Below are 288,358 nucleotides of genomic sequence, written 5' to 3'. Positions count from 1 at the left end.
TTTTTTGCAGTGTTTTACAGTATGTTCATTGTTCAGTCTTTTTTTTTCTTTTGAGCGAAAAGACATCTTCATTACACATCGAATTTAATTTATTCTGCATGCTTCATTTAAAGAAGATTCTGCGGAACAACAGCACGCCAAGACTTATATTTTACGTTATTTACTTCCTTTTCAAAAAAGTAGTCTAGTTAAATTCTAGACATATTTATATTAATAGTTCGCCCAAAAGTTATCATTAAGGTTGTTGCAAACCTGCGTGACCTGTGTCTTGCACACACACACACACACACACACACACACACACACACAATCTATTTTGAAGAAATAAAATGTATTTAAGATGCGAAAAGCCATACAGGTTTCTAACAACATTCGTGTTACTTGTTTTGTATACAACAATAATTTATGCATAATTATATGCATGAAAACCAATCCCTGACGCCATATAGTAAGCAGATAATGGACTTACTTATTACTCAGTACTTAAACTTATAATTACACATAAGGCCACAATAAAATAAAGTGTTTTGACTTTTTTTTTTTTTTTCCTTCACAAAACAAGTCTGAATCTCACTCGCTTTCACTCTGGACTGAAAAATTAATGTTTGTTTCGTAATCTGAAAAGTCAAATACAGGCCGAGTAAACAGAATGATAATTCTTGGGGAGTGAACTTTCCCTTTAAGTACAGACAAACACAGCCAGAGCAGCACTTCGACATCATAATGATGTCATCATGGCATGCCCTATACCAGTCAGAGGAGTCACACATCCTGAGGTGTACTTGAAGTGCACATGCGAAGACAAGTGTACACTGGCAGCGAGAGGGGGCTGGCACTGGGGTACGGCCTCCTGGGGACCCAACAGCAGATGGTTATGGAGCATTTCTCTATGATAATGAAGTGAAGGCTAAGACGCCAACCGCCGCCATAACTCTCGCTCGCTCTCGGTCTCTCTCTCTCTCATTTGCATGACTCTAAACCACCACCCTAGAGTCACGACCCTTTCCATCCCCTCTAAGTACCCCAATAAATTCAAATGTAATGCTCTTAAATGAGATCACTTACATGTGTCATTTTTCTTCTGTTATATTTATAATCTGCCACTTTGGCCTTGATTAACAAATGGCACTCAAGACACCCAGGCATGATTCCTCATGGCTGATGAGGGCCGAGCAGACGGAGCAAGATGTCCTCAAATCATGGAGGGAGATGACTAGGAATGTGTGTTAAGTGCATAACAGGGAAAACAAGATGTGTGTTCAATTGTTTGGCTGATTAGAATAATCCAAAACACCCTGCAACAAAAAAATTAAAGCAGTAGCTGCTAATTAGTTTGAAAACTAATTGCAATGAACTACAAACAATAAATGCAATATCTTTTTTTTTTTAATGTCAAAAAAATTCCCCCAACTCTCTCTCTCTCTCGTGCTCACAAATACAAAGAGGCAAATAAAGAAATACAGTACCACTCACGCCATCTTCCGCGCTCAGACTCGCACGTTTTTAATTTCAGACTTAATTGTGTGTCCTCTGCATTATTATTGTGCCAGGCGATGGAGTGCACTTGTTCATCACTGGAGGTTAATCTTACCTATTGTTGTATTTATAGTGTACACTTTTATAGGGCCAATCCTCATTCCTCAACTCTATGCCAAGAAAGCTCCTATTTAGCTATTAATTATGTCAATGATGGAACCATCACAGCAAGCCAGACTAACGTGTTTTTAGTCCCTTTAATATGCATTTTAGAACAGCTTCATTATTATAATGTATTTTGATAAACGATGTTTATGGTGCAGCTTCGGTCATGTAAATTGCTTATCCATAAATTAAACTAATAAAAGTAACTTGATGAAATATCACCTAAATGTTAAGTACCGCAGTCTAATTTATTTTAGGCAATACCTCTCCTCAGAAAATCATAAATATGATTATAATGTTATCCAATAAGAAATAGAAAAAGAATAAGAATAAATGTCTTGTTGGTAAACAAATACAGACTGAAATAAAGCTTCAGTTAAACTAATTATAGTGAAACATACAGTCAGTCAGAGTAATGTATTATAAAAAAAACAGTACGTTTCCATGGTTAAAAAATAATCGAATTAAAATAAAAATGATGAAAGTAATTAACGTGCGTTTTGTTAACTGAACAAAAAAAAGAAAAGAAAAACTGGCACCAGCATACTGTGGAAACATAAAGCTACTATATATATATATATATATATATATATATATATATATATATATATATATATATATATATATATATATGTGTGTGTGTGTGTGTGTGTGTTGTGTACAATAACCACATTCCCTCTTAATATATAACTGCTTAACTGTTCCAGCCCTGTAGTTTCTACGTCTAAAGTATTCAGTTTGTATGTTACTGTGTGGAACATTCTGTGATGGAAGGTTTAATAAAACAGCTGATTTCTCCTCCAGGTTTCTGTAACAGTGAGCGAGTCCGCTGCATTTACTGAGGCGCTTTTGAGCTCTGTAATTCATCCAACAGGCTAAGTACATCTTTTATTTGTGTTAAAGTGGTGGGTAAAATGCTTCTTTGCTATAGGTAGACTTATGAATTTAAATATATGCTACATAAACTCTGCTCTGTAACTGCTGCTTAACTGCTATTAGCTACGCCTGCACACGGCTAGAAGATTTGAGCTGAGCGGCACAACCGAATATCTGTATGTTGCTCCTGCGTGGATTTCACACAGTACTGGCAATTTATCATTTCTGAAGCCTCTATATCAAACCACATGATAAAATATATTATTCCTCAGAGATGAATATTCCTGCCAGCACGAGCACTATACAGTACATAACGTAGTGCTTATTAAGACTAGGAATGTACAATAATAACGCATTTATGTTATTATGTTTAAAGGCATAATACTTTTTATGTATAGTAAAGTACGACTTAAATATAGCAAATTCAAGAATCGGAATTATTTTTAAGTATTGCAAAACGTTGCATGGTTTTAAAAAATACAGAAATACAGTATAAACAAAAAAAGAATTTACATGCAAATATAAAAAAAATGTTAATTAAAATAAGAGCGAAAGATATTAAAAACGAGAAAGACAACAGCAAAACCTTGGATAAAAATTATTTTTTACAACTTTGTACTTTATCTAAAATCAGTGACAACAAAATTACCTCAAATGCATTCTCTTAGCTATGACATCTGCCATAAGACTCGCACTCCTGCAGCTCAAATGTGTATCATGTTCAATCCTGAAAGTAAGAGGAGAGAGAAACAGAGACAACATCATTTGGACAAAATGTAAAAGGTTCGGTAATTACAGTTATTTTACCAGCATCAGCTAACAAGTGGATCATTCCCCGCAAGACTATTGTGAAGCAAAAGCGTTTCTTAAATGTCACTGATGTAGTACAGCGTTTTAGACTTCAAATGAATAATGCTAAAGGAAGGTGACAATACTGGAGAATGAGTATTTTTATGTGAAGTAGCCTGAAGTTTGTTTTTTTTTTTGTTTTACTTTTTTCCTTTTAATAAACATCAAATCCTAAAAATCACATTTGCCACATAAGCCAGTCATATTTTAAATATCTATTTCAATTATCTTAATGTCAACAGAAGGATGATTATGTGAAGACTGAAATGTCACAACAGTACATAAAAAAAATAATAAAAACTGAATAAAAACATAATACAATTGCATTATAATTTATTTTGATTATTAATTAATTTTATTTAAAAACCAAACAAAAGTGCAAACCCTAATAATAAACGGTAATTATTATAATAATGACAATGATGATTAAAAATATAATAATAATATAATCAAGATAAAAACAAACATTTAGCTTATATTAATTTAAACACTAGCAAGGGAAAAGTAAAAACTATCTAATGGCTATTATTATACTTTATTCTATGAAAAATCAGTGATTTCGTGAAAGCTTGTGGGACATGATTTCAGCCGTCATATTTTAACCCCTGCAATCATGATAATGGTTAACATTTGTCAATTTTCAAGTCTGAATTCCACATATATGCGTCTCGATAAGCCGGGCAGATTGCAGTGCATTAAGGTGCGGATGGGGATTTTCATCAAGCACACACATGTGAATGGATTGACTAGCAGCTCCCTCTTGTGAGCTTCATAGGTAGTGTGTTCCCTTGCACTATGCGGCAGCCTCTTGACTCATCTTTCGTTTTTTTTCTCCTCCATTACCCTATTCCTGTCAGAAACACGGAGGCCGTTAGTCCCTCTCCTCTTACCTCTGCCCCATCTGCATTTACAGGCTGTTTCTCCAGCTCTCACCGCTGACCTCTTACTCAAATATTTAGACGTTCGATTGCGAGCCCCTTTAAGGAACTGTGCCGTAACCCTGACCGTAAACAAATCGATGGGCCAAGTTCAAACGCCAGTGGAAATGTACGAACGTAAACAGGTTCATTCTGAGGCTACAGGGAGGGGATCTTCAAACCGGTGTGCTGCAGAAAGAAAAGAATGGGATGCAAATGTATGCACAGCCATAAAGTATGCATATGCACAAAAAGAGGGAGGGATTACACCCTAGGCTGACTTCAGCAAGCGAGAGGGGTTGCAAAGCGGGGCAAACGTTTGGACAACGTTGTGGCGATGCAAATGAAACGTTGCAGGGTTATGCATCATGAATGTTTACCTAGAGAGTCTGGCGCCGACGTGAACCAGTATATCTAAACTCTGCTCGTTCCCAGAAACATCCCCATTCACACACTGCGTGAGGCTATGAAATAAAGGGGTGCTTGGATGGTGCGGTTTCAGGCTAATAATGTAGGCTACCTGCAAAAGAAAATGGAGAGCCGGGACAAATGCGCGACTTGATAATTGTGCTATGTCACATCAACACAGGGCTTGGGGTCGAGTGATAAATTCCAGGTGACCTCTTCGTCAGATCCAGGGAAAGGACAGGCTGCCCTTGCTGTTCCCTTAGGCGATAGACACCCCCACCCCACCATCACAATCATGGCATTAATATCTTTCCACAACCCCCGACAATATTCCATTATGTATGGACCGCAAAAGACGGAAACTGGGCTTAAACCTGACAACATAGCTATTAGTGCCGTCAAACAATTAATCCAATTTAATCACATCCAAAATAAAAGTTTTGGTTTACATTATATATGTGTACTGTCCATATTTTTGAAAATAACTACATGCATACATTTATATTCACATATTTTATATATTTAATAAACTATCTTACATACAAGCATGTGTATATATATATATATATATATATATATATATATATATATATATATATATATATATATACACATATATATGTATGTATATATATATGTGTGTATGTGTGTATATACATACACACATACACACATATATATACACACACACACACACATACACACACACACATATATATATATATATATATATATATATATATACACAAATACAAAAACAAAAAACCTATTTATTTGACAGCACTAACACACACATACACATTTTTTTAGTGTATGAAGAATTCAGATACAAAAGTACGTCTGATGTATTTCTTTAAAATTAGCACTTCTTTCTGGCTACTTGGGTTTCTACGTCAAAATTTAGATCTTTTTTCATAGGCAGAATATTCACGTTTGGCTGATAAACAGCATCCTAATCAGTCGTATTGTCACACCAGGTTCTTCTGTTTCTCTCTATCGCAGCCTGCAAGAAATTTGTCCCGGGTATAATTACAAATCCCAACTAAACCATGCCTTAAGTGACAACGCGAGTGAAAATGCTTGAGGAACAAATGTAGATTGCAACGGACATGAGTGCCTGAGTCCAAACGGCATTATGATGTCTGCGAGTGGGTGAATATATCTGGTGACACTGGGCTTCTCCAGATATCGATTGCTCCTGCGGTTACAACACTAACAGTAGTGGAGAGCCATTGAACTTTAAAGCAAATAGTCCTTCTTCCTGCCCAGAGTCCTCACGGTGGATCAATACATCACAGTGTAAGCTGTGTGTCGTGTCTGGTAATGTTTCTGTCTGTCTGGGCTAATGACCTGAGTAGTACTTATAGCAGTGGGAAAGGTGGGCTTCTGCCAGCCGACTTTGGAATAAGAACGACTGCAGCTTGCTTGTGAGCTAAACTCCGTAGCTGAATTACTGAATTATATTTCTAAATTTAGACTGCAGAGTTATGCAGAAATATGTGAAAGGCATGGTTCCTCAAAAAATGAAAATTATGTCATCGTTTACTCACCCTCAGGTAGTTCCAAACCCATCTTTTATATACAAATGAAGATATCCTTTTGGTTCATTAAAAGTCCAACTGAGACTTTCATGAATTAACGAGTACAAAAACATTTGGGAAAATTAATTATATGAATTGAGCAGTTTAAGTCTGCTGAAGAAACATGATCGCTTTATATGATAAGCAGATTTAATTTGAGCTTTTTCACACGTAAACACTGATTAACACAAACAGCTCACGTACGGTAAATAAAAGCTTGAACATACTTAAGCAAACTTCATTGGTTCTCATGTGCCAAGCAAACTTCAGTGAAACACACTGAGCATAGACAGATGTTTAAATGGGAATAAAAGCATTAAAAATTTGATTTATGTGGATAAATATAGATGTATAAAATTTTGGTTGCATGGACAAAGGAGGGAGGAAATCTCTCAAGTTTTGTTGAAAATAGCGATTTGTGTTTCAAAGTTGAACTCGAGTTGAGTTTGGAAAGACTTGAAGCTGAGTTAGCGATGACAGAATTTTCAATTTTTGCAAACCATCCTTTGAAGTCTAGTGCAGTCCACATATGATGCTTAAGGCATTATAATAAACAATGTGGATCCGCATACCCAGACTTCTAATCCGTTTAAAATCTTTTTTTTTGTCTCAAAGCACAGTCCTAAAGTCTAAAACAGCATTTTGAAACACTTTAAAATGGTTTCAGGTAGTGTAAATGAAACCTGAATTCCTCATTTGACAAGCTCTGTGGGTCTTACCATTTCACTGGCCAGGGATATATTTGGAATTACGAGACAGTCAGATTCCTGATTCCCCCTCTGAGGTTCTGTTAAAGGGAATTACTGTAAAAAAGACAGCTTTGAAAGAAAGCTTCTATTCAAGAGACGATGATGAGAGAAGAAAAGGGGGGGGGAAAAAACACCTATTCAGTTCTTTCCAACTGGAAGCATCCGATCCATGTGCCTGGATCAGCGTCCGAAATAAGCCAGATCGTGAAGAGTTGAAGAGGGTGGAGGGGTGCTTGCAATCCCCGTGAGTGTGAGGGATCTGTTCCAGGGGAAGTGAACGGAACTAAATGGCCAACATCAAATGAGTGAGACGAGGCTTGAGAAGGTTTGGGGAGAACTGCGATGGGGTGCAAGCCAATGCGCTGAGCCCCAGGGTCTGAGAGTCTTTTTCCCCCAGCTGATCCTCACCAGAGCTGTGCTCTCTCCGGTGCTGACCGAAAGGCTCTGACTGCCAGACCCCCTCAGCTGACACAGCTCAGTATGGAGTAACACAGACTGAAAGTGCTGAGGAGGAGCTGTTCATGCACACTTCACACGTTAATGCTCAAACAAACACACAGAGCACACACACGAGCGCAGAGAGCAGCTCAAAACCTTCACTGTTATGTATTTGGACATTACCAAAGGTTAAAAAGAATTGAGGCTAACTGCGTATTTTGGGGGGACTTTTGTCTTTTCTAATGATAACAGAGACCAGATAGGAGAGGAGACGTTTCACGCTGGACAAATCAAAGAAGAAGAAAAAAAATCTTTTCCATGCAACTTCAGAAAATAGGTAATGGGAATTTCAACTTTCAAAGAGGACATAAAAGCTGCATAAAAGTATCATAAAAGTATCATCAAAGTCTCATCAACCCTAAATGGTGTTTGTGAGAGTTAATCCAAGAGGTAGTCATGTAATTCATGGAGTTAGATCTTTTAAAGGAATCATTTGACATCATTTATGAAACTACACTGGGGCTTGAGTTCAACTTACTGATTCTGACACTTCAATAATACCAATGGATTTTTAATTGAATTAAATAATAATTAAAAATATTTTTTGTTACACAATTGCAACTAGTCATACAGGTTTTTTAAAAACTGAACTATCACTTCAAATTCTTTGGTGTAGTAATAAGCATGTTTACGTATGTATTTTGCTCAGTATTTAGACTTAAAGCTATCAATCACTCAAAAAGACCCGCTCCAAAGCCGTATGACCCTCTTTCTTCTATGGAACACAAAAGAATATGCTTTGTGTCAGTGTTTTTTTGTCCAAAAAAAGAAAATCGAATGGTAACCAAACCTGGTTCAAAATATCTTCTGTTGTGTTCCACAGAAAAAGTAAGTTATAAAACTTTCTTTTAAAACTGAATCTTGATCTGATTATAGTGATTTTTATGATGGTGACTTTTTATGCTTTTTCTATATGTTCTGTATAACCTGTACTAAAAAGTTCAACTCAGCACGGCAAAAGTCAAAGCGTTTATCATACAGATGGCCACGTCTGTGAGACACGCTGGAATAGAAATGACCTAAATGAGTAATTCAATCACACAGAGAATGAGAGGTCCGTTCCCAATTCAATTTGAGTGTCTGAGGGATCCAGCCTCCTCATTTCTTAATGTCACTTTAACATCTTACATGTTAATGAGCAGACGTGAGGTTAGGCCTAACACAGAGCCATTATCCACTTATTAGAGCCCTGACCCTGATGATCCCTACTCCATTAAACTGTGGATGTACAGTACAGGCATGTGTGGAGATGAAAGGCGACGTTCAGCTTGACTGGGCTGAGCTCAAGTGTGAATGCAACACTGCCCTTGTCCATCCTGTCAGTCCTGGGTTGGGACACCCTGAAGTCAATGCGCCGCTCCGCACACACATATACCGAGATGGTAGAGAAAGAACCACTGACACGGGTCAGTAGACTCTCTCATCCTCCCACTTATCTCCTGACAGAACATATCTTTCACATGGAGAGCATGGCTTGGAGACAGCAGAAGACAATTTCACAAGTTTGACAGGTGTTGCTGTGTCAGGAGCCTTTGAGTGTTTAGCAAAAAAAAAAAAAAAAAAAAAAAAAAACTTTGTGACTTCAGATTGTGAATTTAATGTGCTCTAAAGAAAAGAAAGAAAAAAAAAATCTGAGATCTCAAACCATGCCTATAAATCTTCTAAAAAAAAAGTTGAATTGGCTTATTCCTTTAAACAACCTTTTTAAATAAGCGTTATTTTACATAAAGGTGTTTTTTTGTTCTAGTTAAACTCTACAGTTCAAATAAACAAAAACACTAAAATAAATACTTGCTACTAAACATTTCTAAGAAGTTTTTAGATAGATATTTGCATTCAATTAAAATAATTAAAAATAAATAAAAATGAGGCGGAAATCTGCATATATTTTCTTTAAGTATACCAGCATATAAAGATTAAAGGTAATCGACAAAAAAAGTATAATTTTGATCTCCGCATTATATTTTCTTGCTCTCTGAGGTAATTCGTTATGTTTGAAGTGTTTTTCTTGTAATTTTCACCTCCATTTGGGTCTTTCAGGAATCGGCCAGAGGAAAAATTCAAGCACTGCTGCTGACAACCCGTAATGTTCCATACCTGTGAAGTCACACAGCAGTGCCATTGTCCGACACATGAACCCAAACTTTGCACTCAAACATCATTCTCCTTCTCTGACCCCATTACTTTAAACCCCGTCGGCCGCCCTAAAACAATACCTTTCTGATTGCTATAGCACTTCATGCTTGCACCCTTTCATAATGTTATCTTAAGAAACGTGGAAACGATTGCACTTCAATTTTAGTTTGAGTGCGAGTACTGAATATGACTGGGCCAGTTGTGTGTGAACAGCCTCATAGTAAATGCTGATGGTATTACTGGCTGTTCTGAGGAGGTTATAGACTCAAGAGACAGGACAGACCAGATGAAACACATACTAAAAAAGATAACATTGAGAAAAAGACGCATTGATTAATACAACAGGAATTTTCAGGGTTCAGTTTCAATTAAGCTCAATCAACATCAATAAGAAGTCTGCATTTTTTTCTTGTGTATCATTTGAGCTGTTCTCATCAGGTTTACAGTGGTTTGTTAAGGCTTTCTGTGCTCTGTTGCCATGGCTATATGCTAGCATATTGTTTAATCCTTGTGTCTATATTAGTAAAACAGTCAGTATTTTATCATTTACTGAAGAGTCCCATTCACAAAGTTGTTAAACTGAAATTTAATTTAATGCTAATCAACATCATTACTGCAGTCTTGTACTATAATATTTTAATTTAACCCTTAGACGGAAGACAATAGTAACAGAGATTAAAAACATGGTTAGAAATTACACTGAAGACTCTGTCAATTCATTCTATAAAATCTGGAATCCTCTGCTTTCTTTTGTTGAGACCATACCTGTATTATAGATACAGAATTTTCTTTTTTTTTAATAAATTGACTTATTTTTACTTTATTATAAATTATTTCTCCCCTCTTTAAATGGTAAATACACATTGTCTTACAAGTAGAAAAAAGGAAAGGCACAAAGAACTTATGGAGATTTTTCCATTTACAGATTTGTGCATTATTTTCTCTGAAAAGTAAGGGTGTACACAAAAAAAATAAATAAATAAACTAGCACCTCATGACTATGTGTTATGTACGAGATGCTGCAAAAGACATAGGCATGAGTGGAATGCAAAAAACATTTACATTATTGTGTGTTTTATTTTGTAGTAAATGTCATGTAATAGGCACAATATTATATATTATATAAAGGCACAATATTATATATTACACACACACACACACACACACACATATATATATATATAATCTCAGAGTCTGGATCTTACGATCACAAAATGTAACACCAGTCTTAAAGCAGAGAGAGTAAGCTGAAGTTGAAAGCACCTCTGGCAGATAAGAGTACATATGTAAGGTGATGGGGCAGCGATTCATCGAGATTAGAGGAAAAGCCAATGTAAGAAGGACAGATAGAGACAGTCACAGGGTCTCACACTTTCGTCAGCCCTGGCATGAAGAATAACAGGAGCGCCCAGTTCTATTCCATGTCCTTAAAGGGGATAACAACGTCCACTTGTTCAACAAGGACCACTTCTCATTACACCAGCCTCACTGAGCCTCCGCTGCGCCAGTGAAATCTGTCACCAAAGTCCAGCACCAACAGCAATCCAAATTGAAAAACTCTGCCATGAGTAGCAGGGTGTAGGGGGTGGGGTGGGTGACGGAAGAGGTAGAGAAAAAAAGTCTGGTCATCAATTGCTGGCAACAGATAGCAGACGAAGATTATTGGAAGGCAACATTGCAGCAGATGTCTGATGACTGTATATTAACCTGCTTCCTACACACTCTGAAAATCCAAGCCCAGATTGTCCTAATGTCAGACTGTGAGGCCTTGTCCTGCGCAATAGGAGGAACTCATAATCCATGAGGAAAAAAAAATGGAAGCTACGATTTGTGCAGCAGCACTGCTGATTTGTTGGACTAACTGCGCTGGCAGCGATGGAGTCGTTCCAAGCCACAACACACAAAAACCAGTAGGCTGCCAGCAAATGTCCCTCTGTTTGGTGTTGTAATTGGGCTCACACTGGACTAAGAGAGGTTCTGTAGTGTCAGCCATATTGAGATTCTATCGAAGTGTCTACATGAATTTTGATACTTTGGGCAGTGGAAGAATTACAAATGAAAAACGTGAGATTAATTTATAAGTTATAAGAATACGGTTGGGATGGTGATGGTGCTATGGATGAGTTATTGTTGCACTATGGCATGAAATGTGTAAAATTCAGATAATAAAATGTCTTGCAGAAGCATATGAGGTGAGGATCCACTAAAATAGGTATCGGATCCAATTCTGGAGGTGCCGGAATCGAATCCCGCTTGTTTTCAAACACAAATTAGGCCCTGAGCAAAACATTTGCCGTATGGGAGCATCCATGATCCAAACCTATCCCAGAGTTCCTTTGCAAAGATCCCCAAGGACAAATTCAGCACTGAAATTAATAAAACAGATTGTAGACCCCCAAATCTCCCTTAAACAGTTCTGGCATGACCAATGGGATTTTGGAGGATTCTACACAGACACAGGTTAATGAAATACAAGGGTAACCTGCCATATTTTTCCCTATTCTAGTCATCTCATGACAGATGTTCGACTCCATATCACAGGTTTGTTTATTTTTATGAAATTTAAATGGACAAACAGCACTTTTCGATTTACAGTATGATTCCTTCATCTTGTCTTCAAATATCCTCCATGCATTCACCATCAACACATACACTCTAAAGGCCCTGGATCAAATACAAAGCATCCCTTTTCAGTCATCAGAGCGTTACAGTATTTGACCCATTTAACGTTTTTTTTTCATCTTTGCTAGTAGTCATTAAACATGACCTGGTATGATACGGCTGGCAGTGAGTGAAGAAGGGCTGTAGGAATCAGATGAGAAGGGATGGGAGCAATAAGCCGCTCCACATCTGGTGCTGTATTAAAGGCATATGGGCCGCCCCAATCAGGCCTGATGGGGGTGATGTCATGGCCCTTGCCACAACCTCTGGTTTTTCAGCACTGCGTCAGATCAGACAAGCCGGCAAGCTGTCAACAGTCTGGTCCAGAGCAAGGGATGAAGATCATACTATGAAAATATGAAATCAGACTACTTGAGTGACAAAATGTTTGTGCGCATTCAGGAGCTGCTGCAGGCTAGTCATAAAAATACGACTTTGCATTTATGTTTTACATATGCAATTTAACAATAGAGGACTGAAGGGAGGGCACTGATGCTCATAAAACAATTATTTCTATCTTTTATATATAATTTAACTGATAACAAAAATGCAATAAATAAAATAATTAAATTCAGAGTAGTTTTAAAGTGAATTTAAGCATAACAGTAATATACGGCTTGAAAATAGATTTATCCTGAGATTAGCTAAAGGTTATATTAAGCAGTGTTATTACATTATGTAAAAATGTTAAAAACATTATTTAAAGATGGGAGTATAAGGGTAAATAATAACGATCCACTAAATGCCAAATATTGCCAAAAAGCATTAGTAGTAGCAGTAGTAGTAGTTTTGTTGTTAAGAAAAAATATATACAAAAACATACAGGTAACAACAACAGTACTGATTAAACTCAGCAATTTAATCAATAATAAGAATTCTTCCAGGTGAGAACTTTTTAAAAATGTATATTAGTAAATTTTCTGAGTAAAAACATTATTATTTTAATTATATTTTCCTATCTATGGTAGCACTCATACCTATAGCCCTGACTTTAGGCGAAAAAAAAACCAAACATACAGCACTACATTGATTAAAGTTTACAAATATTCTTTAAAAGCCTTTGGATGAACTGAAAATCTATACCCACTTGAGCTTATGCTTATGGGCACTGCTTATGGTTTGGTCTCGCCACGCTCAGTTAAACCTTATTACATTCAAATAATGGCCATACAACAAAGGCCATTATATCAGACAGGTGCCAGCAATCAACCACCAATGGAAGTCAGTCACTAAGAAGAACAGTGAGGCTCCATTCATAACCTAAAATGCCAATGCAGGGCCAGATCTGGGAACGATCTGACCTTTATCATTCATAATCTGAAAGATCAAACAATGCCTATAGGCTGATTCCGGAGCAGCAACAGCCTTTACTCTGGAGATGACCAAAATCCCCCTCACGCCCCAGTGGTTTTAATTGTCTGGCTTTAGAAGGAAAAGGAATTTTACTTCGGTGTGCAGGTAGAGACAGCGGGGTTGTGTTGAGCTACTTGGGAGGTCTGAAAAGCTGTGCTCTAGTTCTTTTCATGTGAATGGGGCTTAGCCATTGAGGGGTGACCCCGTTGAGCATGTCATGGGGGTGTAATGAGGTCAGTTTACAGGTTGGGCGGCAGGTAATCCTCTGTTCATTACAAGCCCACTCGGTGGCTGTTGGGGAAGAAAAAAATCAAATGGCAGCAAGCTATAGAATAGAAGTAGATTGTATGTGTGTACAGGGCCAGGAACTTAATAACACTTGATTCAGTTTGAAAGGAAACCCAGAGCCACCCGTGAAGAAGCGGCCCGGATGTGAAGGAGGGCGGTTAGTGGCAGGAGTTTGGTGTCAGAGAACAAGACAAGCTTTGTACCAGCTTTAAGAAGCAAATTAAGAGAGAGCGATGCAAGATTACTGACTCTGAGAGTAAAGAAACACCTGGTGATCAATAGAGCTTAGACAGCCCATGAAAGAGGCCGAGTGAGACCTGAGAGCTTGCATTCGGAACGACCGCACTCGTTTATACAATCAAACAAGTGGACCTGAAAAGTTAATGGTAATGCAGTTAAAATATGAAATTTATATTAGTGCATTCAAGTCATGTCATAAAGAAATCGTGATCACCAACCACATAACTGCTGTAGTTATAAATGGGAAACCTTTCTTTTTAAGCCCAAGACTTTGGAGTTAAATGTGTCAATTAGAAAACATGGGTGAAGGAATACATCTGTACTGACAAGACATCTGTTGAAGTGAAATAATTATTTTAAAAAGATTTGGAATTAAAAGTTACACATACAAAATATGACATTACAAAAACATAGATGCGCATTTTTGTGTATTATTTTAGTAGTGTTTTAAAAAAATCCTAAATGTAATTTACAAATGTAAGGAATCACGCTGAACACCAGTCAACCAAAGCTGAAAGAACAACAAAAACCTCCAGTAGCAACATTCTGGTCAGTTAATGCATTTCTTTTCTCTAAACTTTCATTCTACTCTAAACAGGCTAAGCAAATTACTGAAAAATGTCCCTAGCTGGTTTCAATCGAAAACATCTCTTTCAGCATGATTTATAATCCACAGAATTAGGCTTAAATGCTTTTTTTTCACAAAAAGATAACTTTCAAGGTTTATATTTGATTCGGCATGATTCTTTCTTGAGACATAGAAAACAAGTCTATAGCAGTCCTTTTTTGTATATATATATGAAAGGATGTCCACACACAAAAAAAAAAAAAAACTTTAATATAATGTACAGAAGTAATTGTCAGGTTCTCATAGACTTTGCTAAGGTAAAGAACCCTGAAACATGACCCTAAACTTGCTTAAAATCACAAGATAAAGCATTGAGACTGGTTTTATATAGTTTTATAGACAGATGGGTTCAGAGTGACTCTTGAGGGACCTGTACAACTTTCTTTTGTAGCACTTATTTGAAGAATTTATCTTCCAGAATCCAGCAGCAAGTTTTGGGAGTTCATTTTAAGTTCATCTCCCAACCCTGAAAGGTCCATGTTGCTCATTGTTAGTAGCAGCTCACACCTTGCTGTTGGCTGACTAGAAATGATGCTGGTACCTCAGGAGTTACTCTTAAGGGAACTGTAATAATCATGTAATGAAGCTGTAATAGAACTTTTTATTAAATCAGTCTGTGTGTATTTCACAGCAATTCAGCTCGTGAGTATTATTAAGTGGGGGGTCATATTTTTTTGGAACTTCTGGAAAATGGTTTCAGAAACTGCTAAAATGAAATATATGGAGATGTGTTGCACTGAAAAGACAAAAGACTCCATTTAAAATTTTCATGCTATGATATCAGTGCATTTCAGCAAAAGAGGTATAACTGTTTATTTTTCCTCAGCTGTATGTTATGTATCCTTTGTCTACTGCTATTCAAGAACCACAAAAAATTCAGTTCCCCTGCTACCTGATAAAGGAATAAACCCAGGCTAATGAGCAGAATCTAGATCTCTCCCTAGGTCCCCAACCTTGCTTCTCCTCGTTATTAGAGGAGTTGAACTGAGAGGGGCGAGCACGATCGACACTCTGACCTTTGCAGCTGTTGAACGTGACCCTGAGGTTACAGTACGGTCGGGTTTAGCTGACCCGGTCAGGCGCAGTTGGTTGATAAGGTCGGCAGTAATAACAAGCATAGCAAGCTGACCCGGCCTGGGAGAGCACTGTCTGAGGCAATTATAGTCAGACTGTGTGAAACACGGAGCTTGTTTGGGGTAGTATATAGCTGAATTATTGTGTCTTCCACCTGTCTTTGTGAATGGATGAGTGAGAGAGCTAGAAATCCTGGTTTTGTTATTGAGATGTTCACGCTGACAGTGGAGATACAAATTGTGGATGTAGTTATAACAGAACATACAGGCACAAAAATAATTCCTCCCTGAACTCCTAAAACTGAAAAAAATAAAAATAAATAAATAAAGACACTAAAATCCCATGACAAATTCTGCAGACGTTTTGTGCGTGACCTATGAATAACTTGATTCTGTTCTGTGTGAACTGCCACATTATGTGTTCAGGGCTATAGAGAGATGGCCAGATCCACACCTAAGAACAGCTTAATAAAATCCAGTTAGTGCACTGCATTTATTTCTTTCTTTTTTTAATTCGCTTAGCAATTACTCCACAAGATCACAATTGTTTTCTTTTTACATTCTCTGTGCAAAATAAATAAACAACAGAGTCTGAAAATAATACAGTGAATTACGAAATTAAAGCTTGATCCTCGTGATTAGACTCCTATTAAATCAGTTTTCTGAATTTGATTTTAATGGTTTAATTATTACATTTTAGTAATCAAAAAAGCATGTCTAATTAATTAAACTAACACTGTAATAATTTGTTAATTTGAACAACAAAAGGACCATATAAAAATGTATTTTTTGAAGCAGTTTCTGCGTTTTACAATTTAGCACTTTTTTCTTTTTACATCAAAAATTATTTTTACATCATACATTATTATTTTTTACTTCAAAAATTCTGGTAGTAAAATTAATGCATTAAAGTAACAATCAAAATTGTTATGTTTACAAGGATTCTTTCAGTAAATATCAAAGTTATAATCCCATTTTTTCCATCACGCAATGGGGCATGAATAATTAAAAATGTACACTGTTTTTGAGTTGTATTTACATTGTATTTTGGTTCCTTTTGTTGTAATGATTAGTAACTGAAATGTTTTGTGACATCTGGCGTTAACTTATTACTCAAAATGACCCATTAATACTCAAACCCTATCCATTGATTGTTACCGTCATTGTGTATGGGGTACCAAGTGCTGAAGCATTCGTGTTCAATTGGATAATTATTACAGAGTGGACATTTTATCTTAAAAGAATAAGCCGTCTACTCACCTACTTACATGTTTCCAAGTGAACCACATTTTAATAGCATGTTTTTTTTTTCCCAGTGCTACTTTACAAACTATTACTGAGTGAAATGTACTTAAGTATATTTATTGTCAATTTCCATGGTAAGCATTAAATAAAATTTACAAACAAGTGTCAATAAAGAGTCAATAACACTTACTGGGAATTTCCAAGAAAACTTAACTTATAATTATGGATAGGCTTCTACTTGGCAATTTTTTTTATATCCATTTACCAGTCTTTTTACCAGTCAACTGTTTCCAAGCTTTTTTCAAGTACATCCTACTCCAATACGTGCGTCACACAGACTTAAGTATGTGTAACTGACAGTTTTGGAGGGCTGAAACCGGGCACTCCGATGACACATTTTGACCGTAAACACATCAACAGTGTGAATCCCATTCATCATGACCATGATTCTAGAGTAGCTATATGTAAATTCTGTATGGTTGAAATATTGAGAGGCGGCTTGTAGGGGATGTGCTTTACTAAAAACATTGGTCTATCACCAGTTTATGTAAGTTATAGTATACCGACTTCAATGAGCAAAATCCAATCGCGTTAAATTCATACATTTTTCATAAATTCTTTGAAAAGTAATCAAATATCATGCTCTATATTCTGCTTTGACCTGTGGTTTTCTTTTAATCCAGTTTGTTGCTGCAGATGCACGCTATCTGCCATCTCACTGCACAATGACATACAACACTACAGAAATCCTGTATTTATTTCTGTGTACATCAGCGGTCTAATCTTGCCTTTAATAGCCAGATTTGTGTCACGCGTAACCTTTATGACTCTGCCTGGCGAGGTCGTTCCGTTAGGGAGCTCATAAGCTCAGCTCGTATCCGTCATGTAATGTACTGACAGCTCTAACCTTCCCATGTGGCCTCATGTGCCATCCTCCCTCCAGCCTATTGACCAAAGCAATAAGCCATTCTATATGGTGTATTAAAGTCATTTTCCACATGCTTCCTCAGCACCTCCCATTGTTCATGCAAGCTCTTGCTGACCACAGGAAAAAAAAAAAAAGAGAACAAGAGAAAGAAAAATATATAAATAAAACACATGCTCTCAACTAAATTGCTATGGTTACACCAGTTAAGAAACCGAATTGTCACCTTCTTCGTAATTTACTTTCTTCACTATTATTGCAGTAGCACTGCAGACAATTTCCCATTGTCCGAAAGAGCCTCCCAAAAACTTCGGAATATATGCTGATGGCAACGACATAGCTTTCTTCTCCGAGCCCGATGATGTGCTATTGTTTCACCTGGCCATCTCGGGCCAACATAATGCCCATCTGCTTGGTCCGGAGGTCCGAGGTGCTAACGTTCCTCGGCCACTGTGCTGATATCAGCTCTGCCGCTGCACCATGTGACAAATGATTCCAATCTAGGCTGCGTGCCCTTGACTTGACCCTGACAACAGGGCAAGTGCAGCCAATGGAAAAGATGCTCTCTAATAAAGCCTAGACCGGGCGAAGGACGGGGAAAGAGGGGGATGGATGGAAGAGTGAACAAACGAGGGCTGGGAGGGAGGCGGGGGAGCTTGGACATCTCAGGTGCAGGAGGATAATGAGATCGCTTGTTTGTTCAGTGAAAATTACCCTGCAAGACCTTGCTCGGCAAAGCAGCCATCTTGTCTGGCTTGTGAATTGGGCTAATTCCTGAGGGTGCGTGTCGTGTCAAGGATTGCAATCTCTTTTTACACAGCACCTCTGGCACAGCGCAAACATGTAAATGGGGTCTGATGCCACCCTCTTGCCCCGCAGACTCCCTGCACCAAGCGTACCCACGCCGGCCCCCTCCACCCGCTTCATAAACCCAGCCCTGTAAAATGAGCATGTACTTGCCAAGCTCGGCGGTGGATAGGCGCAGCTCTCCGGAAAGGTCCGGGTGGCATGCTGGGTATGCAAATGAAATTCTCCTTCCCTTATTTTCACCTCACACCACCCTGCTGGCGAAGGAGTCCCTTGACTGTAATCCCGCTATACTGTCGTTCTTCCTCTCCCTCAGTCAGTCTTCCTCTTCCTCTGTCAAAATCACACTATGAAGCAGATTCTGACAAAAGACAAGCTTTATCGGGACAGCAGCAACACATTTATTCTATGTACGCTTTGGCTATACACAATAATGTGCATTATTGAGAGAGTAAAGCCAAAACTGCACTGACCAGATGAACAAAATAATCTCAAACATTAATGCAGATTAAGTGAATTCAACAATTGTCACAGACATTTGCAAAGTCAATAATACAACTAATCCCACTAAATAATTTTCCTAATGTTAACAGGGTCAAAAGCAAGCGTCCTTGATTAAAAGAATATATATATATATATATATATATATATAAATATATATATATAAAATAAAAAAATTATATATATAGTCATGCACTAATTCATGCACTTCAAATAAATACAGATCAACTTCAAATATAATTATCATTAATTAATTAGTGATAAATATCATTGTATTTGGGAATTTTATCATTTTATAACTGATTTAATCTGGCTTATTCATATTTCATTAACGTAGCTCTTCATAAATGCATTTTTATCACTTCTTAATGTTCCTGTTCATATATATATATATATATATATATATATATATATATATATACACGTATATATATATATACACATATATACACATATATACATATCACATAACTGTTATACATAAAGTACAATATAAAAATATATATACAATGATATATATATATATACATGCTTCAACATATATATATAAAAATATATAAACATATACATATATATATATATATATATACATATATATATATATATATATATATATATATATATATATATATATATATATATATATATATATATATACATGCATTACATTGCATTATCAGAAACAAACAAGCATGTGCTTAAAGGCTATACTCATACAACTAGATGTTCCTGTGACTACAGCTTGTTTATCATTAGTCCAAGTGTAAAAAGGCTAAAGACCATTCGATGACAAATCTAAGAAATTCATTGGTAAGACCATTTTAACCTGACTCTCAACATTTCAAACCTGCAAGAGGTTTAGAGACCAAGGAGGACACATTATAAAACGAATCATAAAAAGCAGATTATGTTACATGTGACGCTCTCAGTTGGTGGACACGATTCCAAGGCACATCAAAAAAATGACTGTGAAAAGAACACTGTCCCTACTGTGAATGTATATGTTCTGGGGCTGAATCAGACCTGACACTGAGAAAAACAGCATTTGGAAGCAACACAAACCTTTCCAGTGTGTTGAATGTGATATGACAGCCCAAGCTAAAATCCCATTGCCAGGATTCTATCTGGTCAACAGCTTTTTAAGCCACTTGAAGCTCAATGCATTAGCATGGTGGAAACGTGTTGACATGCCATGGATCTGCTCCGAAGCTGGAATGAAACAACACAGTTTAACACTGACGGACGTCCATAGCAGCTGCATGGCTACAATGCATGATTGAAAAACATGTCACACACTACACAGAAGGTAAACCGTGCATTTTGACGGCGTAAGTGGACGGGGACGCTGTGATCTGAAAGCTGCTCTTGAGAGCGTATACAAAGACAGGCATACAAATTCACAGCTGACACGCAGAGGTCAAAATCTAAAAGGCTGTTTTTCAGCACAGGCTAGTAAAAGGACAGTTATACAGTACATATACAAAAAGTGCTTGCATTATATAAAAGCTGAAAGACATAGCACACTCTACACTCCACTTCATAAAAAGACATTTAGAAAGAAAGATTTTAAAAGCAACAGATACATATAGAAGGGAAAATCTGTTACCAACTTTCCATCCATATACAATTGTGACATTCATCGCAAACATTAATTTTGCCATTAGTTGTAATAATCCAGGTCACTATTGCTTTGCATTTCGCAATTTGGATTGCTTGCATGTAAAGATTTCTAACTTTTTTTTTTCACAATTCACATCTTACAATACCTTTTTTTGACACATGGATGCTCGGCACAGATGGTAGCACAGTTGCTGCATTGCCCCCACCATGAATAATGCATTTTAAACAAAGGTAATTGAAATACCAAAAGTCTTTTTTTATTATTATTATTTTACTCTACAGAATTCTGTTTTATAAGCAATACGTATTTACATTGGGGGAACAAAAGTGTAGAAACTATAAAAAAAAAAATAATAATAATTAAAAGAGTCATTTTTGTAGAGATTCCGCAAATACACAGCACACCAAGTCCTTTCGCCACTTTTACCGTTTTCCACCTGGCCATTAAACCAAAAAAGATTTCTGATCAGTGTCTGAACAGGCCTGAATACACCGAATGACCTGGAGGTGAGAACACCACTATATCCCATCGGCGGCCCACTGAGCCATTCCTCTTTTCCAAAGACCATTATCCATAGCATTTTACAGCAACTGAACTCTTACTGGCATAAGGGAGAAAGCAGGGGAATTAGGGAAGAGAAGGTGTAGATGGGTTGAGTGTCACCTATCTGCTGTGAGGATGTTTCAAGGGGTCATTACAGAAATTACAGTCTCAGACCAAATTGGAGAAGAGCGATTCTCCAAATGAGACTAAGACTAGGAGTGGTCATCTCTGCAACATAAAGGTACACATCCACAAACCGACAGCACTGAAACAGAATGTGATGTTTACTCTCTTGCAACAGCAAAGGCAACACTGATACGCTTGCTATAGGTGAACCTCTTCTCTATCACTCACCCATGGCTTGCATTTGCACTCCAGTCAAATTAAAGTCAAATGCAACCTCTAAATGTACGAACATATTTTCATTATGTTTGCCTAGTTTCCCAATGTAATAACTAGATAACCCAGTAAATGTTACATTTTAACCTATTGGCAAGCATGCATTTAATAATAATAATAAGAAATATTTAACAGCATATTTTATATTATATACATTAATAATATATGCTTGATCATCTAATTGTTGTAAGTGTTGTAGATAATTTTTTTTTGCTTATTTTATATTTATATTTTATATTCTTGAGTAGATAACTGCATTCATTTTTATGTTCATATTTTAAACTATTAGTCAATAGTTCATGCAGTATTCTAAATTCTTATATTATAATGCAGAAAATTAAAAACTCACTTTGGTAAATAATTTTCTCATTTGTATTTATGTGCGACTTATTTTATTACTTCATTTCTGATAGGTCAAGATCACTGCAGTGAGTATTTTCTAAAAAGATCTGAAAAAGTGTGGTACCGTCCAGTAGGACCAAGGGGGATCAGTTAGTCGTGTATTTAAAGACAATGGATCAGATGGGCAACAGCTGTTAGACCATTTAAATTGGCCTTAGGCTGGAACTTAGGACACAGCATTTACAAATACGAGAAATATAACAAAAAGGCCAGACTCACTCTATCACTGTCAGAGCAGAATGCAAGAGAGGCACTTTTAGATGCCCTGCAAGTGTGTGTGTGTGTGTGTGTGTGTGTGTGTGTGTGTGTGCGCGCACATCGCCACTGCAGACGACTGCTGTATCAATGAGCTTTCCTGTGCCCTCTTAAGATAATGAAAATAATACAGGGCACAAAGAAATAAATAAATATATCTGACCATCTTGGAACTGGGTCCCACATTGCAGGTGGAAAGATTAATGCCTGCGTACAGTCGGTGCACAAATGTCTGTGTATCAATGGTTTTTCAATTCACTTATGCTTTATAACAGGCAAGGTCAAAAAGCAATTTGTGCAACACAAGAAATAAATGAAATAAAACAGCAGCAAATTAAATAACAAGAACAAAGCTGGCCCTGCAGATAAATTGAGGTTAGAGATAGGAGAGAGGTTAAAAAAAAAAAAGTGACATAAAACACAAAAACTGATTAACAATAAGTTGTTTTGCTTTTCGACTAATTATTGTAAATAATTATGCTATTACTATCGGCACTGTTGTGTCAGAAAATCTTGTTTATTGAATCCGTTCCAAATTCAGTTTTAAAACCTTAGCTATTTTTAATTTCCTGTTGCCCCCGAATAACATTTATTGTAGAACATTTTAATTAGGAATAATTCATCTTTTAGAACAACATGCTGTTATTCTTATATTATCTTTATCTCATTTTTACAGTCTAGACAACAACAGATTCATTAACAATGCAATATGAATGTTTTCATAACCTGTGCTGACTTGCACAATTCAGTATTTTCTTTTTCATTATACATTACTATTCAAAAGTATGTGTGGTCTGTAAGACTTTGAGATGTTTTGGAGAGAAGTCCATTATGCTCACCTAGGCTGCCTTTATTTGTCCAGCCTAAAAACATACAGTAAAAACTGCAAGACTGTAATACATTAAATCTGACATTTTCAAAATCAATATATTTCTAAAATGTAATTTGTTTCTGTGATGGAGAGGTACATTTTTAATAGGCCTTTAGTGTCACGTAATGCTTAAGAAACTACTCTAATACTCTAATATTAATATTCTAATAAACACTTAATTAAAAACAGTTGTGCTGCTTAACATTGGTGCAAAAATATTATATGTACGTGTATTACTACCCCAAAATCACAGCATCCCATTCTCATATTTCCCACATTCCTAGTCTCATTTTCCTCCTCACTGTGTCAACAGGCTATGAGTGTCATGGCAAGTGAATTCATGGGACATAAAACAGCCTGAAGCAAAACCCAATGCGGTGTGTTATATAATTCTAGAAGAGGAAGTCAAGGATGATCCCATTTCCTCCTCGAGTCCAAGTGCGCTCAGTAGGGGGCAAAACAGCCAGAAATGTTAAAGCCAAATGTGTCCTCCTCTATAACCGTCTTCTCGTTTGTGGCCTTTTTAAATTAAAGAGGATGAAACATGATTGGGCTGGTCAAACTAGCATTGTTTTTTTTTACCTAGTAAATCATCGATTTACCATCTACAAATTGTAACCCACAAGAGAAATATTTAAGATACTGACCTTACAATAGACCAATCCATGAACGCAACAGCTCTGGACATTAAAACAAACGCAAAGTCGATTTAGAAACTACAGCAGCATTAAGGGGGTGGTGGGCTTCCTCCTCTCAAGGTTACAGCCTACAGGGCTTCCCTGCAGGGTGCGTGGCCACAGGTCGCTCATTTTTCTGCGTTAGCTGTCAGGACGAAAGACTCCTCAGCTCTGTCTGGGACCTGACACTTTTATTAAGCGACACAACCTCCATGTCTCCCGTGCCTCCAAACAAGACAGTTGTTTTCGGGGTGGATGTGACGTGCCATTTTCTCCCCTCTATAGTATTTTCAATAATAAAAAAAAACCCTGTTTATTACTGTTTAGCTGTATTTGTCTCTGACGCTGAGAGTAATGAAAAGCTGCAGGCTCAATATTTTACACACTGATGCATTTTTCGGAGCACACTTCTACGGGGCATCTATGAAACAATGGGTGTCATAACCGAAAGGTGTGTGTTATTAATCTCCCAGCCCTCCCCAATCAATCTGCTTCTTCCTCCACAAACAGTGTAATGCATTACGGCGCTAAACGAAAGACCACATTTCACCGGCACACAAAGGCGAGGCTCAGGAGGAGATGTCTTCCTCAGACAAAGCAGCCATGCATTACCACTAAAGAGCTTCTTCTGGTTGTTATGAGCATTACTGAACAATTTGACTCTGAGGGATAAGTAGATGCACTGTAATTCATACCAATTTATTATTTTCCCCCTCCTGCCAAATGGAGTAAGGAAGAGCCGTGGTGGTAATGGTGCACTCATTTTATTACGCTGTTACGGCGTAAAGCGGCGGGTCTTGTTGTGCAGCTCTCGTTGGCGAGGATAAGAAGTGAGACAAATGCGGTGTGAAGGTGTAAAGTAAAGATGTGTTAAGCAGACACGAAACCTGGCCACGAGAAATAACACAGAAGTATGAGCTTTGTATGAAACTCGACGGAGAATCAGCATGCGTGCTCATTTAGGAGCTAATCAGAAGAAAATACGGCATCCCAGACGCAACTGGGAACCATTTGAAAGGTATGTTGTGAGGTCATCTCTAGCAAATGTTTCTGGCAAAAGCCGGTATGCTCTACACTGCGAATTCATGTCGGAAGATCATACCGGAGCAATTATTCAAAACCTTTGATTAGCCTCAATGTACGCAATCGCAGCTGAAAATCAATTTTCAGGGACATCCGGAAATCAAAAGCAAGTACTGTGCCAACAGGCCATACGCATGTTTGAGTTGAAGGTTCCTCTCTTTTTCTGACATTTTCAAAATTAGCCAGCTTTTTTCCCCATTTGGGGCTAATCAAGTGAAGCAGCAGTGAGCTTGCTGTTGAGAGGCTGCCAAAAACGGAAAACAGTCAGTGAAGTGGAGCCAGGTACTATCCAATTAGTGTTTGCGTAACTTAATGCGAACTGCTGGTAACCGGCACTTGGCGTCCAGGCGGTTGTCACTGCAGTTATACACATCCTCCATCAAATGTGCTAACGCATCCTGATTTGTTTTCCCTTTCAAAACTAGCGTGAAAGTTGAAATGAGGCATTTCCATGCATGCACTGGTGCTAACGGGCAAAACAGTTTGGCTTCGGCATTGATGAGAATGAGCAAATGTTATGGTGGCTGGCTGACACTTGACGGGTATGTGGCCTAAAACACCAAAATAATCTTATTTGTGAGGTGTATCAAATTGCCAGAGCCGCCTGTGTGGTACGGTGTGGGATTTGTATTTTGCTGAAAGGAAAAAGTCAAGTTATTGGAAGCTCAGACAGTAGGTGTTATATCGATGTGATGAGCCAAATGTCGATTTGAACACTGTTTCAGTGTAGAGTTACAGTCTTTTCAAAGTGTTTCGAGCAGTTTTGGCAACAAAGTCAGACAAAACTGAGAGGCAGAATTATTTTGCATGCCAAAAGTGTGCACTTTTGCGTTTGTATGTGTGGATTTTCTATATTGGTGAGAATATGTCAGCACTTTTTTTTTTTTTTTAAAAAGGCTGAGAACAAAAATGTTTTTCACAGAGCAAATGTGGAGCAACGCAGCAACAAAAGCGTTGTAATTAGGGCTCCAAACACGGAACCCACGCCAATCAGAGAACTGTTCATTTCATAATTAATAATTAATACTAGTACATGTTTTTATGCTTTAAAGCGTAAATGTACAGACCAAACCATAAGATGTGAAATTTAATTAAAGGTCTCAAAATCACACTTACCATGTATATTTTCTGGGTTCATATTCTACAGATCTCACATTAATTATTAATTTATAAATTAATAAATAATTCCCAACAGACTGGATTGGAGTGGATTTGTATTGGAAACAAAAAAATATCAACTAACTAGTCCTTGTTACCTAATGCTGGTACTTTGCAGTCACACTTGAACCATGAATTCATCATGGCCTATAATTAAATAATGATGTTCAATGTGTTAAAGCCTAAGATGTCAAAACAATCCAAAGTAAAAAAAAAAAAAAAAAAAAAAAAAAAAGAAGAAAAACGTAGCAAGTGGAAGTAGCCTGCACATAGAAAACCCAGCCGATAGCATTCCCTCATCAATCCCACCCAACTTCCTCTCTTTCACTGACCCTCACCCTATGCATTACGAAAGATTCTGAGTCTGACAGTAAAAAGAAAAGACTGGAGGGAAGAACAAATGAAAAATTACATGTGCACCAAATTAGTCGAAGTCTGTGTTGGACGGGGAAAATAGTTTCAATAGAACAGCAAATGTTAAGATTATGGCGAAAATATAGTAAAACGGAATAAAGTCCTTTTGCAAATTCTATCCTGAAAAAAACACAAGCCTAATCATCCTATATAATTTGTTCTTATTTCCACACAATCTACAGAGACTTTTTTAACAGCAGAATCTCATTCAACTCTGAGACCTCAAGTGCCATTCCGGGTCCTGAATGTCATGGATCATGAATGTTTCAACCTGAGCGCTTGTTTGGGTACTCACCTTCCTCCAGCGATCATCCACCCCAGGCCCAGACATCACATTAAATGCCAATTAGGATCAGATTGCTCTAACAGAAGCTGTGGTTGAGCCAAGGCTCAGAGCGGGCCTGTGGGAAGGTGCTTATTGGTCCCAGAACTCGGGGCTAAGGATTCATGAGGTCGAGAAGCACACAGGCTGCCCTCTCTATACACTCACAAACACACACAACGTTTGAATGTTCACGTCCTTCTTTTAACAGGGGAAATGAGTACAGGATTAAAAATCTGATTATTATACAAGAATATTAGACTGTAACTGAGATGAATGATACAATAGAAACATACAATGACAAATACTATGGATGGATGGATGGATGAGTACAGAACACTATAGATAGAGGACCGATAAATAGGATCAATAGATAGAAGCAAGGAGCAAGAATTAGAAAGACAGATCGTCAGACAGATCAATAGATAAAAAACGAAAATGACAGACAGAACAAAAGATGGAACAAAACAATAGAACGAACTGTAGAACATAAGATAGACTGCTAGAATGATCGATAGATAGAACGACAGACAATGATGAACAAAAACAGACAGAGTGACAATTTGTTTGTTTGTACACAATATTTACAATAAAATACAGCCATCTGTATGCCAAATATGTGCGCTCTTGCATGTTTCTGTGGAGTTTCTATATTGGTGAGAATATGTCAGCACTTAAAAATGAGAACAAAAATGTTTTTCATAGAGCAAATGTGGAGCAACGCAGGAACAGGAAGAGAGTTGTAATTGGAACCCAAGCCAGTCAGAGAACTGTTCGTTTCATGATTAATAATTTATACTAGTATATGTTTTTTTTATGCTTTAAATGGAATGTACAGACCTAACCAGGAGTGTGGAGATGTGAAATCTAATTAAAGATCTGAAATGACACTGACCATATATATTTTCTGGGTTCATATTCTACAGATCTCTCATTAATTGATTTCCAACAGATTGGACTGAACTTGTATCAGAAATAAAAAAAAATACATAAATCAACTAACTAGTCCTTGGCACCAAATGCTGGTACTTTCCACTCAGCTGTATTTACAACACAATATAGTCACCCGATTAACATAAAATTGTCAAAATTTACTGCAAGTGGCTTTTATTATAGAATTCTATCACAGAATGGCTCAAAAGCAGCATCCCACCCAGACATCTCCCACTAAGGAAGAAGCAATACAGGCAACAGAGATTACCTCCAGTCTGTTGCCCTGACCTCAACCTGCCCCATCCCCATTTACTCACTAAACAAACAACATGATAGATGCTGTGTCTGTACTTATTTGTTTTTCTTTTCTCTAACACAAGCCTCCATAGAAAGGCTGAGGCATCGTGCTCCACAATCACCATCCTCCCTTCCTCTTCTCAAGAAACACTATATTAGAGACTCCCACAATTTAACAGTTGAAAATATTCGCTCCGTAAGAGCCGTGGATCAAACCGCAAACATCACAGTCTCAGCACTGGTCAGCTGAGAGCATGTTAACAGCCAGGGGCCAGGTCTAAGTCAACACCAGAGTAGTTTGCCTTGCCCTTTCTGTCAAATCAATATCTGCAAATAATAAATGAGATCCCTGAGGGAAGCTCCAAACCCCACTACAAGGCCTGACCAAGTCCACAATTGGCTGGCCACTCAATATTGTAGGTGAGCCAGAGCAGCACTGAACATCTTTAGCACTCTATAATAGAAAATTAATTGTGCTCAAATCAAGACTAAGGGCACCCTGAGGGTTATCTAATATGGCTACTTACAACTGTCATCTGCCAGGGAAAACCTAAAATATTGAATGCAAAGAGGAACAAACGCGCTAACTGACATGAGGCTGGGGAGTTGGGGTGATTCATTTACAAATAACTATAATATTTAGTAAACAAATTCAATGTGATGAATGTATACTAATGTAAAAAGGTCTCATAGATTGATATTTGGCAACAAGCTTTTGTACACAATTTTTTCATGCAGTAAATGGTAAATACACCATCACTGAAAAGTTTGGGCGTCAGTAAGACTTTTTAAAATGTTTTTAATGTCTCTTATGCTCACCAAGTCTGCTCTTATTTATAAAAAAAAATTATAATGTGAAAAATTACAAAGGAACCATTTTCTATTGTAATACACTGTATTAAAGCTGTTTTTCCTTTCTTCAGATATTACTGCAGTTTTCAGTGTCAAGATCAATATCACTATCGATATCGATGTTGAAAACTGTTAATATACGCTTAATATTTTCGAGATGCATTCTTTTCAGGAGTGTAATCAAAAGAAAATGATTGATTAGTCTTATGATTAATTTCTATCACTCCTTGATGAACATAACATTTTTGTATAAGGGTAGTGCTGAATTTAGTATTTAATATTAATGATTTTATTTGTATTTATTTATTTTATGTGGGAAAATTCCACTAGACCCTTTCCACTATTGTATACTATTCTAGAGGGTGAGTTGAGTGTTTGAATTGTCCCTCCCTCTCTGTGTCTCTCACCAATCGCTAATCATATATGGGATAAGATGGATCCAAAGAAAACGTTAAGACTCACCCACATGTAAAGGAAAAACCATAGAGTGTCGATCACAATAGGCCACCTTGTGATGGAAGACTCTGATAAATGAGTCAGTAACTTGAACTGAAAGGGAGTTAAAATTTAGTCCACCAGCTCCGATCCATGAATACATCCTTTCATTGATTTCCTGGTATTCCACTCATTTTTGGTCCCCAAAATATCCTTAAAAGCACCCTGTCAAGTTGAACTAAGTCAAAACAAGGAAGAAAAAGCAGCCTCCAAGAGAATGACAGAATACATCCACGGATCAGCTTTCCTTTTGTGTGTGCCTGTCCCAAAGACCTCCGAAAACTGAGAGAAAGCAAGAAGAACCAACTGGTTCCTCATCATGCGCTTGTTAGCTTGTCCAATCTTTGGCAATCAGCATCGTCCCTGGGGCTGAAAGACATAAGACGCCAGGGAAGCAGGGGAAGCCAAAGCTGAGGAAAGATCAATACGGCACTGTGAAACAAGAAGTGGAGGCTATTTACTTTTCATTGATCCGATGATGCTGGAGAAACACCTCGGTCTGCTGTTAAATTGAGGGAATAAGTCTTTGGGGCTGGTGGGGTTTCTTCTCGTAACAGTCAGGCTCCAAGGTCAAGAGAAAAGCTAAACACAAGTAAAACCAGGCAAAAACAGAAAGGGATCTGGAGAATTAATTCATCACAATTCATTAAAACTTTACAGGAATGTGCACAACACAAAAAATATTGTATGCGGATAAACTTAAATCTAAATTGTAGAGACAATATGGGCCAATAGGGTTCCCCGAACCACTCAGGGTTCCTGGGTTGATGGAAAGCTTAAAACAAAACAGACCATAAACATAAATCATACGAACAAAACAAAATAAAATAAACAAGATGTTTGTTACTTGCATGTCATATGACCTTAATGGGAGGGTTGTATTTAGATTAATGTTTACATGTTAAATTATTGTCAAATTCTATTTTATGTAAGTATTTTATATGATGGCCACCTGTCCTAGTATTTTGAAGACTCTACACCATATTAAAAAAAAGTCAATGAAATTTGTAAAAAAATAAATAAATAAATAAAACACTGTACTAATATAACATTGTACTATATAAGTATTCCATATTAATTTTTTTACATGTGCATTTTTTATTTTGCACTTCATTGCATTGTTTTATGGTTAATGCAAATGTCTGTAAAAAATTTTAAGTCTAAGAAACATTTTATTTCACACACAAAAATAAATAAATAAATATATATATATATATATATATATATATATATATATATATATATATATATATATATATATATATATATATATATATTTATGATCTCCATACTTAAACCATAATATAACTACAACATTTAAAAAACTTCTCAATTTTTATAGGTCACCAATCAAATAATAACCCTGCACCTTTTTGACAACCCCTTATAAAAGATTAAGACAATTTAACACCCTCGTATTTTTATGTGGCCCGCAACAAATTGCAAGCAAACTTCTAATGAAATATCTGAAACTTACACATGAAAACAGTAGTATGCTGTCACTGTAGAAAGATGTCTTTTACCTCCACAATGGTGGCAGCAGGGTCCCAGCAGGGTCTAACTAGCCCAGGCTAACTAGATAAACCTTCACCCGTTGGTATAATTTATAAAACAAATCCAAATAAAATAAAAATATTGCAATTGTGATGACCCACGAACAAATACATTAACAACATGGACCTGCATTTTGTATTTCTTTCTTTCAGCATCTGGTGAAGACCCATTAGTCTCAATCTTCTGACAGAACGTTGGGCTGCAGATTATGTTGTTTCTCATTAATGACCTAAAATGAGCACATTCAGCCAAAGACTGCAGGTGTAACAGAGCTATAGAACGTCCACATGTGAAGTTTTACAATTAACGATTAGAAAGTAATTAGGCCGAGTTATTTCCTGTATGCGTCATTAAAAGTATTGATTAAAGTAGGCAATTCTTTAGAACAATGAGTCATTAGAGTACAAGGTCAAGTCTTAAAGGGCCAGTTCACCAAAATTAAAATTCTTCACCCAGCCACATGTCGTTATAAACCAGTACTTTTTTTTCTCAGTGGGACCCAAAAGGAAAAAAATCAGTCATTGTTTCACAAGTAATGAAACAAGTATAAGTATGAAAAGCTCTATGAAGAATTATAAACTTAAATGAAAAGAGCATGGAAAAAGAGTTCTCCTTTTGTGTTTCTCTACAAATGTGCTGATGCCCAATAACAACAATTAATAAAAATGTTATCATACAGGAAACACAAGCAGAGAAGATAGATTTGATTTACCCATCATGTCTTTTTCTTTTTTTTTTTTTTTTTTTCAACTGCAGTTGCAACTTACTCCAAAAGGTCGGTCACACTCTCACACACCCTTTTTTCCCCTCCTTCCCAATTAACCCTCTCAAACAGCTTAGATTACATTAGCTTTGAGTTCCCTCGCACCCTCCACTGGACTCACACAGCTCGAACAATGAACCCTGACTTGCTTCACAAATCTCCCCTTCAGCTAGGCACAATTATGAATTCAAATAAGGCTGATTCAGGCTCTCTCATGCAGCACACTGCCTCTCCCATGACAAGCCCTGGTAATGAGGACTTTGAGCAGGACCACACAACAAGAGCATCGGCTGAACGGCCCCCCGGCCTATTCACCACCAATGGGTCAATTTAGGTGTTGCATTCATCAACCGCAATGAACACAGATAACTCCATCTGTTAACAATACCAAAAAAAAAAAAAAAAAAAAAAAAATTAAATAAGTTGGAAAAAGGAAAAATGGAATTTTAATTACCCTGGGTGTGAGAGAACAATCATGTGGAGAGGCTTTCACAATTTATTTATTTATTTTGTTTTTTATGATTAACAAAGGATTTAAGGATTTGTCTAAGAAATGTTTATTTATTATTGTGCATTATCATATTTTGTTGTATAATGTGTAAAGTACATGTAGGAGTGTATGATGAATGTCTGTTGCCATCTCAATATAAAACCTTCTATTTGATTCCAGTTTTTTATATTTTTTCACTATATGTAGGTCACTAATAAAATAATCACATTTTGTGGCACTGATCCAGTGACTAATTATAAAAAGTGCTTACATGTTTTCAACTATTACTTCTGTGAAAACAATTAATTTATATAGTACACTGAATGCATTTGAACTATTTCAGTGAAAATTATTATTTCATCTGAGACTAAGTCTGCATTTTTGAAGACACAGCAAATGAATAGGGAAATAAATGATATTTCGGTATTCTATTAAATATGACATTATTATTAAATCTTGTCAAATATTACACTTTTCCTTGATATGTGGCCCAAAAAATACATTAATATGCAAATTAGATGTAGTTTATAGATACATTGTATATAATAAGACAAACTTGTTCATGACCATTTTACACACATTTTGCCGAATGAAAAATAGTATATCAATAGTTCTGTTACAACATAGTTGAGAAGCATCTTTATAAAAAGTTTGGTAAACAAAAATATTGGTGTACATAAAATATATATAATATAAAATGTATTGGTGATTTTAAAAATCAATGCTCTACCTATGCACATCCATTCATGTCTTTTCATTGTTTCCTCAAACGAGAACATGGCATAACTTATGGACGAAATATATTTTTTTAAATGCTGATTATTTTTAATACTCTAAACAATCTAAAGACATAAAAAAAATTCTGAAACTTTTTTTTCTCGGGTCTTAAGAGGTTAAATGTAAAATATAAAATGAAAGTTAAATCTTTAATAACAGGTAGAATTCAGATATGTTACTGTATTAAGCAAACATGAGAGATCACAATCACAGATTTTTTTTAGGGGAGCTGAGATGAAAGACAGGACTCTATTGTGTACATAAAACACACGGGAGATGACATTTAAACAATAAGACACAATAAAAAGCACTGTTAACTCAGCCAAGCAGCCATCCAACTACAAACCCTGAGAGGATTTTATGAGCATGCAGAGGATGGAAAAAAAAATCAATTGAACAAATGTACTTTTCTAGACTTTTCTCCAGCACAGGTGAGGAGAGTGAGGTAATCTATAGATGATAATGAGTGCAGATGGAGATGGAGAGGGAAAAGAAAAAGGTTGTAATCTACCCAACATGAGTCTAAATTGGTACATTTTTAGTGAAAGGACATTCTCATGTTTCTTTGTCCAAGCAAGTAATTTCCCCTCTCTCTTTCTCCAGTGTGGCTTGCCATGGCAGCATTTTCTGCAACACGGAACACTCTCCCTTCTATTTCAATAGGACAGCTCATTTGCCAGACAGTGAACCGAACTGCTGACTGAGTCTTTTAGACGGTTAGAGAGAGAGAGAGAGAGAGAGAGAGAGAGAGAGAGAGAGAGAGGAGAGAGAGAGAGAGAGGAGGAGGGAGCAGGGGAAGATAAAGAATATGAGGAAGCATTGTATCATTACTACTCAGAAAGATCACTGGACATTAAGAAACACAGCACTGCAAGGTCATGAATTTTTTCTTGTCTGCAGGATCACCTCACTAACCTCAGCTCTTTTTATCATGGTTACATTTGGTAGTTATTCATATCACGTATTAGAATATTAGAAATGAGTTCGATGGATAGGTTTAGGGTGCGCTGAATTTTGAATAGTATATTCTTATTACTCCAATACTCCTATTATTTACACATTTACAAAATCTCATGTTTACATCGTGAAAAAGAGATGAAGTAACTAGATATAGAAAAGGCTCCGATTCTTAACTAGCTGGTTAAAGTGCAGACCTGTATAAAACCAGGTGCAAGCGTGTGTGAATCATGCAGTGTGTTGATTAAATCCAGCCTTTGAAGAGGTCTCACATCTGGTAAAATGCCCATTGAGAAGTCCTTGGATGGAGGGAAACAATGCACAAACACACACACACAATAAACCCACTTCATGTTGCGCGTAATCCCGCCAACAACCCTTCATGCATCCACTCAAGGACGTTTCCCGGCCCCCGCTAACAAGCGGGCTGTGCAATTAGCCTGCTCATCAAAATAATGATGGATAGCCAGTAAACATGCCCACCACCGCTCTATAGAGACAAACACACACACCGTCTACATTCCAGCATTTAACACTTGAACCAAAAACATTTCAACCTAATTAAAAACTTCATTTAGTCATCAAATGTATTCATTTGAAATTATCATAAAAGTGACTCACAAAACCAATGTCATACAGACAAGTAAGTGGTTAAAAACCAAGTAAGAATTTTAGGACCGGATCATTCTGATTCAAGAACAAGTCACTCGTACAGAGATAACATTGTTTCAAGTGCCCTACAAAATGGACATTTCAGGGTATTCCTCCATCTTAAAGGACATTTCCAATCCTAAAAAGGGCACTGCGAATGGCACAGAAAAGATGTATGCTATTTATGGAGCTTCAAAATAATGACCACTATCCACCACCATTACCAAGCTTGGAAGAGCCAGGATAAATGAAAAAACAAAACAAACAACTCTGTGTTCGTCTGAAATAAGAAAGTCATATACACCTAGGATGGCTTGGGGGTGTGTAAATTACGGAAAATAAAAAGTTGCTATTTTCTAGGATGATATGGCTAGGAACTCTGCTCTTATTCCGTAATAATCCACGAACTTTGCTGCTGTACCATAGATGCAGCAGGCGCAATGATATTATACAGTGCCTGAAAAATATTGAAACTCATCGGTCATTTTTGAATGTGAAGCTAATGGTCTAATCAGATTCAATGATCTATGCTAAGCTACAGCTAAAAGAGCTACCGCCAGTACTAAAGATCGCCTTAATGGCTTCAAAAACAGCAAAACTCAACAGTTTAACTCTAGGGGAGTTGGAAAACGTGCCTGGGACTCTCTTTAAAAACTACTTCTTTGAATGATTCAGAGCCGACTCGTTCTTTTGAGAACGTTCAGTTTCAAAACTTTGCAGGATGTTTTCATTCACTTAGAGCTGTTTAACGCACTACATGTAAGGTCATTTTCAAAAATCCATAATAGGGGCACCTTAAGTACTGTCACAGCATTAAAAAGATTAGCCACAAAATTCTTCTCAAAGGCATCTGTTCCAGAAGAACGAAAGTCATAGAATACTGGAAGGCTATGAGCGTGAGTGCATAATGGCAGCCTTTAGATTTTTAAGTGAACTATCCTTATAAAGAGTAATGAACATGGTTTCACAAGTTTAAAAGGTGATGATATATTAAATTTGGAGTCTGAAGTACTTTCATTTAGCTACGCACTGGTTAATAGAGATGTTGCTACAAACATTTGTGCAGTCACCTCTTCAACTCAACTAATTAGCCTAATGCTATTTTACTAGGCACTTGAAATGTCAACACATTTGTAGATTTAGTGTAAACTTAAATTCCATTACCTAGCAGGCAATATTGCTCAGCGAGTTGAGCTGATCTCTCCCCCGGGCCCGATATGTTTCCCCTGCTCTGTCATCTTGCTAACCGTTCTGTCTAGACCAACTTAGAGCCCCATAATCCACCACAGGGATCAATAAACTGCACATAATTCAAGGCTAATAATGAGCCTTCAGTACCACGCAAATGGTCAGCCACTCTAACAGAATGGAAGGCGTAAAATGATAATGTAATTATTAAAAGGACAGATAAAATGAGCAGGCGCTCACTCTCTCATATTGGAAAGGCTAAAGTCAATTAGCAGCACTTGAAATTATTGTTATTCTTTAGTCGGCTGATTGGGGAGGAAGTTAATGTATTTGGTGCCCAAGGTAAATGTAGGACATGACTTGCAGTGCCGAGAGCAGCTCTGTTATGTTGTGGGCAATTGGAGAGTAATTGTATACACACAGTGTGCCACAAACGTGCTTTGTTATGTGCTGTAGCCTACTGGGTGCAAGACTAAACTCCACACGTTGTCAAACAAGTTGATACTGACAAGAAAATGACTTGCTCAGGTACTGTAAGCATTCCTAAAAGATGCATTCAGTTCTGCGACATAAATCTGCCGAGTCATTGTTTTTCCTCCACTAACAGACATTAGCACGCATAAAACCGAATGTTTTGTTGTTTGTCAAATGCTCCAGTTATTACAATTTGATGTCACATTATTAGGTGTTTCTTGAAGTATATTACACACTTTTGGCCCAATTACCATTCTCAATAGTGTACTTTATTTGTAGTAACACTAAATATGCCATTCAAAAACTTGGTCAACAAGTTTTCTTTATTTATTTATACATTTGTTCAAGAAAAGTATTGCTTCTTGCAGCAAAATACACATGTAATTGTTCAAAAAGTGACAGTAAAGACATTTAAAATGTTATATGTGCACTGAAATATTGCTCAAAGGTGATATTTACGTTTCTGTCTTCTGATTTATAATTTTTTTGTTCTTTTTTTCATTTATTCAAGTTTCCTTTTTCATACAACAATTAATTTTGTTTTTTATTATAAATTTCACTTATCAGATGATCATAGTTTAAAATGCAATAATATTATTAAAACACATTTCCATAAGTTTGAAATGTATTGTATTGGACAAATGTACTAAAATTAAACACAAATCTAGATACAGGTAGCAAAAGTGTTACATATCCAGTTAACTACAGTGTGATTCAGAACTTCTTACAAAACAAGCACAGAAACAGCTGACCATCTTTACCAACAGGTCCGTCCATTAATATATTCCTACATCATTCTATCTATAAACGTGTAATGTAGCCATATGACTTCTCTTTAATTATGTGCGTCCTAAAATAAAATAAGCAGATCTAAATTAGTGCAGTTCACTGGAAATACAGTAAACATGCCGTTGGACCTGCCGAGTGGGAACACGAACATAGTTGTCTTTTCCGCCAGGCTGCTTCCTCCTAATACGCTAAATGTTTTGGCTTGCACAAAATGTCACCCTTCCCGGGGAGGACTGGCATTTGAAGTTGGTTTTGTAGACCCTCCGGCCAGATCGCTGAAGGCAGAACAGCCGCTACATATCCAAAGAGCATGAAAGAGAGGCGAATGTGTCTGAGAGGAGCATCAGTTGATAACACCAGAGAACGAATGCCACAGACCCACATCACTCAAAAGCGGCGAGGACAGCTTGTTTCAGGGTCTGTTAAGTATGTCCATGCCAGTGGGGGATTCAAAGTAAAGCACAGTGCTCCCAGGCCTTTCAGTGTCTGATTCTGAGGCTGACAAAGGCCTTGATTGAAGCTAGAAGTCTCTGAGCTAAGCAGCCTGACAGGATAATAGGACATCTGGAACAGATGTTTACTCCCCCATTTGTAAAATGGTGTCGGCTATGGGTGAATTGTTATGCTAATGCACATGCAGACACACCCTCTCTTTTGCATAGACTCAGCTGCCAATTAAAAGTTAGATTTTTTTTTTTTTTAAGCAACTTGTTTACTGATTAAAGATACTAAGAAGTGTTTGGGTGGTACGAGTGAAAAATACAAATCAAATAAATCGAATCAAGTAAAGATATTGCCCTTTGATGTTTTCCCAAAGTGATCTGCCTTTTAAAAGTTATTTAAATGGCGTCTGCTGTCATCGCAGCAATATTTCTAGCTTTTTAATGACAAATAATCAAATGACTGTCAATGGAAGTCAACGCATGATAGCAGGCTTCTGATTTCCCCCTGCTTACCCAGTGTTTATGCGGTAATCAACACTCAGCCATCTGCGAATGGGCAATTAGCATAATTGGTGTACGTTACACGCTTAATGTAAAGCACATTTTTTACTGCCATTCTTCTCTCGGTGCATCTAATTGCAATTGAGTTTGGGAGGAAAAGCACGGTGAGTCTCTGGGCATGTTAAAAAGCGGATTAGCTGGCAATGGGCTGCACCGTGTCCAGGTGCGGAAGGGTCAAAGGTCAAGTGGCCTTGCTTTTATCTGACAAATAGTTTGGTAACACCTGGACGAAAGGCAAGAGTTTAAACGCATGAGTGAATGGGCATGACACTGCAGTCTCTTCCAGCTGCTCAAATCCAGCATAAATTGGACTCCATTAGAATTAATAGCCTTTACTGGATCTTAATTTACATATAAAGGCAAGACGACATCTGTCATAAGGTATCTGGGAGAAGACGTCTCTAACATTGTCTACGACATTGGGCTGTATCGACAGCATTTGTTATAACAGGGGATTTCAAAACTTTTTGATGCTAAGGATGGACCCCGATTATGATGCTCCTAGTGCAAGGACAAAATATTCTAATAGCTAAAAGGTACCCATATACTATCATATACACATGATATAATGAAGATATTTATGATTTTTGCTAATTAACTTTCCTATTGTTACAGAACAATATCCTGGAGCATTATCTGGAAATCTCTTTCCTAGTAACTGCTAAATGTTAAGCTACTGTATATAAGCTTTAAGAGTTTTTTTTTTCAAACTCGTTTAAAATTGACGGCTTTTTACAATTAATAATACACAAATTTTTAGATATTTATTCCTCACCAAGGAAGCACTAAATTGATCAAAAGTGCCAGAAAATGCATTTATAATTTAATTAAGTTCATTAAGTTATTTCAAATACATGCTGTCCTTTTGAAAAAAATTTAATTCCACAGTATTACTGTTTACTATATTTCTGCTCAAATTAATAGTTTGGTGAGAAGAACGGACTCTTTTCAAAATTCCAAAAAAATATCACCACCAAAAATAGTAGTATAAAAGTAATTCCTAATATATACAATTATTAATTGTTTTTGTTAGACAAAACACTTAAATACATTAAATCAGCAAAAAATCAGCATTTAGGATATTTAATGATGAAACTGAGACAAAAAGAGCACTGAAAGCTGCTTGTGCTACCAAGTCTCTTTCTGCAAAATTAAATTACAAACAAAATATCCCTAAAAAAAAATTGTACAAAACATGACAGATGCAAAACCAAGCTTTCAAACTCATGTTTAATTGTGTCACATCATAGATGTAGGCTGGGGCGCTGTTGCTTGAAGTATAAACTGAGTAGTTCAATTAAAGTGCCCGGCGTGGACACATGATAACGGATGGAGGACAACCCTACCCTGGGTCTGAACCTCACATCACCTCCATATCACTCAGCCTCCCTGACAAATGGTGGCCGGTTAATAACTGAAACACATGGCTGCCGGCGGAGGTCAATAACGTCCTTCCCTTCATCGCCATGACTGAATTAACCGCCTCGCCCTGTAGTACTGCCATCTTTCTTCATGTGTAAATAGAGCTAGCATGTAGCGGCTGATTAGCCCTTCTTATCTTAAAAAAATAAATAAATAAACAGCTAGAGTTAATGACAATTTTGCTCTGTTTGTGTTGTTGAGGGTTAAACAGAGACGAAAGCGAAGAACCTAGCACACTCTGTTTGTAGTGTCCATCAAAGACCGAGATGGCTTGACAGTTTGACAACAACATAGAATGACTTGGAGTACGAACCAACACTTGAAGGTCATTTCAGAGGTGTCTCACCAGGAGGAGCCTTAATCCGATGAACTTCAAAGTTCAAATAGCAGTTGTACACTGTATAAAAAGGGATGGATTGGCTGAGAAAACGTTCACACAACCTAATGCATTCAGATTTTAATGTTCTCCCAACTAGTGTTAAAAAAAAAAAAAAACACCTAATAACCTAATACACCTAAATAACAGCTTTTTCATTTGTTTCTTCACTAAGCAGGAAATGCTTTACTCAGTCCAATGAGGCACTTACAGACACTTGTTTTGCAAATTAGAAATATTTTAACATGTATTAATGAGTGAATTTAACTATGCTAACTTTGTTCCAAGAGGCATAAAAAGCAATGATATCTTGCATATAGTTTTAGTGGGATGTACATGCTCAACACCTCAATAACGCTGCTGGTTTTTTTTCTTCCGATAACAGCTACCGTGCAATTAATTGTTGCTGCAATGCATTCTGGGAACTCACAAACCCTTAATATTTCAGCAATATTGTTCAATTTTAAATTCTTGAATGTTTAACTAATTGAGACAATATCTGGGTACATTTTGTATAACTGGTCTTTGTATAGTCTCAGGTATATCACTTTTCTTAGTATTTGTGATTTAAAAATGGTCCCAATAAATTAGTGTGTAATTTAGCAGTCAACACAAGAGTTACACTACATAAACTCTGATTCAGTCCCCTAAGCATCTGTGTAATGAGAAATAACCACCCTTGATAATTTGTACATCCTCCTAAATTTCCTTGCCGTTATTTTAGTAAATACCGAGATAAAACGGGGCAGAGATCAAACCACATTCCCCCCGAAAGCTTGTCTAGTCCTTTAATGTTGCGAAAATATTTACAAGGTTAAGTGAAACTAATTGAAAACCACCTACGTGAAAGGCTTTCTCAAGCCCAAACTCGGGATTAGGGTAAAATACTGTTTAAATTCCATACCAAAAGAATTACAACCCCTTTACAATAACACATAAAAGACTTCTCTCTAAAGGTGTGCAAACACGCCTTTTGCATGCTAATATCACATAGGATAAAAGACGCTATATAGCCACAAATTATTTATCCGTGGATATTTAATCAAACCTTTTGTGGGGATGTGCGCAGCGGGAGGTGTTCATTTTGAGACTGTTTAAAAACGGCGTAATCCGCTGCGAACTAAAGGTGGCAGTGCTATTGTGTGACTGACAAATTTGTTTACAGGCATGCGCTAACCCAACAGATTAAAACACTATTGCGGGGAAGATAAGCACGCAGGCGTCTGACTGTCACAAACCTCCGCAACCCTGTCTTTAATGCAGGAGAAAAGAGTCAGATTGAACAATGGCTTTAAATCCATTCCACCCCTCCACAAGGCCTATCTGACATTGTTCTAGTGCGGCCCACACAATTTTCACATTTCAAAGTCAGTTTAATCAAGAGCTCAGGCAAAAGAGGACGGATCAGAGGGAAGAGAAGGTTTTTTTGCCATTCAAACGAACTCATGCAAATGATCACTCCAGTATGGAGTTTGTGTCAGGCTGGCTTTGGGTGAACCTTAATCAAACGAGGGATTTGATTTTGTTCTCTCCCTCGTCTCTTTCTTCTGTTTGGCACCAAGCCCATTCGGTTAGAGGAGAAAAAAAAAATGCTCACACTGGGGGGCATCCACTTTTAGTCTTACGCTACTGTCTTTGGGCAAAGCGTTGACATTATAAACTATTAGCGGAAGATCAGAACAGCCAGTTAAGGACAAGACACCTCGGGCCTGAAGTTCAAAACGTAGACTGAAGCTACTGGAAATAGCCAGGTTAGATCAGAGCTATATCTATTAACATAATGTTTGTTTACGTGCAGCAGTGCGTCAGTACACATCATTCAAACCCAGTTTTGTTCATATAACCAGTGCTGGGTTGGTTTCTTACTAGATTACTTACTGTTATCGATTAAAAATGACATGTAGATGTAATTGTAGTTTGTAATGTAACCTGCTGGATTACACACATAAGGTAATGCTAATTACCCATAGATTACTTAACTCATAAAATGGTGTATTCCATTCTTTGTTAATCATAAAGTGTATTAAACATTACAATGCGTCAAAGTTTCCCAAACTCGGGTTCATGAATGAACTGCAGTGGTTTGTGATTTGATGCAAATCATTGCAAATAAAAACGTAAATAATGAGACATAATAATTTGTATTCATGTAATAAAAAAACAAAACAAAACAAAAAACATTTAATCAGTTACGAAGACTTACTTTTGTATTTTTCTGGATAAAGTTCAAACACTTTACATGAAGGTGTTTCTATGATGGCAAATTACTAATGGATTGTTTGGTTGCATGCATTGCAATATTTGATATTGATGTTGCTCTGCTGTACTCCATAACGTAACAATGTGTCTGCTGTTATGATAAAACATTTTTAAATTATATATTTTTGTAGTAGGCTGCCTTAAGAGTACAACAGTGTAATACAGTGCAAACGATACAGATGACCACTTTTTTTCTGTTCTCAGAAGCCAAGCGTGAATTCCAGAACAAAGCTAAGGTTTTAATGTTGAAAGATAAACATTTAAATATCTGGCAGTAGTTGCACAGCTTTGTCTCAAAGGACAAAAGCACTGGGATTTTTAAGATGCTTTCCAAGTAAACACAATAAGAACATATGCTACATGTACTGCGAAACTAAAAAAGAAAATAAAGAGTCAAGCTCACAGCAGCTTATTTGAAACATCTGGTTCTTCCAGCAAAACTATTTACTTCGTATCGTTGAGGTAAAAAATGATTATTGGCAATTAAATGCCCATTAATTTTGCAAGCGTTGAATCCTGCCAGATGTTTTACATTAGAGAGAAAAATAGCCACTCCTATTTTTTTTTTCATGCTAGTTACTGGCATGATGGATCTTTTTCATACACATAAGAACAATTAAATGGCGTGGACTTGCGTAACGTGTCTGCATTTAAAGGGACTAAATTGACAGTTGAGTATTGAGCACAGTTTGGGCTAAAGTAACTAAGTTCAAGTTTCCAACAGGACAGAGATATGATATGATTTATAAAAGGGCGCCTCAGACTTGATTAATTCGATGCCACTATGTTGCCCGTTGTCTGAAAATAAACTTAAGGCCTTTTGAAAATCGTTGCCCTATTTCTTCTTATTGATATATCTGTGGCACAATTGGAAAAATAGAATCTAGGTCTTATAAATTAAGAACTCCTTGCTAGGCCACATGAAAACCGAAAACACTCCAAAGACAACGGCTGACTCCTCAACCTAACATAATAAATGACTATCGGGCGCTATAACAATCTGCTCCCTGCTTGCTCTGACCTCGACACAATGGCCCGGGTTGCCCAGCTGTGGCCCTGCTGGAGTGCAGCAGCTGAAGGTAGTCTTACAGTGCTCTCCACCCTGACCTGACTGGCTCTGGCTCTTCCTCAGGCCAGCACTTTTTAATTCCCATAAGAAACAAAGAAGCGCTGAGCGTCCGGGGCAAGCAGGAGTAAGCATCTATTGCACGTGTCAGGGCCGGAGCCCATACACTCACTTACTCACTGACCTCAATTAGAGCAGACTAAAGACTAAATCTAACTGCCCTGCTACATGCGCATGGATACAAACTAGCAATTTGCACGTCGGCCGTATCATTAAATACGAGGATGTTGTTTTTACAGTACCAGTTACCTAAGGAAACGAATGAAATTCATATAACGTAACGATTGCTATGTCTCCTGAAAACCGTACAACGTCACAAGAGTGATATCAATGCGATAAAATAATATAGAGCAACTTACAAGCTTTTACACAACATTTCAGTTTGTTTTCCGCCGACGAAAATGTTTCCAAACAAAGCCAGCGCGTCTCCAAGAAGCACGCCGAGTCGCCGTTTGTTCCGGGAGAATCGGTGCATGTGAACGAATCGGTTGAGCGAATGATTCAGTGATCAGCGTTTGAGTGAATCGCCTGCCTGAATGACTCGGTCATGAAGACATAGCGCTACCTACTGGCATAACTATGAAAGCTGCATAATAAATCTTTTTTTTTTTAAAAAACACAGTGAATCGCATCTGGTGTCTTGTGAATGTCTTTTAATTGCCAAGTATTCATTTTATTCTACCGTGTAAGTTAATTTACTTATGTCAAATACCGTTATATTACCCTGCCAGAAATTAAATTAAATTATATTAAATTAGGAAGTAACTGTAGATTATATCTTTTTATTTGTTAATTTATTGACTTGTTTACTTCAAAAAGTTTCTTTGCCGATCAAACTCAAGGACTGTACTTAACTATTGCAAGTCAATCGTAGACACCATACTGAATCTGACATGAGTGAAAACGAGGCTGTGAGAGGGATGTAGGTGCCATACTGACTAAGGTCTACACACATTATTTTAGAGAGAGGACAAATAGATGCATTGTGGCTGACATTTTTCTAAAAATATTCATCACAATCAACCAAAAAAAGTCAATTTTTTATCTTCCCTGAGCCGCTGGGGATGTTCATTTATACTTGCGCTTTAGAGATCACAGCAGTCCTGCTCACAAGCAGGCGTAACAGGAATAACATCAAACCCTCTAAATCACTGCTTCACTGTTATTTTGGGATACCCAGCAGACCGGGACACCAATTGAAGCCTCATCAGCAGCCCTATCATCTCAGCCGCGGTGGTGGGTGGCCAGAGCAGATTTGTGAGGGTCATATGCCTAACTGCGACCTCCATAAGCAACCAACAGGCCGGGCTTCTTTTAACTAATGCAATTAACCTTGCGGAGAGAAATAAAGAAGGACAGGCAGGGACAGAAAAAAAAAGAGCAACAAAAAGAAAACAGCACAAAGCCGAAAAGCCACAGTACGATAAAGAGAGAGAGAGAGAGGGAGAAGAAGAGAGGGAGACTCCCAGAAAGAAAGGTAGAGGTGAGAAGCTTAACTCATAATGATAGGGGGAAGCGTGCCTGGGCTGAGGGGGCTCTCTTCTCTCAGCTCTGTCTCTTCTCTTGGGAAGCAAAGGTTGGGAGCACTCGTCTCGTGGAGGAGGTAAGATGAAGGGCCAGTGTCAGGCTGGCTTTTAATGGTCAGAACTGTGGTTAGTTCTTCTGACTATGTCCTGTCCCCCGTGGCTCAGAGTCCACTCCATATAACTGGCCATAATTCACCTCGTTTGGCAGTTTGGGGTCTCCGAGGTGCAGGATAAAAAGTGCAGGGAGCATTAATGGCACCGAGAACAGCTGAGGGCACACCTAGTGAGAGAAGAGCAGAAAACCGCACTCTGACTGGAACCTTTAAACCAGTGCATGCAGGAACAGGAACCAAATACAGAAAAGCTTTTATTTGGGTAGTTGTGACAAAATAGAATTGTGTTTTGCCATATAGAACAATCACAAATTACTTGTACAGTGCATGAAAAAAGGTTACGTTATATAACTCTAGAACCCGCTCACACTGCAATAGACTTCATTACTGGCAGTTACTTGACTGTTTTTGCCAAACATCTTGCAACTATTTTTTGCTCTTTACTGATTACATTTATATACATTTCTACATTGTATTTTCTATATATTTTTTTATTTATTTTTCTTTTTTTGCATTGATACTTTTGTTTTATGAACTTAATTAAATGCGACGAAGTATGAAACATGGCAAATAGATACGCACATAAACGGCGAGAACAATAAATAAATAATGAAAATTATAAAATAACATAGTCAAGTACTGCATAACTGCTTAAAAAGATAGTTGATAAGCCATAAATTTAAATTATTGTGTTTATTATTTTTCTGGTAGCCCTTGATTTCTATATGGAAAATAAAATGAATGAATGAATGAATGAATGAACTAAAAATTATATTATTGTGGAAGTCAGTGACTACTGGCAAATAACTGGCTAAATATTTTATTTTGTGTTCAATAAAAAAAAAAAATATTCATACAGCTTTGGTGAATTATTTGGTGAATTGTGGTGAATTAATTAGAATTTTCTTATTTTCTTTTTTATGATTATTTTCTTTCTTTGGGGTGGATATTAACTATCCCTTTATAAAACAAAACAAAAGTAAACATAATGGATAAGCATGACCTGCTTATTTATTTTAACAAACCACATGACGTTTCCAATTAAATCAGAGACAGTCTGTAATTGACATTTGTACCCGTGTCCCCTTTTACAAGAATGCTTTTATAAATAACAATGATGCGCACGTATATAACAGCAGTATGCACAGGACCCACGTTACAGATGCTCTGCTTTTATTTCCTAGGGCTGATAAGTTTAAAGTGCCTGAAAAAAAGGCAGTTAATGGTAATAGCTGACTAACTGCTGTGATTTGCTGATGGCATGAAGAGAGAGAAAATAAAAGGAGAGTGATAAAAAGAAGGGGAAGGGGGTTTGACATTTTCCGTTAGTTCTAACTGGGGCACAGACGTGGCACTGCCATCAGATGCTGGGAACCAGTTCGAGTCTGGGCATGTCAAATCTGGATCACTCAGGAAAAGACAGACCCTTCTTACCCCTTATCCTGGGGCAAGTACGGACAACCCCGAACACTGCTGAGCACTCCTGCAGAGCAATTAAAGCCTGCAAATCACAAACCTGCTCTCCCTCAGAATCATTCTTTGAGCAATTATTCATATCAATACATACCTAACTAATAAAGCATTCATTTAAAATTGTCTGACACACATCCAGTGCAAAAGAAATAAAAGCAATTTTTCACAATGCAAAATAATTATGCAGAGCAGTGTTCTAAAATTGATTTCAAATTATTTTTACGTTATAATAATATAAGTACCATTATACGTACTATACGACTGATATTTGTTTTATTTATAATTATTTCCCACTTTACCCATTCCTTAATTTGTTACGAAGGGCTAAAAAGGTAAATAATTCTGAATAATACTTGACAAAAAAATCCTGAGTATATTCAGAACTCTGTATAATCTTGTAAATTCTAAATAAAATCGTATAATAATATATTCATGTATATTACATAGATAGATGTAAACCTGATAAATAAACAATATAATATAAATCCTGAGTGATATTCATTTTTTCAGAACTGAAATATCACATTCAGGATTTACAAATAAATATTCAGATTTCATATAATTATTATATAGCATTTTTGCAATATAATTTTCTCAATACAGACCCAAAAATGCTGTGCGCCGAACAGCCTGCAAAAAGGTTAGGTGTTTGGTCCTCAATCCATTAAGCTGCACTTTTAGCTTCGTGCAGCTAAAACAGAAGACGTGTTATCACTGTGACGGTCTCAAGGGAGCGAGCGACGAGGACAGTGTGGACTCTCTCAGATACCAATCACTGCACCCAGGGGCTTTGTCTTCACAGTAAAATCTCATTATCAGCCAGACCGGTACAATTTTCCACGCATATCTGCATATTGATTCCCACTACAGACGCCACCGACTAAAAGAGTACGACGGCTGGGCTGCCAAGGCTGAATAAAATGAGTCGAGCTGATGATACGCCAGGGATGCGAAATCTGACAATAACAACCCTGAAAGTTTGATTTGACTGAAAGAGTGATCCACTTTGCCCAGAGTACAGTAATTTTGAGATTATGAGTTGCTCTATGATGGTTGTAGGACATATATGATGTGATGGGTAATTATGGCGTGTCGTGGGTCGGGCTCGTCAGCGGCAGCCAACGCAATCAGCTCTGTGCAGAAATAAATGGGTCAGGAGGAGAGCCGCTGATTAAAATCACATTGAATAGTGTGGGGTTTCCTTGCTGATTTCCACTGCTGGCCCTACATCTGTTCACCTAAGAGGAGATACGGAAAAACAGAGATGGCAAGCGAACGTCTGTGGGGAAGGAACGCACACATGCGGCACGCACGAGCATGTCGATCCGCATTATCGCACACATCAACGGACCTGCTCCAATCCTGTTAAACAGACGAATACCAAACGTCTATGACACATATCAAAAGACTCTTATTTAAAACATACTCATTTCTGCTTCAGCATACTCACTCGAGCATAACTAAGTGAGCTGGGCCACACGAGTCAATAAACCTGAGTGTGTGTGTGTGTGCGCGCGTGCGTGTTTGTGTGACTTTGTTAACCTGTGCTGGATTGAATGGCAGGTGGGCTCAAAGGGCTCAGTGTGCCTGCTGAGTGGGCAAGGAGAGTGGAGCAGCTGCAGCAGGGCCCACATGGCCCTTAACGGCCCCTCACGGCCCCTGGCTGTCAGAGTAAGAAGCTGTAGTGAGGGTCAGCTTTACCACAACATCACCAGCAAAAGGAAGAGGAAAGAAAAACAAAAGAGTATACAGTGTGTTTAAAAAAAAAAAAATCACTGACACGCTGTATTTTTTATGCAAGCAACACTTATACTTATTATACTTATATTTAGCATTGCTGGTGTGGTCACTAAATAATATAATATAATATAATATAATATATCACTAAATAATAATAGAAGTATTATATTATTTAAAAAAAAACTTTTTACATGCTTTACAATGTACCTGTACCTCAAGTTTATAAATCATGTTTATTAAAAATACACAAACACACTAGTATACAAATACGGGTACATTTAAAAGAAAACAAAATACATTTAAAATATCATTCAAATCAAGAAACGCATTTAGACATTAAACTTATGTTGTTTTTTGGTGTAAAGCTATCAATTTTATGCTCATAAATATCATTTTACATCCCACTATAAACAAACAGAGATAATGGCTGGTCAATAAAGAGATTATATTTCCCTCTTGTCACAATCCAACACAAGACACTTAAAATCACAGAAAAACAAGTTCTACTCTAGAGAAATAATACCGGTGGCATTTAACAGCTACGTGAAATCAATATACAGCTAGAAATGGCGGGCAAGAAACATCATAGTAAACCAGTTATTGACGTGCTGCAGTAATTTACACTTGCCATTACAAGATGGATTGAGGCGATATTTATTTAGCCAGAAAGCTGGCAGCAGGGATATGGTACAGCAGCTGCCGCGGTTGCCAGATGCTTGAAATACACCCTCCGTCCATCAAAACCCCTCCCTTGATGATTTCCTCCTTGTTGCAACCTGACAACCTTAAAACAACTGTATAATTAGAGCGGCATCTGCCGCGCTGCATCTCTCTCCGGATCAATCAGCAAACTTCGGACCGAGTGAGACGACTCAAAATGACACACAGACACAATGAGTGGAAAAACTGATCACAGCTCAGAAAATGGTGCTGCAGGTACAATAAAAAGAGAAGGCTGTGATTATTGCCTTGAACTAACCGCAATGATATCTGTTTGTTGACAGAAAATGTACTTGTGAAAGAGTTTGTTGTCACATCCATCCGAAATGAATCAACACAGCTCCCATCTGCTAGTTCAAAATTTCAAAATGATCAACATTAGCTCAGCGCAAGCCAGCGGCGTGCAGTAAACTACCCTAAAAACTCATCTTGAGAGGGATGAATGGCCTGGTCAATAAAACATGGTATGAAAGTTTAACGCCAGGCACTCAGGCACATTGCGTTCTGTATGGTTTTCCTCGGCAACCTCAGAGACACACACTCTTAATTAAAGGCACGATGTAAAATGTCGTGACAGATGACCCCCTCCAGAGTAAAAGAAAGATGAGAGGAAAGGCTGAGGCGCTAGATGAAGGTCTGGTACAGTACACAGTGTAGCCTATCACACAAATGGATTGCTATGAAAAGATTTTGCTGAGAATGAATTACACCTACACAACATTAGCTTCTGCACAACATTAATTGCACTAAGCTAATAGCACAAATAGAGCCTAATTTACATAGAAAGGGGGTTTCTGTAAATACTGTAGATTGCAGTGCTATATCAGTGTATTTAGCATCTGGAACGTGGTTGTTTAGTGCTTTCAGGTTTTGCACTGAAATACACTCTAAGAGTGGGACAACTACGAAGTGAATGAAGCTTTCCTATGCAATGAACAATTTTAGTTAATTTCACACATTTATTTGCGTGTATGTGTATGTGTGTGAACTTGAAATGAGAAAGGGTCTCTGTTATTGAGAACAAGACTGTGCTTGTTCAAATGTGATTAGCACTAGACGGCTACATCTCATCTAAGCAGAATTATCACCTCCACGGTTAGTCCGTATCGGAGCTGTACTCATGATTCTCAGCGCTGCTGGCTCTGTGATGGGAAATGTATCTATTTGTTCTTTAACCAAAGCAATTTATGAAAGAACAGACAGTGGTTATGGCAGAAAATCTGCATAACTCTATCAATGCAAATAAACATCAGCAATTCATTCCAAGTCAGCAGAACTCGCACAATGCATTTGGGGTGTTTGGTGTAAAATGTTCAATTACACACCCTGGATTTAAAAAGGATTCGGTTTGTCATGATTTATAGTTTTTTGTCTGGTAATGAGGTGATTGTGCACTTGTTTCCTGCTGTAAAACATGAAATAAAATGATTTTTATGAGCATCTGCATTTGAGAACAATAGATGTTTTGTAAATTGCACACTCCCTCTGCTGGACAGAGATTAATATCTACACGCGTCTGAATCTAGGAGAGGAAAACAAACAGAATAAATCATGAATAACTCAATTACTTCACATGTAATAAAAACGGCGAAGAGAAGAAGAAAACAGTTTAAAATATATATATATATATATATATATATATATATATATATATATATATATATATATATATATATACTGTATATCAAAATTAACGATTCAGATTTTTATACAATTATTTCTTCTTTGGCCCTTAATAGTATATTATTTCTAAATAACACACAATTAATTGATTGAAACAAATAATAATAATAATAATAATAATAACTAGTAATAGCGATAGCAGAAAAATAGCGATAGCAGTTTTCTTTATTTCAACGGTATTCATAAATTATAAAAAAAAGCATGTTTCCTCACGTAGTGTCTACATGATTATTCTCAGGTTATCACACTGTACACATCTGAATGGGATCTGCACAGCTACATGCTGATCTCTTAGATTCATACCCCGAGGTGCCAGCAGAGGTCTAAAACACCCTCACGTCTCAGCCAAACACCATGATCTATGTTAACCAAAAAAAATTAACAAGTAAGCGATAGATCGAGAGCGCTAGAGAGAGAGAGGGAAAAAAACACCCCGCAGTGAAGCACACGACTTAAATTAAAAGAGGGGTGGGGGCAGGCTTCAAGGTTAATTACATGAAGAACTTCCCTGTTTGAATTAAAATCACTCACTCCATGCAGCACTAACATAAGGAGCATTCAAACCCACACGGCGCTCAGGATAATTCTTACGGTGCAGTACATTTTAACTCTTGACCCCCTGATAAGAGCAGCACAGGGATTTGCTGAATGCTCCATCGACAGACAAGAGGAGTTAGATGACAAGTTTAGGGTGAACCGAAGTGCAAGCTTTCATAAAAGATCATTTGCGCGCCTGTGAAGTGCGATTACACGTCGACTAGTTATATTTTTAATTGATTCGAGACGTATTACACCCTGTCTTTACATAGTAAGACGGTAGGAATTTGTGTGAAAAAACACACACCTGGCTTTATTAATCTTGAGCGCCGGTAATAGTTCTAATGCGAGGATGATACAGTGTTCCTTTAGCATTAGTGGTAGAGGAGCGTTGGTAATCAGAGGCCAGGTTGGCTGGAATTAGATGGAATAGAATGCAGGAATAGATCGCTGGGGAGAGTTCAGCGAGGAGGCATCATGGGTTCACAGGCAGTATCACAGAACACCCCTTCCACTCATCCTCCTCATCTTCCTCCTCCCTTTCTTTCTCCCTCCAGCTGGGACTGCCACAGAAGAGCAGAGATGCCCAGAGAGACGGAGAGTGAGGGAGTGAGGGGGCGAAAGGCAAGACGAAACTTCGGTTTGATAAAGAGAGAGGGGAGAGGTAGAGAAAAACATTACACATCAGCAAAAGGAGGAGGAGAGGAGGAAGGCACTCTTCAACTTTCCCTGCTGTTCCCAGCTGTGTTACAGCAGAGTGCTAGCCTTTGAAGAGCTGGTGGCAAAATACACACACACATGCATATTTTTCCCTCCAGATAACCAACCAACTGTTCCCTCACTGGCCTTTCCCTGACTCCCCCCACCCCCCTGGAAAAGATCACATCGTTTCTTTTTTGGCTTGTTTGGTTTTAAATAATAAATGATACCGTGCCTTATCCTGCCTATCTACATATTATTAAATATGGAGAAAAAACAGAAAGGCGCAGCACTTTCAAACACAGTGTAACGTTGAGCTTTCGGTCGCCCACACATGCTGTCTGGTGCACGGCTAGGTCAAAAAACAGCATTTGTAATTGGAACCTAAACTCTTAACAATATCAAGCTGTGATTCAAAGAAATGCCTACGGTGAAAGGGGTTTTACGCAGTTCAGTGTTTTTGTCGTTATTTCAGGCTGTAGCTGTGGTGAAAAAAATAAATAAGTAAAAATGTGCCTCTACCTACATTTTTTTGCAAAAAAACATGCCTATACATACAATCCATTGCATTTTCCAGTTGAAATTAACCTAGTGGCAGTAGAAGCAACTTTTATACTTACTCACATAATTTATCATTACAAGGACAGTTTAGTAATTAATAAAGACTTTTAAGATACAGTTTTATATATTTCAAAACACTTTTACCACAGTGCGTGATTTGCTGTGATAAACTACTACATTTTGCTATATGTATCACGTTATCTGCCCCCTACCTATGGCTTGACTGATGTAGTAAACTTGCTCAGCAGCTCACCTGGTGAAGCACTGCACTGCATCACATTCATAAAACACGAGTCCCATAAAATATGAAAGCAAGCTAAAATAGCACGATTGCTTCAGAACACACATTTTTATCTCACGTTTACTTTTGTTACCACTACTGCTTTAGCGCAATTTTCAGACCGCAGCGACATCCGATCTCCAACACTCAAAAAAAAAACTTTTAGTGTCACATTCACACTCGTTTGTTCATCTGAAAACTGAACCCCCTTTAAGCGTCACTTATTGGACGTTTCACTTTGAAAGTGTCGCGAAATGTGCAAGAAGCGAAATCATACAATTTCGCGGAAATGTCGCCACAGGCACATTTTTCGAATGAGCCGGGCTAGATTTTTTTCCTTCAAACAGCTGTGAAAATAAGTTCTCCAGATCTCAAACTCCATCAGTTCGCGCAAACCAGTGACTGAACGAAGAATGGAGGGAAAGAAAAACAGAAAGAGGGAGAAAGAGGTGTCAATTGCTAGCCGTCAACTCATTTGATGTCCTCCCCGCACATCCAGAAGCGCTCACGTGTGAAAAGCCACCGTAACTTTCACCGGGGACATTTTTGACGAGCAGTGAGGAAAGAGTTTGACAGATCCGGGCGACGTCAGGCCGTCTCTGGGCCATTTGGCATGCGGTGGGCGTCTGGCATGCTGAAGACTGCCTGTCAAACGCCTATGACTCCATAGAGTGGTGAGGGGACCCTACGGAGCGGCAGATGGGCCATTAAGGTAGTATTAATGTAGATGCCATGACTTTTCCCGCGCTGACTGGGACATGCTCTTTAGAACTGCGAGCAGCTGCTGCCATTTACTCCGACAGCTCCCCGCTAACTTTGGGCCAACTGGCAGAGCCGGAGTTTTTGTACCCAAGTAAAGCTAGTTAGAAATTGCTTTCAGGGACGCTCCTGAACATAAACGTGCTGTCAATAAGATGTAAGCACACAATATTGTCCGCTTGCATACATTATTGCTTTAATATGTCAGCTAGCTTGCCTTAAATACTGCATGGATTATACACCTGCATTAGCAAGTTAAGAAATAGGACTGTACACATGCTAACAATTATCGTTCTAATCACAGGCAGCAAATATTGAGCTGTAATGTAATGTTTTCATATTCATTTAGCCTCTAAGCACTAATATCATGCTTTAATTGGGAGAAAATTGGCTGTTGCTGAAAAATACAGAATAATCAGGAAAAAACAAGCATAGATAAGCACTCCAATAAGACACATTCTACTCCACTAAATGAACTGAAATGGGATATTTTCAGACCATTAACAAAATCACATAGACAAAATCCTATTAGCACAATTATTTCTTTCCTCGTTGCAATTTGCAGAATCAGAGACGTCTAAGCTGCACACTTTCATGGCTAGTTAGCACAGGAACCCATTCCAGATAAAGGAGAATATCAACCGCCAGGCACTCAAAACAAATATATCCTCATCAAATATTACAAACAAATACCAAAGCACTTTCTATTTTCACATAAAGAAAAAATAAATGTGGTCCAGACAGCTGGCTATGTTCAGATTTGTTTGGCGATTTGGGTCACAATATAACTGCGCATCAGGAGAGTTAGCGAAACATGCTAATTCTGCTGCTAACACTTTGACAGAGTTTCATGTGTGCCTCTCATTCGCTCTCAGCCAAATGACTTGCAACTTTATTGCTGAAAATGCAGTGGAACTAATCCAGCTAATCGGCGCAGCATCTGCTGTGCTTTCTGTCTTTCTCTCACTTAGCCTCCCAGGTTTCTTTCTCTCTCTCTCTCTCTTCTCGCTCTATCCTCCAGATGAGTTGAGTTCAAACTGTGCAGTTTGACGTAGGAGCGAAATGGATTTATCGCAGAGGTGGACGTTCGCGTGTCTATTTGTGGCAGCCTCTCATGATATTCTCGGTTTGCAGCTGACAAACTGATGCTTCTTGGCCTTGAGGGTTGTCATGATACTAAAGTTTCAGTAGCTGATACCAAATTGTGAAATGCCATCATTCTCAATACCAATACTCATAACGCACAAAATCAACTCCTTAATTTCCAACATTTAGATTTTAACAAAACAATATGTATAATTGTAAATTGATTTATAATAAAAATTTAGTATGTGTAAAACATTGTTTAAATAACAATTTTTTTTTTTTTACATTTTTTAAAATGTATTATTATTATCATTATTACAATTTTATAAACGATAAAAGATAGCAGTAGACCCTATTAGGTTGCAGTAATACTATAAGGCTGACAGCACTAACCTAATATTTTCTTACATCCATTTTTTTTAATTGTTTTTGTCTGTTAAAGTCAAAACTGAGAACATTAAATTGATATCTCATGAAGAATCACATTTTCACCAAGAAGTGCACTTGAAATGACTACTTTTACTTTTGTATTTATTTATTTTTTAATTGCAGTATCGACTTGATATAAAAGTACTGGTACTTTTGACATCCCTATTGCCCGTCATATTGTACGTGGAGACCCATGCTAATGAAGCGTTAACTAAACAGGCCTTGTGATTGAAGGGTGGTCACGATGGGATTTGGTGTCTCTGTAAGGACACTATGACAGACTGTCTTTGACTCGTACGCACCGCTACTCAATCAAGACCTCATATCCTGTTTGTGATCGGCGCAACACCAGAATGCTACTCATTCTGCCATCCCTAAAGACAAATCTGATTGAGATCCCCTTGACGCGAGCCGCGAGGACACTCAAAGACAACAAGAAATCATCGATGTAGATTATTCACCCCCAGAAAAAAAATATAAATGAATAACTCTGATAGAAATAAATGTACATAGATTCGTACAGCAGCACAAATCAATTAATTCATAAATGTATTATAATCTAAATTATTTCTGCGTATTCTAATAAAAGACATTTCCAATACAAAAACAAACAAACAAAAAAAAACTGTTCACTCAACTACATGGTTCTAACAAAAATGTATATATAAATATCTACGATAAAGGTATTTTAGAGAGAAAAAAAAAACACTTCCGAGGAATAGCCTACTGATAATAATAATTGTGCATGCATTCATGCAGCAGCACAAATCAATCAATAAATGTACGGTGTTATAATTTAAGCCACAAGAAAGGCTTCAAGCAAATAATATCTGCATATTCCACAAAAAATGAAAAGCTTTAGACAGAGAAAAACTGAAAGGCCCATTGAAAAGTGGAATAAAACAGTTTGAACTGTGGCAAAAAGCCTCTAAAGGGATCTCCAACCTGCAAGAAAAAGGGGATCCCAGTCTCTCTCTTTTTTTTTTTTTTACAAGGTGAGCATGACTGTTTTGCTATGCAAATGCATTCAAAGTCGCTCTAATACCGTGCAGTTATTGTAGAGCAAATGAGCAAAGGCTTTACATTTGAGAGAACAGCACCTCCAATCGCATGATGCAATATCCGCGTGTGGGTGTGTTACAAATAGGTTATTTCGGCTTTTATATTTATTTATTTATTTATATATATTTTGCTACACAGCTGGAAGAATAGCAGCATTAGCTCGGCACTAGAAGCAGTCTGTTATTCGCTAACAAGACGATTAACATAAAAAGGGAATGGTAAATGTTATTTTCCAGCACCGCATGACAACAGAGATGCAGTAATCATATTATTATTCGTATTTATGTCGTGATTAACCAGACATAATGCTCGTACGGGCTGCGTGTCTTACAATACCTTGGTTTTGCCACACTTCAAAAAATGTTTCATGCAAAGGAACAGCAGCGTTTAGGCAAATAAAGTAGTAGCTGTGGGATGCGATCAAGAGGGGATGACGGCTTAAAGAGTGGAACGGCATGGAGATCGAGAGCAAAAATACATGAACGTACTAGTCGATGTGTGATGCACACACTTTTCACACAGGAGGAGAAAGTGTTGCTCCCTCCGCATGCAGCCACACATATATACACTCACACACACGCAGAGAGAGCTGGATAAGTGTGACTCGGAGCGTTTTGCTAATAACATGCAGAAACCAGAAGCTCCTCAGCCGAACAGATGAGAAAAGAAAGAGCCTCCTTCCTCAGAGGCCAGGCCAGACGCGCGCGCACACACAAACACACACACACAAACCATCAGCACACAAGAGACAAAGACTGAAAGAAGAGCTGCAACACAAACACACATCACACACACTACATACAGTAAACTCCGCACAGACGTTTAGAATATCAGTGTCATATGAGCAACAAACCACACACACCGATGTGTGATTGGCCTTCCCGCTCAGGAAAAAAAACATTGACAAAAAAAATAAATAAATAAAAATTCCGTCATCCAAGCATGACATGTCGGAGACAATTCCGACTTAATGAGCGTTTTGGCAGCTTCTGTCGAATGCAGACAGTGATTAACCAAACACTTCTGAGTACAAGGCACAGTGGTGCTCAAAGAAAACAGTGATGATCTCCACTTAATCGCCGCCAAGCCCAGAGCATCTGCCCGGCCAGCGCCGTACGCCTGCTCCGATAGGCTGTCATATCTCCCCAGAGTCTGACGGCCATATGCTCGGGCTCCGCCGCTCACGCCCGAGGAAGTTCGCTTTCTGACAAAGCGTCGGTGTAAATATGACATTCAAACAAGTGTGCCTATTCAGCCAGAACCAAGTAAGCCAGTGAGAGACAGGAGAGAAGCGGGGAGAGTGTGTGTACGTGCTACGAGTTTGTGTGGGACTCGGTGTGCTTGTAGCATGGATGATTTCCTCACATTTCGGGAACAATTTTCGCAATTTTATTTTTGGCCTTTTTACTTTTTCATAATAGGGAGATGGAGAAGCATGGGGAACAGGAACGAGCTCAGGATTGGGAAATCACACAAGACAGACTCGAAGTCACGTCGCCTGCTTGAGCGCCACACCGCACAGCGGACCGACACTTTTTTTTGTTGGAAAATGCAAAAGGGACTTTTGTGTGTGTGTGTGTGTGTGTGTGTGTGTTTACAGCTCCCTTGCCCAATCATTAATACACCGTACACAGTATTTAGGATCCTACTTCCTCAAAATTAAGGCCTAAGTTTTTAAACCAAGACACAAGCAACTCCAATAGTTTATCAAATGCATATCAAACTTGAATAAATAAATAAATTAAAAAAGAAATAAAACCAGCAAGCTTTATTAATTGAACATTTTTATTTATTTATTTAACTAAACATTAATTGACAAGGTTTTATTATTTATCTTATATTTATTAGGGTGTTTATATAAAACCAGCAAGGTAATTTAAAAAAAAAAAATCTGAATGTTTCAATAAAATTTAAAATTTTTCATACTAATTTCTTAGAACCAGAAAAAATAAGATTTTTCTTAATGATTAATGTACTGTATTACCACAATGTATTAGTGTCACTATATTGAATTACTCTGCCAATATACACAACACACACTAACATCTGCATACATTTCATGTCCTCCAAGCATATAGCTACCTTCTCATACCCTTCTGCACTTCCACACTGCCCCTAACAAAGCCTCTCTACATAAACGTCCCTATCAAATGCCGTCCGGTGTCCAAACATGAGAAGTGGCCCCTTGTCACCCCCTTTCCCTATACAACCCCACCTCAGACTCCCGAGAATTGATCCAGAGAGCTATTGTTCTGGCCACTAGATTACCTTTCATGTCCATTCACAAACCAATGCGGCTCTTGAGTATGACATCAAAATAATGTCGATCAATCCATTTAATAGTAAGACTTATAATGGGCTACTGTTGCAACTGAAACACTAGCGGCGACGTCAAACAATAGCCAAACAGGTGTGAGAGGAAACCGAAGCGCAGGGTTACACCTTATCAGGCTTTAGATAAAGAGGATACAGTTATAGAAGCTAGAGTTACTACAGTCTCACTGACCGGTTACTGTAGCACAGAAAGTCAGTCCTCTGGACTAACAAGCATTCTCACAACAAGGAACAGTATCATGTATTGAGCCTGAGGGACGGCCTGAGGAAATTGAGTGAAGACCAAAGAAACAAAGACTGCCGTGGAAAGGAGTTTGATGCTTGTCAGAAGCAGGGCAGGATGAGAGGCCTTGGGTAATGCTAGATTGACAAGAGAGGGGTGAGCTAGGATCAACAAGACACCCAAACCCACCCAAACACACTCACAGTCACACACACACATATCTGGGCAGACGGCCAGATGTGTGAGAGTGTGTGACAGGATGATGGACGTTTGGGGGGGGGATGGGAGATGCACGCATACGCACTCAGCGGATCACGCAGGGAAACTTGTCAATGTCAGTGAAGATGAAAGAAGCCCGCGGTTACATATAATGCAAACACACATGTACGCACAGACGCAAGGGTCCCTTACCAGGCTGCAGTCAGGTGTTTTAGACTGGAGCGTTCAGCCAGGTGGTCGTGAAGAGAAACGCTGGAAAAAGAAAGAGAATTCTTAAACGGCCGCAAGTTAAGGCGCTGCCGTTCATTTCTATTTGAAGGATAATGGTCAAAAGAGATGTTTGAGTGTGTTTAATATTGATCATGGCAGCAGTAAATGAAATGATGCTGAAATCGCTTAGAAAACATGATGCGGGATTTGAGTGTTTCAAAATTAAAAAGCCTTGCTGGTGTAGATAGATAGATAGATAGATAGATAGATAGATAGATAGATAGATAGATAGATAGATAGATAGATAGATAGATAGATAGCAATAGACCAAATTCTCTATTTCTGATCATATTCGAGTATTTATTTGCATGATTCATTTTTACGAGAATCCGGTAAAACAGCACCGGACGCATGTGCACATGAACAATGCTATAATTCTTAGTCAATTCCCCCTGGAAAGAGAAGAAGAGAGTATATTCAATGTTGAACAAGCTCTTAGCATGCAGGAAGTTTCTGCCCTTTCAGGAATCACAGCTGCATCTGCTATCCAAGCACAGATTTATTCCAGCCTTATGTTCACAGACAAAATGTTCTAATCTATGCTATCAAAGACACTGAGCCGAGAGAAGAGAAGTATTGTGTGAGCTGCACAACGCCTATATTGAGAATCGCACTTTTGACTTGTAGTTCTCAAGGTCTCTTTATCATGTGTGCAGGATTCATATTGGAATCATACATGTCTAGTTCAAGTGCAACACTTATATATTGCAAAGACAGTAAATGAAATAGAAAAACATGAACTGCATAGTGAAATGAGGGTAGCAGAACAGACCCAGGGGAGCAAATAAGTACTGTTGTATCTCTCTCTTTCTCTCTTTGTGTGTGTGTGTGTGTGTGTGTGTGTGTGTGTGTAATATGCAGTTTAGAACGACTGAGTAGTCAAGAGGCCCTTACATACAGTGGAGTCATTTTAGCAGCAGCATCTATACACGTTAAGAGGCTCTTTTAGATGGCCACTTCAGCCAGGTGTGTGTGAGTAGAAAGGATATCCAATAAAACGAGTGGGCAATACTGAGTTCAAGCAAGTGGTCCACTTCACATGAGGGTATCCTCAACTTATCCAACACCTCATTTTGGCTTTGTTTTTTGCCAGCCAGGGTTGTTTGAGGTGGCAATATCCACACAGCCACATATAGTCTGGAAAATGCAATGGAGATTAATTCCTCACTCCAACTGCCACAATGATTTTGACACCAAAAAATGAATGAGTAATGATAGCTTCTCTATTAAAGCTGCAATACCGAACCTGGGCCTCTCTGTTGCCATCTGTGGTTGAAACATAATGAAGCTGTATGTTATTAGCAGAATAGTTTTTTTTTTTTACATAAGCCTCTCTACTGATATTGTGATTAGATAAATCTGATAGTTTGAGGTATATACATATGGTTTCATACAACAGTTTTAATTTGATAAGTATGAAACATTTTATTTCATTTTTTCAACACTTTCAAGAAAAAAATGACATATTCCAGAAACTATGTCAAGTGCATTAAATTGACCCACAGGCAGAACAGGCATTTATAATGTTACAAAATATTTCTATTTCAAATAAATGCTTTTCTTTTCAACTTTCTATTCATTAAACAATTTTGAAAAGAAAAATGCATTATACATTATATACATTATAGTATATAACTTTTGTAACTTTTTTTAAAATCATTGATACACTGAAATAAGTTGAAATAACTTAAACTTGTTACCCTGCTGCCTGATTTTTTTTGGTTGAGTCAACAAAATTTTTAGGCAGCGGGGTAACAAGTTATTTCAAGTTAAAACAACTATTGTTTTTTTTACAGTGTAATAATAATGGCTATTATGCTAATATGCTGTTAAAAATTCTGATTTGCCAAGACAACAATTAAGTATAGTTTAAATTATTTTTTAAATAAAGATTTTTTTTATTATGCATATATGAGATATAAGAGACATCTCCGAGAACATTGAAAATAAAAAATAATCTTCCCAACGTAATGTTTTTTAATGGTAGGGTATATAAAATATTTGAAAACAGATTTCATGTACCCAATCAATAATTGATTTTTGTTCATTTTAATTTAATTAAGCAATTCTGTATTATACTTTAAAAAAGCTTCTGAGCCAGGCTCATGGAGGCCGAAAACTGAAAGAAAGAGGAAAGTAACACTAAGACTGACTAACTGCGTTATTTTTCAGTTATAAGCATTATAATGCTTTTTGAAAAAAAAAAAATAGACAGAGCTTAACATTACAATAATGATTTATGAAATACTAATGAACACCATTTGCCCACGCAGCCACCGCCTAAAGCAGACCAGCGCTAACTGTACGATATTGTTTATCCCTCATTCGCAGATACATTTCTTTCCTCACTCTGTTTATTTCATATCTCTGAAGTATTCCCAAAATGAGGCACCTGCGTGCACTGCCACCCGTCTGCTTGTTTTCTCCGTGTCTGGAAAATAACAAATCAGCGTCTCGCATTATTTCCGGCGTGGTGGGGAACGAAAGGTCCTTGCCCCGTGCGCTCTCCCCTGAGCGCATATTGATTGCAACAATGCCTCAGCTCCGACAATACCGCCGAGGGGTCAACACCATTTCCATTAGAAAGTTTGCGAGTTTCAATTCACAGCATTTTTCCCCTCTCGCTGTCTTTTCTTTTCCCTTACGCTAACGCCCCCCTCTGAACCCTCCCTACCCACCCTCATCCGTCCTCGGCTGCTGATAAACACCAAGTATTTTCAATGTCTGAGGATTTGTTGTGCAACTCAAACCGTTCACCCTTGGCTCTGTAAGTGGGTGTTGCAGTGCCTATAGGAGGCAGGGTTCTCGTACACCGCTAGAGAACGTTAACCTGCATAACTGGGTCAAAATGGCACCGCAGGAGTGAAGAGCTACTTTTGTTTTGTGTGCGCATGTGTTACTGTGTGTTTGTGTATGTGTTGGAGTGCCTCGGGTCTTGTGAATCACATTTCCTGACGCTTTAGGATGGCATTATATACTGTATAGCGAGGGGAAAAAACTTACCAGACGAAAACAATGTCTGAGTGTCATCCACTTATTCTCAGGGCATGGCTGTCTCGCAGGAGGAAATGAAGCCCGGTACGCTGAAATGAGAGAGAGAACGTTAAATGAGCCAGTGTCTACTTTCTTTGAGTTAAGTTGCAGAAAAGTTGATAAAAGTTGACTGCATCTTTGATGGAGTCAGATTATTTAATTATGTCATTTATCTGAAATATTAGAGGCAACAAATGGTTTAAATACATTTTCAGTTTCATGTCCATCCAATCAAATAGACAGACAGATAAATATGATTGGATGGATAGACAGATGGACAAATAAATACATGGATCAATGGACAATAGATAGATAGATAGATAGATAGATAGATAGATAGATAGATAGATAGATAGATAGATAGATAGATAGATAGATAGATAGATAGATGGACAGAAGGATAGATGGATGGATCAATAGACAATAGAGTTGCAATGATGGATACGGATGGAGGCCATTTATAAAGAGATAACAATAATACTTTCTGTGTTATTTTTATCATTAGGAATCATGTTTGTACATTGATTTTTATGTCTGCTCTGCTGGCCATGTAAGCCCATTTCCATCCTTCAGCCTTTATAAATTTTGATTAATATCAACCAGGTTTGGAGTCCAGGGCCTGAGGTCCCTTCTGTACACCCCCAGAAATAATGAGCCTTCAAGTATAAAGAATATGCTTGGGAGGGATAAATGTACATATTTTGACGTCGCCATCCACCATATTCAAATGAAATGAGGAGGTGAGGTGAGTTTCGCTGATTAAATTTGTTCTAGACTACGGTACTCTGCTCTCCATTCGTATTTAACTGTCAAGAGCTCTTTCCCACATTCGGAGGTGCCACCAGCCCTTTTGCATATGTTTTCTATAAATACAGACACTGCGGTGCAGTTCGGCTGCCATGTCACTAGCACAGAGTCCAAAGCCTTCTGGGATTGTTAGAATCTCTGAGGCTCCAGCCAATCACGTTGGACTTGAGAGTGTCCATACAGATACAGGGTAAGCCCAGTCTCTTGTTCAGAGCAGAGAGTATAATTTACTTAAGATTGTCAGGGGAGAAAAATCTCAAAGCAAATGCGTAGTAATAAATTGTAGCACATGCTGCATATGTTTGACCCACGACCCCTGGCATTTGGAGACAGCTCTGAGCTTAGGAATTCCTCTGACAAGAAATGGCAAGTGAAAGGAAAAAAATACTACAGCACAAAAATGGAAAGGGAGAGCAAAAGTGAAAAAGAGAAAGGCAAAAATCCAAGGAGAACTAGAAGTTCAAGAAAATGAGGCCTTTGCAGTGTCACTCGTTTCAGCAAATTATGAAAGTGTTACATGACTCACTTTTATATTTTAATTCTTAAATTGCTAAAACTATATTTACTAAAGTGTTAGTTCACCAAAAATGAAAATTAGGCAGCGTTTTACTTATATCCTAGGTGTATGTGAATACAATCGGAATTATACTAAAAACTGTCCAGACTCGTCCAAGCCTTTCCATGGGACTAAGCGGGTGTTTGCCGTGTACACTTCGAAAGACGTTAAATAAAGTACACGTATCCGTAAAAAACATCCCTCACATGGCTCTGGGGGATTGAATAAAGGCCATGTAGCGAATCCATGCATTTTCGTAAGATAAATATCATGTTTCAAAAGCAATAAACACATTTTTCTCACTTCTGCTGACTGTGGCACGGGGAAGCGGTCTCGGCGGATGATGTAACACACGTTGCATTGCGTGATTAGTGACAAAAGTGGGGGGAAAACAAAACAAAAGAGCGGTCATGAATTAGAAGCACAAACCAAAAAAAAAAAAAAAAAAAAAGTCGGAGGATTACGAAATATGAGCCCAGAGGAGAATGGTTTTTCTTTGTTAAAGACTGTTACAGGGAACCACCCACCCACTGCAATGATAACTAACCCTTTAAAGAACATGAACAGTTTGATAGGATACCTATGTGGACTTGAAAGTGAAAGTGACCTCATATATCTTTATGAAAATATAAAGATATTGCAATTAGTTTGGAAATTCAATTTGGTTGAATAGTGTCTACTATATGTTATTTATGATGATGAACAACAATATTCTCCAAAAGGATTTATTCGTTTATTATTCGTTTTTTTCATTCATGCTTTATATTATTTTGAACTTTTTATTTAGAAGCTTTTATTTAGGAGGGTGATAGTTTCATCTGGTAGCACAGATGAACACATCTGACGACTAAAACAGTGCTCGAAACAGCTTGTATGAACTGCTTGAATGCAACCATGCTTACAGAAAACTTTTGACAGTGAGCGAATGTAAAATATTTACACATGAATAAATCAGCTTTACTCAAGATGAACGGCAATTAAGCAACTCAGCAGCCATAACGTAAAGTTAAAATGCTCTTGTAAACAGTCTCTTTATCAAAAACATGCTTTAAAACAGAGTTATAAGGACTTGATTTTGCATGAATAATATGCCTCGGTGAAATGAAAATATTTCAGTTTTCTCTTTGCTGGATAACCTAGTAAAGTAGCTCTTAAAAATGCGACACAATCGATGTTGACTCTCACACGCCACCGAACAAAACCAGGCAATGAAGTTTAAATGGCAAGAGTATGTGTTGAAAAATGAGAAAGATGGGATTTTAAGCGCTCCTGGAGAAATGTGTGTGGTAATAATTCACACAAAAATATATCCTTAAGCCTGACACAAAACACATTTGACCACAAATTGCTGTTTAGTTTTGATTATTCATTGCCCCCACATTTTAAATACAGAAGTTTTGCCACTTTCACCACATTTTTACACAGTACCCTGGTTAGTTTGATTCCTGAATGTATTTTATGAAGTTTTTGCGGTGAATTGCTAAAGGTATTTTTTTTTCTGCTTGGTTGGTCTGCTGAACAACACCGTGTGTGTGTTTAAAGAGTGGCAGATGTTCCAGCGAGGATGGCAGCAGATGTGTGTATGCGAGTGTGTGTCATTCTGACACTCTGGACTGATGACTGGGGTTGGGGCTGCCAGTCTGGGTGTTTGCCCTGCCGCTTCACCCCGCGGTGCGCCTCCATCGGCCTCTCCAGCCCCCTACCGTCCAGGTCCCCATAAAAATAGTCCGTTCCATTACTCTTGCGCTTCCCCAGAGGCCGCAAGGTCTCCGGCATCATTACCGCGTCTCAGAATCGGACTCCTTGCGTACACGTGCCCAATCGTGCCACCCCCGTCTCTAATTATAGGTCAAACATAGCTTTCTGCAAATCACAAATTCCTTGTTTAACTCCTGAATGAAAAGACGATGTGCGACGAGAGGAGATGAAAAAACGGTGGAAAAATGTGAACTGGGGAAAATTTTCAATTATGAAAGCGAGCTAATTTGGTATGACCAGCGAGTGTCATACACGCTGACAGTGCTCCATTATGCAGTCATTTGGGTTCTTTTAAATTAGTTATGTTAATGTCCTGCACGGGAATGTAACACTTGGATGGGACAAGATTCCAGCAATTAATTTCTACAGTCAACCGAGAGACAAGCAAATTTATTTCCCCCCCTCTCGGGGAACGGGAGGCAGAGGGTGCGAGGGTGGGGAGCGTGCGTTCGGGAGCGCCGAACAAGCACAACACCGTGGCCTAAATAAAGCCCAAACAATGGGCGCCAATGCCTCCTCATTCATTCCATTGACAGTGTTTTGCAGCTTAAACCTGTTTTATTAATTATGTTTGACATTTCCATAATTAGTTTCATTTACACAAAATCAATCCCTGCCGCCACCCGGTCTCATTTATCATTTGAAAAAATTTGCATAGCCAGTGCTGACTTTTTCTACTTAATTATACATTAAAAGTGTCAAGTGCGCTTGCTGCCTGGCATTATCTGCTGCAGAAAGGGTTGTGGCTGGACGGCGTTGACATTAATCATAGCTAGCCTGCGAGTAGAGCCGGACGCTTGCGGGGAAAAGGGGGTGGTGGAGGGGGGGCAGAGGGCCTCGTTTCGGGAGCTCCTGACCTGCTGAAAGCCAGAAAAGAAACCGTGACCTCCAGCCCTAAACAGCCACTGTTTGTTTACTGTACAAGAGTTGAGCGAGTAAATGAACACCATTTTTTAGTGTGTGTTGCTTGGGGCTGGTGCTTCAGTTCCATATTTTGTCAAATTAATAGAATAAATATTAATCGGTTAATACACTTTAGGGAGTTTCGGAAGCTCTCAAAGTATTTCACACTGAATCTTTGTATTCTTGTATTGTATTACATATTGTCCTGGCATATGAGGGTGGTCCTCACATGCACTGTTTGATAACACTATAGGTTAGCAAGCACACATTCTGATTATGATATTTAGCTGATTATGTAAACTGTTGTAGTAGTTATGTTTAGGTGTGGGATAGGATTGAGGAATCTAGAATATGGTCATGCAGAATAAGGTATTAATTTGTGCTCTGTAAGTACTAAACAGCCAACGTGCTAGTAATATGCAAGCTAATAAGCAGTTAATAGAGAATATAGAGAAAAGTAGATTAGTAATTATTTTTGTCAGGGCTCCCGCGATCATGGAAATGCTGGAAATATTACAGAAATCACATAAATAATAAATGGTCAGAAAAGTATACTTTTCAGTAATTAACAATATTAATATGATTAACCTTTCAGGTAACACTTTACTATAGCTACCAATTCTCACTATTAACTAGTTGCTTATTAGCGTGCCTATAGTTAAATATTGGCTGTTTATTAGTGCTTATAAAGCCCGTATTCTACATGATCATATTCTACACTTATTCATACCTAAACTTAATAACTATACCTTACGAACTATTAAAGGAGTTTATAAAGGCAAAGGGTATAGTACATATATTTGATAGCAAGAATTGGACCTTAAATTATTACCTTAAACCATTATTAAATTACAAAACTTCATACAATAATAGCCAATTTGCTGTGTGTGCGCGTCTTTATTTTCAAATATAATATAATATAATATAATGCATTTTTCAAGTTATGTTCTCAAATATTCCTTGAACTACAAATTGCTCCTGAATGTGATAAATTTAAGATTAATAAAAATAAAACATCCCTATTAACTACTGAAAGATTTTCAGAAAGGGAAACGTAAAAAAAATACAGACATTGGCTATTTAGAAAGTCTGGGAACCTCAGTGTGGGAGTCTAAAATTGTTTGATTCAATTTATTAATTCATCATGTGAAAAACATGTTCAACTTCTTGGACTAATACCAAAAACCAACCAAGTCAAATTTCTCATATTTCCGAGGAAGCAAAAACTCCCAAAATTGGCCCTGGTTGGATGTGAAGAGCAGACTGAAGCAGTGATGACTATGAGGAGTTCTTAACATCTGTTTGACAAACCACTGTCAGAACAGCGTTTTCCCAAACCCTTATAGACGTACACCCTTCAGGGCAGGCGCTCAATATTATCCAAGCAAGGCCACTGCGTGCTTAAGGGCACTTTATCCATTCTTTCTTTTCAAAAGAATGATGAAACTTCCTGACGTAACGCAATTAGAGATGATGGGCTGCTGGTTTTGACGTTCACTCTTGGTGAGAACTCGAATGTCTCAACAGACCTCCGTCAAGTGTCTGTTTGAAATGGGTGTGTGTCCTACACCGCTGTGATAAATGATAGGTTTGAAGCACTTAGAGGCTGGATTTGCAAAAGGCTGAATGCGGGATTGACGCCCGTTGACATTTTACAGAGGACTGAAATGTGGTATGCTCTCGGGCTTTGAAAGGACCTTTCCAGTACAAATCATTTCTACAGCTCCCTAAGATCCTCAAAGTCATGATACGTTCACAGCTATACTCCCTTAATATATCTGATTGAAAACAGAGACGAAAGTTCAGTGATGAAAGACTTCTGCTCTTTCCCTATTGGAGCAGAGAGAGGGAGCGATAGGGCTGGGAGGAATACATTAAAAGCCGGCTTTGCAGGACCACTGATCCACAGTCAGCCCTGTGAATAATAACATCAAGACGTTCTGCCACATTCTGCCTGTCTCTTCTTCAAGGGCAGCACAAAAAGCCGAGTACCTAACAAAGGGCCCGATGAAGTCACTAATACACTGGCTTGTCCCAACCCGAGCGGTGGGTGGTCGCGACCGCTGGCACGCCTCAGCGCACTACATCGCTAATGCCCGCGGCTAAGCTAGCAGGGTCATTAGCCTAAGCTACGCTATTTAACACGCCGAGCTAAGAGGACCTTGGTAATTGCACTCAGCTAGATCAATACTTGTTAAAGGAGAGAGAAAGTTAAGAGGGGTAAAGAAGCCCCCACCCTCGCTGTCAGATGCTTGGAACGTTAGAATTAATTCCCTCTCGAAGCCGAAGAGTGAGCCAGCATCAAACATCATTATTCCAAGAAAGTTCCTAATCAGCGTGTTAACACTCCGCTGAATGTACTCTATATCAGGTTTTAAATTAAGCCCTAGCAACTTTCTGCAGCAAAAATATTATAATTTATAGAAGCGATCGAATGTGGAGGACCCCCGCCACTAGCCAGAGAACGAAAAAAAGAAAGAAAAAAAAAAAAGGTTCCTTGAAATGCAAAACGTTTCCTGAATCAAGGATTATGCCTCTGTTCATTGTGGGAAAAAAAGAGCTGGGATAAAATATGAAGATGAATTCACGTGCCGCAAAAAAAAAAAAAAGTCTAGTGGAAGCGTTAGTCCTACACAGACAGAAAAAAAGAGAAGAAAAAGGGGGAAAATCGTTTATTTAGATGGCATACATTACCATTACTCTTGCATTGTGTCCCCACTCTTCATAATGACTAGGATAAATGTCTTGCCTGGAATGCACACTCTTGACAATAGAGGCGGATATTACTTGGTTAAAAGCTCAAGTCCTATGGGTAAAAGAGCTTGAAAGAATAAGAAGTATCCGTCATTGCTAATGAGCTATAAGGATAGCACATTGCCTTTATAAATCACCATATTCACCCTGTTTATTTAAATTCATTGGTGCCTCATTATACCTGAGCTATGCACCTCTAGGTCTGAGCTGATTAGGAGTGCCATAGCTCAAAATGGCTTTTAATTCAGTGAAACGTGCTTTGACCTTGTGCCGTAACCCTGCGTGAGACATAGCGTGGTCTGTGCCATTAATAACGTCGCCACCTTTTTCCTAGTGCGACAGAGCACCCCCCCACACACACACACCCTCCTCCCCCCCTTAAAATATGTATTATTAGTTAGCCATGACGGAACATTTATCAAACCAAATTACCCTTTGGTGTAAAACGGCTTAATTCCGCATCCCTTTAGCCCGCTCTGCCATTACCTGCTCTTTAGGAAGGCTGGGTATTAAAGAGGCTCGTAGTATGGAGGTATAATGAGGCGGGGATGCGGAGGGTGTCCTGTAGTTGATCATCTCTCCAGTGGCATTTAGGTGCACATCCATGCATCTTCTCTGGGGAATTCGAGCTCCCTGAAAGAGGATTTATAGGTGTCGAGCTTTTTTGTTTTACTGTAGATAAGGAAATGGTATGCAAAACAGGGAGGGACTGAATCAGCGTGCGAGATTAATTAAATCAAAGGCTGCTGTTTTGAGTGTTTTCAGGTTTACAAGTCTGAGTCATCCAGGAGGTTTTACTCTGCATAACAGCTACTATGACATAATTTTGGATTCTACTTCAGGAACACAGTTTAAAACAGATCCTATTTGAGTAAACAGTAGACTCCGGTATGTATCTCTTCTAACTCAAACTTTGTTCACACTTGCCAAGATGTACAAGTCTGCAATCAATCGTCATAGATTTCAGGATTAACTTTTTAGAGATATTTTATCCAAATAAATGTTATAGCTCTATACTGTGTCAACAACTGCCTAATAATTTGTTATTAAAGAATTTATGGGGAAAAGCAGAGACAGAAAACAACTTCTAACTAGTAATATTTTCCTTTGGGACACTGCAGTTTCAAACTATGCACAAAAAGTAAAAATTAGATTTCAATGCAAAGTTTTCTGAAAGCCAAGTGAAACTATTAATCTTTCAAAAAAAAAATCCTAGTGAAAAACAAATATGCTAAAATGTTTCTTGAATCCATTTATTGTATGCTAAGTATACTATATTTACATATTTATGTGCTTAATAAAAATGCTGCAATTCTACTTTTGGAATACAAAATTGGTATAAAAGACTAATAAACTAGAACAACTAAATGAGGAAGTAGTGCTGAAGTCCAACTAAAGTGTAACTACTGCAATTATACTATACTACTAATTTTAACTATACTAATAAGGAAATAAATGCATTTTATACATATATTACTTTTTCACTAGGAATGTGGTCACCGTTTTCCAAAGTAGCCTTCACTGGCCAAGAACAAGGTTCTTAAGGCATGTATCTAGTGCATTGCTACTGCAAACCGAGTCAACAATGACAACACTGACAAAGTTTTTGCTGTTCTAGACACTGAAAAGTCTCAAGGTTAAGAGGCCGAGAGTAGAGGAAGCCCAGCCAAGCCCCTGGGCCGCTTTTGTCACAGCCGCAGAAGGCTGGACTCGCAGGAACAGAAGACAATGTCATCGTCTAGAGGGTTGGCTATGAAAAAGATGCATGGCTCTGACCAATCGAGTGAGTGATTAGATCAATTAAGTCATTTAGAGAGTGCCTCGATGAAGTATGGAGGTGTGTTTCTGAGTGAGTGAGAGAGAGCGAAAAAGAGAGATTCTAGATCCTGTGGGACAAGGCCAATCAAAACCACCTCATTAGGCTACTGGACCTGGACCAAGTGCTCCATCCCAAAGACAAGAAGTGTGTTCGACTTCATGTGGAGCTGAGCAAACTGATCAGCATCTGACACGAAGCGGTGAATGCTGGTTCAAAATGGTCCGACATGAGACTTTGCCATTAACACGTCACTGTGACGCATGCCATTAAAGTATTACGAAAGCTATCGCTCATTTTGCAACACAGCACTTTCACATTTGTTCGTATTCGCAAATGACAGCAGCGCTGAGTGATATAATTTATTTCTGACGTCTTCAACTAATGCTCATATTTTTTTCCTTTTTGTAACCCTGTATAATGTGCCACGTTAAGATAAAACTTTTTAAATAATATTCACAGGCATAGGAATAAATTGCATTAAAATATTTACTAGACCAGTATATATTATATACTTAAATATAATATAAATAATAAATATAATTTTTTGTTGTTATTATTACATTATTACAGCTTGTTCTGTATTGTTGATCAATTAAACACACAACACAAGTGTTCCATAGGACAAGCAGGACAGGGTAGATTTAGCATAATGCGCATATGAGCATAAGACACGCATCTCAACAAGAATCCGAGGTCCTGTTGACAATAATAGTTTTATAAGCGGCCTCTGCACAAAAAGCCTCTATAATCTTTTAATCTGCAGCACACAGCAAGGCTACGTTTGTCATGTGACTTCTGGAGGGGGTGAGGTATTGTAAATATTGAGGGGTAAATGTGAGGACAATGAAAACAGTTCCCCGAGGCTAAAAATAATGTAGCCTAATCCGATAAATGTTTGTGAACTACAATTACATTTGATTACTGGCTGGCTCAGGTTCAGTAAGAGAATGTCGATATTGTGTGGATTTTCAGAGATGCACACTGCAGATCACACAGCCCTTGTCAGACAGCACGTTCTCGGAGGAAATCTGGGGACTGCAGCACTAACGGCATTTTGCTCTTTCGAAAACAACTTTCCACATAGCATTTATATAATTATGATCATCATTCATATATATATAATTTGTTGTTGTTGTTGTTTTTTTTGACACTCTTTATAATAAGCCAAATTAAAACTTTGGAAAAAATTGTCTTAAATGACACTGTTACTCACCAGTTGTTTGTTCACTTGATTAGAAACTGCAATAATGTGGTTAAACGCTGAATTGTGAGAATGATATTTTACCAAATCAAAGACATAAAAATCTAGTGTGTCTGCTAACTTTTACCTCATTGAGAAAATTGGGTACCGTCATAGGCTTATGGTTAAAGCAGAAGATTCCTAAAATGTATTTATTTATTTGTTAGTTTAGTTTAGAAAAAAGAGTGATTTATGACAGTATGTATTCATGACTGTAAAAATGCATCAAAAAATGCATATGTAATATATATATATATATATATATATATATATATATATATATATATATATATATATATATATATATATGAAGTTATATTTTTCACAAGCCATGCATTATTGAAAAGTAAAGACTGGTTCACACACACAAATTTTTCTCTGTGAATTGTGGAGACTTCCCATAGACTTCTGCTATTTGTATTCTGACCAAACAATATGTTTTATCTCATAACACTAATCCTACCCCTAACAGAAAACCTGTTTGCATTGTTAAATAAATATCATTTACTTTTTCCCCCCTCGTGGAGATTGCAGGCTGGTTCCCATAATATCAAAAATTATTATTTTTTAAATTATTTATTTCTAAACAAGTATACACACGCATGTTTTCCAACACATACCTGTACATACAAACCCACAGATAAACGTGAACAAAATTATACAAAAATGAAAATTATACGAAGTGAATTTTGTATTCCGCTTTTGCGCACCTCCTTTTGAAATCCAAGCAATAATGAGCTGCCATATTTATCATCTGAAGCTTTTTTCCCACTCCACCAAATTTTGAAATGTTTTGAAAGGCCCTGTACAGCCAAACCAAACAGCTCCACCTCTGATTACTTTTATTAACACCCACCCATCAAGGTACACAACACTCCTGGAAGGCAGAATTACCCCGTAATAGCTAGTGTGGTTTCCTCTAAGTATTATTTGCCTGCCAACACTTGTCTTTCCGCGCGGCGGCTCGAAAAGCTTCTACGACGCTGCAGAGGAAATGATGCCCCCGGCTTTCAGCGATCCCTCTGCTGCCACCAGCGCGGCCATCTCCAGCAGCTCCGCCACATGCCAGACTACGCCGTCGATTCCCAGCTCCGACGCGAGTACATTAGATTGTGTGTTTGTGCCCGCAGGACTGACTGTGCGCCTGTGTTTAGGCCTTTCTGTCAGATGAGTCAGGCTCTGTGATTTATAGCCTCTGAAAAGGTTGCGTTACCAACGTGCGCGGATGGCCCCGCATGGTAAATGGGGAAATTCGGAATTTATTAACATACAATGAATGATGATTAATGGATCAGCGTGGATCTCGCGGTCTCTTTCGGATGTCTCAACATACTTGATGTATGCTGCAATAAAAAGATATGTGCGAACCTCTGTAAAGGCTTTTCCTTACAGTCTAGCCGCTAGCTAACATATAGAGAGGTGTATGATGATGACGACGGCTGGGGGAGGAAGGCGGGAGAGCCGTGCCGAGTTAGTCTATGAGGACGCATGGAGTGGACAGGTGTAGTCTTACATGCATTATTTACCATACATTACTAACAATGTCCTTTGCTTTACCGAGAACTTGCATATAGGCGATGAGGAGATGAATAAATTAAGATGGTGAAACGGGCCAAGCAATTTAGAACCGAATCAGAATGCATTTGCCCATCCATTCATCAAATTTCACCGCAGCGTTTCTGTTCTGTAACATATCTTTGACTGTTCTGCGGTGAACTCGGTATCGCTTGAAAAATCTTCAGCGCGCTGTTTGGAAGACGGCGTTCACATCAAGCCTTTTATTGATCTGAACTCTGTGGGCAGCGTCGGTTTGCTTTTCGAGAGCACGTTTCAGGATCGTTTCCCGACTGGGCGCCCCACAAAGCCTTCAGAGTCCATGTTGGTATGATGCTTGACAAAACATGAAAACAAAACCAGATGCAGGATCACGTCAAAACATGTGGCCGTCGCTTTCACTGCGGTGGAGTTTTGTACGGTTCATCTGTGTCGGAGGATTCTGCACCTCAGTGTGCTGCTTTTAACTCTCAGGGGCTGTGCACTTCTAGCCCGTATGCACTGGCTTCAATTATATATTAAAATTAAAATAATAACAAAAATTAAGTGTATGTACTGTGAGCGAAGCTGGGTAGTAACTAGTACGTGATTACATACTCAGATCCCAAAAATTGAATTAGGTACATGTAATTAAATTAAATACAATTTTTAAATACTGTAATCAGTTATTATTACATATTATTCACACAATAGCAATAAATTATTCCACATTTTACTTTTTTAAAAGTTCCTAAAATAGCCTACTAATTATGCATTCACATTTAAACAAACACCAGTCACTTTTCCCGTGGCTACAAAGACTTTTACCACGAATTTTGTAATATTCCCCATTCAGTTCATTTTTAAACCTCAGTTTTGATGTAATGTTTAATGCACTTAATGTTATCGAAATGAATATTTTTTTGTCTTACTATTTGTATTTTTAGGTGAAAATGGTAGTTTTTCTAATTTAAATCAATGTGATAAATGACCGATTCATGTGTATTGCAATGGGTTACGTTACTAACTACAATTTTTGTCATACAATTTGGAATCGGACTACAATTTGTAAGTAAATTGTACCCAGCTCTGACTGTAAGAACAAAGAGTGACAGTCCACATGACTAAAAATGCATTCATGAACAGGCCGACAAGTTGAAACCCTTCTGTAAGGGTCACAATCAGAGTCAGGGCATAAAAAAACCATTTCCTCGTGCTAAAACAACGGAAGTTACCGGAAAGCGTTAAAACAAACTCATATGTGTGTATTCGAATCTCCACTCTTCTTTGTGAATAAACAGCGTGCAGTTGGGTGTTCACAGACGCCGCTGAATGTCATACTGGGACGAGATGATGAAGAATGGAAAGAATCAGGAGGACATTGCTGGCAATGAGCAGGAGCTGCAGGGTCACTACACACACATTCACACAGCAGCCTTTCAGTTCATTACCCTCATCCTCCTAATGCGAATCACACTTAGTGAAACAAGCTCACGCCAAGAGAAAAACTCAAAACAAAACAGCACATGTCTGCTAGAACGTCTCAACAACAAAGTGAGCTGTATCCATTGTTAACAAAGTCACATACTACAGGCATGTTTTCCATATTTGTGTGTGATTAGCAAATGCCCTTTAGCTAATGTCATTTCACTTCCACAGATGGACCAAAATACCAATAAGGCTGTTTATTCACTGACCAGGCAACCGGTGTCAGGGAGTAAGTATCTAGATGTGTTAACTTGACAGTAGTTACTTGTTTTATAGTAGCGTACCTGTTCCAGTTAGCGAATGGTATTTGCTAAAGTGACTGTTTATGCAATTTCACAGCCGCACACACTGAGGCAATAATAACAGAAAAACTTACCTACCTTGTATTTTCTCTCGTGTCTCATATCATAGAATTTTACTGATTCAGTTCCTTCAGAAGATAAATTAACTGTGACAGAAATGATACATCGACTCATCTGAGTCACATTTTTTCAGCAAATATTTTTTAGCCGAATGCTGTCAAAGCATTTTTCCCCCCTTTATATAATTTTTTATTTTTTAATATAATTTTTGTGTGTATTCTGTGCCAGTGTATCTGTTCAAATTTAATGCTGTCATCACGACACCCTTATAAATGTTTTGTAGCAGTTAAACTATATAATTTGATAGTTATATATAATACATTACTATAGCTATTATTATTATAACTGCCCGTTGTTGTTTTTTTAATGAAAACTAAAATTAAATGGCAATTTACCCAAGTTACTTAGCATTAAATAATTAATACATTTTATTCGAAGAGAGCTCAGAAACAATTGTCACTAACTGCCGGTAAACGTGATAAATAATTACAAAAAAAATGGCAAACGGCACCAAAGTAAACGTTATGTTTTGAAGTATAAAGACTGAATGCGTATGGTCTTGTGAAACAATGATCTTTGTCTTATTTCCAACTTTTTTCACAGCGTTAACGCTTTAGAAAATCAACATGTTGAACTTTTTCTCCTTAAATAGAAGCAGCAGTGGATTGTGTAACAGAAATGACTGTACATTAGAGAAAGACCCTGAGACCACCTCTTTCAAAAACCTGCCTTCTAAGGTTTAAAACTCCAGAGGATTGTTGATTTATATCAGAATGCTTTCTCGCTCGCTTTCATCCCAGCGCCGAAACCTCTGAAACCTCTCATCCTTCTGCTCCTCTCCGTCTCTGTCTCGCTCTCTCTGCATGAAGTGTTTCTTGAACGGGGGAAACACCAAAACAGGCCAGACAAGAATAGGACAAGAAGGGAAAGCCAAAGAGACACGATGCAGAAGACTGAAAGTGAGAGTGTTAAGCCAAGCATAAAATAACTTCAATCTAACATATTCTCCCAGGACGGCAGGAGGCAAATAGCAATAAGGCATTGGGCCGGAGCAGGAGTAGAGGAATCCGCTGGATCTCACTGACCCATGGAGGAGAGGGGCGGATGAGAGAGATGATGCTACGCAGCAGAGACAAACTGTCTTCAATTAAAGCCCAGGCAAGCAATGCAGGACCACAGATGAGGTGTCAAGAGGTTCACCCATGGATTCGCCAAAAGTGAATTTGGGAATTCAAGTGAATGTGTTTGTGTGCGGGATGGAAGAAATCTGCAGACGTTTTCCACATTTGGACGCGGATAGCCTGTTGTCAAAGAAAACATCTACCATAGTAATAACAGAGAATTAGTCGTAAATTAATTGAAGCTACACATTTAAAATCTCACGTCCGTACATGCACGGTAAAAATGTATCAGAGACAGAAACCTTTTTATTATCATCACATCTAGAGCATTGAGATGATGCAGCTAGGGTGTTTTTGGACTTTTCTTGGGCATTTTTTGGATTATACAGCAATTACCATAAGATATAATTTGGCCCTTCATATGACAATTCAGAAGGCGCCTTGCTTTTCTTTACAGGCACACAAAGGCAGAAGCTGCTTTCTTTCTCTCTCTCTCACACACACACACACACACACACACAAATGCGTACACATTTCCTCCTGTTCGTCTTGTAAGATACAAGCTGGATTTGGCTCATATAGAGCATGTGCCTGGCATTCGGTCCTTCCAGATCTACTGATTCATTCCACGATCAACAAAATATAATATGAAACTACATTTACAATTACAATAACTCAATTTACAATGTGGCCTTCACATCTAGAAGCGTGTAGCTTCCTGCAACCTTCTAAGGGTGTTTTAACATTATTGGCTAATTACAATCCAGTTTATTAAATAATTATGAGGTTTACAGTTTCAAATTCACATTGAAAAATTCTAATAGTTATAATCTCTGAATTTAGAAATAAATATATTTTCAAAAAATGTGATATTCATGTTTAAATAAATGAATGCTGTTTTTTTTACATGTAATTTTCTGCTGACAAAATGATTTTACATTTTATTCTGTGTGAAAATGTTGACTTTAAGCTGCAGTCATGCATTTTCACTGATGCTGTGTCATTTGTTTTGAGGTGAGTGATGTTTAAAGTGAAAAAAAGAGAAAGAAACAGTCACCTAGTCAATATTCATCATAAACACAGTTCAGATAGTTTTGATTAACTACTACTTTTCAAAAGTTTGGAGGCAAGTTTGTATTATTATTATGATAGCGTGTAATCAAAAAAAGTAAAAAAAATAATAATAATAATAATAAGTCCCTGTAAGAACCATATCAGATTGATTTCTGAAGGATCATGAGACACTCACTGCAGTTATGGCTGCTGAAAATTCAGCTTTGCCGTCACAGAAATGAATTACTTTTGAAAACAGCAAAATAATTCAGTTTGCCTTTTAATTTGTTAATATTCATCATAAAGAGCTTGAGCTTGAAACCTTACCTTCTGTTAAGTCCATTATTAAAATGTTTTCCATTTATCGAACCTGTGGTGTGCTTGCATTGTTTGTGTGTGTGTGTGTTTTCCCTTGATGAGCATGCTTTTCTTCCGTTTTTTGTTAAAACATTAAAATAGATGCATACAACTTTACCACTATTTTTTTTTTAACTGTATTTTGATCAAATAAATGTAGTCTTGGTGAACATAAACTTTTTTCACATTTACTTCTTTCAAACATTAAACTCTCACCAAGTTCAAACTTTTAATGAGTGGTGTACATCATATATTATTACTTATTTTATCGATTGCCAGTATTAAAATAAGTATTTCAATGGCATTATTATTATATTATAAAAACGCGACATCAAAAAATCAATAAATTGCGAAAATCACATAAATTCAATCCATTAGTAGTTCTATTATTATATTTTTGATCTGTCGACAGTCCAAATATATTTTAAAGTTGAATCTATTTATAGAGTAGATTTGATCTTTCAAGTACCCCAGGGATGCATAAACCCCTTGTTAAGAATAACTGAGCTAGAAAGGTGTGCATGTGCATGTGGGTTAGATTTTGTTAGGACGCACGGACCGCTGTCATTTCCAATTGTGTAGTGCTATTCATCTACACACAGCTTTCTCTCGCTCTCCTTACCTGACTGGATGCCAAGATGCACTTGTGAACGACGGGAAGTCAGTAACCCGCACCAGAACTTAAGCGGAGGCTTATCTGGTCCACACACACCCACACATCATCTGAAACTTCCCACTCACCCCGTTCCAGAAATGTTTCATTTCACCTCTCCCTCTCCTTCTCCCCCTCTCCAGAGCTTTGCATTTGAAATTGAACAGACACAGAGCCAATTTATCATCGGCTGTCACATGTCATGTCCAAGGCCTTTAGCACAAGCACCTACAGTACGCTTTGTATTTATCCCTTTGTTGTAGCTAAGGAGCTAGACAATATAACCTGCTATTAAAAACAGACGAGCGGAGGAATGAGGAAAGGTGAACAGGAATGACAAAGCGGTCTTGCCGAATGTTGCTCATTCGTCGCTCTCCATTACAATGGTTATGAACCCCACAATAGCTAGAGCAGCATATTTCTGGCAGGCAATCAGATGCGGGAACTTGCCAAGCGCAGGGCTGAGAGAATGAAAAGAGGTCACGAAGAGCAGCGCTAGACGCTTCGCGGCCAACTCGCACACCGCGTCAAAGCGTTGCATTGACATTTTCGCTTCTTGAGCATCCCGACAATTTCCATCCACTCTCATTGTGTGGAAAAGAGCAGCTCAGACGTTCTGAGAAACATCTGCCTTTGCGTTCCACAAAATAAAGCCATACAGTCTTGGAACAACGTGAGGGCGAGTAACAGAATTTTCTTTTTTTTTAATTGAACTATCCTTTAAATACATGAAAAATGCTGCCGTTCTGTGTTGCTCTATTCTGTTCTATTCAGATTTTTAAAAAAAAAAGAAAAATGTAAAAGACTACATTAGGTCTGACAACATATGCAGACATGTTTGGTTTCGTGATGCGTCTGTCGAAACTGTTATTGTTGAAGGAGCTTATTCAATTTGTTCATGTTTTGGAAAGAAGCTGTAAAATGTACAGCAAAGCATTAGAATTGAAAAATATAATAAAATTTTTAAACAACATGCAAATGCATCTTCAAATGTCATTTTTTCTGTAATGGCAAAGCTTCTACTGTATTTATAGAGCCATCTGATGTATTTATTTGCGAAATAAATAAATATGCCTTTAATGTTAATTTCACACATCCTTTTTTAGTGAACATGTTCATTTCTATTTATTTCAAATTTCTTTGTGACCCCATTTCAACATTTATTTACAAAAAAAAAAAAGAAAAGGAAGACAGAAAAACACATCACAGGGACTTTCACACTGTTTTACTGAATATTTAATAAATTGTTTCATAATTCAGATTCATGCACATACCGACTAAAATGAATCATATTCTGAGAATTCTTTTAAACACACATACCAGAGGACAGTTAAGCAGGATGTGTTTGATTATTTCCTCATCTGTAAAGCTTTTAATTAGCTTGTTACTTTAAAAGCTACACTATTTTTTTAAAGCACCAGATCTACTGTGAATTGAAAAATGTAGTTAGAAGTTGCACTGGTTAATCACTTCTTATCAAGACTAGATTATTGTCACAAAATCGACATCATGACAGATACTTTTTTACACTGTAAGAAACCATATGTACTGTCATCTTCGTTTTCACTGACTCGCAAACGTTGAAACAATGATACTTCTCCCATCAACATCTGGAAAGATCTTAACCACTGTTCTTTTCTAGCATGGAGAAAAGACTGGTAGCCTATAGTGAGCGATTTTCTGATTTACCAGAGGCATGTTCCATCTAATTTTGCAGCTGAATTAAATGCAAACACAGAAAGCTACTAAGACCAAAAAAAAAAAAAAAAAAGGTCCAGCCAACTGGCTGTGGGCGGAGTTTGATCTTTCCTTGAAAAAGCTGTCAAACATCCTGCTGAACAATATTTCACTGATTTGTGAATACAAATTATGCAAGTTTTGTTCATTAGCAACATACTAACATTGAAACAGGTTTATCAAAAATCATGATGCTTAATAACAGCATTTCTATTCCAGGCCTGTTTTTACATCAGTTCACAGAAATATAAATGCATTTATTAATGTACTATATTAGTAATGCAACACTTGGAGACATTTAAATAAAAAAATGCCAGACTTCGTGTTTTATTATAAAGCACAACATGAAGATTAAATTGTATTCATTTCTGTAAACGTAGCACAAATGTACTTTTTTTCTGTTTGGTGAACACAGTGAATTTACACGACACACTGAATGCGAAATCTGTGTGGGGAAAATCTTTCCGTGTTTCATTTTGAAACTGAATTTCGTCAGCCGAACTTAAACAACGGCAAATGCAATCGCATCTTTACACCTCCTCCTCAGCCATCAAAACAAAAGCTTGAATCTTCTTTAAGCGTATTATATTTTATATAAGCACGTATTTAAAGGGTAGCCTATAAAGAAATGCTTCGTCGACGGGCTTCAAGTGAAGACTCTCACTTAAAGGTAATTAGCGTAGCAGCCTAGCTTTCTAGAAAGTCAGCGCTAGTCGCTAACAGAGTGCTGACAGCGACCGGGCGCTGACACCACATCTCTTTAATCAGTGAAACGTAGGCCCATTTTTCCCTCCTGCCTGGTCTGGGGATTGTTCGCTGGTCAAAGCTGCCGGGGGACACAAATGAATGTCGACTGAGGCCCGGACAATAGCAGGCGTAAGGTTACAGCATGTAAATGATTGTGCGGAGGCCTTTTCTAAGGAAACTGCCATGTCCCGCAGTGCGCGTGTCATATTCGGGGGAAGGGGGAGCGGCAGGCCCTGCTCCTCACAGAACAATGACACCGAGATCTGGTGAGAAGAGAGTGGTTAATGGATCCAGACAAACCGTACGCATCTCCTGACGGACGAATCATCGTCTAGCACCGTTTCAATTCGGCGGGGCTTAATAAGAAGTGACTGACTTTACAATAACGCCATCGTTTGCTTTGCAGAGAACCGAATGAGTGACAGACGACCCAAACTCCACCAGCTGCACGACTGTCACCTGGAATACATTCTGTCATCTCCCGAATATTCTCCATTCAAGAATATACAACAAAACACTCTCGTGAGAATTCACACCTAGGGTGACACCGATGATATGAGCGAGAACGACAGGGAGAGAGACTAAGGCGTCTCTATTTGAGAGTTAATGTGGACGTGAAAATGAATATTTCGCCCGGATTATTAGATGCGGCTTGGCTCCGGCTGTAGCGCGAACAGACACAGGATATTGGCTTTTGCAGACCAGTGTTTTGTTGTTTGACATCCCTGGCGAGGTCTGCGGGCTTCGGCAAACCAGAGCAAGCTGGGAGGTGTAAGGGTCATCGCAATGAAACAGTGCTGTCGAGCTTTTGATTCACACAACAGCTGACGCGCACTCACACAGAGTCCAGCTACGCCAGATGCATTGAAAACAGTGTGGAGAGAAACTTATAATGATCTGCACTGTAGCGCAGGATTTTCACTGAAAAACAAGATTATTTATGCAAGTTTTAATAACGAAAACTTACGTAAAAATCACTGGCTCAATCAATAAATAAGAAAGGCATTCATTCTCACATTCTGTTGACATTCTTATTTTAATATATTATATTGTTTACATATTAAAATGATAGCAGTTTATTAACCCCCTTTCCATTCACATTTTTTAAATGTTTCTCTGAAATAGTCAATAGGTATTTTTAAAGGTTTACGCTTTGTGTTATGTTTTTATATTTTCAGCATATTTTACTGACAGTGCTTCTGTTTGTCTTCTATTTAAATACAGCAAAAACACATAACAGAAACAATTAAATCAAATAAAATGCGTGTGCATCAAAATCTTAAAATGTGAAAATTCAATGAATTTATTTAGGTAAGTAATATTACACTTTTTGCAATATATTATATTGTATAGTAAGTTTCTAAATGGTCTCTTTAAAAAATGTGGTTATGTACTGTGAAATTCTATGAAATGTCCCTCAGACCTCCAAAAGAGCATAAGGGTTAAACTGGATTTTATCTGAGCATTTTTGGTCAGATAAGTGCCCCAAAATGTCAGGCTCATCTTCCTGTTCTTTTTCAAACACCATCAAACTTCAGGGTTGAAACAAAACCTAGGCTCGCTGCAAAATGCGCCTCGCAACAAAAGTCCTCTTACCACGTACTGTCTGTGACCTTCCCATCCTCGGAATGTGCCTCGCCACGAAGAATCCAAAATAACGTCTCCCTTTTTGTTTTAACCCAGACCAGACTGTCATTGTGCCGTTAAGCGTTCATCTCTGGAGCCTGAAGGCTTTACGCTACAAGACCCTTGAGAGACAAGAAGAACCTCATCTTACGGCCACCCCTCGTCCCGAGGCTCGTAGACCCCAAAAACCTGCTTATTCAGAGGACTAATGCAATTTGTCTCCCCAACTTCCTCTGACCTCCGAGAGGCTCCATTTGAAAAATGTATAAGAATTACTGTGAAAGATCTGTTTTGTTGTCGTTTCTAAAGGAAGATGAGTGGAGTTCTTAATGGGACCCAGGTGACGATATGCTGACCAGCACCACAGTCCGGCCGTTGTGTGCCAGGGTTAAAGGTGTGAGGGAGGGAAAAAAAGGAAAGAAAGGGGAACAGGTTAAGGGGTTGGGGGAGAGTATGTGTGTATGTGTTAAGAAGTACACAGACTACGGAAAGAAAGAACTAGGGCCACTAAGTGATACATAATCCTTAAGTCCTTACATACACACGGAGGGATTCTGACACAAAAGCCCTTAGTCTTCTCCTGTCTGCTTTATGTCATGTCTCATGCCCCGTCTGCGAGATCACAAAAGACATGATGGACACAAAGCGCCTTTAGCATTCACCAAAGATATCATAATGAAAACAAATATTGTACGCTCAGACAGATTTAATTACAATTTGAAAAAAATAGCAACTTATTTGTGGTCAAGTTGCAAAAAACACAAACATAGTGTACGTTTATAGGTTAATGGCAACACCGAATCTAATTAATACAACTATCTGTCTATTTGTCGTTAAACAATTGTGCGAAAAATCTATAGCCTGCTCAACGCATTAGTTAACAATAATTAGTATGCAATTCCCTTTTTTTTTTTTTTTGGAAAAAATAAAAGTGTTACTGGCACACAATATTTAAATGACTTTAGTGTTAGTGTGGACAGTAAATTGTGGTATCGATGTAGTAAACATAGAAATAAGGAAATTTAAAATCAGTCACGTGCAGTTTCTGTTTAACTGTATTATTACTATTATTGTTTTTATCATTACTATTATTATTATTATTATTATTATTAAGCAATTATTTTATTTTATTTTATTTCAAAGCAAATAAGAAAGTCTGGCTAGATATGTTACGGATATTAATTCCTATAATGGTTTTTCTTAAGTTTCTTCGAAGGAAGACTTCCTAACGTCTCCAGCTTTACAAACCAATGCAGTGAGTTCGGTAGAACAACGGTGCCCCCTTCTGTTCAAATATCAAAAGTTCTTAGAATGAACCTTTGTGAAACGACTTAAACGTAGAAATACAGGTGTTTCTGACTTTATTTTACTTCATATTATACATTATTGAGAATAAATCAATCAGTCAATAAATGCGCTGCAGTCTGGCTTTAATGCTTCAAATATTACCTAGACACAATTTTGGTGGTTAAATGACCAATATTCTTTCAAGAGTACTTTCAACTTCACATATTACTTTTTTTCGTTCGAAAACACATCACAGAGCGCATCCCGCATGGTTCGAGAGTCTCAAAATAACACGACCTGCGTGTGGCCATCAGTCACAGGCCGCTCTGTGTAATCTGACTGTCACACTGACATTTAGACGGGTTTTAATCAACCAATCAAATCAATACATCAAGTCTAAAAGCACTAAAGCGGGACAACAGTCGGTCAGTCTATAATGAGGCCCAAACGCTAATGCAAACACACAGACGGACTGGAAATAAAGTTATTCTCCATGGCGAGACGGCCCGATGACGGAGAATGCCGAGAAGCCACAGCTATGCTTAAAACACACCACTCCGTAAAACACAGCCATGTTTCACATGCAAATGACAGAAGAGCGTTTTTCGAGAGCCACTTTAAAGCACCCCCCCCCCTTTCAAAGAGCTGCAGCAGAATAACTCTAACTTGCTAATTTCTATGGGTCAGCTGGAGAGGGAAAGACGTGTCAATCACTCTCACATGTAGAGTTTGTCTTTCTAAAAACAGGGATGGCTGGGTGTTTCCATGGCCACTAATCTCCCCCCATCGCAGTTACATGCAAACTCACACCCAGACCAGCACATTCCCGCAGTTGACTAGGTCAACTCAAAGTACCTAATCACAAGCACATGAAATGCTCCCGGTGAGTTGCATTTATTATTTTAAAATATGTTTGCATTTATTTGTTTTTAAAATCGTTAATTCTTGGCTGATGTATTTCGGTGCAGTTTAGTGCATGTCTAAAACTGTGGAATTTTATGTGCTGTCGTTCGCTGTCTTACTAAACATGTGCTGCCTTGTCTGAGAAGCTCAGTAATTAAGTACAAAATTATATTTGAGAGTAAATAAAAATGTTATGTATTTATTTATTTATTTATTTTATTTTGTATATATTCAAATAACCTTAGTTAAATGCTTCAAGTGCATATGTTAGATATGTGCTCTGATTTGACCTATTATTTTACTACTTATCTTTAAACTGAAATATATTTGAAATCCATTTGTTTTAAAATCATACAGCATGATTTTGCAAACTTAAACTTAAAGCAGTAATTAATAATGAAGCCTTTTAGATTCACGAACGTTGCAAAATAGAGTACCACTGCAGAAATAAATAAAATATATGATATAAAAATATACTTTGTGTCAGACACGACTGTTTTAGATGCAGTGCATGAGGCATATTCTATACCTTCTGCTTGATAAATTAAATATTCATGGCTTACCTAGCTGTCTATTGTCTTCAGGCTAGTGGGAGAGCTGTACACGTCTAGAAATGCCGTCTCATAAATCATATATACACTATAGACATATACATTAATGTACAGCTTGTCTGCATCTGTGTAAATATGCACAATAAACAACTGCCTGGGTGTTTAACTCTGTTACTGGCCACCATCTAATATTGTAGATATTGCTAAGTTGTCATACACCTTTGTTAATAACGGGCTGCTAAGAGATAGAGAGGGAAAGAGGGAGGAATGGGGAGGGAGAGGGTAAAATAAAAGAAAAAAATGGGAAGGTGTCTATTTTGCCCTGTTCTGTCATGTGAATCCTTTAACTGTGCCAGACGTGCACTGCGGCCCCCTTCAATTAAACAGGAAAATTGATGTGTTTCATTAATTATGTCAGTAATATCATAAATCATGAGTGGACTGAGTAATTAATTATTTTCTCCTGATGTAAGGAACATGACAGGGCAGAGAGATAAGTATGAGGGGGGTGGGACGACAGAACAGAGACTCACTCACACACTCTATTTCTCCGGCCTCTGGGACGGGACACAAAGAGCTTTTTTTCCAATTTAACGTGTAACTAGGAAACATTCAAGAATTTCTCTCATACATATAAACATTCACACTTTATTGTCAGGTTGATTACACGCTTTACTGTAGGTAATTAAAAACAAGTAGACATATTATATAAGTCGTATTAGTAAAATTGTTCAGTTGTATTTATTTAATAGATTCATTTTAAGATTGTGTCGGTTTTAATAATAATAATAGCAATACTAAGTAGATTGCAAGACAATTTAAGACAATTAGCTCTGTAGATATAATAGTTAATAGAAATGTGTGCGTGTGTGTGTGTGTGTATTTATGCACATTTTTATATTTAAATAAACAACTGCAAATCAGTTTACCAATTTATCTTGTTGCAAGGTTTGCAATTAAATAAGTAACAAGTAAACGTTAAGGAAAAGCACTGAAGGGGGTAAAATGGTGGTAATAAGTAAATGATCGTTTACACACTTTTTAGTTTTTGTGATGTATGCAGCATAAACCGAAGCAGACACACAAGTGTTCCTCCAGAGTTCAGGCCTATCGATCCAAACCACAGGGACAGAGATCTATGTGTGTGTGTTAGGGGGAGTGAAAGTAAACATTGCTTGGGACGACAAAACACTGTTCCCACCGGGACGTTGGTCTGTCTGCCTCCTCCCCAGCACACAAACACACGCTCACACACGCACACGCACACACACACACACACACACGCACACACACACACACACACACACACACAGTCTTAGTGGGGACATAGGCAACTAAGCCAGGCTTTAATATCAAGTGAGGACTCTTGTGTTTAATCAGGAGTGTTCCTCTTTTGTTCTCAGGCTCAGGGAGAGACGTGTGGACCAGTGGAGGAAAGGTTAATGCTAAGGGGTCAAGTGATTTCACACCCAAGACGCCAACCGCCTCGACACTGAGCTCCGCCACATCCCACAATGATGACATAGTCACTCTGATTTATGGCCTGGAGGAGGTGGAGGTGCTGGGAGGGAATCTCGCTGTTATCTTATGATAATGATGTCACAAATACACAACAAAAGAATTGCAAAACTAGACACCTCCCACACACCCTTCATCTATGTGGGAATTCATTAAAGGGATAGTTTATCCAAATATTGATCATTCTTTCACAATTTACTCTCCGCTGTTTCAACTGGACATGTACCACTTTAGGGGTAACACGAAAGTAGATATTTGGCAGAATGCACAAGCTGCTGTTTTCCATACAATTAAAGATAATGGGCCGTGGATGTACCAATAGTATCTATGCTCGCTCCAACCTCAGGCTCGCGAATTGTTCAAAAGAGGCAGCAAAGACATTTAATAAATGTTGTTCTTTTGAACTTTAAATTATTAAAAAAATAAATATCCCTGTTTTCAGAAATATATTCATTTCATTGCTGCTAAAAATTGAGCCTTCACAGGAATAAATATACCTAAACATTATGTCAAAACAGAACATTTATTTTACATTGTAGTTGAATTCTATATTAAAAAGAGTTTTAAGTACATTAAAATAGCAAACAGGTATTATTATTTTATTGCAATAGTATTACAGCTTTTATTGTATTTTTGACTAAATGAATGCAGCCTTGGAGATTTAATCCAAAACTTTTTAAAAAACTTACCGACCTCAAAATGTTAGTGTATCTCTCTCTGTGTGTGTGTGTGTGTAAAGATTTTTTGATGGATAGGTGAGCAAGAACTTCACTGGAAAACAAATACAATAAAAACTAAATACAAAAATAATAATAAATCATTTCCACAGTACATAAATAAGTCTGTATTCATAAAATGCCAGACAAAAAAAAATATGAAAACAGTATAATTAAAGCTTAATTTGGCATTAATGTGACTCTGCACAAACCACATAACAAGCACTTTCAGTGAAAGAAAACAAATCAAGTGAGTGTGGGTGAAACTGAGACAATAGAATTAATGTGCGCCCTTATCACAGATGAGCCATTACGTACAGACTCACTATTCTGAACACACATGCACATCAATAGCCCAAACAATAAATAATCAGACCAATAGAATACACTCCCTCAACTTCCACTGGAAATCTCCCTATCATTATCAGAGGGTGGGAACTGAAAACAATTAATAATCCCACAATCAGCCTTTCAGACTGCATCCATCTTGTTTTTCATTAGGCTCTCTCTTCCTCTCTTTCTCTTTCTCTTTCTCTCTCTCTCATGTGGAATTGGAATCCTAACTTTGCATCTGATCAGTAGTCTTTTTTGCAGCTCCTTGGTTTTAAAGGCTTTTAACAAGCAACTGCTTCCTGACACTGCATTTACATTTCATTTGACAGATGCTTATTAAGGCATTCATGTTGTAGGTTTTTTAAAAGAATATATATTTGTTCATATAATATGTTTTTGCATTATGATGTACTACAACAGGGATGGCCCAAAATCTCATGATTCGTAATCTTGTCCCACTTCCTGATGACATGTGGTTCAGAGTTTCCACACTTCGCTTTTGCGCAATGCATTTCAATGACTTTTCATGTAATTTAACAAAAAAAAATGTTTATGGCTCAGGATTTGAAAGCATATTTTAGAGAGCTTCACTCATGAAGAACAAAAAAAATCGCTATACATTTTAAGCCTAATAACGTGGGCTTTGACCATCAGATCCCATAGAAAACTACCATGTATTATTATTGCACAGATGTATTTATTTTTACATATTGCATGAGCAAAATATAATCTAATGATCTAATCTAACGACTAGTGTAGTGAGTGTAAATAAAGATGGCTTTTCTTATAAATGAACGCTGGTTGTTAAAGCTTCTACAAATACATAAAGTATTACATTTTAAATGTATTGTGTAATTTTTAGTTCATTAAAGGTTTTATAGAAATCAGTAGCACTGATAGATTTAAAATGATGCACACTCACATGAGATTAGGAGATATTACTTATATCTTAACAAAAACTGTTCAGACATGTTGGGAACGTAATGCCATTCGTAAGATTACCATTTAAATACATGACGTCACATCCAAGCCACTAGATGTCAGTATAAATAAAAGATGGCCGATCCATATCAGACGACATGAAAAATGTGTGACAGAATTTTCATTTTTAGGTGAGCTATCCCTTTAAGACTCTATTTCCATGTCTGTCTAGACAAGAGGTCCATCTCGCAAGACTGATCAAAAGAGATTTTCAAGACTGGACCGTCCAATAAACACAACCTTTATGAGAAACCAGCACACCACTGTCCGACCACTGGGGTTCAAATCCACAAAACCAGATTTAACGAGAACACATACATTAAACAGCATCAACAGCCTAGCCAAGCACTTAATGGATCAGTTCTTTCTGTTTGCATAGAGCTGAGTGATAGGAGGAGCAGAAGAGAAGGAGGAGCGGGAATGAAAGCGACAAAGGACGCTCTCCAATGATAAGTTGTAAAGCGGATGTACGTGACAATCCGCTTGTCCATCATGTGCAAAAACAACGTCCACGCTAACATCGGTTGCCGCCACCCCTTCTGATCTCTGCCTTTAGAAGCGTCTCGTTCAGATCTGGCACAGGCTTCACATTCGCCCCGGCTCCCGAACTATTAAATTAAAGCACCGGAGCCCATTTAATAAGCGCTGTAGCGGATCATTTGAATAAGGACAGTATTAGTATTCCAGCGGAGCTGCAGCTAAAAGCTGCTGACCTTTTCCTCCGCACAGGAGATCCTTGAACACATCCCGTCAAATCACAGCGCCTGGTAATAAGCCATCAACGCCAAAGAGTGTTAGCGCATAGGGGATTTTCTTTTTTTTTTCACGCCACCAAACAGAACAGCAAGGCCGCCGTATTGCGATCTATCAGCGGGCCGGGATCTAAGAGGTGGAGGAGGGGGCACAAAATGGCGAGTACGGGATTTATCACGTCGCCCTGCTCTCGTCTTGTACAGTGGGAGGGCTTTTCTTGATACAGCATTGATTTATGTGCGTGTCAAGGGGTGTGGGATTGATCAGGGCGCATCAGAATTCCCCACGAGTGCTCTCATAACAAATCATAGCCTGACCTTTGCTAAGACATATTTAGCCCTTGTTGCACACTCGAGGAAAATGCTGTTAGGTGCCACGGGAGCAAGTGCATGTATTTGTTTGTTTTGTTGTCATGCTTGACTAACATCCAAATATTCAAATTACAGAAGATGTCATGTGGATGTAAGACCGCACGGCATGAGAACAGCATTTTACAAAACAAATACGCTTTCGACTTTTAGCTCAGATACACGCAGTGATCATAACATTCCCGGCTCTAATACGCTATGCAGTTGATCAATCTATAAATTTAACATTTACATACATAGGGAGGATGAGGAGATGGTTTTATCTGGCCTGCTCCACCTTGCCGGTGAATTTGTATTGACAAATCATTTTATGACACAATTTTCTGCTATGGGCTGGTCGATTAATAGACTTTTTAGGCCTTGTTACTGGGATCAGTTAACATGATCAGAGATGGGATGTTTGAGGGAATGCCATGAAGCTGTTTTCTAGGTTTTATAAAACCTCGGGGAAAAACAGGAGCACATGAGTTAAGTGCACTTTTCGAGGATTTGCACTTTTTTCTGGTTCATTTTATTGATCAGATGAGGAATGCATTTTTAATAAATGCACTTTTTTTCAGTCAAGTCCAAAAATGTAGGTAAACAATAGGTAAACGACTATTAAAACAGTAAACGTTACATCCAAATGACAGAGAAAGTGATATAGGCTTAGAGTTCTAGCGTTGCCTTGTTAAATAGTGCAAGTTAGACCTTTTTAAGGTCCGAGTTTAATATTTTAGTACAGTATATTGTGTATTTTATAGTATATTGCACTGCAGTGACTTATTCATTTATTATATAGCAAGGTCAATTAAAAAAAGTAAAGAAATAAATAATAATAAAATCAGAATGGCACAATTAAAGCCTGAAAAATGAAAAAAAACTGCATTAGTTTGGGAGTTTTTACCTATAATCATTAACAAATTATGAAATCAAACTAAATATATCTGATTGCATTAAAACGAAAAATTAAGCTAAATTAAACTGTTTGCTCCTCAAAAGGTCCAATCGATGATGCAACAATTAATTCATTTCCCAAAGGTTCAGTTCAGTTATATAATTTAGACCACAGACTACAAATTGATCCTTAAACAACATAAATTGCTTCACAAAACACAACTGCAACATTCAAGCCCACAATGGCAGTTTACCATAATCCTGTAGCCATTAAACCTGTGCATTTGTGAAACTATGCAATGAAACAAATAGTTAAAAAGAGCCAAACAGATGTTCTGCCTCACAATAACAGGGTTCAAGTGGAGCAGGGTGCCCCTAACCGGCTAATAAACGGCCCCAAATGAGCCTGCAATTAAATTTATACACTTGATTGCACTGCTGTCATGTCCACTACAGGCTTATCGAACACCTGGGATCCATTTCCTAATAAAACCTCAGAAAAAAGAAGGAGAGGGAGAGGAGGGAACAGAGCTTTTCAAGAGTTTGTACTCTTGATTGGTACATCTTACAATTCAGTTGAAGAGTAAATGTTTAACAAAAACAGATGGTACAGTATGAGATATAATAAGATTATGAAAAAAGTTCATGCCAAAATGGAAGAAAACAAAACTCAAGTCACGGTGCAGCAACTTCATTAAAACAATTTCTTTCCGACAGATATGTTCACTCTTTGTTAAATGATAGCCTAGCTTATTTTATCCATATTGCAAGCATTTTAAAAAAGGATAAAAATGGTTGTAGTATACCGTAAAAAAAAAAAAAAAAAAAAAAAAAGGCAGATGACTGACAAAGACAAAAGTTAAAGACACTGCTAGCACACACAGTACAAATAATAACAACTGAACATTTTTTTTTTACGATATGAAGATGCATATGAACAGAAGGAAAACTGCAGACTGACATTACAAAGATGTTATTTGAACATATTTCTATCTCCCTCTTTCTCTCTGTTCTCAATTTCCTCTCTCTTTCCTTCCCTAATGAGGACTTCAGCTAAGAGGACAGTCTCTCTGGCTCAAAAATAGCCACTTATAGATAGCGCTCTTTGAAAAGCTGTCAGACTGATCCACTGTAAATATAGCTTTCTCTTATCAAGTCCCCTTAAGTTATAAAAACACTTTTAACCTCCCAAAAGCTTCAGACTCCATTACAGCTAAGCTGATGTGTGTTGTGATGGGCCATGCTGAGTGTTTACTTGTGGAAGCAATTAGCAGAGTTAGCCACTCAAAGGCAACAAAATGAAGTTTATTTCACACTGTCAGTGACGTAAACACTGTATTAGTGCAAATCCTCTCTATTGCTCCTTAAAGAAGTTTGTTAATTAGGAAGCTGGATGATATGTTTCATAAATCAGGCGAGCATGAAGACGTGGTTGATTCTACGCGACCAAACTACGATGTGGCTTCAGAATCTCGCTTGTTCTATCAGTATTACACCAGAGGAGGTACCTGGTCACGGGCCAGCATTAATTCAGTTTAAGATAGAAAGAAACGCTCATTTATTGTCCGGAAAAGAAACTGTAAGGCAGTAAATTGACTTGGACAAAATGTAGGCTTCAGGGCTAAAATGAAAAAATGCTCCTTGTGCTATATATCGTGTGTTATATTCTATAAAATTCGTAGAAATGTTTGTCAAAAAGTTCTAATTAAGTTATATTTTATATATCTTATATGAAACACGAATGAAAAACAACTTCATATAAACACCTGCGTCAGAGGTAATGGCATAAATTACGAATGTCACTTCACTTATTTGATTATGTTTGCAAATTTTGTGACCGTGTCCAACAATTACCTGGCAATATTACCTTTTTCTTGAGTTACCTGGTTCACTGAGTAAGTAATGGCAATTTAACTTGGTTAAATTAAGTATTTTTCTCAAGTAGCTGACAACCAATTGATTCAATATGTGGCCAAGCAGAAACAGTGAAACAGAAGAAACTACAAACACAGTCGTAGCATAATGAAACGAAATGCTATATAACCCCTCCTGATCCAGTTATTAGATCACAGAAGAATGGTTAAAACTGCAGCTCCATTTTATTTGGTCTATATTCATTCACTTCCAACAACTTTTCTTCTTCAAAACTTTTTATCCTTTTTTTTTTTCCCCTCGAATGACTAACAGTCATCATTACTGCCAAATAGGTTACCTGTGAGTGTGGCCATAAATCTTATTAACATAAACTAAAAATGTCTCACTGCTTTTTTTCGTCTCTGAAGCAACCTGTCTCGAGTGCAGGCCATCTGTACATAGTTATCGCTGTGCTCACACAGATGGCCGCCAAACGCTTTCAAAGTTGCTCCGTCCGCACATCTAACCTTACAAAGCAAACTAATTAGCAGTAAACGCATTGCGAGGAAGAAGTCGTTTGAACGTGATTTTTTCTCTTTTTTGTTTGACTGGGGTCTAATGAGGAAAGAGAGCGAACGGGTGCTCTGGGTGCCGGAGGTTGTTCCTGGAGCTCAAGGTTTACGGTCTTCTTTAAGACTCAAATAAAAAGTAGAGGCTACCTTGAGCCACAGCTTCTGTCCCTGCACATAAGCTTTTTATGAGCAGTTTTGGAGGGCACAAGGTGGAGTGGGTAAGATCCTAAAGTGGGAGTGTTAAGAGCGTGCAAGGGGGAGGTTAAAGGCCTGAATGCTGTTTTAGCAACTGCTAGGTTAGAGAGAAGCTGATGATGATTAGCTTCTGCAGTCTTCTTTTAAGATCGCTAAGAGTTCTCTGAATTTCATAATTCTCTGATATGACATAATATTTAGGTTTTTATGGATACGTTTACTTTTCCGAAAACATTCATTAATAATGCTCTCATAACTTCATTTTTAGCGAAACATTATTAGAGCGTTCTTTGATGAGTTATTCTTCAGAAATACAAAACTGTCAGTAACCCTTTCCAACCCTTTTTTTTTGTCTTTCATCAGAAAACAGCTTTTGGAGAGCCTCTTTCACTCAGGAACTCAATTTACAGAAAGGACAACTCCTTAGAAAGCTAATTAGCTAGCGCGGGACGTGGGCTAAGAGAAAATGTGAAACAAGCCTGCTTCCAAGCGTAATATTATTTTCATTATTCCGTTCATTATTTATTTATGGATGTGTTCAGACGGAATTAATGCTAGAAATCCTGGTGTGAGATGCTGGCAGCTCTGGCGGGTCCGGTGGCGCTGTTAGTTAGCATGCACACACGCACGGTTCCCCGACACCAAATAAAATTACAGTGTGTGTTTCCTGTCCAATTCAATTCAGCTCCATCTTTATAGTTTCAGGGGTAAACAAACCTGTCTACAGCTATTGTGGTTCAAAGAAGTGCAGTCGCCACCCTTCGAGTTAGCATACGACGTATACACCACCAAGCGAAACAATTGGCGTTAATGCTAATGCTGGTTCCTAAACGATGTGGCATCGCGTTACGAAACACTGCAGACAAGATTCTCTTGTCTAGCCCGACATGTGGCCATTTTAGCAGCCAGCAAAGATCACCCCAGGCTTTCAGTGGAGGCACATTACAAAAACATATTTCTTTTCCCGTTTTCAGCCAGACATTTCTGATAAAAGTATCTCAGAGCCTACAGGGAGCGCTGGTTATTCTCTTGACATATTATTTTTCAGTTATTATATGTATTTCCCCCCTTTCACCACATTGAGAAAATTGAGAACGTATGGTGTGCAACTTTGTTCCTTGTTCTTCGAGGATCCATTTTGGGAGAGGGGGTGAAGGGTTGGGCTGTAGCTGGATAGATAAACACAGAAAAACGGTCTCAGCATGTCAGTTTGGTGTTTTTACATTGACCATAAGTGAGGCGTTCCTTCCTGCTCACATCTTAAAGAGCGAGCCCCGCAGCCATGTGTAGGCAATCATGACAGATATGTTCTCTTGCCGCATTTCCCTTGTCGCGCTGCGCGGGGCTACGGCGAGGGGCACGGTAAATGCTAACACGTTGCGGAGTTGGAAATCCTCATGAGCTTGTCTCATTAGCGGCTAATTGGAACGACTTTCCTCTGTCTTTTGTTCGACGTCACATTTGTCTTTCTTCTTTTTTTCCTCCACTGAACAGGGGGCAGATGGGGGTGGAGGATGCATATTTCTGAGCCTACAAGATTTAGCAGGGGAGTTGGGCCAGTATTACTGCAACATAAACACTGCTGTCCCATGATTAACCTTAGAAAGCGACCGAGTGCAAAATTAAGCACTCAAACTGCACAACCAAATTAGCTCTAGAGATGGAAGAGAGGACCTCTCCACTCTGCCATTGACTTTTCCCAACTGGGTAATACTAAAGAAAACAATAACATAGCCAAATGGTGAACCACTATTACAGTTTCCATTTGAGCTTGACTGCAGGCTGCAATGGCCCATTGAATCTGTTGCATAAATTGGCTTGGTTACCACTCAAAGCAGCCTTAAGAGACATTTCGAAATGGGTAAACCTTGAATAAAGTCTCGGCATGAGATCAGAATCAAAAATAAGAAAGTTCATGTGCTGTGGTTAGTCTTGTGCATTCATCCTGTCGGCTTTTGCAATCTTTTGTTATTCTCTGTTGTTACACAGATTTTGATGATATTCAAAAACATCAAAAGTTCACAGATGTCTTCGTTACGCGAAGAAACCCATGGAATTGGGAAACAAAAAAATGGTTCCCAAATCCCATTTCTGAACCTTTATTTCTGACAGCTTATAAATGTATGCAGAGTTCGTCACGCCTCGAAGACATTTTAAAAAGAAACCTGTAAAGACTTTAATTGAATCAAATGATAATAGTCATGAAAAACGTAAATCAGACTGTTTTTACCTAATTTTACTAAAGGTGGGAGTCAAAAAAAAGGTAACGTATGCCTGTTAATACAAATAATTGTAGAAGAACTAAATTATCTAATTCAATTTAATTAACAGCTAGATTGCAACGTAGACTCAAATCATGTTTTGCAAGGGTGCGATACAAATGAACTAAGCAGATTTTGAAGATTACAGCAGGGCAATTATTTTTGAGCTGAAGCCTGAAAATGAGGAACCGTGGTTATAATTACCTGCATGCCGTGAAAACTGAGGTCAGGAACTTTAACCTTATGGTCTTTACTGCTTTCCAACAACGGGAAAAAAAAGAGAAAACTTAAGCCTCGGGACGAAAAAAAGAAATAAAAACCAAAAGAAAAAAATGAACCCAAAAGACGAAAAACTAAGCCCTGCTGCCCTCTTCAATTAGAAAAGGACCAGTTGTGACCAGAACCATATTTATGACACATCTATATGCTTTTTAAGCTCTGGAGAGGGAGCGAGGTGAACTGGAAGGACTCTTGGGGATGATGGGAATGTAGAGGTTGCACATGTCTAAATGTCTGGCCCTCTACATCACAGGTTTTCGCTAAAGTGGTGCTGACATTGACCTCTCTAAGACCCGACCATCGCAAAAGCCCTAACAAGGTATTAACATGGTAATGCTTCCCTCAAAGGAGGTGCAGCTGCAAAAAGTACTCTACCCGAAAGACTTTCAGGCTTCAGAGACCTGTCCACATCTACTGCAAGGCCACAAACCATGAACATATTTACACATGTAATGTTTACTACAGAACCAAGCCCAAAGCGTGGCTGATCGTAAATTGCCTCGCTACTTACGTGGGCCATATGGAAGCATACATGCTCATAATGTGAAGTATATTAATAAAGTTTGCCTCAGGCTCAAGACATGCATTTGCGCTGTGCATCTTTACTCTATTAATGCAAAGCTACACAACAAATCATACTGTACCTTGAGGCACCACAAGCTTTCTTCAAACAGTTCATCTGTGGCTACATCAATGAAGAACGGGATAAATCATCACAGGTTGCACTGATAGTAGCGTTTTGTAGAAATGGCATCTATCCATCTAGATAAAACAATAAATGGGTCTATCATGATTTTACATATCCTCCACTCCTTTTTACGTCTTCTGTACCCAAATTCACATGGCTCAAATACCCCTTCATACTGTTTCTATTGTCTGTTATTTACATTTATTAATTTAGAGGAGTGCTAATATAGTAAGTCAAAGCTTATTATTTAGAAGAGTTTATTTGCAAATAAAAAAAATACATTTTTATTCATTTATTTTTATAAATTTTAATTTAAATTTTTAGTTAGCTGTATTTGTTTTGCTTAAATTAATTTGATTCATTTTTGAAAAATCATTTAAAAACATTTTCATATATGATGTATATAAATAAATGACAATATATATAATATTTATGTCATTTTTATATTTCATAAGATTTATATGAAATTTTCATACATTTTTATGTTACCTTATATCTCATATGATACCTTTTAGCCTCCTCTATGAAAACCATATTGGGGTTTTATATATATATATATATATATATATATATATATATATATATATATATTAATTCAGAGCTCAACAAATATAAAATGTGTCAAGGAATTAATAAGAAATAATATGAAATGAATTAATTAGCTGCTGTTATAATATTTTGACATAATATTGTATTATTAATGAATATCAATATGCAATATGCAATGTTTACAAAGATTTTAAAACCCACGGCTGGGATTCACTGATTTAGACAATTGTGTTTTAGTTAACTTTGTTGATGAAGGCAGAACATTCGGTGTAGAGTTTAAGAGAAGTGTGTGTGTGTGTGTGTGGGTGGGAGTGTTTGTGCTGATTGCGTCGAGCGTGCACGGTGCCCATGAGGAAGCTCATCTGTTACGGCGCGTCTGCATGGCTTGTGCCACTGAGGGCAGATGACAGGGTGTCACAGCAGCAGACAATGATGGATGCACCACATTCAGTAGGCAACTTGGGCAATTGGACACATTAACAAGAGGCACCTGCTTTTCTCTCCGTACAAATCTATTAAAAGATAACAGCAATGGCAGATCCCACTCAACTAGTAAATGATAACTCTGTCTGCACTGCGAGGAGAGAGGAGTTCCTCGAAAAACGCTTGCCTAAATCACAGCATTGCTGGTCAAACAGTGCCATCTAGTGGTTACAGTGATAAATGCATGACATAAAAATGCTATTCTACACTAGTGCGCCACTGATTATTAACGATTATAGTACTATTGTATTTATAATATAATTGTTCAGGGTGGTATATATAGCATACATTTTAAATAGACTATTTTTTTAATTCAATTAAGTGTAGGCTATGCTTACATTTTCTATGCAATTAATTTACTAGCAGTTTCTGAGACAAAATAGTTTGTACCGTTTTGTTCAATAGCTGATTGTTGTAATTATTGCAAAAAATGTTAACTATATTAGCTCTATACGTTTAACGTGCTTATACGATACGTTTATAAGATTTTCTTTAAACCTCTTATATTGTGAAAAGCACTATACAAGTTCATTTTAACAAAAAAAGGTATAATTACTTTAATGCACACACTGACCTATATAATATACGAATATGAATGTTTTCAGCTCCTGTGTGATCTATTTTACAAGTTTTAATAAAGTCACGCGTATATCAATCAAAAAGGCTGATTATAGAGATTCGGGACTACAGACACACACACTTTTATGTGCAAAGCGTACGACTGTGGTTTAGTGGGTAAACAATAATGTGTCAAGCAAGACTCAACCTGCCTCAAGAGACAAGTGTGAGACTGATGCGACAAAAGCCCTCGGGCAGATTTTAATGATGGATTGAGAATCATTATCCTTCTGATGGAGACGTGAGTGGCAAAAGACATTTCTTGTGGACATGTGTGGCCTGTGCTCGATGATTGGCTTGATTTTTTTTTTCCCACTATGAATCTGAGAAACTAGGCTAATGGGTTTTCTGTAAGTGTACTCAATCCTCTGCGCTCCTGTGAATATGGGGATTTGCTTGCTAGACAATCAGACGCAGTTGTTGCTCACGCTCAGCCAAACGAATGAATAAGAATCAAAGAATAATAACAAAAAGCTGCGCTACAATACAGCCACGCTGCTTTCATCTGTGACGTCTTTAGTGATTTCAGAAATAAATTCAGTAAAATAAAATAATAATGTTCAATTGAAACTGCAGATGCTTAAGTAAATAAGAGTAATAATAATAATAATAATAATAATAAGATTATTATGCTCTGTAATAAAGCTAAAATATACCACATTAGTTATGAGTATTCTGAACAATAATAATAATAATAAATATTTTAGTAAATAGTATTTCAAATATATTATTACAACAGCTAGAGTGATTTACTAAATTATTATCAAAAGTGAAATAAAAGAACAAGTGCTAATATAAAATGCACAAGACTTTATTTTAATTTTTATTAGATTGCTGAAGTATTTTATTATTTTAGCAGTCTCGATCAATACAGGTAGGGTCCGATTCGGCCGCTAGCTGCTTGTGGATCACTCTTTATTTCTGTGGTAATGAACAGAAGATAAAGTCAACGTATTTCACGTTAACATAGCGAAAATCTAGTGCATCTTTTAACTGCGCAGAGCATAAACATTTAAGAGACCGTGTCAGACGTGAGGGCCAGAGCTAACTAGCACGGTACATACCTTTACGACTGGCAGTTTGTCAAGCTGCTTAAGTGTCCCCTTAACTGAATTTACGGTCATTTGAAAAGTGACAATGCACAAAAAACGGCTACTTTTCTCTCGGTGCTCCTTCACAGCCCACTAAAACCCCGTCATAAATCTAGCCTCATATCCAGGCAGATGGCTTGTGTTGTCAGATATCACACGCCAACAACGCTTTTTACCGTCATTGTCTTGACAGAAATATGACGCGGAAACTGCAGTGTCACATCACTTAGCGCGGTTTAGCTGAAGTCGCCCGGTGCCGTTTTAATCAATCAAATTTGTCACTTTTTTACTATAATGATCTTATGCTAGGGACCCAGCATTAAGAGGCTGTGGAGAGACTTATCTGTCGCTTGATTTACGACGATACGTAGGTTTCGTACGGGGGACTTCCAGAGGAACAGCATTTCTATCAAATGGAGCAGGAAGTTATGGAGTAAGTCCTTCAGGCCAAACGGAAATGGAGCTCCTTCCCGCCTAGATGTTTGAATACGAAAAATAAATAAAATAAAAATGTATTCATGTGGATAATTAATTAAAAAATTTACTTTTCTGCCATTTACTTTTTTTTTTCAGCATGTCGTCAGCACTTACATTTGGTGCACAGACGTATCTGAAATATTATAATTTATTATAATTTATTAATATTATAACAGAAGTGAAACAGCTGTGTGTTGTATGTTGCGTGTCTGTTTATTTATTTATTTATTTACTAATAAAACTAGCCAAATTCGGTTTACCTATTAAGGATTTCAATATTGAAATGTACAATATTTGTATGACTCTGACATTTTTAACTTAATGCAGAGCAAAATCAATCCAAATGTAGTTCAATTTGAGAATTTAAGTGATGCTTGTTGTATATTTCATAATAAACTAAGATATCCAGACATGAAACGTCAATGATGACAACTAGAAGTATATATTATAATATATTTGTGACCCTGGAGCACAAAAGCGCAAGTATAATGTATCATAAACATCATGGGCTTATCTGTAGCAATAGACAGAATAATATGGGTCAAAATGATTTTCCTTTTATGCCAAAATTCATTTGGATATTACGTAAAGATCATGTTCCATGAAGATAATATGCAAATGTATTACTGCAAATATATCAAAACTTAGTAATTGCTTAAAAACTTCGGTTGGACAACATTAGTAATGTAAAGCAAATCTTTTTTTAAGATTTAAGTATACATGCATGTATGTGAAATGTCCAGTTAAATGTCCCAATCTGTGTTAAATCTCATTACAATATCTTTTTGTTTGTACATCACAGACACAGGAGATAAACTGTTGAGTTTAACAAGAGAGAATCCAAATACAGAAGCACCCCTCCTTCACAGCTCTTCATGAACTTTGTTTCTGATGCCAAGTTCATCATTATTTTTTAGCACCCTGTTTATTTCCAGCTTGACCTTTACACTAATTAAAGTTTGACCCTGAAACACCGACTCACTCCTGCCTTCACACTCTCAGTCAAGGCTAGACAAAGTTATTATGCCTTTATTCCCAGGGAGAGGAATATTGGAATTTTCTAAAAGAGCAAACCCATAGGTAACCTATTACAAAACTATACGCAATCAATAGCTAATTTCTCCACATTGATTACTGCTTGGACATTTAACGCACACCCTCTGGCAAATTATAGTATGTAAGTGTGTGTGTGTGTGTGTGTGTTTGCTCCCTATTGGCTCGGTGAGTATTACATTCATTGATTCCATGAAGAGGACTAAAAATGCCAAACTGTTCATTAATCTTAATAAAGACCAGGACCAGAGCTGTCTCTCTTTGCTTTGGGCAAGGATGCAATTCATGTAGAAGAACAAACATTATACACAACGGTTTTCTGCGATACAGGAGCAAAACTATTATGACCTGTACCCTGGTCATAACCTAAACTTGTGTGTGTCACATAACAGTACACTGCAGTTTTTTTCTTATGCTTACAAAAGCTACATATCTGATCAAAAATACAGTAAAAACTAACAAAAATGCCTAGCCTACTGTAAAATATAATTAATAATTAAATCCATGTATTATAATATTGTGACCCAGTGTTGTTTATTATTATTATTTAGTGTCATTAGTGTCGCATTATACTATAGAGAGTATTGTAATATTTGGTGTGGTCTGATACACAAACAAAAGTCAAATGAAGCCTAGAGGTTTAAAAAGGGGTGTCTACAGTTAAAATGTGTTATATATTCTTCAACTTTAAGCACATTTAAATAAACAAACACACACACACACACACACACACTCACACACACACACACAAACTGTTTCGAATTCAAAAGATAAAATAAATAATTTGAAAAGCATACATGTCTGTAAACGGAGACCTCTGGTGATAGAAACAAGAAATCAAACACTCAGTTATATCCTATAAGAGGTCCTATAAGATCCCATCTTCCCGAAGGCCCCCCAACACTGCATGTTTTCTATGTCTCCTTAATCAAACACACCCGATTCAGTTCATCAGCGCATTAGTAGAGACTCAAAGACCTGAAATTGGTGTGTTAGACAAAGGAAAGGCCTCCAGGAACGCGGTAGGGACCGCCGGCCTGTAACAATGATCTAGTAGACCTCACTCAGACTCCAATTTAAACGCTCAAGACACAATAGATGACGAATCAAGTTTCACAATAAAGTAATTTAAAATAGTATGCTATGGCAAACAGTGCGACAAAAAGGACACTAATGCAAAATTATACGTGACTAAATCAAACAATATGTCCAAAAAAGCACAAATGGCACCATCTAGTGGCTGCTAGTTCAATGTTTCTTACGACCACAGCTCATAACTCTATAAAAAAAGCAACAGCGTTTGATAATTAAATGAATATCACAGCAAAAGTATTATAACTGTCATTAAATGTACTGTTGTTGTTGTTGTTAATAATAATAATAATAATAATAATAATAATAATAATATAAAATAAAATAAATCCGGAAGTGATGTCATGGCATGGCAGGCACAAGCGATGCATGACCGGAGGATATAGTATTAGAGTCCTTAAAAAAATCAGAGTCCTCATTACTGTAAATGAAAAGCTTTGGAATATCAGATGTGACGTAATGTTTAGAGATCGCCGAACAGGAAGCGGCACGCCCTCAAGCCCTATTTGAGTGTGTAGCGTACAGACGTAAGGAATAAACATGTCAAGATCCATAAAAGAGCTTAGTCTTCAATACAACTCGATTAATGAAAGCAACACTTTTACTAGTGGAGACATCGTGGAGGGACGAGTTGTTTTGGAAGTGACCAAAGAAATAAAGGCGGACAGTTTTTTTGTGAAGCTGACGGGGGACGCAGATGTGCGCTGGACTGAAGGCTCAGGTGACGACGAAACGACCTATAGCGACCACGAGAGATACTTCAAACTAAAGCAATACTTCATTCAAGAGAACTCGAAGAAAGGTGAGGCTGCGCCATACAGAAAACCTCAATATAAAAAAAAGTGCCGAATTATTATTTGTAAACACTTGTATTTCTTGCTGTGACGTCTACAGGAATAAGTGAGAAGAACACAACTCTTCTAGATGGAGAGACTTGTAAGTAAATGGGTTTTATGTATATAATCTTGTACTAAGCAAATTGCATACAATTAAATTAATTACATGAAGCCTGAAATAATTGCTTGCCAATATAAAACTGTGGTTGTTGAAAAACTATTGTAACCCAATATTAACCTTATTTTTCATCAGATGGACCGGTGATCAGGCCGGGAAGTCATGTTTTTCCATTCACATTTCAGCTGCCTCAACAGTGAGTTGTTCCTTGTTGTGTAAATATGTGCACAGTCAAATAATATCAGCAGGTGCCGTTCACAGCCCAGAATGAATAGCCTAAGTGAATAAACAAGAGCATAAGAGTGCCGTATTAGTTCAGTTACAATATTAACACACAAATCATCACAATTTAATTAAACATTACTATATACATACTTTCTGTTAATGCATATGCGCATTTATGCATAAGATATGCTGTTTATGTGACATATAATGCACCGTAACGCTTGTCAGAAACTAAAGAGTTTTATATCTCCCTAATTTCAGAAATATGCCTCCATCTTTTAAAGGATTTCACGGCTGGGTTAAGTATGTCTTGACAGTAAAGCTGAGCAGGCCTTGGAAGTCAACATCTTCTACGTGCACAGAATTAAACTTTGTGCAGAGAAATGACGGGACAAATGATCATTTACTGGTATGAATTATAATATCATATTTCGCTTTTTAGCACTCATCTATTATAAATGGAGAGATGATGTAACTCATTAAGCATTAAGCCCCAAGAAGCCGTGCATGTACAGTGCATTTAGACCGGCTAATGGGTGTTGTTAAACCACAACTCCGGTAATGTGATTTTAAACCAGTCGTTTGTGATTTGGAGCTTATAGTGTGATTTTACTTCATTTTCATACAGCAACCGCAATCTGGCACACAAGACAAGAAGATGAAACTTTTTGGCTCAGGAAAAATGTCAATGGCTGTAACAACTGAAAAAACTGGCTATGTGCAAGGTGATCAGGTCACATGTAACATCTGAAGTGCCTAAACTGAAGGCCTGCGGTGTCAGCTGTCGGGTTTCCATCAACATATATCTATGCGCATTGTAATATACTACATAAAAAATTAAGAAAATGCTAATCAGATTTCCCAAATTCACATAAAAACATACACTCACTTGAGGAAAATACATTTGCTGAATAGACTGATTGATCTGCATTATTTAAGCCTTAGGACTAAATTTCCTTGGAGAGGAAAATAACAGCAGAGCTTCATGCATCACATGTTATAGACTAATATATAAATAATTTGACTTCAATTCTGCCAGATGTAAATACACGTGTTCTTTATCTGTACATAGTTTTCACACAAATTAAATTTGCAACTTGGATGGAAATCTGTCACTTTCTTTTATTTAGTTTTTGATTTTATTGTTTTCTCTAATTGTAATAATTTCTGCAGGTGAAACAATCAGAGTTTTTGTTGACATTGACAACTCTTCGTCTCGTGACATCAAGCTAAAGTACAGCCTCAAGCAGCAACAGACGTTCATCGCTGGCAGGAGCACTAATAGAGGACATAAGGACATAGTCAAAGAGACCAGAGATCGCATCCCTTCTGGAGAAAAGTCAAAATTCATACTGGACATGATCCTTCCTCCTGACCTGACTGTCACCATTGAAAACTGTAGAATTATAAAAGTGCAGTATGAACTTAAGGTGCTATTTATTCCCATATTTAAAGCAATGTTTCCCCTTAACAAGACTTTCTATGGAAGAGTAAAGCAAAAACATGATTGTTTTTCAGGTTTATCTGGACGTGTCTTTTGCATCAGATCCAGAAGTCAAATTTCCTGTGGTCATTCTTCCCTTTGAACAACAGTGTCCTCCGTGGCAAGGATTCCAGCCATATCCACCACCTCAGCCTAACCTGCCTTATCCTGGAGAACAACCTCCTCCACCTGCAGGACTTTACCCCAATCTGTATGATCCTTCAGTGCTGCCCTATCCGGGAGCTGCTGCCGGGGTCTATCCAAATCCAAATCCCATTCCCATTCAATCTGGTTTCCATCCAGCTCCTTCTGCACCAATCTATGATCCAAATCAGAGCAAATCATCTCCTGATGTGTCATATTAATCTTTCACCAGCCAAACAATGTTGTCTGCGTGCCTTCTATCTGCAAGCTCAGTGCCTATTATTGTGCCTTTTAAGCTTAGCACTTTTCTTCGGTATACAGGAAAAGTTGTAAAAGGTGTAGTGCTGGTGTGCTTTCAGGAACAGGGTTGGGAAACACTGGTCTATACATTTCCTGTATAAAAAGGTGCTTTTTGCATGAACCATGCATGAATATATATATATATATATATATATATATATATATATATATATATATATATATATATAAGATGACTTATTTTTTATATATAGATGACTTGTTTTTTTTATAGCATAAGGTCTAATAGCCAGCTGACCTTGATAGTAAAAAAAAAAAACTCTATTTCTAACAATTCCTGCTGAAAAATATTTTGCTGATAGTACTGCAGTGGTACTGATACTGTACTGCATTTGCACTTTGGACCTCCATGCATGATGAAATAATCTATAGACCGTGTCTATTACTGCAAAAATATGACGGCTTATACGGGTTTCTTTAAATAAGTTATTATTATTTCATAACATGTTGGTTACTCGAGAATGAAATGTGACTAAAAGTAAGAACAAAGCTTATGAAAATGCTAAAGCAATTGTGGTGACATGAAGAAATAAAACAATTTAAAGAATATTAAAGAAAGTTTGAAAAAGTTACACTGCACAAAAATACATACACAAACTTTTTTTTATATGTAAATAATATATGTAAGCATTCATAAACGGGGCTTGTGCAAAATTAATGGTAATAGTAACATACAAGTCAACGCTGGGACAGATCATGCTTGAAAGAGAGAGGTTTTCAGTGAAGAATAAAGAAATATTAAGACCGATATAATATTATTTGCTGTGGTGTCTACAAGAACAAATGAGTTCCACCTTTTTTAAGCAAAGAACCCTGTAAGTAAGGCTTTTCATATACCTTTGCTAACATGAGACCAGCGAAGGTTCATTACAACTCTCTCGTGACCCATACTAACATGTCTTAGTGAATGAATCGGTGATTAAGCCATATTTTCCTATTCAGATTTCAGCTGCCTCAACAGGTGAATCCCTCTCTTTCAACATACAACTTCAGTGAAATGAGTTCTTCATGAATACGCTCAAAGAGTTAAAATAATAATATTGTGACCCCATAAACTCAATGTACAGAACAAATTTCTTACCAGTATGTTAAAATATTAAAAGGAAGACTTACTTCATCATCGCTCTGAGAAAAAGTAGATGCTACTCTTTTATATTGCTTATTATTCTAGATTTATAAAAATGAATTCATTAATTAACAGTAACTGATATGCTGAATGAAATAAAAACCTATTATTTTGCATGTGGCAATGATTTTATTTATTTGAATAATACCAAAAAAGGAATTATAGTTAGAATCAGACTTGATCATCATTCCTACTAAAGTTAAAATAGGTTTAGAAGATGCACGTTTGATTTTTATTATTTTGAAAACATTCTTTTATTAACATTAATAATGTATTTTAATATGATTATGTTATTAACTGTATTATAATTATTATTGTTATTAACAATAGACAGTAATGATACATTTTTTACTTTAGGATTTTTAGTTTTTTTCATTAACTCGGAAGTTGACACACACCATGCAACAGCGACTGGAGGCTAACATTACAAAACCTTGTGCAATAGCCAATGTCACGTAATGTTCAGAGACTGCTAACCAGAAAATAGTAGGAAGCATCACACCCTCAATCTGGCTTTTATTTCACTGAAATGTCAATTCTGCTTTAGCCAGGCATGCAAGAGGAGCCTCAGCCGCACTGTATTCGAATGTGTAGTGTACAGATGTAGAAACTAAAATGTCAAGATCCATAAAAGAGCTCAGTCTTCAATACAACTCGATTAATGAAAGCAACACTTTTACTAGTGGAGACATCGTGGAGGGACGAGTTGTTTTGGAAGTGACCAAAGCAATAAAGGTGGACAGTTTTTTTGTGAAGCTGACGGGGGACGCAGATGTGCGCTGGACTGAAGGCTCGGGTGACAACAAAAGAACCCGTAGAGACCACGAGAGATACTTCAAACTAAAGCAATACTTCATTCAAAAGAACTCAAAGAAAGGTGAGGCTGCAACTTGAAATACTCAGTGAATGTACAACCTTAAAAAAAGAGAAGTCGATTTGCAATACAGAACCTGTGTAATAAAAAATGAGAAGTTCTAATAACGGTCTACTTTTTTGCCATGCTGTAATGTCTACAGGAAACAGTGAAAGAAATACAACTGTTTTATATGGAAGGACTTTCATACATACCTTGCCAATAAACTGCAAAAAATAAATAGCATAGAATTTTCTCGTAAGCTACATGAAAACTGAAATGATTGTTTGCTGATAGTAAACTAAATGTGCTTTTTTTTTTTTAAATAGTTGTAACCCATATTAACGTATATTTTTATTTATCAGATGAACCGGTGATCGGGCCAGGAAGTCATGTTTTTCCGTTCAGATTTCAGCTGCCTCAGCAGTGAGTGATAATACTGATGTGCTTTTTAAAATACATCTTCAATTTTTTCCTTCAAAAATGCAGCAGGTGTCATTCACAGACCATGAACACAATATACAGAACAAATTCCTTCCGGTTATAAAATTAAAGCAAAACTGGCCCAAATTATTTAACGTCTTCTGCAAATGTCAGTCATATTAAATGCTTATTATTCTACAACCCAAATTGCAGAAAAGTTGGAACATTTTGTAAAATGCAGTAAAATGCAGTTAATTCTCTCATTTTACTGACAGAAGTAAAAATAATATTTTGCACATAATTTTGTGATAATTAGCTTGTATTAATCAAAACTCTGTACATGAAAATCATACTTTGTGTGAAAAGAAATAAAAAGCTGTCAGATTTCGGCAAGTATCCACCTTTTTCTTTGATGCGAAAGGTTCGTTCGCCACTATAAAGTGCAATGTGTAGTAAACACACTACAAACCAGTTCACAATTAAAATAATACACTAAAATAACATAAGACACACCTATTTTGAATATCAAGTATCAAAAATGACCGTTTTCTACAAGACTACAAGCTATCTCTGCTGCAGAGGATAAGATTAAAGTTACCAGCCTCAGCATCTGCCTATTGACAGAACCTCAGATTACAAATGCTTCTCAGAGTTTAAGTGGCAGACATTCACTATTCAGAGGAGACTGTGGGAGTCAGGCCTTCATAGTCAACCTGCTGCAAAGAAATAACGATAGAAGAACAAAAAGCAGAAGAGACTTCATGGTCAGGCCTCCATGGTCAAAGAAACCACAACTTCAGAAGAACAGACATCAGAAGAGCTGCTTGGGCCAAGAAACTGGACACTTAATCAGTGAATCAGTCCTTTAGTCTGATGAGCGGAAATGGTGAAAAGATGTTTGGAAAAGCAGCCGTCATGTACTGAACACCTCTGGGAACTCGAGATTGCTGGAAGACCATTCCAGGTGACCCTGAGAGGCTGACTGAGAGAATGTCAAGAGTGTCTAAAACAGGGATTAAAAACAAAAGGTGGCTACTTTTGCAGACTGGAAAAAGAAAAAAAAAATCTGTATTATTTAACATGTTTGATGACTACAAAAATGCCATGATTCTGATATTTGTTTTGTCAATTTCTTCAGTATTAATATACAATGTTTTTAACTTTTGACTGAAAGTGTGTGTGTGTGTGTGTGTGTGTGTGTATATTTATACTGTTTGCTAATGCATACTGTTTATATGACGTTAAACACCGTAACGCTTGTCAAGCACTAAAGAGTTTTATATCTCCCTAATTTCAGAAATATGCCAATAATCATTTACTGGTATGAATTACTAAGGCTTAGGGGCATGGCTAATGAGTGGCTAATTGCTTTTAGAAAATGTTTGTTTCATCAGGAATTAATTTTGTTCATAAAGTTAACACAGCAGCAATTTATTATTATTATTATTATTATTATTATTATTATTATTATTATTATTATTATTATTATTATTATTATTATTAATTTCAAGAAGCAATGTAATTCTAATAGCAGAATGTTTGCCAAGCAACACATAAGCAGTGGCAAAGTAAAACTAATGTAAAGAGATCACATGTGTTTTCAGAGTAAATAACAATAATAATAACAACAACAATAATAATAATAACAATAGCTTAACCAATCATAGTACTTTAAAGGTTTATAAACCTATCATCAGAAATTTTGTAATGTGATTTAAACCATCGTTTTGTGATTTAGAAGTTATTGTTATTTTAGTTAATTTGATTCAATGTTTTGTTTTTGTTTTTTTGTTTTTTTTCCATAAAGCACCCACAATCCGGCACACAAGTAAAGGAGATGAAATTTTTTGGCTCAGGAAAAATGTCAATGGCTGTAACAGCTGAAAAGACTGGCTATGTGCAAGGTGATCATGTTACATAGATCTTAAGCACCTCTATCAAAGATGCTTAAACTGAAGATACTAGCCTGCAATTTCAGTTGTTGAGTTTCCTTCTACATATTTTGAGATATTACATAAACATATTGAAAGGATACCAAGGAACATGCAAATAAAATTTTCCAAATTCATATAAAAAAGTATATGCTCCCTTAAAGTGCATACATTTTTCATTAGATATGAAGACAACTACGATAGAAAACCATTTGAGAAGACATTGCATTGAAAAAGTCATGGGGCTGATCATTTCCTCAGGGATGAAAATAAAAGCAGAGTAATATCTTCCTATATATAGCATTTCAAACTCTGAGAAAAAAATTACTTTCCATTGATATTTAGCTAGTGTTATCTACAAATATATTTTTTCTATGTAATATTTTTTATTCAAAAAAATGTTTATTATTGTTATATGCTGTCTGTAATTGTAATAATTTCTGCAGGTGAAACAATCAGAGTTTTTGTTGACATTGACAACTCTTCGTCTCGTGACATCAAGCTAAAGTACAGCCTCAAGCAGCAACAGACGTTCATCGCTGGCAGGAGCACTAATAGAGGACATAAGGACATAGTCAAAGAGACCAGAGATCGCATCCCTTCTGGAGAAAAGTCAAAATTCATACTGGACATGATCCTTCCTCCTGACCTGACTGTCACCATTGAAAACTGTAGAATTATAAAAGTGCAGTATGAACTTAAGGTGCTATTTATTCCCATATTTAAAGCAATGTTTCCCCTTAACAAGACTTTCTATGGAAGAGTAAAGCAAAAACATGATTGTTTTTCAGGTTTATCTGGACGTGTCTTTTGCATCAGATCCAGAAGTCAAATTTCCTGTGGTCATTCTTCCCTTTGAACAACAGTGTCCTCCGTGGCAAGGATTCCAGCCATATCCACCACCTCAGCCTAACCTGCCTTATCCTGGAGAACAACCTCCTCCACCTGCAGGACTTTACCCCAATCTGTATGATCCTTCAGTGCTGCCCTATCCGGGAGCTGCTGCCGGGGTCTATCCAAATCCAAATCCCATTCCCATTCAATCTGGTTTCCATCCAGCTCCTTCTGCACCAATCTATGATCCAAATCAAAGCAAATCATCTCCTGATGTGTCATATTAATCTCCTTCACCAGCCAAACAATGTTGTCTGCGTGCCTTCTATCTGCAAGCTCAGTGCCTATTATTGTGCCTTTTAAGCTTAGCACTTTTCTTCGGCTATATAGGGGGATAAAAGGTGATCTGAAAAGATTTAAAGCTTCTATTTCAGTATTCTTTCTGCTTTGCATACTTATGCTATCTTTTAGAAAAGATAGTACTGAAGTTGCTTACAAATATCTTCTCAAGTGTGTATCTGTCCCTGGAGTGAGGTTTTATTGACATCCTAAAGAGATTTGGCATGAAACAGGAATTATGGCTGACTTGTCTCTCTTATTTGACATATTTGTGAACAAAACACCCCAAAAAATGTAGGATATAAACAGATATTTGTCTATTAGGAACTGATTAGATTGTATACAGTGGCCACTGCAATGGACGATCATTTCAAGTCAGTAACAGGTTTCTGGAGGGTAGTTGTGAAATTCCTTTAACTTTATTGCCCAACCTTCACTCCAGTGTACACATCATCAGAAAAGATATCAGATGTGGGAATGTTAAGTTTATGAGGACATGTAAATAAAAAAGACATGTGCATGGATAAACCATTTGTAAATAATCTATCAGCAATAATAGAATCATGAAGACATCATTATGAGCCATTAAAAAGGTAAGCATACAGATAAAAATTGGTGTTGAGTTCAGTTGTCCATGATGACATACCCACTTCTGCACTTCATGGTGACCAGTGGACCCATGCATGCATAATATTACTTTTTTTAGACAGGTTTTGCTCACCTCATGCTACAGCCTTATTAAAGATAAGGTTCATCTTGTGTTATGGTAAGCAAGCAAGTCCTCTCGCCAATCAGGACTCCAGCTAGACCTTATTTTTCTGGAGTGTGAGATGTTCTGGATCAACATCTGTGTCATTAACCAATCAGATTTCAAGAACCAGATTATAGTTTTTGTAAAATTTAGGCTTACAATCGGTGTATGGTGCTTGTACATCGGTGTCATTTATCTATCATTTCAGGGATCACTCATGGGTAAGGTTAGGTTAAGGTGTAGAGATATGGCCAAGACTAAATATTTGGATTAAAATGTTGTTCCTGGGTCAACACATCTAACTCTCATTGCACTCTGAACTGAAAGATCAATGCTGATCAGGCAGGTGTAAGACATGCCACTCCCTCAAGACCTTCCAGGAGACATAACCTTTGTCACTCCTGCTTCACCCACGAGAACAGGAAGAACCAGCTTGTAGCTGTCTTTGAATATTTGGTCTAGGGTATATACAAACATACAAAAAAAATATTAAAGCTTTAAAGACCCAGTTAATAAAAATAATACTTGTACTAATGTGGATATTGTAGAGGGGGTGATTTGTTTTAAAGGTAACCAAAAAGGTAACATTTCATAATAATGGATATAATAAATTGCTTGCTGTTCTTGCTGTCTACATGACAAGAACAAAGGAATACTAAGCGGTGAAACTGTAGACCAGTGAAGCTTCATCACAACTCTCTCGTAACTCATGCCTGTATTAATGCTTCAGATGGACTGGTGATTAGGCCAGGAATGCATATATTTCTATTCAGATTTCAGCTGCCTTAACAGTCACTTGAACTATTGAATAATTTCTTTCTTTCAACATACATCTTCAATGAAATTTATTCTTTATTATGTAAATGTGTGCAAACAGTAAAACAATAATGGTAAGTGATTATCGCCCCATAGACTCCATAGACTTTCTTATCAGTATTCTATGATATTAAAAGCAAGACTTAACCTCCAAATCATCACCATCCGCTGAATGAATAAAATGAAAATGAATGAAATGAATAAAAAAGGGCTAGTCATTGTTTGCAGATCATAAGAAATAAGAAATAAGAAAACCATATTATCCGCTCATTAGTCTTATTAATAAGATTTGCTTGAGACTTACAGGAATTTGAATGTGATATTAGTTGAGCGATTTTTTTTTGTTTGTTTGTTTGTTTTTGTTTGTCAAATAATGAAATAATATATTGACTGTAACCATTTGATTGCATGACATAATTTGTCAAAGTTACGATCATTATTTTTAAGACTGTAACAAGTCTGAACAAATATCTATGAAAACAAAAGAGGATTGCTCCACCGTGCTACAGTTATGGATTATAATTCTCACAAATAATCCCAAGAAAAAGCACTACATCACAAATCACCAGACAACTGTCTTAATCCGCATCTTAAATCTAAGTTTCGCATGTTAAGTCCACATTTTAAAACAGACTTGAAACTCTTCACGTCAAAACCCAAAACGTCTTACGTTTTGCGAGATGGGCATGTGTCTGTTTTGTTTGAGTTAAATTCAAATATATCCACCTGTAACTTCACTGCACATGAAGAACAGTTTTCTGTTACTGCCAGGAAACCCGTAGAGGGCAGCAGAAGCCAGCGCAACTCGTTGACGCGCGCGCGACTGAAGCAAGACACGGAGGGACGCAAGAGTTTGTGCAGCCGTTGGGTGGCGCGTGAGTTTTCATAACTTACTTGAACCAGTACTGTAGATCTGTAGCACATAAATGTGCAAGTGAAACTGCGAAAATCCCGTATAGCCTAATACTTATCCCTGTGTCATCAAAGGTGCTGCTGAAGCTGCATACACTACAGAAAACAGTTTAACAAAGTTTGGCACAAACGCATTAAACAGGTATTAGGAAATACAGAAACAAGATATGGGATTTAAGAAGGCAAGGGTACTTGGCCCTTATATTTTGGGTTGCTATAATGAGGTTGCTATAAATACTCAGTATAAGTAATGTATTACGATAAATAATTCGTAAAACATTATATTTATCAAAATAGCAGCATGTCGTGAGCAAGATTGACCTCTTTATCTGCATCTAAGGCATTTTTGCATACAGATGCAAACGGTAAAACAATCATTTGACTTAAATCAGTTTTATTGTTCGAGTGCAAAAGCGTCGGGAAAGAAAGCAATAATACGTCCAAACTATATGTTGTTCCTGAGTAACCACAGCCCAAATTAACTTAATATGTAACATTTTACTCTCAAACCGTTCGTATATTAATGTGGGTCTCTACCTAAACGTGTGAAAAAATGTCTAGACTTCCACGTATTCTTTTAATACACTGCTCAGCTGTTCTCTGTTATTTGTCTCCTGAGCCCCGGTCAAAGAACTGCACAAAAAGCGGAAGAAGGGGGACGGATAAGAGTCGCGCGCATGCGCAGTGACTTGTTTTTCACAAGAGCAGCGCTTAAAGTGAGCCGGTGGCGAATTTTCGCCGTCTTTCATTGCAGACCGTCAAGCCTTCATCGAGACGCGATAACAGCATCTTTTGCTGTTATTCAGCTCTCGCATCTCAATGACACTACCCAGTGTTAACTCTCGCTTTTTTTCATAAGAGATTATTTTCATAGACTTGCCTTGTGGTTTTATTTTGTCTACAGAACTTTGTACATTTTATTTTCTTGCCACCATGGTGCTAGGAAAGGTGAAGAGCTTCGTTGTAAGCTACGACTGTCTCAATGACAGCAATGTCCCCGTTTTCTCCAGCGGGGACTCCGTCTCAGGAAGAGTCATTATTGAAGTCACCGGAGAGATTCGCGTGAAGTCACTTAAAATACATGCAAAAGGATTCGCAAAAGTTCGTTGGACAGAATCGCGAAATGCTGGATCCAACACTGCCTACACTCAAAATTATACAGAAGAAGTGGAATATCTGAATCATAGAGACATCCTTATTGGCCATGAAAGAGGTAAGCATACAGATCAAACATGCTCTAGGTGTAGATTTGTTCAGAAAAGAGCGGCTGAAAGTACTAGGGGGATGCTCAGTGGTCCAGGATGACATGACATACTCTGGATGATGTACAGTACTTGTTGACCGGCGGACCTGTAGACACTATTGTGTGCATGGATATATATACATTTTTCTTTTCCTTTTCTATTGTATTCATGTATCCATTTGTTAAAATCGATTGGAGCAATCAAACCCAAAAAACAGACCATATGATTGGAGCGTTACGTGACCGACTCATCGTTCATTCGAAATAATGAATAGACGTGAAAGCCGGATTTTCACTATCCCGTTTAAATCACGCAAATGCGATACATTTAGCAGTTTTTTTTCTATTCTGAATATACTTCAGTGTTATTTCAGGTGTCAGTGAAGTAGCTTGAATGAATGGTGACCACACAGTTTGCTCATCTCATGCTACAGCCTTCTTAAAAATCAAGATTCGTTTCGGTATATTTATACATTTATTTCGGGGGAAAACTACGTCCACGAATTCCACATAAGACCACGTATTAAAAAGAGTAATGACAAATCTTTGGGCATAATGTCTTAAGTTTCCACCCATTGTTCGAAGCGGTTCAATCCTGTTTTGATGCAGTGTCTAGCCGTTCTTGTCTCTGATTGGTGGAGGCGTCAACGTGTCTTCTATGACATCATGCTTTTGCGGAAAGTGAGAAAAACAGCAGCAACTTTGCACCAATGGCTGTAGTATGCAACCTTTGGCTACATTTATAGCTACATTTAAATGCATTCAGTGGTCAAATATTCAGTTGCCAAGGCTGACTGACAACCTCTTTGCATTTGTTTTTTGCATAGACTGGACTCTTCACGCTTGAAATTGTCAACTCGTGTCCTTTCTAAAATTCCGAGTAAATATATTCGTGGGTTATCTTGTTTCGAGCTGAACATTTAAAACATTTCGCGAGCCAACCGTTAACTTATACCTGTTGGTCGTTAGGTAGAAGTTTCTGTAACGTTTGTCCGCTCTGACTGTTTAAGTCATTTATAACGCATAAAAGTAAAAAAACAACAAAAAACTTTTCACTACAGTTAGTAGTTTTACGTTTTTACATGTTCTCATACAGCTACTTCTACAGTTTCTGCAGCTGCACGGAGTTCATGAATATTTATGAGCTAAGCAACGGAGGCCGTTTATTGGTCATCTGTTGCCAAACAACTTGCCGTAACGTTCCACACAGTTCCACGCTGTAACGTTGGCTTGAAAACACAGGGTTACAATTACAAGTGTGAAAGGCTTGACCAAGTGGTAAACGCGACATTAATACACCCAAACTGTAAAAATAACTTTTTTTACGTTACATATTCATTTGCTTTCTGCTGTTTTGTTAGCCCGAGGTGGCTTCCAGTACAGAAAAGCCAGTCAATATTTGCCTAATGTTGAAACTCTTTGTATACGAATCAAATAGTGCATGTTATGACCTTGTTAGCTGCATGCCTGTTGTAATTTGGAAGAAATTCATTCCCATGTAAAATTCTAATTAAGTCGTATCTAATTGTCTTTGCTTCTTCTGTATGAGTGATTGGTTACAATAAAAGTCGATTTGTTATTGAAACTGGTCGGTTTTCTGTCGTTTGTGATTTCTGGTGTGTGTATTTTTTTGGTCATATTTCTCTCACGTGTTTTGCTGAATGGGAGAATACTCTTGAGGTCCACGCCGCAGCACACGCGTAGATTCAATGGGAGGCTGCCGCACACTGAATAGGTAATGAGCGCGCCGGCACTGCACGGGGAAGCAGCCGGCTCCGGTTTAGGCCGGTCTTCTCTTGCTGGAGTCTGCCCTTGATTGACAGCTCCGTGCTTGTTTACCGTGGCTCCGCTAAGCTGAATGCTGAGCTAACAAAACGAAAGCCGCCGGTGTTTTTTATTGTTACACAAACAACTTATTTAACGCTGGAATTTCGTTTCACGTGAACTGCAGTGGATCTTACGAGTAGTTCTCTCTCTCATTCAGAATGAATACTGAAACTGAATACACCTGTGCATCAAGTGCAATCATTATACTTGGGATTAAACGCTTAATTCGTGGGGTCGACATGATATTGATACATATCATAATTGTGTATGAGAATCAATCAACTGTATATATCAAAGTGTTTGCATTTGCATTTAGCAGAAGTGTTTGAATAAATTAGATAATGTAATAGACAAGAAGATGATCAATGCTTTGGCAGGTAAGGTATATTTGGAATATTATTCTTTTCTGTTTCAGATGATGATAACTCTGAGGAGGGACTCACCACTATTCATTCAGGAAGACATGAGTATGCATTCAGCTTTGAGCTTCCACAAACGTGAGTGTCGGTCAGATACGGCCCCCGAATAAAATGATTCGGTTGAACTAGTGCTAATTCTTATTAAGTTGCTCTGTGTGTCATGCAGACCACTGGCTACCTCGTTCGAAGGAAAGCATGGCAGTGTGCGCTATTGGGTGAAGGCTGAGCTGCACAGGCCGTGGCTTCTGCCCATGAAGACCAAGAAAGAGTTCACCGTCTTTGAACACATTGACATCAACACTCCTCTCCTGCTGGTGAGTGTTTGCGTCGTTCGTATCCCTCGACGTATCGCTGATTCACCAATGCCGTGTTTAAGAACGACCAGTCAAAGTTCTTGCATTTTAAGTGCTGTTCTTCTACTTTGCACAGTCTCCCCAGGCAGGAACTAAAGAAAAGACACTATGCTGCTGGTTTTGCACCTCAGGTCCAATCTCCTTAAGTGCCAAAATTGAACGGAAGGGTTATACTCCAGGTAAATCTTCTTTCAGTTAACTATAGAATTGTCTCTTAAGGGTGCATGTAGTTTACCCAGAAATGAAAATTCTTCAATTTGTTCTTAAAGTTTCTTTCTTCTGTTGAATAAAGTATCTTCTTCTGAAATAAATTTATACGACATTTTGAAACGACATGAGGGTGAATAAATTAATAAAAAGATCCCTTTGATATGACGCATTTTCATGTTTTGGACAGCTCGGGTTGTACACTTTTTGCCGCCGCAGCTTATCTCTGTCCTGCACCAGATGTGTTTTGCTCATAGAAATGCACTTCTTGCTAATGTAAACTGCTGTGACGGTCAATAATCAAATTTAAGATGAAAACTGATCATCAATTATTGTCATTTTAATGTGATTTTGCAATTCAATAATGTCTTCACACAGGGGAGTCCATTCAAATCTTTGCTGAAATTGAAAACTGCTCCTCGCGTATGGTTGTGCCAAAGGCCGCCATTTACCAAACGCAGACCTTCTTTGCCAAAGGGAAGATGAAGGAGATCAAGCAGTTGGTGGCCAACATCCGAGGGGAATCGCTTTCTTCTGGCAAGACGGAGACATGGAATGGAAAGATGTTGAAGATTCCCCCTGTATCTCCCTCCATCCTTGACTGCAGTATCATTAGAGTGGAATACTCACTCATGGTAAGTCGTGTGCTTTTATAGTGTGTATTGATTTTGAAGTCTTATGGGGTGCACATAAGCTTACCAGTCATCTCTACAAGTGCTGGTCATCTCAGTAGCTCAGTTAAAAATGCAGTAATTGTTGTGCTTTCATGCCAATTTCAAGCAGCCCATCTTTCACTTCCACACATTCGGCACTAGGAATGATAATCAGATTATGTCAAGTTCTCTCCAGCACATACTGATAAGAAGATCAGCCTAAAATATCTGATGAAATTCAGGCCATTGGGTGTTAATGGCTTATTATCCCCTCAAAGCAATCTGTTACTGTGGTAATAGTCAGGATACAGGATCTAAGTATTTTAATTCATTTTAATTCATACCTTATTTCTGAGGAAACGTTTCTTGCACAACGAATGGGTCATCTACACTTGTTTTAAGCAGGTTAAATAAATGAAACCGCTTTTTAAATTCTGACCTATTAAATCCAAATCTCTATTCTGTTATACTGTAAGTGAAAATACAATTTTCACAGCTATTTATGAGCACTATTCATGTCTAGCACTCTAAAAATCACAGCAAACACTACACTCTCTTAAGCTTGCAGCATCTTGGACACGCAAATTTTAATGGTTTAGAAAAGATGAATTAATGCCTGGCCAGCTAAGATTTTAGTATTGAGGTAAAGGTTAGGAGAGCACACTGTGGTTGTGTATTGGGAACTTTTGTTTGCTTTGGGGATCTGAAGAAGCAGTTGGATCTGGAAATGGAGCAGTGCACTGTTTGTGTTTATTAATTTTATATCCCGATATTTTTATTATCAGGTGTATGTAGACATCCCAGGAGCCATGAACCTGTCTTTAAACCTGCCTCTGGTGATTGGCACTATTCCTCTCCACCCGTTCGGTAGCCGTACATCTTCAGTGAGCAGCCAGTGCAGCATGACCATGAGCTGGTTAGGCTTGCCCCTTCCTGAGAGGCCTGAAGGTAAGGAATGTCTCCTAGGTTGTCAATTAGTGCCACTTGTTTTAAGGGATGTTTGCAATTTAGGATAATGTAAGTCATATGACTTTTTTTTTTAGATTACACCGATAGGAAAGTGTGTAGTCTTCTAACTTGTTTCTTTGAATAAGACACAAAAAGAGGAAGTGTAGGTCACGTGTGGAAAAGATAAAAACCGATAACGTGTTTGGCATGGTAACAATATTAACATTTTGATTTTGCTGTACGCAGCTCCTCCAGCCTATGCAGAGGTTGTCACAGAAGAACAGAGGCAGAGCTGTCTGGAAGTGTCGTCAGGGCGGGAGAACTTTGATGGCCCGCTATTCGCTTATATCCAGGAGTTTCGCTTCCGACCCCCTCCTCCCTACTCCGAGGTAAGCTTTTAGTTAAGTTTAGGTTTAAAGCCTTCAGCCATGTTTAGATGCATTCATCTCACAACTGATTCTCTGTTCCTCTCTTCATCAGATTGATCCACATCCAGATCAAGACACATCCGCAGCGGAGCACAGACTCGACACCTGCCCGTCGCGCTGAGATATGCATGGCACGAGGCCAAAGCCATTGGGCTTTAGGAGCTTTCACATTTGTTTATCTCCCGATGACAGCGATTGGTCACTGTGCTGTCACCAACGAGAGAAAACAACCCTCTATGGGAAAACCCAGAAGTAAGGGCGCAGAAAGTCACTGGCAAATTACCCGACTCCGATATTCGGCCCCCATGATGGGACACGCCCCGTCGGACTAAGCCTGTAGAGCTTTATCAAAGTAGTCATTCTTCTCATGCTTTTCGGTAAAGGTTGACAAAGAACACGCAGACCTTGTCCGAGATGCGAAGAGAAATGCAAGAAAACACTACAACCGCAGCCATGCGCAGTACAGCTGAGAGAAACGCGATCTTTGATTTCCGTTTTTTTGCACAACTATGTTTTTCTCGCTTGTGTTTTAAAATCAGTGATTGGTTTATTTCTTGTTTTTAGTCTTTTTAAACTAAGCGATTGCGGGCTCTTGCATGAGCCACAAACAACGCAGAGAAGATTCAGAAGAATAACAGACTGAACGGACTGACTTAATGCACTGATCTTGTTCAAGTTCTTTTGAGGTCTGTAGTGTTCATTGATTGTGTTTCCTCAGTCGATAATCTGCTCTTGGTGACATGCTGTCTTGACGCTCTTGCGACGTTGCCTCGCCAACTCGTAACCCGAGTGTGGCTTTTGTTTTATTTTCTTCTGTTCTCATGGACTTCATTTTGAGTTCTAAATGTAGAATGCCTTTAAGCCAAACATGGTTTGCTTGGTGTTAAATGTGTTGCACATGTTGTTTGATCAAGGAGCAACAGTCCAGCTCTTGCCGCTTATGTGCATGATGGGAGCAGAGAGATAAAACAGGGTGGGGTCCGGGCAGGCAGCCTGAAGAGTTTGTTGCCTTTCTGTTCGTAGTGTAGCAGTGCAGGCTTCAAGATTGCACTGCTTCAAAAAAAACAAAAAAGCAAAAAAAAAGCACTCAGTCTCAGGTGATCTTCTCACTTGCCAAATGATGAAAACAAAAAAATGGAGTAGACTATGTTTTGATTGCACTGTTTCAGTTCAAGGTTGGAGACTGTAGAAGGAATTTCAGTTTTGAAAAACAGATTCAATAAAGAGAGGAGTTATGCACAAAGATGCGAGGCAGCTTTCAAAGACTTTCAATGACATTCCCTTTTTGTCCTGCTGCACTAGGCAGCAACGATGTTTCTTCAGATCGGTGAAACCAGATGTGGCCCAAAGGTTGGCACAAATGCTTGAAAAGCCAAGCTGGAAAGCAAAACAAGGAATCCGGATTCTGTCCGGAGACATCCGAATCCAGTTGAAATGAGTTGTACATTTGTTTTTAAAACTCGTTCAACTACAGAAGTAGTTTAGGCTCTGATCATGCTTGGCCTTGGCACTTTTTTTACTGAAATAAAACGGCTCATGTCTGGTTGAGGTCTGGAGAAACAATTTAAACAATTACCAAAGTAGATAGTTAAAGCAGTGTTTATAGAATTACTCAAGTCTGCATACACTGTATTTTTGTTATATGTGTATATGTGAGGGGTTTATGATTCAGCAGCAAACACAGTGGCCTTGATGAACTGATCTTAACATGCTTTATCATTTATGTTATCATTTTGACCGTTTTCTGTCAGTCCTTAAGATCACCCTTTAGTTTAAAAGGACAAAAAGGGAAAACCAAAAAAAGTCCTTTAAAGCATGCGTATTTCATGCCACTTTTGAGTTGAATGGGTTTTGAATTTGTTTTTTCAAGTTATGAGTTCTGATGATTACTGTTGGGCATTCAGTGTTTGTTTTTCAGACAAACGACCATTATACAGATCCTCTTGTCTCGATGATTATTATGGGAACAATAGCTGTAGCACACCTCAGAGAAATGGATCTGAAGAGATCATAATACGAAGAGAATGATCTGCTTCTCTGTTGTGTTTTATAGTTTAAAATTGAACCAAAATTGGCCACTAATAAAAGATAAAACGCAAAGAGAAAAAGTGCTTCTTTTTGTGATTGGTCAATACTATAGTCTAACGCTTGGCCTTTCGTGTAGTCCAGTGTTAAAGCTAAACTCTTGACTTTGTCAAGAAACACTTTTAGTGGAAATATGGTATGTTTTAGAAATTAAGTGCAATATTTTTTTTGGAGTTTATTTTGCCTCAGTGGTATATTTTGTCTTATTTCATTGTGATTTCATTTCAGAGATAATGAATGAAATGTATGTTCATAATGGTTTTAACTTTTGTCTTAGTTCTTCCTTGGAAATAAACCTCTAAAAACCATAACTTTTGTTGTACTTCTGCTTTATAAAGCACACTATTTTATTTTACCACAAAGCAGCACTATAATGATTGATACCTATCTTTACTATGCTATATATAAAATCAGCAAGACCTGAAATATGTAATACAACAACGTTAATACTGGTCCCTCGCTAACAACAGCGCCCCCACAGGCCTTTTTAGCAGTTACACAAATTGAGTCGATGAAAACTATTTTTGGTGATACTTCTCCAGATGCATATACTAAAAACATTTACAACACAATTTAGTGTGCACATTCAAATGTAATTTAGCTCATCCTCAACATTTTTTTTTTCACATTTAGTACTTTGCATCCTTGTTGCTTTAAGATGCAGATCATTTCAAGATAAGGTTGAAACCACAAGGTGTTCGACTTCAAGACGCCAGATTGGTTTCAGAGGGGCTAACCTTCTGACCTCAGCTTATCGGGTGCCACTAAAACCAAAAAGTGACCTTGGGGTCAAGTGAGGTAATAAACTTTGCCCAGCAGGTTTTTTTTTTAAACTAACACAAACTGAGCTTCAACTGGCTAAAGCATATATAAAAATTGAGGAATTATACGCCACACATGCTCCAAGATAATACAATAAAAATAAAATTAGCATAAAGTAAATCAAAACTATTTAGCATATTACTAATCTATGTCCATTTTTAAATTGGTGTTTGTGTTGCCTAGGTTGAAGTGTGAGGTTACGTATTCATTTTAACCACAAACCGATTATTGATTTGCAACTCAGTTGTGACATATTTAGAAAATCATTAGCAGTTGCGTCATTCATGTGTTATGTTTATTGATTGGATGTTAGGATGTAGACTGGCACGCACAGGACAGAGCCTGAGAGGTCAGGAGAACATCTCTAAACCTCTCTCTATGTTTCTCTCGGACTACATTGACATTAATAGACACTCATGTTATTAATGTGCAATTTTTGTTGTTTTAAAGCGCACAGGTCTGTCATTTTTTCTCGATATAGTATGCGGGGGGAAACAGAAAATAAGATAACATGATAAAAATACATTTACGAATAATTTATTTAAATGAAATTAACAATGTAAAATAATACATTACTGTAGTTAATGTAAATTTATTGTGAAATAAGTATTATTATCTAGTTACAGCACATTTAGACCTAAGTTGTTCAGAGAGTTTCAAGTTTAAATTTGGATTCAGGTCAGTGTAGTGATTAGGTCTCTCAAGAACGTTCATATTCATACTTCCTGTCAGCCACTGTATAGTTGTTTTCTAGTGTGCTTTGGGTTATCATGAAAAGATCTTATCGTATTTTTTTTTAACCTGAGGGTTGCTGTTTCTCCAACTGAAAATAAGGACAAGATAACATGAGGCGCTGAAATGTAAAAAACGCCTGAGTACATCCTCGCACAGCTAGCGGGTCTATTGCATAACTCCACAACAGTATTGTCTTCTATGCGGGCAGTTGAGGGCTGCTTCCAGGATCTATGATGAGTCAGCTTTGACCCAGCACTTTATTCTGTCCTGCTAGGCCCCTACTCCATTGACTGTAGCAGGTCAAGCCCTTTGTACGATGCTGACCCTGGGCCCCAACAAAAAGAGAGGTGGGATTACTAGCAATGGCAGCTGCTGATTTAGTCCATGCTGACGCTATACAGGTCTCAGCTTTTTCCAATAACTGGCAAATCCTACTGTCGTGCCTTCTTACCAGGAGCCTCACGCTCAAAGCGGAGTATTCAGATGAAGCTTCTAGAAGGATACGATTATGCGCCTGTAACTTAGGATGTTTAGTATCTTGCGGTTTTATATACAGTATATGCGCTTCATAATATCAGAGATGTGGCTCTAAACATCCATTTGGTCTTTTATTTAAACAGTTATGACACCAGCTTGCGAAAAAAGGCCCCAATGCAATTGCCTCATATCTTCTGTTTATTCTTTATTAATCCTCGCTGTATCTAGTTTCAATCTCTGCAGCTGTTTTCGATCTATTTTCCCACTGCTTGTGGCATCACTGATGTTCTGCATCTTATAAAAGAGCAAATGTTTCATAAATACCAGGGTTAGAGAAACGACTAAACATGTAGCAAAATACAAATTTAATAGATTAACTCAAAAACAAAATAAACTCCTACAACCAGTTTTTTGTGAAGAAAATGGGAAGAATTTATTAGATATTTATTTATATGTAAATAGTGCTCAAAAATAATAATACACAGCTAAATTTGACATATCTGCTATTAAAAAATCACAAAAAATTATTTCGTTTTATATTCAAGTGAACATAAAAAACAACACACCAATAATTTGGTTTTAATTGCTGAAACTGTAAAGATGGTCAAGAAATATGAAGTATAGATTTCTCAAATGATTTTCGTCCACATTTCTAACACCATTTTACCTTTTGATTCACACTTTTCACACTCAACTCACTTTATTTTATATATGTATACAACATTTATACTATATAATGTTTGGCATACAACATACCCACTTAGTTTTCACAAAACTGCTTACTTTCAATCTAAATGCGTTCATCATAATATAACATAAAGTCTACCATAAAAACGCAAACATTCACACCCATCTGTGACCATGGCAACAAAGCAAACACAACTAGTGAAGGGAACAGCTGCGAGAGCTCTTTGAGCTATTGACATGCAGGGGCCAGTTGCTTCATCTTGTTTTGCAGCATGGCTTTGGATAAGAAGGAGGGAACTCGATAGTATGAGATTTCTCAAGCTAGCCGAGGTCCCTGAGTTTACGTCTCCCAGGATAGACTGCATAACTTTGGACTTGTCCACACTTCAACTATAGGGGGACAAAGGTTCAAGTTCCTGACCGTTAAGTGCAGTGTCATTACTTGAATTAATGTCAGGATATGCAGCGTTACTTTCTCTATCATTTCAGTGAAGGCACACATTGAGCAGATTAGGCCTATTTTCACACATTGTGCTTAGTGCAGGTAATTAAAATGTAATGTAAAATGTAATTTATAATTGTTGTTGTTAATTACAGAACGCATCAAGATTATCATTAAAATAATAATCATAAATAATATTATAATGGTTATAAAATAATAATAAAATAAAAAGTTTCTATTCTTCTTTTCTTCCTCAGTCATGCTTTGAAAAGTCCTTTGAACTCTTGCAGAGTATCGGTACAAAAAAACTCAGGGGTGGTGATGTATCATGCATTATTCATGATATACAGACTGAACCTGTGCTGTCCTAAGGGCTGACAATTCACACTGTGGCACATATACAGCTGTTATGTCAGTGGATGATTAATAGTACACTAAATGGAGTACGCGACTGCAGAGGTTTGTGGATGGAGCGGTGGAAGAAGAACACAGTGCAGCTTTACTGGCCAGCATCGACAGGCCTGATATAAATCTGGTATATATATATATATATATATATATATATATATATATATATATATATATATATATATATATATATATATATATATATATAATTCTATAAAAATTATTAAATAAAATAAAATAAAAATTATTATTATTATTATTATTATAAATATGGCCATATATCATATGATTTAGTGTTTTTGAACAATTAAGTCAATGATTCAGTGACTAAGACCCACCTCCCTTAGTTACTGTTGCTATATCTAACAAGTGCGGAGCTAAAAAGAGCACTGACAGCGTGCCAACAAACAAGACAGTGATGGTTACTTCTCATGAAACTGTCTCAGCTTTCAAATTTAGTCTTTTTTTTATGTGTCTTGACAAATAGCTGTTATGTCTCAGTTCAAACAGAACATGAACTAACTATCTTTTAATATTTACTTAAAGAGCAAAATAAACATGCATGAACATCAGAGGGGATCAACTCTCTTGCATGAATAATAGTTTTTTTTATTTGATTTTTTTGACATATACCTACTTTGGGTATCGTTGTAAACCACACCTCATAGCATAATACATAATGTTATGTTCTTCGTGATGTTATTTTATTCAGTCCCCACTCAAATGTTTACATTAATTTCTACTGTAAAGTATAAACTGCTCAATGGCTCAAGCTATCGTTTCGGGGCAGGCGAATGGCAGACAGGAGAAATGTTCGGCAAAGTTGTTCGTAAACAGTCTTTATTTTTGCAGTTTTGTCACTTAGTGGTACATAAATCACAAAATGACCTAACCCATCAATGGGCCATGCCAATGAATTCATATGTTCAACTATAGCATGAATCTGCTGTGTGTTTTAATTAATGTCTAAATATACATCAAACCAAATAGGGCCAAGCTGCCCTTTTATTGGGGGAAGTGAGTCCCATTTACGTCTGCAGGTGGAGGGAATGATATTTTTCACCCTTCTGCTTCCAGCACCAGCCAGTTTCCTTTTTTAGGCACCAGGCTGACTCACATACCCTCCATTTCCCCTCTGTTCCTGAGTCATGATGAGCCTTGACCCCTTCTGCAAAACAGCAGGTGCAGCAGGAGCCGACAGCTCTGAGAAACAGACACTCACATTAATGCTTGTGAGTCCACTCACATATCCATTAAACCGCTTTTGCAGTCTGAAAGGAAAAAGTTACAGATCTGCAGTATGTTGTATTCTGAATGCATGTGCTAAAAGTGTTGATGTGTTACCTGCAGTCTAGAAAAGGTGAGAGAGAGAGAGAGAGGAGGTCATTCCTGCCAGGGTAAAATGACTCACGTGAACCACTAACCCAGTTCCTTTTGTCCAACCCGCTGGATATTTCTGTCCTAGTAAAAGATATTACATGCCATAACTTGCTGCTGTGCTTTGCATTTAACAATTATGAAGCCTATGTGAGTTTTTTGAGTAGATGAATGCACTCTCCTGGTTTAAATTATGCCATGACCACGTTTAAAATAATTCTCAGAGTTCTAAGAAACACAAACAGTTCTAATAAACATATTGCAATGTATGGCTGTTATTTAAGAAAGTGTTCAGTGTGAAAGCACATCGCGTGCCGTTGAAGTTATGCTGCTCTTGCACACAGTGTGAAATGTGTTGTTTTTGCTGTTCCGTTTGGTGCTGATAGTGGCACAGGAAATACTCTCCACACCTTTAATAATTCCCTTGTGTTTTTTTTTTCGTTTTGCACTCAAGCGTTTGTGGAGATGGAGCATGTTTTTCAAAGAATTGTGCTTTCTGTACAGCGTTACTCCTAAACAATTCACTTTTCAGGCCCTCTAAATACTGCACTAACACCTTGCATCCTCTACACGATAATGGGAAATGAACAAAGACTGGGAGATTCATCTAACCTTCAATGTAAATTTGACATCATAGACGAAGCACAACCTGATACAAAAGCGTAATACATTTTTTGAGGTCTATTAAAATAAATAAATAAATACATTTTAGTTATAACATCACTCCGTTGAAAGTATAAATTTCAAGTAAGCAAAAAAAAAAATCCCCTAATTATTTATTTTTATTCTGTTGCCACCGGACACATTCATATTTTTGTTTGTGGACTTCATGACACCTATACACACATGCTGAAGTATCTATTTTCTTGTTTTGATGAAATGATGAACACATTTTTGCTTGATTGATTTTCCACAGCATCTGATACCCTTAGTAAGCATCTACTTACACTTGCTGGGTCCAACACACATCTCTGCCCGGCGACCTCAAATGACTCTTGATATGACATAAAGCCTGAAAATTATCCCAGTAACTCAAACTCTCATTGGGGGATATTAGCTGATTAGCTGTCATGGTTTGGCTTGCAAAAATATTACCGCATCATATTAAATGCTGATGAAGATAAGTAACGATACAGACATGATATCATAACAATTAGCAGTTATGTAATAGGGGGCCCATTTGTGTCCCAGAGCTGCATTCATTCACCTACACCTCCTTTGGTTGAGCTGTAACTGTGGACAGCTCAATGATCCCCTCTAACTTCCCAGAAATAGAGGTTCTATAGTTTATTAGTTTATTAAAATGGTTTAGTTTTTGTTTATGATTAATAAGTATAATTTATTTGAAATATTTGTATTTGTATTATTATTAAAATTGTACATTTAATATTATTTCAATATTTAATATACAGTATTATTATTATTGTTATTTAGTTATTTATTTATTTACATATTTATTAATACTGTTTATTATTAATAATATATATAATTAATATTATTATTTTAATTTTATTTCAGTATTTAATATATTATTATTATTATTATTATTAATAATAATAATAATAATAATAATGAAAAGAATGTTTACACTTTTTCACTTACCATTAAAACTTTTTTGCAGCTGCCCAGTGTAAATAAAAATAAAAACTAATATTAACCAGACAGTTGATAAATGAGCTGTTGCAGCTCAATTTTAATAAACTCTTTTTTTTCTTTTGTTCACATAAGGTTGTTTTGAATTTTATAATTAACTGTATATTTCATTGCACAAGGATCTAAAGAAATCAAGGTAAATCTGATTCCTCCTCATCAGACCCCCTTTAAATCATTACTTAAATGTGCAAATTTAGTATTTGCCATGCTGCCAACATCTCTCCCACAGTCCTCCAGGGATCTAATGATATAATAGCTGTACAGGTGCCAGATAGTAACAGCACAGTCAATATCCACATCACAGATGCTGAAATGAAGCCCTGCAAGTGTGAAAATAGTGGAATGTCTCTGCGTAACATCCCTGCATTGCATGCATAACGTCTCCGTTTACATTTACACCTATTCTAAACTTAACATGCGCTCTAAAAATATATCAAAACATTGTTTTGACTCAAGCAGGAACTTTTAAGTTACCGTATGTAGCTTATACACATGCTAGCTGAACAAGCAGGAAGCTCTGAATTTTACAACAACGTAACCGTACTCCGGCTCCAAAATGATTTGTCTGCTCACCCCATACCCTTTTTTTTCCAGCTCCTTCTTCATTTTCTCTCCCCCTGGCTGTAACATGATTCAGCACTGAATCTGGGAGTCATTGCTACGCAATAATAGTATGCCCCCAGATCCGACCAATAAGAAGCCGGGTCAGTGGACACACCTACATGATGCCACTCTTTGCCCACTGGTCCCCTAGTCTCTGAGAAAACAAGCACTTCCTGTCCACCTCAACCCAGAAATCCATCACTGTTATTTCTGTCATCAGAAAACATTTGAATAAAAAAATTAATAAAAAGAAAAAATCTAAAACTAACATAACCTATATTTAAATAACTAAAAGGCTACTAACTTACTATAAAAACAGAAAATGTATTTAAATTAAAATGTTTTTTTTAAACCATACTTTTTAAACAATAACTTTATCACATCTCTGTCTCTGTTCTCTTTCCTCCTCTGTTGCTGTCAGGCGTTTCTTCTGGTTGGGACATCATTCAGGGTTATTTCAGCAGTGATTCACGGACTCATTTCTTTAAAATCAGCCTGTGCAAGTGTTGCCAAATGAAAAAGGCCCCTTGTTTCCCAGCGTGAAGCTCAATCTCTCGCATCCTGCGAGTCAGAGAGTGATTGCGACAGGTTGAGTCAGCAGCAAAGAGCTGTGTGAAAGGAATGTAATACACACATGCCTGTTACTCTCGGTTATGGACTTTCCCATCTGTATGCCAGCACACAGAACTTCTCATTCTTTACAGTTTCGAAATTACAGAGCCGTTTCTTTAATACAAAGGTCTCCATTTTGGAGTTTCATTTGAATTCTAGGTGTTCAGTGAAGTATAGAACTGGTTGGATTTGTAAACTTGATAGAGGTAAGACCAAAAAGATCCTTTTTTTAAGGAGTGTATAGACACTTTATTACAAATTTTATGTATTTATTGTACAAATTTTATGTAGTGTATATATATTTATATAATTGTATTGTAATATATATATTTATTGTTTTTGTATTATTATTCTCTATTATTATTCTCTGGCATGTTTGGTGAGTAAGAAACATTATTATCAGTGTTTTTATCATTTTCATTTTATTTTGATATTTTTATTTTACTGAAAATATTTAGATTTGTGTTTTTTTTTTTTACTTCTATATAGGATGCATTAAACTGATAAAAAGTCACAGAAAAAATATATATGACGTAACATAAGATTTTTATTTTAATTTATTTTTTTTTTCAACTATATATTATGTGCTCATCCTGAATAAAACGTGGTTTCCACAAAAATATTTACATTTTTGTAGCATCCTTACAAAGTACAAAAACAAGCTTGCTTTGATAAAGAGCCCATCAAGCTATTAGAGCAAAATTTTCAGCAAATATATAAACGAGTGTCCACATATTTTTGCACATGTACTGTAGCAATAACAATAAACAGCAGGTCAAGATCATCAAAATAACAATTCAAAACCCATTGGATTTAAAAAGCAACCATAGATTCACACTGGTATTTCCAGCACATTGTAATGTCACATTATTATGAAAGTAACAAAATATCTATTAGATTGTAGACTCAACACACAAAGCAGAAAACACTTTAATCACCAACAATTGTGTTTTATAGCAAAAAGCAATTAAAAACATCAGCAGTTTGTCTGCTGTGGGCGGTAGTTCATGACACATTCATATTCAATGTAGATTTCAAATTATTGCTGAAGGTAAAGGGAAGGACATTTTATGATTTTACAACAACAACAACATCTGTACACACAACCCAGTAATATAAGGTCAACGTAGCTTTGAAGTGATAGACACATGAGATGAATAAATGTTAAAGCGGCGTAGGAGGAAAACAGCACAGTATTGCATAACTGCGAAAGGTGCTGAATCTCACACATATACCAGTCCTAAAATGTACAGTAGGCCTATTTAGACATTTTAACATCACCTTACATAACATAATTATAAAACAAACCGAGGGACATGTACAAATACAGCACAAAAAGAAGAACATATTTCACCTAATTTCTTTTTTTAAGTGAAAATGTTTTGCATCAAGTAAATACAATTAAAGAATGAGTTTTCTTTTAATTCCTCGTGTTGTTTTGTCTTTACAATGCTTACTCTCCGCTGTGTAGCGCTGTACAATGAGACGACAGGTGTGTGAACGGTTTGACCTAGTTGGTATGAGGTGTATTAAAAGATGCCACAGGGTAAAGCGAAAAGCGACAAACAATTCCAGGGACAGCTTTAACTGGAAGTCTTTGTGTGTTCCTGTAACACTTAAACACACTCGCCAAATGCATTGATTGGTAAGCCATTATTGGAAATATGCAATATAATGTCAAATGTTGAAATAATTACCAGCCATGCAAGGAAAAGGACTGACATTTGATTATGATATGGCTTAACCATTGACCTTCAAATGCTCGTTGTTTTTGCGTGGTAAGTCATTTTTCAGCTGAAGGTCAGTCACGTTCTACCATTTTTTCAAACAGGATCTCGTGCACCAAAAAAACATCTGAATACCTACAGAATCAGACAATACAGGACCAGCATCCTCTGCCAGTCTATTATTATGCCCACTTAAAGATCTGACCTACTTTACAACTGGCTGAAGATAAGAGAGCAAAGGGCAGCTCCTACAAAACCCTGTAATCACACATTAGCCAACGCTCTTGGTTTGACTGATAACTTATGCTGTGTACGTGAGGAACTTTGCCAAATATTTTATATAATGTCAGGCTTCCCTGATCTCCATACCTCTCCTTAACAGTCATCATGTACATGAATGAACGTTTCAAGTGTGTATTTCCTTCCAATCTTCTTCAAAGCCGTGATTTTCAAAGAGCGGGGAAAAATGTAAACAATATTATAAAAAATTGAGTTTGCAAATTAAATGAACAAGTTCATTGGTGGGCATATTTGTATGTGCACATTTTACGTGACTCACCACAAGCATGTCGCAGATGCGCAGATGCATGTCGCAGAAAAAAAACAGCACACTGGTTAGGTATGTTTTGAAGCTGGGTTGCTCTTTTAAGCTGGTTGTCAGCCCGTGACCAGCACAAACCAGCAATAGACCATCATAAACCAGCTTAAACCAACATCCCAGCTTCAAAACACCTAACCAGCTTATGTTTCAACAGGGATTAAATAGCATGTTTTTTCTCAAGCTGTTTCTCTTCTTTATAAACAAATTAGTTGTTTTTTGTTTTTTTAATGAACCATTTAAAAGACTCATCATTCGGCCAAATGAATCACTTACTGAATGCCAAAAAATCATTCATTCAATACCCTGCTCTTGCAGTGCCACTATAGGAAAGCAAAGCTATTCTCTTTGTAACTTTATATAATTCTACACTTATTTACAGTTCATTTGGTTTCAAGACTCTATGGCAAATTTGCGAACCCATGGCGGGGTGATCTGATACAGTCTCTTTTAAGCTGGACTTTTCGGTAGCATATAATGAGTTCTCAAAAAGGATTCTGACTTTCACAAGATTTGGGTTGTGTCAGGAGGGTTGGCAATATTGACAGTATTTACCATTTCTTAGCCTACTTAACTGCTTTTGCAGCCTGTTGTTGCACTGCAGATTTAGCAATATCAATGTGCCAACTGTGCAAAAAGTGGTTTGAGATTTATAGCGCTTTGTACCAGCTACGCTAAATATAGTGGAGATTCCATAGAGTGCAGAACAGAATGCCACAGCAGATTTAGTCTCAATGACTGACTGACTTTCACTAATTGAGGTCAATATCTGGAACAAAATAGAAAGACTGACTCCAAACCTTGTTCTTTGAAGAGGTGTTAAAAGTATAAACAGAACACCAAAGTTCTTGACCCCAGTGCACAACACATCAGCTATTCAGACCATCTGACATGAAGTTTCAGATCTGTGCAGTGTTAACAAGACCAAGTGTTAAGACCAGAGACCCAACGATCCAGACCATGGCTAGACAGCTCAGGGTTAAGGTCTGCCTGTTCACTATAATGAACTTAAGTGGGAAAATGCTGAATTTATTACAAATTTATACAGTGGTATATACAGAGTCATGGGATGCTGTTATAGAATTTCAGAGATTTCCATATAATGATGAGCATACAATATTGTGGTTGAGGTAAATATCATATTTAGTGCAATAAAGCTAGACTGTGGTCCACTAAGTTTTCGGACTTAGACTAAGGCCACATTTCTCAAGGCCAAGACCACATATATGCCCACCACTATGACGTCTGTTGTTGTTGGAAACACTCTTACCTTGGTCCAAGTGCCAAAGGTCTGGAAATCCAGGGCAGAGCAAGCGTCTGGACATCTTGGCAAACCCCATCTGAAAGTAGTATCAGTTTCTTTCTTGATATCAAAACGATCACCAGATCTGAAAGGTTAAGGTTCTTGACTGAGGCATAATGCAGCATTACAGAGACATGGGTACATACCAGACTGGCCAATGATGGCCCTTGTTGCCCCGTGATTCCTCTATATAATAGTAAATGTCTATTTGAAGACACTCTATTATTACCTGTGACGCCACTTTAAATTTAAAGGAACTAATTCATACAAATTAAAATTCACTGAAAATATACTACCCTTCGGACATGCAAGATGTCCCATCTCATTAAATTCTAGATAACTGAATATAAAAGGTTCCTCTTTTATTTATAAGAGAGGTTTGTTTCCCAAAAGACACACACAAATGTTACTATAAGCCTTATTGTTTACACTAATTAATACAGAATGTACTTGGTGTTCACTTTTTGTTATGATAAGAGCACTTGTTAGTGCACAGAAGAATAGAACGCACAAATGCTCTTAAGGCTCTGGAGACAGTTTATTTAGACAGCCTTTAAATGCAAACTCAACGAGAATATCAAACATTGCTGAAGTCGTAGTGAGAACATCCTACACAAACACACTGCAAAAGTAATCACATGTGGAGCATTTTTGACCAGATAGTGAAAGCAATTAAGAGTCCAATAACAACTATGTTTTTTTTTTTGCCTTTTAATAAGTCTTTTATAATCACCAAGGCTGCATTTCATTTGATCAAAATACAGTAAAAAAAAATATAGATATATATTTTAGGTTTTATGTTATTATTTGAATATATTTTAAAATGCAATTCATTCCTGTGATGGCAAAGCTGAATTATCAGCAGCTCTTACTTTTATTTTGGGTCGACATGAAAGTTAATTGATTCTCTCTACTACCATTTCTCTACCATTCCAAACCCGATATAGGATTTTGTTATTAAATCTTGAAAACAGCATCTAAAGTCTCATGTGCTACTTTTGGCCCGTAGCTCCCTCAAGTGCACTCCACATTCCAGTAGTGCACACTAACACTTGCGCCGAGCTACTCACACTGTGTCACAGCAGATGTAAATCAGATGGTAAGACAGGCCATATGGTGAAGTTTATCCGTCTCCCTGCTGACTGGAGTACACTCATCTGGAACTGATCCGACTCCAACTGCGCATAATCTAAGAGGTTACAGCCCTCTGACCTCAAAGATGATCTGTTTGTTTTGGGGGTGTTGCAGCAAGCCTGGGCCATGGGAATGTGTTTTCTTTAGCTGGGGGAGATGGAGGGACGGTATGGGTCTGTGAAGGGGTTGCAAAATTTACAGAGGGCAGACATCTTAGAGAGGAAGAAACAGGAAGAGCTGCTTATTTGCTCTGTGTGCTTCCTGCGTAGGCCGCATTTTTAAAAACATCACAGACAAACTCCTACACATTCTGCTCCAGAAAAAAAACCCAGCATAATTACACTGCTTTCTAAGATCCCTTTTTTGGACAAATATGGCAGCATCGCATATATTTATGCGGAGAATGCACTGTAACAAACTCAAGAGAAAAAAATTAACCCTAAGATGGAGGGTGAGGTAAGAGAAACGTTGATAATAAAAGCATCAGTGAAATAGTTTTCCGTCTTTTTAAAAGGTATAAAGTGCAGCAGTACTCATTTTTCTGCAGCAAGTATTTTTTTACAATACATTACGTTACATTATTTTTTTTTTTATTACATTACATTATTTTACATCACTTTTTACAATAGGGTGGTTTGAAAAGTCTGTTAAATCATTAAAAGCAATATATGTTTTGATGCAAAAAGTAAAAAAAAATTAAACATCTGACACAAAGACAATTTCACAAGCAATACTCTTATGAAGAAATTTAAACGGGAATCATTTTTAGTCCTGAGTATAGCTGGTGCACTTGATTGTTATGTGGTCCACAAAACACATCTGAAAACTCAGATTTGCCTCGAGACGTTCCAGGTACGGACTATGACTTTATTTGGATAGGAAACAACAAGTACTGACGAGATACCATTAGCTATTCTTATTAAGCACACAATGTAAAATTAATTGTATAGTAAGCTATTAAAGAAAGTGATAAAAGGCAAAATAAATTAAATGGTGCAAAGAAAGGACGATAATAAGCTGTGCATTATGTCTGCTTTTAAAGATGCAAAATCGTTTTCCAAAAAAACAGTGTAGTGGCTGTTTTAGCTCTTACAGAGCTGTGGGTTCATATAGCTGATGGCAGCTCTTTAGTTTTGGGTGTGCCACATTTGTATCATCCAAGAAGGCCAGACCGCAAACTTCTTTGGTCCACAGCGACTTCCCTCACTGACCATTTCAGTCCAACACATACTCACACACACACACACACACACACTTTAAAGTCTTCGACATGTCTGAACTTTCTCCAGAAATGTAAGAGCAATATATTCAGTAGGTCATCTATTCAGTTTTTCTTCCTGTCCCCTCAGGGCAGAGGGAAACTAGCTGAAGGAAATGAAACTGAGCAGTAAGAATGACTTTTTTTCTTCTTCAGTATACCACACTGTGACTGAATATAAAACATGTGCAGCTGATGTGCTTCCATTCACCATCGAAACAGGTTGTTTTTCACACACACACACAGACACACACACACGTGCACGCGCGCACACACGCACACAAAAGGTGTCAGCCCCCATGAACGTGTGATACTGGAGTGTTAATTAAATTGTGAAGAAAAACACACACACAAACAAAAGGAGAACGGAAGATAGTAAAAGAATCTCAATCAACCTTAAAAATGTTCAATCATTTTACATATTTGGTCCGTCTGTTCAAATAAGCAGATGAGTCACATGTCTGCTGTTTTTGTGTTGTTTGTATGGAAACAAAAACAAACCTTTAAAAATAGCATAGAAATCAAAAGTGAAATTTGCGTTGTGAAAAAATTGGAACAAAAGAATAGAAAGAAAGCATGGAATGTTGTTTTTTGTTAAGAGAAGAAGAAGTATTTAAATATTACCATTTTCATTATTCACTTTCAGTTAGTTTAAACAAATACATTTGTTCATGATATTTACTACGACAGGAGGTTAAACAGATTATCATTTTCATCAGATCATTCATCAGATCAAAAGTTTTGTTTCACCTGACAAAGTGTGTAGAACTGGTTTCTTAAGCTCCATACTTACAAGCCTTAATCACTTTTTAAAATGTACTATTAGTTTTATGCCGGAATATATTTTCATTGTTCATTATGAAGTATATCTGTAGTATAAAGATCCAGTCATACACATGCATTACGGTTGAATATTTATTATTGTTGTTACACAAACCAAGCAGCAGAATTTATGGTGCTCTCTGGCCAGACTGCCACTCAACCTACATGACATTTCCATTCAAAACAATACTAAAACCTTCACAAATTAATTTAGTGATAATTATATTCACATATGTATATATTTTAAAAAAAAATCACATATAAAAAGGCAACTTAAAAACTAACAAGATTTAGTGCAAAGGCAGAAACAGTAAAAAACAAAAACAACTATTGTTTTTATTTTACAATTTTCAGTACAAAAAATAGTGAGGTTAGAGATGTGTGTCTGCGATGGGAATCCGTCGCAGCTCTACGATTTGAGAGTTAGCCACGCTGCCTCCATCGTGACTGCCGTGGACTGACTCGCTGTCGCTCACATTAAGGCCGGAACCTGTTAGTAGGTGAAATATTATTCCAAACATAACTGGTATTCATCAATAAAGTTCACATGACTTATAATTGCTAAAGATCCATAGGGATTTTGATTCATTTCTGAAAGAAAGGGACTTACCAGTTTTTAAGGCAAATATGAGATCATCAAACTCCTGTGACTCCTCGTCCTGCACCAGATTCGTGTTGATGAACCCTCCTTCTGTGATATAGGTCTCGTCCTGAGGACTCTGTTTGAAACCACTTCCAGGCTGACTGCTGGGCCGCAGTGAAGCTCTCTCCCAGTCTGCAGAGATCTGAAAAAAACACGACGAAAAAAAGATCTCTGGATTCAAAGCTTCACCACATTAAAATGCCTTTTGTAGTTGATTTAGTTAGTCAATCAGTCTGAGCTGAAAGGAGCCACACAAATGAGCCATTCGGCGGTGCGTCTGGGGCAGGGGTCATTCGGAGGTTACGAGGACTTGGATGTCTACAGAGTTCTGCCAGGCTGGGTTTGAGGCGTGAGTAAGCATTCACAAGCATTCAGATGTTTCGTAATGAATTCCAGTATAGCTGGAGATATATAGGCGAGGAAATAGTGTAATGTTACAAAATAATTATTTTTCAAAGTTTCCACAAAAATATGAATCAGAACAACTGCCTTTAACATTGCTAATAATAAGAAAATCAGCATATTAGAATAAATCTAAATAAATTACAAAATAATAATAATAAAAAAATAATAATAAAATAATAATATATAAAGAGATTTTTCTAAACTTGTCATAAAAACCTAACCAAACAATAATTATTACATCATCACCTCAACAACACACTAAACTTACAGTAAAGCATTTAAAATACTCATTCAGATTAGTTTAAACCAGCAAACTGATGACGAAGTCTTGTGATATAAATGGTATAACAAACTGGTATATCACTTATGTCTAGCGTTCACACAAACAAAACTGTAGAAACTGCTGACTTTTGGCATGAAGAGGCAGCGGTACTCATCACAATGACCTTCTGAATCCATCCTGTGACATAAATCTATTGTTTCAATCATTTCAGTCACCAAAGTAAAGCCCCATTAAACACAACTTTGTGAAACAGTACATCTGACTTCCCCTTGATGTGCTTCCTAATGGCTGGGTGCGTTTTCCCAGGAGGATGGAGGGAGAGGCCACTCCAGTCCTCCACGTAACAGGCACCTCATTTTGGTACAATAGCCTATCGACAGTCCTGTAATCAGAACAGAATGTACGCCGGGTGAACTAAGCACCGCCAGGCACCTAGTCATGTCTGTTTGAAGAGCCTGAGGAGACGGCCACCCCTCCAGAGCGCTGTTTCCTTTCCTCTCTCCACCAGTCACCTCCTCCCAATCCAACTGCCTCTTGTCTCGAGGCCACATGTGACACTAAGAGCTGCTTTAAACTAGGAGTCAGTGCTCTCATGAACAAAACAGGATTATTTCAGTTCTCTCAAGTCGGTTTTTAGAAGTCTATGTCCCTAAATTTATAGTCCTACCGCAATCGTATCGATTTGTCCTCATAAATTGGCTTTAGCTAAACAAATAAACGTATTCCAAGCCGTTTTGGATGTTTTTTTTCTCCTTTTGCTCCAGTTTCAGGAGCTTAAAGCATTTTATTTATATAATTATAAGCACACAAATGCCATAATTTGGAAAAGAAACATAACTGATTCATTGATTTGATCGTTTAAAAAATGTAATTCACTGGAGGATTGAAATTTAATATAATGGCAATTATAGACCTATTAACAGATTTAGGCACAGTTTTTTTTTTTTTTTTTTTAAATAAAGGGGCAGCGGTTTTAATTCAATAAATATTTTAGCTGTATTTAAATTGTTTTCCTATAACTATCTGTAAAGGATACATGTTACATCTGCTTAAGTTGTTCAAATTGTGTATGTGTGTTTTTCAGCCTGGTGATACCTAATAAGTTTTTTAAAATGTTCAAAATCATGATAATTATGATAATTATTTTATCATATATATATATATATATATATATATATATATATATATATATATATATATATATATATATATAGTCAAGACTCACTAATAAATTGTAGAGAACTGCTCAGCGTTAAAGTTGCAAAGATATTTTCTTTTTAAACATCTCCTCTAAAAGCCTTTCTTGATCTCTGTCCATCCTTCCCAGGCAGCCCATGCTCTCTTTACAGGCTTTCGTCTCCCCTCTAACCTCCCTACACCCTCATTCCCGGATCTGTGAATAGTTTACATTGAGGGCTCAGAGGAATGTGAGCTTCTACAGCAGGCCTCTTTATTACATAACACTCTCTTACAGTCTGTGTGTGCGTGAGCTGACTCGGTGGACAAACACAGGTCTGAGAGTCCTCTACCTCGGCTTGAGGATGATAAATAGGTGGTTATGCAAACGCACATAAATCTAAAGGCTACCAATGTAATCTTACAAGTACATGTGTAGTACGAAAGGCCGTCAGATGCCACTGCCAAATAAAGCGAATGCGACAACTATTCATTAGAAATGTTTATCATGACCCTCAGAGACAGACGCACCTCTTCCATGGCACTGATGAGGTTCTGTGTGGACTTGCTGATTTCTCCTCCACCCACGGTAGCAGCACCAGTGCTCTGGTATATGGAATCTGGGCTGCCGTGTCCATTCATTTCCACGGTGTAGGTTGCCTTAGCTGGCCAGAAGAGCTGATTATGCATGATGAAGTAGACGGAAAACACATACAGACCCTGGAAAAGACAAAATCACCAGTTAGATGATCAGATGAAGTAGTTCATGCGATATTATGAATATAAGCAAATGTAAAAATATGTATTCATAATATAGTACACCTTTTAGCCCTATGTTTTTTTTTGTTTTTTGTTTTGTGCATTTTAGCATGGTTGGGACTATTTAACTATGTATTATGCATCAGTATTTTGGAACACGATATATATATATATATATATATATATATATATATATATATATATATATATATATATATATATATATATATATATATATATATTCATTGTGCAAGCTAAACAAAAAGAACACACATCTCCAATTAGTTATTTGGTCTTTTTCAGATTTTGCATGTGTGCATGACATCATTTCCATGACATCATTTCCTTCCCTCCAACATCACTGTCAATGGGGTCTGTCCAAGCACAATTTTTACTGGGTAGTAGCACCAAACCAAACATCGCTGTACTCACACTTGTGCCAAATATCTCACAAACACCAGAAAATGTCATAACAAATGGGACATGTGGGTGACAGACTGCAGGTGGAACTAAAACAAGAGGGGAAAAGTGCTGAGCTTTCGGAAATACGGAGAAATATACAGAAAGTTTCTGAGGAATAGAGACAGTGAATAATGTGATATGAGTTCATGCATTCTATTAATGATTTATATAGTGTGAAAGATGTAAGTGAGGAGAGAAGAGAATAGCCAATAACACGCACACACATATTTTACACATACACGATTTACTTTCTTTGAACTTAAAATCTCTTTGAAAAATAACCATAATCCAGCCCTCACTGAAACCACTGTGGCTCAGCATCATTGACAGGTAAAGTAAACCGTTGATGTAAGCGCACACACATATACCACTCGCAAAAATAGAGTATCGATTTCAGGCCTCATTTATAGACTATAAGTGGGCAGCCTGTGCTTCACTGGGCAGCTTTATCGCTGCTACCTCAAAGACAGAGGCCAGAGCAGCATGCTCAATTAATTCTGCTAGTTACATAACTGTTCTCAGTTCGGAACAGACAGGTGTGGTTTTTACCTGCGATAAGGGAAATGAGTCTACACAATGCACCTTGTGAGAAATGGCGCGGAAGAAACAGACAAGAGACCACTGGCTAAATGAATAGTTCATCTAAACGTACTCATCTGCATCCACATTCATTCAAGCTTAAAAAATAGAAATAGAATCATTAAAGTTATGCAAAAGTATAACAAAAGTCATTTATGTGACTTGACAAGTTTCGTGTAAAGAACATACTGAAATGCTAGCAAAAATGCAAATACCGAATACTGAAATGCAAATAAAAAAGGAAGTCATAAATGTTTAAACAAATATAAGGTGGGTTTTTTTTTTGCATTTTTTTTGTTTTTTTTTTTCAGCATTTTCTATAGGATAAGAATTAAAGGTGTTGATTTTTCTCCTCATATTTTCTTTAAAATATATTTTAGAAAGTAGTAATAGAAATAAAAAGTAAGTTGGTAAGTTAGTAAGCAAGTAAGTCAGATTGGGGATGAGAAACCTGCTAACTTCCAAATGCTAGTGTAGCAATATAAATAATAACAATGCTGCTGACTGAACACATGTAGTGATTAAATGTTTAATCTGATCTGGTATGATTAATCTGACACAGTGCACTACTGGTGATCAACAAAATCTCCATTCCTTAGCAGGATTTTTTTTTGCATATGCCTTGATACCCTTTTCACCTTTTTTACCATACATCCTAACATCCTGAAATCCTGAAAGTTAATATAAAGCTGTTTGCAGGGTTCCCAATCAGACAGGAACTAACACCATTTAAATAATATTACTGCAGTGTAATTACATTTATGGCAACAGCCACTGAGAAAATAAGAGGACGAGCATGGAAAATTAGCATCATGGAAAAAACAGCACCCATAAAAACAGATGCTCAGGGCTTGATTATTGAAAACAGACTGAAACATTTGCAGGAAATAAAAGGAATGTGCAGTTAAAACTAAAATATCACAAACACATATAAATGATTGCTGAAGAATACCTTTGCAAAAAGTTCTATCAACCAACATCTCCATGGATGTCTTTACTGGGGCCTCCCACATGTTTGTGAAGATTTTCCACAGAGAGAGGTCATGTTTTGTTGTAGGCACTGCTGACATTTTTATGTGGGCATTTAGAGTTTGACTCAAAGGGAGTCAAAACAAAATTTTGGTGCTATTTATGCTCTTTCTAGGTGAAGGGCATCTTGTCCAACCCAGTCATGTTTTGGCTGTGTCAGAAACAATAACAGTTTTTCTGGCCTGCTATTAGTCAGTCTGTAATATAGGACAAGCAGAACAAATATGCTCAACTGTATCGACTGTGTGTTTAGTTGATGTTTACACTAACTGCAACAGTGAGGAAATATTGAAGATGAAATACTGGAAGAAGCAGTGATATGGAAGTTTTTTTAATCTTTTCTGCTGATGGGAAGGATTTTTGGACTTGTCTGTTAAAATGTTACTTGTTACTCAAACGTGCTAGAGGGAAGGCCATCTAACACGGCATGTAAAATTTGATGTTGCAAGCCATATTTTACTTGCTACGTTTTACTAAGTCAACTATCTACATACACCGCACTTCTAAATGATGCTGTTTTCTTTATAAAAAATAAAGATAACTATAACCAAGAGAAAGCTGCCTGGTTTGAAAGTGGCTTCTTTATGTGCAGTGCTTTAAACATCGCTGCCGGTCTTTAGCTGTAAAATATTGCTTATGTGACTGTATCTTAACAGTTATGTAACATTTTAACTTATAACATTGGAGTTCAAACTTTCTTCCTCCTTGCAACACAACTATGATGTTAAAGAGTTATTAAACCTTCCTTTCCAGTTGGTAAAGTGATAACTCTATCCAGCTTTATCGACCGTGGTGGACTTCACTCATCTAGTGATAAACAGACTCTCATCATCATACAATGACTCTATAGTCCACCCCCATGTAACAGCCCAGCCAGTATCTATTTTATCTATCTAGAGCTGAAAAAAAACAACTATACGACGCATCAGCAGACTGGCCAGCTGTGCAGTCATAGTGAGGTGAGAGTAATTCATCTGTATTCAGAGATAAGATAGCTGTTTTTGAAGATGAAGAGCCTCAAATGTGACAATTACCTGCATCGATCTATCTTCAGGATTGGGGCTTATCTAATGCTTTTAAGCTGTGAACCATAAAGTCTAAAAACTGAATGTGATTATGAGGGTCAGAACTGACCAATGGTCACAACTTTTTCACTTTCACATCGAGTTCAATGACAAAACATTTAGAGATAAGATTAGATTGCAGACATTGATGATCTAAGCAGCTTCACAGCTTGGTCTGTTTTGTAAAACGAAAGATAAACGCAAACACAAAAGTGACCTTGACATCACAGTTCATTGATGTTTATTAGTGTCATTATGTATTGTCTGAAAACATATAACTAGTATAAACCATTTACATGCTCTTCAATAAAATCAAGTTACATGTTGTATGGATGTTCTTACCAGAAAGATGTTGAAGATAACAAGGAGGATCAGCATCCACAGGTATCTGTAGGCCATGTGCAATCCAGCCCAAAGACAGACCAGAGTCACCAGAGCAAACAGATACAACATCATGGGTACCTCTGAAGAACAAAACAGAACGAAACTTCAATTGGGTTTGTATGACCAGACAGGCTCATTTGGAAAAAATAGAAATGTTTCCTAAAGTGCAAGATGGCAACATTTGAAAGTTAATATATTTCTAGAAATATCACAAGAGCTTTGCTCATCAGTTTTCAGATGCATGGATGCTGACTGTGCTGTTTTTATCTGTGCTGCATGCACGGATGCCAGCAGCCATGGGTGCTGTTTTCAGTTACAGAGCGAGCTGGCCAGGCATGCTTCACTTTTTCCATAGTTCAGACAAGCTTTTCACATGCAAGCTTTTCAGAGCGAACTGAGTTCACTCTGGCATGGGAGCAGTGTGGGCACGTTTATTGACCTGGGGCAGGAGTCCAAGATGGCTGCCAGTGAAAACAAACAAACCAGAACAACAAAGGAAGGAGAATAAAATGAGTTGTCTCATTAAGCAGGTCACAGCCCAGAGACTGTTCTGGGGTAAATGAGGGCAACCATGGGTACAAAGTACTTGGCCCATGAGTGTTCTTCATGTGAGCAAACAATGCCACTCAGTGCCAAGACTCACTCAAGCATATTGGCACAAGGACTTTAACCAGACTGAGTGTTTTACTTTAACAACGATTATGAGTTTAATTACTGAAACATTCACTCAGAGGGAGGGAAGAAAAATATGTGGTGCAAACACGCTAGTTCAAAACCTGACATTCTAGCATCAACATAAAATAATCATTTACTCAAAGTCATGCCATTATGAACGTTTGAATTTTAACGATTTTGTGGATTTGAATACAGATAAAGTACTCATAAACCCATGTATGCAAATAAGCAATGACACAATACAGCAACTAGCAGTAGAAATTATGTAACCAGAATAATAACAAAATATTAAATATGGCTTGCGACCATTCCCAAACTCATCCCAAATTCAGTAACACTATAGGGACCAGTTCTCTTATTGGCAAGCCTATTAACATGTTGACTGTTTATTAGTGCCATATTCGTCATGACCATATTCAACATTTCTAATCTAATAGCTAAGCTTGACAACTACCTTACTAACTACTAATTAGTAGGGATGCACTTGAATTGAAATTTTTTTGCATTTTCCCCATATATTTTGCCAGTTGTTTTCACAACTGCATAAATTAAGTAGCCAAACTGTGATTTTTACTGTTTTGTCTAGCTTTTCAAATGCATCTGTGATTTCTTTATTGGCCAAAGTACACAACCAGGGAAAGCTGTGACTGATAATCAGCGAAGGAGAGGCAGTCTGTGTCATTGTTTCTTTCAGCGGGCCTTATTTGCATCCACTCACCTCTTCGACCTAGTGAGAACCCAGTTTTTAATTCGCACATTTAATGAGGGAACAAACAAGTGCGGCTCCAGAATGGAGAACAGGCTGACTCATCCATCATGCTCTCCTCTCATTACATAAACATAGACGTGAGCTCAGCCCAGCACTTTGAGGACTCCAAACAATGGCAGAAAACCTGCATTCACTTTTTTTAATAAAATGCATTTGGCGGTTATTTGATTTACAACCCGTGCATCTGTTGAGTGAACAAATGGGATATTCAAATATTGACATCTTTCTTTGATGGCAACAATTGGACAATTAGAGGATGAAATTAGACAACATATTAGCTCTATTTGTTCTAGCGTATTAGATGCAACAGCAGATGTGCAGAACCCACATCTAGGGAAAAAAGAATATTCATTTGTTTAACCTCCACAACCTGGTGCTTCCCTGGGCTCGCTTAACGCATCCCTGATGATGGAAAACAATCATGCATGCACCTGCAGCCTTGTTTGTGCATGCCGGCGTCTAATCAAATTAAGACAAGCAAACACTCTGCAAGTTCAAGAGAGATTTCAAAATAATCCTCAAATTCTCCAAGCGCCATTGCTGAAATGCATGCATGCATGACAAAAACAGCAAATGAGATTATAATTGGCTTTCATTAGAGTGAATGAGGATGATGAGAATCAGTACAATCCAAAATGAAGCTTCCTTTAGGGACGCGGCTTTCTGTTTGAGAACACGGCGTCCTGTACCGTCCCAGAGCGCTTCACCAGCAGAACTAATGTATATGGCATTAACATCTGTTCTGCTGCTGCTTTGATGTTAATATGGCTCTGATGACACCAGAAGTGCAAAGACAAGCAGAGTCATAGGCCATGCATGACTGACACATCTCTGGGGTGATTCGGTGGAAGACCTGCCAGCAGAAGTAGGCAAACATTATGAAAGACTTGGCAATGAAAAGTAGGCCACACATTCCTCATCTGACAGTCAACAGTTTGACACCAGGTTAGCACAAAAATACCTTGGTCAATGCTTCCACCTGTCTAACTATACCCGTTGTTTGGTTTTGTCTCAATTATCTTACATTTACTTTCATAATATTTTTGTTGCTATTTACTTTTAACGATGCTGCTGCCGTAGAACCTTTGGTAACACTTTTCAGTGTTCATGTTACAATGTAACAATATATATATATATATATATATATATATATATATATATATATATATATATATATATATATATATATATATATATATACATATATGTTTTTGTTTTTCTCTCTTTTCTTTTTCTTTTTAAAGGGACAATGCTGTTTTAAAATGGTTATAGCGTGTCACATCTCTGGACTTTATTATTGTTTTTTGTCTTGAGCCACGTGTTATCTGTGCCCTGCCTTCCCATTGTGTTTAATTGTATTATTGTCTGCAGCCGTGTCTCGTTAATTTAGTTAATTTCCTGGTGTATTTAAGCCCTGTGTTTTGTGTTCACGTTTGTCCGATTGTTGAAGTCTCTGATGTCCGTGAAGTCCCTACGTGTGGTTTTTGTCCTGCCTTTTGTATATTTGTTTTTCCAGTTTTAAGATTAAATCTGTTTAAGTTCATTTTTCGAGTCTCGAGCCCTTCTCTCTCCCGAGAAACCACGGAATACGTGACATAGCGTCCCTTACCAAAGGACATGTCAATCTTAACACTAATGTTAATAATCAAAATATATTATTATTATTATTAGTGCAATTAATGATATTTACATGTACATAACACTAATACACTTTTTTATTTTTATAAACATTACTTCCATTTCCAAGTTCTTCCACAAATTAAAAACATCCGATTTGATTATATTTCTCTGTTCTTCACCTCGTCTATTTTTCTGCATATCAGTCTTCACTTTGTACGTGCTGTTCTCTCTCCAAGTCTTTCCCTCCCTCCTCTCCCTGACTGCCTTTGCTTTCCATCTCTGTAAGCACATTCCAGGCTGTGGTCTGGGCCTGGCTGCCTCTGAAGCAGCAGGTTCCTAAACCCCGAGGAACCATCTCTGAATGGAACTGGCTAGATCACTTCCTCTCTCAATAAAAACCAGGCTCTCATTAATCTATGGCCTAAACACAAAGTGTTGTACAATTCCTTTAATGTTTCCACTCATATTTCACAACTAAAGTGACTCAAAAAGCAGTTTGACTTGAATGAATTAACCTCACTTCATCCAGTTATGTCATTCTAAGAAATTTTTAAAAGGTTTTTCTGTACATAAGTTCGATATGTTTTGTCTACATTTACATACTCTAGTTTTCAAACATTACAGTAAGAACAGTAATGTTGTAAAATATTATTACAGTTTAAAAGAACATTTACATTTTTAATATACCATAAAATGTGAAATAAAATTTCAGCAGTTATTACCCGTCTTTTGTAACATTATAGATGTCTTTAACATGATTTTGAATCAGTTGAATGCATCCACGTGAAATAAAATATTTCACAAACATATATAACTATATGCAGAATGTGGAAAAGTGGTATACACCATTAATGTTTTACTGTAAACAATTCAGAAACTACTTCCTGTGCACCTAACTAGAATCTGTCAATCAATTACAATCTAGATTTCTATTAGTAGTGCTGTAAAATATGCTTATTGCCCAATATATATATATATATATATATATATATATATATATATATATATATACATATATATATATATATATATATATATATATATATATATATATATATATATATATAAAACTATAGCATAAAGAAGGTCTCTTAGGATGAGAAGACCCTTAGCATAAGAAAGCAAATGCTGAGGACCACTGAGGAAGAACGGCAGGGCCTAAATGTGAGACAGCACTCTGACTCCTGTTTAAGATGCCAAAGCAGCTGTCACAACATTCAGCTGTGGTTCAGCTCCAAGGATGAAAGACCTTTCTTTGTCTCCCTCTTGAGTGAGCTAACATCTGCCCAGCCAACAGCTTCAATGATAAGAAAAAAGTGTTTCAACTCAAAGAGAAAAAAGAGTATCTTGGTAAGGAGATGAAAGAATGAGAGAGCGGGAAGAGCTGAAATCTTCCAGTAAATCTGTTGGAACACCAGAGGTGTCCAACAACTCTGTGAGAAGAAACAAACAAAGGCCGAAGATGGAAGTACATACTAGATCAACATGCTCTTTGGAATCAAACACTTGATATTCTTTTGTGTGTGTACGTGTGCTTGTGGGTGACATTTGGACATCCTGCTCCTTCCTGTGAACTGTGGGTGTGGGAAGCGTGTCTGGCCTGACGCCAGCGCTCTGACCAGACGTTCCATACAGCATGTTCTCTGCGAACTGAGACCTCTCTAGGGAAAACTAATAGCGTTCTGCATTAAAAAGAGAGGCTGGATATGATCTACCTCAGAAAAAACAGAGGTGGGATCACAATCAAACTAAATATGATATTTGCCTCTTTTTAAGTAAATTCTATATACAAAATAATTTCAATAAATATAGCAATAAGATACTATGTATTAAACTAATCTATTAATGTTCTAAAGTCTTTTTGAGCAGTTAAATAGGATGTGCGTGCACTGCTGAAAAGTCTAATGTGCCATTCCCGCCTCAGCTCAGTTTCCAAATAATACACATGCAATTTTACTCGGGGTAATTTGTGACGATTGTTTTTAACAAAAGAAACGGATCCTGACTCTAGACTTTGGCTCAAATCATAGGAACATTATGTAACAGTAGTATAGTGTTAAGCAAGGTCATAAAGATATGAGATAAAGAAGGTTGAAATGCGCAATATTTAGCAGCTGAAATAGGATAGTGATAAACAGCGATTTGGACTCTAATACCCTGCTTCTATGACTCTACAGTCTGTAAATGTTTTATGCAATCATGAATTGTGGTGAATATTATGCATGACCTGGGGATCAAGTGTCTACATTGCAAGTCATTACTAAGCAAATACAAAGAAAACATAGTCTGAACACTGGAGGCAACGTGATAGTCTTCAATATTGACAGTACTGATCACCGGATTAAAATTGGTTCCAAGTACAATAAAATGAAAGACTCGTAAAAAAAACTAAACAAAAACATTTGTGAGTTCTGTCCCTTTTACTATCAAAACTTCCTCCCTTCATCGTGAAAGCACATCTTATATTTGGGCATCACTCACAGCAGCAGATTCCAAGAAACAATTCATTTGATTCAGGACATCTTATCATTCTCAAATAGTATTAATTTTCATAGCTGTAGATGCTGGGTTAACACGGCTGTTTACAGGCTGGGCTACAAAGCAAATACAGATTGTCTGCATTAAAATGATAATAATAACAATAATAAAGTTTTTGGCGGAAATTTGCAGTTGTCAAATAATGAGTACAAAAATGTACTATTTAAACTGTATTTTTAATTCCAGGAACGGCAAAGCAATGCCCCTTTAGAATAAGTTCTTATTATTTAAGGTAAATATTTATTCATTTTTATTAATGGTAGATAATAGCTAATGTTAATGTAAATGTTAGCTTATTGAAAAGTTTTACCAAAAATAATATAAATAAATTGTATTCATATTGTATTTCTCAAAACCCCCCCAATCAGTGAGCTGTTGCAGTCATACTCTGCCACATAAACATGCCTCATTAAAAGAGCTGAAGGATTAATCCTGAGCCAGTAAGGCTATTCCAAGAAAATGACTGCATTGTGAAAAAGCACTATATCCCAAATGATCGTACAGAACAACTGCAAAAAGCCAAATTAAATCTTTAAATAGGGCTATGGTAATTATCTCCCCACAGGCCTTGGAAGGAACACCTCTGCCTAGCGGCTAAAGGTTGACTCCTTAATATCTTGGCTCAATAACGTAGTTCTTCAGAGACTGAAAAAACCCCAGACATTTTATGGAGCACCTCGGATTATCTTAAAGGCAAATCACAGTCAGAATTAGCCATCGACTTCTAATAACACGGAAACTGCTTTCGGGAAGTTTGTGCTGAAGCTTCAAACATTGCTGTAACCCGTTTACAGATGCAAATGGTCAGAGTATACTGGTTTTCACAGCTTGACAAATTCAAAGCTAATCACAGAACCCACGTTCGAACCATGCACAATTAAATTAAACTTACAACAAAAGCAAAACTGTAGACACATTTGATTGATAGCATTTTGTCAATACTATTAAGTCGACCTTTGCAGAACAGAACTTGCATCCCATCTCTTGGGTAAACTTTTTTTTTCACTTCTATATTTACTTTACATCTAAATTTAGTCAACCGGCCCAGCAGGAAACGTTCTTTTACTCATTGTGTCTATTTCATCCCCGTCCCGAGCTGAATGTTTGGTTTGACAAGTAATCAAGCAGCAACACACCCAGACAGAATCAACATCAAGAGTTAACAGGAAAGAGCGGGTTTTGTAAATGCATATTTATCTGACTGTGCTTCTTTGACAGTCATTAAACACATCCGGCATTGAGGGGCAAATTTGCTGCATAATGTATTTGCTTACGCCTGTGTGTCCTGCAATATGAAAAAGCAAGCGTGGGAGCGCTACAGTGAGGTCATTGTGTTTGTGAGCAAAGGGTGGGCTGACGATGCAGCCCTCTGTAATAAAGTTGAGTGGTTTAGGATTAGCCTGCTGTGCTGCGAACATGCTCGTGCACAAAGAGGAAAGCTAACATTGCACATGGCAACCCATGCTGACCACCCACAAGCAAACTGTACAATACCACCATTTAAAGCTCAGGGCTGCAGTTACGTGTAAACAATGAAACCATCACGGTGGATTAACAAGTGAAAGCGAAAAGTGAAGTAAAAGTGTTTTACATGTTAATTGTCCAAATGTTAGTTAGTTAAAGGGTTAGTCCACCCCATTCTGTGACATTTTGTCATTAATCACCCTCATATCGTTCCAATCCTTCCTTCATGTTTGGAATGTAAATTAAGATATTTTAGATGAAATCAAAGCGCTGTCAGACCCTCCGTAGACTGCGACACAACTAAAACGTTCCCAGATCCATAAACGTAGTAGCCCAAATACATTGGTAAAACAACTCAACTTCAGTTTTGTGACACAAAAGTATTGTATTACCATAGTATCGTAAAATTGAAGTTGAGCCACTGATTGTTTTACTAACGGATCTGGGAACAATTCAGTTGTCTTGCTGTCTATGAAGGGTCTGATTGCTCTCCGATTTAATCAAAAACACCTTGATTTGAGTTCTGAAGATGAACAAAGGTCTTAAGGGTTTGAAACAATGAGGGTGAGTATGAACACTAAAGAGATAATCAGCCAGTTAAGGTTGTAACCAAGTTTCAACACAAGGCTAACAACATGTATTTACTCAGGGACTGAGCAGCGAGTTACAATATAGGTTTAATCCAATCTACACAAAACTGCTGAGGGCGCTTTTAAAGAATGACTAACAAACCAACACAGAACGTAAAACATTTGGAAGGTGTGTAATTGTTCGGGAAGGCTGTGCAATATTCCTGAAAGCAGAGCCCTGAGCAATCTGATGATCATTTAAGATCAAGAGACTTTCCAAGGGAAAGCACCTTCTTGTTTGCTTTCAGTTTCTCCGATATTATCAGCCGTTTTACTTCTAAAGCACAGTTTTCCAGTAACATGTTCATTGCAGTGCCAGATAAATCTCGTACTAAAATGTCAGGATACCTTGAGGCTAATTATTTCCCAACTTGTAAAACTGTGTGTATTACCACGAGCATACACACCTGAGCTGTTTGTTCGTCCTCGGTAGACATCATCATAAGCTTTCCATTGCTGAGTGACTTGATACGCATGGATGAAGATCACCAGCACCCCTACCACACAAATGAGAGGAACCAGGGTGGCCGTGCAAAGTGCAGCATATATGTTGGGAATGAAGCATCTACAAATAAAGACAAAAAAAGAATATTGTCAGTACACAAAGAGGATTGGTACTCAGGTTCATAATTGTGTTTGTGTATTTAGTACTCCATGAAAGAAAGAAAGTGAGTAAAATGGGTTTGAAACAGCATGATGGACATCAGTATGAAGTTTTTTTTTTAATTCTTAATCTTTATTTCACACGAGATTCTCTCTTTTTGCCTTTCTCTGACTCTTCTCCTTTTATCTGAGGAATTTCTTTCCAGTCGGCATTTGTTTTTTGTCCTGTATGCCGTTATGAAGTCTCTGGCTGGGATTCGAAAAGGAAAAGCTTTGGGAAACTCAATCCAGAGTAATCTTGTTATGACGTGATCTGTATCAAAATAAGCAGCAGTTGCATTCTGTTCACAGGCATGGCATCGCTCTGGCCAGACAAACTGAACGGACAAACACAGCCTGTACTCATTTTATAGCGCAGAAATGGCCCAATGTAGCCATAATAGAATTCAAAGCATGTGAAATGAATGTAGGAAAATGAACAGATCATTTTTCACTAGAGTTTACCTGATCATAATTCTTAAACACTGCCTGGTTTAGCATAACGTACTGTATATCTTCACATAAATGTAACATAAAAAAACAATAACAAACAAATCAGCAACTGAGTCTGTAAAATGCACAAATCACTTTTCTAGTTGTAATACTTCAAAGTAACTATAGCTATCAATATGGGGCATCCTCTTCAATTAAACTGCAGTTGTTTGTTAAAGGATTTTCAGGAATTTTATCTAGAGACTTAGAACATGCCATACGATAAATGCTGTGAAAGACTAGGGACACAAACACAAGTCAAACACGTCTATCCAGTGCATATTTACATAGAAAAAACAGTGCACGCAATGCAAAAACATTTTAATGGTGCCTTACAGTCTGGTTACAGCCTTACAGTTTTAATCTCCTTTAATCAATCCAACTATATTAAATAGAAAAATAATAATTCTAAAACCATATAAAAGCATATAAAAATCACTAAAAATAAAACAGAAACAAAAAAAGCCAATTGATCTGTGGAAATAAAAAGATAAAAATAATGTTCTTTTTTATAGAATGTCAAAATATTTTATTTCTATAAAGGAAATAGAAAAGTTGATTCTTTGTGTTAATTCCCTTTTTTTATCGTGTAATGCTAAATTATTTGTGTTCAAATCTGACCTTTAAACTAAAGCGCTTCTATTTCTACAAGCATTTGACTCCTCCCAGGCAGCTGGAGCCTTATTGTACGGGAAAAGGCGAGAACTGTGGTGGCTTGTGAGGTGAGATGACATCATTTGTTTGTTCTTGGAGAGAGAGATGTTTGGCTTTCGTGAGTCAGCTGGGAGTTTACTTGCTAAGAGCTGCTTTGAGACAGGGCGGAGAGGAGTGTCCTTAGTCTTCTGTTATCACTACAGGCTTGGCTGGGGCGAAACCGAACGTATGCACAGTCACAGCTTGTAACCTCATAAACACAGAGGAGCTAAAAATAGCAGCTCTTCCCGAATTACCAATAACAGACCCCGACCACACACAATCAATGTAAACGGGGCAAAGAAGAGAGTGTATATGAAACAGACAATTGCTTATAATACATCAACACAGGAAATGAGTAACTATGAGCCAGAAAAACAGTGCCAAAATGTCAGCATTTACATGTGAACATTTAGTTGTCCATTATGTCCCCATTTGGTTAAGTAAACGTAGTGTGTGTGTGTGTGTGTGCATGTGAGAGACAAAGCACATAATCATAAACTCACAGATCTCCTTGCACCAGGCCATACACACTATGAATGCTCCATCCAAAGCCTCCCAGCAGGACTACAACCAGAATGATGATGACCAGAGCAGGAAGTCCCCAGCTGAGCAGGAAGTAGAGAAGATAGCGTCTCTCTGTGTGCTCATCATTCATCACCAATATCTGCCAGAAGTTTATGGCCTGGGAAAGAAACACAGTAAATGAATGGAAACGTTACCGGTTTATAAACAAATCAGATTCATAAAAAGGATAGCTGAATAATTTTTCTACAAAACTAGGCACCAAGAACCAACTACATGTTGTTGTATATATACACAGCATCGTTCATTTAGAAGAGGTACGTCAAGTAGGAGTTTAATATTAAAATTAAAATCAAGCTGATGTGGCACCTACTTCCATCAGTTTTAGCACCATAAATGGATAGGAACTGCAGCAACTCTATTTTGCTGGGCTGGGATCTTGAATAAGAGATGAAACAAAAAGAGAAGCTGGCAGGATGTAGTATTAGCTTTTAGGTGTTGAACCTCTCTGCAATCCCTCTCCAGCCTCTTTGTAATTACGGAAGAGGTTGGCACTCCGCCATTGAGAGTGCCCTGTCTCACAACTTCCATTGATCTGGTGTTTTAACTGTGCCAGTATAGGGAGTCTCTGGGATTTATCGGATGGCTATTTTAGGACAGACTGAAACATGAGTCCCACTGCATAGGAAAGAACTCTTAGATCAATAGCTTTCATTGATAAATTGTATTTCTTTCAGAACCCTTTTAACGTAGGCGTGGAACATCTGTACTATTTCCATTGAAGGCTAGAATACATTTGCTCGGATTTGCAGTCTGAAGAACTAACAGCAGCTGCAAAATGATGCCTAGCATTTTAAAATCTGTTTGGATAATAAAATATGTGTAATGTATTCCACTCTTGAGCGAACAAAGACATAACGTAAAATTTGCGGTGAACGCAATTTGTACTGTGCAATTCCACATCATGCAGATTGGTTCTGAGTTCTAGATTGTAGAGGATACAGACTATCATCTTCTGACAAACTTGCATTTAGCTTCTAGTTAAAGTGGATTGCGTGTGGTGACTGAATAAGATTCAGCTTTTGTAATAAAATATGTCTCAAAGTAATAAACCAATGTGAAAACTGCCAGTTTAACAATTATGTCACGTTCAATTCACATTCATATCACGCAAAGGTTTATTACAGGCTCATTTGCCAGCTGTTTTCAGACTCTTTTGAAATAAAGACAAGCACATGTTCAAATCATTCTCTGCAGGATGCAAATACTTTCCAGTCTGAATCACGATTTACCTTTTCCACTAAACGCAACTTTTGTGTGATATATTCCATGTGTTTTCATAAACTAGCACCCACTTCTAAACAAATTAACTTACACACTTACATAAACATACTGGCCTTTACACTTTGGTCCTTCCACAACTCATGGCTCCATAATCCTAAAACCTATTTTTGTTATTAGCCAGTTAGTTTATTTCATGTTCTCTTTCATAATCTTTCAACACCAATGTAACGAGTGCCAATAGAGATTACATGGACTATGTAAACAGCTAAATCCCTGGTGTTTTTCAGCATCATTGAGGAAAACAAGATAATCCCACTATGTGAGCAAAATCAACTTTGATGTCAAGAAGTTCCAATTTAGGTGAGAGGTTCCTCTAGGGTCAATGCTCAGCCCTATGTCTTTTCAAACTAAAGGGAGAAATTCAATGCAACATGGACCCAGATGTTTGTGTTCTGGGACTTTGAGGGATTAAAAGCCATGTTCTTTTTTCATTTCATTAAACATGTTAGGGCCAAATCCTGTTTCTGCTTTCGGGGAACAAGACAACCTTCATAGCTTTGAGTGAGTTGACTTCCAGAGACAGGTTTCTGTACTTAGAAGGGATTACCGTACAAAGGAAAGGAGCAGGCGAAAGGGTACAGGTCCGGCAAGATTTATAGGATGGATTTTTAAAAGGGCTCTGAACAGCTATTGTAGGCGTGCTAGCACAACTGCCTCCAAAATTTCCACCAGAAGAATCACATGTAACTGGATCATGTCAAGCAGCACGTAAGGTAAATCATGTGTTTCCTAACGGATTGAACATTGTGTATGAATCATGCCCATTCCTAAGCTGACAATGAAAAGTTATGATGATCAAACATCATGATGAACAAGACTGTATTTAAACAAGAGGAATTTGTTATTTGACACACATATACTTGCATTTGTGATTTATGGGGACTCCTCATAGATTCATTTTTTTATACTTTACAAAATGTTTTTTCTATTGCCCTAATCCTAACCCCTCACAGAAAACTGCTGACAATTTTTTTTTATGTTTTTTAAGCCTTTATTTATGGAGACACAGGAAGTGTCTTCATAAATCATGTTTACCTTGTAGTACCCATGGCATTATATACATTTGTGCCCTCATAAACCATGTGTACCACTACACACATACACACACACGCACACATTTTGATTGTATCAGGAAGATTCTCTATAGACATAATGGTTTGTTTACTGTACAAACTTTATATTCTATCCACTATACTTAACTATACCCCTAAGCTTAACCCTCACACAAACATCATGCAAGTTTGCATAAAAAAAAACATGTCAAATTGTCCAAAACATCAGGTATTACTATCCTTTGATCTCAAGGATTACCTGGACTGCACACACATGTACACTACAAAAAGACACTTGTCTTTATAAGGCAACCCTCTTCCTGTTCATGGCGTGATATTTATGTGCAAACATTCCCTCATCTTCAGCAACAAGTTGAAACCAAGGGCCTATGATATTTGTTGAATTCTCAAAAGCTCTTTTGAGATTATGCACTAATCATACTTACAAATAAACATTAGAGAGAAAAAGTAGAATCAAGAAACTAGGTTTCAGATTAACTTCTGGGTAAAATCTTTTCAGACAGTCTATTTTCTGAAGGTAACATATACCAAACACTATGTACAACTACAACGAAGGTGTGTGATTGATGAGATATTGTGAATTTTTTTTTTTACCTTCTGTGTAAGTAAGCTTATTGTTCAAGTGAAAGTTTATGCGACACCTTCAACTGTCCTGTAGTAAAACTTTTCTTCTGAAAAAGACCATGAGCTCAAATTTTCAAAGGTATAGTTTAAAATAAAATAAAAGTTTTGCCATTATTTACGCACCTTTATGTTGTCCCAACCCTTGCCTTGTTCTGTTGAACATGAAATAAGGTATTTTGAAGAATTTGAATAACCAAACAGTTGCTGATATACATTGACCATAGTATTTTTTCCCCATAGTATAGAGGTCAATGGCTACCAGCAACAGTTTGGAGACCAAAGTTTTTCAAAATACCATCTTTTGTGCTTCAAAGGTATTAAATAGCATTTAAACAGATCTTTCATCCTTGAGTGTACTATGTCTTTAAGAACTGGGGTAATAATCATCAGGTCATCATGAATTATTCATCATGAATAATTTCACCAGTGGGGTGGGATTAAGTATTCAGTTGGTCAGTGGAATAACCTGTTACACTAACTATACAGTACTGTACTGTTGATGAAAAAGTCATTTACCTGTATGAGCATCCAGCTGAACTGGCTGAGGTGAAAGTAATGGAAGAAGAGGCCAAGAGCAGCACAACTGTCCTCTGAGAATATACGTCCACGGAATGCAGACACCAGGAAACAAATCTGAGAAACACAGAGTGAAAGATACATCATCAGAGGCCCTGGAGTCCTCGTACTCAGCAGAAATCACACATTCAGATGACTCTCAGCATTCAGTCATATCACTGAAGAGTCCCTGAAGAGCATCTCAAATGTCTAAGACTGTTCTTAAATAATTTATACTTATAATATTTTTGATAAATATTTGAAAAGCTGACACTGTCAAGTCTTGACCATGTGACTGTTACATCACATTGCAGTATGGACAGAAAAAAGAGTGACAGTTGACGAATTATTGTGCGTGTGAGTGTTTAAGCAGATAGCTTCCTTGTAAATTGTAACATTAATAAAAAAAAATACATTCATATTACATTTTCATTAAATATATTTTTTTCCCAAAACTGTTTTAGAAATGAAGGCATTTGGATATGTGATCAATAGTATATATTATACATGATTATATATTCTAACCTTATAAACTAGTTTCCTATTTACAGTTTGGCTCGACAAAATATCAGTTTTCACTTTTATTTATATAGCCCTTATAAAAATATACATTGTATCAAAGCACTGAACCGTATCAAGTAGGAGAACAAAGTGTATAATGTATAATGACGAGATTAAACGCTTATTTTGTATTAAATGCAGAGACGGTCTCTGTAATCAAATCACTGATAATTGCTAGAAATGAAGTGTCCCCAATAAAAAAAAAGATATAACCCCAGCCCAATGGTCAATGAACAGTTCAGGAGCAGTGCAAAACTTATCCAAAACAAACACAAAAAACTGGGTAGTTTCACCTTGTCTGTGACCTCTCAGAACTGTATTTGAGGACACATAAAAAAAGAAAAAAAAACCAGCAGACAACTCTGTTGAAGGGCACTAGGTAACGGTCCATTCCATGAATACTGTGACCCTTTCAAGACAAACAACACTGTTTTTCACAGTGGTTAGAGTCCCTGTTGGGAAACCCAAATTGAGGGGAAACTGAGCCTATGGAAAACCTATCCTGGCTGCTGAGTGAAGGGAAATATGGAGTCATTAAATGAGGTACTGTTGGGATAAAAGTCAAGAGGACAGTGAGGAGGAGGTGTCGACGCGGGAAGGAAAAGAGGGCAGGGATGTCCGCAATATGCAGTGTCCATCAGGTGCATGCTGGGAAGCGTGACTCTGGCATGGAAATGCGGGAACGCTTCCAAAAAACCAAAAGCTCAGTACTGTATGCGTTGCTTAGCAGGGTCATGAAATAATCTCATGAAAAAACTCATAAAAGACGTGTTCGCTCAAACGTATTCATCAGTTTAGTTTGTGACCTATATTTCACATTTTACAACAATTAAGGGTTAGTAAAATATTTGGGGTTAGCAAGCTTTTCTATATACTTTCATTCCGGAAAAAAAATTAAATTGATCGAAAGTGATCAAAATGTTTAAAAGATTTTTATTTCAAACTAATTCTGTTTATTGAGAACCAAATCAATATACTAGAATGATTTATGAAGAATAAACAAAGCAAATAAAGACTGTAGCAGTGGCTGCTGAAAATTCTGCTTTGCCAGAACTAACCATTTATTTGCAATAAACTAAAATTTTAAATAAAATAAAAAAGCTATTTTAATGAAAAAAAAAAATATGTCTCATATGTGCTGTTGTATATGCATAGTCTATTGAACTTAACCTTTCTGCTATAAAAGCTCTTTTGAATGCTATTACTGAAGTGACCCAGCAATGACATTTTTAACTAATTCAACTAATTAAACTAATTATCTGTTTAGACACACATATCCCTCATAGCCTAATGTTAACAAAATACTGCTAGAAAATAGTTAGAAAAAAAGAAAGTAAGGAAACAGATGTCTGTGTCACAGTAAAAATATTAAATCACATTCAAACTAGAAAGTCATTACAGGATCTACAGTGATACCTTCATTAATGCACACCAATGATTTTTGTTTCTGTAGTCTTCCCTGGGGCATACACTCGTGTGAGTAAACAGGGAGGAGATGCGATCGGGTTCCCATTCAATACGACTTGCTCACACGCACACACTCACACACAGACGATCACATCAGTAACACTAGCTGCTGATAGCAGCGGCACCATCCTCCTCCTTTAATAACCTTTCTGCGTGATTCTCTGCTCCACAATTTATCCCACTGGCTTATGTAACAAAAGAGACATCCAGAAAGACTTCTGAAGCTAAAAGTAGCAGCTAACTCAGTTCATCACGAATGACCCGTTCAGTTCATACATCAATCCACAACAGGCTTATCACCGGCCCTAGTCGACCATTTATCCTGCTGTATAAATACAGGCAACATGGCTCCGGCTTAACAGTTCCTGATTAATAAGACATCAGCACCCCTGTCATGTGAAACGCGTGGCCTCCGATGACATAACCAGAGCTGATTGGGGGACAACGGTTCATTCAGGGACTTGAGATTGAAGACGGATGATAGAGAGCCACAGTGGAGATCAGAGGACCCTCTGTCTGGGACCTGTCTGGCCTGGAGACAGCCCTCAAGACCAGATGCACTTGATAATGTGGATCTGCTTATCCTTTCAGAGCAATCATTCAAACCCATAACAGGGAGTGGCAGAAAATAGACCATACAATCTGATACGCCTTGTGTTTATAGGACGGATGTACTGCTCTGTGCTGTACCATAAACAATACGGGTGTAAACAGTACATGTGTGCACGACAGCTCATGAGCTTATATCGTGAGTTCAAAATAAAACCCACACCTGTACCTTTGCAATCTATTTAATTCACACATTGACTTATTAGTACGTTTATTATAAAGAAGCTGTAAAAAATAGATGTCAGAAAGTGAGAAGCAAAATAAATTTGGTGAGGTTTATGGGAAAGTGTGACATCTGTCAATGTCTATTAGAAATAAATAAATACAGCCAAATAATAATAATAAAAATAGAGAATTGTTATTTTAATTATTAAATATAGAGACAAATAGAGAGAAAAAAAAAAAAAATATATATATATATATATATATATATATATATATATATATATATATATATATATATATATATATATATATATATATATATATATACACACATATAATAATTTAATATAGGCTGAAGTAAAATGTTGAATTTCAAGTGAATCTTAAATGCTTTAGAAACACGTTTTATGACAAAGAAAGCAGATTATATTATTCAGTAGGAGGCCTGAATGGCAACATTTTTTCTCTAAGGTCAGTTGGTTCCTGACAAAGAAACAGAGCTGTGTCAGGGCTGTCATTATGGAGACTGAGAGATGAGTCACTGACAGCATTATCAGCTTTTTAATGACAATGCTGGATTAGTGCCAAACAGTCCTGTCTTGTCTGAATTAATGCCCAAGAAGACAGACATTCACTATTGTGGTTTGTTTGGTTTGGTTCCCTGTCTGGTTGTATGATGGATATAAAATATGTGTTAATGCACAATCGATCTACCAACACCTAAGGAACAATAAAAACACATCTATATATTTAAATGCCAATTTGGAAAACAAAAATCTTAATAAGTAGATTTACAGTTAAGTCAGATAAATGTATAATGCTTTAAAGTGTTTATATATTTTTGCCAAAAAAAAAAAAAAAAAAAAAAAATATATATATATATATATATATATATATATATATATATATATATATATATATATATATATATATATATATATATATATATATATATATATATATATATATATATATATATATATATATATATATATATTTTTTTTTTTTTTTTTTTTTTTTGCCCACATTAAAACATTAAACAATGAAGTTGCTATGGTAGGAAATCAGCTGGGAATGTAAAGATAAACAATATTTTTGCAGCTAATTCACAGCTGACTTGGAGTCTCCACAGATACCTTCTATACCCAGAGGAAGACACCGAGCTTAAAATAGCCTTACACCATGCATTAAAAACATTATGTCTTGACTGACAGGCTGACTGGGGAAGCATGCATGCTGAAGTAAGAATGACAGCCAGCCAGGAGCAACACAGCAAAAGCTACTTCAACATGTGCACTAAACTGCTTTATTGAAGGACAAATCAGTATAAAACAACACCAATGGCTCTGTGATCGATGTATCTGCTTTACGTATATATAACTGGCCTTGAGACATAATTCCAAACTATTTAGATATGTTTTTTTCACGATCACAACTGCATTTTCTTTTGGTCTCAATGCAACAAAAGCGGTTTTATTTCATCTGACAAGAAAAAAAAGTAGGGTGCATCACTTATAATTTCTCTGGGCAGCCACAAAGCATTAAACCGGCTTCAGTCAAACATCGCTCTCTAACCATGCAGACGTCCCGTCACACAAGTCGGCGGGGAACGGAACTGACCACATGTCAGTACAGTGTGAATGATGATAAACTTGTTGCCTCCTTCTCAAGTGTCGAAACGCTGATTTGTAAGACATGATATCTGGAGCGAGTCTAAATAAAAACGAATTCAATCTTGCAGCAGTACATACTGAGCTTAGAAATGTTACATTTTGCTTCGACGAGTAATACTGGATGTGCTTCGGTGATCATTAAAAAATCAATAAATTAAAATCCTTTCCTAAAAATACACAATATGTGAACGTGGATTGTTAACTCTCTATATCCAGTGAGCTCAAACGTCTTTCTTTTTTTTTAATTGAATTATTTTACAGGCATACCTGAGAAGCAGGTGAACGCATTAATCTCTGCAGTGTTTTTTTGCAGTTAGCTGCACTCAGAGCCACTCCAGTCCTGTACTCCATCGGTGTGCCTTTGAGTGTTACTATATATAGATACTGTGTTAGTCACCGATGCACCTCCCCCCCTTTACCAGAGCCGACTATAAAGGAGTCAAGCAGTCTGTGGCCTCGAGCTGATTTCCACACACATCAGTCAGACAGGTAAAGCTCAGCACCAGCCCAGTGGGCATATGTACTATGTAAAACAAACACGTGTGAAAATAATGCAGAGCAGTCTAATGATATACATTATGCGTGGACAAAACACTCAGCTCATCTCCAGCTGATGGAAATTTGTAAATGCAGGGTGATGTGAAGGGAAAAATCGCAGGGTAATAATATAGCAAAGATCCGTCTGCCTTCCTCCTCAGGAGAGAGAGAGCCGGCTGGACTGCTTCCTGTCTGGAGGATGCATATGTATTAGTCATCAAGCAACAAGCAAGATATATATTCGGCTCAAGGTGTGGTATTAGTTGCTGTTTTGAAGAATAAATCAACCTTCGCTCCGCTGCATGATAGATGGTGTTTTGACATCTTCTCTGAGGACTATGTTTCCATGTATTATATGAGTGTGAGTTAAATTGTTATGACTGCGCTAACAAAAAAGTAACATGTTCTTACTTTGTTTTTTTTTGTTTTTTTTACCAAGCATGGTAATGCAGTTTACATGATTCAATTCTCTTTTTTTTTCAACAAATAGAAAAATAAAAAGTTGTATCACTATCTTAAGCTTAATCTGAATTGCACTGCTTTGCCCCAGAGCAACATTACCAGAATAAAACTTTTTTTTTTTTTCCTAAAATGTCCTGTGTATTTAAACAAACAAACACCGTCAAAAAACAAAACATTAATACATTTTTTAAAATGTTTAAATTCTTATTGATTTATTTTCATTCCAGAATTATTCCAAAAACATTACATCAAAGGGCAGTTAAAAAAATAAATAATTGGCTTTCAAATAGTTTCAATGTACGTAGGTTCTTTCGTTTGTCTCTGTAAACCACACTATCACAGGTTTTTTTATATATAATAAAATGTTACACACGCACTTTTTTAACATGTTTCTATTTACTTAATCTGGATTTTCAGAAAAAAAGAGAACATCTCAGAGGGTTAATATGCTCCTTTCAGAGATCTGCTGCTGATGTTGATTTGGCACAGGTTGCTAATAATAGCCCTGGCCAAAAAGATTACATCACCAGCAGAGCGTGAGAGATGAGTCACGTCAACCAGACACTTAGAATTTTCAATGTGTCATTCATAACACCATCCTGGTTCTGAATTGCCCTTTTTCTTTCATTTTCTCCCCCCACTTCCTATCCCACCCCCTCCTCTAACAGCTACCGGTCTGAACTAGCTGGTTCCAGACTCGGCAGCATCGTGGGTGTTTCCTCGGCTACTTTTGTTCAGTGGGAGCCAAAGGCACAAATTTCTCACATGCACATTCATCTCTGCTATAATTTCTTCTTTCTCCCTTCCTTCTCATCTGCCAAGATCCACCGTTGCTCACGACAGGGCTTTCCCCAAACCATCAAGTCTAACTGGATTTTTTAATTTTTTTGCACAGACTTTCATCAGCCAAAGTGGTTGCGGATGAGCGCCTCAGGCGCGCATTGTGAATATCTACGGCATCATGGTGGGAGTCTTGTGAAATAGCTGTGGGACGTGATTAGCGGGTCATTGTGGGAAGGCTGCACCTGATGTGTGACACACACGCATGTGTGCTAAGTCATGAAAAAATACGGAGAATGTTAGATGTGCAGGCGGCTGTTCATAAGAAAGTCTTTATCTTCCACAAACCCTTTAAATTCATTTTCGCAATCTGGTTTCAGTAAAGAAACAAGACCTTGAAAAAGAAAAAGTTGTTTATGTGAGATGATGAAAAATCCTTTTAAATGTTGAACTATTTCAGCACTTTTAAATCTAAGATCCTCGCTGAACATAAAGAAAGAGCTGTGTCTGATAAAACAGTGTAGTTCTAATATTCTAATTAGAAAAGTTGAGATAATTAAACATTTGATTTGACCGTTAGTTGTCTAATGTTTATGCAATATTATTTTGTTACAAAACACATAACTCCCACTAGATGTTTGACTGACAAATACACACTGACCATTGAAGTTCAGTGGGACATTATTGCACCCTTGGCACTGGTACGGATGACCTGCCCCTTTTTTCTTTTGTTCGTTGTTACATTTTATCCCCTTATGCAAGCTTTCTTTCAGCAGGGACTGGGAAATCTATTGTTTTTTGATGACATATGCAGTCGTTTTTTTTTTTTTAATGGAAGAATGCCATAAAACAAATCTGAATTTGCACTGCACTGATACTATGACAAACAGCAGATACTCTAGGAGACACATTCATACAGCCTGACAGTGTTGATACCTCACTACACATGCATATGAATAAAGCAACTGAGAACATGGTTATAGCGCTGTTGAAGAGTTTGGGGTTTTTTGCCATTTAGCAAAGCCTTCACTGCTGGTCTAAACATTCTAACAATCCCTGACTTAGTTTTACTTTATTTTTCCATAAATGTGTACTAAATGATCTCCAATAATATATTCTCCTTGTTTCATAGATTTTCTTTTGGTTGCGCTGCTTCCAGTCTCCAATCAAATTTCAGCAATCGTGTTGCCAGGGTCAGAGAAATCTGCCCAAGGTTTTCAGAATCAGCAGCACAGGCTTCTGTACCTTAAAATCAATGGCATTTAAAATGTTGGATTAACCAATCAGACTTCGGGTTGACAGCCCCAGCGTCATCTCGCAGCCTTGCGATAACGTCAGCATTTTCTCGTTCTTTGATTGGATGATCAGAGAGCGTACTATTCAAAGCTAGCAAACTGTCACAGTAAATCATATTTGGTTTTGCAGCTTTATTATTGTTTCCTAGGTTGCGTACAGTATATGTTGTGTACAGCGTGTTATTGTGAATTTTGAATTTAATTTTGAATAATATTCTGATGTTATTTGCAAGATATAAAGCCACGTTTACGTTTCTGTAAGAATATCTTAGTCTCTGAGTCGAGCTGCAGTATTAAAGTGACTCTTCCTCCGGCTGCAGCGCGTGAGGATAAGAGTCATAGTGGTACGATAAACCACGCTTTTCTTCACCGCCTTGTTTGATTTATTTTAATGGTACTTGCTTGTTTGCTGGTAAAGCTGCTCTAACTAGTATTTTCCTCCTGCAGCTCGCTGGCAGAGCAGCGGGGAGACTCGTGAAGAAGGAAAGCAGTAAGAGTTCGTTAAAGTGTTAGGTCAAGTTTAAAACACATGCTATCACCAAGTTGAGCTGATTTTAAACACAGCACAAGCACACTTTTTGTGCTTTTTTGGGGTCTTTTTTAATGGTCTGAAAGAAATTTGTACTGACTGATCTTTTGTTTTCCTTCTACAAAAAAAGTTGAGCCACTGATATCACATGGACCATTTTACCGATGTATTTACTAATGTTATGTTTCTAGACCTGGAAACATTTCAGTTGTGTTGCTGTCTATGGAGGATCAGATATCTTAATTTTGATGTTCCAAAGATGAAGGAAGGTCTTATGGGTTTGGAAAGACATGGGGGATGAGTAATTATGGACAGAATTTTCATTTTGGGCTGAACTAACCTTTTAAAATATATCAGTTTCATTGTTGTTGCACACCAGTAGTGTTTTTTTTATCTAAGGTATGTTTATAAAAGCTACTTAAATAAATACTAATCGAACCATGGCCTAATCCTGGTTTAACCTAAGCAATGTCTATGAACCCAGGCAAGACAAAAACTGTAATGGCATATTATACAATTAATCTGATAAACTATACCTGTGGTATCTCTGCTAGGATGCTGGTGTAAACTTCAACACTTAAATTGACCTTTGTACCAGGTGGTTAAAAGTCACAGAAAAGCTCTAATAATTTACATGGTTTACAGATGCTATTTGGTTTGATATTTTGTACTTAATTTGATAAATTTAAGATGTTTTTTAAAGGTGCCTTCATAGTCTTAAAGTCTTTTGGCTCCACTGTATATTTAATAAAGATGCTACAAAGTAATAACAACAATTAAAGGTTACTAAAGACCTACGTTTAAATGACTTTGAAGAGTGATGGCAGGAACTTCAATCATCCTCTTCAAGCCAACTTTGGCTAAATAGCGAAGCACCAGTGACTTCAAAGCCTACTTTATCATCCTTAGTAAAACCTCCTTGAAGTGTCTGAGCGTGATAAAACCAAACAAGCTTTAGTCCCTCACTTCTAAACTCATAGACACTGTGTTGCTGTTGTCACAAATCTCCTAGCTACCTGATACTGCTGCCGCTCTCCTCCTCAAAACAACACATGCTGTCGTTCGTCTCATGCCAGACTGCAGCAAACAGAAGAGCTGGCCTCAGTGTTGGCTGTCCCGCTGACACGTTTCGGGTCAAAGCGGACACACCATCCAGCCAAAATAAAAGTGACCATGGGAACACAGACTTTCAAAGCAACAATAATGGTAAAAAAAGAAACAAAAAAAGTCATTCAGTGCTGCGTATATGGGACTCAGTCCTCTAAAAGAACTTCACATCAAATATTGATTGAAAGTAAAAGTTAGGATAGTAATGATTTCTCAGTGATAATAATGTCAGACTAGGAGATTCATTGAGACGTGCTTAATTTTTAAAGGTTTCATATCTTACCTTGAGACAAACAGTGACTTAACAAGCATTGGAACACACACACACACACACACACACACACACACACACACAGAACAGTACTGCCTGGATTTGCAGCTCTGATCCGTCACAATATCATCTGTTGCTCAACAACAGAAGGCCCTTCATCATATCTAAACCATTTTACAGTGTGATTTGTGTCTCTTTTTCTCAGAGGTTGTTTTTTCCAGCTTTTGCTTGAACATATCCGAATTAATTTATATTTATGGGAAAAGGGGAGCTCTTTATACATATTTACATGCATCTATATTAGATTATACATATGATACATGACCACAGGGTTAAGTAAGAAGAAATTATTACCATATTTTCTTTTACCATACTGTAAATCACTTTGGCTTATGAATGGAGCTACAGTGACCCCTACAGCCGCAATGCAACAACACAGCTTCTAGGAAGACCAGTGGTTTACAGTTCCTGCATTGATAACTCAGAGTAAACATTCATATTTAGACAGTTTATCATAAGGATAAAGAGTGTTGACAGTTTGTTTTGGCCACATCACCATGCAATGCTGCGCACAGTCACGCAGTCAAAGAGCACTAACAAAAGATCCTAAAATAAGCCTGAAGTTTAATGAAATGGCTGTTGATGGTTTCCTTCCTTGCTTATCTGACGGCACATCCTGAAGCTTCTTGGAAATCTGACAGATGCCTGGTCCCTCTATCTATTCTGGAACATGCACAATGGCCTTTGGCTGCTTCTTTCAGTGCTCTGGGCTCTGTCCTTGTATTGTGTACACACACTTTACTGTGTGGAAATGCTAAACTAGAAAAGTCAACTTCCAGTTTGGATGTAGCACGCCATACGTGTTGATCCCGTCGAGGTTGAACGAGTCATTCTCAAACGGAGCTTCTAAATGAATACCTAAAAATCAATACAATGCATTTTCACACGAGTGACAAGATGTACCAGCTCTCGCCAATCAACAAGCAAAAAGGCAGCTCGTCAGGTGAAGAGTTGCCCTGTCTCACACTCCAAAGTTCAGGCCAAATGAATTATGTGCTTCCCAGATATCCAAAAATAGAGCAAGCAGGCTCCCAGAGTCCAGAGGTTATTCAGGAACCGTGCTGACAGACCTACGCTGATAGGACTGTCCTGGTCAGCCGCCAAATCTGAACCGCATTAAGAGCTAGTTTGACGGGCAAGATCTGAACACTAACGAAGAATTATGGACAATTAATAAAGCTGGTAGGAGAGAAATGCAAATAAGCCACAGTAAGTACAAAACTGGCGGTTTTTGCATAGCTTACTACATTTAATGCGTCTCTCAGAGCAAGCACACAACATTACGGTCAAATGTAGTTCAATTTAAACATGTAAACATGGACAAAGCTGAGCTACAGACTCATTATGGTCTGATAATGACTGGTATAATTCTAGACAGACAACAGCATTTGCATGCCATTTTTAAAATAACAGAAGTATTGCTTTTGTCTAATTGGAATCAAAATTTGAAAGTCTTTTTTAACAAATATAATGTTATTTGCGAAATGCAGTCACAATGAAAAAAATAAACAGTAATAATTTATTGTGCTCATCCATGAATGTGATACTTTTAAGCTCCTGCAATAATACAGATTTATGTAAGAGTTTCTTAAACGTAAGGCGTACATTAATAATATCAGATTATTACATGCAATAACATAGCTCTTCGATATAACATGGTAATGCACGCCTGCTTTGTACCTTTATTTTATTTACAACAATTTAGGCCAAAAAGGCTACATTAGTGTGTTGTCTATATGAATGCTGTTAAGAACTGTGCTAAAGGTCAGGCCAACTCTCTATTTACAGTGCTTTTTTTGGTACGAAATAAGCGTTCAAGGCCTGCTGTGGGTCATTTGGAGTTATCACTGGGTAGCTAAACCCAGTGCTAGGAAAAAGAAAAGAGCCTTTGGCCGAAGTTTCTAGGAGAACATAGTCTAAGCACACACACTAATCAAACTACACATCAGATGATGACATCTCAAAACATGCAGTATTTGCTCTCAAACAAATGCTCTAAAGAAAAACAATATGAAAAGCAGACCGGAGCACACACTGTGAGTGTGAAACCGTATTCGTGTTAGGATCGCCACTAAAACCAAATTACAGCTCACATAGGAACAATCAATAGTTGGAAATGACTAGGTTTGCAGATCCTGAAGGAAACGGCAGTGCTGGCAAAGCAGCAAAACAATGGTGTTAAAGTGTTAGGTAAAATATGTTTTTTGGCTTTGGTTCGGCATTAATACAATACCAATGAAATTAAATTATTAACAGAGTCTACAGAGCGGAGGTCTGCATTGAATTAACTGTAAAGGTCTGTGGAGAAGAGGGTGATACAGCTACTCAAAGCATGAATAAATCGTGTTTTTTTGTTCAAAGTGCTGTATAGTAACAGTTTCAGTGTAGTTAAACGTGTATTAAAAAAAATAAACACTACACCAGTTAATGGGGTCGTGCTGTGAAGTTTTATGTACCAGCTCCTTTTATGCACTCTACTGTTCAAATGTTTAGAATTTGTAATGTGTGTGTGTGTGTGTGTGTGTGTGTGTGTGTGTGTTTTTTTCTAGGAATTAATTTGTTTAATTAAAACACGCAATACTGTAATTCTGCAAAACTTAAAATAAATATTTTCTATTTTAAGATCATTTAAAATGGCATGTATTCTTGTGATCGTAAAGCTGAATTTACATTCAGCTGAAATGTAAACTTTTTAAATAAACTTTTGAACAACAGAGTAGCTTATTTTTACTACTTTAAGTCTAGATCAGTATTATTGAAAATGTGATGATGATTTTATAAAACAGACGTTACTATTTTATTTAGTATCATAAGTTGCACTTTTTGCTTTTTTTCATCAAGAGAAATTTAGATGTGGAGTGTAGAAGCTGAACAGTAGGAGGCTCACTGTATAAGAGTTGGTGCATTTAACCTAAAATGCAATTTTTTTGTCAAACAGATAAGAGTAATACATCTTTTAATTTTTTTAAATCACTACTTTCCTTTGCACTCAAATTACAACAATCTTGTCAAGTTTATCAATTAAGTATTATAATGTTAAAGTCCATGTGAATTTTAATGCAAATATACATATATATATATTTATTTATTTTTATTTATTTATTTATTTATTTATTTTACAAAACATAAAATGTTTTCAAATTTTCAAAATATTTATATAGGGCAAACACGGTTTTTAAAATCTTAAAGAAATTAATACAAATTTTAAAAATATATACAATTATTTAATTCAATAAGTATTCATATCTGAAACTTAAAATTTAGCTCAAGAGCACTCATATTGCTTGTAGACGTTACTACATTTCAGGTTAAGTGAACCTGTGGCAAATTCAACTGAGGGTATGATTTGGGAAAAGTCACATAGGTCTTAATAAAAGGTCTAAAAGCTGATAATGCACATCAGATCAAAAACCATGCATTGAGGTCAAAAGGAACTGCCTGAAGAGCTCAGAAATAGGTTTGAGCCAAGCCACATTTCTGAAGAAGAGTTTAAGAAAAAAATTCTGCTTTACTAAAGGGTCTCAGAAGCATGTAGTTTTTGTTAACCTTAAAGGAAGACGTTTGAAACAACCAGGACTCTTCCTAGATCTCACATCTGATGGAGAAGGGCCTGATGGTCACTCAAGTTGAGTGAGCCGACAGCCATGTCACCTAGCAGACCAAGATTGGTTTACTGAAGCTGAAGCTAAGCAGGGTTGAGACTGGTCAAGACCTGGATGGGAAACCTCATGGAAAAAATAGGTTGCTGCTGGAAGAGGTGTTAGAGAAGCCATCAAGGGGTGCTCACCCTTTGGTCTGTGTGAGTCCAAACACCCCAGTATAGGGATGAGGATACTACACTGTAAAAAGCACCATCCTCCAGACTAAAGAACCGAGGACCTGACTCTCTGTGGTCATTAAAAATCCCAGGATGTCTTTCGAAAAAGAGCACCTTCAGACTCTGAGAAACAAGATTCTAAGCATCATGTTTGAAGGAAACCAGCAGAGCACCATCTCAAAAGTAAAGTGTGCTGATAGCAGACTCATCACAGTAGAAGGAAAGTGAAGAAACATATAGAGATATCCTTTAAGGAAACCCAGTAAACTCAGACTGGGCAAAAGGTTCAGCTCCCAACTGGAAAATGACCCTAATCACACAGAAAGATTGGTTTATAGAAAACTCTGTGAATGTCCTTGAGTGCCTCAGCCACAGCCTGGGATAAAACCCAATCAAATAGAAACCTGAACATTTGCCACCATCCAACCTGACAGTGCCTGGCAGATAATTGCCAAATTGCTGATGAGCAAAGCTTGTCAAATGAAACAAAAAAGACTTGAGACTGTGAAGTGTATTAATACTTATGCAATGTACTAATTTCAGTTTTTTATTTTTAATTTACAACATTGAGACGATTATGTTTTTGCTTTGTTAAAATGGTGTATGGTTGTAAGTGTAAATTGATGTGGGGGGAAAAAATATTTTACAGCAACTTAACATAAGGCAGCAACATGAGAATATTTGAAAATAGGGGTGTGAATACTTTAACACAACACTGCCTAAATACCAATACAACAATACACCAAATATACAAAATATTGTCTAATTACCATTATTAAAATTCCAGAAAATACTGACATATAATATTTTGTCATACACCCCTATTTTTCAGTTTTAAGCATGTTTCTCTGCAAGGTTGGCAGGGTGTTCTTGTTTTCCCCAAGTCTCTGTGATATTGGGATTTTTCACCTGTTGTTTCACAGAGGTAGATATTTGAAGCATCATTCATATCCATAACACAAATGGCATAGGATGTGATAATATGCTACTACTAAAGTTTAGTAGTTATTACCCAGCAGTCATGCGTCTCTACAGAAAAGAGGCCTCGACCCTTAGTAAATGAAATGCTGTGCTGCACGCATCCAATTTGCCGTCCTCTCCTTAAATCAGAGTATAGATCTCAACCAGTTTGAGGCAGACTTTATGAAAGGAGCGCTGTTGGTCTGAACAAGCATGTCCTGTCATTCGAATAGACACAATTTAATTCAAGGAAGAGAACTCTAGCCTCTTGAACACCTCCTTTTGCTTTTTTTGTTGTAATCTGTTTGCACCGTGGGAGCATCAAACTGTTTAGATTCACTAAGCAGTGCAAGTATGTAAGTGTGTATTTAAAATTCCATGTGTGTTTGTAAGAAGCACCAAACACACACACACCTAAAGCACTACAGGAAGAGGGCAGAGGGGAGTTTGGAGAGGTTCAGAAATTTGCTTCCTTTAGCTCGACTTTCTCACAGGCATTGTTGTGCTCTCCCAGACTTTTTGACGTCAGTCAGACCATGAGCGTCACTTTCCCACTTATTGATTTACGCTGAATGGACATTCCCTGTCTCAAATGCTGCTCCCACGACCAGCTGAAAGTAAACTCAGACTTAAAAAGTACCAAAAGACTTAAAACAGTACCAAAACTTGCTGTATTCATTAAGAAGTCTCCATTCTCTGCCCCATGATGATTATAAACAACAGATACAGTTTAACACAGATGGAACTGACAATCAAAGTCTTCAACTTTTTGAATGGTACTGTAAATAAGACATGCATTTGAACATTTCCTGAAACTCCATGTTGATCTTAAAAGAAATATTTAAAAAGTACAGCAAATATAACATATCAAAGCAAAAAAATATTTTCCCCACTTTTAAATCTTCAGTCGATAAGGTGGATGCTGTGGATTAAACTATACGTCAGCCAATAAATCAATAAAATCATGGTCATCATAGTCAATGAAATAGTACTACTCAAGAACAAAATGTCATGAGTCATGGATCATTTTGTCCACAAACCAAATTGCTCTGAAAAGACTTCCCAGGAATTTGAGGCTGCTATCATGCAGACATTAATGCATCTCCAACAATTATCTCTAGTGCAGTCTCATAACACACGCAACTCATGACACACTCAACATTTTCCATCTCTATCTCCACACAAATGTGATCACAACAAATGTCAAAATAAAAAATGTGTGCTCCTTTAATGGAAATAAACTTCCAAAACATCACAGCAACAATTTATTTTAAGCTATGATGCATCGTTAAGTGCGTACAACCAGAAAATTGTTTTATTGTACTAGCAAAGAAGGACTCTACGTGAAAGTAAAATTTAGACTGATTATATATTTGAGACTCAGCACTTAAAAAAACTAACCTTCAGATGAATAAGATACTGGTGGGTCGCCAGTCTCAGAACTGAGCTGAGATAAGCGCAGCTGATTTTGGAATTTCCTGCCCTCCATCAACTCATTCTGTGATATTCAGTTCAGCACAGAATTAAGGGGTAATTAATTTTACATAGAAAACTACACTGATTATATCTTCTATGTTGCATTTATTTAACAGTACATCCACTCTGTGTGAGCATCTCCATATGTGTTTGTGTACATCTCACACGTGAGCTGCATGCATATGAATCTAAAGGCCACCTCCTGAAAAGCCTTTTATTGCTACGGCTCGTTATCTGATTACCCTCGCTAAATGTGTGTTACTGCTGCTCATAAGTACAGCCCTATCTGCACTTACATTTTGGGCCAGGTGAGCTAGTCTGGGTAAATTTCCACTAACTACAGTCTTGAGTTGTCGACCTGTTTCACCTACATGCTGTCCAGCCTACTGAAGAAAAATACTATATGTCTGTCTGCATTAAATGATTTAAGATAGGATAAAAACACATTTTCTTCTAATCAAATGTCAATGGGTGGTTATAAAATGTATAGAGAGAAAGTAGAGTGAAATGAAACAATAAAGAAATATTACATTTGGTAATTGTTATCGTCTTAATCAAAACGGAAGCATTTTTACTAGTGCATTCATACATTTGTTCTAAAATTGTAATAAACCTTTGAAGAATGGAACGTTGAAACCAAACAACAGTGGAGCCACAGATTTCCACTATAATGGAGAACAGAACAGAACAGAATAGAATAGAATAGAATAGAATAGAAATATCCTGTTATGTTCCAAAGTTTGGATAAGAAGTATGTGAGAGACTTTTAATTTTTGTGTGAGGTACAGTTGTCATCTGGAACATGTCATTTTCGTTTAAAGTATTTCAAACATGCTACAAAAACCTGTCAGATGTTAGACTGGAATATAGAAGATGTTTTTGTTGCATTTCTAATTCAGAATGTGTGCAAATACTTTTATCAGTATCTTGTTCATCAGGTGTTCGTATATAAATAATGCTTTAAAGAGCGCACTTTCACAGACATCTTAGTGACGCTCAAGTGCTTACTGGAAAGTCTGGAATCAAAATCATTTTCCAAGTCTAGAGGATATTTATTTTATAACTATTCAACATCCTTTGACAAAACATGAGTCCAGCTGTTGTCGGTACCGAACCTGCATGACGCATAACTTCTTGGGATGGCCAGACTGGAATTTTCCATTCAACACCATCGAGGTAAAGAAAAGAGAAACAATTAACTGAGCCCTGTTAAATAGAGCCATGTTTGTTTTCTTCTTTTTCTATAAGTGAGCAGGATCAGTGGAAAATTCCCACTCCGGTCCACAGGTATCAGACCACTGACTAAATGACCCCCCTCTTCTTTGTAGAGGGATGGGTGCACAGGGATAGTTCGGTTGTCAGGGTTTAACACACTAGCCCATTTGGATGTGTTCGCCCAAGCTGCAATGACACATTTCTTAGAAAATGTTATCCGTCCCCCCTCAATGAATCTGAACAGGTACAACCATGTGCATTAGAATCTAAAGGCTTGCTAAAGTTCTTGGGTTTCCCGATATGCTTGGTCTGAAAGAGATACGTGCAAAAAGACACCTTCGACACCTGTCCATTCACGCAAAACTAACCCGAACCTGAGTTATCTACTTTAAATCACTGTTTTTAACAGATGTGAGTCTTGCAGGAGTTTCTGATACAATCTTTGTGTATTCAGGTTACAGTACAATGTCACCGATACATAGGCAGAAGAAAGCATTGTAATGAGTCATATATTTCACGACCGCCTCGATGTGTCATTCAAAGTACGCAAAAAAATTTTTTTTTCCAGCTTTTACTAAATTTAGCACAACCCCTGAGACTCTGCAACATCACACTGTACCTTTACTATGCTCACGGCAAGCCAAACATCCTCCCGGGTAAACTAGGCCACATTACGAAGCAAAAAGCGTCATGTTGACGTCACAGCTGTATCACGTTTCTTTGGAGCACCGTCCTAGATCCTGATACTGACTCCCAAGCACAGATTATAAGTGGATTTCAGCATTACTTTCACATTATCAGTTTCTGTTCGAGACTGTTAACACACACTGGAAAGGTTTGTGGGAGTTGTGGTGAAAATATTTACACCATCTTAAACCAGCATGAATTTACATGCAGGTTTAGTGTCTGTGTAGCTGATTAATTAGAATAGGCAGGCTGTTTGTTTTCGAAATGTAACTGGCTGACCACATTACTGGTTAAGTTAGGTCTTACCTGAGTCCCTAAGCAGGCCACCATCATGTGTGTGAGGAGTTTGGCAGCGAACATGAGGAATCTAGAGCACAGCACATGAGTCACAACGGCCAAGGCAAACCCTGCGGGATGAAAGACAGATATACATTTTACATAATTGTAACGACGCAAGAAATGCATGAGTTCTTGGTGGGATTTGTACCCTCACAATTATGTAGACTGTAATGAGTTACCTGAGATACAAATGAAGCCGGCAGCATAGAAGGCCTCATTGAATGAAACCAAACCTGTGGTCTCTGCATATGCTGTGTAGACGGACAGATGCGTACAGGCGCACTCAACAAAATTCTGGCTGTCGTCCACCACGCGACAGAACTGACCATCGGATAGCCAGCTGGACAGGAGAAATCATATCAAAATGACCATGGCGTGTCATGTATAATGTAAAATTAAAAAAAGTGTCACTGGAGAACAGTAAGTCATAAGTAGCACAAGTATATTTGCAGCAATAGCCAAACATTGTTTGATTAGAAAGGCAAATTTTCAAATAGCCAAATACTGTCCTATCTTAACAAACCGTACACCAATGCAAAGCTTTGATTTACTTAGCTTTCAAGAGATGAAAAATTGAACAAAATTTATTGTTACAACTGGTATGTAAAACAAAAAAAAAGTTTAAAAGTCAAACTAAAACAAAACAAAAGGTCTTTGATGTAAGTATGTGATTTCATACTTCTAGTCCAAACAAATTTGAAATAAAATATTATAAATTAAAAGCATTGTGTGCCATTATTGAACAGACATATTGTGCATCTCTAATTCATTATTCCTAGTTACTGAATATGAAGTTTCAGTGTGCTGTTAGTTCAGGTTGTAACATGAGAACTTGGTTTGTGGAGTTCAACAATCTTTAAGGACATTTTAAGGTTAAGTTCAGTGCAACAAAAATGTCACCCAATGGAGAAACACAGAAAGCTGTTAAATTGGACTGTTCATCTAAATTACACTTATGCAACACACCAATTTATCATTCCAAATGATCTCTCATCAATCTGAAATCCAGCTATTAAGATGTCACAGAGATTAGTTTGCTGTAGAAATCATTTAATCACTCTAGGGTGTTATTTACATTACAAGAAAGCACAATTGCATAATAAATGGTCATGAAGTTGAGAAAAAAGGTCCAAAAGTTAAGAGAGAAAAAATATATTATATATCTGTTATATAAAGCATAAATCTAAGAGGAATCTGTTTTACATCAACCCAAACTTAGAAAGAATCAGGGGACAAGCTGTACAGCTAATATTCTAGGCTAAAGGCAGTGAAGAATGTTAGACAGTCCTTAAATAACTTTGTCATGTCAGGTCACAAGCCCTGACACTTAAACTCCAATGTACACACTGTCTCAGCAAAGAGTGTGAAATACACGGACAGGGACAGGGTTGACCACCAGACTGTCTGTCAAGTTCATTTAGATGAGTGTTTTTGTTTTTGTAAATAGGCAAGTAAACACAAATGTGTTTTCAAGTATGAATGGAGAGTATTAGAATGTAATGCATAGTAAGTTTGTCAATCTTAAAGGCGCTCCTATCTAAAATGCCATGCGTGCGTGTGTGTTTTGTAATTACCTCTCAGCAGCCTGATTCCACAGGAGGCACAGAGACTGGAGAGGTTTTCCACGTCGGTCAGGAGTGTGTATTCGGTAAACAACCTCCTGACCCTCAGAGAGAGGCTTAGAGCCTCTGCCATGAAGACTGACTGAGAAAACCTGCACAAACACAAACAGATTATTCAGAATGGATTCTACTATTTAAAAAAAATATATTGTCAGTTTCTCAATTTCAAATACAAATAAAATGTGTTATAATCACTAAAAAGCACTATTTATAGAAAGCTACATACATGGTTTGTGAAACTACAAGAGAGACAACTTAAAATTTCCAACTCAACAGCGTCATCTGCTGGACACTTGCATGACAAAAACTACAGTCATATAAGTGGAACAAACACAACAATACAGTGTTCAGCTCTGAAGAATGCAGAGATCAATGCTTTTTCACCTTGTCATTTAATGAACTGGGTTTTGTGTTGGTGAGGAACCAGTGCTCTGTACTGTACTCAGTGAAGTGTACTTTACGGCAAGCAGACAGAGCCATGCCGCCCGCAGGAAGGGCTGGTACCTCCAGCAGGGTCTCAGGCAGGGTGAATGTGTCTGAGTTTTTGCCTGTAAATGTGTGGCCGTTGATCTGAGTGGGGTACCAGTGGTAAGCAGCTATGGTGAAATACGGGCAGGTATCCAGCATGGTCGTGCCTCTGGAGTATAAACAAAATCGAACATGAATGAGCTCAGGTGAAAACAAAACAGAGTAAAAACACAAAATAGCGACAAAAGACATCACCTCTTTCCTTCTGCCCCGCACTCGATGTTTGTGAGCAGGCTGAAGGCAAAGCGTTCTGCCACCTCAGCCAGCTGGCTCAAGCCTCGGGTGTCCACCCTGCTGGGGTTCGCCATGGCACACAAGAGGTCATAGGTCAGGCCACGGCTGCTGTCTTTTAGTGGAGTCTGCTCAGCATCTTTCAGAATCTGTGAAGTGAGGGTATTTTTAAAAACAAACAAACAAATATTAGCAGTATATTAGCAGTCATGTTGGCCCTTGACAAGAACCATTATACATTTTACTTTCAGTTATTTAACGTGAAAAGGGAACTTAAAGCAAAGCTGCAAACCCATGTTTATATCTTAGAAACCCTAATTTGCTTATATTTTAGTACTAATAGTGTGAAACTGTCTGGGTGTTTCTCAGCTTCTAGCAATAAAATGGAACTGATTAACTGAATAGACAAAGCTTTGTTGCCAAGATTCAAGATTTTTTAACACGGTGGAGCCTTGTGGCTGAACATACAAGCATTGTACTCCAAAGATAAAAGATTTCTATGAAATTAAGGAACAAATAAGCATTGTAAGGAAAGCTGTCTTAATTGATCTCGGGGGGCCAATATGTGGCCCCTCATTGTTTTTTAAACAGAACATAGGCCAGCTGGATTTCCTGAACTTCCGCTACCTTTAAATAAATTCTTGGCTCTCTAAAACCAGATAAACATGTTTACCAATGTTCAAAACTTTTGGTTCTAGTTTTATTTGTTTCTGAGAGAATTATTGTATGCTCACCAAGGCTGCATTTATTTGAGGTAAAATCTAAATCTGTGTATATATTTTTAATATGTGTTGAAATGTAGTGAATTCCTGCGATGGCAAAGCTGTAATTTGTCCAGTCTTACACTACTGTATGTCTTACTCCTCAACATTACTCCAGTATTCATTGTCACATGATTCTTCAGAAATAATTCTAATATGCTGACATGTACCTCAAGAAACATTTCACAGTATTAGCTGATGCTGAATGAATGCTGAAAACTGCAACATTTTTTTTGTATTCTTTTTTTGAATGGATAGTTTAAAAGAACACCTTTTTTTAAACTGTCAATTTAATCAACATAAAGTACATTAATGTATGTCCAATAAAATAAAGTCTTACTTAAGAAAAATTACTGAGCCCAAAACTTCAAAGTGTAGTCTACATGTCAAAGTTAAGAGCTAAAGAGTTTTATTGGTATAAAAAGTCATTTTATATCATACCTTCAACATGTTTACCTTGCTATCTAAACAGGGGTTTCTTATTTACTTATATAGTTTTTTATTAGATGGTTTTAATTCTTTTTATTAGCTCAAAGTACTTAATTAATGGAATAAACACAATATTTAGTCAGCTCTTGTTCTGAGATCATCTTTAGAAGGATTTTCTTTAGACTGAATGTTGACAATTAAGGTTTATGTCAAACACACACACTTTTCTCATTTGCTTACCTTGCCTAGTGCATCAAACACAGCAGTTAGCTGCTCTGGAGTGATGTCCTTACTAACTTTATTGATAAGCCCTTGAAGGACCCGATTGATGATGGTCTCATCCAGAGGCTGATGTAACTGGTCCAGCAGGGCCCATACTGCCTGAGCCTCTGAGTCTGAAACCAGGGTGATGTTAGCCAGCCCGAATTCTGGGTGAACCCTTGCACCACCGGTGGCGTCAGAGAGAGCTACGCGGAAGCGTTTAGGTGTTGGGTTGGAAGAACCGATGTTCGGTGTGAGGGACACATCCAGCCCGGCACTTCTCTGTCCGATTTCAAAAGTCAGGGTGCCCTCTGCCAGGACAAAGTCCTGCCCTGCCACGGCAGGCCAGATTAGAGTGGGTCCAATAGACTCTGCTTTCGGAAGCTCCTGTGAAAGCAGATGACACAAAACAAAGTTCATAGTCTGATATTTAAAATCAATTTTGGACAACTTTTACAATAACTAAACACATAGCCAGAGGTGTCTAGAGGTGGACAATTAAAATGTCCGGTAACACTTTATAATAACTGCACAATATGAATCATTAGTTAAGCATTAGTAAATACTTAATTCATCCTTTATAACTTATTGTTCCAACATTAATATGCATTAGTAATCAATTTAAAAGTGCAGCTGTAAATGCCTTGTTCTTGAGCATATATAAAATGTTTAATAATTTAATTGTATTTTCATACTTTATTAATGATCAATTTAATTACTAAATTATTATGTTTTTTACAAATCAGTTATTTAGGAGTTGTTACTGTTTAATAAGCTCATTCAGAAAGACTAAGTAAATGATTAATCAACAAATAAATGTACATTAATAAATCTTATTATTTACACACATGATGTATTAAAAAATGCTTTACAAATGCTTTATGACACTGTTGAGCTCATCTAAAATGAGGACTATTTATACCTTGTAAAGCATTACAAAGGAGATTTAAAGGCTCATTTATCTTCCAAACTGAAAAGTTAAACAAAGGCATATAGAACACAGAAATATTTTTTTAAGATGCAAAAAAGGAAACTATACACTCAAAAACAAACCTCTGCAATTTCATAGAAAAACAAATCAAGAGTACACTTGTACAGTTTCATATTTTTTTGCATCTTGAAAAGAATAGTTCTGTATCCCTCTGTGTTGTTTATTTTTTGTTCTGTTGGGAAAATAACTGAGCCTTTAAATCTCCTTTTAATTGATATGCTCATAAATCAAGAACAAAGCATGTGTAGATGCGTTTATAAACTGCTTACTAATGATTAATGTTTGAATAATGCTTTATAAAGGATGTACTGACTATTTAATAATGCTTACCTAATGATTTATAGCATGCAGTTATTGTAAAGTGTTACCAAACATTCAAATTCAGATATCTGAAACTTGCAGAGAGATTATGCATGGTTTTTTTTTCTCCTTTGAAGTATGTAACATAACAGAAAAGTATTTCCTTACGCCTGAATGTAAAACAGAAGGCAAGGAAAACTGAAAAATTAAGGAAAGGAAAGGGTGTGCCAAAGGGACAAAAAAAAGCATTAGAAAACATTCCCACAGACTGATGTATTTTGGGCGTTAAACCACATTCGACATGTCAAATCCTACTTTTCCAGTTCCGCTATGCAACCATATACATTGCCTTTGAAGTATCTGCTGGGAACTCAGTGGCCTAATTGCTAATAACTCTTATCTTCTCTGCATTCATCATCTTAGCTCATGAATCTGACATCATCTCAGTCCTCTAATGACTAATGAGGTCACATTATGTAATGGGGTCAGAGAAGGGTGCAGGCTGGGTACTGTTAGATGGACATGAAGCTGCTCTTTGATTTCAGCCAAAGGGCAATTAATAAGAAAAACTGAATTTAGCAATAAAGAATATATGTTTTGTGAGTTTTCTTGAGTTTATATTCTCTATGCCTCTTTGACTCTAAATCAGGTGTATTATTGTGCTTAAAGGATATCTTTTGTTATCTTATCTTTTCAAAAAAAGCAACCTCACCTGTATGCGGTATTTCACAGAGATAGTTGATGCTGTACTGGCATCCCTGTAGACCTGAAGACTGACGCTTGTGGTTTTGAGGGTGACCACAGGTAGTCTTGAGCCCTGGGCGAAATATACCAGCCCTCGTGGGTCATCACTCTCCAGCATGGTGATATTTGCAAAACGGGCGGTCTGGTTTATGGCGGCACCCTCACCCACTTTAACGACCTCCACCAGGAACCACACCTCATACTCTGGATCCTGCAGCACACAGACCAAGACACAACGAGTTAGATGCTCAGAGAAGCTGGAGGTGGATTGCTTTTACGCACTACATAAAAACAAGAATTATCAAAACAGATAGAAAGTGCTGAATGAGACTAAAAAGAAACAAAAGTGAGAATTTGAAGAGAGGAAAAACAAAAAAAGGCATAAAACAAATGAGAGCATAGGAAAATAAGTGCAAAAAATACATAAATAAATAAATCAAACAAAACCATAAAGCAAATATAAAAACCATCTGAAAAATGTAATGTAAATGTTTGGTAATAGATAAAATACAGAGTAAAATATGATTTAATACACCTTGTCAGGCCGGACCTCCAATCTAAGGGCACAGAGTACTTCTCCTTTCCTGCAGATGGATGTGCCTGAGGTCTGTTGTAGCTCTCTGGTCAGATTCACCCCATGACTGACCAATGAGTGAACTGTAGCGTTAAACGTGACCCGCCAAAACACCAGCACATCTTCAAATGCTCTGGAAATGTGGAAAAAAAAAATTTTGTTGTTTTTTTTAGATTCACAACTGAACAAAGCTAATCTGCAGTGGTGAAAGCTTAAACATGTACAGTATTATACCTGTTTTCCTGTCTTTCCAGAAAGAGAGTTGCTGTCCTGTTCTCTGAGTCCTCGTCTAGGACCTGACCGGACCGAGAGCTCAAACTAAAGCCAACTATACCATTCTGAAGATCACTCCCTGTCAAATAGAAACATTAGTAGCTGAGCAAAGATACAACCACAATCCTACATCACAATAAGGTCTTCACGATTTTTGATATTTATAAATTTTTTTATACATATTCATAATTCTTGCCACCGGTGTCAAAATTACTAAACATGATACTGCCCTAAAAAAGGCTCATTGAAGCGACTGAATATAGAATAAGAAATTAATTATAAGCAATAGGACAAAAAATTGTAAGAAATTGTATAAAATAATCAAATGTACAAAAACAATGCATATGTATAAATGAAATATATAGTTCTTCTTATTAAAATTATAAAAGTGATTCAGCTGTCAAGATCCAAAAAGATCAAGATCCAACATACTGTTACATGTGTTTTTTGTTTTTTTAAAGACTTAAATTACAGTGTTTATGAAGATACTCGAAAAGACAGTGCACACAAACAGCACAATTTGTTCTCTTTCGATGCTGATTGTGTTTATATTGAAAATACACAGACCAACAGATAGATGGATAATGTTGAGTACTGTAATGACAGTAAGATTCTCACCCAGAATAATGATTTTGGCAAATGAAGTGAATCCCAGTTCATCTGGCATGCTGACAATCTGTGCTCCACCTTCTGCTTCGGTGAGGTAGATAAAGAACGCCTCCTGTCCCTCCGGCTCCTGATCATTCAGTATTAGGACGCTGACCTCCACCTCATTCTGTCCCTCCAATAGTGTGACAGTTTGGGTCTCCAAGGCAAAGTCTTCTCCTTCCAGGGCCCATGTGCCATTATACTCCCGGTGAAACTGGGCTGCATTCACCTCCGGGGTTCTAAGTCCTGCATAGGCTCTGATTTTGGCACTCACCACTCCTGTGAGCCCTGCCGACCTGCGTACTCTCAAAGCAAGCTTCTGTTGGGGCGCACCCTCCTGACTGTCTTCAGAAATCTGTATTATTGCTGGCCCTATACTTAAAAACCCACTAACCACATCGTTAGCACGGATGGTAATTTTAGCGACGCTATTTTTAGCCACAATGAGAGGCTGAACTTCGATTGAAGGCAAACTGGCACTGAGAACACGGACGCTGGTTAAGTTCAAGTAAAAATCCTCGTCTGGTTCAGTTAGGGAATCGTCAAGAATAGACAAGCGAATGGCAGCAGATGTTTGGCGGGAATCAAATGGAAGCTGGCCGTCTGCTACCGATGCAAAGTCCTTGTCAGGCTGAGCAGAGCCAGGCCATGTCTTGTAGGAAATGCTGGAACGGTTGCTGCGGAAGCCATAGAGGCGCTGGACGTAGAGGGTGATGGTCTGTACGTCCTCCTCAATCACAAGCTGTCGAGAATCAGGACGAAACTGATATAATCCTAATGGCTCCACCTCGGCTACTGTGTAACCAGTCCTGCACATACAACACATACATCAAACCATGAAGATAAGTTTATGAAAAAGGGGATTTTGTTTTTGAAAAGGACAGTGTTACCTGAGACGGGCTCCACCAGGTGATTCTGACTCTACAGAGGTCAGGTAAACAGCATGTGCTGTGACAACTGACATGTTATTAACAGCATTGAACGGGATCACCTCACTCCTTTGACCGTGGGCAAGCATTATCGTACCTTCAGGTCAGGAGAAAAAGAAAAATTAGACTAATATTGTGTTAGTTTAGCATTTCTGTTTTTTTCTCTTATATCACTCTAACCTGATCTTGGTGAGATGTCTCCTGGCTGGTAGCCTGGTGGAGTTTGGCCAGGAGGAAACCCAGAGCTCCACCGGACAGTTATGTTTCCATATAGGCCTGTCCGTGTCACCAGCGCCTCACACTGGCCACTCTCTATATCTGAGACTCGCAGGGCCAAAGAGGCAAACCCAACCTATAGTACCATGAGAAATCATTTATAGACCATGAATATGACACCTTAAAGGACTGACTGATTGATTTGTTTGCATTGTGATGTTATTTCCATAATAATAAAAGAAACAGTTAATCAAAAACTGAAAATTTGGCCATCATTTTCTTACCCTCATGCCATTCCAAACATGTGTGTGTTTATTTCTTGTATTAAACACAAAATATATAATTTTGAAGAATTAAAAGAAATATATATATAAAAAACTGGTACCTACTGACTTCCATAGTAGCATGCAAGTCAGTGGGGACCATAAACTGTTTAATGACCAGCATTCTTCAAAATATCTTCTTTTATGTTTAACATAAGAGAGAAACTATTCTCTATATAGAAATTCTAAAATACTCATTCAACATACTCATTCAACTCTTTGCCCATGATTCAATAAAATGCATAAATAAATGAATATATACTAACTAAAAGGCTGTGACATAAGCATAGCACAAGATAATTTAGTCATTTTTTAAATGCATCCAGGACATTTTTTGATGAGAGTGCTAAATATTCATTCAACCCTTCAAACCTGTTTAAATACAATGGAAAAACAATAATTAAATTTTAAAAAATTGTTTAATATATTTGGAAAATATTGTAAAACCAGTACTAATAAATTAATTGTGCGCCATCTGGTGGTGATATCAGAATGGTTTTCGATCACCTCAGCATTAGCTGCCACTTCAGGAACAGAAACGACAGCCAGCTTTGATTCCAGTTGAATTCTGGGAGGGGAACTAAACAGGGGTCCAATGAGAGTCACATCTGTCAACTCAACGCTGAAGTTAAAGCCTGTTCCAAAGAACACCTGTAGTGGACACAAGCAAAAAAAAAAATCAATACAGGCCTGAATAAGGTTAACTAGCTTATAGTCCCATATTTAATTCACAAGACAATAAATCACACACACCTGGCTACTAAATGGCACTCTAACACTGGCCTCACGTTCTCTGTCCTTCACCAGTATGTTCCCAGTGATCGTGTCCTCTGTAAAATTCTGCCCAGGGGTGGTAAAACTGATTCTGTATCCCACACTGGCATTGCCAAACGCCCCTGCTAGTCTGTTCACACTGATAATAAGGTGTCTACTTCGGTCCGCCACGTTAACAAACACTGACTGGTTTTGAGAATAAAGGACAAACACCCCGTGGGGTTCGTCATTGGCCTGGACCTTCAAACGGGTACTGCTGCGATTTGTATCCAGCTCCGCGCCACCCTCCACAGAGATTAGACGGAGGATGTATGTCTCCTCCAACTCAGGCACAGAGTCAGGGAGCAGGGAGAGGACTATCTCTGCCACACGCTGTCCTGCCAGGATGATGACAGAACCTCGCAGGGCAGCGAAGTCTCCTGATGTGTCTGCTTCACTGATGATTTCCCAGTAAACCTGGAGGATACAAAAAAAAAAAAAAAATATATATATATATATATATATATATATATATATATATATATATATATATATTATATATAGAAATTTAAAAAACTTTGAAAAATGTAATTTATTGCTGTTTTATATATATAAAAATCTGAATACTGAATTAGCAGTTGTTTTCCTACCGTGATGTTGCCCATGACGCCCTCTCTGCGTGTAATAAGGAGGGATATTTTAAGCGGTCCTTCGCTGTCAGAAGGCTCACTGTAAATGCGCTCTTTCAGGTCCTGTTCTGTGATCTGCACTATGCCATTGGGGTCTCCAAACTTCTCAATCTAGAGAACGCACACATTGTATATCATTGCTAAAAAGATATAAGTTTGTATTATTCTGTTTTATTCATTGTTTTTGAGAGGTCAAAACTTTCTGGGTTGAGCAGGATGAGGACATACCGTGAGCGTGACCAATCCGGCTCTGGGATCAACACCCATCTCTCCGGAGAGAATACTCAACATGACAATGAATTTCTCTGTGACCTCCACCTCGCCATGAGGCAGGATCTTCAACTCAATGCTGCGTACACCCCCTTCCCCGTCTCTGAAACTAAACGTCCCGTTCACTGGATCACCAATGTCTGTGTTTACTGATGGTAAAACCTCATTTGAGTTTGGACCTAGAATCTTCCATATTACCTGAGGGAGACAACAGAGGAAGAGGACACGACACAAGCAGACACATTAAAACCATGGTGATTGCTTTAAGACTTCACAGTAAGTCTGCTAAAATTTTTCAATATTGTAAAAAAAATTAAAAATGTTTTGAGCCTTGACACTTGTTTTAATTAAAATTCATGAAATGTAAAACTTTATCTTCAAAGAAAAATAAACAAAAAATATATTATTATTTTAAAAATTTATAAATAAACTAATGAAAAAAATCTAATATGTGAACAAAACAAACTCAATGGTCACATCACCACAGTAATTACACAAACATTGATGGAAAAATCCAGTTTAGGGTTGTGTGTTCTCAGAGTGCTTTCCAACATGCAAAAAAAATAAAACTGATATTTCATGGCTCTGAAAGTGTGAGGTCATAGTCTAGACGGGGCTCACCGTGGCGTCTCCCAGCAGCCCGTCAGCTCTTTCTACAAACAGGGTCAGTCTGAGGGTACTGTTGGGGTTTGGAATAGTGATGGCGCTTTGGTTGATGAATCGTACGACACCATTTGGCGAGTCACTCTTGGCAATTGTAATTCGTGCAATTAGCTGAGCTCCAAGTATGGCACCTCCTGTGGCACCGGTAAGTTGCATCTCAAATATCTCATTAAATTCACTGGGTGGAAGGCAAGAAATTATTAATATGCTACAAGTTCACAAAACTCAATACAATATTCAACCACTCAACCGAGATTCACTAAGAGTCTATATAGCAAGTTAATAACCCCATCCTCACCTCTCTGTATCATCCACTATGGAAACATTGATATAGTTGAGGGTTTGGCCATGCTGAAAGGTGATGGAGCCATTGAGCAGGATGTAATCTGAATAAGGTTGAGCAGTCAAACCTTTGGAGACAAACTCAGCTGTGACCTGCCCATAAGATCCAACACGCCTCAGTACAGGGATGGACAGAATTCCTACATCCTCCTCAACTGAAAAATAATTGGAGACACTGACATCAAATATATGCATGTTTACATACCAGTGTAATTTTATTTAGATACTAGTATAATATTTAAAATGCTTTCAAGTATCTTTGTAAAATTTGTTTACTTCTGAAATGTGTCATTTTTACCTTTTTTATATTTGTATTTAATTTGATTTAAACTTTACTTTTACTATTTTTACTTATTTCAACTTATTCAAAGACTATTAAAAACTATTAAAGGTAAGCCATAAATGTATTGAATCCAAAATGTAAAAATAAATAAATAAATAAAAGATTTTAGCCATTTATTGGTTGTCATCCATAAAATGAAAACAATTATTGGCAAGAAGTATATCTATAAATGCTTAGGTAAAGTAAGAAAACAACATTAAAAAAAACATAAAAGTACCAGTGATGTTGACATATTTGGGGTCAAACTCCAGGATGCCCTCAGCATTGTCATTTTTCTGGATAATCACCATGAGGGAGGACAGATTGCCAATAGCCGGAGGCTGGTCAATTTGTAGGCCGTACTCTCTCACTGTAAAATCCATTGAACTGAACACAAAATGGAAAGAAATACATTTGCGGCATGCATAAAAGTAGCTAGCTAATGCTATTTCAAGCTACATGACTTTCAGAGTGCAGGCTGAACTCTACCTGGCATTGAGAAGCTCTACTAGTGTAATATTGAAGAAAAACTCCTCTGGTCCTTCTGGAAGGTCATCATCGAGTATAGTCAGCGTAATGACTCTTGAGCTCTCCCCAGGCCCGAAGAGCAGCCGACCAGAGGTCTGTCCAAAATCCTGTCCACTGATCGCAGTTCTGCCTTCTGTGTGGTAACTGACCCACACACTGCCAAAAAGACCCATGGAGCGAACAATGGTCACATTTACCTGGTAAGAGACCAGACAATGTTGGAGGATAAAATACCTTTGAATGTAAGTTTACAGACATGACTTTAGGAAAACCGCAATGATCAAAACTAACTTTGCATAGCCAGAACTTACAGACTTCAATATAATCTTATTACCTCAGAACTACTCCATTAACTACTCAATAAGCACACTGGCAAACCGTGGGTTCATTAACCCTGACACAAAGACATTCATAAAGAAAACTTTCCAGTGTTTTTTGTCATTGGATCAATGGTTGCTAAGCTATTGCTTTATGGAAGTTTCAATGACTTTCCCAGTCAAGGGGAACAGGCAGTAACACATAGTCCTCTGGTTGTGGTTTGTGTCTCATCAGTGCTAATGTCATGCAAGGGGTCTCACAGCTCTATCCTCCTCAGTGGCACGCAAAGAGGCTTGGGAAAATGAGAAGAGCCCATTGGGAAGGTCACTGGCAGCCATAGTGATGGTGGCAAATTGTCTGTCAGGGTTGATTGTTGAGCCTGGGGTAAGAGAGCTCAGTCTTAGCTGATAGACACATCTTTCTTCTGGAATCTCATCATCTAGTGCCTGCAGAAATAGGGAGAGGGATACAAGTTTTAAGAGTCTAAGTATTTTTTATAGTTTACATAGGAAAAGTTAGGGGTCAGTAAGATTTTTAAAGAAAATAATACTATATTTAGCTAGGTTGCATTAAATTGTACAAACGTGACACTAAAGCCATATCTAATCTTTTGCATTTTCTACTCATCAAAGAATCCTGAAAAAAATTATGATGGTTTATATAGAACAACTGTTTTCAACTACAAAATGATTCTATACCAAATCAGCATATTAGAATGATTTCTGAAGGATCATGTGCCACTGAAAATAGTAATAGTAATAGCTGTGGAAAATCCATCTTTGCTATCACAGAAATATATGACATTTTAACACATATTAAAATAAAATTAAAAAGAGTTACAAATGAAAATAAATGGAATAAGTACAGTATTACTGCATTCCTGTCAAATAAATGCAGCATTGGTCAGCGTAACAAAATTTGTCTTCCAAACTTTACAAACATTTTTACCAACCCCAAACTTTATAAAGATCATGTGCATTTCTTATCGGTTTTACCTTCAGCTGAATTGTAGCTGCAGACTGGCGGTCTTTCATGACAACTTTGCCAGAGGTCTCCTCAAACTCTGTATCTGTAGCTGTGGTGATGTTCCAAAAGATCTCAATATCACCAAAGATGCCTGGACCTCTTACAAGACTGCAATATATAGAAATTAATCTTCAGATAAGAGCAATGTTTAGAAAATCAATTTTGGCATTTTGTTCTGGTTTCTGTTTCTGTTTGGTGATGTCAAACGATGAAAGAGATGAGAAGTTTACCTGACTAGAGCTGTTCCATTGTAACTGCTTCTTGGCTCGCCAATCAAAACATTCCTGCTGGAATCAGCTATTCCTACAGTTCCCAGGGCACCCATATCAGCTTGAATTACAACCGTAGCAATGCCTGATGAAAAGAAAAAGTAACTGATGTAAAAAGATGACCTGTTAAAAATACAGACTAATATACTGACGTATGAAAAAAAGGGAAACATTAACACATCAAAACTAGTGACATTTGGGAAGAACAATAACTGTTTCCCAAATGTTATCAGTAGTGATAATATGCTGACAAACCTCTAACTGGATCAATGACAGGTTCATTCTTTGGAGAGAGCAGTTGGATAGTGAATCTCTCCTCTCCCTCCAGAACAGCATCGGCCAAAGCCTGAACCACCACAGTTTTCTTTGACTCAGTCTACAAACAATAAAACAGTTTAACAACTGTGGCATAGATAAGACTGCTGTCTAATTCATTTAAAAGAATAGTTCACCCAAAAATAATTTTCTGTCATGAATTACTCACCTCCTGTTCTAAACCCATAAAACATTTGTTTATCTTGAACACAAATTAAGATATTTTAGATGAAAACCAAGAGCTTTTTGTCTCTCCACAAAAGTACCATGGCAAATGCTACACAGGTATGTGTTGTGCTATCCTCGTGTACTGCAGTGGACTGATCCAGAAGAGAAGAAATTGTTAAATGAAGTCATGGTGGTGGTGTAGTAAACTAAGACAGTGGTAGTTCCCTACAGAGGGTCAGAAAGCTCTCGGATTTCGGATTTGTGTTCTGATGAACAAAGGTCTTAGGGGTTGTTTGGAAATTTTAATTTTACGTTTAACTGTCTCTTTAAGACAATAGTCATATTTATTTTCACCACCCATACTTACTCCATTAAAAATGAGAGTTCCGTTACGAGGGCTTAGGTCTTCTCTGCCCTCTTCCTGCAGAAGCCATATCAAATGAACAACTCCTTCACCTCCTGAACTACGCACTACGGTCAGTGTAGCTACAGAAGATGGGTCATTTAGGAATCGAGGTTCAGACACAGAGACCTGAGGAAAGATAAAGCATGTTACAAAGGTTCATCTTTTCAGTTGAGCTGATTATGACTTTTACAGAGTAACCACAAAGGGCATCTGAACACAATAGCAGTTAAACTACCATAAACTACCATACCAGTTGAACTAAGTAAACACACGGTTACATGTTACCAAATAGAGTATTAACAAATGCAAAAAACCCATGAAGAAGTTAATGCAGAAATGCCATAAATATCCAGAGTGGAGCATATAAATGTAAGGTTATGCAACTATCATAAATCAGACAATTAAAACATAGGTAAGGTAATATGGGATTATTATTAAGATATTATTTACCATTAGCTCTTCAAATCCAAACCGACCAAAAGGTGAATCATTGGCCGGGATGCTGATTACCACAGCTGTCTCATCCCCCAACCTCGCACCTCCAATGACTCGAACCAGTTTCACCATAAATGTCTCTGTGGACTCCACAACTGTGTCATCAGTAATTGTGATCTCAACATAAGCCACTGCCTGTTCAAAAAAAGAGTTCATATCATTCATTCTTGTTCTCAGGTAAAACGCATCAGAATTTGCTAAATCAACTACTTAAAAATAGCTACAGTTGTAACATACCGAATTGAAAAAAAAAAAAATATATATATATATTTCTGATGATAATGATTACCTGTCCATCTTGAAAGGTAAGGTTTCCAGAGAAAGGACTGAAATCTTCAGTGTTGGCTGTGACTGTTTGTGTCTCCCAATAAAGCACAAGTCTACCAGATCGTCCGGCCATTCGCATAACAGCCAAGCGAAGGATGTTTCCAGGTGATGGTACCTCAAATGCCTGCACTGCCCCAGAAACATCCTAAAAGACATGTGATTGTAGCATGTTCATTCTGTATTCATAATACAATTGGAAGAAAAACATAATAAAATGAGAATTGATTGTAAATCAACCTTTGAGACATTAAAACTGAGTACTCCTCTTGGATCATCGTTCTCTTGGATGGTGATCTCGGCTATTTCCAGACCAGGTCTCCTCACACTGGGCTGAGCTGCTCCTATGTCTCCACCCAACAGTTCAACTCTAGTGATGTTTACAAGGAATGACTCAGCCAGTTCAGGAATATCATCCTAAGTAAATAACACACATACAATATACCATGCAGGGATTAGTACAATTTTAATCCTTACCCGCATACATATCACAAGCTGCATAAGTTAAAACCCCTTCGAGACCTCATACATCTTAGCATAAGGAACAATTTCTTTAGCAGATTCTAAGGTGCATCCAAAAAGCTGCTGTACAATTCATTCTAAGAACATGCTGATTTATGTCAGAAGTCTGAGTCATAAACTTTCAGCCCAAACAAATTCAACATGTGGGTTTTGAGGCTGAACAATATGCAAAAATATCAAACGACCACTGCAATTTGCACGGCTCAGGCTATTCCAGGAACAAACTGAAAAAAAGTGGGGTTTCTGTGGTGGTAACTGGCTGTTGGCTTGCGCTGTATGAGGTCAGCCTGTCTCCTCATCAGCCTCAGCATGTGTGATTTCAGACTGAGTGACCTGAGACTAGCTAGGAATTTTTCTGCAAGAAGATTCATGTATTCATTCATATATTCAGGCTGCATTTATTTAACCAAAACAACAGTACAATTGGGAAATATAATCATAATTCAAAATAGCCTTTTTCCATTGTTATATCTGAAAAGATTTAGTTTCTTCATGTGATGATACAGATGGTAATTTTGCTCAAATTAATATTCACCTTCAAATGTGAGTAATCAGTAAATTATGTAATCAGGGTTCAAACCTGCAACTTTTAAATCACCATCATGTATTTTCACCTACTACTGTGATTTGTTTTCAAGGAATTAATTCAACATTCTGAAGATCTTTTTAAATATATGGCATCTAGGTGAAGCAGTCAGATTACTTGGGTCGTAATACTCACCGGCAAGATGGTAATAGATACCAAAACAACAGTAGCGTTCTCTTTCATGATGACTGTGGCTTCTTTTGCTACGTAGTCAGATCCCTCAGTAGCCTGATTAACAGGTGGCAGGTGGAGGGCTGCTTTGGTGGTGTAGTAAACTAATACATCCCTGGATGCTCCTTGATCTCTCACAATACTTAGTGTAATATTGCTTGTGCTCTCTGAAGTAACAGGGATAAAAATTAAATAATTAGTGTATTTCAGTATATTCAATATTGCCATATCATAATGAATGGGGCAAATATGAAAAAAAGTATATAGCTAAATGTACATGTTTCTTCTCAGTAATTTGGATTAATGCTGATTTAAATATTTACATGTTGACTTAAATATTGTGGTGGTATATCACTACAATGTTTATCCGCTATCTTGGCCACTCATAGGCTGTTCATTATATTATTGTGTTATGTTCTAATGAGACAAAGTTAAGCACAAATGAATTACGTTGAGGTTCTTGCGTAATGAAGTACTGGGAATCGAGGTGCCAGCCAATGACTCCATAGGGTGAACCATTCGCTCTAATAGTGAGGTTTGCTTGGGCACGCTGATGGTCGATAATGGCTCCTCTGGATGGCTCAATTATCCCAATCGTTACAACCTTGGTCAGAACAATGGTGACTTTTTCTGCTAATTCTGGTATATCATCAGCTAATATATTCAGTGAGATGGTAGCAACAGCCTGGCTCTCAGAAAATGTCACCTACATGGAAAACAGATGGATAGGGTGTAAAGAGGTCTGCAATTCATAGTACATTGTGGTTATACCATATGTTGACATTTTGCTGTCCTAATTGGGAGGTTTACATAATAGGTTTGAATAACAGGTTCTTTAAATAGTACAATGTTTTTGTAAGCAGTTGCTTGACCATTTTAATTACAAATGTAACTGCTACAAAAGGCAGCTTATAGTTAGGGTTGTGATTTTGGACTAGAATGACAGTTCACAATACAAAATGTACTATTTAAAACATGCAGCTTGGGCAAATATTATAACTAAAACAACTGAAAACAGAAAGTAAGCAGCTCTCACCACTCCTGAAGTGGGAAAAATGTCATCCAGACTACCATAGGCGCTCCAGTGTATTGTTAGTCTGCCAAACCTGCCTCTCCTCCTCTCGATGCTCAGAGACACAGGGTTATCATCCTCCAACTCATCCACTTCCCGCATTAAAGAGTTCTGTATACAAATATATTCCTATATCATCAACTGTGCGCAAACGTCTTTGATTCACATTTACACTGTTAAAGATCATGCTTTGTATATTCAGATAACAGCATCTGTGAAACACACAATGTATTCTGATCTTTATACCTGTGCAAATCCTATAATCCCATAAGCATCATCATTAGCTGAAATGAACAATGTCACTTGACCACGAAAGCCAATTTCTGCCCCGCCTTTGGGGTTCTTGAGGCTGACACGAAAATGTTCTTCCTCCTCAGGAACATCATCATCAATTACATTCACTGCTATTTCTAGCTCACGGACACCAGGTTGGAAAAACAACTCTCCTGAACTGAGGATAAAAGATGAAAATGATCAATGATCATCAGCTTTAGACTAATAAAATGTGTATATAGCATTTCGCAATAATACAAATAACTACAACAAACATAGAAATCAAACAGGATTTTTTATGGTATACTTAGGAATGGTAACATACTTGGGGATGAAGTCAGATTGGTTGGACACTGAGGTCAGCTCATATACAATAGAACTTGATTGTGAAGTGGCTATGATAAGACTCTTGGTAGAATTGAGAGAAGGAACAGGGAGGTACAGGAATTCTTGTGCAGACGGAGATTTCAGTACTTCAGCAAACTGCCTCAGATCTGACCTCCATGAGTACAGAGCTGAACCACTTAGACCCGCTAGCAACAGGTGAGCTAAGACAAAAAAATATATATTAAGCTAATTTCTCAGTATAGATGGTTTTGCTGTATATGGTACGGTAAATAACAAGAAGCCTAGATAGGTTTGCTATATATTATATATATATATATATATATATATATATATATATATATATATATATATATATATATATATATATATATATATATATATATAAATATATACATACATAAATTGTACCGTTGAAAGGTCATGAACTTTAGCATTTTTAGCCTGAAATAGTTGTATAAGTTCAATACATAGAGTTAAGTGTTTAGACCAAACCCATAACCAGACCATGTCTGAGGAATATCAATACAATTCTGATTTTAATAGTAAGCGCTATTATTATTCCATGGAAATTAAAATAGCAATAACCTAAAGCATATAATTTTGGTAAAGTTGAAATATGAGTAAAAATACGCTTAACAATGGAAACACAATAAATGTGATATTATTTAAACAGACTGCACCATATTGTCTGGCAACTCACATATTCTGGAAGGAGGGATAAAGGGCTGGACTGAAGAGAGGCCGGGAAATGGGATGGATTGTGTCTGCTGGAAGAAGTTTTGCTGAGAACCCCACATAAACACTTCACATGTAGAGCCTGGACCTTTTCATGGTGAATAATAAAGACAATGTGAACATTAGATACTGATACAGGGGAGCAAAGCTCATTTCAAGATCACAGTGTCAAAACATTAACAAATTTAAAATACTCTTGAACTGCAACTACTGCCTGAAGTAGTACTGCTGTCTGCATATGATACCTCCAGTAACGACGAGGAGGAATGTATCTCCGCCCATCTGAAATGATTCCACTTGCTTGACTCCAGCCCTGACTTCTAAGGTTTGAGGGTTTTGGAAAAGTCCATTACTCCACTGGTATATAAGACATGCCGATGTCGTTCTGTTTCTGCACACAGCCAGGTGCTGTACATTGCTGCTGCCTCGTCTGAAGGGAAAGGCTGTGATAATATCTTGCAAGTCAAGACGTTGATGTAGGGAAAATGAACCTCCATTCCACACAAAAATCTTAAGACAGAGAGGAATGATCTCAGTAAAGTATTTCTTACTATAGATATGTTAATGCTTTCAATTAGAACTCCAAGTTTGTATTTTACATGTCAGATTGAGTTTACCTCACTAGAAGCAATCAAATATTGCTGAAGTTCAGTGGAGAAGTGTTTAATGCTGAAACTGTTCACACTAAAAGTCTGCTCCTACAAAAGTGGACAGCATTAAACAATACACAGATGCACTGCATTGAAAAACACAAACCTGACCAAAGCGAGATGAATCACAAGTCTATCACAGGATAAACACAATATAGCTATTGTCGATGACAGCTAAATAAAAGATAAACTGGCAGCATACTCACTTGAGTGAGGTTGAGGTCTGCCTGAAGGCGAAATAAACTGATTGTGGCAGTTAATGACACATTGCTGTGTGCATGGGAAACTGCCACATAGCTGGAGCCATTTACTGTAAAACCCACACAAGAGCTAGGATTCTGGATGCTGACAAACTATAAGAACAGAATGAAAGAGAGAAAAAGAATAAAGAAGTGAAGAAAGGAAATAAAAAAATACTTATTGTCTTGCAATGACATGGTATAATTACAATTAAAAAAATATAAGTAAATTACAAAATAAATATAGGCATTATAAAATAACTTATAATAAAAATAAATGTTAAAATGACTACAAATTAATCAACCAATCTTCTTCAAACAGAACAAGCATTACAATTTTAGTGCATTTTCTTCTACCGAAACACTAAGCAAGCACTGAGCTTTTTTTGGTCCTTGGATGCCTTTTTTATAAGATAGAACAACGTATCTGAAATGGGAAACAATTTGGAAGACAGAGGGGAACAGAATAGGCAAAGGATCTTGCATGCAACATGTTTTAACTAAAATCAGAACATACCTCCACAGGTACTAAGACACCCTGCCATTTGTAGAGCACAGCCTGGTTCTGAGCTGTACCTCTGAGCAGCCTCAGGACCACAGAAGAGTCTACATTGGGCACTGCACACCAAACTGATGACAAGTTATCCCTCACAGACTGAAAAACAGCCAACACTGGCTGTTCTCCTCCTACAAATACATGAAATAATATGTGGTCAAATAGTTATTGCTTACACTAAAATTAACTTACTGACGCAATTTCTTACTCATGCCAAATGCTGTTCCTGACCGGGTCTCCCATTCCACACTAACGGCTGACTCCAGCCCGTTACTGCGAGATATAGTCAGGTACACCATACCAACATGCTCCTCCACAGTCATGGTGTCTAGAGTCCTGAAAAATGCACAAATGCAGTAGAAGCAGGGGTTGTCTAACAAGCTTGTTTAGAAAAGACTGTGAATGTACCTGTTAAATGATGGTGATATTCTAAAGAGTCCTAGAGGAGCCTGATTCTGCAGGACAGTGATGAAAGTCTGCAGTGAGTCTCCTAGTCGAGCACCTCCGGTAGGGTTGGACAAAGTTACTGTGAATGTCTCATTCATCTCTGGCTCAGCATCTAGAACAGCCCAGATCTCCAAAGTCTAGAAGACAAATATGAGGCTATTGCTCTCTTTTGACAAAACACTGGTTCCTACATTTTTTGTTCCCACTGTTTTTTTCTCAACTTATGATGGGTTTATTACATAAAATTCTCAAGCTCAGTAAGACAAACTGTACCTTGAATCTGACCCCATCCTCAAGTATCACAAATCCAGAGGAAGGTGTAAGATCATCAGTGTACAGGGATCCATTGACATCAGTAATTGTGAACTGAACCGTTACTGTACCAAATATACCCTGAGGAGGGTCTCGAATGATGTAGAGGGTGGCCACACTTTCCCCAAGACCTGACACAGAGGTGGGCTCCCTCAACAGAAAGCGTTCACTGTTATTGAAAGATATGACTCCATGGCCATCGTCATTGGCCAGAATAGTCACAGTAGCTGTGAAAACACATTAGAGAAAAATTATACTGCAGTGATTGTGGTTGATCATGAATGTTCAGTCTTTCCCAGCATAACAGACCTGTTGTGTTCTCTCCCAACTGCAGCCCAGGCGATGGATTTGCTAGAATTAACTGAAAGGTCTCATCTCCTTCAGGAATGGCATCATTTAAAATCTGGACTTCAATAAACTTGTGCCGCTGTCCATCCACAAAATGGATCATCTGTGTAGGTATATATGGTAAATAATTATTAACAACAAATTCTGAATAGTTAATGGTATTTAAAAAGTAGAAAGAGTGTTTGTGGCTCACTGATGGGGTAGCATTGAAATCCAGACCCAACTGAGCCTCAAGGTTCTGGGCATAGAAGAACAGGGACACATTTCCATATGTCCCAGCATCACGGTACGCCACCAGAGTTAGCACGCCAATTGTTTCATTTATCACATAGCTGAGGAAAAAATACATGCATCACAAAAAGATTTTTACTCAGCATTAAAGTGAAATATATGTTGAAAAAAAAGACTGAAAGGGAGCTCATACTCTATGTTTTTCCAGCCAATGATTCCTTGGATTCCATCATTTGCATTAATGCTGATCTCTGCTACAAGACCTTCAGTATCTGGAAAGGAAAATTAAAGGAATATATCAGAAAAAAATAAAATAGCTTAGGGGACAGGAATATGAACAATGGCAGCTTGCTTTGGGTTTCAATAACAAGATAACAAAAACAAGGTATTGTTGCCTTATTATCATCAACTATTACTACACTAATAGGTACCTACTAAAAATAAATAAAACACCAATAGTCTTCAAAAGTAACTGATTATAAGCGAGGAGTGTGGACTGTCTTTGGAAATGATAGAGCTCGGACTGCTGTGAGCTGTCAAATATATTGTCAGTTTTTACCATCACTTACAAACACAGATTCTAACTATAAAATGCCACTGACAATATGAAAAAAAGCACAAAGCACTAAAGCATATCAAGCAAGTGTGTGGGGGCCATTACCTTTCAACTTATAGTAAATCTCTATGAAAGGATGCAACAGAATTCAAGTTAAAAAGAAAGTAGAATTGAAAGATGAACCTAAAACCTAATTACTTGTGACTCTAACACCGAAAAGTTAAAAATGACAATATAAAATCAATCTGCTTAATTATTTAATCATCTTACTTAGTTTAGGGGCAGTTGGGAGGGTGGTTATGAGGACAGCTGATGTTATATTGACTAAGAAAAACTCTTGCAGCTCAGGGACGTCATCCTGTTAACGACAAACACAATTACTTTTTATTGATTAATTCAATTACTTATATGCCTGAGATTAAATTAGCATATAACAATAATTCTTCCATCATTAACATTAAATGAAAACTGTAAAAATGTAGTCTTTGTTAAAGCAGCAGCATCATACATCTAAGATGGTGATGGGGATGGACACAGATGTCTGTCCATCCTGCATGATCACAGAACTGGAGATGTGTCTGAAGTCCTGGCCTGGCTGGGCTAGAGCTCCCTCAGTCTGTCTGAGGTCCTGCAGAGAGCCCCGCACAGTCTCATAGCTGATATTTACAGCACCTGTAGAGGAAGTAGCAATATTTACATCCCCATACTCCAGGACAACATTTTGTTTGAGTTATATTACTAGCGTAGCTAACCTGATGCACTAAACTCTCGGTTTATGTAAATCCTGATGGTGGTGTCTTTCTCATCTGTGGTCACTTTTAAGGATGATGGGGCAATGCTGAGCAAACCAAACGGCTCATCACTAGCTTCCACGCTAACCACTGCTTCACGGCCTTGTGTTCGCAAAGCTGCCATGCCTGTCTGGGTAACCCCTGAGAAAATTATACATTTTGCACGATTATTATAAAAAAATAGATTGTGTATAGAACGGGCACAGCTTAAATACACCCTAAAGAATTCATACAATGTTAAGTGAAATGTGAGCGAATTTTTTACCTCCTTGAAACCAAAATAATTCACATGAGAAGCAAAACTGTGAAATATTAAAAACAATTCTACATAAATGCGAATACTAAATCTTAGAAGCCTTGCTAATCATGGTGAGCTTAAAATATACAGCAGATTAAACTTTCAAGGACCTCATTCCTGTGTGTTTTTGATAAATACCTTTGGTTTGTATGTTTGATAGGATAACTCTGTACTCCTCTCTTTCCTCTGGTGTGGTATCCTCAAGTAGCCCCAACACTATAGTATTATTTAACATTCCCTGAAACAGAAGTTGAGGAAGAACATTATTCACTCTTTGTCATTTCTAAATTCAGTTCAAGGTTTAAAAGAAATACTCAAATGACCTGGTAAAGCTACATTTATTCATTACCTCGGAGAAAAATAGAGTTCCCGAGGTGTCTGTAAAAGTCATTGAGACTCGAGGGCCTTCGATCCTCCATTCCACTGTAACATTTCCAATAGCAGGAGCTGTTCTCTCCACCAGCAGAGACAAACTCTCACCTATTGAATACAATAAACATCTAACCTAATTAACCATTTTCTGGTATAATGAGATGTGGAATTTGCACTGGGTTGAATGGGTTTTAATAAATCCTCAACAAACTTTACTTCAAGTAATACAACCCTCAACTGTATACTTCATAGATATAGGCATATAGAATTCACGTGTCCTGTCATGCATGCATGGTGACACCAACCATCTTCCCTAATGTAGCAGCTGTTGCAGATCCCTCTTCTCTCATCACATCTTGATACTATGTTACTAGTTACTATGGAGCACAAACTGATGCCTAATTATCCATTTACAACATGTTTAAAATGCCTCTACATTTGCACATAACAGAAGTTAAATCAATTATGCTGCTCTTAAAACCACCTCTGCCTGTTGAGCATTAATGTTACATGAATAAATTCATTATGATTATTTTTTTTGTAAAAAATCCATTCACACTAGGGCTGACTATAGCCATAAACCAGAATCAGAATTATTTTGATTATATTAAATTATTTCTAACTGAAAAACTATTGACAGAACTGCATTAAAGTCTGCATAAAAGCAATCTAGCATTTAAAGCAGCAGACTTTAATGCAGTGCTTTCTTCTAAAATTTGTGTCTGGTGTAGACACAATGTAATGGATATCATTTGTGGTGTGAACAAGCCTTAAAAGTGAAAAAAAGAGAAAAAAATGCAAACCCTCTCTGACGATGACAGATCTTGAGGCTGTGTGAAAGCCCACCAGACCAGCTGCATTGTCATTGGCCAGGATGAGAATGGTAACTGTGTCCGAACTGGGAAGGATACGGCTGCCACCCTCAGTGCTCACTAACCCAATCTGTAAAGTCTCATTGTCTTCAGGTTGCGTGTCATCCGTGATGACAAACTCAAGGGTCTTTTTTACATCACCTTCAAGGAACAGAAAGGAGGTTGTTTATATGAATTTATTCTTTTATTAATTTAATCGACCAGTATTTATTATTTGATTGATATTAGTTTATCTGAACTATAGAACATGTATTTCACCATGAACAACCAGTTGTACAAAAACAACCAGTTGTTGACTTGTTAAAACTTTTAAGTGTGAAAAAGCTTATTTAGTTAAACTGAATATTTTGCCTTCTTGTGACAAGTGTTGTAAGTACCACCAAAAGCACAAAGCTGACCAGACTTACCCTCTGCGAAGATGAGGGTCTCCCCCGTCCCATTGAAGTCAGCGCTGGGTGTGGCACTGCCGCCAACATACTTCCACTCTACTGTAACCTGTCCCATACTGCCTCCTCTCCTCTCAATGACCAGCAGCACTGTTGTTTTTGGTTCCTCTCTAACTTCGAGATACAGCCCATCTTGTGTGGCATTGGGGTTAATGCTGTAGAGCAGAAATATTCCAAACGCATCTCCATTCATCGCTATAGTTACCAAAGCTGTGTCCGGCTGCTGTATCATTGGCAAGTTCTTGGTAGTTGCGGTCATGTTAACCAATCTAACACTCAAAATTTTTATCACAAAACTCTCATCCACCTCTGGCAAAGAGTCAGTCAAGATGGGCACTGTGAGGTTAGCCGCTCCTGATCTGTCCAGCATGGTTGCGGTTTGAGCCGTCATGGTTATGTAGTCGCTCCCAGAAACAGCTTGAGAGCTAAACAGCGAAGCGGCTGCTGTGGTGTTTTTTAAATAGGTGAAGGTTTGAGGGGAAGGACTCAATTGTCTGGCCCCTGATGTTACCCAGAAGCAACTTGCTCTTGGGGCATTGGTGAAGCTGAAAGCTTGGCAAGCTCTCTCTCTAAGACAGAACGCAGCACAGAAATTCAGTATATTTGTGTCTGTGGTGATGTTGATGGGTCTGCGGAGGGCATTAGATGGTGTTCCGGCCAATGGAGAATCATAATAAACCAGGAAATCTCTGCCTTCCCTGAGAGCACCGCTTACGATATCAACTTCAGAGGTGCTATAAATGATCTCTAGCATGCCAAAGTTACCACCACTGCAGTGAAAAACACACAAAAAAGCAACATAACGTACCATTCATAGCTAAATTAAAGACTGTAAAAACAGGCACATTACCTCCTTCGAACTGTAACATTAGCAATATAGATCCCTTCCAGTGGCTCCTGGACACGATATACTGCTTGCTCAAAGTATATGGTTCCATGAGGGTTGTCATTGGCAGGAACAGTGATATCAACTACTTTCTCAGCCCCAATGTTTCCACCATTGGTGGCACCTATGAGCTCAACCTTTATGACCTGCATTAAACAGAAACACTGAAGTACTTAAGTTTTCATACATTCTTACAAAGCTCAAAAACTAACACTCACCTCTTCGATTTCAGGTACATCATCAGCCAAAACCTCAACTTTCAGTGTCTTCAGTGTTTCTCCAGGAGCAAACCTGACCTCACCAGACAAAGGTTGCAGATCACCAGTGGCAGGTCTTCCATTGACTGTGGCTCTCCACTGGACATCCACATCACCTATAGTTCCAGCATTCCTCACTATGGGTAAGGACACCTCGAAAGCATTCACTGCTGGCTCCTCGATTGTGATGGGTGCAGCCTGAAAAACTAACCATCAAAACTACATTGCATCCCTTCAAATTCTCACCACATAAAAGATTGAACATGTTTCATCACTGAATTCCCATGACAGGCATGTAATTGATAAAAACTAACCAAATGATCCATATGGATCATCTGAGGGTAAGATGGTAATGATGGCCTGTGTAAGGTCCCCCAGGAGAGCACCTCCGGTGGTCTGGTTGAGAAGCTCAATCCGGAAGGTTTCTTCCAGTTCAGGCACCACATCATTGATAATGAGGATAGGGACAGGCTTGCTACTCTCTCCCTCCAACAACACCACATCAGAAGAGGCCACACTGTAATCTTCACCTATATGTCATTCAAAAACATGATTCAGATATGATTCAGAAACATATGAAATGTATAGATATAAAATAGATATTCTATTATTTCATAAACATTTCATTTAATTAAATATGTAGAACCACAAAACTACACCCTTTGTTTAAAGATAGAGTTACACTATATAGAGAAATATTAAAATTTAAAACACATTTTTGTTACAACACAAAATTTTTACATTCTGATTTAGATTTTTTGTATTTTTTATATTTTTGTTTTTTTCTCTGATGAACAGACAGTTCAAAGAACATTTATTCAAAACAGAAATCTGTAAAATGTCTGACTATCTGCATTTCAATTACCCATCAAATTGTGCAAAAATTGTGAACTAAAAATACACTGCGTTTCAATACTGAAAATACTTCATCACATATCACAGATTTTTCAGGGAATGTTCATAATAACAGAATTTGTCAAACTCACCCACTCTAGCGGTCAATGGAACTGCTCTGAACTTGACAGACACATCAGCAAAAATCCCTCCAATACGCGTTACATTGATTATAGGTCCAACGTAGTACTCGTGCACACTCACTGCTGGGGAAGACAGTTGTAGCAACCCAAAAGCATCGTCGCTGGCCTCTATAATGATTTGGGCAACTGTGACATTCCGTGGGCCAAGTCGAGGGGAAAGAGCGACTGAAAACCAAAAGTTATTTTCAGTAAACTTTCTGGCTTTTTGTTTAATGCAGTGATGCTTTGCACATTTCATAGATTATAATTCAAGATACCTTCTAAGTAATTTTTACCTGGTCTGGGTTGCAGCCCTTCAACCAAAGTGACGCTGACGAGTTCCAAAAACACAGACTCGGCTCTCTCCGGTTCCTCATCGTCAAGTACCCTCAGAGTCACGTTTACTTCACTTTGATTAGCAGAGAATATCACAGACTCCACAACAGGCACAAAGTCATTCCCTGCACTGGCCCGACCCACTCCCAGTGTGCTATATGGAGCTGCATCAGTGTCCCTTAGTGTTCGATATGTCACTCGCACCCTTCCCATTAAGCCTTTTCTCCTCTGTATGGTCAGAGTAATGACAGTATTTGCTTCTGGCACACGTATTGGTCTACTGTTGTCAGAGAATACAAAAAGTCCATAAGGGTCATCGCTGGCCAATACAGTCAGTGTGGCAGTAGTTTCCTTTCCGAGTCGACCATGAGAAACATTGGAAAGGCGGACACTGAAGCTCTTGTCAAGTTCTGGAATGTCGTCTTGGGAAATCAGTAAGAATATGCTTCCAACAGTTTGGCCCACATCGAAAGTCACATTCCCAGATCTATAAACAAGTTCTCCCTCTGACTTAGCATCTGCCTCCCAGTAAACTGTCACATTGGACAGAGATCCAAAGGTACGAATCACCTGAGAAAAACAGGGAATGTTTATAATTTTTTTGGTTGTTTTATGGAATGCATATTTATGAAGGGTCATGTGTATTTAAATTGTAACAATATTTCACAACAAAAAGGGATAATTCACCCAAAAGGTAAAATCCAGTCATTAATAAAACCTTCATTCATCTTCAAAGCACAAATTCAGATATTTTTGATGGAATCTGAGAGCTTTCTTACACTGACAAAGACAGCAATGCATCTAATATGCTTCCAGGACTAAAAACATGGTAAGTACATTGATGAAATGAATCAACCCTGTGACATTGGTGGTTCAATTGTAATTGTACAAATCTATGAGAATACTGTTTGTGTCCAAAGAAAACAAAAATAACTTCATTTAACAAATCTTTTCTACCAAATCACATATTCCACCATTACTGTATAGAGAGTACCATGTGCATTACTTTCCTCTACACATCAACAGCATCACACACAAGCTTTGCTTGCTTGCAGAGGTAATCTTGATAATGGCAGAAGATGTGATTTGGAGGAAAAGAATTGTTGAATAAAGTTGTTTATTTTGTTTTCTTTGTGCACAAATAGTTTTCTCATGGTTTCGTAAAATTATGGTTTAACCACTGTTTTACTGATGTCCTTACTAAGTTTATGGGTCTTCTAAATAACTCTATGTTTGCAACATACAGTCCATTTTTTAAACAAACTTTTTGAGTAAATTCACAGATGGGACAAAAGAAACACATTGATGAAAACCCATGTTAGGACTGACCTGTAGTGCTACAGTACTTCTGCCCTCCTCAGGCTCTGTGCCATTTACAGTCAGAGAGTCGGCACTGAACTGGAAGACACCATGAGCCTCATCAGAAGCAGCGATGGTCACAATAATACGAGCAGCAGCGCCCAGGTTAGCTTCAAAACAAAAAGAAATTTGTATCATTATTAAAGCCACAATATAAAATAAGAAAATAAGCAGGCTCATTTTTATGCTACCACTACTTTTAAAGGCTCCTTAAAAAAGGGCACCAAGAAGCGTGATGTGACATTTCCAAAACATCATTTATCCCTATTGGCCTCCCTTAAACATAAAGGCTATTTGCTTTTCCCACGTCTTTCCTAGTATTGCTCGCAGGCCTTAGTACTATGCAAACAGCTTGGCAGAACTCAGGGTCTACAATCCAGAGTCTGGGGATTTGACCGTTATGGGCAGCTCTTAAACTTTACAACTTTTAATCTAGCACTTACAAAATAAAGCTTGTGTGAGGGGCGACCTCAATTACGCAATAAATCAACAAAAGAAAAAACAACAAAAAGTAAGCAGCGAATTAGCATTGGTTAAAGAAGTTCTGTTGAAAAGATCTGCCAAGGCCCATGACATATAATGGGGCTTGAAGTGCCTCAGAAATGCCAAAGCAGGAGCAATTCAATCAGTTAGTGAATAATAAATATAAATAAAACCTCTTTTATTCGACTTGAAGGGAACTTTGTTAATATTAAAAGGCACTTTAGTTTTGTATAAAGTCAAAGCAGTAGCCCCCACCCCCAAACAGTCTGCTTATACATGCAAATAATGGAAGTGAGAAAAAAGTATACTGGGAGAGAAAGATCTGTGAGAAATAGAATCTTACCATGATGATAGTGAAAGGATGGAAGAAAGAAGTCAGTGTCACTCTCGCCACTTCCACTGGCTTCGCTTGCAAAAAATGGATCCACTTAAGGAGCACACAGAGCCACACAGGGACAGACAGGAATCACACATAGTACATATTGAAATCAAACAGAGTGTTCCATAATCATGCCCAAACAGCATGAATGGAGCCCACAGGAGATAGGATATAGTGAAAAAAAAACAGTAACAGAGAGGACACAGAATCAGTCTGAACTGACAAGTTTTCTTACCTCCTCCATTTGGATTATAAAGTTCCACTCTGAAGACTTTGTCCAACTCTGGGACCGAGTTGTCTAGAATAGTCACATTGATGTACTTAAATCTCTCGCCAGGCAAGAAGTCTAGAAATCCCTCTGTGTCCTGTCAGAAGATGGAAAGGAATTGTGCCATTTTAATATACAAAGGAATTTTATTAGGGGATCTTGGTTAATGAAAAATGACTTTTTACTGGACTGTATAAGAGAGCAAAGACCAAAAACATTGTTCAAAACCTTGAGGTCAACAACGTTAAACTGTAGTATATTTTGAAATTTTATTTGAATGTATTCCTGTAATGTCAAGAGTGTATTTTCAGCGGCCATTATTACAGTCGTCGGTGTCATATGATCCCTAAGAAATCATTTTAAGTGTGCTGATTTGAAACAATTATTATTATTATTATTAATGATGAAAACAGTTGTGCTACTTAATATTAGAAACTTTTTTTCAGCATTTTATAAATAGATGTTTTATTTTTTTTCAAAATTAATAAGATCACATTTGATTTACAAGATTCCTGCTGAATAAAAGTATACATTTCTTTATAAAAAAAAACAAACAAACTGACCCTAAAGTTTACTCAAAACATTTAACCCCACAAAAAGATGTTAAGCAACTGTTGGCACCTTATAGTCCTCTGAACCAGCAGCTGTGAATGGAGAGGTACGATAGCCCACCATGACCCTTCCCAGCAGTCCTTGTGCTCTGGCGACCAGCAGACTGACCACACCAGCCTCCTCTTGAACAGTCACACGGGCTTCCTGTAGTGCAGGTCTGATCATTCCCACGGGCACTTGAGTAGTTTGAAATTGCAGTAGGCCTGAAATTACATTAATTTCATTACATTACATCAATTCAACTATAACCATCTGGAGTCATAAACAAAAGAATAAAGCAAAAAATGGCAAATATACCATATGGATGATCACTGGCTTTGACTGTAATATTGTTGATGGCATTGTTTGGGTCAATGCTAGCTCCACTTGTAGGAGTGGACCCTGGTTTCCCATCACCTGATACAGCTGACACCAGCCTAACCCGGAAGTGCTCATCGACCTCAGGCAGGTCATCATTTATAACAAGCAGGTTTAAAACCTGAGAGACGAGAGAAATCAAACACAAAAGCATTTATGAGCCAGGCTTTGCCATTACTTAGCGAATTTACACTGTCAATTAATTAAAGATGTTACAACGACCACTAGATGGAGCTATATAGTTACAGTTTGGCTGTTAGTAAAAATATTAAGACATCAGCTACATTGATCAATGCAAACTTTTTTGTTATCTAAAACAAGTTTGTTTTAATTTACTAACCCTGATTATATTTCTTTATTGTTTTAATACATTGTTACTTGTGGTTGATACACATGTTGATCGTAATTTAAATTTTATTTCTGTACATATGCAGCGATCCTGTGAACAGATGTAATGAACCGGCATGTAATTGCATTACACATTAATGGCAATATTATAATGTCCCCCCTTAATTGGTGGTCCTGTGGTCATTAATAATAACTGCTCGATCCTGTTACCTCAGAGCGCTGGCCTGGCAGGAAATGGATGGAGCCTGTAGCATTGGCAAAGTCAGAGGCATTTGACGAGTCTGCGGGTGAATCAACCTGAGTGACGGTGTAGTTTACATAGACGTGATCAAGAGCGCCACGTGTGCGTTCCACTACGCAGGAGATCATCGAGCCTTCCTCAGATATCTGATAAAGAAAGGTCATTGTAAACCAACGATAGCTCAACAAAATAAATTTCAGGACATAATTATGCTTAACCATTCAGATTATACATTCTAACTACATTTTTGACAATTTTGGGATACAGCATTAAACGCAGTTTACGTTCTTTACATTTCATGTAACTGATTAAATAAAAAGCCATTAATGTCTGGTTTCCTTTTTACCCTTAGTCTTGTTTCTATTTGCTGAGGGCATAAAAGAAAGCACGTGCTACTGGTTTTTTTTTTTGCAGTAGTTGAGAGGTCCTCCTCTGAAGGAATTCACTGACCATCTGCCTTGTTAATCGAACAAGTCATTGGAGAGGCCATGCATCCAATCTCCTTGAAGAGAAGAATGCACGCTCCATCCATCCAGGCGTGAAGACATATTAAATATACATGAAGACATGGTCTCACTACTAGGGGTCACGTTACGTGCTTTCGGAGAGAAGGTTAACCAAACACTGACAAATAAGCAACTTGGGTACTTAATCAAATAATACGGTTAGATGTTAACTCATTAGACCTTAACTGTGCTGGTCAGAAGGCTATCTGTAAGGCAGCATTACAGATTTCTCACTGGATGTTACCCCTGGATGTCTATGTTTTAGATCAGAATTAGTTTTTGTCATGAGTCTTAAGAGGTTTTGCATTTGCGTAGGAGATATGTTTTTAAGTCAAACAATGACATAAATGCTTAATCTTTTGTTTTAAAGTAAAATAAAAAAAACTGTAATATTAAAGATTTTTTGCACCTACATCTGGAATACAAGAACCGGTAAAGCCAAAAAGTCCATTGGCATTATCACTCTTCATGACCCTGAGGATGGCAGTAGGTCTGGGCAGTGGTAGACGGGCTCCACCTTGAACAGCCACCAATTGAAGGTAGAAAACCTCCTCACCCTCTTCTTCTTGATCGTCCCGTACTTGGACTAAAAACGACTTGAGTTTTTCCTCCTGTCTGTATGTTAGGTAGCCTGACACATTGTGGAGGTCGTTCTTGGCTGGTTGGTTGTGGAGCTCATGAATCTCGGAGCGGTTAAGCCAGCTGGAGTACAGCCGGAGGTCTTGTAGAAGACCAGTGAAGCGCTGTTCACCATCTGGGTTGGAACCGATCCTAATAGGCGCAGCATCTGTATAGAGGAATTCAATGCAAGGCATTAGGATGGATGGGTGGATGGTGTGGCTTTTTGGGTAAACATATGGGCTTGGTACCCCAATTGCTGTGTGTTTAAATCCAAGAAGGTCTTGCAATAGAATTAAGATTTTACTTTCAGATGGATGGATTTCTGAAGATAATGTGAAAGGTGTTTGACACTCTTGTGTGCATTGTACAGTGTAGTAGCTAAGATGTTTTAATTTTACAGTGTTTGTAAGCAAAACAGTTTTCTGAGGGTCTAGGTGAAATAAAAAAAAGCTTTATTAAATTACATTATATTAGGACCTTAAACAGTGTTTTTAATAAATAACATGTTTAATCTAAAGTAGCTGAGGGGTTTTAGGGTATTTCTCTGCAATGCTAGAATATTTTACTAGATGGCTGCTTACTAGTCAAAAGTCAGTCTAATGTTTCCTCTTTAATTTCACCAGGTGAAAACCAAAACTGGAATAAAAGAAGTAGAGTTTATCCTTCTTGGTTACATCAGTTAAAAGCAGTAACCTCTTGACCACCAGAGAGGCATTCAAAGGAACACAACTGTAAAAATTGAGGCAATACACTTCAGGGGGCCCAAACAAGAACATTTAACAAAGGCCATAATCAAGTAAAGCTAACAAAATCCATACAGTTTATGTGTACATTCACTTCACTGAAGATGGTATAAAAGATGTCAGGAAAGTCGTAGGGGCTCTATTGTTTTCAGTGAGAGAGTGAGAGAGAGTTCGGACGGCTGCCTTTATGTGCTGCTAACAATGTCCAGCGGCTCAATGTTCGGTCAAGCATATCTTCCTGTGAAAAGCTAAACAATGGCATAGGACTCTCACTAGACTAGATATGGGCCACAAGAATAGGTGAGGAACTACATCTCATTGCTTGACCAATTCAAGCATGAGGAATTAGTTTGGAACTCCAAATGAAGAATTATATCAGTGGTGATTTTCAGAATTTTTTAGTGCAGCTGTCAGAAGGCTAAAATGTGGGGTGCTATAATAAATACAAAAAATTATTTGAGACATACAAATGGACATAAAATGAGTGTGGCATCAGTATTTTAAAGTATATTAAAACAGGAAAACAATATCTGAAATTACATTAATGTTTCACAATATTACAGTTGTGTTTTTCTGTATTTTTAGCAAAAAAAATACAGTCTTGATGAGTATAAGAGACACTGCCATTCAGATATAGAATTATTCATTATAATTTGTAATAATAATAACAATATAAATTAATATAATAGTTATATTAATTATAACAATTATACTGTATGCTTTATAATGTTGTGTAAATTCATTTAATTTATACATTATACATTATAAATACCTGAATTAATTTACACATTCATACTATTTTATGTAATTAAAATAATGAAATATCAAAAATCTCAATTCCTAAATATAGCTTAGGTCCCAAGCCTTTGGAACTTTTACCCTTGAACTGTCTAACTGCTGATAATAATAATAATAATAATAATAATAATAATAATAGTAGTAGTAGTATATATATATATATAGACATATTTGTGACAAATTATATCTTTTGCTGGCACATTTACATTATTTTAAAAAACAAATGCTTTACTCACCATTTACAATGGCTTCTCCTTTTAGACTCTTAATACCTCCAGGGACTGGGCTCCCGTCCAGATAAAACTCAATAATTCCATCTTCCACTGAGATGACCACATGAACCCATGTATTATCCTCTACAAATTTAGCTGCAGTAGCTCGTGCCACCTGTGTGCTGTTAGATCCTACAGTTGTGTAATGAAGCATAACAGTAACGTGGGATTCGTTAGTCTGGACCTGAACTCCATAATAGATAGTCCCATTCCCATTGCCTTTTGAAACAATAAATCCATTTGTATTAGGCCTGGGCATCAGCCAGGCTGACAGGGTAAAGTTAGCCAGGTTCTGTGGAACCTGCAGATTGGTTTCTGCACTGATGGATCCATAAGCTCCTGGAAGTCCAGAGAAGAAGAATGCATCGGTGCCTGCATGGCGTCTCCTGGCATGTGGTCGGAGCTCTACAGCCTGAGGAAAGGAAGCCATCAATATCAGGTCTTCCATGGGAGGGAGACCATGTGGGAAAGCTCCTGATAGGATTTCCCAGGCCACACGGACATCTCCAAAAGTGCCTTGCTGACGAAGTATGGTGAAAGATGTGACATCCAACATATCGTCGACTGACAAGACGTCCTCGGCTACCTCACGCTCCAGACTCTCAGGGGCAATAGCAAAAACTCCAAATGGGTCGTCATTGAAGGGAATGATAACAGATGCATTGAGATCTTTGTTTGCCAATTTTCCTCCCTCACCAGGATAGCCACCTAAAGACAACATTGTTTAAAATGTAGTAGACGCAATAAATTTGCACATATAAAATTATTATTAAGACTTAAAGACCTTAAATGGATCAATTGCAACTTTACAGGAACAATGTGCAGGACTTTTTTAAATAACTGATTTTAACTGGTCTTAGTTATGTTATGTAGTAAAAAAAAAGTTTAATACATAGTTGTTTACAGGTGATATAATGGGGGAGGGGCATTCTCAGTGTAGAGAGCATTTGATTGGACAACAATGTGTGTAGTGCATGTGTAAAATATTTGGTCAATTGAAAAAAAAGAATACTTTCATAGTGCCTTTTAAATAATAAGCAATAAAACTAAAACCCTGACTGCCGATATTGACTTTACCTGAGCTGTTCATAAGTCTGAGCTCATAAAACTCAATGAACTCTGGGAGCTTGTCTGAGATGGCTTCAAGAACAATAGGTTTCGTCTTCTCCCCTGTATGAAATATTATAGAACCAGATGTGTTCAGAAATTCTTGTTGAGGTTCAAGGGGGGTATCGTTGGCGAAAAGCTGCCAGTATATTGTGACATTTCCAAAGTGTCCTCTGTCTCGAAGAACACTGTAGACACAAAAGGAATAAGTCTTTCACAGAGAGCAGAACATAAATATAAAATAAATATTCATTTTCAAATGCTAAAAGACAGTGCTGTTTTATTTGAATCAAAATCAATCTGTGTGATTAACATCTGGATATTAGAGATTAGGGAATTGGAGACCTACTAAAAGTTATTGGTTTTTCCCTCCTCCACTGTTTTTTGAGTGGAATCCAGAGAGAATATTCCATTAGCATCGTCATTGGCCTCGATCACCACTGTAGCAGTGCTTTGACCATATACCACTGCATCACCTGATAAGACCCATATATTAATACATATATAAATACAAAGTACAGGATCACTCTCTTGAATGTATTTGACAGCATTATTGGTCATTCAATCTGTCTTGACACCTGCAATATACACTACTGTGGCGGGTAAGATGCTCACTATAGTTGCATTCATTTAATAAAATAAAAATATGCTTATTACATCAATGCATAAAAGTGAAATGTTACATAATTAAAAACTATTCTATTTGGAAGCTTTTTTTAAAATATTTAATTACAGAATTACACTAAAAATAAATGGGCATGGTAAAAATTCAATCATGCATAAATGCAGAAAGATTTATAATGAAAAAAACAAACATTTCATGCAAAATCCTTTTCAAATTTCTCATTAGCAAATGCTTGTCTTTTAAATCTGTGGCAGCACATTTGTTTCACATTCACACATTGTAACTTATGCTAATCATTACATGAGACACTGTTGTAATTGGTACAAGCTAACCACGGCAATCATATTATGCTCTCAAAAGCTCATAATAACACCCAACATGTATCTGAACACAGTCCCTCAGGGCAAGCGGTAAAGCCTCCAAACAGAAAACTCTTGGTGGGTTTGCTTTGTGATCAGCAGAAGGACAGTTCTGTAATTAACTTTCTACAGTCACCCAGCCCTTTTCATGAATGTGTGTGTGTTCCACAATACAAGGATTAGAGAGGGCTTTTGAGAGTCAAGGCCAATCAACAGAGCTCGGTGCGAATCAAAACAAATGTTTAATGGGGTGGATTTATTGCCTCTACAGAGCAGCGCTGAAGAGCAGTATTTGTCTCACGGAGTGAGAATTTAATGAAGCTAATTGGGCAACATAGACAATGCTCTTTGGGAATTTGAAGGGCTGGCAAAAGAAGTCACGCAAAATAATGCAGGACAATGCAAAAGTCAATGCATGTTGAAAACTTTGCAATATAAAATAAACTGAATATATGGTTAATTAAAGGCTGGGGGTGTGACAAACCTGTGGCATTGAAGAGAATTATGTAGAATGGTTCATCTGTCTCTGGTATGTCGTCATTTACCACCGCAACCGATATGTTCTTCATCCACTCTCCAAAATCAAAGACCAATATTGAGTCATTTCTCAGTGAAGTGAAGTCTCCCGGTGATGTGTCACCATACTCAAAGCGGTACTTCACTGTGGTGATAAAGTTAGCAGGCCCAGCTCTGAGAATGGTAAAGTTGGCCACACCCCCTTCTTGCACCCTCTGAACCACAGGCTCTAGAAAACATTACAAATAAAGAACAAAAGTAAAAATTATTTTAATATTGTTACAGTGATCAACTGATGTCAAAATTGTTACTTTATATCCCACAATATAAATTTCTATGTCAGAGTATTGCCTTATTTCTTTATATTTTTTGAACTGTTTCTGCCTCTGAGTAATAAAAGGAAGGACAAAATGTAATAAGTAATAAGGTGATGAATAAAAAATAAAAAAGATAACAATTGCACATTTATAGAGGTATAATTTCACAATTGTAAATTATAAAGTGCTCAAAAAATTTGCAATTCTGACTTTCCTCAAAAATGCAAGTTTTCATCTCACAATTCTGACTTTTCTCGCAATTGAGAGTTTAGATCACACTGAGATATAAAAACCAAAGTCCAATTTTGAGGAAAAAAAAGTTTCTTTCTCGCAATTGCAAATTTAAAAAAAGGCAGAAACGTTTATGGGGCTGTTTACACCTGGTCTCTTCATGTGTTTTTTTCTGATAAACAAGTTGTAAATGCCTCCCGAAATGCATACAAGGCAGATATAAATCCATTCGCTCAAACAACTTCAGAAGATGAGCAGATGAGCATCTCTTCAGCAAGCTGATTAAACGAAGATGCATACAGTCAACAAACAATTATCTTCATAAAAATTAGTTAGACAAACATATCTTTCCAGTTCTGATGCCGAGCACTCTCCTATTGCAGTCTTTGATCTTGAAATGAGCTGATAATAAATAAATACTGCACTTATCTTTTGATTTATATTTTGAGAAGACACATTTATGTGATAAAGCGTAATATACTTCCATCAGTAGTTCCAGGAACTATGAAAAGGTTCCTCTGGTGCAACCGCCCTTTTATCTTTAAATGAAATATGTACATTGTACTCAATGACAAACATACCGGAAAAATATATTGGATCATCATTTTCACGAATGCTTAAGCTTGCTCTGAGAATATTTCCTAGCCTTGCTCCACCCGTGGCATTCAGAAGGGTGATGGTGAAATTTTCCCTTTTCTCTGGGATCTGTATCAAACAAAAAATGTATCTGTACTATAGATATGCTTCTCCTTTAAACATAAGTAATACTTATGATGATATCAACTTCTAAAGCTTACCTCATCTGGCACAGAAAATAGGGTGAGGTTCTTCAGATACTCCCCTTCAGCAAAAACGATCTCACCCTGCACTGGGTAGATGTCTCCTGAATAGGTCGGCTCAAGAATCCAGTAGACTGACACGTTCCCAAACCTACCCCTATTTCTCCCAATGGGGTATGAAGCTTTCGAAGATAATTATGATGTTATTTTAACCTGATTAAACCAACAGTTAAGTGACCTGAAGCTGTAGCTTATAGATCTCCATACCTGACTGACTATCCATGGCTTTGCTTTCATTGATGGTGAAGTCTAGGCCAGGCTGAATGAACTCAATGACCCCAAATGGGTCATCACTCTTACGCACGGTAATGTTGACCTGCCTTCGGTTCCCAAGGCGACTAGCTGGCGTGCTGTGGCTACTAAGGACCACTGAGAATGTCTCATCTAGCTGAAGACAAAACCAAAACATCAGACAATCATTTTGAATCAGGTTTACTTACATTTAGATTTTCCAAACATATGTGAAGTATTAAATAAATCCTAATATTAAGGCAAGCAAGGAACTATATAGATCATCCTTGATGTACCACAGGGTCATTTAATTAGAGGACTTATTATTATTATAAATGTTAGTAAGCTTTAATCATTAGTCATGAGTACTTACCTCAGGTATCCCATCAGGCTTGGCTACCAGGGCCACCGTCACCTCTCTTTCCCCTGGCTGGAACTCTAAGATCCCAGTGGCCCCATAAAACTGAGCATTTCCAGAAGGTATCACTGTATATCTTATGAGCTGGTTCAATAGCTGCCCCTGCTCCCTGATCACCCTGAGTTCAACTGTTTCCCCCTCCTGCATAACCAACAAATCATCCAAACATTTCACAAGTAATAGCAATGAAAAACACAAATGAAAGTTACATGCTGAATTCAAAATCATTTAACGTTGTTTGTTTTCACATACATAAACATAATTTTACATACATACATCCTTTTCATTCACAATTTATTTGTCTTTTCAAGATTTTCATCTAGATTTTAAGTTATAAATTAAAAATGTAAGTTATATTTTTTTATGAAAATATAACTGTATAATTTGGTCAGTCATTTAATAGTCTAAAAGTTTAATATTCAATTTAACATTTAATTAATTTGTCAAGCTACTGATTATCAATGAATGATAAATTATACATATAATTATATTATGAATTACACTGGTGATATATTAATATAATATATTATGATATATTAAAACAATTTTTTAAAATTAAATGAATATAAATGAATATGAATAATTCAATAAAAGTAATAGTAAAAAAATCAAGAAAATTTTACCAAAGTGAATGAATGAATGAACAAACAAATTAAAGAATACACTTTCTTACATTGATAAACCAAGGTCCTTTAGAAACTGGCGAAAACTCAAATACTCCTCCAGGGTCATCGTTCTCCAGAATAACAATTTCTCGGCTGGTAAAACCTGGTTTAAGTATCTGGTTGTCCACATTTGTCCTGTACAGCAATATGGTGACAATTAGTGACACTATAAAATTATATTATTAGTAAGCAGACAAAAAATCTATTGTAATATATTACAGTAATGTGTTGGTTTATATGACAAAACGCTTGATATAAAGAAAAAAGGTTGCAAGTATTCTAAGACAAACTATCTGCCAGACTCATGTTTTGGATATGTATGAGTGTGGTCACGCTGGAACTTGAAAGTCTCTCAAATTGCTTGGCCTAAGGCCTCTTGGTTATGCAGATTTGACAAGTCATGTTTTAGAGCAACTCACTGTCCTCCCTTCTCTTGTGTATAAATCGAGCTTGGCTTGGTCTGAGCCAGCACTGAAGGCTCCAGATAATTAGTAAAATGGCTGACAAAGAGCTTGCAGGAGAAGTGTTCTAAACAAATGCATTCAGAGGATGTGCCGCATGCATACAAACACTGATGTTTTTACAGAAGAGGATAAAGGAACTTGGTAAATGAGGTGCTAAATGAGTACAAGCAGCGTTTGCCTGCATCCAAGTGCGGTCACCCCCAACATATACAAACACACTCTTACTATTCATTTCACAAACCCAGATAAAAGGGACATACCCCATCGAAACATTAAGACAAAGCCCCTGAAAGTTCAGAGTGGATGCTTTTCCACATAAAGAGTTGATTCACACCACACAATAAGGCACAGTCTTTCTAGTACACACTTACCCGAAGTACACTACAAAGCGAGCGGTTTCTACCCTGTGAAGGGAGAGTGAAGGGAGGACAAAGAGTGTCCCGGCACAAAGATTACAAAATAACTCCCAGATTAAAGGAAAACACTAAAAGGTGTCATCAGGTAAAACTTCAGAAGGCAACCAAGACTTTGATCCACCATACACTATGATGAATCCAAAAAGTATTTGGACTTAAATCATACTTTAAAAAAGTTCAACAGACCTGTCTAATGTAAGAATGACCGTCTCATTGATTTCTGGAATATTGTCTGCCATCACAGTGATGTTAATCACTGCTTCACTTTGCCCTGAGAGGAACCTGAGCGATCCAGTGAAAGGTGAAATGTCACTCTCAGTGACATCTTCTTTGTTCTCGCCAGCGGGCTGCAGACTCCAGAAGACCACTGCCTGGCCATCTGTCCCATCTCGCCTCAGTTGAAGTGTTATCTAGAGGCAGAGAGAAACATTGTCCCAAACATTTGAATTTCTCCATCCAAGTACACAGTATGGAACAAAAGTCGGAGACCACATAAAGAAAAAAATTGTCCAGGAGAGTGTTTCATACCAAGCTTGTGTTTGAATCTTCAGGTTCCAGCGCCACCACAGTTTGATTACTGGTGAAGCCAATCTCTCCATTAGCAATATCTGGTGTGATGATCAGAGAGATGTTCAAAGCTCTTCCCAAGCGAGGACTCACAGATGGGATTTGTGGGGAGATGTTAACCAACTGCACACTGTCCAACTAATGAAAGACATGGAGGAAAGACAGCTGTTGTCATCACCTATTAACAGGTTAACGTTTTTTCAAAAGCAAACAACAACTGTCAGTTGTAACAGGGACAGTGCAACAAAATATGAACAGTAAGTCATCATTTACTCGTCCTTGTGATGTCAAAATGACAATTGACAGATGAACTTAAAGTAAAAATATTTATTTAAAAAAGCAATAAAAACAAAAATATTTTGAAATATTCTATCTCTAGTCTTTAGTATCATGTGATCCTTCAGAAATCATTCTAATATGCTGACTTGGTGCGCAAGAAACATTTCTTATTATTATAAGTGTTGAAAACAGTTTTACTGCCTAATATTTTTTCAGGATCCTTTAAGGAATAGAAAGCTTGAAAGTACAGCATTTCTTTGAAATACAAACCTTTTGGAACATTACAAATGTCTTTACTCTCATTTTTAAAACAAAGAACCTTACTGTCTCCAAACTTCCAAACGTTGCTATTTAACCTCAGAACCTCAAATTACTTAGAAAAGAAAAAGAAGAAGAAAAAAACTTTTACAAACATATCCTACCTGAATCAGAAAATGAGCCCCATTTTGCAAGAAAGCATCATTGCGAATTGGCAAGATGAGTTGAGCTTGTGACTGACCGGAACTGAACAGCACACTGTTAACACTTGTTCCATTCAGTACCCCATCTCTGGCTCGTGTTGGATCCAGTGGTCTGGCAGGTATGTAGAGGGCAGATAAAGTAAGTTCCACCACCCCCATGGTCCCCCCTTCTCTGAGGAAACTAAGTGACAGGAAGCGTCTTTCTGGTTGACTCTGAATACTTTGATTCTCTCTCGGATGAAAGCCAAATAGACCATAGACATCATCACTGTCCTGAATGAAGAACACCATCTGTGAAGTAAGAACAACATATTGACTTCAGTTTCCTTAAAGGAAGATTACAGACGATTGATCATTTCAATCACATGTCTTTCAGTCTGTTTCAGCGAAACGATAAATGCATTTATAGTGTATGTGATTTCTTCAGAATAAACATTACTACAATGTTATAGAAGTATGTGGTACACAAAGAAGATATTGATATTAAATGTTGGTATTTAAACAGTTTTGTTGAGCATTGACTTCTATTGTCAAAACAAACACAAAGACTCATACAGGGTTGGAACAACATGAAAGTGTGTAAATGACAGAATGTTCTATTTTTGTGCAAACTATCCCTTTAAGGATTATACATTGGTATTGCACAACTAGAGGTTAATTCTCCTAATACCGTAGTCCCGCTGCCAAAAAGAGGACTAAGACAACTTCAAAGCTCAAGTATCGGTTACGTTACGCTCACATAAAGCTGTTTTTGAATGGAAAAATATTAAATATTTAACAAAATTACAAGCACATTTCTGTTCGCTTGCACAAAACATTTACACATTTCTGACATTTCAAATCCTCTGAACTGTCTTGCCCAGATTTCCAATGAAAACAAATTACTGTAAACATCAGTTATGTTTTTAACTCCAACCATAAAACTGAGGAAAAAATTACAGATGCTTTTAATAGAAAAAAAAACATTTACATTGCTTAAATTATTCCTCTTGAGATGAACTACTGATCTTTGATCAGCGATAAACAAATTGCACCACTCATTACAGTGAACGTAACATTATACTATCTGTGTAAAATTTACAGTGAACCAATCGCAAAAAGCCCTTCTCTTTCATTAGACCTCACAAGAGTGTAAAAATAGCATCCGAGAGCTAGTTTACGACTCTGTCATTTACCCAAGCCTCATCAGACCAAGGCACAAGACCTCTAATATTTGCAGTACTTTTTTCAGTGAATTTAGAAACAGTTGACATAAATCAGCTCTTAACAATTAGTCCTCACATCCTGCAGAGTCAATTCAGCTATCACAAACTTATGATTACATTTACGGGTAATGATGAGTTTAAACAAACTCGGGTAGGATTTATCCTCTCCTTTCACACATAATCAAACTCGCAAAAGACAAGTTATAAAGAGAACACGCAGCCACCCACAGGCACTGCTGTGGGCTATTTTGTGCTGGGACCACATGAAGGGAACACCCAAGTGACACTCAGTGCAACCAGCAGTCTGTGATGCCGATTTGCCAGAGATACACATGTGTCTCATTTTACGCCACATCCGTTTTAAACGGACTAAGTGCTGCCCAGATGGTAACTAAGAACCAGCTCTGATCTGGAAACTTCCTTCCTTGACGAGGGGTATGAGCCAGAGTAAGACAACAACCTCCCTGGATGTCTCACCACAAGCCTCCAAGTGAGGTCCAAAAGGGATCTGGTACCATGGCTGTCTGAAACTGAGCATAAAAGTCTAGAATATCATCATAGCGGGGTGACATGTCAACATGTAAGACAACCAGTGCCCGGGCACATTATGAATAATAACATTTTCCTTCCAAAAATTAAAGAGAGTGCTTCAAGCTGTCATCAACGTCAACTTGCACTTTCATCTTTCATAACTAAATCCACCTCAGAACTGAGCCACCACCGATCTATGATCTGCAATCCAAACACATTCTCTGAATGCATTAAGTAAAAACCAGGCACAAGCCAAGCACTCACTTCCATTGGCTCATCCACTTCAGCCCCTCCTTGTACAGATCCTGGGATTAGTCTTAGGACGAAGGCTTCTGCCTCTTCTGGAAGGCTGTCCTGAGTGATGTTTAAAGGCAGTACAGCATTCTTCTGGCCCTCAGCAAACCTCAGGGTACCTGATGCAGGATTAAGGTCGACAGAGACTGGAGTCCTATCCGTGGAGTTTCTTGTTATATTCCACCTAACTGAAACAGCTCCATGAGTTCCTCCGTTCCTTACAATAATGATGCCTTCATATCTGAAACAGAGAAACACAAATTAGAGATACTAGATATTGTGGACGATAACATAAAAAAAAATTTAAATCTCACTTAGAAACACCTAATTAGATTTTTTTTTTCAGTCTATGCTAAAACAGACCAGGATGACCTGTGTATTTGACATTACTAAAAATGAAATACCACACAAAAAAGACAAAAAATATTTTTTTTCTACTGTACTATTTTTGCTATATTATTGTGCTTTTATTGTGTTGGTTAGCTGTATTGTGTCTAATCAAAATAACCCAACTACAGTTTAAGATTATTTGAAATGCACAATGAAAAAATTATTTCTGGAAAACTGATTTCTGTTTTTGCGAATGAACTCATATATTATATTTGTTAATTGTATACATTCAAGAAACTGAACAATTTATATTGTAAAATACTGCCACAAAAATAAACTTAAATGAGTAGTACAGTAAAAACACAGCAGTGTGATTTCAGAAAGAATGCCGATCTGCTATGTGCATTTGGGATAGGATAGAAGGACTATGATTTATAACCAAGACAAGTTACCCATTAATAATTAAATAATGACCTTTTAATGCAAGTGCTATTACATTGTATATGAAGTCTTCAAGAAAGCTCCTAGAGGACCAACTGTCCTGCACAGTTTATGTCCAACACACATGCTTATGATTTTTCAAGCGATCCTGAGGACTTTTATTAGCCGATTCATGTGTGTTTGATTAGGACTAAAGCACATCTCTGCATGACAGTGGGTGTCCAGAAACAGGGTTGAAGATTTCTGCTTTAAACAGTACTCTACTCACATTGGGGTCAGGTCTTCGTTGATGATGTGAGGTTGTATAGGGGAAGGACTGAATGACAGGACTCCATAAGGCTTATCATTGGGCTCAATGGTTACGAGTGCAATACTTGGAGTCATCAGCACTGCATCACCCAATAAGGTCTCTTCCAAAAGAACCACTTGGAATGATTCTGCAATCTCCGGAATACTGTCATCTGTAATGTTGAAGCGGAGTTCTGTTTCATGGACACCTGGAGGGAAAACAATCATCCTCTCTGATTGTACATCCACAAAGTCCGCCATTGGAGTAGCACTAGCCGCCCCATTGCCTGTAATGACTGAATAGGCCACAGACACCGTTCTGTCATCAGAACCAATCAGAAGACCATCCTCAGTTCTACCACGTGTAATGCTAAGAGAAATGACACCAATGCTTTCCGGGACAACCAGTGTGGGTTTGGAGAAGCGGATGGGAGCATCATTACGGGAGATCTTGATCTGAACACTGCTTCTATTAGGACTGAGTAAAGCTCCGCCAGCTGCTTCTGTCAATCGCACTGTGAAGATCTCATCATCTTCTGGAATCTAGTGGAGATGTGAGATCAAAAACAATGCATATTATGATAGACTAATCCAAAATATGTTCTCTATTCATTTATTCACTTATTGTAAATCTGCTTGGCAACAGCTTTTTCATCTCAGAATGATGGTTTCTCTGACTATAAATCATCTTTTTTCAAGTCAATTTATGACATACACAAAAATAAAAATAAAATATATTGAATATTGTCAATATACACATTCTTGGTACTCAGCCTGCATGTTTTTCTCATTACATATTTTTTTTGTTTCTAAAAATATGCCACATTATGGGAAAAACTGGTTTCACATTAACTTTAGGCTGCCATTATTAATGCAATCTTTTTTATATCTGTTCAACAAAGATACCATACCTTATCATCCTGTATCATGATGCTGAAAACTACAACAGCACGACCAGGAGGAATAGTGATGTTCCCTATGTCTGGACTGAGATCCTCACTTGCAGGGTTTGGACCTCCAAAAATCTGTGAATGAATAAATAATTAAGATAGATAGATAAATAGATATTTTGCAACATAACTTTTTAAGCAGCGTTAAAAACTGTCTGGCAATGCTCACCTCGAAGTTGACAGTTACAGTACCATAGGTTCCTTTCTCTCGAAGAAGAGTGAGCGGCACATACTGACTTCTACCTCTTGGCTCCTCCACAGTAATTAGAGAGGTCTGAACAGAGAGAGAAAAACACTTTTCACTCATTTGCATTGACAGATATTAGAAATTAGAGATATCAGAAACAACATGTCACGCAGCAGGAGTGTCCAGTCCAGTTGCTGGAGTGAAAAAGTCTAGTCGAGTTTAGTTATAACCCTAAATAAACACAACTGCACGTCTCATTTCAGACTTCAGATTTATTAACAACTTCTAGACTATGTCTGTTCTGGCATCCTCTCTATGGAAGTACTAAGGAGTGTCAAAGTTTATTCTGTGAATGTAATCTGGATCTAATCTCCATGTGACATTCAGCTTCAGTTGTACTGTTTTAATAACATTCAATTAGTAAATTATGTCTACCACAGGCTTCATTTTACTCATAAATTTAAAAAACGCATTATAAAACCAAACAGAAAAACCGAGGTGAATTATTCTTACGGGTTTTGATGTCATAGTTCCCCCACTCTATTTGATCTCAGCAAACCCAAATATATAAATAACAGAGTAGGCTTTTATGATTGATTGGTTGTTCTGCTTGGCTAATAAATTCTCCTGTTTTTTGGTGCTATTTCTCAGCACATCAGTAATATGTGATCATTCAATCAGTCAGTCAGTCAATCAATCAATTTATTTGTTTGCAAACAAACAATAATAAATATTATTATACAAAAAGAGCAGTTGGTTTCCATAACAACACTGAAACATACATTATTAACCAGCTAATCCATTTGGTAAATTGCTTCCCTTTTCTCTTTAAATTCTTAGCAGCTGAGTAGTTTCCCTGGACTCCCATCTCAGCAACCTTTCGTCTCAGGCATCTGACCCACAACACTCCCCTCACTCTTACTTTCCCATCCACTGACCCCCTCTCCCCACTCCCTAAAGTTTAATTACCCATCCACAAAACAAATGAAAACAGTTCAGGCTTACAGTCACCCCTCCCCAGCACGCTCTGAGCAGCTTCTTCCCGCTGTTCATTGAAGGAATAATAAAGAAAGAAACTTACTGAGTTGAAGGAAATTATTCCGAAGGCATTGTCATTAGACAAGATGGTGATGGTGGCAGTATTTGGAGTTCCCACCGTCACACCATTTGATGAGCTCTGAAAAAGTAAAGCATTGCTTGGTAAGAGTTATTAATATATTATAGCTGGTCTATTGCTATGAAAATCCAAATTCTATAACCATTCACGCAGAAATCCATTTCACATGCTTTTTTTCTGCCCCCATAAATGCACAGAAATTTGAATTTCAGATTAAACATATTGTAGTTTTTAAAGAGTGTATAAATGTCTGTGATACAGAGCACAAAAAGAGCATGACCACATAAGAACATAAACCCGTATGGACGCTCTTTTCAGCATCCCATTCAAATAAGCTTTTATTTGAAAAACAGAGCTGTAACAGAGCTTTCTTTCAGCTGCGGAGTGAAAACAGACAAGGAATACACACGTTCAGACAACTCCCAGAGCTAACCGTGACTGAGTTCGGCTCAGTATCACAGTAAAAACCTTTTTCCCTCCTTTTCCCTCATTTACATGAATTTGTTAGATTATAAAATAATATGAAACAGGAAATACGAGATGAAAAAAAAAGTTTATTCCCCCATTATTATTATTATTTTTTTATAGAAAATTTGCATATGGTTTATGTAAATCACACTTAAGGACTCTCTAGATTTTCTTTTAGTGCATTCAGATTGGGTTTCATTGGGTTTCAGAGGTCTTTTGTCACCCTTAAGTTGTCCCATTCTGCCAGCCTGAGGTTCATTTGTTAAACAGTGAACAAGTAGACAGTGGAGTCGTGACCTGCTGTCATTAATCACTCACTGTCAACAGACTGAGACAGCACAGTAATAGGAGGCCTCCAAATAAGAAAATGCTATGAGAAGCACTTCCTTAGACAACACAGAAAAGAAATGAGTGTCATACCTCCTTCATCTCAGTTTGATGTTATCGAGATGACTAAAATTAACTGCAGGTTGATTTGAGCAGGAAATGTGCATGTATGTTTTTATAAACAAATCATGATTTATCAATTGCCTAAATGATTAAAAATTAATTAATAACTTCTTTAAAAAACTGCTACATTAACATTATTACTATATGATAAATTTTAACTGAGCCAGCGCGTTTGAAACTTGCATACGTTGGGTCTGGTAAATAATGAAATAGCCTACACTAACGTTAATGTCCCAACATTCACAAAATAAAAGTTGAACTCATGGTGTGTACAAAGAGCTAAACAATGTCTTTTCCCCTTAACAATTATGAACAAATTACTTATTTCTCAAAAATGTTTGTGGTAAATTCATTTTTTTCTTAACTTGTATATTTACCTTGTGAGAAATAAGCTGCCATTGAGCAACATCAGTTTGTTCCATCAACAATTTCACAATATATTTTATTGCTTTAACATTGCATCAGATGTATTTCTTGATTGAAAAAGTGCTGTGAAAGGACACAACTCAACACAATTTGCTACTTATTAATAGTTAGCAATGTAATCGCTATGTTTAGGTATTGGGTAGCATTATGGATGTAGAATATGGACATAATGAATATATGCTTTATAATAAATAAATAATAGGCATGCTAATAAGTAAAATAACAAAAAAATAGATACTAGTAAGAATTGGTCCCTATACTACAGTGTTACCAAAATCTCATACACAAATATTTCATGAAGGCGGTTTGGCTGTGCTTTATGCAAATGACTAGCCTTGGGCAAAAAGACCCTTTGTCTGTTTTTTTAAGTTCTCCTGTGAGTATAAATACAAATAATGCACGCAATTATTATTTAATGAGACCCAGTGACTGTTAGATTAAGCAGTTTGATATGTCAACTTCTGGCTTAGCTAATGGCATAAAACCTGTGGGAAACCTTTTAGAAACAGGTGTTAATTTTTGCAGGTCTGTCTGATGCTGTGGGTGGTGCATAAATTAAGCTCCTAGAAGATTCTTCTCCTTTGCGTGTTATAGGAAGCTTATTTCCAGGCATGTGCTTTTCTTATAGTGATTAGCTTTGCATAATGGCTCTTTAATCTTATGGCTGTGCCAGTTGTGGCTGTCATTGTTCGTTATTTCGCTTGAAGTTGACTTCTAATATTGGGACATTACCTAACCCTTATACAGAGTTAGTGGACGCCATCAAAGAAAATGCAAAGGCTTATGGGCCACTGAGCTGTGTCTGAAGAGTTGACAAGATTTCAGTGCTGTTCCACTCAGGCAAGAATTTCAACCTCTCTGGGATTCCCACTACTGATATATTAATTTGAAAAGCATAGAGGTAAGAAGAAAACTGAATACTCCCTGTGCTTCTGTTGCACACAGAGATACATCTGAAGCTCATTTATTTTATCACTTAGCAGATGTTTGCACCTAAAGTGCTTTCAAAAATGAATACAAATATACAGGGGTGGGACAATGAAACTGAAACACTGGCCAATTTAGTGTTGTTGGTTTCATGGCTAAATTTGACCAGCCAGGTGGCCAATCTTCATTGATTGCACATTCCACCAGTAAAAGCAGAGTGTGAAGGCTTAAATAGCAGAATAATAGCACCGCTTTGCTTGAAATATTGCAATGCATACAACATTTTGGGTGACATATCAGAGGACAAATTGTTGGTGCACGTCTTGCTGGCGCATCTGTGACCCAGACAGCAAGTCTTTGTGATGTATCAAGGGCCACAGTATCCAGGGTAATGTCAGCATACCACCAAGAAGGACGAACCACATCCAACAGGAGTAATTTTGGATGCAAGAGGAAGTTGTCTGAAAGGGATGTCTGGGTGCTAACCTGGATCAAAAATCAGAAAAACCACAGCTGCCCATCTTACTGCAGAATTAGATGCGCACCTCAACTCTTCTGCTTCCACCAAAACTGTCCTTTGTGAAAAATGTATTGTTCTCTGATGACTCCACCTTCACTGTCTTTCTCACATTCGGAAGAGTAATGGTGTGGAGAGGCCCCAAAAGAAGTGTACCACCCAGACTGTTGCATGCCGAGCATGAAGGATGGGGGTGGATCAGTGATGGATTGGGCTGCAATATCATGACATTCCCTAGGCCCAATACTGCCAAGTACTACTGAACCATTCTGAAGGACCATGTGCACTCCATGGTTCAAACATTGCATCCTGAAAGAGGATAATGCCACTTTGGGGTGTTTTGGATGAGCGAATTAAGAAACCAGCATCACGTAGTGACCTGGCTACTATTCTGCAAGAAGAATGGCTCAAAATCCCTCAGGTCACTGTGAGGGACTTGTATCTGTCATTCCCAAGATGAATTGATGCTGTAAGAGCCGCGAAAGGAGGCCGTACACCATACTAATGAATTATTAGTTATTAGAATTATTGTTCTGATATATTGAGTTGAATTCTCATGCTAAATGTGGCCAAAATGTGGTCAAATGTGGTTGCTTTGTCTTTCTGTTATTACAGAACACTTGATATGAACCAAGTATGCATTTTGGAGTGAGTTGTAGAGGAAGATGAGATTGGGAAAGGATTGAAACTCGGGACACCTGAAGTGCAGCTGTGCCATATGTTGGCAAGTTGCCCACAAGCCTATCGATGCTGACATTTTTAACCTAAAATCTATAGCCTTTAACTTCTAAACTATTATAATGTTCGATGTAAAAATCTTGATAACATCACAAGCTGACCTCAGGGAACAGTACAAACAAATTACAAATAAAATACGTTCCACTGAATTTTAAACTAATCCTTTCAATTATACGCACAGATCTTTAACCCCCAGGCTAAAACGAATTTCCTGGTTTAAGCATTACCTGCAGGCGGAGGTTGAACACAAAGGTCTCATCAGCCTCAGGTATGTCATCATCCCTCACAGCGATGAAGATGGTTTTACTGCTTTCAGAGGACAGGAGAAAAGCAGCTGCAGTTGTGGCCTCAAAGTCTCCGGTGTCCTCTCCCTGGAGCTGCATAAACACAGGACATCAGTTTGAAAAGAACTGCACGAGAGAAGTCATCAGTTGTTTTATTTTTGGGTTTTGGGAACAATAATTTAAATCATTGATGTGATTAATAGAAAAAAAGTTATATATAAAACATTTCAAAGTGTGAGACGGGAAATCCCTGACCTCTCTTAAACTCAACCAGCACCATCTGGTTGACAACTGCCACCTCTAGCGCATGCTTTGATGCCACCCACTGTAAGCCGCTACAAAACAGGCTCTTAGATCCTTCTTTCTGCTGTGAATTCATGCATGGCGTTCAATGAACCGGCAACACTTGCCCACTTACCATGCGTGCTAAACAGGCACTGTCTGTTTTGACAGTAGGCATATTTGTGTATCTATGCTAATTATGGCCATATGTGCTGTACTATGATTTACCAGACAGATGTTTGGGTGTTGAGACCCAAGCAGCTGTTAAGGCATTAACACATCAGGCGGTACAGAAGCATTGTTAGCTCTAAGCACTCTGTGGGGCCTCAACGCATCAAATGTTTCATCATGCTCTTGTAGGTGGGTTATTTTCAGGAAACAGTGCAAACAGATGCACTGGAAACACTGACAGATTTCAATGCAGACAAATTATTAAAGAAGTCCCCCAAAAAAAAAAAAAAAAAGTTATTATTTTTATTTTTTTATTTTCCCCTGCATTTCCCCTGTTTGAGCATTCATTCATACACACACATTATATGGATTTACTGGTGGTTCTTTTATAAGCATAAAATATAAGCATAAGCATTTACGTATAAAAAGCTATTTCTTATAATTAAATAATTTAATTGAATTTAATAAAAACAGTTCTGCCACATATACAGTATAATAAATCTAACAAAACAGGTAGTGACAAGGATTAACCAAACTTACCAGAACCAACGCAGTGACATTAACTGGATCTCCTACTCGTTCCACCACAAGTCGCACTATGGCCCTGCTGCTCTCATTTACAACAAACTGAGTCTGGCCCTGAAACCTCAGCACTGCCGACTCAGACCTGACACTTGTGGTGAGCAGCATCAGAACCAGGCCAGCTAGAGCAAAAACAGCTGGCATTCCTGAAGAGAGAAAACATATTTACAGTTAAGTGACCATGAGAAAACTTTACCCTGCATAAAGGTGAATAATGCCAATGAAATGTACAATTACAATCCTTCTTTACTGTAAATCTGACGGTGTGTTGCATTAATAAATGGTTACTATAATAATATATAAATCATAAAAGTGAAATTTTACATGTACTTTAAATATACATGTATATTTAAAGCACCTGCACCAAGATTTCATACATTCAAGGAAAGTGTATACTGTAATAAATTTATCAAAGTGTGTAATTACAGCATTGTACAAATATATGACATTATTTGTTACCATTATAACATTTGCTAACATGGTCTTGCATAACTAGACTTTTAGTATAGACTACCCTGATGTCACTGGATGGAAACACCAAGAGACACGTATGAAAAAAATATGCACATAAAAACCTTATACAAAGAACATTCAGATGTCAAATTATTTCTCAACTGAGTAGGAAAAACTTTTTATCTGGTAAGAAAATGTGCATAAACTACAAAGGAAACAAATCTACTAAATAAATTCCACGATGCACATTGAAAAAGTCATGTGACTTTGCACAATGGAACAGGATAACTGCACCCAGACAGCAGACATTCACCTTCAAAAGCAATGTAATATATATATATAGGGTTCCTGACCTTGAAGGTCAGATCCAAGTTATTGTCACTTACAACTCTAGACAATTCGGACAGACATTTACTATGGTTATCTCTTCTGAAGAAAATGAGGCTATTAAGTTTTATGACCTCAGACAATGTCTCCTTTTTTAAGACAGTTGTCATGGCTAACAAAACAAAGAACCTGAATGTGTTTGAACTGATGTCTATTTATTAATTTGCTGCTTTGAAGCACACAAACCTTTTTTTTATATGTGCACTAAATTACATGTTAAATACACAAGCTCTAAATGATGTCATCTTGTTTTTCCTTTTTTTTTTCTTACAAGAGCCGATTACCAAGGAAAGTTGGACATTGGTTAAATTCAGCTTTTCATATGTTCCATTTCTGCTACATCATGCGGTTATTCTTTAGCCACAAGGTTGCTGGGAGCAGACAGCTTTCATCAATTAAGGTGCCATTTCAGATTACCGAAGGGTTCGTTTCTATTGAGTTAGTGAGATTTTAAATAAATAAATAAATAAAAGACTTTGGGAGGCAGAAATGCAACTACGGGCATCTTGGTGCAATTTCGTCCCACAGTGGTGCATGTGCGCACGTGTATCTAAATCATTGGCAAGTGTGTGTGAGTGTGTGTGTGTATGTGTTGTGTTTTGATGACAAGAGGCGGGCAGGCAGGCAGGCAGGACGGCACAGAGGGGGGGGCCGTGAATGCTATCAAAACTGGATTAGCGGCTGCCGGCGGGCTGAGGCCTGGAGTGAGGGTACAAAGCCTGGACAGCAGAGGAAAAAGCCTGGTATTCAGCCCTGCTTCTCCCCCAGAGCTGGGAACTTCCTGACTTGTGCAGACCGAATGTATAACAGACACACAACAACACCCGCACCAACGCCTCTCTCTTATTTATTTTTGTTAGTTTGCATTATTGGATGAAAATATAATACCTACATAATACCTAATCTCTTAAAATAATACCTTAAAATAATTTAAATAATTAATTTAAATGTAAATTAATTTAAGTTCTGTTAATAGTCTCAAACTTTGTGATCAATTTTGACTTCTCATGTCTCCTCATATTCACGGGACAATGAAATCAATGCAAATGATATAGTAAGACAGGCAGAAAGGTTTTTAAATATAGTAATAAGAACTGAAGCAGTTGTGTTAAAATAATAAAAACTTGTGTTTTCTGTTTAATAATATCATCCCCCCAAAAAATTATTCAATAATAAATTTATCATGATATCAGCGCAATTTTTACTTTATAGTTCCTCAAAATATTAATTTAAATTGAGAAATTAAAATCATGCTGAACATAGACGTTGTATTTTTGTTATCGTGTATGTTTATGTATTTTTAATATATTAATAGATTCAAACAAAAAAGTAAACTCACAGTAAAATAAAATAAAAAATTATGTTACAAACTGTAACCATTTTATCAGCTGAATATGGGCAGACTTACATTTTTAAGAGACATGAAAAATATAACACTAACAACAAAAAAAGTAATGAGTAAACTGAACGCTTACAAACAACTACATTTTATTTTCATAACATCATGTTGCATTTTCATGCACTGATAAATAAACACACTTGACCTGACTAATACGGCCTGACTGACTGACAAGTCATCTTTGTTTATTTGTTCCTCAGGAGGTTCACGCACAAGCAATTCAAGGAGATGTTCAGGCCATCAGTCAACCCAGAGGTTACCACAGCCTCTTTGGCCACATCTCCTGACATCGATAAAGACAGACACTGCAAGGCGCTACTCACCCTTTGCCAGATCACCACAGGACATGCTGGCCTGTAGAACATCAAAACGATTTATCAATGACCAGGAGGCCACCGAGCCGCCAAGACACTGGTGGTTTGGCTCTTAGTCTGACCCCAGGAACGGTCTATTGTGGGGATGTCTCATTTTTAAAGGCAAAATGAAGATGGTTTTCACAGTGAAGGAGATCAAGCTTCTCTCTTTTCCCTCTGGCGCAAAGAAGGCCCACAGCAGAAGCCTTTAGCCATGCAGCGCATATCAGAGATGGCCCAAATGCCCAAAATGTGTCAAAAAGATGGAAGAGGGCATGAATTTTGAGTGAATATTCAGCAGAAAGCTGCTCCCAGTGGGAGATACATACGTCTTTCTGCACTTTGGAAGTGTGTTGTTAAGTCAATACAGCGCCTCAGGTGGTCTCTCTTTCATTCGATATGGTTATCTCAGTTCAGTCAACCAAATCCTGCAGCATACTTCAACTCCACTTTCAAAAACAAAATGCTCTGGGTGATTTATATCTTCTCAGTGGTTTCCCCCAGATAGCATTCTGGAATTACTCATTACAATAAAAATGCATGCCTGCCTATGCCAGGAAACTTGATTACAATGGCCTCTGTAATTTATCGTTGATGCTAAGTAAGCTACTTAATTCAGTCAGATTAGTAGATTAGCATGTGGGATACTCTGTGTAACTCTAGAGAATTCATTTATTCGTTATACTTTCAGTTCCCCTCGAAAATGGAAACTTCGTCATCATTTAGACGCCCTTATGTCTTTCCAAAGTTTCTTTTATTTGCGGAAACACAACAAATATATGCTTTGAAGAATATCTTACATTAGTCAGTGGAGTCCAGTATTGTTGTTTTTAGACCATACTGACTTTCATGGTATAACCAAAACCTGTCAGTCCTCCCAGGATTAACCCATATCTTATGTCCCACTATCATGCCATTTTAATCTTATAAGAAAAATCCCAATGGTCATATTTGATATGTTTGCTACAATCGCCTCCAGATAATGTCCCATAGTTTGTATGGCCTAAATCTCATTACCTATATGAATAATCACGTTAATATATTCCAAGGTTGTCCGGTTGCCAGATCTTGTATGAAACTCATCCTTCTCACACAGTCGACACAACCCAGTGGTGCTGTTGATATCTGCACAGGTTGTAGTATGGAAAGGAAAACACAGGTGAAAAGATAAGTAGATAAATAGATAAATAAAAACAAACATGTAAATTGAGAAACAGCTTACACTTCAAAAGGCTATCATTTAACTTATTAAATATGAAACCTGCAAGTTTCAAAATCAGGTGCTGTGCTGTTTTGTTTACGGCAGTTACAGGGTAAACAGCTATGTTTCTTGTGGATCGACAAAATAATAAATAAAAACTACATATTAATAAAGATATAAAATACACTTTTATTTTTGCTTATTGTATAATTTAATAATAATAGTTTAAATTAATGAAATATTTTAAACATTTGTTTGAATTAATATAAAGTTTAATTATGTCTCCCATATTTTGGTACCCAAATGTTAAGAGGTAAGGACCAAAAGCAGATGATGCGTTCATTAAAACATCTTCTTTTGTTCTTCACAGAAGACTCAAAGCAATTAATATTTGGCACAGGCTTTCACTTTTGGCTGAATCATCCATTTGATATTTAGATAGGTGAAGCCCAAGGACAGTTTGACCCCATCACCTCATGCAACGGGTTCACATGGCAGCCATGCCTCTTAACGTAACTGAGACTTCAGCAATTACACTGGATCGCCTGGCTGAGGATGCAATAAAGTGTAGGGTTACGGGTCTACACTGCTGGACCAGCAGCCGCCTCTAGTGTTACCCCTGCCCGGCAGCAGGATCCATAATCTTAACATCAATTATTCAATCAGCAAGACTTCACAGCCAGTACTAAGCAACAAGGAGAGTCGTGTGTGTGTTATGCAATACATCAAGCCCTCGGTGAGGTCACACACTTTGACTCCATGTAGCAAAGCGAAGTCAATGTGGTGCAATACATGCAATGTTTTCAAACTTTCTCGTAACATTTCTAATTACTATTTTCAAGAAGAAATACTCCAAAGTTTCCTATACTTTAGCCACTTTTGCTTGGAGCTCAAAATAATAACAGCATGCGCTGAATCCAAATTGTAGGCTTGACTTAATCTAATGGTCTGTCTGCGTCTGTAACAACCTGTCTGATGAGACTGTGGTAAGCTTTGGTAATGTGCAGTCACATTTATCACAGCACATGACATGGTAGCAGAAGTAAACTCGTGTCCCACGTAGCTCATGTTAGCCAACAAAAGCTGCGATTGATGCATCAACAGATTCAAACCATGCGCCTCTCATCTTTTAAGGCCTTCACTTGATGGTTTGGCTGGCAAGTGCACGATGGTATAAATTAAGAAAGTCAAATGAGAAACCGCACATAAACACAAAGCCTTTGAGCTGAATCATTTTGAAAACATCATAAACACTGTTAACATACCATTTGAAGGCAACAGAAGAAATTCTCGGCTCAAACACTGTCAATGTTTGACATACATAATAACAATTTTCAGTTTTCTCCTTGGATGAAAACTGCAACATTTTGTGATGAAAAATGTAAGATTTTAATAAATGTTCTCAATTGTATGACAATTGACAGCCACTCAAAATCACGTATTGTCATCCCCTTTTGACACTACGTGAGCAATATATTTGTTAGGATGATAAATTTTGGAGGATAATTTTGGACAGTGCTGGCATCAATAGGCAACCAGGTAAGACACGGCCAACTGCTGATCTAAAAAATACAGATAGAACCCATAGATGGATTTTCAACGGGGAAAGTGCCCAAGCAATATTGCTCAAAAAAATGGCCCATGTATTATCAGTCTTAGGAAACATATGCATGTCTTTACATCATGGGGGTCAAAACAAGGGACAAAATTATTGTTTGGTTGTCAAAATGTGTTTTTTGATGTTTGAGTTGCTGTAGAGTATTCCAAAGTGGAGTTTCCGCTACATTTAGAATGATGCCTATGTATGCAGTAGATATCAATGCACCTCATATGTTTTGAAACAGAGTTGATATGACAATTAGCATTGCTTAATTTAATTATGTGTAGGTTACATCACTGCAATGAACAGTGTGGGTTTAAGCTAGGCCTATCTTAAGCCTGGCTGAAGGTCATTTGGGGTTATGCTTGTCAAAGCTGATCACTTATGACTCAGCAACTTGGCAGACTGACTTTCCTGTAGCGTTAACACCAAAAGCTCAGTCGCTGCTTCATTATACTTTAAAAACTGTTGAAGGATACAGAACTTCACCCATCTGATACTGACCGAGTTACGTGTTCGGTCAGTTTAAAAAGGCATAACAACAACCAGTCTCCATTGTGGTGCATAGGCTCATATGTGAATGATAAACTGAAGTAAAACACATTCAGGGTGGTGATATTACACTGATATGTTATAACAGCACAACACACACATGAAGCAGCCATCTCCACAACACGCTCTGTTACCTCAGAAACCGACCTCATTCAGAAAGTTCTGGGAACCTTCAGGGCTCCCATATATGGAGAGCTCAAAAGCCAATAATTGCCACTTGTGTTGTAGCCCCTCAAGTATTTTTAGACAGGCCGATATCCTAAACATCTCAAGGTTGGGAAACTTAAAACATTTAATAACTGAGTCTGGTTAAAACATACATCATTACATTTGAAGAGAGTATCTGAAGACCACAGCTTTTTGTTGGCGAGACACTCATTTGGTGAGCGTTGCCCAAAATGTTTCTGTTTATTTTGAAAGATACAGGGAACCTAGAATTAGTGCACAAAAGTGTGTATGTGAGTGGCTGCCGAGAGGGCTGAGTACGAGCAGATGCCATTCCTTCTGAGGAATGAAAGCAGAGGATAAGAAAATATCCGCTCGAAATAGCAAGAATGGCTAAAATCTCTGCTTCCGTATTGTCATATGTTACTTTTCAACCCAACATTAGCTTCTAGTGGAGGAACTACATGCCAATCAAGTCTGCTGGCCGGAGAGTAAAGAGAAAGAAAGCAAATCTCTCAAAGGTATTGTCCTCAGGCCGTCGTCTGACCCTTTCAACTTGAGCCAACTGCATCCTGCGTCCTTGTTCCAAAAAACACAATGACTTTTTTCCCCCGCTCAATATATGGGTAGAGGACCAGAGAAAAGCTCTCATTGAATTTCACATGGTGAACGTTCCCGAGGCCGCAGAACTCCATGACCGATGGGCTACTGCAGCAAACAATGGATGAGAGTGAAGAGAAATGCACTTTCAAGGGATTAAACAAGGAAAAGCCTCTCAATGGCAGCGAAGAGAAGAAAAGCAAATTATAAAGCTTATTGCTTCATCGCATGTAGCCAGTCGGACCTTGGCTGAAATGCTAATTGCCTTTCTTTTCAGCTTCGCACACTGAATCGGGGGTGTGTGCGCTTGAGAAAGGCAGGGCACTCACGATTCACAGACAGACGCACACACACACACTCTAAAGATTTTAGGAGACTGTGTTGTACTCGTTTTTTTTGCAACATTGTTTTCTCTAGTTTTCTTCTTTTCCCACTCTTTTTTAAAACGCGGGTACTTCAGCCTTCCAGTAGACCGAATCAAGCCCCCATTCAGACAGATAGTTCTCTTTCTCCCTCGGTTTTCCCTCCCATTCCTCATTTAACGAGCGAGAGATGTGGGAAATTTCTGTCCCGGCCTCTTCAATCTGCTAAGTTTGGCAGCCGCAGGACAGATGGCTGGATTGAGGACAGAGCAAATCCCCGATCAAGTGTAGCTCCCTCACTGACTCTGAATCAGTGGCTGTGGACCCACCGAGTCGGCAATAAAGTTTGGGTTCCCACGTTATTGTCCAGTGTACTCTTAAAAATTGTACACCTGTTCATGTTAATACTTGATCCTAGTCTAAATTCAATGGCAAGGGCAAGTTGCCACTGAGTTGCATCCCAACTAACCCAGGAAACCTTTTTGACAACAATCATTATGTTGACAATATTCTTTAGTGATGCTAGAGATGCATAGGTAAGCAATTACATGCTTATCTAAAACAAAAACTACATTAAAAACACAATGTCTACAGAACCTAACTAAAGCAGCCACAACTAAATTTTGGTTTAGAAACATATTACTGAAATGTTAACAACCCACCACCTGTAAACATAGAAACTGCCTTTAGATAGATATAATACCGAATAAAAATGTAATGTTGTTTGACATTTTTTTACCTCTTTTACCTCAAACTTAAATTGTTTACATTTTTATAGTTATATAATTCTTGAACAAAAACATTTTGTAATATGATTTTGAGGTACCATGTCCATGGTAATGCAGTTATGATGATGTTATGAAAAAATTATGTGATGAACTTCTGTTATGATGTAGATTTTTGAGGTGCACTCTTTTCTTATACATATCTTGTAATAAAAAAAGAAAAGAAATATCTATTTAGGAATCTTACACCTTTCCAACGAGTTTGCCATGACTAGAATGGGATTTAGTTGCAGTAGTAAAGTAAATGGGTGACAGTTAAAAGGCTAAAGGCCCCAATATATTTCAAATGAAATTGAAGAATGAACTGAAATCATGTCATTTCGAACAAAATCTGACAAAAAAGTTTTGAGTTTGTTTTGGCAGTTTGAATCAGCTCACCAAAGCCAACATTTTGGAGTTATTCAAAAACGTCAGATGAAAATTTTCTTAAACCACGAAAAGAATGAAAAGAAAGGTAGCAAGCAAATAAAATGTTAGACCATACTACTTCTGCTGTTGTTAAATTATACCGGGACTTTAAATTTTACTAGGCATAGCCTGCTAAAACAAAACTAGAAAATTCTGTGAAAGAAAGAAAGAAAGCTCACCAGAAGTGTTTTTATTTATCTATACTCAAAGGAAGAAGTAAGACAATGGTGTGGAATCCTGTGTACACACTAGTATAGATCCTGATCAACAGGTGGGAGGTGAGAAACAGACACGTTCCCAGTTTGTTCAATTCCTCCACTTCAGAAATTCCTTCACCATGACGAACCACAATGGGGTAAATACTTGGAAGCAAAGGGAGAGAAAGCAGGCGAGAGTCTGGAGTGAGGGTGCTGGAGGGGGGCATGGGGGAAGACAGATGAGGGTCAGCAGGACATCTCGCCCCAGGGCCCACTGAAGATAACAGACGTCCAGCCTTCAAATTGCTTTCACTTTTGTGAATCAACAAACTGCTTTATGTACAAATCCTCTACATTTATGCATGATGGATTTAGAGATGCGTGCTGTGTATGGATGAGTACACACTGGCAACTAAAAATGATCCCCTGACCAGCCTGCATTGTGGTAGGCAAGCTCTTTCACCAGGCAATAGCAAGATAAGACAGGAGGCTCAAGGAAGGGTAAAGCAGGGCTCTATAGATTTGTGGCCCCCTGGGTATTAGGATAAACGCTAAGGAGATAAACAGCCAGGAGGAGGGTCTTTATTGCCACAATCACAGGCCAGTGCATCCAGGATGAAGTATCAATGGATGAACACCTCAAGAGGGAGTAAAGTAATTCTAGTCTGTAAATAAATAATTAAATAAATAAAAAAAATTTCCAGCTAAAACATTTACACATACATAAAAAATGTATAACGTGTATTATTCTGATCCAGTTATCCAATTCTAAACATTTACAATTAATCCATTAACAGAGATTTGATTTTAATCTGAAAAACACACAAAATTGAACTCATAAACCAAAAAGCAATTGCATTTGGTCAGATTATAACAGTTTACCATAGTCAACGTTGGCATACAAAGTTCAAATAAATTAGAATTATTTTTCTCAAATGATTTACACACACACACACACACACACACTAGCAACCTGTTTGTCATATATGCTAAATTGTTTCTGTGATTTTGTTCGGTGTCAATAATAACACAGAAATTAGACTGAAATCGCACACGTCAGCTAATGTTTAGCATGACAATTACACATGAATCCTTTATGCAGAGAGAAGTACAAGATTTCATCTTCGTTTAAAAAGTGAAAATGTAAGAGCACAAGAACTTTTATGCCAAATGATGGTGACCAATTACACCATCAGACTTATTGGAACGGTCCCGGCCCTACGAAGGGTCTCGTATGACCACCACAAATCAATCAACATTAAACCTTGGATGGATCAGATCATTTCTGTTTATTTTAGACATTTATGTAACAAATGTAACACTATCTGCTTTGAGGACAATTGGACCGAAATCATCAAGAAATCATTCATCAGCCAGAAATCTTGGAAAAGGTCTACAGAATAGCTTGTGGTGTGGATCAATGCCCCATGTATCCGTGTTGAATAAATCACATTTAACAGAAAGCGAGCGATCAGGCCCTGCGGGGAGAACACAGTGTTCATGCGTTAGAGGGCACAGCGTGAATCCACACCATGAAACGGTTTTAAGGAGCGACAGTGAAGGTCACAGTTCAAGTTCAGTACCCCGCTGAAAAAAAAGGATAAAGCTTTCCTTTTGATGCTTAAAGTTGTTCTATAGAACCAAGTGCAACAGAGAATGCACGCAAGAGTTACAGAGCGAATTAAGGATTTTCACGCTATATTCATTTTGAATTGGAATCGAGCTTGTAACATTTTGGAGGAAAAAAAATATTGAAGGACCGAGTTTGCTTATAAAATAAAAAATAAATAAAATAAAGTAAGTTAAAATCAAGAGAATTTGATTTGAAAAGATTTAGAGAAAGAGAGAGCAAAACTAGAGAGAACGAGCCATATGTAGACCAGCACAAGAAAAAAAATCAATTTCAGAAAGGTCAAAGAGAAGTGAATGTTGACCAAAGACAAACTCTTGAGCAAACTCCATGGCACAATTGTGGCAGACCGTGACAAATAACAAGACCTCAAGATTGCTGCTGGATTTGACCATTGCTTCAGAATATCCTGCCATGCTTCCATTTACAGCTCCAGAATAAACAGATGCTGAAATACTATGCGCATATTATGTACTTTAGCGTACTGCTAAAGACGCTTACCGATTAACATACTGGAAAAGGTAAGTTACTGGTCTTTATATAACATTACCTGCATTGTGAAGCAAACTAAGTTATTCATGATTGAAAAAAACTTTTAAGTTACAATAAAAACAATAAAACATAAATTAATGAAAAAAATATATTATATATATATATATATATATATATATATATATATATATATATATATATATATATATATATATATATATATATATGACATAGAATTTTTAAAATGTTTGGACAAATTAAATCTTTGACTAAAACTCTGGTAGTTGGTGCTAAGAAATGTGAAAAATAATAATAATCAAAATAACATCTTTACATGGCACAACAAAGAGCTTTTGATGATCAAATTCTGCATAATACAGAACAGAATGCTTGGTTAGGTGGGGTTTAAATAAGCAACACAACAAAAGACAAAAATTGGAATAGATGAATGGTTTCTCACCGAGAACAGCATTACACAATGTATGATTCTGTATTACTTTTACATGTATGACAGTGACGGATTGTTACGAGTCAAGTGGTCTACATTTATCAAAATTGAAATTGAATTTAGCCTTGTCTGCAAATGAACTACCAACCCACTCGTCGAAAACCAGTGACATACTCCCACTGTGTTTTTTACTGCTTTGGGTCTGGGGTCTTTGTGTAGCATTTACAGAAGTGAATTCAGTTTCTCCACATGCTCAGTGACATGCGTAGGGATTTTGTTTTTCGCAGAGGCCCCAGGCTGGTGGGAACCCTGTTAATTCTGCTAAGAAGGTGTGAAATTATAAAACCGATTAAAAGTGATGTAAACTTGAAAAAATGCCTCTTATTCACACGTTTTTTTGTTTCTAAATGGATTTTTAAACTGACATTAAATAGACAGCACAGGTTTCAAACAAACACTTTTTTAAAAGCACTTTTTTTTATTTATTTAAACTAATATATTAAGAAAAGAAAAAAAAAAGCGATTGCTTCAGGGTTTTTTTTTTTCACTATTTAAAAAAAAAAAAATCGAATAGGAAAGTTTTACTTCCAAAAACACCACTACCATATTTAAGCACATACTTTGGCAAAACTCTAAATCTCCAAAATATTAAACACACATTGCATACTGGAAAATGAGCAGGTAGTTTTGTTTCAGCTCCAGCAATACGAGTATGTTATGATTTTACAAGAATGACCTCTGAATCCACCATTTAACTAATGAAAGCTACTTTTGTTAAGTATTTTATTTTAAGTATTTAAGCATTATCAGTATATCACTGTGCTTTATGTTAAATTTGGAAATGCAAAAGATTTTTTGGATCAACAGAAACAATTACAATTCTTTGTGCAATCACTATAATATAATATAATATAATATAATATAATATAATATAATATAATATAATATAATATAATATAATATAATGGTCTTACTGAGGACTTTGCATTTGCCAAATGCCATATGGCTCAAAAAACGAGAATCCCCCTTTTGATTTATATACACATTAAACATAATAAATGCAAGTACGTCTGCTTTAATGCAGTGTCTACTTTAATGTTTCCAATAACTTTTGTGAAAACAAATTGTGCAAATGTTAGTGAAATACTGCTCCATGCCCATTCAACATCACAGATATAATTATGCACCACAGACTTATTATTCTGACCTGCACTTAATCAAAATACACTGAAAAAATGGGGATCATACTAAATTGCATTATATTTTTTTCATTATTAAATACGTCTCGATTTATTATCATATAAGTGTGCGTATTTCATACAGTATGTCCTACACATACATGCGAACTGGTTTACAATAAAACACGGCCTCAAGAAAATCTGCCCGACACAGTTGTTCTCGGACATATGCAAGAGACAGCTTTTTTTTGTTAATGAACAGACTCAGCCGGTGAAGTACAAAGGGAGAGTGCGGTACGAAAGAGCCACTGAGAAAACAATTAGGACAACAAGGCTCTTTACTGAAAAAAACCACAATTAATACACGTTTCCCTGCCGCAGCAGCAGAGCGATCGCCATAAAACCAGACTTAGACAGGGTTGTTTGGTAAGGGCTTTAATGTTTATTCTTTTGTCTTAAGTCCACCTGTCTCATCACGCAGGACCCTGTGTGGTCCGTTTCCTTGCGGCATCAATCACAGAGAGCTCCGAGCTTTCGCACATCTCAATAGATTTAGTGTTTATATTACATCCTCTCTGTTTTTTCAACATGTAAGGCCCTATTTAAGGGGAGGTACAAAAACAGGGGCTACCGCTGCAAATGTTACACCCAGCCGTGAATCACATGCACTGAATGATGCTCGACTGAAGCTGTGTAAGGGGGGTGCGAGAAGATCATTCAATCCATTGAGTCCACAGTGCATCTATTCAGTAGATAAAGGGCGCCCCTAATGAATTAAACACGAAACAGTATAAAACAGACAACCAAAGATGTCAATAAAACAGAAGAAAAACTGGATAAAACCATGCTGAATATGTCTTTTTTTTTTTTTTTTTTTTTTTTTACAATAACTACAATATTGGCCATTGCGGGTAGTAAGAAACTATTTAATGTAACATATGCTTAATTAAACATATTTTAAGCATATTAATTGTTACATATCAAGCAACATCTGTATTTTAGTCAAAACTCTACACGATCATTCTTGCTCTAAAGATTTACATGTAATAATTATAATCCAAAAGTAACCGGTTTCGAGTTTTATTATTGAAATTATTTTTATAATTTAAATGATTATTAATGATTAGCACCGGAAAACATTTCAGAAGCAGGACTGTTATCTACACGCACGAATAGGGACCCTAAAGTGAGAAAGGCCTTCATATCACTTATAGTGATGGAGAGGAGAAATCACAGTTTGAGTTTTGGGTGACAGGGGGCTTCGCGAGCGCGTCCCGTCTCAAAGCCCCCGAGCGGGGAGGAGCCCCGCAGACTGTTGTTTTATCTCAATGGGAGCGGGAGGAGAGACACAAAGCGCGCTGAAGACCCTCGCGGTAACCATGGAAGCGCAGGAGAATGGCCTCTCATCCGCAACCGATATGAATCGATTAAACGTGAACATCTTTAACGATTCCATCTGATGTGTTTATTATCGCGGGAGGGAGAAAAGGCTACCAAACCAAAAATCTGTCTTGATTGGCTGGAGGCGCAAGAAAAGTGTCGGCTAGAGTTTAAAGAGCAGCGCGTTGCGACCGCGCAGCCGAAGCAAACGCTGTCACACAAACAACGTCTTAAACACAGTTCGGATTGAATGTTTTGGCTATTGTAAGAAACGGCTTATTAAACTTCCATCGGGTTTAAAAAAAGAAACGGCGAATGTATAAATCTCGTTTAGACTGAACTGTTGTAAACTGACCGTTACGCTTTGAAGTCCTTGTGTCGCGCTGAACGGGGTAGCCAGTATTTCTCCAAATTGTTGCGCAAAACAAGTTGCAAGGACGTGTAAGGAGAAGCGTAAGTTACTCACCTAACACTTTGTTTTAACACTCCGAGGCAAACGACGAAAGGTCCGGGCTAAATTAAACCGGTCAGCGCTGTGTCCGTCAATGAGATGATAAATGCATCGTGACCGTCGCGCTGCGCTTCCACCGTTCCTGGACAGAAGTTGTTCTCGAACAGCTCGATCAGTTTGAGTGAGAGAGGGTTTTCTTGCAGGGCGCTGCGTGGATTCTCCAGTCCATGCGGTGCGGGTGCGGGTGCGCGTAAAGCTCGACGTGCGCTGCCATGCAGTCCGTTAGGCGCTTGTCCCGTCTGAACTAGTGGACTTGGGTAGAGCCCTTGTCTTGTCTAGGCAGGGATGTGCTAATCTCATTAACCTCCGGGCTTGACAGATCGAGGGAACAGCTCCACCCAGCGATCTGTCTTCCTCAGGCGGAGAGGCTATTTGGGGAGGCTGGCAAACGCCGTTTCTAAAATCAACCTGTGGCGCACCGCTACACTGCAGCTCTCCGATGATTCCCACAAACGATTCATACGCCCGTGATTAGAAAAGACTTTCACTAGGCGCTTTAATAAATCAGCCTCGATTTACTATATGGTGTATTTTAAGACGAACGCGTTAAAACGTGTACGTTCTTAATGATCACTAATACTATTAATAGTAAAAAGGTTCATGTAAATTCAATAAACATACTTAACAAATGTATACTATTCTAGTGTCCTGACCCTTCTTGGCAAACATATTTAATTACAGAAGGATGACCTCTTCAGCTGCCATGGTATTTAATGGAAAGTGTTCCACAACAGGTGCGTAAAGATCGGGTGAAATACATGTCCACTAAATGATTTTTACCCGAGAGAATGCGTATTAAGGCTGGGCGATTTAATCGTTAGTCATTACGCGACATTTTCTTTCAATCGAGGAATTGCAATTTTGGATATAAATGTAAAGAACGACGCCACACTTGCTTAACCTCTCACGGTTGACAGATGAATTCACACAGAACGCGCTTTCGAGTCGATAAAGACGCGAAGCGGGCAGAGGAATAGAAAAACATGCAAGGCGATGGAAGTTGAACTTCTCTTAACTTGAGCGCTTTTTAAGCGTACGAGACGCTGCGACGGACGCGTGCGCCGGTGTTTAGAGAGAAAAGAACTGTGGAAAAGCGGCGCAATCGAATAAAAAGAGCGCGTGAGAAACCGCTACTTTATGTCTGGCGTTTAATGTTTGCGTCAGTGTGACAGACTAAAAGCTGCTGTTCATTGTTTTCACAGAACTTTTATTATCAGTAGTCCAAGTATGGTTACACAAACTAAGAATCTGACTTGGTGACGGGCCTTCCAGTGCAGAGGAAAGGGCAAAATATGCCGCGAACAAAAACAGAAAATTAAATAATTAAAAGTAAAAATAGAGAGAACTGTAACTGTTTCATATCGTGCAGATATATTTAAGTGAGCAGTTTTTGTCATTTTGAATTTGAATTACATTAAATGTTGAACATTTTTAAAACATTTTCACTGTGGCCTATTGTTTCTGAACATACAATTCAAACCAGAGGATTAATTAGAGGATTTTTTTTTTTTTTTTTTTTTTTTTTTTGCAAAATCGCCCAGACCTAATGCATAACATCATCATGTTGGGGGGGGAAAAAAACCAATAACAGGAGAAACTTGCATCTTCTGTTTCTAGTAATTGTATTACATCCCACAGTGGTTTGTGAATTAATGACAGCATTAAAAAAAGCACAGATCCCTCACATGTTCAGCACTAATAGAGTACATCCCTATATAACAGCTTTACTACCACTGAACTTCACTGTGGGAACCAGGCTCTTCTCAGTGCTCTCATCCTCTAGCAACACCATAACATTTTGGATGCTGTTAGATCCAAAAAGACCAGAGTATGGATTCCTAGAAGACTTTATTGGGCTTATTTATACAGTACATTAATACTGCACATTATGTAAACATATTGGAAACTAGCCTTTATGACAGTTCTGATGTAGATCGTCTGGGTCTTATTAAAAGCTTAGTGATGATGGTTTTATTATGTATGAACAACTGCTAAATAATAAACTATAACTAAATAATAAAATAAAAATAATTTGATAGGGTCTCTGCTAATGTGAGATCTGTACATATTTGTATGCCCACACACACACACACACACACACACACACACACAAAGATATACATAACAAATGAGATATCCTAGTCTCAACCCATTCATAAGAAGCCTACCAGTACTTACATAACAGCAGAGAAAGAAAAGACAATTTTAAAGAAAAACATCAGATGTACTTAGAGGCTTTTGCATCTGGACTATATATATATATATATATCATATATATATACCCTATATATATATATATATATATATATATATATATATATAATGTTTACCTGAGTAGATAACTTGTTACAGTGAAGCCTTGATTACTGCTAAAGCGCATCTGTGGGATACACTAAACTTTCCTGCTTTGGTGGAGACTGGAGCATCCTGAGGGACGTGTGCTCATCACTGAGAGCTTCTCTACAACCGGTAGAAAACGCTTCACTCCTCAGGTTCATCTGGACATCCGAAAAGAGCCTCTTCCAAAGGACCCTTAAAGAACAGCTCAAATACTACAGGCATTATAGTGAGACCTACAGTTCGTATGTAAATACTGTAAACGGTTACGGCGTTTAAGCTTGTAAAGTATGTTTTAGCACATTACGTGGTTGTTTGGATTTTGTTGTGGACTATCCGTGCATTGATTGCAGATGTTTTTAGCACATTGCAACATAGTTGTTGAAATATTTTTGGTGGTTTCTTGGAAAACGTTTGCAGAGGTTTCTGATCAAATGTTATTATGCTGCTCTTCTGTTTTTAGTGCATTGCTACACTGATGTTAGGTTGTTTCGCGTGGTTGGCTCAGGTTGCTTTTTCAAATGTAAACCACTGCTTAACCCTTGACATAGGCGTGGCTTATGATCAGTAATGTTGAGACATACAATCATGCTAAGACCCAAATCTCAGCTGAGAATAAAACAATTGATTCTGATATAACAATCGCAGGTGAAAACTCAGCAAGCTATCATTAACTGACCAGAGCTGCTCATTTGTTGAATCTATTTTTCAATTTTGCTTTTTGGTTGTTGTTGTTGTTGTTTTTCAATGAAACCACTGCTAAACATAGGCGTGTTGACATAAGTGACATAAAATGATCAGTGAAATAATTTCGATATAACAACCAGTAATCTCAATATCATTAACCCGTGCTCATTTGTGAATCAGATAACAATACTACTACTACTACTACTACTAATAATAATAAATAGTTGCATAGATGCAATCGGTTGATGACGTAAGGGAAACGCGGAGCGCTGTGTATGATGTCAGCGCGTGCTCACGCTGTCTGTGTTGTTGACGTGGCTTCTGGGTCTGTCTCCAGTAATCCAGCAGCTGAAGTAATGAGGCTCATAGCGGAAACTGGAGAATGCCATAATCACTAAAGTCAAGGGGACCACGTTCGTTTCTCAGGTAAACCGCGCCTTAATGACAAACAGAAGATTACTGAGCGCTAGCTTATTACCTGAAATCAACACGGAGAGCAAATCACCGTTTGTTGATAGAAAGTTTGGTTAGCATCATTAGCACGAGATCCCTGTTTGCTAAAGAGGATTTCAAAGCGTTAAGTATTGTTTAATCACAGCGTGATGTGTTTACAGGAATTGCGGTATTATTTTGTATTCTAACAGGCATGTATTTTTTTCATTCAAATGGGATATTAAAGTTGTGTTGCGTGACGCTGGCTAAAATAAAATGCTAACTTGTTAGCTGAGCCAATTAGCTTTTACTTTTGTAGACCTAAGTGACTTTATTCAATACTCAACGCCGTTTAGCGTTTATTTTGTGTGTTGTAAAGCTGCTTGGTCAGATGTATTTGTTAGTTTATTGAATATAAAACGTGTATGTTAATCTTTTGATGTAATGTTTACGTGCTAATTCGCGTGTAGCTGCTAGTCAGTGCTACCTGAGAGTGCCAGGCCACGTAAGAAATCCAGTTCATGTGAAAAACTAGTTAATATTTTTGCTGTTTCAACAAATTAGATAGTGAAAACTCTGAAAATAGCTCCCGTCAGCCTCGGCCAAGGTTGAATTTGGTCTTATCAGCAGTGTTAGCTGTTATACAGTGCAGAGTAACTTAAGCCTACAGTAGTGCACTAAGATACACATTCGTAACTAGTTTTTCTTAACCTCAGCTATTTCCAAATAACCTCGCATGTCCAGCAACTTCATTCATCTGTCTTTTGTTCTTTTTACAGTGAAAAATGACTGGAAGGAACCAGCACAATGGTTTTCAGTTTGCAACCACAGTGCAACCACCCACAGGAGGTTACATATCTGCTTTTGGAAATAACTCAGAGACTGACTACTCAGAGGAGGATGGAGAGACCTTTGAGCTGCGTTCCAGAGGCAGGGAAAGGCATCGCAGAAGCACATCTACAGATCGCAAGGACGATATTGTCTACTTGATACGGGACATAAAAGAGGGAGATACGCTGATCAGTATTTCTCTGCAATATTTCTGTACTGTAAGTCAGAGTTCCCTTGTTGTTTTTCTGTTTCAGTATGTTTATAGAAGTGCAACAAGCATGACCGTAAAATCTTATGTGAATGTAATACTTTTACTAATATAATCTAAAATGTAAGTTTCAAAGGTATACTTTTAGTCCAAAAATGAAAAATTGTGTCATTAATTACTCATTTTGTTCCCAACCTGCAAGAACTTTGTTCATCTTCACAACACAAATGAAGATATTTTTGATGAGGACTGAGAGCTTTCTGACTCTTCATAGATAGCAAGGGTTCTACCGGTGTCATAACACAGAATCGTAGCAAAGACACTGAAACCTCAGCATTAGGAGATCATAATGCTGTAAGGTCCTAAAACAAACTATTGATATGATATAGCACTTTATTGTCAGGCAGGTCTGAAATTTTTCTTGCTTAATAATATTCATGTTTATAAACAATCAACATCCTTTAAACAACAACATAGATTCATCCACACCAGAACAAGACACCTTCACTTAAACACTACATTGTACCTACTACAATTACACCATATATATAATTCACTCACAATACTTTTTTTAAAAACTGGTTTTATGGTAATAATTGAAACACATTATGCAGGATGTGATTAGGATCAGAAACTATTATTAGCCAGTCTTAACAAATTACCACAAGCTGAATCATATAGCCTCTCAAGGGCTGACCTACAATCTTTGAGCAAATTTTTAAGTGATTGAACAACTTTGCTTTTAGCAACCCAGTAAAACTCCTGTGCCAAATGGAATTGCATTATTGCAGTACACTCATTATCATTCATAAAGAACAACAGAAGAATCTGCTTTCTTACTCCAAGTGACTTTAGACAGCGAAGATAATAGATTCTTTGTCCTTTTACAGAGAGCATCAATATGATCTTTCCATGCTAACATAATTTCAATCATTACTCCTGAATGCAGTTTGAATAGAAAGTTCTATTCTGAATAAAAACAGGCATAATAATCGGATGTAGACCCAAATGTAATTCGGTTAAATTTGTATTAACGGCAATATTATTGTTCTCATACTGTTCCACCTATATAAAAGTTATGACTTGTCCACACCTCCTAAAACGACACCACCCAAATGTTTCTGCAAAGAAAGAAGGCAGAACTGTTCTTCTCACCATAGTGTTGCTGTGGATGGCATGTTCAGGAGATTGTGTTTCATTGTGAAAGTGAAACTACTTTGTGCTTCCAAACAATAACATAACTACAATTAGTGGCCAAGTTGTATTAACAACACTGTTCCCGAAAAACTCAACCCAGATATTAGAGTGTATTCAGTGCATTTGCAGAGAACTGATTCCTAAAATCTACAGAGTAACTTATGGTAGCTGGCTATGCAGTCTATAAAGTAGGGCAATTCCAATTCTGTGAAGACAGTCTGATTTACAACCTTTTAAGTTATGTTTTCTTATTAAACGAGCCTGCTACTTACTATTCAAATGCGTGTTTTGAGCAGTGAAGGGTAATGTTAGTGTTGATGTTTGCTGTTTCATCGATCATGAATGCAGACATAGTGTTTAAAAGGCGCAATGCAACACGTAACAGAACAGTACCAAGTCATGATAATCAGTAACTATGTCCCCACTGGATTCAGCAAATGCTTATTTTTTGGACAAATCGAACCGTTTTAGAAGGCAAGGCTTAGAGGAGAAACGATAATGTACAGTATGTGGAAAATCCTTTTAATAATTTTTAGTTTCAGCAAAGTTGTTCTTTTCATTTAATTCTTAACTCTTAAATTCTGATTGAACAAGCTACATTAAAAGCTGATGTAAGGTGTTATAGACACACCTGTGACAGCCCACAAACTGAATTCACAAGTCATGTTGCCTTGTTGATGTAAACAGATCTATGCTTCATATTACACCTTATAAAAACAGGTTCTTCCTGATCTTGTTTAGGACACAACTAGCTCTGTATTTTCCCCATTACCAGTTTCTTAGCAGGACTACTTTGTTTTTACATGTCAGAAATGCTATCAAAATATATATAACGTAAGTAAGGTTGTTGTCATCAGGGCTGGAACTGCTTGTACTGATTGTCATTCTTGTCTCAACCTCAGGTTGCAGACATAAAGCGAGCCAACAATCTACTAACTGAGCAGGACTTCTTTGCGCTGCGTTCCATAAGAATCCCTGTGAGAAAGTTCAGCTCATTCACAGAAACTCACAACACCGCTCCCCACAAAAGCAGCTCACCCGGCGACACGCGTAGAATCTCAGAGATCCCAATTTCCGGACCTTCTTTAGATTCCTCGTCCTCTTCTTCGTCTGTGGACAGCGTGGAGTGCTTCCTGCAGGAGAAGGACAAAGACATTCAGCTTCTTGTCAAATCATCTGCTCCTTCCAGGAGCAGTCTGAGCGAGGTTGTGTCCTCGCTGGAGCAACCGCTTTTGGGAGACCCCGAGCGTAGACCAGCCCAAAAGAAAGACCCATACTACGGTGCTGACTGGGGAATGAGATGGTGGACCGCAGTTGCTATCATGTTGGTGGTGGGCATAGTTACACCTGTTTTTTACTTGTTGTACTATGAAGTTTTAATGAAAGCGGATGTTAGCCACCATACTACCATTGACTCCATTAGGCCTGGACCAACACAGGCAGCTGCTGCTGAGCCTCATGGGTTACTACGGACCAGTGCTGCCTCTCATCTACATCCTGCTCCTAAACAACAACATTTTGTGACGCATGAAGAGGAGACATAAAGGGGCACTTAAATCACCAGGGAATTGATTTGGAGGCATTAATGAAAGGTATAAATGGAACCACATTTTAAAAATGAAATGAACTAAAACACGTGAGAGGATCGAGTAATCACGAAATGATTCTAGTCCTGTCAGCATTTTTCTTTGATGCATTTTGCACAGTTGATTGCTGGTTATGTTGTGTGTGTGTGTCACTCATGAGCCAGTGTATATCTCTGTACCTCTATTAAGCTCATAGTTTGCATCAATGGCAAACAGCTGATATATTGTTTAAGATATTTGCTGCCACTGTCTGGTTGTCAGGGAAATAAACATGGTAATTTATTTTAGAAAATGTAGAATCCAGATTCAGTATTGCAAGTGATGGTTACAAAGAGTTTCTGGTTTTAAATTTTTAAACTTTGCTTGTAAAAAAGAAAAACAAAACTTAATGGAACCGTAATGGATTCCTGTTTTTCTTCTAGCAAGAGCACAGGAGGACAATTTGTAAAATACTCGTATGTTTGATTCCATTGAAGTAGCAGAGATGTAAAAATTTCTATGAAACATGGAGTACACTGATTGACATTTGAACAGTATGTGCCTTCATCCTGTAGATGCAGGTTGAAAATAAAGGAATTCTATTTTAGTATCTGAATTTCCTAATTATTTTTAAGCATTTAAATAGTATAATCATTTAGCTTATGTGATACCAGTTTAGACAATTATCTATATAATTGAGTTTTATTTATATAACGATCAAACGCCGCTCTTTGTAGACATGAAGTGTATCAAACTAAATCAAGTGCTTTTTATAGTGCATTGATGCATTACTTCTTGTGCATGATTTATCATGGTTTTTCTTTTTAATTAAGTACTTTTCTTTGTTTTTGCTAATAAGTGGCTTCATCCATGTTCTCATCACTTCCTCCCCCGTAATCATCACCGTCTTCAAAGTAGTTTGCTATATAGTCATTTTCCTGTGGGGAGAAAGAAAAAAAGTTTGGTCATGTGCTTTTAGTGCTCCGGAATTGTAAGTACATTTGTTATTGATTGTTCAAACATGATTGTGATGTGGTAAAATATTGTACTGTCAAAACAGTTGCACTGAAAGTTTTCAGGAGTAACTGAACCATGTTAGATACACAGGTACTTGGGTGCGCACTTGACTGATTATGTGACAAAGAATGCCATAAAAAGGTATGTGAATAAATACCACAGGAAGATAAATAAAATGCCACACACACCTGAACGGCAGGTGCATTAGATAAAAGACATTAGCAAGTAAGAAAACTGTATCATGTTTTACAAGCTAAAGGACAAGTGAAAAGAGGGGGGTGTTCTAAATGCTTGCATTAGTAAAATTCCTACCCCATTTCAGAAGTAATTAGCTTTGCAGACACATTTAGTGGTTTTAAAATCACAAGACTGGTGTGATCATAAAAAGTCAGTTAACCATCAGTGCGGTTTATAACGAGGTCTAGAACCAATAGTAAACCTCTGATTAGTTAAATGTACGATACTTGCATTGCCTCGTACGTGAAGGTTTCGGGTGAAAATCTGGATGGTTTCTACAGTTTTTGGACTTGCAAATCACGTTCTTCTGGGTTTCAGTGAGTTCCAAAGATATCCTGACTCTGATAATTGGGGAGTTTCTTTCCAGGTAGAAGGAGAAAAGAGCTAAAAGATGTTGCAGAGGTGCTCAAATTTTCATCTTCCCAGTGTCTAACAGAACAGCAGCTGGAGCTGTCCGGCCCGCAAGGGGCAGGGGCACCACTTTAAGAAGAGGAGAAGTAATGAGACGTGGAAGACACCAGAAAAATGGAAGACTGAGGCGGGTCACAGAAGTGAGGCCTTTTAAAGCCTGCAGAGATTACACCTCTTAGGTCCTGAAGAGCCAATGGTTTCTCGAAGGAAAGTACAGGGAGGGGCCATTCGTCGGAGGGACAGAAAGTAATTTGCAAATGCACTGGATTGGAGGTTGATATAGAAATTAGTAAAGATTCTTTGAACACCTAGTAGCATAGGTATCAACATGTGCTCTTAATTAGATAACATGAATACAAGTTATAGAGAGCAAACATGGCTAAGGTTATGTGGTATTAACTAGTGATCTATTATAGACAAGCATAAAACGGTATACAATACCAAGAGACAATATACACAATAACCTGAATGATCCTCATTCAAAAGAAAGGTTTTCCTGTGATTAAAGTAAAAAAAAAAATAAAACATTGTTGAGGACATTAGGTGTTTTTCCAGTTAGAGTTGCTTTGTCCACATTCTTTTAAAGCAATAAACCAGTGTTATCAGTTGATTGCCTGGGAACCAAAGGCCTGTTCTGGCTTCTGAGATGCATTTCAGGAGAAGGGTCCCCAGACCCTCCTAGTTGGCGCTTTTATTTTTATTTGGGTAAAGGGCTAAATATAGCAAATAGTTTGTGTCTGATTGGTTCAAATGTTACTGCTATATAACATGCTACAGATGCTGTTTCCTGAAAAAAATACTGGTATTAATAGAAGATTTACCTCTTCAAGCTCTTCATCGAATTCTCCTTCAATTTCTACTTCCTCCCCTTCCTCATCATCTTCTTTCTTCGCTCCCCCCGCTTCTTCCTCCTCATCAGATTTTGCATCTCCCTTCTTTTCTAGCTCCTGAAAAACAAGTGCAAGTCAGACAACAGCACATTCCAAACATATTTATAATCTAGTTTATTCAATAATTTAGTATGCAATGACCTATAACATGATCCTACATCAAGTTTATTCAGCACTGCCTCCTTGTCCTTACTTGAGATCTTCGACATTTTCTTAGCATCTGTAAATATTAAAATTATACGCAGGTTGTTCAAAAGTGTTCTTTGATTAAATAGTAATTGAATCGTTTAGTGAAATTTACCCCTTTTCTTCCGAACAATCTTTTTTTGTGGCTTTAGCTCCTTCGGAAGATTGTTCCAATCTACAAAGCAAGTTTATAATTTGTCTGAAATCAGCCAATTTTTAAAACGGTACTTCTAAGTGATTCCTGGGTTACCTGGTGTCCAGTTGTCATTTTCAATTCTTTTAATTTCTCTTGCGTATTTCTCCTTGTACCTCTCCACATCTGCGAATTATACTGGTGAGCAAACTAGTAAACACTTTAAACAGATAATCATGTTCTTTTAAAACTAAAATTTCTTGATGTTCAAATTGTAAGTAACATCATAAAATAAATAAATCAAATAACTATTTCCAAGGTTAAATTATCCCTTATCAGTTATAGTATTTCACTTAAACGGCATTAAATACGTTCAATGTCTTGAGGCCACTGTTAAAACACAACATTGCTCTCAGTGCTCCCACTCATAGCCATCTACTTTTACAATATGATTATCTATGAAATCCTAAGACCCCAAGTAGGAAGCAATAGGTATTATGTGTTACCAAAATTAAATAAAAGCTACTACTCACCTCCCTTTCCTGCATGGGGTTTTATGTTAAATGGGAGGTCTTTCATTCGTCCTCTCATCTCTTGTTTCAAAGCTCTCATATAGTCTTCATCCTCTCCAGCTTTTAGAGGCCCTGGTTTATATTCAATTTGCTGAAAAGGAGCGCAGAATTATACCCCAGGTGTAATGCACTTCTCTAAAACTACAAAAAGCAAAAGTCAGGGCTTTCTGGATAATGACTGTGACCTTAAGTAAGGCAGATTTTAAAGTGGCGAAAAATAGAATAAAATAAAATAAAACAAAACTCACTGGGAAGAGTGGAGATGGCCCTCTCTGAGTTTCTGGCATGGACCCTCTGGTGAGACCCAGGGACTCTATGTTGAAGGTGAATGCTGCTACTCCTCTGCCCTTTCCTGCCATTTTGGTCAGTCAAATATTCCTTAAACTTCCTGGCGATGGAAGGGCTGATAAAGTATCAATTGGCCGAAGTTATAAAAAATAGCGACGTTGTTTTTAGACATAATTACTGGCTTTGTTAACGCACTGCGCTGTGGTGTGTCACGTGATGGGCGAGCGTCAATGGTTTTTGGCTTCACTGACGTCAAATCTAACAAGCGACACTATTTAACTGAATGGTAATATTTGGGGAAGATTATCTTTGGACAAATTGCTTCAAAATCAGTCTTTGCATCACAAAAGGCTGTCACGTTGCTTCAGAACACGCACAATATTTTTAGCATGGATTATGTATATATGATTTTAAAAATGAAGATTCACGGGTGAGTAAACAATTGCAACACGCAGTGTGTCTTGGAAACTGCACCACTAAGGCAGCCGGACGCATTGCAGCAACAATAATAAGTGCAAGTGCTTACCTTGCTCTGTTACAGCTTTTGGACGAATATAAACGAGTACCTGTTTAGGCAATTAAATAGTATTTTAGAACATTCATATGTATGACTTGGGCGGTGCCTATTGCCGCTTTGACCAATAGTATTTCGACTCTCCAGTGCGTCAGGTCGTTACGCTCGATGACGTGCTGCGCTGGCGGAACAGGGTGTCAGCGTCCTTTCTGCGGCTGCAGCAGCTAGGATTTGAAACCAAAATTATAGGTTAATAGCCATACCTTTTAACATTTCATGCAATAATAACCTCTTGAATGTATTGGAGATGTCTGCGACTGACTGGTACGCGCATAAGTCGCTGGAAAACGGAGTGTTTTGGATCCAGGAGCGGTTTTATGAATCGGGGAACAGGGCGAATATCTGGCTCGTACGCGGGTCCCATCAGGACGTGGTCATAGATACCGGGCTGGGTTTACGGAGTCTGCCTGAGTACATCAGCAGTAAAGGACTGCTAGGGGAAGATTCGAAGCGCAAGAACCCGGTCTTGGCCATAGGCACGCACGTGCATTTTGATCATTCGGGTGGGCTGCATCAGTTTCAACAGGTGGGCGTGCACAAGGCAGAGGTGGATGCTCTGGCTAACGGTGACAACTTCGAGACCGTGACATGGTTATCTGACCGCGAGATCGTGGAGGATCCAGCGCCTGGATGGCGAGCAAGACAGTACAGAGTGAAGGCGGTTACGCCAACACATATATTACAAGAAGGTGGGCTGTTACACTGTTTGCACGATTATAATGTCATTATAATGCATGTAGGCCTAAAAGTGTGTGTGTAAACATACATGCATATTACACACGCACGCATATATATATATATATATATATATATATATATATATATATATATATATATATATATATATATATATATATATAGATAGATAGATAGATAGATTGTACAGTCTGGAGTAACTTATACAATAGTGTATGTATGTATATATATATATATATATATATATATATATATATATATATATATATATATATATATATATATATATATATATATATATATATATATATATATACACACACATACACATACACACACTATTGTATAAGTTACTCCAGACTGTACAATGTACTGAAGTGCATGACTTCATTCTGGGCAGCCTTGCATAATATCTTAGAAAGATCGACACAAATCGGATCATGATTGACTCACCAGAGGCATGTCAGTGGTTAGTGAAAAGCAAGCTCACTGTCTAATGTGGTTTCATAATCTCTTTGATGGTGGAAATACACCATTATAGTGGACTTTTGGCAGAAACAGAATCAGAGTAAGGCTCTGAGTAAATGACACATGACCTCCTCCCCATGATTCTCTGTGAATGGACTGTATTGCAGTAAGTTGTACTACTGCATATAAATAGATGTTCAGTCAGTGGACAAAATAGACCTGTTTTCTTCACCCCAGTGAATCTTTAAGTCTTAAGATGGCACAAAGAATGTCTGTAGTGAGTATTGTGTTGTATTACACATGTTTGATTAAGCATATATAAAGTTTAATTTAGTTATAGTTTAAAAGCAGTACACTTTGTGAATGCAGGCAAAATAAAACAATCCAGTGATTGACTGCAAATGTCGTGGAAATCTGTTGTGGAAAAGATTTGTGTACAATTTGTGAATTATTTCTATGCCCTTTAAACATCCACAACCATTTACAAGGGTTAAAGACATTAGGTAGCTGTAATCACTCTCCATTACTGATTCTAAACTAACCCTTACTTCTACATAACGTGCCTCACAAATCCTTCTGTTTCATAACTTGCGCATCAGTCGATACAGCTTCTGCTGTGTCAGTGCTGCAATGCAGTGACAATATCCAGTTCCCACATTTCCTTCCTTTCCTCCTTCTCCAGGCGACGTTATCAACCTTGGGGACAGACAGCTTAATGTTCTCCACATGCCGGGCCATTCCAGAGGCAGCATTTGTCTCCATGACAAGGAGAACAAAATGCTGTTCAGTGGAGACGTGGTCTATGATGGTTCCATGATTGATTGGCTTCCGTACAGCCGGATCAGCGACTACATTCGGAGCAGTGAAAGGCTGATTGAGATGGTCGATAAGGAGGAGATTGACCAGGTCATGCCTGGCCATTATAACACTTTTGGGAGCAAGCGTCTACACCGGTTAGCCTCCAACTACATCGCTAGTGCCGGCGCCTGCCACAGAGCCTCCACCTGCTTGGTGAAGTCCATTGCCAGCCTGGCACTTCGAGCCTCCAACTCAAGAAGTGCCTGCTAGTTGTTATAAAAAGGACTAATATGCAACAAAATGTCATTGCAGACCTCAATATATGAAAACACTGAGCAATACAGTGTGCTAATCATATACAGAATGCAGTTTGATAGTATTATTTGTGAACAAGGATCAAAATAATGAAAAATGCTGCATAATATCCACCAAAAGCATCAAGAACAATAGTAAACATTTTAAAGGTGCTGTTTGTAATTTTCAATGATAATGTGTAGAGGTGTCAAAAAAAAACTAAATTGAGAAGCCCAATATAAGATATTTGTTTTGTATTGCCCAAACCAGTTAAGTCAGCACTGCAGTCCATTTCATTGGATTGCAGACATTTATATATATATATATATATATATATATATATATATATATATATATATATATATATATATATATATATAAAAAATACTTCTAAAGAAATAACAATAATTATAACCACTCATAATGAAAACTGGTACAAAACTACGTCATATAAAACTGTATGTGTATATATATATTTTAATTTGAGGTAGTTTTGTACCTGTTTTCATTATAATTTTTTTTGTTGCTGTTATAATTATGTATGTATTTATTTATTTTTACTTTAATAACTATACGATTAACTCATTTGGGTTAAAAATTAATCATTCAAATGGTTTCGGACTCCACATTCCAGGACTAAATGTTTTGAGAAACTTATTTGGGGCACTACTGTTGTTGAAATTACACCCTGCACCTTTCATAGGGAATATGATTATATAAACAGTCGGTAACTGTAAGGTTTACACAGGTAAAGACTTGGTAAAGATCCAAAAATCCCTTGTAAGACACATTGTAGCAGACAAAATCTTCCAGTTACCTCTTAATTCATCTGAACAGATTAGTTTACGTTATCTTTGAAGGGACTGATGTGTTAGTTAAAATGGGAGACGAGATAAATTAGTAGTCAACTGTTGACTTGTTCTCCATGGCAGTATCTGCATGAGATATTGATGTAGCACAGCATGGACGCAGCGTCACTCTATTATTCAGCAGGCTCACAGTGAATTGTGTTGTTTGTGTGTGATTGTGTGTGTGTGTGTGTGTGTGTGTGTGTGTGTGTGTGTGTGTGTGTGTGATCAAAGTGCATTATCTACAAACAAAATCATGATCTTTCAGCGGCAGTCATATTAGTCAGGAAAAATGACTATCTTTGATGAAAGATGCTGAACAATGATTTTTGTTTGGTTTAGTTTCATAACACTGCCTCCATACCATACCATAGCTCTCTTTGCCGTGTGCTTATTTGCAAACTGCACAATGACTTTGATTTATTTAGTAGTTTTGATATTGAAGCACATAAGTCAACATGGGTATGATAAACGGTATGTAGTTAGTGGAAAGCCAAATGCTGTTTTTCCCTCTCAGTAATTCACTGCCTTAGTTTAATCTGACATAATTGTAAGGGCCTTCTCTTTAGTGTTCGAATCTGAAAAAAAACAACACATTTTAGAGTGTATATGAAATGATGTATAAAATGAGGTGTTGGTGGAGCTATGAGAATGGCTAACATCAAGTCACTCATTTATGTTGCCAAACTTTGAATATGCTGCTTGACTTTTTTGATGTAATTTTCATAATGCTGACGTGTCGTTTTCAAATCATGAACTGGAGAGTTAGAATGTGTCTGTGAGAATGTGATGGATAGCGAAATAATATATGTATTCAGAATCTACAGTTGAAGTGAGCTTGTACAGTATATGTGCACTATGTTTCTGTTCAGGGATCCCTTGAATCCCGGCGAAATGAGCAGAGCTATACATGCAACACTATATTTAGTGCCTCTTGGAGAGTAAACAAACTAATACCTCGCAATGCCGTGACAACAGCTGTTGTAATACCCAGGCACCTGTTAAACAATATACTCACTTTCAATTCTGTATACTTTGGGTCTCTGTGTTATTCTTCTCTCGCTGAGTTTGTTGATATTGTTTCTTTTATGATAAAATTCTAGATGTGGAATGTGTTAAGACAGAATGTCCCTGCTATATTGGTATTTTTACCCCGTGAGCAAAAGTAATACAACCACAAGATGGAGACATTGACCCTGTTATGCCGGCACATTTCCGTTCGCTTTGGAAATGGAGCGCTGAAGTAGATGAGCATCAAACTAAAGTCAGTGATATTTGGCAGCAAACCCACCATTTTAAAATTCCTCAAATAAGTTGGCACTTCCTTCTTTTTTTTAAAAACTTGACATTTTCTCACATATCACTAACCACAAGCCTTATCCCCTTAGGCTAGTCATGATGGATTGGATGTGACATTAATTTCCTTACAAATCTCTTGAAATATTTTTTGGGCCAAGTTTTGTTCTGGCAGTGTGTCTTTTGAAATACATACGTTTGGCAGTCACGGATCTGGTTGAAATTCCAAAGCACTGTTTGACACGGCTTTCAGTCAGGGTGAATTGATGGCTGTTGACAGATGGCTAATTATATCCAGGGGACTATTTGTCTGACTTGACCTACAAGAGGTGGTTACTGTTATTTTTAAAGGTGATAGGGCTCGAATGAAATGATGGAGTTTCCATGAGAAAAACAGAACTGGGTCAGTTCGCAAACAAGCTTGATTAGATTTTGATCAGCCTGCGTAACAGACGTAGAAATGCATTTTGTCCTTTTGGCTTGAATTCCCATACTGTGGATATGCTACGGGGTTTATATCAAAGATGGTGGAGATTTGCTGTAATTTCTCAGCGTGGTTATTGATTTTAAACAAAATAGCCACAGCGGGCTTCTTGTGTGGTTTGTATGTACAGTATGCTCTTTCCTAGACCTAGAAAACAGCAAAAAGTGTTGACCAGAAAGTTGAACCAACTGAACCGAAACCGTTAACATGGAAAGGAAACCCCAAACAAATGCTGCATTGTTTCTAGACATCTCTTCACGGACCTACAATTGAACTATAATGTCGTCTTGCATTAGTGAAAGTGATAGAGAGCCTGTAACTAACGTGCCAGATTTCGTCAACTTTTCTCCCCTCCCGCTGGCTGTTTTTCCCTCTAACCCCACTTCAGTAACAAGACATTGTATCCCGCAGGCAGCCAGACGGACATTTGATGCGTGGTCGCCGCCGGGGAAGCGTTGTTTGACATTCAGCTGCTCCCTACATTATCTGCTAATTGACAGCCCCTATCTGCCCTCCGGCGAGCCAAGATGACACGTGTGGGAAGGACTGAGGTGAGGGGAGAATAGGGAAGTGCCAATCACCAACAGATTATCAAGAGCGAAAGGATGGTAATGGAGCCTTAATCTGACCTGGCTGCAGCAGGTTTTGTGGGTTAATGGTTGATGGTGCAACAACAACGACACGATGACCTCTTCCTCCAAAGTGCTACACAATTACTATTACAATTAAATTTTACTTTCAGAACCGCAATGGCATTAAGGTCCACGAGAACGTTCTACCAGTTGTTCTCTTCGTCATTTTAAAGTTTGAATAAAAGGAATATTCAACTATTTCAGCTACCACATCTATTTTACAAATGATTCCTCTATGCAGAAGTTTTTTTTTTACACAATCTACAAGTGCAAGTGTTGAGGTGAGCTAAAAAAAAAGTCGAGGACTGAACAGATATGGATCTGGAATCATACCGTAAGTAAAAAAAAAAATCTGTGAATACACTAAAAAACATAAGAGGTTCTCTGAACTTTAGAATTGGAGTAGTTTATTTTTATATATATGTATTTTATGTATATTATGCCATATGTTTACTTACCAATATTTTGATGAGGGTTAGTTAGACTTTATACAACCTAAATATAAAGACCTTCCTTAAAAGTTGATTTATGAAAATTGTTTCGCTCTGGACTGCTACCCAGTAGTCTATGTGGCATTGTTTCAAAGGACAACTTAATGGGATTTAGGGCACCATTTGGGAAATTGCCTTGTTTTGTCAGATCTGCCTGCTGAGCTGTCCAGAATAATTCACTGAGAAAAACAGACCACTCAATGCCATTTCTCTTTCCAACGTTATGATTAAAGCTGGGACTGAGAACATTTTGACATGTTGCTTTTGGTGAATCAAATGGGATACTGGCGAATTCAGGTGGCCTTCACTAACATCGAGATACTGAACTGTCATTCGGATATGCAAAAAGTATGCAATAAGCCCAGTTTCCAGCAGCAACATTCAGGAACCCTATAGAGCGAACAATGCCAGACACTAGTCACTGCAGTAGTCTGGCTACCCTGGAATGGAATCGCTTCCTTTCTCTTGTGTGACTACAGTGAGGCATAAACTGTTGATGTGGTTAAACAGAGCTTTGGGTTCAGACAGCAGATTTGGAAAGTCGGGTATTGGGTGACGCGAGGATTTCTGTCAGGCAGACTTGAGTAGTCTGACAGTTTGTGACAAGAAACTTCCATAGTCTGGTGGTTTTAGCCTGAATTCTCTTTAGCTCCGCTCCAGAAGTTAGGAGTGTGAACATGTCATGAAAAGGGTACAAGGGTTCCTGCTTCATGCTGCTGTAGTTCCATTTGTTCCTCTCAGTGTAGATCTCTCAACAAAAGGCTTCTGCCATGAACTAGGACTTGTTCCATTTGCTACCGATCATGTCTGTTCTTCAGTTTTGTTTGTAAAGTGCTTTTCCCATTCACCGTCATCCTTTAGACAACTTCACGCCTGCCTCATGACCAAACAGTTGTGGTGGTCAGTAATGCGTTGTCATTTCTCAGTTATCTACTTTTATGTTCCACAGAAAAAAGTCACGCAGGTGAGTAAATGATTGTTTCATCTGGTTAAATAGACTGTTTTGTTTTTCGAATGCCTGGAATGGGAACAGGTTTGCTTTTCATTAGTCTATAATGTAATGCTTTACAATGGTGATTTGATTAAAATGGCAAAGCGCATTGATGCCTTGGGACAATACCAGTATCATTTAGCCACCCAGTGAACTGAAACTCAAGGCCCTTCCAAATTTCGGCTGCTTAACAGATCAAACTGATCCCTCTAAACCTTTTTTATGAACAGATTTATCAGTGTTGTCTTACAATTTATAGCGTATTTATTGATGGGACGGTTTGAACTGAAAGTGAAATGGCACGACAGAAGACAAGACTAATTATGAACAATAAATTCAGAAGCAATAAGTTCTGAAACATTCTCTGGCAAATCGCACTCTATACCATCACTGTGAAAAAGTAATTTCCCTCAACCACCCAGACACAGCTGAACAATGAGACTAGAGGATTAAACAGTCATTCTCTCTTGGAGTGAAGAACAAAGGGAAAAGGGGAAATATGGTTTGTTTAAGCTGCCCACAATTTCATTTTGTGGATTTTTCTGACATGATTTCCATAAGGGGGGATTTTTCTTTCAAGATACCAATTCTACTGTCGCCATCAGACATCACGTCATCTTGTTTCTGGAGCACAAAACCTTTTTTTCCCCCTCTTCGGTGTCTGATTAAATCTTTGCTTTATTGTGGATGGATCTTCACATTTGGAAACCACAGGGGAATGTTAGAAGTTGCTAATTTAAGTACGTTTTGCCGTTTTCTCTTTAGAACATTTCTTAAAAGAAAAGGAAAAAAAGAGGAGAGAAGTACAATATTTGCTTTGAGTCTGGTACAGTCTGGCTCCATAGCAGCCCAAATGGCTCATTTTATTCTCAAGATGACGAAACGCGTGTCTTTCTGAAATTGGTACATCACATGAGGAAAAAAAAACAAAACCTTTGGTCAATGCTGTGGAGTCTAAATAACAATTTTCCGTTTTATTTCCATTGAGTTACTACAATATTTATTTTGTAAAACCGGTGACACAGAGTTTCAGGCAGAGACCGGGAACTATTTACTATGTTTACATTTTCTTACATTACTACTACAACTGAAAATATACCTACAATGAGAGTAACACTCCAAATGACTGTATCTAAAGTAAGTGCACCTTACTTTAATATTTATGTTACATCAGTTTTCTCCCGTACATGGCTTTTAATTATTTTTGTGGTCAGCAGTTATCTTTGAAGTTTCAATTAAAACTGAAATGGTGACAAACCTAATCTAGTTTTCCAGTACTGCTTAATGGGTGATCATTTACATTATCGACCAAAATCGACAAAAAAATGTTTGTTGTGAGTAGTTGTTTGATCTCATGTGACCTAAGACCTAAGAGCCTGCGATAACACAGTTCAGCTAGTGTGTTCAGACATCCTGGATGTAATTTAAGAGAAGACAGCGCTTCAGAGTAAACACAGCCGAACCTGAAGCTGCTGAGTAGCATTTGGATGAATATGTAAATATCCTGCACACTCAATAAAGTAAACGCAAAGAAAACTGACAGCGGTGAGAAAGCAGCGGTTAAGAATGTATCTGCTGTACAGCGACTTAACAATGTGGATCTGACTAAAATGGTTGGGGAAAATATTTTTTTCATTAAATTGATAGTTTGGTTTGCAGAGATCGTTGCTTGATCTAGCTCAGGACTGTTCGGATTATCATTTATGTTGTGAATAAAATAGTTTATTCAAAAGTAAAAAGCCCTTTTAACTTACCTTTTATTGTTTCTTATCCAAATAACAAAAGGAGATTTTACTGATTAATTAGTGAAATAATCAATGATTGCTTGGCTAAATCATTCTAATAATTGTTAAATTAATTGTTTGTTTGAGCCGTGATGTGTATGGTGATTTTGTCAGAGGTCTCTGTTATAGTGTTATAGTGTGGCTCTGGCTTATGTATTTGGCTCTCGATTATAAATCAGGATTTTAGTGCGTGTTAACAGCTTGGAAGTGAGAGCTGGTTAGCATGTTTCAGCCACTATTTAATATTAATAATAAATAAAAGGTTTTGAGATTGCGTGCATTTAGGCATTCAGAAAATAGGGTAAAACTTAATTTAGCTTCATTATATTTCTGTTGAGTTTGAACCACTGATTTCATATGGAGATTTTTACTTATTTTTTATTTATTAAATACAGTGTTACAATTGATCATGTTAATCTATCAAATTCCAGCGAAACACAAAAGATGAGCAGAAAGAAAGAAAAACAAATAAATGGTAAAATAATAAAGGTTGACAGAGAAGATGGATGACCATGCTTGTAACTATATAACTTATTATTGAAATATGAAAGGCATGACACCTCTTTAGAAAAAACAGCCTTTTTTTTACCCGTAATGCATATGTAATTTGTCCCATGCCGTACAACTCTCACGCTTTTTGAAACCAGACATTGTATGATGAAGGTTCAGGTTTTAGTCAATGATGTCCTTCATAAAAATGTCTTAATTTGTGTTATTAAGATCAATTGAGGTCTTATAAGTTTGGAACTACATGAGAGTGAGCAATTAATGACAATGACAGGTTTTGAATGACATTATTTATTTATTCATTTATTTATAATACAAGTAGCCCATATGTCAGACATTGGGTGGGTACATAAGTTGCAGGTTGCTCAGGGTCCAAATGTTCTCTGGACATAATCACAGTGGGGCTGTGGCTCAACCTCTGCTGCCAGACACTGTCTTCTCCTGAGCGGGCAAATTTCACAAGTAAAAATAATGAGTTATTAGTCTTGCATCTCTCTTGAGAAGCAGGGGTGAGAGAGGGCATTAGGTGGACGACCTGTCCACATTAATCCCACCAGAAAACCCAGCAGAGCAACCATGCATGCAAATGTGAGATCTTCCAGAGCTTGATCACAAACCTGCTTGAGAAAGTTTTCATCTCATTCTCCCTCTCTCTCTAAACCTGTTCTTCCCATTCTGCTCATTAAAACAGATCTGTGAACTCTGACAGGAAATACACAGAAAGTGAGAACAAGTGTTCAATCGACATTTGAGATTTTTGAGAATTTCCCTAAAAATATGCTCTTAATGGATAGACTAGCGTGTCATGCACTCTCCTTAACAGCACCCCGGCTGCATAACACAGACCATGTCTTTGGAGTAATTCAACGTGTCATCCATTCCTGTGCAGCCAGCTGATAGGGGGCAAAGAGCTAATGATTAATACCGTGATATAATGGGCAGAGAAAAAAAGATGGCAAGTTCACCATGGAGGCGTCTCCTGAACCTGACCGATAGCAGCAGGGTGCAGGCAGATAAACAGGAAACAAACCCCCTCAAATCCACTTTCAGTAAGACGCGTGGAACAGGAGAGGCCATGCCAATAAATAACGATGCTTTATTGCTTTCTGATTGGCTATGGTAAATATAACGGCGTATCTCTTGCTAACAGCACGGCCACAGGTATTTTCGGCAAAATTTGACAGGTCTAAAGACGAGACCCGTTGGATTACAGGTTGTATAATGTCGTTACATCATCACTGCAATACTAACTTGGTGAAACTTTGTTAAAAAAGTGTCTAGAAAACAAGACAAAGCAGACAGAGGTGAGGAGATGATTGGTCTTCATGCTAAATACGAAAATTTGAACAATTATACAGCTATTACGCTCACGCTAGTTGACAGTGGAAATGGTACTGGGATAAAAAGCTTGCAAGCGGTAAGTATTAGCAGCTGGCCAACTGCACAAGAACAATGTGCTTTCACATGAGCGTACACCTGCTATTTGTTATGCCTCAAACGTGAGTAGCGACGAACAGAAACGCAGTCTATTGTGTGTTTCGCAAAAGCGTATACACTCTGTTGTATACAAGCAGCCGTAATTATAGTCGGCATTTATGCAGTAACTGAGCAAGCACAGTGGGATTCAGAACATAAAACCATCAGGACGACCCTCATTAGGACTGCCGTTATTCTTTCAAATTGCCTCTGTGCATGAGGCCGATGATCGCTTCCATATGGGTTTGGTCATCTCTAATAAATAGCATCGCATTTCTCCGGCTTGGAGCAATCCAAATTTAACAGAAACCTCAAGTACTCCTCTAATACGCTCGACATGTACAGGATTTCCTCCCATTTATCGAAGGGTTGCAGGCTGGAGTGTTTTCATTGCTGCTCTTATATGTATTTGGAAGGGGTTGATGGTAGTTATTGTGGATCACAGGCCCAGATTCACATCCTCTGTCATTGGGCTGCAGTTTCCATTACTCAAATGGAAGAAGCAGTAAAGAGGGACCGGTGTGTAGACATGTAGTCCGCTGGCTGATGAGCGGGTCACTGCCACTGAACTAAGGCCTCGGCAGATGAGGGCCTTTTGAGAACATTTATTGTGCGGAATGTGGAAGATAAATGGTTATGGTTTAAAAAGGCCAAATGGGCATGATCCTTTTTAAAGAACTGACAGTAAACACTAAGTAAGTATACAGTAAGATTTCCACTGTACATACGTTTGTTTAAAGCTGAAAAAAAAGTACTGAAAAAAAATATGATATATGTTTCTTGAGCACTAAATCAGAATATTAGAATAAAGTCTGGAGTAATAGTTGCTAAAATTTAGGTTTGTCATAACAGAAAAGATAAATAAATTTATAAATTATTATATATATATATATATATATATATATATATATATATATATATATATATATATATATATATATATATATATATATATATATATATACTATATATGTGTGTGTGTATGCATGCATGTATGGGCATGTATATTTTTTTATTATTATTATTTTTTATTAAATTTTTGTACATATTAAACATTGTACATATTGACTGAAGTTTACTTGTTCTTGCTTGTTTTTCCTATTTTTACATTTTAATTTCCTATTGCAGTAATCGTTTACACACACACACACACACACACACACACATACATATATATCACATTGTGCTAAATTGTGCATTTAAAATTATAATATTTTAGTGTTTTATTGTTTTTAAAATATAGAATTTAGAATATAGTATTGTTGCATCCCTAATTCATGTCTAAATTTGCCACATTCCAGCACGGTTGCACCTTCCACAGATCTTTTATTTTTTAACAGCCAATTTTGTCCTCAGACCAGCCATATGGCATGTCCGTGTCCAGTAGAGTGCAAAAAAGAGCAAATTAACACCCCTTACGTTATGAGTATTACTTTAAAAAAATTAGAGAATATCAGTGCAGTTACTATAAATGTCTGCAGTCGGATTCCACTGTTCCATTAATTACACTGGTAGATGTTACAGTAGTACTGGGGCTTTGTTTCAAATCTTTGCCAGATGGGCGCATGACACCCTACATTCTGTCAGAATGGCTCATGTCTTTGGCTCACGGAGACCTGGAAGGCCCAGGCAGATGTCCATCAAAGTGACAGGGCCTGGCGCTTCCAGCTACAGGATCATGGGTAAAGCGAGAGCAGGCAGCAGTCGAGGCTTTACCCAAAGCCACAGCAACACCATGTCCAAGTGTTAGCAGATGATGCACATTTCAGACACGTTAATTCAAGCCGTCAGTTCAGCCATGAAACCATTTCTTCCTGCTCTCTTTCACTGCCCTGCCACTCAGACGGCCAAGGGCTTATCTACAACACAAAGGGCGGGGAGTCAGAAGGCACACGGGGTTATAGTCCGCAGAGACGACAAAGGGGATTTACTAAAGTACTTTTTTTCCCCCTGTTTCTTTTTTGTTTGCATCATCATTATTACTAATTATAATAAATTCTGTTAGAAAAAACCCAAGCATCATGCCTTCTGCAAATTAAGGTCCCATAGGTCAATGAGTGCTCGGTAACCAACTGGTTTTACTTCAGGACACAAGTTTTTGCATGAGGCATTAAGTAGCAATTTAACAAGACGCAATTTGTAAAAAAAAATAATAATAATACAATAAAAAAATTGATTGGATACATTTTGTTTGTCTGTAGTCACCCACCAATTGACAACCACTGATGAGGCTATTGTTGGGGGAAAAAGTACAACCAAAAAACCACCTGAACACATCTTTCATACACTAGTACTCTCAAGTGTACTACAAGCGGTGACCAAATACTTTTTTTAAAATACATAGATAATATGTTAAAAGCTGAATTTTTATTCTTATGAAGAACCAGATGAGTACACTTAGTTGATTTTAAGTTTATCTTAAGAAGTACTAAAGAATCATTTTTAGTATTTTGAAATGCACGTGAAAAAAAGAGCACTTTAAGTCCATCACCGTAGTGTACTTTTTTTTTTTTTTTTTTACTTGGTGTCTGTGTGTATCTGGTTAAACAGGCCAAGTAAAAATCTTAAGATTTGTAGAGCTTCGGAAAGGTTTTAGTAAATTCGCTGCATTGATTCATTCGTGTTTTATAATTTTCCATAAGAATGAAGAGTGATTTGCGAATTGACCTTAACAACTGATGCTGCACCACACAATAGCTGGCCAGCCAGACTACCGAGCATTGCCATGGAAGCAAACATATAGACAAAACTCATGGCGAGATCTATATATGTGCCCATTAGACTATGGAATATCATAAAAAAATAAAAGATGGGCCTGACAAAAGCGTATTCTATGACCGTTAAACACCGGGTGTAACATATACTGGATGTGGAAACTGTAATGGTTTCAAATGAAAATAAAAAGGTTTGGGACCATAATAGTTGTGGTGCTGTTTCAAAGCTTCCTTCAGAAGTCATTTATGGCGAAGGCTTTTAAATCGGCTTAACTGTCCACCGCAGTTGTCCTTCCTCGCTCAGGACAATATATTTCGCAGGTGTTGTTCTGGCATATTAGCGGGTCACTGCCATTCTTTAGCACCCAGGATTGTTATTCAGTGTTTGCGTTATACATACTGCAGTATTTATTACCAAATTACGATATGTTATTGTGGTAAACCCACATAACGGCGTGGAAAGGGTACGTTATAATTCTTTTCATGGAATGACTTCAAAGTGCTCGAAGCACTTGTGCAGCAGTTAGGAAATTCTGGGGAATTTTATGAGACTTAGAATAAGTAGTGCACCTGGTTTAGTTTCTATACATCTTGCTAGCTCTCGCGCTCAAATGCGCAACGGGAGCGTGAGCACAAGCTAATCGCTGTCTTTCCGTGAACACCTGGATTTGATCTGATCCAGATGTTGCTGTCAGTTAAGCTCATTATGAGCACTAAAAAAACGTAAAAGAAAACATTTGTACATTAATAGAGTTTGTTTTCGTCTACAACTGTGAAGTCATGTGGGCAGTTTTAATTTACACCGTTCTGTAGATACACAAAAGATGTACAAAACTTGCATGAAGACTAATCAGATTAATTGAATTTAAAATAAAACTTAAGAAAAATAAGACATGCAAAAATAATTTAAGTAAGTAAATAAGTAATTTAGATGAAATACAGTATACATAGAGATGTTCTGACATTTAAAACAATAAAGCTAATAAAATAATTCAATATAATTAATAATACAATAAAACTACATAATAAGTGAGTTGATGTTTTAATATTTTAATAAAGGTATTTTAATGCTACAATCAAGAAGTCATTTACGACATTGTATCTTTTTCATTGTATCCTTTCTGTACCACCAGTAGATTAGAACGGAAGCCAATCCATCAATCCCCACCAATGAGATCTTGATATCTAAACTTGACTGAATTTCAGATGATCCATAAAAATAAAAAGTCAAAATATTTTAAATAAACTTCATTCTGAATGCATGCTTGCTGCTAGTGCACATTTGAGCTCACCGAGTATACGCCGGGCATCATTTGATACTCGAAATGTTCAACAGAAAAATCCTGGCTTTACAGCAGCGTCTTCATTTTTGTATTGTATGTATGTACTCAGCATGGTAAACACAAGGGGGTGCCCTTATCCTTTCACTGTGAGGGCAGAGAGGTTCGCATATGCTGTAGATAAATGCGCAGAAGGACGGGGTAAGAAAGCGAAGATTGTGTGCAGATGTCATGTGCGTTTTGAGCACAGTTCAGTCATCACACTACATTTATCAGCTATATGACAGCACATGAGCGCCGCAATGTACATACCAGCAGTCATGTCAGCTCTCGAGATCCCTGCCCGCATATATAGACTTTGGCTTTTACCGTCTCTCTTTCGCTGTTTTTTTCCCTCAGTCTCTCCTTTTCAGAAAAAAACCACCTGAAATGTATTATGGGAAAAAACGGAACAAAAAAGGAGAAGCAAAGTCTTGCTCTAGAGCTTTAACACTTGTTCAGTCCTCTGGCAGTAGAAGATTTGATGTTTAATGCCAGCGATTTCCCCCCTTTGTGAATTAATTAGTCTCTGCCAGCGTCGGCCACATTTGTCATTTGAATTTATGCTAATGAGGGCTGAGGGGTCCTGGTGGACCTGATAGGCCAGAGAAGCAGCCTCAGTCTTACAGGGCTTACAAGGCTTCTTGCCTCTTTCTCTCTCTCTCTCTCTCTCTCTCTCTCTCTCTCTCTCTCTCGCTCATTTTCTCATCTTATCTTCCCCCAGTCCCCAGCTGCTTGGACTCCCTGACCTGTCACTCCAGTGGGGGGCTTCTGGTGTCCTATGCTGATAAGGTGGCTAATTATCTCCGTGTGGGGAAGTGGATTTTGGGGCCACACACTCTCTCACTGTCTTCTGGTCACACTGAAAGCAATTCCTGTATATCACCTCACTTAACACAGACCTTACACCTGACGTGACGATTCAGACAGATCACGCATCCGTGTCTAAACTAGCATTAAAGGCCGATCATTCAGTAAAAGAATGCACAACAGCACTGCTGATTTCAGAAAACAATATGCATATTTAACAATGCAAGAAGCCCTATCAACCCGCATGATTTGACGCAATATAATTACTAATTTCAAATCCATTAAGGACCAATTAACATTTTATAATTCCGTTAAACACGCATGTGTTGTATGTATGTGTAATAATATTTATTTAGCTTTTAGCTATATTAATTGATTTTTTTTTTTATATCAGAGTTGTCTCTGTGACAATTTACAGCAAGGTTTCCGTTTGCGTTAACTAATAATGAACAATAAATTGTTACAGTATTTATACATCTTTGCCAATGTTAATGAATAAAAATACAATTGTTCATTCATGTTAGATCAGCTCCATTAAATAACAATACTAGAAATTTTTGATTTTTAATAATATATTAGTAAATGTTTAATTAACATTAACTTAGATGAATAAATGATGTAGAAGTATTTCTCATTGTTTATGTTTAGTTAATTTAATTAGATTAATATTAACAAATGAAACCTTTCTGCAAAGTGTTACTGAAGTATCTTATTTTATGTGATCAAAAGTAGTATTATTGTTAAAATTATGAAATAGATTTCTCTTATAAAAATATTTGAAAATCTATTTTATTCTTGACTGTGTGATGGATTTTACTCTTTTGATCCTTCTGAATCATTCAATTCCACTGATTTGATTCTCCAGAAATATGTATTATATCACTTTTGAAAGCTGTGCTTTTGAAATAGAAATGTCTTTACTGTCACTTCTAATTCCGAATTGCAAATAAATTCATCAATGCTAAATAAAGTATCAATTTCTTTAAAAAGATAAAGCATATATGTCGTTCCTATATACTCAATTTATGAATTTCCAACTGGTGTACAAGCTGTACGAATAAACTCCTGACTCTCTGATTGATTTCAAGAGAGTGAATTCACTACAGTAGACTCCAGTCACTGTTATCATGATGATGATGAGGATGATGATGATTATTGTTACTATTATTATTATGAGGTTTTTAATTTTGAAACTGCTGTTATTATGTTGATCTTCGGGGTCTCTGAGGATAAAGTCAATATCAAAAGAACAAGAGCCTGAACTGAAACATTTTTCTTGTCTGTATGTGCACAGATCATAATTTTTGACGATCAAACTTGGAGAAAATGATGTTTTGTTAGGCTCGGCTCACGACATGTTTCAGCTATATCCTATAAGTCTTTATTTTAACATCTAAGTGATAGATTTACCAATTTTCTGTTTCTGCAAAATGATTTAAAGAGCGCTTGGCAGACCAAGTGAGTGACTGCCGTCATTTATTTTACATAGGCCACTTCTTTAAATGGTAAATGTCGACTGTTGGAAAGGCAGATTGGATAACAATGGACAGAAAGGAGTGAAATTGCAGAATTCAATACCACAGATGTCTTTTCTTGAACACATGAATGAACTTTTTTTTTTTTTTTTTTTAAATCGTTTTGGGTCCAGCATGTTATAGCAGGCGGTTTATAAATAGAGATGAGAAGAAAAAGCGTTTGAAAACGAAGTTGCTACATCTTACTGCACCACACATTTTCTTTGACTTTCTCTCTTTCTCTCTCCGGCGCAAGTAAAAAGGCTCGCTAAAAGTCCACGGTACATCTTGGCAGCGTTTTTTGCGCAGCTGAGCAGTGCACTCTCTCAGTCCTTCCATTTAGAGGGCCAGACATAAGCACTTTGCTGCTTCTCTGTCTCTGTAATTTTTCAGACTCATTGCTGGGGAGAGGCTATCTATCCCACGTAATACTTTGTGTGTTGCTTATTTTGACATGAACTTTTGCTTCAAGTGGGAGTCAGATGGCTTAGAAGGAATATTTTTAGACAGTCCAGTTGGCAACAGCAGCGATTCACTGTACTTTCCCTTTCTGCAGTGAGTGCCTTCTCTGGTAAGCGTTAGAAACTGTCTAGCACCAACATCTCCAAGTTCTGAGAGGAGATGGGGATGTGACATTCAAGAGCGCGTTCTCTGAAGTCAAAATACTTTCGAGAATTGTGAAAGATTTTGAAATTTCAAATATGTTACTGTCTGTATTTTAGTTTTTTGAATATTTATGAAGGACTTTTTCATAAATTGCTTTTTTTTGCTTTTTAATATTCTAAAGGTTTCTTTACTTTAATGTTTAAATTAGACTTTGAATAACAGATTTACAGTGTAATCCCACTGAACACTACTGTAAGGCCAAAAGCATCAAAACTCAGTTTAATCACCATTTTATAATGTGCTGCTTTAAAGTACTATAGGTTTTTTTTAATTTACACGTGTAACACGTGCAGCTTTGTGAATGAAAACATCATCAAATCATCTAAAGAATAGTTAAAGAATTCGCGTTGGTCTGAATAAAAATGCTAATTTGTTCTTCGCCACTTGGTGACGCTTTTGGGGCGTTAAAAGCTTTAAATGAAAGCCACCAATCATCAGAGGGTTTTGGAAAAGAAATAAACATTGAACAAATCGTTTTGGGTAAAAAATAATGTCTATTATGAGAAAATGAAAGTATATTTTGACCTTGCATGCATGCTAACCTGTTTTTAGGACTTCTAAAAGCAAAATATGAACCTTTCGTAACCCATAATAGGACATTTTAATCAGCTCTTTCTCTCACATAAATGTGTTGCCTTGCAACTTTAAATTTATACATGCAACTCTAATCTTTCCTTTTCAATATGGTCATAAAGGTCAAGTAATTTCCATTACTGGATAGATGTCAGTAATCTAACATTTCTATTATAAAATAGCCTAGCTGGCTAATTATTTTTTTGCTAATTTCCATCTTACCTCGATTTTACTCATGCTCTGCTTCTGTGAACAGTAAACCCTGCCTACTTTCATTTGATTGGCCATTTTTTTTATCAGTAGGTTTTTTTTTGTTTTTTTTTTGTGGTCGTGAGCCAGTGATTATCCACCGGCATGCCAATGGTTTCCAATCCCTACTGTAAGATATACTAAAAAAAAAAAAGTGCCACTGATTTATATTCTGGCTGAGCTCAAATGTAAAATGTATCAAGGTTTACACAAAAAAGTTAGCAGCCCAACTGTTTTCAGCACTGAAAATAATATGAAATGTTTCTGGTAATGTATTGTTACAGAGTAAGCCCACTGAGAGGAAAGTTGGATCTCGTTAACACTCACAAACTGCCACAGTTGGCGACTGAGACCCATATCCAGCTTTCCATACATGCGTGCCACAGCACTAAACACACCTCCCACTGTGCCTCACAGGGGGCCCTTTTCTCCATGTAGCTTTTTAATTGTTGGGAAAAATCGAGAGGGGACGGGTAAATAATTGTGCTTCAGTAGACTGTTGTGCAGCCTCAGAAATGGCTTGTACAGTTTTTTGACCCCGTTTGATAGAAAATAAGACAATGATGGATACAGCTTTGATGTGGTATCAGGAAAACCTTTTCACTAGTATACTGAGAAACAAATGAGCTGTATAAATCCATTAAATATCGATATTAATATATACAAAGTAAAAAGTGGTATTGTTTTTATTTAATTTATTTTAATTATATTCCTCAGACAATACTGTTTCCTTGTTGAAATTATGATGAAAAATTCTTATAATTATCCAATTAATATGAACCAAACAGACAGTAGCCAAGTTTAATTATTTATTTGAAATACTGAAATGAACTGAGACCACAGACGGACCCCGTTCTAAGCAAGCCATCGAGTCGTATCCGTTCTGTATGTTTCACGTATAAGCACATTTAAATTACATCCCGAATGCTGCGTCTTCACCGATGTGTTCTCAGCCCCACACTGTCTTCAGTTATTTGGCTCATATTCATGCCACCTACTCAAAGAGAGGGGGAGAGATGAAGGCTGTTGCTAATGTAATTTTGAAAGGATTACCACAATCTTTCAGTGTCTTTGGGGGGTGGATACATTGTCAGTGAGAGAGAGAAAAAAAAACAGCTGAAAGTGTTGTCTCAACTTCCAGAAGTTCTGCTTTTCTCTGTCTTCTCGCTTATTCGTCATATGTGCGAGCCGTGCCCACATTATGTGCTTGTCAAGATGGATAAATGCATTCAGCCAAATGTGGAGTTAGACAAACACATGTGAGACATACTCGTGTAATCGTATCTGTTAAAGACAGCATTAAGAGGAACATAAACCTTAGCTGGAGAGCTGCCTAGCATCAACTAATTCCTTGTCGCTTTGTTTGTGTTCATTCAACTTGAGGACCATCTAAAACTCAAATCCTGATGGGCATGTCACATTCTGAGAGATGACTAAAACTATTTCAAAAACACTGACACACTTTTCACTGACAGCTAGAAAAAGAACTGTCAACTTAAGCCAATCATAATTAGCAATGCTGCTATGATACATTAAAAGTTTTAGGCCACCTGTTTAATCAGGCGCTTGCACGTATATGGCTTATGTCTTACGACTTTGCTGGGAAGTAGTTCCCCACTTGTCCTGTTTTAATGACAGTTATAAAGAAGGTAGCAATGCTGTAGTCTTGTTGTCAGTGGCCATTTCTAATGGTTTTCTAATGGTTTAATTTTCCTTTATCAAAGCTTTCATTTAGTGCATCTGTTAAGAATGAACTCATCCCGGTTTCCTGCTAAAACTGAAATTGAACTCTGTTCGTTTTACCGTAAATCACAAGGCGACTTGCCACAGTTGATAGATATTTGGCATGATGAATTTGAGCAGCTTATTCCTCTTTAGCTGCCTTACAATGGGTAAAATGAAAATCAATGGTTCTGGTTACTGTCCCCTTTTGGTAACGGAAAACCTGAATGCATTGCGGTGGGTAAATCCCGACTAACTGTGAGCTTGTTAAAAGAGGGGACAGGGAAGCCAAAACGTTTTCCCTGTAAAGAAAAAAAAAGTAAAGAAAAGTGGATGAAGGCCTGTGACCATGAACTCTCTGTAGGGAGCTCATTCCTGCTCGTGCAAGCATGCCAGTGTGATCGCTACACATCAATGACTCCGCGGGACCGAAAAAGCCATCAAGGAGACAATTGCAAAAGTCGTAAATGTTGAAATGAGTGGTCATGGGAATGATATATGTGCTTTAATGTTGTATTATGTCTGTTCTTCCAGTGTAAGGAGAGTTTAAATGGAAGTGGGATGTTCACAAAAGCATAAGAGAGGAAGAGAGGAACATGAAGAGAGGTCTGTTTTATGAATTTAGCAAAAATTCATTTGTTCTTAGTGGTTACAGAAGAATCTTTTTGATTTTTGCAATGACAAAAATAGATAATAAAAGCAGTGATGTCAAATCACTAATCACAATTAATTGCATCCAAAAGTTTTTATTTACATATTTGTTTACTGTGTATATTTATTATGTGTGTGTGAAAAAAAAATGTACATGCATTAATGTTTATTCATAAAATTTATATTATACAAATGTATTTAATATATAATAATATTTACGCATGTGTGTGTATATATATATATATATATATATATATATATATATATATATATATATATATATATATATAGTAAATATCCACAGTACACAAACATACGTAAACAAAAAAACTTTTAATTGTGATTAATCGTTTGACAGCAGTAGTTAAAAGTGATTAAAGTTCAAAATTCATCATTTCTATACTTTTGTACATTAAAATCCTTATGAAATCAAAATTTGCTATGTTTATTTTGTTAGCTCCCTTTGCTATTCTTGTGGTGAACAATTAATCCGTCCAAGTCAATCCACAAAAAAAAAAAAATTACAATTGTTTGCCTTCATAATCTTAATCCACAACGATTCTTCTCTGGTGACATCAGTTTGACAGCTTGGGCATGAGCGTAACATCCTTAACCACTCCCCTCCAACTGTCAGTGTTCTTTGTGAATTAAACACCTACTTTACTACATCAAATCAATTCACAGTAGGAAAAAACAAAACACTCTCTGTTTTTCTCGTGTAATATTCTGTTTCTCTTTGAAGTATGTCACAATACAGAAGTAAATAGGTTGCAAACTTCCAGTTCACGCTGACTTTAAGTAACGCGTTTAATCCTGAAGGAATTTATTTTGCCATAATGAATGGTGGACTGTCCATTATTACACTTATTACACAATAACAAATAAATGTGTGGATGAAAAAGTGATGATTAAATTTTTTGTGTGTGTTGCCCATCAATGAATAGCATCCAAAATAATAGTTTTTGATTACATAATATATGTAATAAAAACATTTTGTATACTGTGGATTTTTATTATGTACAGGTATATGTAAATACACATACAGTATATATCCAAAAAAAATTCACATACACACACACACACATATATATATATATATATATATATATATATATATATATATATATATATATATATATATATATATATATATATATATATATTTACCAGCTACTTTCATCTTAAACCAGAGCTTGTAGTCGCAGGTGTAGACACAGATTGTTCTGCCTGGGCTAGGGACATGTTTGCATTGGTGATTTCAAATATCAGATGAATTCTCTGATGATTTCCCGGTTTTATGAAACCCCTCCCTCAGATATATACTATTAGTTATGATTGGTTAGTTGGCCCTTTGTATTGTGATTTACTAAATCACCTAGTCAAGAAACGTCACGTCCCTCAGCTCTGTGGCATGTGTTGTAGTGTAAACAATGCCGTTATCAATATTGCTTATTAATTTGACCCTGACGACGATTGCTTAGAAACTGCAATGATGCTGCTTACGTTAGCTTGTGAAAAAGCCAAAGCATCAACTTAACAAAAACTCCAATAGTTGCTGCCTTTGCTTTGGCCAGAAGTGATCTAAGTGAGTGATAATGAGTGTTTGAGGGGGAAACCCCATTGCTGTTGCAGCTGTTAGTGTCTCTGTGTTTGCCTTGTACCGAGTTCCAGATTCGGGTAGAAGTACGTTGGGACAAGCCCTCCCTGTGTGTTGGCTGCTCCTGCTAAATGAAGCTGATCAATCACTGAGGTGGAAGCTGCGACAGTGATTTAAGGGCCCGCTCCTTGGCTCTTTCAAATGTGGAGGTGGCCCACGCTTCCTCTGGCAGACACCATGTGAGCCCTCCTGCAGACAGATGGTGGATAAGAGGACAAGAGTTGCCCCCTCCCTGTCTTTCAGTCTTGAGGGCAGCTGCTCTGTGCATTGCATGGAGGGAGGCCTGGCATTGAGACGGTAGTGGAGCCCATGGACCGCGGCCTAGTGGTTATCCGTTTGAGGTCTTCCTGGCAAGGCTTCTGTCAGCGTGTCTCGCTCGTAATGCTGGAACTCATCAGTGGCTGTTGGAGAAACTCGATTGATGTTGAAAGAGATACGAAGAGAGTGGCAGGGAAGAGCTGACCTACATTGCAGTAAAATTTCCAAGTTGTCAGAGTCTCTGCACCGATTAAAGGGTCTTTGATACAAATATCATTGCTTAACCATTTTTTATAACATGGCTCTCTGGAGTACTTGATTCTGCATTCACCGCATGCAGTGGTCAGATGTTTCCTGATGTTCACCATTGTCAATGACGAAGCTGTTTATCAGTTCACTTATCTGGATAACTGAAACCAGCATGAATCCCATTTTGGATTTATATATGTGCACCATTTTGTGTTTCATTATCAATTTTACAAAATATAAGTGTAGGGCAGCAGAGCAACAGTTTTTACAATAATTTTGTGTGGCAATGGTAGCTCAAAAATACAACAATTTTTGAAAAAGTTACAGACACAAATGTGGAAATTGCTAGAAACTCACTAATGGCTGTTGTGATTCTGGTTTTAGGGAAGGTTATATATTTGGTGTCCTATTGTCAGTCAGAAACCTTTCTAGTTGCTTCCACCACCAGGGAAAACACTGTTCAATTTGTTTACCACAAGGATGTTGATTAATGGCATTTGAATTACCTTGTACCACATGGGCCACAATCACCCTCCCACACTCTGCTTAGAAACAGAAAAAAGGCAGCACTCTGGAAACTTTGCACTGGGCCATGTTTCTCCCAAGGCAGAGCTACGGAGGTTCACTCTCATTAGTCATAGGGTCTTACATTAACATGCAGAAAGGATAGACCACAAGGTGTACATTTTGAGCGCATTTCGGTTTACAGTTGTGTTCACACCAAGTCAGGTGGCTTTTTTTATAAATTCGCCATAGCATAGATGGATGCATAGAGCCAAGCCCCCATGTATTAGTTTTTTTTTTTTTTTTCAAATAATCCATTTCACTCAGCTGGACGTCACAATACGGAAGAAGAGATCAGTTTCTTTGGATAGGGCCAGTGTTGATTGATTTTTTTCAAACATTTTTGGTTTTAGTAGGAACATGTCTTTGTGCTGGCTAAAACTGAGGACTTTTTTCACTTTTATTCCCAGTGGCTGTGCAAAATTACTTTAGAAACTTGAAACATCCAAACACTTCTCACTGTCATTTTGCCCTTGCTCTGGACTCTGTTAACTAATTTCAACTCTTTTCTCCTGTGCATTATATCTTTTGCAGAGGGTTTTTATGTAAACATTGGGCTACAGAAGTGCCTTATATCGTGTGAAGAGGAGTGGAAAAGATGAAGGCCCATTTTGGCACTTATTCTGTACATCTTATAAATAAGTAATAGCCATGGACATGTAGCGGTTAGTAGAGGTGGAAGCACATCAACCCCACCTCTGTTTGCGTTCTACATATTTCATAAGCTTAGGAGGGGGCTGTGGAATAAAAGGCAGCTATACAAGGGCCTGGTCTGTTCACTGTCATGGCAACGCTACTATTAATAATAGCAGTCCAAGTGTCCTCACCACTGACAAGGGTCTCTGTTGTTGTTTTTTTTTTCCCTGCTGACTTCCTGGGGATGACAACAAAATTAGGCCCCTGTTGTAGCCATTACAGTCCAGCCTATGAGGACACAGAACAGGTCGAAGAGCGTTTGTCTTGGAAATTGTCCACACGACTTCCTTTACAGTGAGCAGGTCACCGCAGTCCTCAATGGCCTGACTGTGTTCTGCAGGTCTGCTAATGTTCCTCTATTGTCACATTCAATAAGTGGCGAGTTCAGGTGAGATCTGTGTTGAATGTCTGATTAAATTCAAAGTGATGGTAGACAAACTAATAAGGTACGGGTCAGTGCTAGGGGTTTAAGACGAATGTTTTCATATCAGGATTCAAAGCATCAGAAACCTGCAGGAAGACAACAAAGTCACAGTCCTCTCTTAAAGCCCTTTCAAGTCTGCCGCTTATTTTGGCCAGGTGCAATAATTACGAACCTCTCACTGGGGACCCCTTGCTTGTCTTGCAGTCTTTATTTTGCTACAGCTGAAGTCATTTTCATCTTTAGTGTTGATGGGACATGCCAGGCTTTTTTGTACGAGTAGCATTTTTGTCCTCTTCCCATGCTGATGTCTTATCAAGCTCCTGTTTTGTAATTCTTTGATTTTGTAAATTGTTTTCTTTCATGCATTTATCATTATTTTTGAGTACCTGTATTCAGCATGTAGACTTTCTCTGACCGTTTTTATACTGTTAATGTAGTACTTGTTCATGTTAGTTAATATATTTAATATATTTTAATATTAAGTAATAATAAAAAAAGCCTTAGAAAAAAGCATTACTGACATGTAAAGCTACAAAGCCATGTTATGTTTTAAGATAAGTTTGTTTATTTCAGATAAGATTTAAATTTTAAATTTGCATTCACACACATGTTCCTTTCCTTATTTTATTGTTCCAATGGATATATTTCAGTGTATTTGATGTTTTTTTGCTTAAAATTAAGTATGGTAGAAGTAGATTACTTATCAAGTTTTTGATATCATAAGCAGTGGCTTTCCCTTTACCATCCTATAGCTGCGAGACACCCAGTTAAATCATTGAGGAGCCACTGCAAAAAGCAAACCCTAAAGTGAAAAGCACTGATTCTGAGGATTCGTTTGACACAGGTCCATTCTTAATGCGAGGGATGACAAGTCCAACTCCACGGTTATAAATGTAAATGGATAAACTGTGTTCAAGTGAAAGGCTTTTGGATTCATTATGAATTATGAAACCTTCAGGATTGTTCCAGCTGGAGTTATATTTAGGAGCAGCCCACTGCTGACTTCTGGATTCCTTGACCTTTAAACCAAATATGTCTCTAAACTATTTTAACTAATTGTAGTAGTTTGATAAATTACACTTTAGTAATCAATCTAATAGTAATATGCTTTCTCAAAATAAAGCTTTCTCGGGTTCTGCTTTCTGCTTCTTGGCAAATCTAATGTATTTTATGCTTCAATAAAGCACAGTCTAAATCAATGTAATAAAATTATTGCATTTATTTATTAACTTGCTTATTTAAAGCATATGAGCTGTATTTAATACTTGATTTTCAGTTTGATGCAGGTTGTTAATTTAAAATCAATTGGTCAAAGAATCTCCTTTCCCTTCTGTTCTCATTTTCTCAAGTGCTTCTGGGTGTTCTACGGCCCTACAATAACATCTTTTGGTCTCTCTGTTACGGTGAGGAATTTTACCCAGATAATCTCTTCTCAAAGGTTACTGTACGTCTAAGGCTATTATTTAACTGTTCATCGTGTGGCGTTTGCAGCCATCGGACTATAATTAATGCATTCTATGACCAAGTTCATCTTAATTTTCAATAATAATTGGACACCAAAGAAAGACCCTGTGCTGTCATTTACTGTGTATTTGTAAGGGGGATTACTGAGCAATTTGAAGGTCTAAGAGTTAAATGGTACTAGAAATTATACACGACCCAGTTGTACTATCATTCGTGTCAATACAACAGCGCTGTCTTTGGTGTTATCTCAACAAGGTATTACCCATATTCTATATAGGACACTTGAGCCTTTTAAATAATGAATTCTTTTGTTCATTCAAAATTATATTGTTAATGTCAATTTATTTAATACAAAAATTCTCCATTGTCTCTTTTATCCTTTTGAGTCTTAGACCTACTTTTAGACCTAAAAAATAAGTTTAACTAATACATAGTTTGCTATTTTAGTCTTCTGGGACGTTTTTGTATTTTTGTTTAGTGCGCAAAGAAATATGATTTTATGGAGGTTTGAATGATCCCGACTGTACTGATTATAAATGTCTTTTTCTGACAAATACTTCAGCCAATCATATGCTGTCTTGCATATTTTGATGTAATGAAGTGCTTGTCATTTCCCCCCAACTTTGTACTCCATTTCTGAAAATCAATAACATCTATGATAACCACAATTATATAACTGCGCTGAGATACAAATTAAACAAACCAGTAACCACTGGATTCTGGTTGAAATTATGAGAAATTTAATAAAAGCTGACAAAATGATACTAACCACTGGCTTTGGATAAAAAGCTCTGCTAAATGCCAAATAACCACTTTGACATATTCACATTCATTATCTTGGTGGTAAGTTATCCAGTGTAATCATGCCTAGCCATGAGAGTCAAAGCATAAGTCTGCAGTGATCCTCACCATGCAATAACAACACCCTGTAATGAAATAAAACTGATAGGTTCAGGCTGAATAAGGGGATTGTGTGTGGTGGACTCTAACCTGACACTCTCTTTAGAAATAACAATATTTATATAGCCCCAATTTTTATTTCTGTGTGAAGGGCCAGGGACTATAGCCCACTATGGTGATTCTGTTTAAATGTTGAACAGTGAGCCATTGTTCTACTTAAGAAAATAAAAAATCAGTCCTAATCATGTAGCATGAGCACTCATAATTGTGCTGTAAGTAGAGGCTTGATGTCTCCAGGCTTTGCAGTGATATTAAAGATGTAGGTTGTATTGAGTCAGACAACCAATTCAGTGGCCACCCATGGTTAGTCATTGTGGTCAGAGAAGGAGCCTCATTTTTAACTGCTTTTCTTCTAACGTTTCAGTGAACGTAATGTCTTTTGGTAACCGTTTTCTGCTTACGTTGCCCAGTCATAGACCCTATCTTTAACTCAACTGCTGATATCTGAGGTCCAAACAAACTGTGACATGACTTGTGTATATAAGGTTCAGTTGCCATTAAAAAGTGTTTGTATGAAAGGATGAATAGCAAAATATACATAAAAAATGTAATAAAAAACTATTTTATTTATTTATTTGTTTGCATGTTTGCTTAATTTAGGCTTGCATTTTAATAGTATGTGGGTTATTTTGTATTACCTTGAAATACAGCCTTTCTGACCCACATTGAGCTTAAGGGGATAAAGTAGTTCACCCTAAAATGAAAATTTCTGTCATCAATTATGTGTCGTTCCAAACCTATAAGACCTTCTTTATTCTAGCACAAATTAAATAATGTTTTCTCCTTTGTTTTCTTTGCACCCAAAAAGTATTAAAATTAAACTACATTTCTGGAAATTAGTTACATTGCTGTCTATGGAGGGTCAGATCTTGGATATCTTAGTTTGTGGTCAAAAGATGAATAGAGGTCTTTCGGGTTTGGAACAAAGTCCCTTTAAGGCAAATCATTTCACTCTGTGGCCACACATACTGTAATAAGAAATTAATCCTTTCATATTTCTATACAATTTGTGCATGAAATTCCTGTAATGCATATTCCCAGGTCATTGTGTGTGTTGTTACCCTGCTTGTATATTGTCTTTTGTGTTGTATCCTGATTTATGATAGAGTTAATATCATCCAACTTATACCATGTTGTGTCTCTATCAATTCTTCTTCAGATGACGTAATTGACAGTGTATATTATATGTTGATACCTATGCAACATATTAGTGTTCGAAGAATCCTTACTAATTTGTTTCTAAACCTCCAATCCAGTTCATATGCAAATTACCATGCTTGAAGAAGAAGTGCTTTAAAACTTTCCCTCCAAAAGTTCAAGACAGGTGTGACCTCCTTCAGTTCAAAATACCTCACTTCAGTGACCCTCCAAGCTTTTTATCTGGACACTGGTCTCTCATCACCTTCTCGTCTTCTGGTGACTAAGTCACAGAGCTAGCACAACCATACCCTGAATGCTGACTGTTTCTATAGAAACTGGGATTTCTAATGGCAGCTACAGTGATATGATGACTTTACGGATTAACGTTTGGCTATTTTGTTTAAAAGGCAGGGCTTCCATTTCTCACTATTCATCAATATAAAAATAACTTGTTGTTGTATATTGTTTTTTTGTATTGTTGGAACTCATCTCTCTTCAAACCCGGAAGAACGTGATTGCAAATCCAAAACCGTTGAAACCACCGAGACTTTCATCCAAAACTTCATCTGGACCCTAGCGTACGAGGAAATGCAAGTATCATACATTTAACTAATCAGAGGTTTAGTATTAGTTATAGACCCCATTATAAATGGCGTTGATGGTTTACAGGTGGTAAACTGACTTTTCATAGCTTCATTCTCTGCTTTTCCTCATGGTTTACCATGTAGTATTTATGCTTGTGTGTTCAGTTATGTGAGTTAGCATTTAGTTAATAAAACTTTTGTGCGCAAATTCCATAAGTTTCTGGTTCTGCCTTGCAAAGTAATGTCCCTTTATGATTTTGACCCCTGCTACATGCTCTAATGCATTGATACTGTAAGAAGATATTTCCGGGAGCCACGAAAATATCCTTTCTTAGAGTTTATATGAACATACAATGAATGTTACCTGAACGAACAGATTGGTCGATGGCAATGTAATTCTGCTAGTTACTACTGGCAGCTGATATAAATAATTGTAATTAACCATAATTAATTGTAATTATTTATATACATTTCCCTTAATGAGCTGATTTGCTACATGAGTTATTATGACTCCCCAGTAAATTTGCACTGTGTAATAAATATACAAACTAAAGGTTTTTATAAATAATAAGGATATAAACTAAATTTATATCATGGCAGATAGGTGTGGAGAGTCTTTTCAAAACTGTATGACTCTTTTTTTGTGGTCCACAGAAGAAAGAAATACTGAAATATATCAAAACAACAACAATGGCGTATTTGACTCTGTGATGAGGGGAGAGTGTTTTTACTCATGTATAGAATTCACAAATCATGTTCAAGAGGTAACGGATCACTTGTACCTTCCATGGTTATTCAACAAGTGAATAAATTATACAAAGGAAGCAAGCAAGGAACATTTAGACAGTCAAAGCACATTATGACTGATTTCAGTCTAGCTATAATTAGGGTTAGTTCACCCCAAAATGAAAATTCTGTCATTAATTACTCACCCTCATGTTGTTTCCCGTAAGACTTTTGTTCATCCTCGGAACACAAATTAAGCTAATTCTGGCCCTCCGTAGAAAGCAATACGACTGAAATATGATATGTGGTGGAATAATTCATAATTTTATGATAAACACAAATAATCTAAATTTCTATTAACTTTTTTTTTCAAAGTCTGTTATATGAGATCTATTTGGTCCATCCCCCTTCTTGAGGTTTCATTTGATTTCTCTAAAAGGCAGTAAACAGGGGAAAAATTTTTTGAAATCATTTATAAAAAAAAAGTTATTAATGTTTAATTGTAGGGAGGCAAAGTATCCTCTAAGTGTCTTCCTACATCCTACTGAGAGATCAGGCATACACAAATTCAAAACCTTCCCATTTCATCATACTTTGGGCTAAATTACTAGAAATTGTCCCATTTTACACAGAAAACCTTTCATTTGAAGACATTTGTGGAATACTGCATAATTATTGTTGTATTTGTTTACAATCCAATGTGATCGTAAAGCTAGCGGCTAGCACACTGAGGATGCGTCCATTTTTGCGCTCAGTGTGCTCTCCTCCTTCGTTTTTTGGGAAGACAAATGTGTCAATGGATGTCTCTTTTGAAAACTGTGATTGGGGGCTTTTCATACATATGTCATAATCTTTGGTGATGCAAGCGTGTTAAGGCAAAAGTAAACACAAACACACCATTCAACTGTGTGTGTTAATCGGGACATCAGAGACATATTAGGGTGTAGTTTCACTGTGCAGACTCACAGAAAAGTAAGCCTCATCTCATTTTGAAATAAAAACAACCTCATGACTCATCTATGTTCGGTAAGTTGAAGCAATATGAAATGATTGATATCTTAGGTACCTTCATAGAAAAACATTATTATTAAGTCACTGACTGGGCAGCAATGGCCAGGTTTCAGACACAGCCAACAATGTGGCTACATTTGAAAGGAATACTGTCTTCAGCTCCGCACAAGTCACACAAGCCCAATTAAGCCCAATTAGAGAAATCCCTGGACTTCAGTATAATGTCCTGTATTTCAAAGCAATGGGATGCGGCGAGAAAAATAAAAACGATCTTGGCAGCTGTAGGAGCAGAACAAACTGCAGCAAAAGCTTCTAATGTATGAAACACATGGATTAGTGGTTATCAAGCAAGCGATGGGGAGATGTGGTTTCGTGTTTTCTTGGGACCGACTTGGCTTCTAACTGAAGTGAGTCTTGTGGGAGGCCCAGGCTTCTTTTCTGCATGTGTAAATTGACAACTGTTTAAAAATGAGTAACCTTGTCGAGAAAATTTATTTAGCTTAAGTAGACAGGTGCTGGGAGTAGTTTTCCACATTCATGGAAGTATTAAGAAAGCAAACATGCAATTTGACCCCTACAAATTTGACATCTGAGAGTTAACTTTAGGCACATTTCTCTGCAGTATGGCTAATGTAAACCCCAGACCTAACCTGCAAAAACCACACTTGCCAATCCCTGCAGTCAAACCGGGATTCCCAGAGAGAAATAAAGCACAGACTCTACACAAATACTGTACATCTGCTGTGTCCTGCCGTACAGAGTCCTTCTGTATTGCCAGTTGCTCAATTCTAATGTTACAAAAGGCTGCAATATTTTCATACAGTGGAAAGATAATCTTACACTTGACTCCAAATATCGAGTCCTTATAACAGGCGCATTTGGGCCATGAATAATGCACGAGTATTCAAGCTCCTCTCTGGCCCTGAAAGGAAGTGCTTACTCCCTGCCTCAGTCACAGGATATCAGCAGCTAATTCATAATTCAGCAGGCTTGTGCACTTGCCACTGGCCGGTGGGCCTCTTGAAGGGCCTCTTTTGATTTCCTTCCCACACTTCTCAACCTCAGCTGGCTGCACGTGTCTCCCTCGGTTCACACGATTGGTGAGTCACAGATGTCTTTGTTAACCCCGCTGCAGTTGTGTATGTGTGTGTGCGCAGCTATGGGGAATGTTGATGTTCTTCCATCGAACAGTGCGAGAAACAAGAGCGAAAAAAACCCCCAAAAGTGTTTGACTAAAAATATGAAAATAGCCCTTGTCAAGATTATTTCAGTTTGTCTACAACATTTTTTCATTATTAGACCTTTTATTCATATAGCGATGAGCCATATAACATTACCATATTGGCTATTAGAGATTTCATCTAATGCTCATGTAAACTTAATATTTAATAACACTAATAATTGAATAACAGTTCAATACAATATTAAGCTAAATTGATGCTTAAAAATCTATTTTTCTCCTTGTTGTTTTTATTTTTTGTTAAATGACTTAATATCACATTTATGAAGCATCAAAAAACTGGCTAATTTTCAATCACTGAGGTAGAGAGCCACATCTAAAATAAAGAAATAAAAGCTTAATATATACTTAATATAAGTAATTTAACGCGCACACACACACACATGTTGGCATTAGTGGTTTATGAGGACTCCCCATAGGCGTAATGGTTTTTATAAAACTACCTAAAACTACTCCTTACGGAAATCTTTGTGAATTTTGTTATATTTTCAAAAAAACACCATTTAGTTTTTTTTTAAGCCTTTTGAATTATGAAGACTTTGTGTCCTCATAAACCACAATTGTCAACCCACAAGGAGTAATTTAATTAATTCAAGTAATTTTAAAACAAAATATAACTAATTATATAATTCATGTTATTAATTAATTAAATTAATTCATATTCCATTTTTCCCTTTAGTTAAAAAAAAGACTAAACTGTTATAACTCTGTCATACAGAACCACAAAAATTGAATTCCATGTTATTTTAAAATAAATAAATAAATAAATACTTTTTGCGACACCATAAGCCACCATGGACGGCTTTGTGAACTGTGTACGTTCACACAACAGCAATGTCACAATGTCTAGGGCACTGTACAATATGTTTGTTTTATTAAACATCATCGTCCTATGAACTTTGCACCTTTTCTAGAGGGTGACCTACTTCAATTCTCATGCAGTGCTGTGTAACGGTACGAGATGAAGACACTGAGCTCCACATTCTTCTCTGAGTGCTGGTCTCCATGACTGAGACACTGGTCTTCTGGGATGTAATGGGACACAGGCATTTGTCAAAAGCCTCTTCCTGTTGTATTAGTTGCAAAGCAATGGATCTGTCTTGGCTTCTATCCAATGGAATGAGTCACTGCTTTCTGTATCATGAAGGCCCATTGAGGTTATGCTATATGGAGATGGTGTGTGATCTAATCCAATTAATGAACTGTATATACTGTGTAACTTACATAATAGTTTCAATTTGTAGTTCATAATGATGGAAAGTAGGTAAAAAAGTTTTATTATTATACAATAAAACAGTGAATCATCTTTATACATTTAGTCAACCAAGGAAGAAAAAGGGCAGAATTTGGAATTGAAATGCCTTGTGAGCTTGAGGTTTGGGTCATCTGATCCTCACCGTGTTTCCACTAGACAGAAAACCCTTGAGAGAATTAACTAGAAAGTGCTCTTGGTGTGCTAAAGGCAGGGAGTGGAGCATGATGGGTTACCAGATGTTACTGGGGACAGAGTAGGTCTAGCTGTCTGAGAGATGGCACATCCACATCCTCCCACCTCCACCCCCTATCTCCCTGTTCATTCATGGCTCATTTACAACACGTTCTGGGGTGGACATCTGCCATGACATGTATCTCACAGATACGCTAGTTCTGTACTTCCGTACTCACACCAGATCCTGCTCACTTTCATAGAGCTAGTAAATGTAAAAATGCTTTTTCTTTTCATTTGAAAAATCTAAAAAAGTGTATGGTTTAGGGTTAGGTTATAGCATTTTTAAATTGTAATAGCAATCAGTATAACTCTGTTGAATGCCCCCATTTAGATAGCTAAGTAAACATATGTGTGTGCATGTGTGGTTACCAAATATCTCTACAAAGATGGCAATATGCAAAATGTTTTGTGCCTGTGAAAACCCTATGAATCATGTTGTTCTTTGAAAATCTAAAAATGCCATTAGTTTTCTTTAAGGAGTAGATTTAGGGGTAAAATAAGATTAAGTGGGATAGAAAATACAGTTTGTACAGTATAAAATGCATTACCTCTATATCCCCATAAAACATGAAAACCCAATGTGTTTGTGGTTGTCTGCAGTGTTGATACAAAGCTATATATTGAAATGTGACCTTAGGGATTGTTTAATTAGAATCTTCACAGGTTCCTGGCTGACTTGACACTGTCTGACACTGGGCTTTGCTTTTAATGAGATGCAAGTTCTTTACTGAACCATAATCCAGGGAATAAATGAACTATTTTTAATGCATGCAGAAGTAAACATTTATTTATTTCCTTTATTTAATTTTCATTATTTTCACATTTTTTTTTATTTTTTATTTTTTAGAAAAAAAAAACGTAGTTGGCATTCCGCAAACTGTAATGTTATTTAAAGATCTCATAACTTTGCTTTCTGCTGTAATGTCAACCACTTCTTGATTTTTGTACACCTGTCAAACACTCAAACACATAAAAGCAGATGCCTTTGGGCACTGATGTGTTTTGTGGAGACACAATTATGCCTGATTGCGCTCTCTGTCTCAGTGGTGGACATTAGTAAATGTGCCATTTATTCATACTGTCATCAAGTGCAGGCTTTTTGACATTACCAAGGCCTTTTTCACCAGGGGGTTGAAGACTAGAGATAAAATGATAGGTCACTTGTCTAAATAGGGTGGTCAGGGACACATTATATTAGGAGAATGCATGACCATGTACCGTATCTTTTTGTGGCTTGTATGTATGTAATGCATTGTGAAAACTGAAATTATGCAACTATTTTTTACCTGAACTGAAATACACCTGAATGAAAACTAACATCGTTCTTACAATATGTGATTGTCTTTGGAATTTTTTTTTTGTAATGCTGGTTGAAAGTCTATTCACACCTCGATAGCAATCATTAAGTTAATGGGTCTAAATGTAATTATATATATTTATATATTCTGTGGATGGCGTAGGACCAAGAAATGTACGTCACATTAAAACTCTTATTCCGACCAGGTAGGAACACTCATTCATACCTTCCTGTCAACATATGTATTTGCCTACCTGCTCTCATGGCATTAACGTACCTTGGTGCGTTATTGGTGTACCAATAAATACATCAGTGCAGTTTCCAAAAGAAATGAACACTAGAGGCAGTAAAACTCTAACACCTTTTATCCCTTTTCACACAAATGTTCAGTGTTTTGATTAATAAAGTGTGATTTTCTCACAATTACTTGAAGAATATCATGTTATGGCTTCAAAACAATATTATTATGTTGTGAGGTTTGAAAACGGATGATTTTGAACGTTAGCATCACAAATATCCAGCTTCGTATCTATGGGTTTTCATAGATGGTAGGTTTACTCGGTAGCTCACATGATACGGCGTTGCACCGG

General features: G+C 37.4%; 7 protein-coding genes and 1 long non-coding RNA gene across 8 annotated transcripts; 5 read left to right on the top strand and 3 right to left on the bottom strand.

The window, feature by feature from the left end:
• Positions 1-28,440: 28,440 nt before the first annotated feature.
• On the bottom strand, positions 28,441-43,990 carry LOC122345897. Its single transcript, XR_006251053.1, has 3 exons — positions 43,887-43,990; positions 30,159-30,279; positions 28,441-30,066 (listed from the first exon to the last, which is right to left on the bottom strand). It is a non-coding gene; the product is annotated as an uncharacterized LOC122345897 (long non-coding RNA).
• A 58,711-nt stretch (positions 43,991-102,701) lies between these two features.
• On the top strand, positions 102,702-105,575 carry LOC122345814 (arrestin domain-containing protein 3-like). Its single transcript, XM_043240295.1, has 7 exons — positions 102,702-103,087; positions 103,180-103,221; positions 103,375-103,435; positions 103,726-103,873; positions 104,093-104,189; positions 104,638-104,894; positions 104,983-105,575. The coding sequence occupies exons 1-7, from the start codon at positions 102,826-102,828 to the stop codon at positions 105,310-105,312; spliced, it is 1,197 nt and encodes a 398-aa protein (XP_043096230.1). The 5' UTR covers positions 102,702-102,825; the 3' UTR covers positions 105,313-105,575.
• Positions 105,576-107,026: 1,451 nt separating this feature from the next.
• LOC122344755 (arrestin domain-containing protein 3-like) lies at positions 107,027-111,502 on the top strand. Its single transcript, XM_043238311.1, has 5 exons — positions 107,027-107,412; positions 107,756-107,814; positions 109,619-109,715; positions 110,189-110,445; positions 110,534-111,502. Exons 1-5 carry the CDS (start codon positions 107,151-107,153, stop codon positions 110,861-110,863), a joined length of 1,005 nt encoding a protein of 334 aa, XP_043094246.1. The 5' UTR covers positions 107,027-107,150; the 3' UTR covers positions 110,864-111,502.
• A 2,614-nt stretch (positions 111,503-114,116) lies between these two features.
• On the top strand, positions 114,117-121,868 carry arrdc3a (arrestin domain containing 3a). Its single transcript, XM_043240294.1, has 8 exons — positions 114,117-114,607; positions 116,880-116,961; positions 117,050-117,197; positions 117,313-117,415; positions 117,822-118,078; positions 118,882-119,044; positions 119,291-119,433; positions 119,525-121,868. The coding sequence occupies exons 1-8, from the start codon at positions 114,328-114,330 to the stop codon at positions 119,591-119,593; spliced, it is 1,245 nt and encodes a 414-aa protein (XP_043096229.1). The 5' UTR covers positions 114,117-114,327; the 3' UTR covers positions 119,594-121,868.
• Positions 121,869-136,294: 14,426 nt separating this feature from the next.
• adgrv1 (adhesion G protein-coupled receptor V1) lies at positions 136,295-241,681 on the bottom strand. Its single transcript, XM_043240614.1, has 90 exons — positions 241,417-241,681; positions 227,319-227,506; positions 226,269-226,418; positions 222,480-222,575; positions 221,381-221,485; positions 221,173-221,286; positions 220,242-220,804; positions 219,173-219,443; positions 217,134-217,463; positions 216,394-216,570; positions 216,052-216,275; positions 214,994-215,120; positions 214,276-214,461; positions 213,879-214,059; positions 213,630-213,793; positions 213,414-213,537; positions 212,253-212,513; positions 211,134-211,260; positions 210,755-210,972; positions 209,642-210,385; positions 207,657-208,030; positions 206,707-206,883; positions 206,089-206,269; positions 205,801-205,994; positions 205,147-205,267; positions 204,876-204,959; positions 204,020-204,159; positions 202,651-203,260; positions 202,325-202,540; positions 201,653-201,868; positions 201,300-201,544; positions 201,046-201,227; positions 200,157-200,965; positions 199,681-199,890; positions 198,855-198,985; positions 198,644-198,743; positions 198,169-198,348; positions 197,925-198,088; positions 197,687-197,774; positions 197,054-197,132; positions 196,823-196,961; positions 196,591-196,732; positions 196,243-196,508; positions 195,931-196,106; positions 195,731-195,858; positions 195,484-195,653; positions 194,934-195,080; positions 194,695-194,775; positions 194,323-194,587; positions 194,043-194,165; positions 193,320-193,542; positions 192,968-193,172; positions 192,686-192,832; positions 192,100-192,355; positions 191,614-191,816; positions 190,611-190,787; positions 190,336-190,518; positions 190,002-190,181; positions 189,513-189,677; positions 188,918-189,038; positions 188,624-188,747; positions 188,363-188,501; positions 187,628-187,813; positions 187,011-187,246; positions 186,760-186,908; positions 186,156-186,354; positions 185,816-186,035; positions 185,153-185,392; positions 184,886-185,035; positions 184,236-184,712; positions 183,990-184,133; positions 183,124-183,295; positions 182,905-183,040; positions 181,985-182,823; positions 181,328-181,445; positions 181,055-181,226; positions 180,488-180,730; positions 178,464-178,871; positions 176,998-177,182; positions 176,659-176,911; positions 176,227-176,366; positions 174,832-174,992; positions 174,620-174,720; positions 156,604-156,720; positions 153,028-153,206; positions 151,102-151,259; positions 142,958-143,079; positions 139,254-139,442; positions 136,826-137,000; positions 136,295-136,705 (listed from the first exon to the last, which is right to left on the bottom strand). Exons 2-90 carry the CDS (start codon positions 227,502-227,504, stop codon positions 136,587-136,589), a joined length of 18,597 nt encoding a protein of 6,198 aa, XP_043096549.1. The 5' UTR covers positions 227,505-227,506; positions 241,417-241,681; the 3' UTR covers positions 136,295-136,586.
• Positions 241,682-244,753: 3,072 nt separating this feature from the next.
• Positions 244,754-249,325, top strand: lysmd3 (LysM, putative peptidoglycan-binding, domain containing 3). The gene is made up of 3 exons (XM_043240157.1): positions 244,754-244,911; positions 245,697-245,966; positions 248,056-249,325. Exons 2-3 carry the CDS (start codon positions 245,703-245,705, stop codon positions 248,695-248,697), a joined length of 906 nt encoding a protein of 301 aa, XP_043096092.1. The 5' UTR covers positions 244,754-244,911; positions 245,697-245,702; the 3' UTR covers positions 248,698-249,325.
• A 141-nt stretch (positions 249,326-249,466) lies between these two features.
• polr3g (polymerase (RNA) III (DNA directed) polypeptide G) lies at positions 249,467-253,015 on the bottom strand. Its single transcript, XM_043240159.1, has 8 exons — positions 252,979-253,015; positions 252,413-252,567; positions 252,126-252,255; positions 251,710-251,778; positions 251,575-251,634; positions 251,432-251,493; positions 251,205-251,330; positions 249,467-249,656 (listed from the first exon to the last, which is right to left on the bottom strand). The coding sequence occupies exons 2-8, from the start codon at positions 252,521-252,523 to the stop codon at positions 249,570-249,572; spliced, it is 645 nt and encodes a 214-aa protein (XP_043096094.1). The 5' UTR covers positions 252,524-252,567; positions 252,979-253,015; the 3' UTR covers positions 249,467-249,569.
• Positions 253,016-253,155: 140 nt separating this feature from the next.
• On the top strand, positions 253,156-255,581 carry mblac2 (metallo-beta-lactamase domain containing 2). The gene is made up of 2 exons (XM_043240158.1): positions 253,156-253,715; positions 254,873-255,581. The coding sequence occupies exons 1-2, from the start codon at positions 253,274-253,276 to the stop codon at positions 255,256-255,258; spliced, it is 828 nt and encodes a 275-aa protein (XP_043096093.1). The 5' UTR covers positions 253,156-253,273; the 3' UTR covers positions 255,259-255,581.
• Positions 255,582-288,358: the final 32,777 nt, after the last annotated feature.

This window comes from Puntigrus tetrazona, chromosome 5 (genome assembly GCF_018831695.1).
Source record: "Puntigrus tetrazona isolate hp1 chromosome 5, ASM1883169v1, whole genome shotgun sequence".
NCBI lineage: Eukaryota > Metazoa > Chordata > Actinopteri > Cypriniformes > Cyprinidae > Puntigrus > Puntigrus tetrazona.
This window is presented reverse-complemented; position numbering and strand designations above follow the sequence as displayed.

What these genes read in the sequence shown, in the direction of transcription:
- LOC122345814 (XM_043240295.1), top strand. Translation starts at nt 102,826, where the DNA reads ATGTCAAGATCCATAAAAGAGCTTAGTCTTCAATACAACTCGATTAAT. An exon ending in TCTTCTAGATGGAGAGACTT is followed by an intron (nt 103,222 to 103,374) that starts GTAAGTAAATGG and finishes ATTTTTCATCAG; the next exon opens with ATGGACCGGTGATCAGGCCG. An exon ending in AAGTGCAGTATGAACTTAAG is followed by an intron (nt 104,895 to 104,982) that starts GTGCTATTTATT and finishes ATTGTTTTTCAG; the next exon opens with GTTTATCTGGACGTGTCTTT.
- LOC122344755 (XM_043238311.1), top strand. Translation starts at nt 107,151, where the DNA reads ATGTCAAGATCCATAAAAGAGCTCAGTCTTCAATACAACTCGATTAAT. An exon ending in TCAAAAGAACTCAAAGAAAG is followed by an intron (nt 107,413 to 107,755) that starts GTGAGGCTGCAA and finishes TATTTATCAGAT; the next exon opens with GAACCGGTGATCGGGCCAGG. An exon ending in AAGTGCAGTATGAACTTAAG is followed by an intron (nt 110,446 to 110,533) that starts GTGCTATTTATT and finishes ATTGTTTTTCAG; the next exon opens with GTTTATCTGGACGTGTCTTT.
- arrdc3a (XM_043240294.1), top strand. Translation starts at nt 114,328, where the DNA reads ATGGTGCTAGGAAAGGTGAAGAGCTTCGTTGTAAGCTACGACTGTCTC. An exon ending in CCTTATTGGCCATGAAAGAG is followed by an intron (nt 114,608 to 116,879) that starts GTAAGCATACAG and finishes TTTCTGTTTCAG; the next exon opens with ATGATGATAACTCTGAGGAG. An exon ending in GAGTGGAATACTCACTCATG is followed by an intron (nt 118,079 to 118,881) that starts GTAAGTCGTGTG and finishes TTTTATTATCAG; the next exon opens with GTGTATGTAGACATCCCAGG.
- adgrv1 (XM_043240614.1), bottom strand. Translation starts at nt 227,504, where the DNA reads ATGCCAGCTGTTTTTGCTCTAGCTGGCCTGGTTCTGATGCTGCTCACC. An exon ending in CAGACTTATGAACAGCTCAG is followed by an intron (nt 210,386 to 210,754) that starts GTAAAGTCAATA and finishes TGTTGTCTTTAG; the next exon opens with GTGGCTATCCTGGTGAGGGA. An exon ending in TTACCTTTCAAGATGGACAG is followed by an intron (nt 190,182 to 190,335) that starts GTAATCATTATC and finishes TTTTTTGAACAG; the next exon opens with GCAGTGGCTTATGTTGAGAT.
- lysmd3 (XM_043240157.1), top strand. Translation starts at nt 245,703, where the DNA reads ATGACTGGAAGGAACCAGCACAATGGTTTTCAGTTTGCAACCACAGTG. An exon ending in CTCTGCAATATTTCTGTACT is followed by an intron (nt 245,967 to 248,055) that starts GTAAGTCAGAGT and finishes TCTCAACCTCAG; the next exon opens with GTTGCAGACATAAAGCGAGC.
- polr3g (XM_043240159.1), bottom strand. Translation starts at nt 252,523, where the DNA reads ATGGCAGGAAAGGGCAGAGGAGTAGCAGCATTCACCTTCAACATAGAG. An exon ending in GGCCATCTCCACTCTTCCCA is followed by an intron (nt 252,256 to 252,412) that starts GTGAGTTTTGTT and finishes GCTCCTTTTCAG; the next exon opens with CAAATTGAATATAAACCAGG. An exon ending in TCGATGAAGAGCTTGAAGAG is followed by an intron (nt 249,657 to 251,204) that starts GTAAATCTTCTA and finishes TTCTCCCCACAG; the next exon opens with GAAAATGACTATATAGCAAA.
- mblac2 (XM_043240158.1), top strand. Translation starts at nt 253,274, where the DNA reads ATGTCTGCGACTGACTGGTACGCGCATAAGTCGCTGGAAAACGGAGTG. An exon ending in AACACATATATTACAAGAAG is followed by an intron (nt 253,716 to 254,872) that starts GTGGGCTGTTAC and finishes CTCCTTCTCCAG; the next exon opens with GCGACGTTATCAACCTTGGG.